Source organism: Oncorhynchus masou, chromosome 31, assembly GCF_036934945.1.
Source record: "Oncorhynchus masou masou isolate Uvic2021 chromosome 31, UVic_Omas_1.1, whole genome shotgun sequence".
Taxonomy (NCBI): Eukaryota; Metazoa; Chordata; class Actinopteri; order Salmoniformes; family Salmonidae; genus Oncorhynchus; species Oncorhynchus masou.
The window spans coordinates 60,573,778-60,795,388 of NC_088242.1; the positions used below are offsets into that span (position 1 = coordinate 60,573,778).

The 221,611-nt window shown below is 44.6% G+C and overlaps 2 protein-coding genes across 2 annotated transcripts; both read right to left on the reverse strand.

Moving 5' to 3' along the window:
• Positions 1–11,374: 11,374 nt before the first annotated feature.
• On the reverse strand, positions 11,375–33,480 carry tshz3a (teashirt zinc finger homeobox 3a). The gene is made up of 2 exons (XM_064951567.1): positions 33,181–33,480; positions 11,375–15,960 (listed from the first exon to the last, which is right to left on the reverse strand). Exons 1-2 carry the CDS (start codon positions 33,218–33,220, stop codon positions 12,389–12,391), a joined length of 3,612 nt encoding a protein of 1,203 aa, XP_064807639.1. The 5' UTR covers positions 33,221–33,480; the 3' UTR covers positions 11,375–12,388.
• A 55,888-nt stretch (positions 33,481–89,368) lies between these two features.
• On the reverse strand, positions 89,369–221,232 carry LOC135524222 (neural-cadherin-like). The gene is made up of 33 exons (XM_064951568.1): positions 220,224–221,232; positions 186,201–186,398; positions 184,800–185,025; positions 184,086–184,290; positions 181,893–182,004; positions 181,235–181,484; positions 170,398–170,540; positions 167,846–168,018; positions 165,207–165,375; positions 164,493–164,663; positions 163,943–164,115; positions 162,421–162,588; positions 161,862–162,111; positions 161,348–161,475; positions 160,786–160,972; positions 157,724–157,867; positions 155,964–156,247; positions 153,900–155,508; positions 145,212–145,305; positions 144,411–144,595; positions 142,382–142,608; positions 128,949–129,226; positions 120,924–121,138; positions 120,139–120,266; positions 119,885–120,012; positions 119,428–119,551; positions 118,525–118,705; positions 117,950–118,119; positions 109,311–109,575; positions 108,134–108,323; positions 103,165–103,415; positions 91,258–91,412; positions 89,369–90,529 (listed from the first exon to the last, which is right to left on the reverse strand). The coding sequence occupies exons 1-33, from the start codon at positions 221,230–221,232 to the stop codon at positions 89,876–89,878; spliced, it is 8,844 nt and encodes a 2,947-aa protein (XP_064807640.1). The 3' UTR covers positions 89,369–89,875.
• Between the last annotated feature and the right edge of the window lie 379 nt (positions 221,233–221,611).

Consider the following 221,611-nt stretch of genomic DNA (forward strand, 5'->3'; position numbering starts at 1 on the left):
ATGGTCAATCTGTTGTCTGCAGTGGCTGTACAGCATTTCTTGCGATATGGCCTCTGCAGAAGTCATGGCATTCATTGTTCTTTGCATAGCAGAGCAGAGCTGTTGTGAAGGAAGTTGTCAAGGAAGTGAGTTTTTATTTATACAGGACCTCCCGCCCCTACCTATCGTCAACCAATCATGTTAATGATAAGCTATACAGAGCCCTCCGCATTGTTCCAAAATTTGGGAGGCCCACGACGATGTGGTGCGGAGCTTGATTTGGCCTCCGCAAGCCTCCAGAGGCTTCGCAATTGCACCACACCCTTTGTACGGAGCCTCCGGACCACATATTCGGATTAAGCATAAATTGGCTTTTACAGACAAACACACATGCAATAGCCTGAGGCGCTTTCAAGGCTATGACTGCGGTAGATATAACCTCATTGCCTGGCCATAGCAGTCATGCATAGGCCTACATAAAAGGAGCATTCATCTGCATTGTAAATTGATGTATAATTTTCTGGTTTTGGGGGGATCATTTAACGGAAAATCCCCCCCCCCCCCCACAATATTTTTGACAGCTTCTACTTTTACTCCACTATATTCCTTAAGAAAATATGTACATTTTATTCCCATACGTTTTCCCTGACACCCAAAAGGAGTTACATTTTGAATGCTCAGGCAGGACAGCCATATTGTCAGACCCACACGCCTATCAATATAACGAGTTGAAATTCCTACTGAAGCTGATCTGGCAGACTCACTAAAAGCAAATACTGCATCAGTAAATTAGAAAAGCAAGAAAATTGTGCGTCTGGTTTGCTTAAAGGGATACTTCTTCAGAGCCAGATGAACTTGTGGATACCATTTGTATGTCTCTGTGTCCAGTATGAAGGATGTTCATGCTAACTAAGGTTAGAGAAATACTAAGAAGTCTATAGGTATCTTCTAAAATGCTAATTGATGTCTAACATTTACTTTTACTTTTTACTTTTACTCAAGTATGACTCAAACGTTTTCCACCACCGTACTTATTAAGTATTTTTTTAAACCAGATACTTTTAGACTTTTTACTCAAGTAGTGTTTTAATGGGTGACTTTCACTTTTACTCAACTCATTTTATATTAAAGAACGACTGAACATGCCAATTGGCAGGTGTGTTTTTCTGTTGCCATTAGAAAAACAAAATTTCGGTCAGACCGATTCAGCGTTCGGTTAATGACTTCATCCCCCATGAGACACTGTAGACGCGGAACCCTATTTCACTTCCTTTAATACATTTTGACGTTTTTGCCGAGGATTTTTAGTTGTGCAATTTTACATCTAACTATTGTGTTTGGCAGTGGTGGAAAAAATACTAAAATATCATACTTGAGTAAAAGTAAAGATACCTTAATATTAATAGAAAATTGCTCAAGTAAAAGAGAAAGTCACCCAGTAAAATACTACTTGAGTAAAAGTCTAAAAATATTTGGTTTTAAATATACTTAAGTATCAAAAGTAAATGTAGATGCTAAAATATACATAAGTATCAAAAGTAAAAGTATGAATGATTTAAAGTTCCTTATATTAGCATACCAGATGGCAAAATTCTCTTGTTTTTTTTATTTACGGACAGCCAGGGTCCCAGTCCAACAGTCAGATATCATTTAGAAACAAAGCATTTGTGTTTAGTGTGTCCGCCAGATCAGAGGCAGTAGGGATGACCAGGAATGTTCTCCGAATTGTGTCAGAATTTGACCATTTTCTGTCCTGCTTAGCATTCAAAATGCAACGAGTACTTTTTGGTGTCATAATTTTCTTTAAGAATGTAATAAAGTAGAAGTAAAATTTGCAAAAATATATAAATAGTAAAGTACAGATACTCCAAAAAACGACTTAAGTAGTACTTTAAAGTGTTCAACTTAAGTACTTTACACCACTGGTGTTTGGTGCAGTATTTCTCAAGTACATTTTTTTACGAGGTGTTGTCGTATGTAAGCAAAGTCGGAGCTGCTGGGCAGGTCTGTCTCACTGTCTATGCTATTGGATAGAGAGCAATCAAAGCAGCTGTTTATCCAAAGTCTTTTAGATGAGAATAACTATATGACCAAAATTGTGCTATTTACATTTTGTAGTCAATTTTGACACTAGAATAACTCTTTTTGACTCATATAGCCTCTTTTCAAACTGATTCATTGCAACCTCTAAGGTATCTTTACTTTTACTCAAGTATGACAATTGAATACTTTTTCCACCACTGATATTGACAAGATGGTTGAGTGACCACTTTAACAATGGGAATCAGCATGATATACTCTGAAAACGTCATCCTGGCAAGTTTTTGCATAAAGGTGAACAATTTTTCTCAATGCATTGCAGTCAATGGGAATAGATGAGGGTCACAGGGTTGATTTATATCTCAATACATTGCAGTCAATGGGAAAATATGAGTCTCACAGCCAGGGTTGACGTTTTTCTTTTTAATCTCATGTCTGTCTCTCCCACTATCTACTTCCTCTTTCTCTCTCCCTACACCTTCTTTCACCCCTCCACCCTCTTCCACTCTCTCACCCTCTCTCTCTCTCCCCCTTCTCTCTCTCTCCCTCCTCCTCCATTCTCTCTCCCTCTCTTTCCCTCTGCCCACCTCCTCTCATCTCTCTCCCTTTCCCCCCTCTCACCCCATCTCGTCCTCACCCACTCCCATCTTTCTCTCCCCTCCCTCTCTCTTCCCCCCTTCACCCTCTTCCTCTCTCCCCCTCCCTCTCTCTTCCCCTTCTCTCTCTCTCCCTCCTCCCCCTTGATCTCTCTCCCTCCTTCTTCATTTCTTTCCCTCCCCCTCCTCTCATCTCTTTCACTCATCTATCTCTCTTCTCTCCCCCATTCCTCCTCCTTCACCCTCTCTCTCTCTCCCCCTCCCTCCCTGTCCCTCTTTTTCTATCTGCTCCCCCCTCCATTCTTACTCCCTCCTTCTATCCCTGTCTTCCTCTCCTTTCATCTCTCTCTCCCGCTCCCTCCTCTATCTCCCTCCTCTCTGCCATAGATAGGCCAACATAAAAACAGGCAGACTGATAAGCAGAAAGACAGACACAGGCAGACATAGACAAACAAACAAACACAGAGAGGCAGACAGGCAGGCAGGCAGGCAGTTAGTCAGACAGACAGGCAGGCATGCAGACAGACACAGACAGTTTCAAGTCAATCTAAAATATAAAAAACAACATCCTCTCAGAATGAATTCAAGAATTCATAAGAAAGCTCTTAGTTTCTAGAACTGCAAGACCATTGTGTCCAATTGAGGTGTGAGAAACTATGAATAACCAGACAGTGACGATGACTTTCGGATTATTTATTTATTGATAATAATGTGAGTTAGAGATGTATTCTTGATTGATGCTGGTCACCTTTAAAAGATGAGAAACGTGTTGAGAGTTTGCGATGGGCCCAGAATCTTTTTTTTGTGCGTTTCCCGGTAGTATAGGCTCTTTCTGGTCATACATTTAGGGATCAAAAGTTACAAGTACAATGTGATATTATTTTCTAATTAAAACCTGAAAGTAAATTGTCAGAAATATTTACCTTGTCTTTCTTTGGTTATTGAAGAGGGTTATGTTTATTTCCTTTTAAGAGAATTGACAGACAAATGGAGCGCATTTGGAGTGCAATCAGGGGAGCGCAATCAGGGAGCGCAATCAGGGGAGAAGGGCCTTGGTCAGGAAGGGCCTTGGTCAGAGTTCCTCTGTGGAGATGGGAGAACCTTCCAGAAGGACGACCATATCTGCAGCACTCCACCAATCAGGCCTTTATGGTAAAGTGGCCAGACGGAAGCCACTTCTCAGTGAAAGGCACATGACAGCCCACTTGGAGTTTGCCAAAAGGAACCTAAATGACTCAGACCATAAGAAACTAGATTCTCTGGTCTGATGAAACCAAGATTGAAATCTTTGGCCATAATGCCAAGTGTCACATCTATAGGAAACCTGGCACCATCCCTACGCTGAAGCATGGTGGTGACAGCGTCATGCTGTGGGGATGTTTTTCAGCGACAGGGACTGGCAGACTAGTCAGGATTGAGAGAAAGATGAACGGAGCAAAGTACAGAGAGATCCTTGATGAAAACTTGCTCCAGAGCACTCATGACCTCAGACTGGGGGTGAAGGTTCACCTTCCAACAGGACAACGATCCTAAGAACACAGCTAAGACAACGCAGGAGTGGTCTCGGGACAAGTTTCTGAATGTCCTTGAGTGGCCCAGTCAGAGCCCGGACTTGAACCCAATCTAACATCTCTGGAGAGACCTGAAAATAGCTGTGCAGCAACGCTCCTCATCCAACTTGACAGAGCTTGACAGGATCTGCAGAGAAGAATGGGAGAAACTCCCCAAAATACAGGTGGGCGTCATATCGTCATATCTAAGGAGACTCGAGGCTGTAATCGATGCCAAAGGTGCTTCAGAGTACTGAGTAAAGGATCTGAATATTTCAGTTTTTATTTATATATACATTTGCAAAAAAAAAATGTTTTAACACTGTTATACGTTATAGAATAAGGGTGTAACGTAACAAATTGTGGAAAAAGTCAAGGGGTCTGAATACTATCCGAATGCACTGTAAATACGTTGTTTATTATCAGAACATGTCTGTATAGTATTTAATGTGCTTTGAATACTACTTGACCAGATATGTGTAAGGGTTTCCCATTGGTCAGTTGCATCATGGGTATTGCTATAAGAAGCCTGTCATCTCATTGTTTGTGGGACAGGACAGGGAACATGTCGGCATGCTGCTCATTCTTGTTTCATTAAAAAGCCTCACTCTTGGCAAAAAAAAACTATTCTGCATGGTTGCCTCCTCACAGTAAAATCCAACCGCTGGGTCACAGGAGGTCAAAAATGCTTTTGGGTCAATTGACTTTAAATTCAATATGCTACAGTGCCTTGCGAAAGTATTCGGCCCCCTTGAACTTTGCGACCTTTTGCCACATTTCAGGCTTCAAACATAAAGATATAAAACTGTATTTTTTGTGAAGAATCAACAACAAGTGGGACACAATCATGAAGTGGAACGACATTTATTGGATATTTCAAACTTTTTTAACAAATCAAAAACTGAAAAATTGAGCGTGCAAAATTATTCAGCCCCTTTACTTTCAGTGCAGCAAACTCTCCAGTACTTCAGTGAGGATCTCTGAATGATCCAATGTTGACCTAAATGACTAATGATGATAAATACAATCCACCTGTGTGTAATCAAGTCTCCGTATAAATGCACCTGCACTGTGATAGTCTCAGAGGTCCGTTAAAAGCGCAGAGAGCATCATGAAGAACAAGGAACACACCAGGCAGGTCCGAGATACTGTTGTGAAGAAGTTTAAAGCCGGATTTGGATACAAAAATATTTCCCAAGCTTTAAACATCCCAAGGAGCACTGTGCAAGCGATAATATTGAAATGGAAGGAGTATCAGACCACTGCAAATCTACCAAGACCTGGCCATCCCTCTAAACCTTCAGCTCATACAAGGAGAAGACTGATCAGAGATGCAGCCAAGAGGCCCATGATCACTCTGGATGAACTGCAGAGATCTACAGCTGAGGTGGGAGACTCTGTCCATAGGACAACAATCAGTCGTATATTGCACAAATCTGGCCTTTATGGAAGAATGGCAAGAAGAAAGACATTTCTTAAAGATATCCATAAAAAGTGTTGTTTAAAGTTTGCCACAAGCCACCTGGGAGACACACCAAACATGTGGAAGAAGGTGCTCTGGTCAGATGAAACCAAAATTGAACTTTTTGGCAACAATGCAAAATGTTATGTTTGGCGTAAAAGCAACACAGCTCATCACCCTGACCACACCATCCCCACTGTCAAACATGGTGGTGGCAGCATCATGGTTTGGGCCTGCTTTTCTTCAGCAGGGACAGGGAAGATGGTTAAAATTGATGGGAAGATGGATGGAGCCAAATACAGGACCATTCTGGAAGAAAACCTGATGGAGTCTGCAAAAGACCTGAGACTGGGACGGAGATTTGTCTTCCAACAAGACAATGATCCAAAACATAAAGCAAAATCTACAATGGAATGGTTCAAAAATAAACATATCCAGGTGTTAGAATGGCCAAGTCAAAGTCCAGACCTGAATCCAATCGAGAATCTGTGGAAAGAACTGAAAACTGCTGTTCACAAATGCTCTCCATCCAAATTCACTGAGCTCGAGCTGTTTTGCAAGGAGGAATGGGAAAAAAATGTCAGTCTCTCGATGTGCAAAACTGATAGAGACATACCCCAAGCGACTTACAGCTGTAATCGCAGCAAAAGGTGGCGCTACAAAGTATTAACTTAAGGGGGCTGAATAATTTTGCACGCCCAATTTTTCAGTTTTTGATTTGTTAAAAAAGTTTGAAATATCCAATAAATGTTGTTCCACTTCATGATTGTGTCCCACTTGTTGTTGATTCTTCACAAAAAAATACAGTTTTATATCTTTATGTTTGAAGCCTGAAATGTGGCAAAAGGTCGCAAAGTTCAAGGGGGCCGAATACTTTCGCAAGGCACTGTAGGTCATGATGGTCCCTGGTCACAAATATGTACAATTTGGGAAGATTAAATATTTTTAATCCTTTGAAACTGCTCCAATGACCCCCAATTGAGTCATTTCCTGTAATCAGACAGAGACAGGCAGACACAGACAAACAGGCCAGCAGACAGACTGACAGGCAGACTGACAGACAGTTAGACAGACAGACAGACAGGCAGACAGGCAGACTGACAGACAGTTAGACAGACAGACAGACAGGCAGGCAGGCAGGCAGGCAGGCAGGCAGGCAGGCAGGCAGGCAGGCAGACAAAGACAGTTTCAAGTCAATCTAAAAATATTTGACCAATATCCGCTTCAGAATTCATTCAAGAATTTATAACAAGGCTCTTAGTTTCTACAACTGGTCAAAAAGATCCAAAATGCTTTTGGGTTGACTGACTTACACACTTTTTAAATTTGGGGAAAGCTGAAATTCAATGTATGACCCCTTGGGGACACTCTTCAACAATGTCATGAGTTGCAAGTCTTCAAGTCGCAGTACTTGAGGCGTCACTACATACCCGGGTTCGATCCAGCCGCAACTGGGAGACCCATGAGGCGGCACACGACCGGGTTAGGGGAGGGTTTGGCCGGCCGGGATGGGATTGTCCCATCGCGCTCTAGCGACCCGTGTGGCTGGCCGGGGACATGCACGCTGACACGGTCGCCAATATTCCTCTGACATATTGGTGTGGCTGGCTACTGGGTTAAATGAGCACTGTGTCAAGAAGCAGTGCGGCTTGGCAGGGTTGTGTTTCGGAAGGAAGAGGGGAAAGAGAGAGAAAGAGAGAGGGGGAGGGAGTGTGAGCGAGAGAAAGTAGGATGTCATGTCTTTGATGCCTTTCTTCATGCATCCATATTGTGATGCTGTTCTTCCCCCATCCATATTGTGATGCTGTTCTTCCCCCAATGAATGCAATGTATTCACTTCGGCATCAGCCCTGTGACACTCAGCTGTTCTTAATGACTGCAAACTATTGACATAAGATATGTTTGGTTGACGCTTATCTTTTCCCATTGACTGCTATGTATTGACATAAACATCAACCCTGTGACACAATTTTTTTTCTCCATTGACTGCAATGTATTGAAAAAAACATCCACCCTGTGACTCATCTTTTCCCGTTGACTGCAATGTATTGAGAAAAGCATTAGCTACTGTGATACTTGACCTTTTTTGTAAAAACATGCCAGGATGATGTTTTCAGGCTGGTAATTGGCTGTGGGAATGCATGTCCTCAAAGATCGAAGGCATGTGAGAGGACGCGAGATCAGCCAATGAGAGGGCAGATATGTGTGTGAAAAACAGGCACGACACCGATATAAAGTATTTTTTTTCAAGGTTGCCAAAATGCCACATGTCCACTTATATCTCCTGAGTGGCGCAGCGGTCTAAGGCACAGCGGTCTAAGGCGCAGCGGTCTAAGGCGCAGCATCTCAGTGTTTGAGGCGTCACTACAGAGAACCTGGTTCGAATCTAGGCTGTATCACATCCGACCGTGATTGGGAGTCCCATAGTGTGGTGCACAATTGTCCCGGGGTTGGCCGTCATTGTAAATAACAATTTGTTCTTAACTGTCTTGCCTAGTTAAATAAAGGTTAAATAAAAAGTTCAGTGCATTTGAAACAAATTCAATCAAATGTTATTTGTCACATGCACTGAATCTACACCTTACAGTGAAATGCTTACTTACAAGCTCTTAACCAACAATGCAGTTTTAAGAAGACAAAAGTGCTAAAAAAAATAAGAAAAATAACAAATAATTAAGGAGCAACAATAAAATAACAGTAGTGAGGCTATATACAGGGGGTACCGGTACAGAGTCAATGTGCGGGGGCACCGGTTAGTCAAGGTAATTGAGCTAATATGTACAGTACATGTAGGTAGAGGTGAAGTGATTATGCATGGTAAATAAACAGAGAGTAGCAGCAGTGTAAAAATGGGGGCGGAGTGGGGACAATGCAAATAGTCTGGGTAGCCATTTGATTAGCTGTTGAGGACTCCGGTACTACTCGCTGTACGGTAGCAGAGAAAACAGTCTACGACTAGGTTGGCTGGAGTCTTTGGCAATTTTTTGGGCCTTCTTCTGACACTGCCTGGTATAGAGTTCCTGGATGGCAGGAACAACCTAACCATTACGAAACTTCTATTCAATCAAATAAGCCCCACGTAGCAATTATTTGGGGGGCATATTCAACACTATCATTGACCTCCATACAAAAAATCCTCACTTCGTGGTCTTAGTTTTGTGGACAGATTTTGGGTGGATTAAACCCTCTTTTTCTTTGGTTGAACCTTCCTTTTCAGTGGACAGATGTCAAGGGTCAAAGGTTAAGCCATCTCGGCACTACTCATGACCTCCTCTGTGCTGTCATAAAGCATTGTGTCACCTCGACTGGAGTGGCCGCAGTGTGAAGAGACACACTCACTAAGAAGCACACAAGGGTTCCAAGAAACGCAAAGGTCAGAGTGGACTATGTGACATGGTCGATAATCGAAAGTTATCTGTAATCGGATTGGACCCATGAGCATCTGTTGTGTCGTCCTTGTAAGTCCATTGATGTCATCACTGAGCTAATCAACAACCAAGTTAGTTTCCTGAAAGTTGTTTAATACTTTAGTATTGTATAGAGTGTATACAATTTTCATCTTTAGGCCTACTTGGCCAAGATGATAATGATTAATTCAATTAATCAAAGGCCCACAATGTCATTGATTTCAAGAATGATTTCGACATAGTTTTATCTCTATGAATTTAGACATGAATATATACAGAAACATAGACCTACAAGAGAATTTCACACTATCACTAACATTTTGAGACAGGTGAAGGGTATCCTTGGCTTTATCAACATCAACCCCTGAAACAATGGCAGCCATTTTGTTTTCCTAAAGACTGAGCTGTCTTCCCTGTCTGTCAGCCTCTCTGTTCAGATTGTTGTGTTGGCTCTGATGCTCATCACACTGTCAGCCTGGGCTCTCCTTTCATTAGTTTGGGCCCTCTGTCCGCCACACTCACACAAATCACATTGACATCCCAACTCGTCAGATACACACAGAGCAATTTAACTGATATTCATTAGAGAGATGACAAGAGCTGATGGGCCTCTCTGGAGGAGGAGAGGGGATGAGGGGACTCATTTCTCCCTCTCTGTCTCTCCGTCTCTCTGCCCGCCTGCCCGACGCTGAGTGACTTTGTTTTGAGATCAGTGAGGCGCAGCACTGCCCATCCCTTCACCCGGCTCGGGGTTCCTCGAGACAAAGAAAATACATCTCATCTCATCTGAATTACTACAATAAAAACCATCTATAAGCATTCCACTCAATCCCCTGACACACGGAAATGTTGCTTTTCAAGGGTCTTTTTAAATTTAGTCTAATGGCTAAGGCAGTTGCTTATCCTCGCCAACTGTCTGTTTTAATGCTCATTCAAGCAGAAGTCAAACCATTTAGGACTTTCCCTCAAGCTTCTCATTAACCCCCATAATGTAAATGGTCTTATCTTCGCCCCAAACCATCTTAGCCATCTTTCCCAAGATGTCCATACAATTCACTCACCCATCAGATCATAAGGGATACACATAGGACAAAAAAATCAAAACACTTTGATTTAGGTTTATAACTTTGTCATAATATAAAGGTCTATGTTCACGCTGTAGTAGTATATTCCACACCACAATGTTGTCAGTTGAATTATAATCAACTACTGAACTATACAATAATCAATGACTTATATGTTACGCCCCATCTTTCAATGTTCAGCCTTTGTTAGCTAAAGGCTTTATTCGGCTAATCTGAAGTGACTGATCACACGATTCTTGTGCAACGTTAGTGCAACATATCCCAAACGTCTGAGACGGAGCTTGGAGCAGTTTGAGGCGGTAATGAGTTTGTGTGAGAAGACGGGGTCAGGGCACAGTGTGTGTGTTAATTAATGTGTTCCCGGGTGAGAGGAACTGAAGCGAGATGATGAGATTTAAGAGAGTAAATGGTGTGCTGCTTGAGCCAACTGTCCTTGGTGAGAGAACAGGGGTTAGAGTCTGGGCAACTGCATCAGTCACCATAGTAACCAAGTCAACCTCAACCTAAGATTGCTTATTTTAGACCAATAAATGAAGATTTTATGGCTTGTCAATGTAGCATTGTATCTGCATTAAAATATATTAATTACAAAGGACAATAAAAAAAATATATATTTTGGTAACTAAGAGATCTTGTGCAAGTACGTTCACTTTCTCCATGGCCTCAAGGACGCAGTGTTATCGAGCAGTTAGCCTGTTGCAATGTCACAGTAATTCATGCCCTTGAGACAGAATAGGAGTGTTTCAAAAGTCTGTTTAAAAGGTTCACGTTCCAGTGGTTTAGGTATACAACTATACAGTTGGAGTCTGGGTGTGAGCATCATATGCACATGTCTGCCAAGGGATATCAACATTAAACCGGCGATATGCCAGCTCCTTTGCTTCTGTTCCTGGCTGCCTCATGATGCTGGCATTGAAGCCCCGGTGGTAATCAGCCCACTCTGCATGCTGTTGCACTCTCCTCCAGTGGCTTGTTTCAGGAACATCTGGTGGTTGACATGCAGCACCACCTGGCAGACGTCTCGGTGCAACACACTGTCTCTTAGCCACACACACTACAGTTGGTGTTCGGTAGGACTGTGCCTGTGCAGACATTAGAGCCTAGACAGGGCTGAAGGCTCTGCAGTAACGAAGTGTGTTTTGTGGATGCCGAATCTGTTTTGTCATGCTGGGGTGTGTTTGGGACCTGGTAACAATACAATAAGGAGGTGTAATAAGCATTTGTGATATTTTAAGAAATACAAAAACAGTTGTGTGCAGCACTTCAAGTCAATTTAATAATAGAAGCAACAGAGCATGAACAAAGTTCAATTTTATATATTTTCTTATCAAATAACATTTATAAAACTATTGTGCAAAACAATGTCATTTCTGTCTTCTTCAAAGGCTCTGCACCAGTGGATAGTCATAGTCCTCTTAAATTAGGAAATATAACAAGTATGCATAACTTAAACAGAAAGTGGTTAGCCTATATACTGTATGTACATTTGTACATAGACGTGGTTTGAGGGCCCCTGACATGATGATAAGCAATACTGCAGAGTCGACAAAACCTGCAACACAAACTGTATATAAAATGTGATGTTACTGACTAGTACAATGTAATTTATTTGTTTGGCTAATTCTCCCGAAGAGCACTCCCAGGTTCTTGGCTGATCTCAGAGTAGAAATGCTTCATCAGCAAACCCCGGTGACAAAAGCCAACTAAAAACTGGAGTATCAAACTAGTTTTGAACTGTTAACTTGTTAATACATACATACATGTAGTTCAAAGAGTCAACAAATTCCAATAAACTTCAAAAAATTTAAAAATAACTACATTATAATATAATAAATCTCAAATTACTATATTTTACAAATGGAGAGTTCACCCAAAATACAAAATTACTTAAATGTGTCCTTATCTTCAGAGATGAAAACAAATTTGTATCGTGGTCTCTCCTGGCCAATAGACAACTTGTGGTAAAAGGTAAGGAAAAATATGTAAATTAGTAATTGGGCGAACTATCCCTTTAAAAGCTGAATATTCATGATCTACATCTTCAACATGTGAAATTAACATATTTTGAAATGGCAAAAAATACAGACAAGCATAGGCCATGAATGTAAACACGTTGTGCTGACACTTAACAGTAGTTACTTTTGTCACACCTTCAACTGTTTTCTTTTAAGTTTCTTTTTAAGTTCTCTTTTTTTAAACAGCTTATATTCCAGTATGTCCAATGCTGGGAGCACTCAAGTGTTTCTATAATGAAATGTCAATTCTACTTCTAGTGTTTCCCCATCCCAGAGACATACAGGAGATGGTCCTCTGGAGACTTCCCATGGCTCTTGCTGAGGTGGAGCTTGATGGCATGCTTACTGGCAAACTTACGGATACACAGCTGGCACCGGTACACAGTCCCACTGCCCTCCTCTTGTGACTGAGAAGAGGGTGCAGAAGAGAAGAGGAAAGGGTCCAGGACGGGCAGTTCATCAGACCCACCTTTCGAGGAGTCCCTCAGGGTCTGTTTGGGGGAGAGCTTGGCCAGGTCCTTCAGTCTGAAGCCCAGGTGGGCCTCCAGGTGGCAAATGTAGGCAGCGGGGGTCCGGATCTGTGAAGCGCACTCGCTGCAGAAGAACACCGGCTGGCCTGAGTCCAGGTTCTTGAGGAACTTGGTCCTGCCGGTTCTCCTCAGCTGGTACTTGACGTTGGCCAGCCAGTGACTGATGGTGGTCATGGAGAGGCCCGTGAAGCGGGACACGTGCATCCTCTCCTGGGGGCTCAGGTCGGACATGATGTACTTGCCCTCGGATGTCAGCCTGAGGCTGGAAGAGAACTGGGCCTGTAGGAGAAGCAGGTGCTGGGGGTTCCAGTTGGACTGACGGCCCTTCCTCTTATTGGCCATGGACCCCTCAGCCTCCTCTTGGGTGGTGGAGCCCACTACATCTGTGACCCGCTCTGTGATCCGCGTCCTGGAGGGGGGCTTGGAGACGTGGTGTGCTGATTGCGTCAGGTTCCTCAGCATGTCGGAGATGTCCGACAGAGCGTTTTCATGTAACGGGCTGCTGGATGTGAAGGGAGAGACCACTGTCATCTTAGCAGGGGTCACCATTGAGGAAGGGGAGACGGAGGAGGCTGTGGATGAGGGAGTCAGAGGGTCAGAGCCCATAGAGCCCCCTCGATCACGCTTCCCTTTTGTCAGGTCCATGGGCTGGTCATCATTGGACTGACTTATGCCCCGACAAGCCACAGGCTCTGGGTGTCTTTTGGTGTGCGTGGGGGAGGAGGCCACGGCAGCCCTCTCGGCCATACTCTGGCTCAGCCTGGACAGCAGACTGAGAGGGTCCTGGCTGGGCAGGGTGGGCTTGGCTGCCTTCCCCAGGTGGACATTCATCACAGATTGAAGAGCACTTAAAGGGTTAACGAAGGGCTGCTCCAAAGGGGCGTGGCCTGTTATGAAGGCTGTGCTGCAGCTCAGAGCAGAGGCAGGCAACGGATCCGTTTTTCTCCTGCTCGCTCTCGCAGACGGCGAGGCTCTGTCGCTATGGCTACTGTCACTGTTAGCCGGAGTCACCGCCCTCCACTCTCGAAGCAGGGACTCTGCTCTAGTGGACTCTGCGGCGTCACTTCCACAGGGGGGCCGGTGCACCTCTCTCTTGGGGGACACCTCTCTCTTGGGGGACACCTCTCTCTTGGGGGACACCTCTCTCTTGGGGGACACCTCTCTCTTGGGGGACACCTCTCTCTTGGGGGACACCTCTCTCTTGGGGGACACCTCTCTCTTGGGGGACACCTCTCTCTTGGGGGACACCTCTCTCTTTACCCTCCGCTCCACTTTGGCCACTTTCTCAGTCACCTTCTTAACCAGCTCCTCCATGGCCTGGAAGTTGTTGAGGTGGGGGAGGGGGTAGCTCTGACTAGCCGGTGGGGAGATCATGGGCTGGCTCTTGCTGAGGGAAGAGAGCACCCCCTCTCCACCAGTGAATAGGTACTTGAGTGGGGAGCTCTTCTCAGCACTACCCTGGGGCAGCTTCAGGGAGTTGGGGAACTGATATGCAGCGTGGATACTGGGGTATCCCCCGCAGCTGGGGTTGCCACTCTGGGCTTTGTTGATGGCCGAAGTCACCGTGTTCTCCAGGGACTTGAGAATGTCGAAGCCGCCCTTGGGGCTCTCCTTCAGGTCCTCCTCGGTCAGATAGTTATACTTGGTGGAGTTGTGAAACTTCTCCTCCACCTCCTCGTCCCCATTCGAAACCTTGTCATGGCTGACCATGTCCTTGGTACACTCGTCTTCCATCTCCTCTTTCTTAATGTCTTTGAGAGGAGGGGAGATGGCCAGGGCTGAAACGGCAGAGGGTGGAGGGGGGGAGAATGTAGGAGCCAATGGGATTGACTGAACCCCCTCCTGTGTGGGGGGTGTGGCCTGCACAGAGCTGGGGGAGGCAGCCTCTGGGACGGGCCTGCCTCCTCTCTTGCTGGGGGAGTTGCCATTGGTGACCCGGAGGAAGTGACCCGTCACCATCATGTGGGCGGTCAGCTCCTGCAGGGTATTGTGGGAACTTCCGCACTCCATGCACTTGAGGATCTGGGACTTGCGCGATTCGAACTGCCACGCATAGCTGGCGCCGTTCTGGTGGCCGAAGCGGTTGCTGGGGGTGATATAGGGGTTGGAGACCTTGTGGGAGGGGTCATTGGGGTCACCACTCAGGGATGCTTTGGGTTTGGGGGTCACCTCTCTTGAGCTTGGGGAGCCAGGGAGGTCCAGGCTCCCAGAGAGTGGGCCTCTCTTCCTTGAGATCATTTTGGCTGCCACAGGGGCCAGTGGCTCCTTCAGAGGCACTTTCTGGTAGTGTTTGGTCTTGATCATGTGGACGCTAAGGTCCTGCAGGGACTCGAAGGAGTGGCCACAGTACATGCACTTCAGCACCTTCGCAGCATCCTCCTTACCTTCCATCTCCAGCAGGGAGCGCTTGCGAGGCTTGGACCAGTGCCCCTTGGCCCCATTGGCTCCCCTCTCATGGTTGTCATCGCGGTAATGGCCCGTGTCGTTCATGTGCACGGTGAGCTCCACCAGGGTGTCGTAGGCGGCACTGCAGCCCTTGCAGCGGAACTTGCTGGCCCCGGTGAAGATGTTGCCGTACAGTCTGGGGTTCTGTCTATGGAGCTGCACTGTGCTGAAGAGACTGGGCTCTGAGGGATGAGGGTGGTGGCGGCTCTGAGAGGCCTGCTGCTGCAGGGACTTAGCCACTGCGGACTGGTGCCAGTCATAACTACTGCTGCTGCTACTGCTGCTGCTAGAGCTGCTAGTCCGCGGTGGCTTCTCCACATGTGTCAGTGTCTGAGTTGGCGTTGGGTTAAAGTTCAGGGGCGACCAATAGGTGTTGGTCAGGAAGCTGGAGTAGATGGTCTTCATCTGTTCCAGGGTGTCCAGCGCCAAGGGAGTGTCCAGCGCCAAGGGAGTGTCCAGCGCCAAGGGAGTGTCCAGCGCCAAGGGAGTGTCCAGCGCCAAGGGAGTGTCCAGCGCCAAGGGAGTGTCCAGCGCCAAGGGAGTGTCCAGCGCCAAGGGAGTGTCCAGCCTCACCCCTGCTCCGTTCAGAGGCTCTTTGACAGGCCTCTCCTCGGCGTCGACAGAGGTGGTCTCAAAGTCTGACAAGGGGTCGCTGGCATCGCTCACGTGTGATTCAATGTCCATCTCCTGAGCAGAGAGCTCGGCCCCAACAATGGAGTCCCGGTCACCCAGTGGCTCTTTGGTGAGGTCCTTTTCTGAGTTCTCTCCGTCCTCTTGAAAGTCCACGCCCTCTTCTTCCACCTCCTCCATCGCATGCTCCTTCATCTCCTCCAACTCCTCTGGAGAGTAGGCTGGAGGGGAAACAGAAGAGAGGGTGTGTTATATGAAGACCACTGAACACACTGACTAATTCTATTAATTTCATAATATCTTCTTTTATTGACCTACCCTCTCCCCTGGTTGGAGGACTTGGTGGAAAGCATGAAAATTATGTTACATTGAAATAATATAGATATTCACTGAGTATACAAAACATTAAGAACCCTGATGTTTCCATGACATTGACTGACCAGGTGAAAGCTATGATCCCTTATTGATGTCACTTGTTAAATCCACTTCAATCAGTGTAGATGAAGGGGAGGAGACAGAATAAACAAGGATTTTTCAGCCTCGAGACAATTGAGACGGACTGTGTATGTGTGCCATTCAGAGGGTGAATGGGCAAGACAAAATATTGAAGTGCCTTTGAACGGGGTATGGTAGTAGGTGCCAGGCGCACTGCTTTGAACGGGGTATGGTAGTAAGTGCCAGGCGCACTGCTTTGTGTCAAGAACTGCAACGCGGCTGGGTTTTTCCAGTGTGTATCAAGCACAGGAGTTTGGTGGCACCTTAATTGGGGAGAACGGGCTCGTGGTAATGGCTGGAGCGGTTTCTATGCATTCTATTCACATGGTTTCTATGCATTTGATTTCATTCCATGAGCTCCGTTGCAGCCGTTATTATGAGCCATCTTCTCCTCAGCAACCTCCACTGGTATCAAGCATGGCCCACCACCCAAAGGACATCAACCAACTTACACCTGAAAAGCATTGGAGTGAACATGGGCCAGCGTCCCTGTGGAACGCTTTTGACACCTTTTAGAGTCCATTTGACAAACTCATGCTGTTCTGAGGGCAAAGGGAGTGCAACTCAATATTAGGAAGGTTTGAACACAGTGTACAAAACATTAAGAGCACCATCCTAATATAGCGTTGCACCCCCTTTTGCCCTCGGCACAGCCTCAATTCGTTGGGGCATGGACTAAAAGGTGTTGAAAGTGTTCCCCATGGAGGCTGGCCCATGTTGACGCCACTGTATCCCACAGTTTGGCTAGATCTCCTTTGGGTGGTGGACCATTCTTGATACACACGGGAAACTGTTGAGCGTGACAAAACCCAGCAGTGTTGCAGTTCTTGACACAAACTGGTGCGCCTGGCACCTACAACCATACCCTGTTCAAAGTCACTTAAATCTTTTGTTTTGCCCATTCACCTTCTGAACAGCACACGCAACAATCCATGTCTCAATTGTCTCAAGGCTTAAAAATCCTTCTTTAACCTGTCTCCATGTGACATAAATAACGGTTCATAGCTTTCAACTCGATTCACCTAGTCAGTCTCATGGAAAAGAGCAGGTGTTCCTCTACTCACTCAGTGTATATGGTTTCTTCCTATTTGTACTGGACTCCAAGTGAATCGTTAAAATCAACCAGTCACTTATCTTAATTCCAACCCTCAGAGGTCCACAGACTGACCCATCTTTCCCACACAGGGTGTTAGTTGAACTATTGGAGAGAAAGTTTCTCTACTACGGGCGCCTGAGGACTCGCAGGGATAAATGAGCCATCTGTGCGGGAGGCGAGTGAAAGCAGAGTTGAGAAATTACAGTCATCCCATTTCACCTCATCAACCGTTAAGGTGTTATTTTCCTCCCAGACAAGCCTGTGTTTATATACTACCCCAGCCACACATATAACTAGCCGATTCTCCCCTACTCTCTTCTTTACTTTGTTTATGGTGGGGTAAAACAAAAAACAATATCTTGGCAAAAACACAATGTGCCATTTTATTTATCTCAGGGCGCAACAGCTTGAAATTAAAGCTAAATCGGAAATTAATGAAGCTCAATCGTGCTGTGGCATTCTCCTCCGGGGTAATAAATGAGTTGAATCAACCTCCATCTGTCAGTTAATATGTCTGACGCCTCTTCAACTGCCTCTCGTCTGTGTCTGTCCGTCTCCACACACACACACACACACACACACACACACACGGACACAGACAGACAGGGACACAGACAGACAGGGACACAGACAGACAGGGACACAGACAGACAGGGACACAGACAGACAGGGACACAGACAGACAGGGACACAGACAGACAGGGACACAGACAGACAGGGACACAGACAGACAGGGACACAGACAGACAGGGACGCAGACAGACAGGGACGCAGACAGACAGGGACGCAGACAGGATTTCCACTCATTGCTAATAAATGGAAATATGAATTATGATATAAGACTAAAATGTTAGATCAACACCTTTCAAAGTCAACTAAATGGAAGTGAGGCACATGAGATTACCAATGGTGATGAGTATCACAGAGACTAGAAGTGCCTTTTGGAGCAGACTAACAGGTGCTTGGTGTTAGTCAAAACACACACACAGGACATCAGAGACATTTCCTCAGAGAGAAACAGACATAAGAGTGCGAGGTTAAGTAAGAGACGATGGCAACACATAAGCGACCTGTCACTTCGCATGTGTGCGCCCTCGGCTCACCTTAGACAGGTGTGTACGTTTTCTGGGTGCCTGGCCCTGACCGATCACAGGGGACAGCGACCCTCCCTCAGCACCCCCCCTCCTGTCTTCAGAGAGTGACGGTCCCCTGTAGTGACAGACCCTCCCCCACTCGGGTCCCCACACACTGTCATAGCTAAGTGGGACAAATGTCTGGGCGAAGGACACGTCACCAGACTCCTCCCTTTGCCCATTCCCTTTCTGCCCACTTCATTATAGACCCCCCCCCCCCCCAAAAAAAACAAAAAACAAAACAAAAAACAACAACCTATGAGCAAAGAAGATCTGAACATCCTGTATACTTATGACAGGCGAGCATTCTGGACACGGACACACACACATACACACACATACACACACACATACATACACAACTCCAAATCACTAATCCCTTTACACACACACAAACACATCCAGTCTAAACTAAAATGGCATCGCTGGAATAACCCCCATATCCTGTGCTAACAGCTAATCTCAGGGCGGCTGGGCGGTGGTCTGATGTTGGCCCTGGGGGCGGTGGGTGTCAGCAGGCAGGCAGGCAGCCCCACTGAAAGGGCCCGTCTAATAGGGACCTGGCAGGTGCGGTCTAGTCTCCCATCCTGCCCGTAGATTTAGTTTGTCACTGGGTATCCATTACCTGCCAGTCTCCGCTGATCTTCTGCGACAGCCCTGATCAAAAGTTGTCACTGGGCCCCGTGTGCTTGGCAGGGCCTGGCACACTGCTCGTAAAGAGGGCCAAGCTGGGTGTAAATAAAATGACATGATCACTTCCCTGGCCTCATGTCCTGGACACAATTATGATAATGTGAAGGAGGGGGGTTCTGAGGAGGTAAATCGCTCACCGCTCGGCAGACAAACCAGCAGGGGAGATATCTCAGTCTTAGGTTTTTTTCTCTCCTCCGATCTCCGGATGGTGTTCGTGTGAGTGTCTAATTTGAAGGAGGAAATACAGTCAGGATGAGGTGGCTACATTAATGTGTTTGTATCCAGAGCAGCTGGTCACAGATGTCAGGTTCAATCACTGAGGTTATGACTCTGGCATTAGCAAGCAGGTTGAAAGAGAAGTCCTTAGTTCGCTCTTATAGTCTTGATCAATGACCCATCGTGAACATGCTTCACATATTCCTTTGAACCTTTGTTCTAGCTGTATATGACTACTTTTGGTGAGTGTCATTTTGGCAAGTCTTTCCTAACACAAAAAATGTTAAAAAATATTAAGAACATAATTCCAATCTCCTAGTCTAGTCTAAAGTCTAGACAGCAAGGCTAAGATGTGGGCTGAAAGGGCATCGCAATAAAAACGGGCGACCAGCAGTCAACGCTCCCAGGCAATTTAAAATGCAAAACAGTCATTACATCTGAGCACTATCTGTTCATTTGATCCCAAATGACTGATCATCCATCACAGTGGGTGACAACCACCATCCAATTACTCTCCCAAGCTTGACTGACAACAGAGGTGATTTATCACTCTAATGAAATGTGATTGGTGTGTTGGGTTCATTCTGAGAAAAATGCTGGATTATTAAGATTTACACCTGGATGGAGAATTAACAGATAGCGACACTCTCCAGGATTATCAAAGGGTTATTTGTGGAGGTGTAAGGTTCGACATGAAACCATCTAAAGAACCCTTTGTGGTTCTAGCTAGCGATCAGGAACAGGAAAGAAACATGGGATAAACAGGCACTGTGACTATACACCAAAAGTGAGACGCAAAACCAGGCCCTCTCTTCTGATGGTAGATGGTACACCAGAGTACATCATCAGTAATCATTTAGTCAAAGGCAGGAGTCACACCCTGTCCAGGAAAGGCTGGTGAGTGATGGAAGCAAGACACAAGAAAAGGTGAAGGCTTCAACTGAAGAAAAGAAATATGAAAAAAAAAAACATGCATCCTGAAGTAATCGGCTTTTAAGAACAGTAAGGGTGGATCTGTTCGCCCTCAGCTCCCTGCACTGCCCAGTGATCACCTCACTCAGCCTCCACACTAATGGGGAAACAGCCAGTAGAGCTGGGAGACAAATCACACACAACACTGGGGTAAACAGGATGTGTAATCAAGACACTACTACCAGAGTCTGCACTTCAACCACTGAATGACATAGCAGCTTACAGCTAGCTACAGGAGCTGACCACAGAACAGCTGAAAAGAGGGAGAGGAAGGAGAAGTCAAAAGGAGTAAAAGAAGGAGAGTGTTATATTTGTCGGTGGTCCAACCACCAACTAGCCTAAAGCGACAGACTTGGACCACCCTAAAGCGACAGACTTAGGCTATCATAGCTGGCACCCAAGCAAATGTGGCTAATGGCTTAATGATGGCATCCCTTTCCTATGAATAGCCATCTCGTTCTGCTACTGTACCACGTAACAATAGCAACAGTTCCACAGATAGGAGGTCAGGGGTTGGCCAGCTAAAACAGCCAGATAGAGTTAAAAACGGAGGAGGAATAAGGGAGAAGAGAGTGGATTCATTCATTGAACATGATGAGCCTGCCTCTATCCCACACATTGCTTTTGGTGAGAAATGGCTAAAAATAGGTAGTTATAGCAGGGCGGCTATTTAAACAAATCCAAACCGTGGATAAATCTCTCCTGTCCCAATAGACTGCTTTTAGGGTAACTAGAAAAATAGGAGGTAAGTCTGAAAAATGTTAAGATGTGCTTCAAAGTGGCAACATCCTTAGAGGATCACAAGGTGGTAGTGAACAACACTCTACAGTAAGATCATAGATCACAGTAAGGGTACTGAGAGTGGAGAGAGTTAAGCAGGGCCTCACTACCCAGCTGTGGTGTTTCTTATTCCGGACATTTGTTCTTTAACTGGGCCCTCTTGCCCTTAAAGCAACACAGTGCCTCGGCAGGGGGGCCTTACTTACAGGAAGGAGCCTTAAATAACACTTAGAACCTCCAGGAAGTAAGTCACCACAGCCTAAAAATCACAACCGCAAACCACCGACTTCCACTAGTTCCAGTTTCCCAGCAGTCGACTGACTCCAGGCTTTAAAATAGATTCAAATAATTCCATACCAAAACAGTCTTGTTTGGTTCTATCAAAATGTCTGAAGATCAGTGGGGAAAGTCAAATGAAATGTCTTCATTCCTTAACATTTGTCATGCTAGGCTAACCACTCATTGGTCTTGTGGTGGTATTCCCCTCGTGTCCTCTGTTGCTAGGAAGGAGGGAGTAGCATGAGGTGAAATTATACTCTGTCAGAAAAAAATGTGCCTTGTTTCAGGAAACTAGGTGTATGTCGCACGTCACTACTTCACAGGAGATGCATTTGAACATAAATATATATTTTGTTTTAAATCAAAATCTGGAACACATGAACTTTCATGTGCCTTAATAACAAACGTGTATTCCAATCTGTAAATACAAATAAAATTGTTAAATTACGAGCCTAGTTGGTTTAGCCACAGAAAAAGGCAGGAACCTTCCCACTAGCCATGATTGGCTGAGATAATGGATGGACTGGACATGCTGGGAGATGAGTTTGGATTGGTCTACTATGTAGCACGCTTTTGTCTATAAGGTGAGCTGCACAGTATGTGATGATAGCCCTTTCTACAGTGCCAATTTTGAAAGATATAACATTAGCCATCGAGAACTACAAACGTTTTGCTACAATTCTCAACAGCATTGATGCCCTGAATTTAGCAGGTGCTATCGACAGATCAGTTGGAAAAGATGGAATAATTTCTGCACACACACCACTGTCAGTGTGAACTGGAGTGACTTGACAACACTAGCCAAACAAGATGTCGCTACAAACAAAAACAAAGTCTGCTGTGAAGCGTTCATCCATTTATACAGGTAAGAAAAGAAAGTCATTTTCATTGCAAGTTATGGCATACTATTAGCTAGCTAGCTAACGTTACGTGTATGATCTGTGTAGTAATGTTATTAGAATCAGAAAACCATTTGCATTGCTAGTTGTAGCCTAATGTTAGCTAGCTAACATTAAAACCTAGTTTATTAGCTTTAGCTACCTGCAGATTCATACTAAAGCTATGACAATGTTTGTATTGGTAGTAATATGAGTTGGAATTATGCCGGTTCATCGTTTAGCTAGCTAGCTCCATGTCTAAACAAAAGACTCCACTTTGCCAGTTGATTACATCAAGTTAGCCAGGTGTGTCTGGGGGTGATTACAGCCATCTATAGTATTTCATAAACATGAGTACATGTCTAGACCTAAGTGACCAATCCACATATATTTTATTTTATTTACTTTATTTTATTATACCATAGACAGTAATGTGAACAACATCTGATTTTGGTGTATTGTCAATTAGGGTATAGGGCAAGGGCTAGATAGTGTATTTTACCTGGAGTTTCTTATTGTAAGCTACTACTTTTACCACTTTTATAGTCTTCAAATCTTTGATTGTTTACTAAACTACTCACTCTGTTTAGTACATGGCCTCACATGTGAATCCTTAAAGAGATGGGTGGGGCTAATGCTTAAGAGGGTATAAACAATGCAGAAACATTCAATTAAAATTTTCTAGCTCTCTACTTTCATCCAATGTAAAAAAAAAAGAATAAAAAAAAAAGACAATTAAACATTTTGCTACATAAGACCGAATCGAGGTGGTCGGTAACAGATAGGCTACAGGTAGAGTTTCTCTCAACCGTCAGTGGAGTTCTCTCAACCGTCAGTGGAGTTCTCTCAACCGTCAGTGGAGTTCTCTCAACCGTCAGTGGAGTTCTCTCAACCGTCAGTTCTCTCAACCGTCAGTGGAGTTCTCTCAACCGTCAGTGGAGTTCTCTCAACCGTCAGTGGAGTTCTCTCAACCGTCAGTGGAGTTCTCTCAACCGTCAGTGGAGTTCTCTCAACCGTCAGTGGAGTTCTCTCAACCGTCAGGGGAGGGGTAAGACAACATAGTCCAACACTCAAAATGGTAGAAAAATAGTGTCATAAGTCATAACCATAAGAGAAAGATTTACTAATATTTGGCTGTGTTTGATCGCTCAAAAAGAGATGCTCACGGCAGTCTATTACTGTACATCAATGTTCCTCCTATTCTGTTCCTATTTTCTACCCCCTAATGAATGATTGAATGCACTGTGTCCGCTGATTGTAGTGCAGGATGTGTGCTCAAGCAGATGGGAAAAACAGAGATTCCTCGTACCATGTTGAGAGAGCGAGCGAGCGAGACTGGGATAGCAGATAGATCAAACTGTACTGTACTCCCAGAATGCTGCATTGTTGTGTTATGACTGGACCTACAACAGGCAGCTGTATACAGACCTTCAGGACCTGAGCTACACCGTGTACAAAACATTAAGAACACCTGCTCTTTCCATGACAGACTGACTAGATGAACACTATTCCTTGAGGTCACTTATTGAGGTCTTGTTAAATCCACTTCAAATCAGTGTAAATGAAGGATATTTTGCCCTCAACACAACCTCAATTAATTGGCGTATGGACTCTACAAGGTGTCGAAATACATCCCCAGGGCTGCTGGCCCATGTTGTCTCCAAATGCTTCCCAATGCTTTAACTTGTATAAAGTTGGCTGGATTTCCGTTGGGTGCCATTCTTGACACATGGAAATTGTTGAGCGTGAAAAACCCAGCAGCGTTGCAGTTCGACACAAACCGCCGTGCCTGGCACCTACTAACATACCCCATTCAAAAGGCACTTGAATCTTTTGTCTAGCCCATTCACCCTCTAAATGGCACACATACACAATCTGTCTCAAAGCTTTAGAATCCTTCTTTAACCCGTCTCCACCCCTTCATGTACACTGATTGAAGTGGATTTAACAAGTGACATCAATAAGGGATCATAGCGTTCACCTGGATTCACCTGGTCAGTATGTCATGGAAAGTACAGGTGTTCATAATGATTTGTATAGTCAGTGTATGTGTGCCATTCAGATGGTGAATGGGCTAGACAAAAGATTTAACTGCCTTTGAACAGGGTATGGTAGTAAGTGCACTGGTTTGTGTCAAGAACTGCAACGCTGCTGGATTTTTCATGCTCAACAGTTTCCTGTGTATATCAAGAATGGTCCACCACCCAAAGGACATCCAGCCAAGTTGACACAACTGTGGGAAGCATTGGAGTCAACATGGGCCAGCATCCCTGTGGAACGCTTTCGACACCTTGTAGAGTCCATGCCCCGATGAATTGAGGGGTACAACTCAATATTATTAAGGTGTTCTTAGAGCTGTGGCAGTCATGAGATTTTGACAGCCGGTTATTGTCATGCAAAATACTGGCGGTCTCACGTGATTAACAGACAGGTTTAGCATCTCCATACAAGCCTTTGTAACATCTACATTTAACAAAGTTGACCTACTGTATGTTATTTGGCTATGCACACCCTGTTCTCTCATCAAGCCATCATATTTTCTCAAGTTAATCTTGTCTTTACTAATATGTCAAATGAGTTTTGATTTAGAATGGCCTATTATAAACATAATATATGTTGGGTACTCCGCTAGGCAGGTAGCCTAGAGGTTAGAGCGTTGGGCCAGGAACCGAAAGGTTGCCGGATCGAATCCTCGAGCTGACAAATCTGTTGTTCTGACCCCTGAACAAGGCAGTTAACCCACTGTTCCCCGGTAGGCCGTCATTGTAAATAAGATTTGTTCTTAACTGACTTGCCTAGTTAAATAAAAGGTTACATGTGCAGGTACAGAGAATGGAGGCCACTTTCCGCGTGGTTCGTTTCACTCGTGTCAGGTAGACTACTCTGGTTATTTGCTGCCTGTTCCTGCAGTTTTTAAATGTATTTGTCATTTTTATTTCACCTTTATTTAACCAGGTAGGCTAGTTGAGAACAAGTTCTCATTTACAACTGCGACCTGGCCAAGATAAAGCATAGCAGTGTGAACAGACAACACGTTACACATGGAGTAAACAGTTAACAAGTCAATAATACAGTATAATTTTTTTTTTAAAAGAGAGAGTTGTGTGCAAAAGGCATGAGGAGGTAGGCGAATAATTACAATTTTGCAGATTAACACTGGAGTGATAAATGATCAGATGGTCATGTACAGGTAGAGATGCTGGTGTGCAACTAGTTACACCCAGCACTTAATTTGGGAAACCAAGTGAAATAAAATAAAATAAATAAATAAATAAAATAAATAAAATAAATAGAGGGACAATAGAGCGCCGAGAACCAGGCCAACAGTGAGTTGGATACTCCTAACTACGTCATTGGCTTCATCAATAAGTGCATCGATGACGTCATCCAAACAGTAACCGTACGTACATTCCCCAACCAGAAGCCATGGATTACAGGCCGCATCCGAACTGAGCTAAAGCTGCCGCTTTCAAGGAGCGGGACAATAACCCGGAAGCTTATAAGAAATCCCGCTATGCCCTCCGACGAACCATCAAACAGGCAAAGCGTCAATACAGGACTAAGATCGAGTCGTATTATACCAGCTCTGACGCTCATCGGATGTGCATGGCTTGCAAACATTACAGACTAAAAAGAGAAGCACAGCCGAGAGCTGCCCAGTGACACAAGCCGACCAGACAAGCTAAACTACTTATTTTCTCGCATCAAGGCAAATAACACTGAAACAATGCATGAGAACACCAGCTGTTCCCAAAAGACTGTGATCACGCTTTCCGCAGCCGATGTGATTAAGACCTTTAAACAGGCCAACATTCACAAGGCCGCAGGGCCATACGGATTACAAGGACATGCACATTTTTTAAGCAGACCACCATAGTCCCTGTGCCCAAGAACACTAAGGTAACCTGCCTAAATGACTACCAACCCGTAGCACTCAAGTCTGTAGCCATGAAGTGCTTTGAAAGGCTGGTCATGGCTCACAACACCATCATCCCAGAAACCCTGGATCCACTCCAATTTGCATACCGCCCCAACAGATCCACAGACGATGTAATCTCCATTGCACTCCAGTGACCTTTCCCACCTGGACAAAAGGAACACCTATGTGAAAATGCTATTCATTGACTACAGCTCAGCATTCAACACCATAATGCCCTCAAAGTTCATTAATAAGTTAAGGACCCTGGGACTAAACACCTCCCTCTGCAACTGGATCCTGGACTTCCTGAGGGGTCACCCCCAGGTGGTAAGGGTAGGCAACAACATGCCACACTGATCCTCAACACAGGGGCTCCTCAGGGGTGCGTGCTTAGTCCACTCCTGTACTCCCTGTTCACTCATGACTGCACGGCCAGGCACGACTCCAACACCATCATTAAATTGGCCGATGACAACAGTGGTAGGCCTGATCACCGACAACAACGAGACAGCCTCTAGGGAGGTGGTCAGAAAATTGGCCATGTGGTGCCAGGACAACAACCTCTCCCTCAACATGATCAAGACAAAGGAGATGATTGTGGACTACAGAAAAAAGAGGACAGGGCACGACCCCATTCTCATCGACGGGACTGCAGTGGAGCAGGATGAGAGTTAAGTTCCTTAGTGTCCACATCACCAACAGGTCCAAGCACACCAAAACAGTGAAGAGGGCACGACAAAACCTATTCCCCCTCAGGAGACTGAAAAGATTTGGCATGGGTCCTCAGATCCTCAAAAGGTTCTACAGCTGCACCATCGAGAGCATCCTGACTGGTTGCATCACTGCCTGGTATGGCAACTGCTCTGCCGCCGACCGCAAGGCATTACAGAGTGTAGTGCGAATGGCCCAGTACGTCCTGTCATCCAGGACCTCTATACCAGGCGGTGTCAGAGGAAGGCCCTAAAAATTCTCAAAGACTCTAGCCACCATAGTCATAGACTGTTCTCTCTGCTACCGCACAGCAAGCAGTACCGGAGCGCCAATTCTAGGTCCAAGAGGCTTCTAAACAGCCTCTACCCCCAAGCCATAAGACTCCTGAACATCTAGTCAAATGGCTATTCAGCCAGCCAGACACCCCCCCATTACTACTCTCTGTTGTCAGCTACGCAGTCACTTTAATAACACTACCTACATGTATATACTACCTCTAACCGGTGCGCCCGCACATTGACTCTATTGGTGACCCCCTGTATATAGTCTCACTATTGTTATTTTACTGCTGCTCTTTAATTACTTGTTACTTTTCTCTTATTCTTATCTGTATTTTTTGTAAACTGCATTGTTGGTTAGAGGCTCGTAAGTAGGCATTTCACTGTAAGGTCTACACCTATGGTATTCATGTGGCTAATAAAATTGTATTTGATTTTCACTAACATGTCCAGAGTGCATAAGAAGAGATTACCGTGACTCAACGGTCACAGAGTTTTACTGTGGTCATGTCTCATGACTGCCGGTGTGGCGGTAATATGGTCACAGCAATAACCCTAGGTGTTCTTAATGTTTTGTACACAGTGTATATTGGTTAATCTGACATTCAACCAGCTATAGTACAAAGACAAAGATCTCTCACACACAAACAAATCTGAGGAGAAAGAGATAGAGACCCTCTCAGATGTTATGTTCTCACCACATCAAAGGGACAACCATTCAAGGCCCACTCCACTCCCAACAAACAGCTGCTGCGATGATCGCCTAGCAACGAGGAGGTGATGGACGGGGACCTAAGATGGATGGGCACCATAAATCACAACACCAGTGTCTATGTGCGTGGGGCGGGAGAGAGAAACAAAACAACCTTTTTTCTAATTGTGGAAGAGAGACGAAGCAGCGGAGCTGGCCTTGCCTTGACCTCTCACTGTACTCTTATTCATGATTGTGGAGTAATTGCCCGGAGCACAGAGGAGCAGAAGCCTGCTGACCTACACAGGGCACAGTAAAATGGGAGGGTTTTGGTATTTCTAATTTACACTACACTAATCAAACTGAATATCCATTAAAACTAACCATCACTTTTTTTTACGCCTAAGAAGCAAGGCACAATTTTCCCATTAAATGATTTGCAAGCACATTGTTAGCTTATAAAAGACGGGGACCGAGTTTTTTCAGAGGGCCGAACCCTCCAGGCAAAGCAATCTGGGTAGTGTAGTTGAGGGAGAAATGTCATATCATCCACTATAGCTGGGCCATATGATTCGGCCCAACTGCTGTGGCCCGGGTGTCTAGTAACACTCCGCCAGAGAGCACGGTCATTCATCACACAGTGAGTGTCTGTCTAAGGCTTTACACTCTGCTCGTCCTGCTCTCCAGTTACAGCCCTACACGGCCAGCCTAAATAATATTCTCCATGATAAATGGCACTATAAGCCTAGTATCCATCATTAATCTGCTTTTTACTCTTGGGGAGTGCTGGTTAGGACCACAGGATAGCAGAGCAGCTTGGGTTCATTTGGAGGCCAGCCTAGCATGAGTGATACCCATCATCCCGCTCATCAGTCGCGCACACCATCTCCCTCTCTCACACAGCCACACACACACAAACTCCATTGCACACACGCAAACACGCACCGTAACACAAGGTGTAAATTACACACACATTCAGATACACACATATACATATTCACACACACACACACTCAAACACATCATATATTCAATAACCAAACATCCAGAGACTCATGGAAGAATATTCTGTCACTCATCAAAACATCAGGTAACTTAATCCTGTCATCTAAAAACACTTCCCGTTGTCATCGTCCTCCCCACCACCTTCTCTCCAGCATTTTGTACAGTACCATAATGTTGTGAGATGTTAAAACCGTGCCGTTTCTCTTTGTTACTTTCTTTCTGCTCATTTTCTAACTATACCTCACTCTGCCTCTCTTTCTCAATTCCACCCCCCCCCCCCTCTCTTTGTTTCTCTCGGTCCCTCTCGGTCTACTTCTCTCCTCTTTCATTCTCTTGCTCGCTCTCTCTTTCTCCCTCCCTCCCTGTGTGTCTGCTAAAGCCAGTATGATAAATGACACATGTCAGTGTGTCAGGAACGAAGGGTGGGTCAGTGATAAATGACTCTGTTGAAAAGGAAATCGGCTCTTTGGCATGGCCGAGCTATTCTCCTCCTGGATTTGGTTTCAGGACCCCTGAAGACCAGAGTGGGCTCAGATCCCTGAAAAGACCACACATCCCACTAGGCTCTGACGCGTTGCCCTCTGGGAGGGGAGCTGAGGGTTTGCGTAAGCAAGACTGCCCCAATTGTTGCCATATCGCAGCTGCATCTATCACAACAACGAATGGCGGGACTATTTTTTATAAAGTATCTACGTAGGCCTACTCCACTCACATACAGGAGGGCCCTGAAACCTGCTCTGAGGAGGGTAGAGCTGTGAAGATGCCAGTAGCACAATGTTTTTTTCCATGGCAAAAATGAGAAAAAAATGAAGCAGATCAAGCTGGTCCTTTAAAAATGTGCTGTATGTGAAATATTGTGTGCTATAGCTTGGAAAATAAATAAATGTGATTCCGAATGAGAATCTAATGTTTGTTTCCAACATTAGGGCTTTTTTCCTAAAGGAGTTAAGTCCGCTTTGTGTTTTGTTTTCTTGCCACGTTACTAACGAGTATCGTGATACTGGTATCGTCTCGGCCCCGGAAGAGGATGGCTTACTCTTTTTGTGATTCGGTTCACTCCCTTTTCTCTTTTGGAGCCCAGCCCAAGGTCTGACATCTGCCAAGTGGGGTTAAAAAAAAAAACACAAAAAAAGAGGAGCCCGTTCCACCTCTCCCTCCCTCCCAGTTTAAGGTGGCATTGTTATCATTACACTGGGTGGTGTCTGTCAATACCTGTGGGAAGCACTCAGTCAACCACCCCTCCTCAACGGCATGGCAGGCAGGTGCAGCGACCTCATTAGGTATGCACTTATCAGACACATAGATCACAGGCATGACTCAACCCCGCCGGAATCCAACCACAGTAACTTTCATTAGCCATGGGTGGCGCTGCCTACAAAACTACAAAAAGAACTTCCTTGAGACTCACACCTGCACGGTCTAGTCCTACCTGTTAGTGGAACAATTACGAGCCCATATGCCCCCTCATTCCTCTAATGACAAATACAGAACACACACACACGCAGTCACCCACAGATATAAAACTAAAACCATTTCGGTTGGTCTCTTGCAATTCATATGTCAATACGCATATTTGTAAGTAATCATATGTGGTTTCAATTTCAATTAGTACTTTTGTTCTGTGCGCTGTAATGATAATATACAGTACCTGAGCACATTTCTGTCTCAGTATAAGAGATGCTGCAGTGACGACAACAGTTGTGAGTAACAATGAGGAGGGGGGGATGAGGAGTGGAGGGGGTAGATGGAGGGGAGAGGTAGAGGGATGAAAGAGTTCAGAGGAACGATGGCCTATGACTGACACTCCTCACTGGGGCCTCTATGGTTGCAATTCCTTTCATCACCCCTGCCATCCAAACCACCCACCCACCCATCCACACACACACACGATGGCTGCCACAGCTGACCTGGCAGCTATAGGCCTGACCCTGCAGAAACAGGAGACCTCTAGCCGTAGAGCCCAGTCTAAACCAGAACTCCCAGCGCCGCTGGAACTGCTCACAAAGATTACTGGAGCACAGGGAGGCCGGATTAGAGCAGGGGGCTTGATTTCACTAACCTGGCCTGAGTAGGAGACTCGATACCTGCCTGAATTTTTTAATTTATTTTTAAATAAAAATAAAACTCATTCTCATAGAAACACATCACACCAAAACATGCACGCACGCAAGTACCCACGCAGGCACACACATACCAAATAGAGCCACTAACTGTGAGGATGCTAACTTAGGGGCCATCTTGTTAGGTCCCAGTCACTACACTGAGTACACTCACTAGAATGCTTTAATGTAAAACATCATAGCCCCTGGGCCTACAGCCTAAGCTAATCATAAGCTATGTGAATACATCCGGAGTTTCTTCCCCAGCTGTTTGCGTTTCTCCTGTCAGGCTGCCCTTGGTTGTTAAAAGCACTCAAACCTGACCCACACAGGTACGCCTGGCCATTTGTCACCTGCAGCGGAAAATTGAGTTACAGCACGACCAAAGGCTAGCGCTGCGCCGGGAGGGGAGGCACTGTGTAATATCAACTTGATTACATCAAAGTGGTGGCAAACCTGGTTGGTTGAGGCCGGGCACACAGACTTGTCATCTCCAATCATTAAGCCTGTCAAGACTCCATCAGCCTTTCCAGCTAATTAGGTGAAGTCTAATGAAGCAAGCAAAACTTCGCCTTTTTCTAGGAAAATGCTGAGGAGGGGGGGGGGGGGGGACAGCGGGTGAGAAATGGAGAGATATAGAGAATATGAGAGAGAGAGAGAGAGAGAGGAGATTTTTCATGCAAGTCTCAAGGTTGCTGTGGGCTTGCTTTCCCCCTAAGTCCCTAATCAAGGCCCATCATCTGTCATCCTTTTCTTTGCTCTCTCCATCACCATGCTCTGTGCTGCAATCAATTCATCATCACCCTTTGTGTGCCACTGAACAGTTGACAACTTTATAACTTGCAGCTGGAGGGACCCACTGACAAAAAGGAGGTAAAAATAAAGAATAAATGAACAAAGAATGACATTAAAAGTTCCCCAACATTTCCACAACAAACACAGAATGGGTCTATATTACAACATCCCATGATCCTGCCTCAGAGACAAAACAAATGGACAGAAAAGATTTTAAACTGTAGAAACAAATATTTCTCGTTCTGAAATCAGAAAGCTTTCAGACATTCTTTATGCTCTCCCTCTCTCCCTCTGAGCGAGTGTGTACATTAGGCAGGGGCATTTTGATTAAATAAAAGCCTGGGCCAGCGTATGGCTAAACAGAATGGGAGCACTCACTCAGCCTGTCTCTGATTGACCATTAAAGCCATTGATGAATGGGCCTGTCAGAGAAGAGACAATTAAATCAAACATGAAACAAAGCCTTCCCGACTGCCTGGTCTCATAGAGAAAACCATTCCTCCCCTCCATTACATTGTGCACTTCTCATTTTACAACCCCCCTAGTGTGCATGTGTGTTTGTAGGCTGTGTGTGTGTGTGTGTATGTGTGTGTCAAACTGTGAAACCACTTTACCCCTCTGCTTTTTGTGAGTCACTTGACCATTGCAGGGGAAGGGGGGGTACACGATGCTTTCAAAGTGCTTTTAATGTGACGTCATGGGGCTGCATAACATGGGGGAATGATTTCCTGATGTAGATCGGGAAGAAACAGATCAAAGCGGATGACAGCTAATCAATCAACTGTCAAATCAGACATGGCAACTGTCGATTATACCTTCTTTCAGTCCACAATCTCTTCGTCTGGACCCAATTGTTTGTTTTATACAAATACAAAAGCATAAGTTATTCGTCCACCTCCCAATTCCAAAGTTAGCCGCTTGGATCAAATGTTCAAAGCCCCTAAAGACTCAGAGAGTATTGGCACCGCCTTGGGCATTTCGCTATTACAGACGGCACACTTTTCACACATTTTAATTCTTCCACCAAGGTAAGTTAACGTTTACCGGGAAAGTAAACTATCCATGGGAACAATGGGAAGGGGAAAGTTGACGGCAGCCATCGGATGTGGGTGATACTGTGACAAATAGTATGGCTACTTTGTAACGAGGGGAAACAAATGGTAACATTCGAGGGATAGGCCTACAGTTACAGTACTAGTATGCTACTCCTGGGATAGTGGGTTCGTATTACAAACTGTTATTACAAATCAAGTTAGCCTATACATCGAGTAGATGCACTAGTATTCCTATGGGGAAAAAAATACTGGAAACGGAACTCCAAAGGTTTGAGATTGAGAACAACAAATCTTTGAGCTGCTATCGCTTCAAATAAAACCACTCCTGTCGTAGTGGGCTACGTACCTGCCGCGCGCTTGGGCGCTTCTTGTTTCCGCCGCGGCATGTTTGGTTTCCCAAAGAAGAGTTCTCTTTGGCCTCGTAGAATCCGAGCTGCTCCACTACACCGCGATTACGCCTTCATACACGACACAGTGACTATTCTCCGTAAGAAAACTAAGAGCATTGTTGTCAAATAGCACAGAAAAGTCCGCGGGAAAAACACAGCAAGTCGGGGGCGAAAAAAGGCGAATGTCTATCGTCCCCCGCGCGCAATGACTGTAGTGGTCAACAGCGTTAAACGCGGCCACCTCGGATCCTCTCTTGTCTCATAGATGATCGCGTCACTCAAAACATGAGAATGGGCAAACCCACTGCTCCGTTAACTCTTTACACCTCGAGAGGGGAGGGACATTATGACACGAGGCAGTCCTATTCTCTTTACTGTCAACAATGTGTGGGCTACATCTATTGACTGAAAACAACAAATGACTAGTAATTAGTATGTAAAAGTCTAAACGAGATCACTGGGGGCCCAACTCTGACGTCACCCCATTGAAGTTGACATTTAAAAAGGTAAGGGTTAAGGTTGGGGTAAGGGTTAGGGCTTAGGGCAGGGACATCCCAAGGTTCCCGGATAGCACTAATTATACTGAAAAATATAAACGCAACATGCAAAGTTTTGGTACCATGCTGAGCTGAAATAAAATATCCCAAAAATGTCAAATGCACACAATAAGCTTATTTCATTCCAATTTTGTGCACAAATATGTTTACATCCCTGTCAGTGAGATCCCTGTCAGTGAGCATTTCTCCTTTGCCAAGATAATCCATCCACTGGCATATCAAGAAGCTGATTACACAGCAAGATCATTACATAGATGCACCTTGTGCTTGGGACAATAAAAGACCACTCTAAAATGTGCAGTTTTGTCACACAACACAATGCCACAGATGTATCGAGTTTTGAGGGAGCGTGCAATTGGCATTCTATCTGCACGAATGTCCACCAGAGCTGTTACCAGAGAATTGAATGTTCATTTCTCTACTATTATGCCGCCTCCAACGTCGTTTTAGAGAATTTGGCAGTATGTCCAACCGGCCTCACAACCGCAGACCACCTGTAACCACGCCAGCACAGGATCTCCACATCCGGCTTCTTCACTTGAGGGATCGTCTTAAGACCAGTCACCCGGGCAGCAGTATTTCTGTAATAAAGCCCTTTTGTGGGGGAAAACTGAGTCTGATTGGTTGGACCTGCGCCCCTGCCCAGTCATGTGAAATCCATAGATTAGGGCCTAATTATTTATTTCAATTGACTGACTGTAACTCAGTAAAATCCTTGAAATTGATGCATGTTGCATTTATATTTTTGTCCAGTAAAGAATAGTTTACGTTTTGATAGGGAAATATATTTTGTCCAGTCTAGGGCTATGTGATTAAAGGGTATAATGTTCTATAGCAGTGGTTCTCAAACTTTTTATAGTCCCGTACCCCTTCAAACATTCAACCTCCAGATGCGTACCCCTCTAGCACCAGGGTCAGTGCACTCTCAAATGTTGTTTTTTTGCCATCGTTGTAAGCCTGCTACATACACGCTATACAATGCCTTGCTTTATTTCATGCTAGTGAAGGCCGAGAATCCCCTCTCACATAGGTACGTGGTTGCAAAGGGCATCAGTGTCTTAACAGCATGATTTGCGAAGGCAAGATACTCTGAGCGCAGCCCAATCAAGAAATCTAGTAGTGGCTTCTGATTAAATTCAATTTTCACAGAACCGCTTGATGCAATTTTGATGAGGCTCTCTTATTCAGATATCGGTAAGTGGACTGGAGGCAGGGCATGAAAGGGATAATGAATCTACAGTGCCGTGCGAAAGTATTCGGCCCCCTTGAACCTTGCGACCTTTTGCCACATTTCAGGCTTCAAACATAAAGATATAAAACTGTATTTTTTTGTGAAGAATCAACAACAAGTGGGACACAATCATGAAGTGGAACGACATTTATTGGATATTTCAAACTTTTTTAACAGTCAAAAACTGAAAAATTGGGCGTGCAAAATTATTCAGCCCCTTTACTTTCAGTGCAGCAAACTCTCTCCAGAAGTTCAGTGAGGATCTCTGAATGATCCAATGTTGACCTAAATGACTAATGATGATAGATACAATCCACCTGTGTGTAATCAAGTCTCCGTACAAATGCACCTGCACTGTGATAGTCTCAAAGGTCCGTTAAAAGCGCAGAGAGCATCATGAAGAACAAGGAACACACCAGGCAGGTCCGAGATACTGTTGTGAAGAAGTTTAAAGCCGGATTTTGATACAAAAATATTTCCCAAGCTTTAAACATCCCAAGGAGCACTGTGCAAGCGATAATATTGAAATGGAAGGAGTATCAGACCACTGCAAATCTACCAAGACCTGGCCGTCCCTCTAAACTTTCAGCTCATACAAGGAGAAGACTGATCAGAGATGCAGCCAAGAGGCCCATGATCACTCTGGATGAACTGCAGAGATCTACAGCTGAGGTGGGAGACTCTGTCCATAGGACAACAATCAGTCATATATTGCACAAACCTGGCCTTTATGGAAGAGTGGCAAGAAGAAAGCCATTTCTTAAAGATATCCATAAAAAGTGTTGTTTAAAGTTTGCCACAAGCTACCTGGGAGACACACCAAACATGTGGAAGAAGGTGCTCTGGTCAGATGAAACCAAAATTGAATTTTTTGGCAACAATGCAAAACGTTATGTTTGGCGTAAAAGCAACACAGCCCATAACCCTGAACACACCATCCCCACTGTCAAACATGGTGGTGACAGCATCATGGTTTGGGCCTGCTTTTCTTCAGCAGGGACCGGGAAGATGGTTAAAATTGATGGGAAGATGGATGGAGCCAAGTACAGGACCATTCTGGAAGAAAACCTGATGGAGTCTGCAAAAGACCTGAGACTGGGACGGAGATTTGTCTTCCAACAAGACAATGATCCAAAACATAAAGCAAAATCTACAATGGAATGGTTCAAAAATAAACATATCCAGGTGTTAGAATGGCCAAGTCAAAGTCCAGACCTGAATCCAATCGAGAATCTGTGGAAAGAACTGAAAACTGCTGTTCACAAATGCTCTCCATCCAACCTCACTGAGCTCGAGCTGTTTTGCAAGGAGGAATGGGAAAAAATGTCAGTCTCTCGATGTGCAAAACTGATAGAGACATACCCCAAGCGACTTACAGCTGTAATCGCAGCAAAAGGTGGCGCTACAAAGTATTAACTTAAGGGGGCTGAATAATTTTGCACGCCCAATTTTTCAGTTTTTGATTTGTTAAAAAAGTTTGAAATATCCAATAAATGTCGTTCCACTTCATGATTGTGTCCCACTTGTTGTTGATTCTTCACAAAAAAATACAGTTTCATATCTTTATGTTTGAAGCCTGAAATGTGGCAAAAGGTCGCAAAGTTCAAGGGGGCCGAATACTTTCGCAAGGCACTGTAGTTGTTTCTGTCATCCGTTTTGGGAAAGTACATTTACATTTAAGTCATTTAGCAGACGCTCTTATCCAGAGCGACTTACAAATTGGTGAATTCACCTTCTGACATCAGTGGAACAGCCACTTTACAAAAGTACCTGCGTAATTGCGCACTCAACTCACTCAGGTGCTTCGCTATATCACATTTAACAATTGTCCTTAAGCTTGAGTTAATTTGCACACAAAAAAATCATACAATGATGGAAAGACCTGTGTGTTGTCCTTGTTAATGCAGACAAAGAAGAGCTCCAACTTCATAATCATAGCCTCAATTTTGTCCCGCACATTGAATATAGTTGCGGAGAGTCCCTGTAATCCTAGATACAGAAAATTATTGTGAGAAAAAACATCACCCAGATAGGCCAATCGTGTGAGAAACTCAGCATCATGCAAGCGGTCAGACAAGTGAAAAATATGGTCAGTAAAGAAACCTTTAAGCTCGTCTCTCAATTCAAAGAATTGTGTCAATACTTTGCCCCTTGATAACCAGTGTACTTCTGAATGTTGTAAAAGCATTACATGTTTACTCTCCATATACTTGCATAGTGCAGAAAATACACGAGAATTCAGGGTCCTTGCTTTAATATCCATTTTCACTGTAGTGTCCAAGACGTCTTTCAAGCTGTCAGGCATTCCCTTGGCAGCAAGAGCCTCTCGGTGGATGCTGCAGTGTTGGCGGCGGGAGCAACTGCTTGCATGCACGTTACCACTCCACTATGTCTCCCTGTTATGGCTTTTGGGCAATCAGTACAAATACCAACACATCTTGACCACCAAAGTCCATTTGATGTCACAAAGCTGTCCAGTACTTTAAAAATATCCTCTCCTGTTGTCATGGTTTCCAGTGGTTTGCAGAAGAGGATGTCTTCCTTAATTGACCCCCATAAACGTAACAGACATATACCAGGAGCTGTGCCAGGCCCGCCACGTCTGTTGACTCATCCAGCTGTGACATATCGATTTCTCTGGCTTGTATGCAAAGCAGTAATTGTTTCAAAACATCTCTTGCCATGTCACTGATGCGTTGTGAAACAGTGTTGTTTGATGAAGTCATTGTCTGTATAGTTTTTTTGGCCTTTGCTCCAGCATTGTCCCAACCATATCTGCGGTAGCAGGAAGAATTAAGTCCTCCACAATAATATGTGACTTGCCTGTCCCAGTCACTCGGTAGCTCACCATATAAGACGATTCTAGCCCCTTCTTATTAATGGTATCTGTTGCTTTTATACATGTCTTACTACTCGAAAGTCTTCGTAATTATCGCTCAAAAAACTTGCATGGCTTATTTTTCAAATTGGCATGTTTCGTTTCTAATTGTCTACGCAAGAGTGAAGGTTGCGTCAAGTTGTGAGATAGCACTTATGCACATATAACACACTGTGGCTGAGGCAAGGCACTACTCCCAATATAAGTGAACCCCAAATCAATGTAGTTCTCATCATATTTGCGCCTCGTCGATGGTCCAACTTCCCTGTCAGTTGTTCGGTGCTTTCCCAGGTAAGGGGGCAGTAGCTCTTCTGCTACATCAGATTCACAACTGTCAGTGTCCATGCTACCTGGGCTAACAACAAATGTAGAATTACTGATGCTAGCATTGGATGTGCTCTTGGAAGCAGAACAACTTGTGTCGTCGACAGGTGCTGTACTACCAGTATGTGGTATGGTATGTGCCTCTATGGATGTGGTTCTTACTAAATGAACTGTTTGAAAATGTCAAGAATTTATTTTTTAGAATTAAAAAAAAATTCATTTTATTTTTAAAAATGTGAATCACATTTTTATTTGGCATACCCCCATTTGGGAATACCTGTTCTATGGTATTCTATTTTAACTTTAATAAAACAACTACAATTAAACCACATTTTCAGTTCAAATTTGCTTGATATGCAAAAGGTCATAGGTGGAGATGTAAAATGTGGAAATATTGCCTGCTCCTCTTTTTATAATAATAATGATATTAACAATCATAGTGCATTTGAAAACTTAATTCACAATGGCTTGTCAACAATTTCCAAAATGAGATTCCAACTTGTAAAATGTTTTGTACATTATTTTGTACATGGTAGCCTATTGTAATGTGAAGTAATTCAAGTGTGATTAGACTAGAGGGTAGGTATCGTAGACCTATTTCCATTACGTGGATATGTCCCTCCCACTTTCCTTGAAAGCATTGATCAGAAAGTATAGTGCTGCTTTTTCTATTCAACTATCAGTTATAGAACATCATCAAAACGTAGTTTTTAGTGTTGGAACCAGGGTAATGATTACATGGCCATGTTCATTTCCCCCATCCCTTTGGCTTGGGACAATCCTTCAAGGGGGGTAAGGTCCTTGGGATCCCCTTGTGCTTTTGACCGGTACTGACCTCTGTCTGCAAAAGCTGCACACACACACACACACACACACACACACACACACACACACACACACACACACACACACACACACACACACACACACACACACACACACACACACACACACACACACACACAAATTAAAGCATAAATCCCCCTGATCTGGCCATGCCCCCTTCTAACAGCACAGGGACTGCAGTCTCAGCCTAGTCACTTTAACAACATGAAATTACAACCCAAATGGGATGTCAGGGGTTAGAAGTGTCTCTAGCTGCAGTATGTGAATATATTTCCTCCCATGGATTTACCCTCATCATGACCTCCCGAGGAACAACAAGTAACCGACAGTGACTGGCTGATTGGCATTTTTACTGCCAAATTAAACCATCTCAGGGACTGTCGGAGGTGGGGAAAGCATCCTCTCCAAAATTAGTGAGCCATCATGGTGACAGAAAGTTGCAGGAACATGGTGTCATCTTGACTGTATATCGATTAACCCATAAATACTGCAGCATCTGGGTGCTTTTCCTCCACTGTAAAAGGGAGTTATCTGTGCCATATGTCTTGGTGGGGGAGACTGTAGAACGCCTGGACATAAAATACCCCTAGCCTATACGTAACCTTGTAGATAACTTACCTTGTAATTAAATGGGAAAACAATAAATATGATTTACATATTGTAGTACAGACCCTGCAAACAAAAGTGAGTTGTTAGGAAGTCCCCGGAACGTTAGGAAATGGTTGCCTAAAGTGGTCAGGACGTTGTGTCATGGTCCCCTGGAGGTTTTGTGTAGTCCCCGAGGACGTTCTTGGCACATTGTGTCATGGTCCCCTGGAGGTTTTGTCTAGTTCCTAGTTTGTCCTGGGGATGTCCCCGAGGACGTTTTGAGGATGTTCTTGGGGCATTGTGTCATGGTTCCCTGGAGGTTTTGTCTAGTTCCTAGTTTGTCCTGGGGATGTCCCCGAGGACGTTTTGAGGATGTTCTTGGGGCATTGTGTCATGGTTCCCTGGAGGTTTTGCCTAGTTCCCGGTTTGTCCCAAGGACTTCCCCGATGAAGTTTTTAGGACATCCCCATGACATTTTTAGGACATTCATGGGATGTGGTGTCATGGTCCCCTGCAGGTTTTTGTCTAGTTCCCAGGTTGTCCCGGGGACGTCACCTGATGGTCACAAAGAAACATTTTCCCCCAAAATGTTTTTACCCAGGGAACACGCACCCTAGTTTCATACACATCACCCCTTGTAATTGTTGCCAAGCCCATCAAGGCCCTGATGGGTGGACCACAAATCAATTCTCAGCGCTTTGTCTTTTGACAATGTTAGGGACTCACAAAAACAGTGTTCTCAACTTACATACAGTATTTGAAACACAGGCATACAGTACATGATTACAGTCCTCACCTGGGAATTGAACTCATAACCTCTCGGTTCACAGCGTCCTGATCTTCCTGCTACACTACCATGTCTGTAGCAACGACTCATTTCACCTCTAGTAGGTCTATTCCTACACTTTGCACTTCAAAGTAAATCTCAGCTTTGTTAAAAACACACTCAAGAAAAACTACAAGATTTATCTTAGGGATTCATGAGTAACATTAAAACATAATAATATGCCCCACCCACATTAGACAACTATACTGAAAACCCTAACTCAAATTGTTAAATTAAATCAATATGAGAATAGTCACATTAACGGATAAATAACATACCAGTGCAGATGGCACGATTTCACTATGTGCAGAGATGTATTATACGTAATGAATGTGTAAGGGATTCTACAAGCTTTGTGGCGCAGCAGAAATATTAGCATACCCCAAATCCAGAGGTTGTGGGTTTACATTGAAAAGTCAGTATTAAGTGATCATGTCAATTGTAATCATACTGTCATTGATTACACTATTTTAGCTGAACAGTATACTAAAACTACCCATACCATTTCATACCTTTACTTATAATGTTATGGGACATCTGGAACCATCACATGACAAAAACCTCCAGGGGACCATGACACAACGTCCCAAGAACATCCAGAAAACGTCCTCGGGACAAACCAGGGACTAGAAAAAGGTCTCCCAGAGAACGTTCCCTTGGGACCATCACACAAAGACCCAAGGACTAGTAAAATGAAAGTCCTGAGAACGTCCTAAAATGGTCCTGACATGGTCCTCAGTGACGTCCTGGTAATTCACAGGGAACTAGACAAAGGACCCCCAGAGAACATTCCCTCAGGACCATCACACAATGTCCTAAGGACTAGTAAAAGGAAAGTACTGACATGGTCCTCAGTGATGTCCTGGGAACTTACAGGGAACTAGACAAATGTCCCTAAAACATTTTCAGAACGTTTTCAGAAACATAAAGGCCTAGATGAATTATGAAACGAAGCATATAGTATGTTCTTGATAGAGTTGTCAAATAAAAAGCATGGAAATCATAATTTTCTTGTTTCTTTGATAAGACGAACATCACTTCATTTTCACTCTTGTTTCACGTGGTGTCAACCACTATCATTTAAATCAGGTCAAGTTCTTCTGTTTTGGAGATTATATATATCTATTTTTCTTTTTGTGCAAGGCTCATGTGCTCCTCTTTGTGCGTCAGGTAGCCATGAGGATTACCATAAAAGGTATGTCAGAGCCGCATTGATTTGTACACATACATTCAACCAATCAATCTAAAAGTTGAGATTAAAAAGCACGCCCTGATTCTTTCTTCTATTGAAATCTTCTGAAAAAAATGAGGAGAGGCCTTTCAATTTCACAGCCTCCAGAACACTCAAGTATTCATTGCGCTCCACTTTTCTCTTTCAACCTCTCTGCAGGAGGCAGGACTATGCATGCCGCTCTGTTTCAAGATGCGATTCAGCCTTCAGAGGAGTGCTGAACCTGCATGTGATGAATACAATTTGATTTAATCCCTCAATACCATCAGATGTTACTTATTGGCAAGCACCCAGTTGTGGGCCCATCCAGAGATAACAGAGTGTGCTGCACCCTGACTGTGCTTCTTCTCCCATTTAAAGAAGTCACATCAGTCCCAATTGGATATAACTAAAAAAAGTAGAATTAAACTAAAGTAGTTGAAGGAAAAGAGATGTAATATTTGTTTTTGTGAACAATTACCTGGTTATTTTCAGCAAAATGATTGGAAATAGTGACTTTGATAAATAGGGGTCATATTCACATTGTATCTCAATGACGCGACATTCATACAGATGGACGTTGGAGGCGGCGTATGGTAGAGAAATGAGCATTCAATTATCTGGTAACGGCTCTGGTGGACATTCCTGCAGTCAGCATGCCAATTGCACACTCCCTCAACTTGAGATGTCTGTGGCATTGTGTTGTGTGACAAAACTGTACAAAACTGTGGCCTTTTATTGTCCTCAGCATAAGGTGGACCTGTGTAATGATCAGGCTGTTTGATTAGATTCTTGATATGCCACACCTGTCAGGTGGATGGATTATCTTAATCAAAGGAGAAATGCTCGCTAACAGGGATGTAAAACAAATTGTGCACACATTTTGAGAGAAATAAGCTTTTCGTACATATGGAACATTTCTGGGATCTTTTATTTCAGCTCATGAAACATGGGACCAACACTTTACATGTTGCGTTTATATTTTTGTTCAGTGTAAGTAACAGTACTTCTTAGTTACTTTCAGAATTATGCCTCTATCCTCTGTTTCCTCATTTATTTCTCGAGGCTGTTTGGAGAAATGTCGTCAGCGGCCTCCATGAAAATGTATAGAGGTCGCACCTCTATACATTGATCGCTTCTGTGTTAGCAAAGCCCATAGAGGGCTTTCCCATCTAGTGGCAAGTGTACCCTCTAGACATCTCTATGGGTCTGTGTACCTGCGGCCGACAACCAGAAATGGCGGCTCGAGAGAAAGATTTTGAATGAAAAGACAGGAATCTGTGCCCAAGAACGCCAAGGTAATCTGTCTAAATGACTATCGCCCCATAGCACTCACATTTGTATGTATTTATTTAACTCTGCAAGTCAGTTAAGAACACATTCTTATTTACAATGATGGCCTACCCCGGCCAAACCCTAACCCGGACGATACTGGGCCAATTGTGTGCCGCCCAATCACAGCCAGTTGTAATATAGCCTGGAATCGAACAAGGGCCTGTAGTGATGCATTTAGCACTGAGATGCAGTGCCTTAGACCGCTGCACCACTCTGGAGCCCCTATTGCAATGCTGTTAATTGACTACAGCTCAGCGTTCAACAACATTGTGCCCTCAAGCTCATCACTAAGCTCATCACCCTGGGACTGAACAATTTACAAATGAAGCATGTGTGCTTAGTGAGTCCGCCAGGTCAGAGGCAGTAGGGATGACCAGGGATGTTCTCTTGAAAAGTTTGTGAATTGGACCATTTTCCAGTCCTGCTAAGCATTCAAAATGTAATGAGTACTTTTGGGTGTCATAACAATGTATGGAGTAAAAAGTACATTATTTCTTTTAAAGAATGTAGTGAAGTAAAAGTTGTAAAAATATACATTGTAAATGAAAGTACAGATACCCTAAAAAACGTACTACTTAAGTAGTACTTTTCACCACTTCTAACGATGCACCAAGTTTGGAACCAACAGGACCCTGAACAGCTTCTACCCCCAAGCAATAGGAATGCTAAATAGTTAGTTAAATAGTTAACCAATAGCTACCAGGACTATGTGTATTGACCCTTTTTGCACTAACTATTTTGACTCATCACATACGCTGGGGGAGGGGGGGGGGCAGGTAGCTGACTAGTGGTGGTTATTTAAATGTACATTGGGTGGAGGCAGAGTAAATCTCCATTAAGGTGGGGGTTAAACATTTAAATGTCCATAGGGGGAGCAGCAAGGTGGTCTGGGGGTAGAAGCTATTGGCCATTCTTTTCCCATGATGCTCCTACAGTATACTGCCTCCATCTGAGTGATGGAAGTGGGCAGGACAGTCTGTGGCTCAGATGGCTGGGGTCCCTGATGATCTTCCTGGCCCTCCTGTATCACCTAGTAATGTAGGTGTCCTGGAGGGCAGGCAGTGGGCACCCAATGGTGTGTTAAGCTGAGCGTACCACCTTCTGTAGCACCTTGCGGTGAACGGTGGTGGAGTTGCTGTACCAGGCTGTGATGCAGCACTCCATGGTGCCCCTGTAAACACTGTGAGGGCCCTCGGGGACAGGACAAATTTCTTCAACATTCTGAGGTTGAAGAAACAATGTCGTTCACCAGGGTGTCCGTTGGGTTTGACCATTTCAGACTGTCTCCACAAAGGCTTCCTCCTGAAGTCCACAATCAGCTCCTTTGTTTTGCTGATGTTGAAGGAGAGATTGTTTACCTTGCACCACACTGCCTACCTCTTCACTGTAGGCCGTCTCGTTGTTGTTGGTAATCAGGCCTACTACTGTAGTGTCGTCAGCGAACTTGATGATGGACTTGGAACTGTGTGAGACCAAGCAGTCGTGGGTATACAGGGAGTACAGGAGGGGACTGAGGATGCACCCTTGTGGGGCCCCCATGTTGAGGATTAGTGTGGATGTAATGTTGCCTACCTTCACCACCCGGGGGCGGCCCATCAGGAAGTCCAGGACCCAGTTGCATAGGGAGGAGTTCAGTCCCAGTGCCATGAACTTTGTGGTGAGCTTAAAGGGCACTGTGCTATTGAAGGACAGATTATCCTCACATATGCATTCCTTTTGTCCAGGTGGGTGAGGGCAGTGTGCAGTGCAATAGCGGTTGCAACGTCTGTGGATCTGTTAGGGTGGTAGGCAAATTGGAGAGGGTCAAGTGTGTCGGGGACGGAGGAGGTGATGTGGTCTTTGACAAGCTACGGGTCGGTAGCTATGGGTCAGTATTCATTCAGTTCAGTTACTTTCCCTTTCTTGGGCACGGGAGGATAGTGGACACCTTGGGGATAACGGCCTGAGCTAGAGAGAGATTGAAAATGTCCGAAAAATGTGCACATGCTCTGAGGGTGTGGCTAAGTATGTCGTCTGGGCCCGGCAGCATTGTGAGAATTAACGAGTTTGATTGATTCCTCCGTGGAGACCGTCAGCACGTAGCCCTCGTTTTCCTCAGGGGCTCTCCTCTGCAGCTCAGAGTTGTGATGCTCGAAGCGGGAGAAAAAGGCATTTAGCTTGTTCGACAGGGCAGCGCTGGTGTCCGTGACATCACTGGCTTTCTTTCCGTCATCCGTGATCGTTCGAAGCCCCTGCCACATATTCCTCGTGTCCGACGGGCAGAATTTCTCCTCCACTTTGTCCCTATACTTGTGTTTCGCCATCTTGATCAATCTGTGTGGGTCGTATTTGTACTGTTTAACCATACAATTGTCCCTGGTCACTTTCCCGTGTTTATGAGCAGCATCTCTTTCCTTCAGTTTCCAGACAAGGCTGCCATCAATCCACTGTTTCTGATTCGGGTATGTTATGAAAGACACCATTGGGATAACATCCTCTATGCATTATTTGTGTAAATCTGGTGACTGAGTTGACGTATTCATCGATGTTATCTCCAGAGACCGTATTTGTCGGCACAATCTGACCACCCTGTTACCTAGTCCCTTTATCTCTGCCAATATGTACATATCTACCTCAGTTACCTCGTACCCTTGCACATCGACTCAGTGCTGGTACCCTGTGTATATAGCCAAGTTATCATTACTCATTGTGTATTTATTCCTTGTGTTATTATTTTTCTATTATTTCAAAAATGTTCTCTCTGCATTGTTGGGAAGGGCCCATAACTAAGCTTTTCACTGTTGGTCTACACCTGTTGTTTTACAAAGCATGTGACAAGTAAAATTTGATTTGATTGGCTTACAGTATATATGGCTAATTAAGCAGCCCCTATGATAGTGTAGCACTTGTAGACTAGCACAGGAAAGCAGTGCCACAGATGAAAGGAGAAACTTGTGATCAAACCTGAGTTAGTAAGCAGCCTATCTTTGGTAGGGTGTGAGTGGCCTGCATTGCTCCCTCCGACAGTCAAACAAATGGTAAGACTTAGAGATTTTGTTTCATGAAAGTAATACAAAGTAATATAACGCGGAACTTTCCACACAAAGCGGTAAAGTAACACGTTTTGTTAAATGTAAAAAGTAATATATTAGTTTTTCAAGTAACTAATCCCAACACTGGATACAGTACATGTGTCTGTTTGTCCAGGCATGTACAATACGTGTGTATCAATGTGTGGGCGTGTACTCTGTAATGCATCGTCCTGTAGAGAAGAGTGATTGCTTTATTCCGGCCTCTGAGGGCTACAGGGGCCAGGGCTGTGTCTTTGGGCAGCTGTATGGATGACTTGAGGAGGTCTCCATCATTCATAAAGCCCAGTCCTACATGTATAATTGATCTAGCAAAGAAGCAGGATGGCAACAGCACTTCATCAGTCCTACACTCTACAAATCACATGGAGGTATCCCCCAGGAGATATGTAACATCGTGGTCAACGCAATGTCCCTCTCAAACACCAGAGGCGAGTCTAGTCATATGGTAGGGCCTAGTGTTCCCAAACTGTACTGGACTGGTATCACTGTTCAACATTGCTTATTAGATTGGGGATGAAAAACAACAAAATGGCAAGAACATAATTCCTTTACATGCATTTTGTAGCTATACAGTTGTTGTGCAATGCATGATTTGAAGTAGGTACCCTTTTCAGGTGTAGCTGAACATCAGGTCATTGCAATGACAAGTTCAGTATCTTGTGTTTGCGTGCCAGCCTAATGTTGTTGTGTGGGAGATTAATTAATTAATGCCCAAAACCAACCAGTCAGTAATGTCCCGTAGCTTTAGCAGTCTCTGAAGTTAAACAGATTTCCTAATACATACATAATTAAAGCTACCTTTACTCATTTTGTTTCATATATGCATTTCTTACAATGAGTAATCTGATTTTCATAAATCAGCGCTATATGACGTGGGGTATTTTTTGTAACTGGTAGCGGGAACATGAGATGACTGTCTCACTCTCATGTTTTAGTTTTCACAGTCACACCTACCTTTTAGGCTTTGCCATTGAGCTCTCATCATTGCTCATTGTAAACCTTCAGAGGAACATTTCCAGCACCAGATTAATTAGTTTTACGCTAAGAATAGAAAAGCTTGGGAAGCAGTGGAAAACTGATGAGGATTCAGAATTTGTTAACCTATCCAAACTTATCCTATCCCGTCCTATCCTCTTCCCGTACTTGATTATCCTTATTCTCTTGTATTTATCATCAACTGTTTTTTTTTCTCTACAGTGTTCATCAAATTGTTCTTCCCTGTCACCTTTCTTCCCTTTACTGTTCTTAATGTGCTTGTATGTGCGTAGTTCAGAGACTTCTGCTCATGTCTTCATTACCATTCACACACTGTGCTGAGTGCGACAGTGAAAAGGTCTTAACATTTCTCCCGTGCAAAAAATAGTTCCTCCATACACAACAACAGCTAACACTCTGCCAATGCCCAGGCATATTATTAGATGCATTTGTGATAGGAGAGTAGATTTTAGAATTAGGCTGTAGTGCAGTGCTACTAGCCTTTCGACTGGGTACCAGGATGTTTCTGCTCACATGTTTGGCATGACAATTCCACAAGGAGTTGGCAAGAGAACAGAAACAGACCGCTGCCCAGGCCATCGCGCTACTACTGTAATGTTAAACCTCCTTAACATGAGTCTTATCAAGTTATGATTATCCTACATGGTGTATGTGGCAGAATAGATGATACCCCCGTTCTAATTCTCATGTTTCTGATTGTAGAGGTGGAACTCAAGACGATTGATCAAGTCTTTTCTCTCCCTCGTCGCCTAAAGGGCCCTTTAAATATTCAGGTAGATTAGGAATTGTTACACCCCTATCTATTTATATCTCTTATGTTGACAGAATTACATTTATATGGAGAGTCAAGGTGAAGGATTTAATTTAAGAGGCGCTATTGCTCAGATCATTTGGGAGAAGACTGATTAAAGGACTAGGATCCCACTGGGCACAGACGTCAGTTCGTTTAGTTTTGATTTACATTTGGTTGAGTTGTCAACTAACATGAATTCAACTTGAAATCAACAAAAAATGCCACCACAAAATTCCTGTACATTGATGACTTTTTGCAAATCAGATCAGTTTTCCACAATGATTCAACATCCTCACATTATTTTTTTGTTTGTTGAAATGACATGGAAACAACATTGATTAAACCAGTTTTTGCTCGTCACATTTTCCATGAGCTGAAATGAAAGATGCCAGAAATTTTCCAAACACACAAAAAGCTTATGTCTCAAATTTCATGCACAGATTTGTTTACATCCCTGTTATTGAGCATTTCACCTTTGCCAAAATATATACCTGACAGGTGTGGCATATCAAGAAGCTGATTAAACAGTATGATCATTACACAGGTGCACCTTGTGCTGAGGACAATAAAAGGCTACTCTAAAATGACCAGTTATGTCACACAACACAATGCCACAGATGCCTCAAGTTTTGAGGGAGTGTACAATTGGCATGCTGACTGCAGGATTGTCCACCAGAGCTGTTGCCAGATAATTTAATGTTTATTTCTCTACAATAAGCCGCCTCCTCGTTTTAGAGAATTTGGCAGTACATCTACGGCCGTACAACCGCAGACCACGTGTAACCACGCCAACCTAGGACCTTCACATTTGGCTTCTTCACCTGTGGGCTCATCTGAGGAAGGGAGGGATGGTGCTGAGGAGTATTTCTGTCTGTAATAAAGCCCTTTTGTGAGGAAAAACACATTATGATTGACTGGGCTTGGCTCCCCAGTGGGTGAACCTAGCTCCCAAGTGGGTGGGCCTATGCCCTCCCAGTCCCACCCATTGCTGCGCTCCTGCCCAGGTCCACCCGCCCACGTGAAATAATGAATTAATAATGAATTTATTTCAATAGACTGATTTCCTTCTATGAACTGTAACTCAGTAAAACCCTTGAAATTGTTGCATTTTGTGTTGTTTTAATAAGAACATACTGCATAAAACAGGCATCACTTCTGATGTCAGTCTACAGTGTCAGCCAATGCTGTCAGTTTGGATATTGTTAGCCGTTGGGTTTCTCTCTTCTCCTTCCTGTCTGAGACAGGTGGGGAACATAAAAGAGAAGATGTTCATGATGGACAGTCAGATTTGAAAATAAAAGAATCACAGTCTCGGGTAAGAGAGGGAGTGGAGTCAGGACGTCTGTGATGTGAAGAGACAGACGGACAGGAACATTCTTTTTCCACATGTCGAAATGTCGGGTTGAGGGGAATCTGAGCTGAGCAGACAGACAGCATCATCACTCCTCCAGAGAGAGGAGGATGGATCCAGAAGACAGGAAAGCAGATGAGGAGAGAGGGGGACAGAGGGGTAGGAAGTACATTACAGTAGCAGAGGGGTACGGAGGATATTACAGTAGAGGAGGGGTAGGAAGTACGTTACAGTAGCAGAGGGGTAGGAAGTACGTTACAGTAGCAGAGGGGTAGGAAGTACGTTACAGTAGCAGAGGGGTAGGAAGGACATTACAGTAGAAGAGGGGTAGGAAGGACATTACAGTAGAAGAGGGGTCGGAAGTAAGTTACAGTAGCAGAGGGGTAGGAAGGACATTACAGTAGCAGAGGGGTAGGAAGGACGTTACAGTAGCAAAGGGGTATGAAGTACATTACAGAAGCAGAGGGATAGGAAGTACATTACAGTAGCAGAGGGATAGGAAGTACGTTACAGTAGCAGAGGGGTATGAAGTACGTTACAATAGCAGAGGGGTAGGAAGGACATTACAGTAGAAGAGGGGGTCGGAAGTATGATACAGTAGCAGAGGGGTATGAAGTACGTTACAGTAGCAGAGGGGTAGGAAAGAAATTACAGTAGAAGAGGGGGTCGGAAGTATGATACAGTAGCAGAGGGGTAGGAAGGACATTACAGTAGCAGAGGGGTAGGAAGAACGTTACAGTAGCAGAGGGGTATGAAGTACATTACAGAAGCAGAGGGATAGGAAGTACGTTACAGTAGCAGAGGGGTATGAATTACGTTACAGTAGCAGAGGGGTATGAAGTACGTTACAGTAGCAGAGGGGTAGGAAGGACATTACAGTAGCAGAGGGATAGGAAGTACGTTACAGTAGCAGAGGGGTAGGAAGTACGTTACAGTAGCAGAGGGGTATGAAGTACGTTACAGTAGCAGAGGGGTATGAAGTACGTTACAGTAGCAGAGGGGTATGAAGTACGTTACAGTAGCAGAGGGGTAGGAAGGACATTACAGTAGCAGAGGGGTAGGAAGGACGTTACAGTAGCAGAGGGGCAGGAAGAACGTTACAGTAGCAAAGGGGTATGAAGTACATTACAAAAGCAGAGGGATAGGAAGTACATTACAGAAGCAGAGGGATAGGAAGTACGTTACAGTAGCAGAGGGGTATGAATTACGTTACAGTAGCAGAGGGGTATGAAGTACGTTACAGTAGCAGAGGGGTAGGAAGGACATTACAGTAGAAGAGGGGGTCGGAAGTACGTTACAGTAGCAGAGGGGTAGGAAGTACGTTACAGTAGCAGAGGGATAGGAAGTACGTTACAGTAGCAGAGGGATAGGAAGTACATTACAGTAGCAGAGGGATAGGAAGTACGTTACAGTAGCAGAGGGATAGGAAGTACATTACAGTAGCAGAGGGATAGGAAGTACGTTACAGTAGCAGAGGGATAGGAAGTACATTACAGTAGCAGACGGATAGGAAGAACGTTACAGTAGCAGAGGGGTTAGGAAGTACATTACAGTAGCAGAGGGATAGGAAGTACGTTACAGTAGCAGAGGGATAGGAAGTACGTTACAGTAGCAGAGGGATAGGAAGTACATTACAGTAGCAGAGGGATAGGAAGTATGTTACAGTAGCAGAGGGATAGGAAGTATGTTACAGTAGCAGAGGGATAGGAAGTACGTTACAGTAGCAGAGGGATAGGAATTACGTTACAGTAGCAGAGGGATAGGAAGTATGTTATAGTAGCAGAGGGATAGGAAGTATGTTACAGTAGCAGAGGGATAGGAAGTACATTACAGTAGCAGAGGGATAGGAAGTACGTTACAGTAGCAGAAGGATAGGAAGTACGTTACAGTAGCAGAGGGATAGGAAGTACATTACAGTAGCAGAGGGATAGGAAGTACGTTACAGTAGCAGAGGGATAGGAAGTACGTTACTGTGGCCATTTCCATCTATGTCTTCTGTCATTTATTAGATAATTTAAAAATTCACACTCCCCGAAACGTGAATGTATTTCATTCCCCTTTGTATTTCTTATAATATTCACCAATTACCCTTTGATCCTCCCGGGCTTAGTAAGACGTGAAGATAGGAGAGATAGTTTAAGAGATGGATTTGTCGTCGCAATATCTCATCAGCCAGCAGTCTAACGGCAAAGCTGCCTATTAATACAACAGTGCATATCATGGAGGCCAATCATGCATATCATGCACCCAACGCTGTGTCAAGCAGTCTCAGCCAGCATCCAACCTCAACTCTCATGCCAATTCCATTTGTTGGGATTTGAACGTTTGCCCCTTGACTTTTCCATGTTTCGTAAACCACTCTGGATATGGGCCATATCACAAATCCCCTGTCATTATCAGTGAGTGAACAGAATTCAGATTTCATCTTACCATGCTTATGACAGGCAGTCACTCCGTATGCCAAGTGGCCTCCTTGGACTCCTGTGCCACACAGGTTGGAAACACAGGCTGAGGCCCCCTTCATCGAGTCCGACAGAAACAGAGAAGGACTTGGGCCTCATACTGACTCTGAATCTAACTCATACTGACCCTAAATCTAACTCATACTGACTATGAATCTAACTCATACTGACTATTAATCTATTGAAACTCGTACTGACTCTAAAACAGAGAACAAGGCAGTACATTAATTAAATGCAAAAAACACATACAAAACTAGTTTATGTTACATTGCTAAAGGCTAAAGTAATAGCGAAATTAAACTTGATACTCACGCAATGTTATTCACTGGGTTTTCTTGCAGTGTACATAGAGGACTGCATTCTTTTAGTCCCTGTGATTCAATTGTATTGGTTTCTTTGTTCATATCATGAGATTAATGACACTGTCACCTACTTTTGAGGCGTCCTTAACTAAGATCCAGTGGTGTAATGTCTACTCCATCTTGGTTCCATTTTCCCCTTCAGAGACAGTCCAATCAGCATCAGCTCATTTTGAATCGCTCCTCTCCTCGTGTACCTGTGCCAATATTGGAGGAGCATGCAGCATTTCTGCCAAACAGATGGAAAAGCATCACAGCATTACACACAGCAGGCATACTTTCCTCTCTCTGAATGACACCAGTCATTTGATACATTGCAATTTAATGTGCCGTAGTTACAGTTTCGGTTTCAAAACCGATGCCACTAGAACATCTAGCTAACTAAGTACCATCTTAGTTAATGATTTTTTACCTTTTTGGTCTGTGTTATTTTGTGGCCTTTTTCTATTACAGCATAATAGATGACTGTCATTCATATCCCATTCATATACACTACCGGTCAACAGTTTTAGAACGCCTACTCAATCAAGGGTTTTCCTTTATGTGTATTATTTTCTACATTGTAGAATAATAGTGAAGACATTAAAACGATGAAATAACACACAATGAATCATGTAGTCACCAAAAAAGTGTTCAACAAATCAACACCGGGCCCTGGTGGCAATATATTATTATTATTATTATTATTATTATTATATTTGAAATTCTTTAAAGTAGCCAGCCTTTGCCTTGATTACAGCTTTGCACACTCTTTCCCACCGTAAAGCATGGAGGAGGAGGTGCAACAGAATCGGCAGAATGACAACACCCCTGATCACCCGCACAAGCAGTTCCCTTTCATAGCAGCCACATACAGCTTCACCACTTTGCTTGTTGTATAACTCCTTTTTACATCTAAGCTCTCTCCTCCTCTCACCGTTTCCCTTCGCTCGTGGACTTCAGTGCTCAACACAACAGTTGTCTGTGACCCCCAAGCTAAACCGTCATGCCATAATCACTAACCGCTAACGTTACACAGCATATTAACTCTATAGTCAACAAACTAGAACTAATGTGTTAGTAAATCCAATCCATGTGTACAATCACCGGGCCCTGGTGGCAATAAATTCATGAAACCAAAATCTTATTTAATTGCAGTGTTGGATAGCCCTAGCCAGCTAGCTAACATAAATAGCATTCTCTCTGTTTGAGTCAGGTTGTTGAGTAGGCTAAATTAGCTGCATTAGCTAAATAAGTGCATCTCCTTCATTTCTAAATAAATAAATTTGCTCAAACCTGTTCAACTATTGTCTTTGAGTCATTCTTTCAGTCATCTACTGACAGCACTTTAAGCACTGCAATGCTAGCTACCTGTAGCTTATGCTTTCAGTAGTACATTGATTCTCTCATCCTTTGATTGGGTGGACAACATGTCAGATTATACTGCAAGAGCTCTGATTGTTTGGAGGACAACCTCCGGAATTCATCATAATTACTGTGTAAGTCTATGGAAGGGGGTGAGAATCATGAGCCTCCTGGATTTGTATTGAAGTCAGTGTATCCAGAGGAGGTTGGAAAATAGCTGTCCTCCGATTACACCATGGTGCTACCATAGAGGGTGCTGTTAAGGCTACTGTAGACCTTCAATGCGAAACAGTGTGTTTTAATCAATTATTTGGTGACGTGAATATAATTGCTATAGTTTTATCTAAAAAGGATAACTTTAAAAAAATGTTTAACTATTATCTTTATGAAATTCACTGAGTAGGATGGTCCTCCCCTTCCTCCTCAGAGGAAGGGGAGGACCCTCCACTGCTAGATACATTTCCACCTCGTCAGACGTCTTCCAAAATGAAGTAATATCTCATTGAGGTGTTTTGACTCTGACTCTGACCTCACCTCAGCCCCCTTAAATCACCATTTCAATTATTCACACAATAACGACCCAGGAGCATGCCATTAGGATCCTTTAGTGCTGAGAAATGGGCTTGGGTGAATTGAGGGATGACTCTTATCTTTCCCTGTCGGCTGAGACATTAGTCATGGTGAATGTTCCGTCTGATCTGTGTTCAGGGGCTTCCATTGACGCTTTACATAGCAGATCAATCATGGATCACAGTGTGATGGGTTGGCTGGAGAGAGACATGACCCTCTAGGGGTGGTGGTGTGCATTGTCACTCTGTGACACTCTGAGGTCCTGACAGTACATTCAGATAGAGACACTTGATCTGACTTGATCTCCCTGTCGTGCATGCATATGGTGTACACTGTACACTGTAAAGCTTTCTTCTTCTTTTGACAGTATTATATAATAAAACTAACAGTAAAGTACTGTATTCATTATTTACAGTAAATTGCCATAAATGGTGTCTCTCAAGAACAACAATACCGTGCAATCACTTACACAGCTTGCACCAATCCCACACAATTATGGTAAAATACAAACCCATCTCCACTCAATGAATTTAATGAATTAATGAATCTATTAAATCATTTATTCATTAATTCATTTGGTAATGCACTGCACTGCTCTGTACTGTTGGCTGTTGCCTGTAAATTACTGCAAAAAAACATGTATAAAATAATACAGTAACAGTTTTGGATACCTTAAAGTACAGTAACATACTGTACCTTTTTTTGCGGCTGCCTGTAAGTTACCAAAAAACAACAGGAAAAGTTTTACGGTGTAGTTGACACACACACACCCACACACACACACACACACACACACACACACACACACACACACACACACACACACACACACACACACACACACACACACACACACACACACACACACACACACAATGCATGCATGCTCGCAGGCACCCGCACAAACACACATAATGATCCTCTACATTTACATCTCAGTCTCAAAGGCAATGCACACTGGGTGATTTTAGGCATAAACAGTAAATGATACTGTAAATTCCCCCCAAAACTTTGGTTTAACAGTACATTACTGTAACAGCACACAATTGTGGGATTGGCAACTGGCTAATTTTTCTATCACTCAATTCTATCATTCTGAGTGATAGAATTGAGAGACATCAAGGTCTGAAGTGAACCAACCAAACAAGGTTACAAAATGTATTACACTGAATTACATTGTAATGGAAAACTGTGATTTATACAGTACATTTTTACATTTATCAACAGTAAAATACTGTGAAGCATTATACTACAGCATACTGTAAATTATGGTGCATTCTGTATTTTGAATGGTACTGTAATTCCACCCCACAGTATACAGTACTGTACTGTATTTGTGGAGCGCCAAAGACCTTTTGACCACTAGTGGTTGCAGGGCAGTGTTGTATTTGTGGAGCGCCAAAGACCTTTTGACCACTAGTGGTTGCAGGGCAGTGTTGTATTTGTGGAGCGCCAAAGACCTTTTGACCACTAGTGGTTGCAGGGCAGTGTTGTATTTGTGGAGCGCCAAAGACCTTTTGACCACTAGTGGTTGCAGGGCAGTGTTGTATTTGTGGAGCGCCAAAGACCTTTTGACCACTAGTGGTTGCAGGGCAGTGTTGTATTTGTGGAGCGCCAAAGACCTTTTGACCACTAGTGGTTGCAGGGCAGTGTTGTATTTGTGGCAAAGACCTTTTGACCACTAGAGGTTGCAGGGCAGTGTTGTATTTGTGGAGCGCCAAAGACCTTTTGACCACTAGAGGTTGCAGGGCAGTGTTGTATTTCTGGAGCGCCAAAGACCTTTTGACCACTAGTGGTTGCAGGGCAGTGTTGTATTTGTGGAGCGCCAAAGACCTTTTGACCACTAGTGGTTGCAGGGCAGTGTTGTATTTGTGGAGCGCCAAAGACCTTTTGACCACTAGTGGTTGCAGGGCAGTGTTGTATTTGTGGAGCGCCAAAGACCTTTTGACCACTAGTGGTTGCAGGGCAGTGTTGTATTTGTGGAGCGCCAAAGACCTTTTGACCACTAGTGGTTGCAGGGCAGTGTTGTATTTGTGGACGCCAAAGACCTTTTGACCACTAGTGGTTGCAGGGCAGTGTTGTATTTGTGGAGCGCCAAAGACCTTTTGACCACTAGTGGTTGCAGGGCAGTGTTGTATTTGTGGAGCGCCAAAGACCTTTTGACCACAGTGTTGTATTTGTGGAGCGCCAAAGACCTTTTGACCACTGGTTGCAGGGCAGTGTTGTATTTGTGGAGCGCCAAAGACCTTTTGACCACTGGAGCGCCAAAGACCTTTTGGTTGCAGGGCAGTGTTGTATTTGTGGGCAAAGACCTTTTGACCACTAGACCTTTTGACCACTAGTGGTTGCAGGGCAGTGTTGTATTTGTGGAGCGCCAAAGACCTTTTGACCACTAGTGGTTGCAGGGCAGTGTTGTATTTGTGGAGCGCCAAAGACCTTTTGACCACTAGTGGTTGCAGGGCAGTGTTGTATTTGTGGAGCGCCAAAGACCTTTTGACCACTAGTGGTTGCAGGGCAGTGTTGTATTTGTGGAGCGCCAAAGACCTTTTGACCACTAGTGGTTGCAGGGCAGTGTTGTATTTGTGGAGCGCCAAAGACCTTTTGACCACTAGTGGTTGCACAGTGTTGTATTTGTGCCAAAGACCTTTTGACCACAGGGCAGTGTTGTATTTGTGGAGCGCCAAAGACCTTTTGACCACTAGTGGTTGCAGGGCAGTGTTGTATTTTGACCTTTTGACCACTAGTGGTTGCAGGGCAGTGTTGTATTTGTGGAGCGCCAAAGACCTTTTGACCACTAGTGGTTGCAGGGCAGTGTTGTATTTGTGGAGCGCCAAAGACCTTTTGACCACTTTGTGGACCTTTTGACCACTAGTGGTTGCAGGGCAGTGTTGTATTTGTGGAGCGCCAAAGACCTTTTGACCACTAGTGGTTGCAGGGCAGTGTTGTATTTGTGGAGCGCCAAAGACCTTTTGACCACTAGTGGTTGCAGGGCAGTGTTGTATTTGTGGAGCGCCAAAGACCTTTTGACCACTAGTGGTTGCAGGGCAGTGTTGTATTTGTGCCAAAGACCTTTTGACCACTAGTGGTTGCAGGGCAGTGTTGTATTTGTGGAGACCTTTTGACCACTAGTGGTTGCAGGGCAGTGTTGTATTTGTGGAGCGCCAAAGACCTTTTGACCACTAGTGGTTGCAGGGCAGTGTTGTATTTGTGGAGCGCCAAAGACCTTTTGACCACTAGTGGTTGCAGGGCAGTGTTGTATTTGTGGAGCGCCAAAGACCTTTTGACCACTAGTGGTTGCAGGGCAGTGTTGTATTTGTGGAGCGCCAAAGACCTTTTGACCACTAGTGGTTGCAGGGCAGTGTTGTATTTGTGGAGCGCCAAAGACCTTTTGACCACTAGTGGTTGCAGGGCAGTGTTGTATTTGTGGAGCGCCAAAGACCTTTTGACCACTAGTGGTTGCAGGGCAGTGTTGTATTTGTGGAGCGCCAAAGACCTTTTGACCACTAGTGGTTGCAGGGCAGTGTTGTATTTGTGGAGCGCCAAAGACCTTTTGACCACTAGTGGTTGCAGGGCAGTGTTGTATTTGTGGAGCGCCAAAGACCTTTTGACCACTAGTGGTTGCAGGGCAGTGTTGTATTTGTGGAGCGCCAAAGACCTTTTGACCACTAGTGGTTGCAGGGCAGTGTTGTATTTGTGGAGCGCCAAAGACCTTTTGACCACTAGTGGTTGCAGGGCAGTGTTGTATTTGTGGAGCGCCAAAGACCTTTTGACCACTAGTGGTTGCAGGGCAGTGTTGTATTTGTGGAGCGCCAAAGACCTTTTGACCACTAGTGGTTGCAGGGCCAAAGACCTTTTGACCACTAGTGGTTGCAGGGCAGTGTTGTATTTGTGTTGTATTTGTGGAGCGCCAAAGACCTTTTGACCACTAGTGGTTGCAGGGCAGTGTTGTAAGCCAAAGACCTTTTGACCACTAGTGGTTGCAGGGCAGTGTTGTATTTGTGGAGCGCCAAAGACCTTTTGACCACTAGTGGTTGCAGGGCAGTGTTGTATTTGTGGAGCACCAAAGACCTTTTGACCACTAGTGGTTGCAGGGCAGTGTTGTATTTGTGGAGCGCCAAAGACCTTTTGACCACTAGTGGTTGCAGGGCAGTGTTGTATTTGCTCATTAACATATTTTGAAAAGTGCCTTGTAAGAGCCTAAATTTGTGCTAGCCATTAGTGAAAGTACTGTACCAATTTCACTGATATGTAGTAGTAGTGCCCCTACAATGTAAATGTGTATAGGGGACAGATTGGTATGGCATCAAGTCTCAAACCTTTAATGGTCTGTTTTGCCCTTTAGTCACTGTGGTTTGGAAGCCTTTTTAAGGCCTCTAGATGTGCAAGTGATATGAAAGACCAACATTTGGTATTTGATATCACTTGCACTTCTAGTTTCCTTGACAAAGGCTTCCAAACTGGCTTTAATTTATATGCTGTAGTATGTAAATAAATTACCTAGAAGCCATTAGCCGGCACTGCTTGCACCAATCTCATGCAATTATGGTAACATACTGTAAAATGCAAACCCATCTCCTCTCAATAAATTGAATCCATCCATTCATTAAGTCATTACAATGACCATAATAAGATTACAGTAATGCACTGTACTGTTGTTTTATGGTAACTTACAGGCAGTCAGAACTTACAGGTAACTTATAGGCAGTCAGATGCCTGTAAGTTACTGTAAAAAAATATCAGCAGAAAGGATTACATTAACAGTAATAGATACAGTACAGTAACATACTGTACCTTTTTTTAAGGTAACGTACAGGAAACTGTCTGCCTGTAAAGTTACCGTAAAAACCACAGGAAAGGTTTTACAATGTAGGACTGTGCTTACACGCATGCATGCACATAGGCACACACACAAACACACACATTAAAAAAATCCTCTATTTTTACATTTCAATCTCATTTCTTGTCTCAGGCAACAAAACCACTGATTGGGTAGCACACATTACTGGATCAGAAAAAAAAAAAGTTTTTAGTTTTTAAGCAAAAAGGAACAATGGCATCAAGTGTTTCCTCTGTCATTTATTTTTTCTCACTCCAAAAGCCAAACTCATTTTATGTCAAGCAAGGTTAAAAGACCTTGGGATTAAAGCCATAAACCGACTGCTGTCAGAGCAGAAGCCCTGCTATCAATTTAGTGCCAAACTGACGTTGTTCCATATCATTTCATATTATATCATGTCACGGCACGGTGACAGCTACACATCAACCCAGTCACAGTTGGTTTGCCCCGAAGAACTCCTAGTTATCTAGTGCAATCGAAGCTGACTTCAGTTTGCTCTGATCTCAAATGGGAAATCTATCTGAACTACTCTGCGGGGAGCCCTGGCCAGGCTATTTGGGTAACGAATGCACTCCCTCGGTCCCTCCAGGTCGATCAGGTAATGAGAAGAGATATTTAGGGGGATGGAGGGACTAAAGCTGTAATGGGGCTGCCATGTCTTCACTGGCTCCATTGTAACTACTGGAGACAGCCTTAATGGACTAGTCACTTAAACAGGGACTGAAAATAACTTACCGTGTGGAACCTAGCCCTGTAATATTTATATTTTTCCATATAACTGTCTTGGAATGTAACTGAAAGCTTACTGAAATGAAACCTATCCAAGCCTCCATGAGCCATGGTTTTTGTCTTTCCTCGAAAATGTAGTCATATTTGAATTTTGTACCGTGTATGTGTTGACATATCATTTCCCCAGGAGCACTATCCGTGCATTTAGACTGTTGACTCAACCAGGCGGCTCCAGAAATCCCGCTCATTCAAAGATCTTCCTATTCCCCAACCTCAGTTTCTCCACCACTGCAGGTACTTTACTATGCTCCAGAATTGAAAATGTACAAAAACATGGATTTGAAACAGCCTCTGTCAGACCAGAGAAGCAAGGAGTAAAGCCATTCAGTATTCAACAAACCATTATTCGCCTCATGTACAGCCACTTTCACTTGACCCGAAATACGCAGTTCAAATGTATTTCTACTTCGGTCCTGCTAGCTAGTTGGATAACTTCATACATCAAAGAGGTTAAACAACAAGAAATGGTGCTAATATGGGGAAAATACAACATCAAAACAAGTGAGAACACATGGGAATTCAGTTCCGCATCCTAGTACAATATCCAATCTCTTCAGCGGAAAGATGGTGATAGAAAGCTATGGGAAAAGGAGGAGTAGAAAGGAGTGTTAGTGGGTGTAACCTACATGCATTTGATGGCACTTGGAGACATCACTTAGCACACAACGAGGATGAGGAACATGACAACAACGTCTCTATGTGACGAGTGTATTTGTGAAGGCTGTTCTCACACAGCTGAATGGCACTTTGAATCATCCTCACCATACGCAAACAGATTTCACTTCACATTTTCCGGCCTTATGTCACTTTAGAGCAACAGAGCTCTGTGTATGAAAATGGCCTCCTTTTGTCAGTCAGTACAATAGGATACAACATCAAGATGGCCTCCCGTGTTTTTATTTTATGTAGTCAGTGAGTTGCAATGTTTGATAACCGCAAACTTCAGTCTTTAACCGAGAAGAAGCAATCACAATAGAGTGACACATAGTTAGAACCAGGATGGCTTCATCGCTGGCACCCAGCCACTATAACAGGAAGATGACTCTCTCTCTATCGCAGCGAACATAACTGGTTTTGACAACTCACTCGTCTATGGCCATTCCACAGCACTATGCTTTCATTTGGTTTCTCATTAGGGTAATGTGATTTTACACAGTGAAAGTGGAGGCGCTCACATGCTGGGGCAGTGGGGATCTGTGAACTCTGGGTCGGCCTGACAGGCTGAGTCAGCCTGACATGCTCCGACAACAGCAGTATCCGCAAGCCTGAGAGGCCTGATTGGCGGCTTAACCGACTACAAGTGAATGGTGAGTACTGGCATCATTCTGCAAATCACTGCAAACAACAATACAATAGAACCAATCCCCCATCCATGTATGCCTCCCATGTCCTACGTATAATGTTGCCAAGTATAAAGTTGAATAGCTCTAAACAAGCATTGCATGGTATGAGTGCCCTAGATTGGTCCCAGGTCTAGAAGTTGTTGGCAAGACACCACAAACAGATCTGGACTTTAAAAGTATCCCATTTTCTGTGGTCTGATACACTGACACAGACCACCAGCAGTTCAATCCTCTGCATCGCCATTGTTTCGTACTGCCTGGTTAATAAATGGCTTGTGTCAGGGACAGTCAGTCTATTCTTTGCTCGTTTGAGTTTGTCTTGGGTTAGAGGGAGAGCTTTGCATTCGCAGTGACTCTGTGAGGTTGACTGTATCGATTTTTCTCCTTGGTGCTCTTTGTCAAAATATCAAACTCCAGACCTTACAGACCTCGTCACCTCCTAGACACCCACACACAGCTCTCCATATAGTGGTGGACTCCACCACTCTTGGTTTTTGATAGGGGGAGGGATGGAAGAGTGGCTGTGTATGAGGAATATGATTGGATAATACTGTCCAAAGCCTCTCCTACTCCTCTCTCTCTTCTCTGACAAAGAGAGAATATTACGCCATGACTGGCTCCCATTGAATCCATGTTATGATTCATCTGACAGTTTCAAACTGCCAAGCAGCTAAATTGCACCAGGTCTGCCAAAAATGTATCCCAGGACTACCCAGGAGATATGAACATTTTTATGTAATCTTGGTACAGTGGAAAACTTTAATCTCACATTGAGACAGAATATGCTACGTTCATTCCCATCATGATGGATGATGGCTTTGGGTTATACTTAACCTACTTAGTAATGTCATGTACCCGAGGATGTGTTTACTTTTGAAAAATAGTGAGAAAACATCAACTCTATCAGAGCCTGACGTCAACAAATTCCTCCTACCCAAATAAAGTGTTTTTTTATGTTGATTCTGGAAGTTTCCCCCTCATCAGACTTATTTACTGTATATCATGCGGCGACTCTTGTGGAGTGAAAAAATGATGTAGGCCAGAGGAGAAGACATATTGTTTGGAAATACTGAGGAAAGTCTGTTTGACATTATACCGCTTAGGGTTGAAGATGGAACTGGAATAGCGATTGTCCATTTTTCAAATGGCTTCATGGCAACTTCTCATCTACTAACTTTATGAAAGCCTTATTAAGGAACAGTAAAATACCCCGTAAATAAGGTGACAAATAAAAGCCAGGGAATGCAGAAAATCACACATAAATAAAGGGAAGACAAGAGAAAAGGGGAGAAAAGCAAGAGAAAGAAAAGGACGAGGTTCAGAGACAGAAAGAGAAGAGGGTAGGAGGGCTGAGCAATGACTGGCTACTTTAGCAATTAAAATGTGGGGCAAAGACACAGCAGCTTGGTTTGACCGAGAGACTGCACCATTCATCATAGCAGCTGCCATAAAGCAGCACTAGATGGAATCTTTGATTTCAGCTTCACAGGAACATAAATCAAAATCCAAACCATGGCCTGTCAGGGGCATCGCCAGAATTACCCATTTGAGGGAGAGGGATGAGGGAGGGAGAGAGAGGGTTGGAGAGAGATATAGGGGGCGAGGTTGGAGAGTAAGTCCCTCCTGCACACACACACACCTTTGGTGTCCCTCTATACTTCCTATTTAAAGTTCAGATGCAACTGGGCTGTGGGGGTGCGCTCACACCACACACACACACACACACACACACACACACACACACACACACACACACACACACACACACACACACACACACACACACACACACACACACACACACACACACACACACACACACACACACACACACAACGACACAACCAAATCCTGGGATCATTGATCAAGAGGCTGGGTTCTGTCACTGGCCAGTGGTGTTCCTGACCTGCCTCGCCCTGCCACGTCTCCAACCCCCCCCCCCCCACCCCTCCCTCACACCATTGCCTGCATGCAAGGCAGAGTACAAGGAAGTGAGGTCACACCGTGTGTACAGCCATCCATCTAAATAGCATGACAACGACAGCTAATAAATCATTCATTCATTGTTTAATCTATTGTCTGGACGGGCTAAAGTCAGGGGCCTGATATGAAGACAGATTTACCGCATGCAGGTGGGGGACAGCGAGGAAGAGGTTTTAATGTTTCTACCCTGCCCGGGTTTCATTATTAATTAGTTATGTCTTCATTATACCTGGGTGCAATTAAAGTTGTTCATGATTTAAATAACATGTAGAAGTCCTCGAATCAAGTCAGTGCCATGCCTCTCGCAAAGTAATTTAAGACAATTGGTCATAGGTTCTCAGAGAAGGCTCCAGTGTTTGAATCACAGAAACACACAAAGCAGACTAATCTGTGGCCTTGTAGTTTTAGTCTGACCACCACAGAGCAGTTTTTAAATTCACAACTGGTTCAACTAATTTAATTTATGTGTCTGGAATGGAAATACCCCATGTCATACACCAGAGGTCATGTTGCAGCAAAGGTTTGGTTTTTAAAACGCAGTGAACATTAACAAAACCATGAATATTCAGCTTCTGAGCTTCATCCCTCAACGAACGTTACATTAGCTACCAGGCCTGATTTCCATTAATTACAGCAGGTCTAGCTCTAAAGGTAAAGTGTAATGGGAAAAGGTAACAACCCTGACATAACCCTATTACAGGGAAAGTATTCTCCCCCTGTGTCAAATCAATGAAGAGCCAGTGACCTGAAATATCTAAGGACAGGTTAATGGGGGCACAGTGGGATGTGCATATCATTAACACAGCCAGCCAGGGGGAGGTCAGGAAAGGGAAATACTGACGTGCATGGAACAACAACCACAGCCTTGCACAGAGGCCAAAATGAACCACAACATGAAAAAGGAAAATAAATCACCTGAACATCTCATGTAATGTTCAGCCTTGAAAAGAGGCCAAAATTATGCACATTTTGACAAAGGAAAATAAAACAACTAATTTTACCACCTTTGTGTTTTTTACATTTAGGCTACAGTACATGCAGTAGAAAACCACTAGGTTGGTACACAACATTATCTATAGTCTAGAGATCAGAAAACTCTCAGGTCAATAGAATGAGTCTGAGCACCAACAAGACAGATTATACTGTAGGGCAACCCAACCCGTTGTTTGCGTGGTAAGGCAGTGTGTGGCACTCCTGTCTGTGCCTGCGTGCAGAGCTGGCATTAGTCAGTGGGTGTAGGGCCTTGACAGCGAGATGGGGTGAGGGAGATGAATGGGAGGCAGGTTCACTTTATTACTGTCACTCTGCTCTCTCTCTCTCTCTCTCTCTCTCTCTCTCCCAGTCTGCCTCCACATCTCCAATACCACCCCAGGATTAATCAACTGCTACAACTGCCTCCCTTCCCCTCTCTTTCCTGTTGTCAATCTGTTTTTCTCTCTCTATCTCTTCCTCTCATCCTAACATTGGTGTAGTGGAGGGCATGCGCAGGTACACGCCTTATACCCACTTGTTTTTCAGTGGGCATAGCATTTACCCACTTCTTAATCTTCACTGATGCATATCAAAGTAGTGTAGTGGATGTATATGCAATTAATAAGGTTGATGGAACAGATCAGAATGTTTAGCTTAAAATGTTGATAAACAATTTCTTAACATTTTAGCCGCAGTAGGCCGACCCGTGAATGTACCAAAATGCAATTAGCAGGAAAATCCAGCGCTGGGTTATTATCACTATAGAACATACCCAGCACTGGGTTATTTTGTCCCAGTACTGTTGGGTTAAGTGAATGAGCCGACACGTTGGGTTGCATGATCTACCCAAAAATGTGGTTATTTTGACCTAGCAGTGGGTTGCTTTTTACTATTTTACTGGGTTATTTTTTCTACCTCCTCTCTATTACAGAATCTGTTAATTTTCTAAAGGTAAAAATATTTCTACCAATAACAATCAATGTCACAATGTTACTACACAGTATTTGAAATTCTTAAAATGACATATCATAACAAATTGTAGATAAAATACAAAATGTTTATTTTCAAATATTAATTACAGCTACAAAATAAAGTCATGCAAAATATAAACAACAAATAAAAAACACACAAATAAACAAACATTTTAAAATCACAGCAGCCCTACCAATTCAAGCTGAGGAACAGGGCTGAAGAAAACTCCCCAACCACTACCAGGTATACATTTTAAATATGAATTCATATAAAACAACAACAACAACAACAACGAAACAAAATGTTTTCTGCTCCAAAGCCTGACCATTCACGATGGTGAATGGCAGGGAGTAGAGGCAATTGTCCCAGAGAGTCAGAACGTTGGGGTCTATTGTTCTTTTGGTCGTCTGGTTGAGATATTCAGCCATATTGGTTCCAGCCTGGGAATTAGAGAATATGATTATAAAATGTTGAACAATAATCAAGACACTCATCACACTCTTTCACACACACACAAATTGTGGCCTTTCCTATTGCTCAGAACATGCTATACTCCTATACAGTCTATTGCTGTGTGCAGGACGTTAATCTCCATTGAGTTAAGTCCAGCCACTTTGGGTGTGGTTTACAGCAGGGGTGGGAAGAGTACTGAAATTGTCAACTCAAGTAGCAGTCATGTTACTTAATTTACATTTTTATTCAAGTAGAAGTAAAATTACTGACTTTGAAAAATACTAAAAAAAAGTACAAGTACTTGGAAAAGCTATTTAATTGCAGTAAAGATAGTATTTATAACGAGTTTTTTCCTATTTCTGGTTTACAGTATTTTCATATCAAATAGAATTCAACATTCCAAATCAAATCAAATTGTATTGGTCACATACACATGGTTAGCAGATGTTGATGCGAGTGTAGCGAAGTGCTTGTGCTTCTAGTTCTGACCGTGCAGTAATATCTAACAAGTAATCTAATAGATTCACAACAACTACCTTATACACACAAGTGTAAAGGAATTAAGAAGAATATGTACATTGAAATATATGGATGAGCGATGGCCAAACGGCATAGGCAAGATGCAGTAGACGTTATAGAGTACAGTATATACAGTGGGGCAAAAAAAGTTACAGGTCTGTGAGAGCCAGAAATCTTGCTTGTTTGTAGGTGACCAAATACTTATTTTCCACCATAATTTGCAAATAAAGTCATAAAAAATCATACAATGTGATTTTCTGGATTTTTTTTCTAATTTTGTCTGTCATAGTTGAAGTGTACCTATGATGAAAATGACAGGCCTCTCTCATGTTTTTAAGTGGGAGAACTTGCACAATTGGTGGCTGACTAAATACTTTTTTCCCCAACTGTACATATGAGATGAATAATGTAGGTATATGTAAACATTATATAAAGTGGCATTGTTTGGTGGCTGACTAAATACTTTTTTCCCCAACTGTACATATGAGATGAATAATGTAGGTATATGTAAACATTATATAAAGTGGCATTGTTTGAAGTGACTAGTGATACATTTATTATATCCAATTTTTAATTATTAAAGTGTCTAGAGATTTGAGTCAGTATGTTGGCAGCAGACACTCACTGTTAGTGATGGCTGTTTAACAGTCTGATGGCCTTGAGATAGAAGCTGTTTTCAGTCTCTCGGTCCCAGCTTTGATGCACTTTTACCTGTAATGTATACTTACGCTACATTATGACTTTCGGTCCTCATCAATGTTTGGGCGAGCAGTCTTCTTTGCAACTTGTTACACTGGTGGTGGGAGAAACACTCCCAGGACCATGTCGTCTTTAGTATCTGAGGGACAAAGACATAACAAGGTTTTAGGAGACAGTCAAAATGGAAAAACGTAGATGAACATTTGAGAAACAACATTCATTTAAATATGTTGCTACCTGCATACCAGTGGTGGTGGGATAAGCACTGTCAGGTCTATGCAGCCTCCAGTCTCTTGGCAATGGGGGACAAAGACATAACGTAAACACAACTTAAGTGGAGAGTCAAAATGGATAGCCTAAACTTGGATGAACAATTGAGACACCTGCCTCATCCAGACTGAGACTAGCTAGCCAACTAGCTAGCTAAGTCAGAAACAATAAGGCTACAAAAAACATACAGTAACTGAACCACCATAAAAGCACGAGTTAATAGCTTGCCAACTAGCTACATAAATGTTAAATTAACTCAGACACAGGGAACAGCTACCTGATATGAAACAATGCACCACAGTAAAGTTAAGCTTACAGAAGACCAGCTTTCGACAGGCACTGACATAGCTAGCCAAACTTCATCAAACACCTAAAATGTTTGCTACCACACACAGCACAGGAAAATAACTTGCTAGTTAGCTAGCCAGCTAAATTAGCAAATGTTAGCTAAGTAGCTAGATAGCTAGCTAATGGTCGAGATAGCATGTATGGGGTTTTGCAAGCTAGTTTACCAGCTAAGATTATCTAAAATTGTCAATGACTGACATAATATGTAATTATGATAGGTAGGTCATTTACTCCAAAATGAATCATTAGTAATGTTAGCTAGCTAGCCTTTTAATCATAATTTTTGGTCAGCCACAAACACCTTGCCCATTTGTCCATCTAAAAGTAGTTCCACTCAGTGCCAGCTGCACTGTCGGGTAGACTTGCTACACATCTGCAACAATCCTCATTCATGAGTTTGCAGATTACTTTGATCTTTTGGATTTGGCTGAGAATTAACCCACACACTGGGTTATATCTCAACAGTATGAGTCATAATACCAATAAAGCCTAGCATTCAAACAAGAACTAATGTTAGCTACATTTAATCATGAATAAATTGTCAACATTTCTTTAAATTGACAATTCTGTGAACTGTCTTGTGCAAATTTTAAATTGACACAATACCTGTTAGCAACTGTGTCAGCTAGAGATGATGTGCAGGAGTTTGCAAGGATTTGTAGTCTTGCATGATGACTACTTGGTGCTAATTAGCATTTTCGATTCTGAGATTAAATAGAGCTGAATATATTGATTAAAGACACCTTGTCCGAGAGAGATTTACATGGTTATCAATAATTCATGCCAGGGTAAGCCTACACGAAACACAGCCCTTATTTTATGTGTTTCTAAAATACCCCTTGGGAAAAATTAATAGTCAAAATGTTTGGAAACATTTCCGTTTCACTGCTAGGTTTTATGGGTATTATTACACCTCCACCGTGGAGCTCTATAACCCAACATCAATAACACAGCATTCTACAACGGGTTGGTCAAAACAAGCATTGTTATTGGTTGAGATGGGTTTTAAGCCATACTAAAAAACCTGTTTAGCACAGGTAAGCAAAAATGTGAATCTTGTTTTCTGTTTCCAACAGTCTTGAAGGACTGTCGTTTAAGGTTGGCTATTTCATGAATCTCAAATATAAAATATATTTTGATTTGTTTAACACTTTTTTGGTTACTACATGATTTCATGTGTGTTGTTTCATAGTTTTGATGTCTTCACTATTATTTAACAATGTAGAAAATAGTCAAAAATAAAGAAAAACCCTTGAATGATAAGGTGTTCTAAAACTTTTGACCGGTATTGAATACAATAAAATGTCAATAGAAAAACAAGCAAAATGACATGAAATGCAGCCAGTTTGCTGTCTTTCCAGCTTCAGTTTGAAGTTATTGTGTTAGCTGTCTCGTTGTCTAGCTCCTCTGAACAGTGTCCTGGCGAGAGAGCACATTTTCTATGCGAGGTGAAATCGTGCACTATTAGCTCATTGTTATGGATATATCCAAAACATCTTAAACAAACACACATGTGGCTACTTTGCTGTTATTCTAGCTGCACTGTTTGACCTGACTGTTTTAGCTGTAGTTGGCTAACTAGCAAGCACGTTTCTTTGGTGGGATTTTGGTTATAGGCTACCTTGAAGCAAGGTAAGACATTTTTATTTTATTTTATTTTATTATTTTAAGTCAGTTAAGAACAAATTCTTATTTTCAATGACGGCCTAGGAACTGTGGGTTAACTGCCTGTTCAGGGGCAGAACGACAGATTTGTACCTTGTCAGCTTGGGGGTTTGAACTTGCAACCTTCCGGTTACTAGTCCAACGCTCTAAACACTAGGCTACCCTGCCGCCCCAGGTAAGACATGCGTCAGAATATGAAGTAAATGTCCAGTGTTCAAACAATTAGGCCAAAGAACAGGCAAAATACAGTATAGCGATGCTAATGATAGGCCTAACCTTCTTCTCAATTCAATGTTAACTAGCTACAAAGTACCCTATGCCTACCTGGTAGAATGATATCATCATTATTTGCATACATCCTGTGGCGATTTCTTTAGCAAACTCTATCTCATGTGCTACAGAAACACACTAATCAAACAACAGTGCTAGGTGCCTGCACACTTGAACTAAATGGCAACTACACAAAAAAAAATCTACATTTCTCAGATCTCAAAAGTGGTCTCCTGATGTGGTTTAAACATTTATATGGACATAGAACATACCATTTTGTTGATTTTCTATATTTTTTTAAAGGAATAATTAAAAAAAAAAGGATCTGAAACCTGTGAATTTCTGACTCAGTTGACACTCATTTATCAGTTTCAATAGTAGGCCTACTATTAGTCTATTTGCGCAGTACAACTTGGGTTGGCCTGACTTTGAATGCCCAATATGGGATTTATCATTTTAGGTCATTCAAAGTGTTATGTCACTGTTTCTCATGGAATTTCTTACACAGGGTGACATTCACCGCTGAGTCGCCCCTCTTTCCTCTCTTTAGGGTAGGTGGGTGAGCAACAACAGGTAAAAAAAACAACAAAACTGCAGTAATGCAGAATGCTTTTAAACAACACCAACAGACCTGAACATTTTGGTAACCCCATGCATTCTTAAAGCCTTTATAACAGCTATATAAGACATTATAACACCACGTTTTCAAGGCAGGTCTAAAGTAATCCCCTCATTTTGTACAAATTCAAGTGCAAGTTAGAGTGGACCAGACTCTAGAGTCTTGTCTAACAGCATAACAGCTTCTCTCCCCGGCAGTGATAGCATCGGCTTGCTCTCCCCCTATAGCTATCAGCTAACCCGAAGCTCCCTTCTCCCATGGGTCCCTGTCAGACAGTTGTGCTTTTGTTATATGTTATATATAGAGTTAGCTAGCTCTCTGGGGTACCTGATTGAGCCTAGCTAGTGGGACGTGGCTAACGCTACCTTGATACCAGAGGATACCAGGCGGGCTCCCAAGACCCTGAGGCAGGCTGAGCCTGACTCCCATAGGCTGGAGGCGCTGCCTCTCCCTGGATCCTCGCGCCTAATGGGTCGGCTGGGACTTGGGGAAGGGGGCGGGGAATGGACAGAGACGGATTGCTGCTGACAAACAGCCACTGACAGCCAGTGAATACAGGGCAGCCTAGCAGAAAGGTCAGAGCAGGGAGGGATGAAGGACCGCTTGACTTTCAAAGTTTCACCCTTTATGGAGGGAGAAATACTTGCACAGGAAAGAGACTGGTTATTCTTGTGGTTTAGTGAACACATGCAAATATCTTGTTAGGAAGTGCATTTTTCATCAACCTTCTACTCCTCAGTTAAATCAGTTAAATTTAGAAATGTAAGCATCAACTATTTTTTTTAAATACGTTTATCATGTAAAATTAAAGCATCATAGTGTGTAAATGTGTTTATGTTGTCACAAAATATGTAAGATAATCAATTCAAGAACATGACACATTTTTATGGATTGCGTTTCGATCATCAAAACTTTACAAATGACAATAATGGCATTGATGGAATGGAACAGACAATCTAAATGTCTCATTACATTCTATACCTTTACAAAGAGAAACCAGCTTAGTAAACGTCTCCTCCCCCTTGGGGGCCCGTTACACAGTGTAGGTGATGTGTTATTGACTTCAGTGAAGAGTGGATAAGAGGAGAGCAGCAGTCTGGAGCAGCGCTGATCAAGTCAGATGTCACCAGCTAACACCAAAGCCACACTAATGGGTCCCAAGAGACAGTGTCTTTGGCCTCTCACTAGGAGGATGATCTCCCACTAGCATACTGCTGCTCCATGTGGAAGCTAGGGGGATATACACATGCACACACACAAACAGACACAACCACTGTGCCATCTTACATAAAACGCAAAGCTGCATCTTCACTCAATCTGCCATCCCAACACTTGGCATTGTCTGTCTCATGCCTATTTCCTTAGGCTATTCCTATACATTTCTGATCAGTGATGGTGGCTTATCTCTATGTTGGACTTGATTTTTAGCATCATCTTTAAGCAATAACTGCTGGTTTCAGACCTTTTCTTAGTCATTGTAAAAAGTCACTCTCTTGTTTGTTATACTAATTTCATGGGGGACTTACATCTTCAAGCAACTGTCTTGATTTCAGATGTCTTCTTTAGTAGACTCTCTTCTTTGCATGTGATGACTTAGCGTGATCCTCATCGTCTCAGTCCAGCTCGGAGATCGGCTCATCACCCTGGTTGTGAAACCAGAAGGGACACCTCCCAGCAGGTCTCCCGTCCTACCCACCGCTCCCAGAAGGCCATGCTCCAGCCATGTGTCCATCCCGTCTGGAGCTCCGCTCGCTGTCCTTCCTCCGCTCCGCTCGCTGACGAGCCGCGTGACCTTTTCCCCACGTCAGGTGTCGGGATCCATTAAGTCAGGGCAGCGGATGCTGTGTCACAATAGGAGCCCCCTCAGCCTCTACTGACTCGGTGAACCAGTGTTCATTTTGGAAGCTATTTCAGATGTATTTGGAGTTAGATTTAGTCTTAAAATATATTTGAGTCTTAGTCACATTTTAGTCGTCTCAAACTTAGTTATTATCAGTCTATGAATACTCTGGACAATTTTAGTTTAGTTTTAGTCAGTAAATGTTTTACCATTAAACAATTCATATTACCTCTTACTTGTATCATGTGCACATTCAGATAGCCTTGTCCAACTATGCCTACCATCTCCTTGTTTAAATCTTAGCTGGCAACATTGTAACCAATGCCAGCCATAATTAAGCATAGGCTATAGGATATAAAGCTACAGGTTAAACAATTTAGCTCTGATTTTCTCCCTATCATAACCTTTGGAGGGAATTTTCGTCTCCTTACATTTTCATCAACAAACAATAAAAGTAATTGGTAATAGTTAGAACTTTTTCAGGGTATCTCGTCTTGTTATCGTCATTAGTTTTCGTCAGGATAAATAGGTTGTTGATGAGTATTTTTTGTCATAGTTATTGTTGACAGAATTAACACTGCGGTGAACGTTCCCCAGCGTATGTTGTTAGTTCCCAACGAGTGTCCACTTTGGAGTAAAACAGGATCCGACGCAAGGTGACAGCTGTGACACAGCGGTGACAATGACTTGGAGGTCGCAGCGAAGAGGGCGAGGAGGGCAGGGAAGGCATGGTGGTATGGGCACAGTTGGAGGTGTCCCAGGAAGACGGGCCACACACTGGTCATTACCCAGGCGGTGGTGGACAGCTGCCAAGAAGAATGCCGAGACGATGGCCGTGTGGTGACACCGTCAGACTGCAGGGAGGACAGTGTGGAGGTAGGGCCAGTCAACTCAGGTTAGAGACATTAATCCACACATCTTCACCGGACTGAGAGGAGAGGGGGAGAGGGAGGAGAGAGAGTGGGGAGGGAGAGGAGAAAGGGGGGGGGGGTAGAGAGATAAATGGGGGGAAGCGGGAGAAGGTGAGAGAGAGAATAGAGGTGGGGAGAGAGCGAGAGAAAGAGAGAGGGGGGGAGCGAGAGAGAAGTAGAAGAGGAGGAGGCTTGCCCATATAACCATACCCCATCACAGTGTCACAGACTCCCAGCACATACTGCAGTAGAGCTGTGCCAATGAGACCAGACACTGAGCCCAGACACCTCCATGCTGCTGGGGGGGATGCATTATAATGATGATCTGAAAAAGACCAGGCTAATCGGCATTTACTGCAGTAAGGGAGTAAGGGAGGCTTCTGGGTATACTGCAGTGGGAATATGTGAACGATATAATAAAACCACAGTGTGAAACTGACATGATTGAAATGAACCTCCCTGCTGTGGATCACAAAGATATTTGTATGCGCACGTTTGTGTGCGTGTATGTGTGGGTGCGTGCGCATGCGTCTGTGTATGTCCATTCATGTGTGTGTGCACGTCCATGTGTGTGAACGCGCATCTGTGTGGGCGTCCATTCATGTGTGAGTGTGTGTGTGTGTCTGTGTCTGTGTGAGTGTGTGCGTGTGAGAGTGTGGGTGTGTGTGTGTCTGTGTGAGTGTGTGCGTGTGAGAGTGTGGGCGTGTGTGTGTGTGTCTGTGTGCGTGTGGGCGTGTGTGTGTCTGTGTGAGTGTGTGCATGTGAGAGTGTGGGCGTGTGTGTGTCTGTGTGAGTGTGTGCGTGTGGGAGTGTGTGTGTGTGTCTGTGTGAGTGTGGGCGTGTGTGTCTGTGTGAGTGTGGGCGTGTGGGCGTGTGGGCGTGTGTGTGTAACGCCTGGGCAGAGAGTGTAGCCTATGTCCGTCCACTGTGTCATAACCCCTTTCCTTCTCCCATGTTGGGTTGAGCATACAGCAAACAGCAACACACTGCGCTCACACATGGTTGCCTCATTTTGTTAGGGCTGAATGGGACACCATAGCAGGCTTCCAGTGGTCTACCCTGGGGCTACTCGTCCCCCACTGTCACTTCACTGTATGTACCAGCAGTGCAGGGGTCAGTCCACCCCACCCACTGACTCCCTTTGCCCACCGCCATGACGTTACAGTAGAAACACAGTAGAGCTTTTTCATACATGAACTACCTTCTGTAGCAGTCCCTTCAGAGCGTACTACACTACAGTGTAGTGTGGGGTTGGATAACAGCCATCTTGATGGCATGATGGCGTTAAAGATGACAAGGCTTCTTTTCAGTGTGCCATCATTTCTTTGTGGGCGTACACAGTACTATTTGTTTAGGGTTATGGCTTGACTAATACTTTTGTTAATGATTTATATCAATTTCAATTACCAACAAGCCAATGGTAATAGCATGTCATGCAGGGAAGGTCAGAGGAGGTATTTGTGATTGTGATCCAGCCCATCTACAGTATGACATCTACACACAGCCAAACAGTCAAACGATGACTACCAGCCCGGCAAACAACCACCACACCCTCAATCCATTTTTATTGGATTTGAGCTGCCGTGTTCTTTTTTTCCTGGCTTCCCCCTAGCACCACACACACAGGGCACTCCAAACAAAAAATCCATACAATCGATCGGCCAATGTCACCACAATTACTCTTCCCAAATAGCCATTGAGGACAAATTACATCTGCACTGCCTTTTCACCCGGTCACTCCGGCTTAGCAGAGCTCTCCCCCTCCACTCCTCTCTCCTATCTCCCTTGTCCCCAAGAGCAGACGAAGGATATCGAGGATCTGGAAAGATTCTGTATGGCGGAATGGTCTAAGATCCCTTCTGACGTGTTCTTCAATCTCATACAACATTTTGGGAAAATGATCAGTGTCATTATCATCACAAGGGGAGGGTGATAAAGTATTGAAAACAATCATTTTGACTCCTATCTTTTTGAGTTTTTTTTAACTTGTTCAACAAAATATCTTTCTCGGAGTAATTGTATTAGTATAAAATAATATCATTTCCAAATTGCTTTGAGCGTACAGTATAGTTCAGTATTTGTATGACTTATTTCATACAGTCCGTTTTTTGTAACAATAATTATGGACCTGACTGTACATGTAAACCTACTCACTCACTTTCCACCAAATGAGAATGAAGCAGAAGGTGGAGGATTGGTCCACGGCTAGGCCTATGCTGGTAAGAGGTCTAGGCTAATGAAGCTCAGAGGTGTGAGCGGAACCACTTCCCATGTTGACACAAACACAGCAGCACAACTAACACCAGAAGCCCTCTGGTACTCTGCATTGATTTTGCTGTCTGGATGCAGAGGCCCAATCATTTATTCACTATTGGCAGCCGGGCCTGCAGGAACCTGCTTTAATGCTCTTAGCTATAAAGTTTCTACTTAGTAATCTTGAGAGAAAGTTGTCCCCCTGCAGTAGCAGACAAGGTGATTGAATTTCTCGCTGTAACTGTGACCCAAGAGGACATTTTAAATGACTTCTAGTGCAGGTGGCATGTACCAGTAAATGTCTGAGTCTGAGTTTCAGACTGTCTGGGTCCCAATCTGATCCAGGATCATCAGTCACCGCCTACACTCTGCCCAGAACCCCTGTCTAAACCAATGAGAGACAGTGCTATACCATTTCTACCCAATAATCCCTTCACACACTGGCACATTTTCAGCTCTCAGTTGATCAATATGATAAACGTTTCACGTTGACTTCTCTCTCAGGCTCAGAAGCAGCCATCTATCTACTGCCTATCCATATTACTCCTAAAGAAACCTAAAGTTAGCTCTCCAAATGTGCACAGCCAAAGCTAGTCTTAATCCATCATAAATAAACTCACCCTAAACACAGCACAGATTGATTCACCCATCTCCAGCTAGCTCTCTTTCTTGTTTTGACTATTCAGAGTGCTGATCTAGAACCAGATCCCCCTTGTCAATATCATCATATTCATTTCTGATGTGAAAGGAACAACTCATCCTAGATCAGCTCTCCTACTCTGAGACCCTTTATGAATACGGACCCAGATAATAAACCCATCAAAATTAGACTATAAAGTCCCCCCACATCAGCAGTGTGAGGCTGTGCCATGTGGTCATCAGTCACAGCGTTCGGTTTTACAGCATCATTATTCCCCCACTGACACTAATGAGCCACAGTTACAGTCAGAACCTACTGCAGGCCAATTACGCCCCATAAAATAATCACTGGGTTTTATGTTGTGTGTTACAGGACTTGGAGGCTTGGACCCAGGTGGGAAGTGAGATATTGTCTATTGTGAGATATGGGATTGGAGATGTTGATTTAATGATTTAGGCTACTATACTGTACCACAGGAGCATAGATCTGCAATAGTTTTAGTGTGCCAATATATACCATCTGCCTGTGTCAGATTTCTACTCTGCTCGCTGTGAGGGATTTGGTACTGGAGGGGAAGGGTGGAAAGGAGGGAGCACTAGGAGGAAAAAGAGTGATGGGGGATATAGAGGGGGCTAAAAAAACTCTGCATCCTTAGAGCAGACAGCTATGTCAGCACATTCCATTAAGACTTTGAGAAACCCAGGGAGGGAGGTACAGGGGCGATTTAGATCCTTTGATGTAGTGTGTGTGTGTGTGTGTTTGTCTGTGTGTGTGTTTGTGTGTGTGTGTGTGTGTGTGTGTGTGTGTGTGCATTCGTTCGTGCATCTGTGCTTGCTTGTGTTCATGCTTGTGCGCATGTGTGCGTGTGATTGTTTGTGTGTGTGTGAGTGTGTGTGTCATTCACACTAATCACCTTAATTATTGCCTCTAATTACCTGTAAACAGCTAATGAATTCTTCAGGAATCTCATCATGTTGTGTGCACCCACATCATCATTCGTTTTGCATCCCTGCCATTAATTTGCTAATTTGCTCATAAACAAATACAATTAGCATAAAATGTTTGATTACAGGCTCAGGGGGGGGGGGTGTAGAAAACCTTTTTCCTTTTCTCTCAATTTTGAAAAATGTAGCAATAACACATTAGGTGTGTGTGTATATATATATATATATATATATATATATATATATATATATGCTTGTGTGTGTGTATATTCATGCAATTGTGTAAAAGCTAAATCCAAGATGGTGCTGTTAAGCAGGACAATAGACTTGGTCTAGGGTGGATTCATGATGAATGTGTATGTTCCACCACAACAAAAGCATAATTACCCTATTCCATAATGAATATATTCATCATTAAAATCAGTGCCCTGCAGCAAAGTCTTTTTTTGTTGTTGCATATTCTGTCATCTCCCTTCTCCCCTCTCCCCTGTACCTCACATACATCTTTCTAGTTAGAGCTGAGCAGACAATAGGCCTCCACAGCACCGAACATACATCACTGTGCTTTAACACAGACACTAGCTACCAGGCTGGTGTTCAATCAGTCCTGCCACAGCAGTGTTTATACGGTACCTTTGTTTACTATACCATACTGCCTGGTCTGCTCTGAAACATATGTGTCTCTATGTGAATGTATCTTCAGGTGAGGGACTACTTGTATGTACTATATCACTGAGCCCATTAGGGTGGAAAGTATGTTTAGAACCCTTTTCGGGTTCAAGGTTGAGCTTTTTTCACCCAACGAAGGACCCACAAAGAACCATTTTGGCGTTAAGATTTTACTTGAGGGTTTAGGCGTCAAATCGGATTCTAAACCTAACCCTAACTTTAACTGGTAGTACTTTATAATAACTCTGCGTAATAAAGAATTCATGATGTGTTAGTAAATAGTTTATCATTTATTAATCATTACTCTATAAGATGTTAACTATAGGTCCTTTTAAACCATGTACTAACCATTAGTTAAGTCTTTTAGTATGGCCTTATCTAAAGTGTGGGCTATTTATACTTTAGAAATACTTCTATAAAATGTTTTGAGTGACCAGTGTAATTTCTCACCAAAAAAAGATGGACATGTCATTGGTAGACATTCCAGCAGTACCTGATACTCCTTACAGTCTCAAATAGCCTAGGACATATCAATGGTAAAAGAATAAGCACACAACATAACATGTTAAAGGAAATATATCAAACATTTTTGTCACAAGAACTGTGTAACACACACAGCTGGTCGGACCCGCCAGTTCTTCTCTTGTGGATTTTTAGTCCTTCATTAGTGTTATGATTGAGGTAGAAATGTTACATGTATGATTTGCAGGTAGAAATTGTACAGACAATATATAGCCTTCAAATGCTTCCAGTGCTTCAGTCTTTTAACCACAGACTATTTTCACACATGGCTTTGTTTGGTTGCACCTTTACTGGGGCTTTAAAGGTACTAACTCTTTAAACATTGTTGGACAGTTCAGAGAAATAATGTATTCAGATATTTGTTTTCTTTCCTGAGCTGTCTATGGACTGCTCTTATGTTGCATTCACATACTAGTCGGAACTAGGAATCTTGGAAATGTCCAACTTGCTAACTGGTTGAACACGGCACATGTATAACTACCATCAGCTAGGAAGTCTGAAATGTCAGAGTCCCGACTAGCATCTATCTCTTGTGGACAGATTTGATTTCAGTAAACCAAAGAATTTGTCAGTCAGGCTGTAATTGGTTTCACGTTCCGTTTGTTGTTTTGTATTTATTTTGTTATTCATGTATAGTTCGTTTTGTTTGTTTCACAACGGGATGGAATGCATAGGAAAACCATCAGCAATAGTGCCGGTGTTTGGCTTTTCGTCACTGATTATTTGGATTTACCAGGATTAGGTGAAGGTGGTGCTTAGTTAGCAAATGCTAGTTGGTACTCAGAAATGTACGACTTGCTAACTGATTGTAGTTATACACATGCTACGTTCAACCAGTTAACTGGTTGTAGTTATACACATGCTACGTTCAACCAGTTAACAGGTTGTAGTTATACACATGCTACGTTCAACCAGTTAACAGGTTGTAGTTATACACATGCTACGTTCAACCGGTTGACAGGTTGTAGTTTTACATATGCTACGTTTAACCGGTTGACTGGTTGTAGTTTTATATATGCTACATTCAACCAGTTAACAGGTTGTAGTTATACACATGCTACGTTCAACCAGTTAACAGGTTGTAGTTATACACATGCTACATTCAACCGGTTGACTGGTTGTAGTTTTACATATGCTACATTCAACCAGTTAACTGTTTGTAGTTATACACATGCTACGTTCAACCGGTTAACAGGTTGTAGTTATACACATGCTGCGTTCAACCAGTTAGCAAGTCAAACATTTCAGAGTTTTCAAGTTCCGGAACTCACAATTTATAAAACATATGGACCCAGAACTTCATTTTGCAGCTGACCAAATTATGCACGATTTTTGTTCTGGGTTAACCGAGATTAGACCGGTCTAAGGAGTGACTGGAACCCACACTTTGGTTTTGGTAGAAAAGTAAAGCTTATCTTTGCATTTTCAGACTAAAAACGTTATTTTAATCAGCATAGAGTGTGTCTTAAATTACAGATTACACTATTACAATAGTGTGACTGTTTTGGAATAAAAGGCTCAATATATTTTTAACATCATCTGTATTGTGTGCTTATTGTTTAACCATTGATATGTTCTAGGGGCCATTTTGAGACCCTCCACCCAAAAACGATCTTTTGATATTTGTTTAATTTGTCCATTGTTGTCAGCAATCCATTTTTCAAGATATGTAACCTTCAAAATACATAAATCATCTCCATATGATGCATTTTGGACTATGTCAACAATGGACAAATAAAACAAATACCCAACAATTGTTTTTGGGTGGAGTTTTTCTTTAAGGAGAATAAGGTACTGTAGGCTACTGCTGGCATGTCTACCAATGGCAAATCCATATTTTTGTGAGAAATTACACAGGTGACAAAATATTTAGAAAGTATTTCTCGGGTATAAATAGACCACACGTTAGATGAGGCCACGCAAAAATACTTAACTAATGATTAGTAAATGGTTTATTAGGTCATCAATGATAATGTATGAATAAATAGCTTACTGACGTTTACAAATGTGGGAGTAATGATTAATAAATAATGAATAAACTATTTACTAATCCATTATAAATTATTCATTAGGTGGAGTTATTATAAAGTGCTATACCCTAAACTTAACCACACTGCTAACCTTAACCACACTGCTAACCTTATGCCTAACCCCAACCTTAACCACACTGCTAACCTTAACCACCTGCTTAACCTAATGCCTAACCTTAACCTTAACCACACTGCTTATGCCTAACCCTAACCTTAACCACACTGCTAACCTTATGCCTAACCCTAACCTTAACCACACTGCTAACCTTATGCCTAACCCTAACCTTAACCACACTGCTAACCTTATGCCTAACCCTAACCTTAACCACACTGCTAACCTTAACCACACTGCTAACCTTATGCCTAACCCCAACCTTAACCACACTGCTAACCTTATGCCTAACCCCAACCTTAACCACACTGCTAACCTTAACCACACTGCTAACCTAATGCCTAACCCTAACCTTAACCACACTGCTAACCTTATGCCTAACCCTAACCTTAACCACACTGCTAACCTTATGCCTAACCCTAACCTTAACCACACTGCTAAACTTAACCACACTGCTAACCTTATGCCTAACCCCAACCTTAACCACACTGCTAACCTTATGCCTAACCCCAACCTTAACCACACTGCTAACCTAATGCCTAACCCCAACCTTAACCACACTGCTAACCTTATGCCTAACCCTAACCTTAACCACACTGCTAACCTTATGCCTAACCCTAACCTTAACCACACTGCTAAACTTATGCCTAACCTTAACCACACTGCTAACCTTATGCCTAACCCTAACCTTAACCACACTGCTAACTTTATGACTAACCCTAACCTTAACCACACTGCTAACCTTATGCCTAACCCTAACCTTAACCACACTGCTAACATAATGCCTAAATCTAACCTTAACCACACTGCTAAACTTAAGCCTAACCCTAACCTTAACCACACTGCTAACCTTATGCCTACCCCTAATCTTAACCACACTGCTAACCTTATGCCTAACCCTAACCTTAACCACACTACTAACCTTATGCCTAATCCTAACCTTAACCACACTGCTAACCTTATGCCTAACCTTAACCACACTGCTAACCTTATGCCTAACCCTAACCTTAACCACACTGCTAAACTTATGCCTAACCCTAACCTTAACCACACTGCTAACCTTATGCCTAACCCCTAACCTTAACCACACTGCTAACCTTATGCCTAACCCTAACCTTAACCACACTGCTAACCTTATGCCTAACCCTAACCTAACCCTAAAATCTTAACCACACTTCTAACCTTATGCCCTTAACCCTAACCTTAACCACACTGCTAACCTTATGCCTAACCTAACCTTAACCACACTGCTAAACTTATGCCTAACCCTAACCTTAACCACACTGCTAACCTTATGCCTACCCTAATCTTAACCTAACCTTAACCACACTGCTAACCTTATGCCTAACCCTAATCTTAACCACACTTCTAACCTTATGCCTAACCCTAACCTTAACCACACTGCTAACCTTAACCACACCTAACCCTAACCTTAACCACACTGCTAACCTTATGCCTAATCCTAACCTTAACCACACTGCTAACCTTATGCCTAAACCTAACCTTAAATTAAGGAAAAAAAGCTAAACAAAATCATGAATTTTTACAATATACAGTATAGCCAAATCTGACTTTGCAGCTGAGCCCATCTAGTGGAAATCGCTTAGCTCTGCCTCCAGGACAAGATTCATCCAAATAAACGTCAACCTGCTTCTATTACAGAGAGACCCAAATACATTTTTTATGATTCTCGGTAGGGGAGAGTGGGGTAAGTTGAGCCATTTTGTACGTTCAGCATAATTCCCTCAAGGGAAATATTGTTTTCTTTCTAACAAAGTTATCTACATATATTTCTGGATTTTGTTTACCCCTGGAAATAATCTGAATTCATGTAAACATTACAGTTTTGAAAATATTGCTTGTCCAAAAAAGAAGCCAACACAGCTACAAGGATGCACTTTCATGCTATGTTTAGGTCATCATATTGAAGCTCATAGACCCAAACTATAGATCAATCGTAAAAGTATCTACTTTGGTTTAGATACAAGCATCATGAAACATCTAACAAAATATGTTTTTTTTGGACCTAACTTACCACTTTTTCCATGACATGATGACCTATTGCTAAATATTTCGTCAAAATATTATTTTTGTGTATGGTTTCCTAGAAACATGAGGTGGCTCAACTAACCCTCTGGCTCAACTTACCGTTTGTGCTCAATTTACCTCACTTCCCCTAGCCCCTTTTTTTCTAAGAGTACACATTGTAGGTTTCACTTTCATGAAAATTGTGTTTACAAACCTCCAGCCTCAGCCACTCACTCCTTTTTTTTTTTAAAATCACATAGACACTGCGAGGGGCAGGTAATTACCACACGACAAACACAATGGATTGACAGAAGTCAATGACCTATCTCTGTAGATCTTTGTGTCCTGTATTGATTTGATAGGAGATTAGTATCTCTCTGTGTCCCTCCCTCCAACAGGTCATACTGCAGTCTGTGACCCTGCCAGCAATACAAATGGCAGCACACATCTCCTGTGGAACTCAAAATGTCACCTGTCAAACTGGACATGGTGTGTGGGCAGGGGGTGGTTTAGGGATAACTAGACACACATATGACCTTAACGGTACAGGGCTATGTTTGAAACAATAGCTGTAACACATACCATGTTGACAGTGAGATCCATTTGATCTCGTGTTGAAAGAAGAGCCGTGTAGCCTATATTTTTAGGAGGAGAGGGTGAAGCAAATCCACAAAGATCAATTGAAGATAATATAATTAATATTTCAAGCTATTTTGGTATAACGCTATGGGGTGCCATTTGTAAAGTTAAACAATCATTTTTTAGCAAAAATGCAGAGGTGGCCCCCTGTAGACAGCTGAGGTGGGCAGACAGACAGACAGCCAGCCAGCCAGACTGGGAGATCCCTGTCACATATGTCTGTCTGTCTCTAACACTGACGGCTGCTGACCCTCCCTCCACTGCTCTGGTCATGCCATCTCTGTCTGCAGCCGGCTGTCTCTGACAGGCGACAAGACGCCTGGGACATGGCAGGGCCAACCCACAGACACAGGTAGACACCAGGGTTTACTGTTGTCTGTAAGACAGAGAGAGAGGGTGGGGAGTGAGGGGCAGAGAGAGAGAGAGCTGAGTGTCTCAGCATTGCCAAAAGGAACATACTCAGTGAGAGTTCAGTGAGATGAGGAAGCAGAGACATTGATTAAACATTTACAATGAATCATTTTGAGCAATTTAAAATATTTATGAAACACAATAATACAGTTTGTCACATACATATTGTTGGGACTTCAGCTACGGGTGTGTTATTGTGGTTATTTCACTGTGTAACTCCCTCCTGATGTTGAGACAAAAGAGGCTGCAGGCAGGCTGGGCAGGGCTGCCTCTGCAGTAGTCTGGAGAGAGAATGCTACTGAGACATATGGGCCATGTCATTTATCTAAGTCACCTCTTGAAGGAATGAGACGGTCGCTCTGAGTGAACTGGCATGGATCCCTGTAGGGTCAGAGCCTTTGTTTAGCCCTGCACCTGGTGTAGCACTGGTTTGTTATGCGAGAGAGGAAACAATGAGCAGAGCAGTCTCAGAAGGAAAAGGAAACAGGAGAGAGAGAGGTCAGGAAGCTTAAGAGAGATTAAGTAGAGGGGGTTTTCTCCCTCTCCTTTTAGGAACACACAGAACATAACTCTCTCCAGCACAAATTAGGATTGTGCTGTTTCCTCCCGTTTCATTAGTTATGAATTAATTATGCTCTCTAATGCATGTGCGCCCACACACATGCACGGGCACAAACACACACACACTCAAAACTTCCCATTTAGTTTTTGTTAAAAAAAATATGACTTTACTCCACAAGCTAGACACTAGAAACTATATGGAACAAAACATATGAACGCAACATGTAAAGTGTTGGTCCCATGTTTCATGAGCTGAAATAAAACATCCCCAGTATGTTTAATACTCACAAAAAACGTATTTCTTTCAAATGTTCTGTACAAATTTGTTTGCATCCTTGTTTGTGAGCATTTCTCCTTGGCCCAGATAATCCATCCACGTGACAGGTGAAGCATATCAAGAAGCTGATTAATTAAACAGCATGATCATTATACAGGTGCACGTGATGGGGACAATAAAAGGCCACTCTAAAATGTGTAGTTTGTAGTCACACAACGCAATTCCACAGATGTCTCAAGTTTTGAGGGAGGGTGCAATTAGCATGCTGACTGCAGGAATGTCCACCAGAGCTGTTGCAAGATAATTTAATGTTTATTTCTCTACTATAAGCTGCCTCCAAAGTCGTTTTAAGAACCTGGCAGTATGTCCAACCGGCCTCAAAACCGCACACCACGCGGCGGGATCATCTGAGACCAGCCAACAAGACAGTTGATGAAACTGAGGAGTATTTAGTCTGTAATAATGCCATTTTGTGGGGGAAAACTCATTCTGATTGGCTGGGCCTGGCTCCCAAGTGGCTGCGCCCCTGCCCAGTCATGTGAAATCCATAGATTATGCCTAATGAATTGATTTCAATTGACTGATTTCCATGTACTGTATGAACTTTAACTCAGTAAAATAGTAAAAATTGTTACTTTTATATTTTTGTTCAATATACACGAAGGCAGGGTAAAGTGACCAGGCATCAGGATAGATAATAATTAGAGTAAAAATAAAGAACAGAGTAGCAGCAGCGTGTAGTGTATGTGAATATGTTAGGGTTTTGTGTGAGATTGTCAATGTAGTGTGTGTGAGTTTGTGTATAGTTTGTATATATAGTCTAGTGAGTGTACGTAGGGTCAGTGCAAGATAGAGTCAGTGAAGATAGTTTGGGTACCATTAATTGACTATTTAGCGTCTGGCTATTTAGCAGTCTTATGGCTTGGGGGTAGAAGCTGTCTCGAAGTCTTTTGCTAGACAGTATCAGAGCGAACAGTCTATGGCTTGGGTGGCTGGAGTCTTTGGCATTTTTTCGGGCCTTCCTCTGACACGTCTGATATAGAGGTCTTGGATGGCAGGGAGCTCGACCCAGTTATGTACTGGTCTGTCCGCATCAAGTGCGGTGCATTTGCCATACCAAGCGGTGATACAGCCAATCAAGATGCTGTCGATTGTGCAGCTGTAGAACTTTTTGAGGATCTGAGTGCCCATGCCAAATCTTTTCAGCCTCCTGAGGGGGAAGAGGCGCTGCAGTGCCCTCCTCACGACTGTGCCGGTGTTTGTGGACCATGTTAAGTCCTTAGTAAAGGAACTTGACCAGTTCTACAACGGCACCATCGATGTGGACGGGGGCGTTCTTTCCCCTCTTTCTCACATAGTTCATGATCAGCTCATTGGTCTTACTGACGTTGAGGTAGAGATTGTTGTCCTTGCACTACACTGGTAAGTCTCTGACCTCCTACTTGTAGGCTGAGTCATCGCCGTCGGTGTTCAGGCCTACCACCGTGTCGTCAGCACACTTGATGATGATGTATAAGTCGTACATGGCCACGCAGTCGTGGGTGAACAGGGAGTACAGGAGGGGACTAAGCACACATTTTTGAGGGGCCCTAGTGTTGAGGGTTAGCGTGGCAGAGGTGTTGTCGCCTGACCTCAATCACCTGGGGCCGGCCCGTCAGGAAGTCCAGGGTTAAGTCTCAGGGTCCCTAGCTTGCTGATGATCTTGGAGGGGACTATAGTGTTGAACGCTGAGCTGTAGTCTATGAACAGCATTCTTACATAGTTATCTCCCCTCTTGTCCAGGTGGGAGGGGGCAGTGTAAAGATTCTGAGATTGTGCCATCTGCGGATCTTTTGGGGCGGTATGTGAATTGGAGTGAGTCCAGGGTGTCTGGGATGATGGTGTTGTGTGTCATGACCAGACTTTCAAAGCACTACATAATTACAGATGTGAGTGCTACATAGCGTCATTTAGGCAGGTTACCTTGTTGACAAAATGTTTAAGTGATCATCAATCAAGAGCAATCGGATTAAGTAATAGTAAGATGTGTTTTAACGGAAAATAATATCATCAAAAGTTATTTGAGCATTGTATTGTGAAAGTCTATTACTTTTTAAGAATGTGTATTGCAATGTATTTCTCGATGAAACACTTTTTTGTGAGTTTGGTGGAAAAGTGACTGTATGATTTTGTGTGTTGTACTTGGTGTCAATTGAAAATGTGCTTAGCGTTTTTAAAATGGTCTGTTTTGAGTTTTGTACTGAGAGTTGTGAAAATGTACCACATACTTGTGAAAATGTACCACATACTTGTGAAAATTGCACCAACGCGATAAAGAAAACAGTAAAAGCGCCTTTGCTCGGTCAGCATAGTTTTTCTACAGTAATTCATCACGGGGGCTTTGAGCTATTGATGGCCCCAGCATCCGTTAGCAGGAACCTGTCAATGATTCACTCACTAAGCCCATCTGTCAGGCCCAACCGCCTGTCCTCTCCTCCTCTCCTCCCTCCTCTTCCTCCATGACCGATGGCTGTGCTGCGTAACCACAAAATGGTACTTTACGTGAGACAACAGAATGTTTCACTTTCGACACCAATGTGTTCTTACTGAACTGGACAACAGAGGTGACAACGGTGGTTTACTACAGAGGTGAACGCTAACTCTGGATATCCAACGGTGGTTTACTACAGAGGTGAAGGCTAACTCTGGATATCCAACGGTGGTTTACTACAGAGGTGAACGCTAACTCTGGACATCCAACAGTGGTTTACTACAGAGGTGAACGCTAACTCTGGATATCCAAAGGTGGTTTACTACAGAGGTGAACGCTAACTCTGGATATCCACAGCTAGCCTGAGGAGTTACTGTATAATGAATACAAGCTGCTTCTAGAATCAATCAGGCTTGTGTCATTAGACAGTCACAATAACATCGTTGGTACATGTTAGAGCTCAGCCACTCTGGTAAAGTTGGTAATCAGCCACGCTGGTAAAGTTTCCGAGAGTGAAGAAAATTGAGGTCATCTAGGGAAGCACAGAGCCAGTTGTGTGACACTCAGATGTGGATTAGACTGCCATCTGTAGACGTGTTGCCAGATATACACACAGAGATGATCTGCAGCTCAGATCTACAGTCTGTGGATTACCTTCATCGGTCCTCTTCCATACAAAGAAAATACCCTAAATTCTTATGAAAACTTCTTGATTCTTCTCCTATGAGAACAAAGGGATGTCAGTCAAGTGCAGCTGGGCCAGTGTACAGCACTGTGTCTCCAGATGTGTTGACATCAGAGTGGCTTTCACTCACCCTCCCAGCATGTCCACCAACCCTTGTGTCCTGTCTGTGAGCCCCTCATATCAAACCTGACTGCTTGTGTTTTGTCTGATGTGTTGTCGTGTAGGCCTTGTCGCTGTGTCGCTCTGTCAGAAGACATGTCCCGCATTTGCAGCCGGCGTTAGCAGGCAGGAGGATGAGTGCATTTGTCAGTAGAGCTGACACACATCCCACGTTTTTGCACGACTGACACAGGGGGCCTTCGTAATGTCACATCCCTGGATCCATAGCCTGGGGATATATGTAAACATTTGCACACAAAAACATGCAAGCACACACACACACACACACACACACACACACACACACACACACACACACACACACACACACACACACACACACACACACACACACACACACACACACACACACACACACACACACACACACACACACACACACACACACACAGTGTGATGACACAGGAGTGAGTAGGGGGCACACAGTCTGTGGGAGTGTCTATTGACTGACTGGCTGGGGCTCTGGCTAGGTCACCCCTCATTCCCACAATCTCCAGCTGTCACATCAAGCAGCAGCCCGCCTCTCCCCTCCTCCACTTCCTCACTACCCACTTCCCCTCTCACACGTTTCTCTCTTCTCCCTGTCCATTTTTTTACTGAGGTCTCATCATTTTGATAGTCTTGCTGCAGCACATCACCTGAGCAACCAAGATATTGCCCCTTTCTGATGGATCAGTTAAACTGTTTTAAGAGATATCCTGGCTTGCATCTAGAGGCCTACAGTAGGGAACACCACGGATTTATGTTGACGTAAACCTTTGGAATGAAACCATTTGGATCTGGTACGATGGCTTTAAATATAAAAATATACTATTGTCTAGACATGCCTTTCTGTACATACATAACTTCAACATTTGGGGAGACATATGTTGTTACTCTTACAGGCTCGCTCCTGATCCGGCTGTCCAGTTTATGGACTAGCACTGCCGTGTAGTGGTCAATTTGAGAACTGCATGTGTTGAAGAACAAATTATGAGGAAATGTCATTCTAAGAAGTTACCACTAGATGGGGGTATAGTAAGAGGCATATTCAAGACTGAGCTCAAGACAGAGATGCTGCTTGGTAAAGAAATAAGAGGTTACAATGTGTTACAGTAGCAAGGCTTATGTTGTAGCGACATAAGTCTTAGGGATGCTATTTCCGTCTGAATTCTGCTTTTATAATTTGTCTCCAAGGCTTATGGGTCTATGTGTGCTTCAAAGCAAGGCCATTCATTACGTGTGACATCACTCACATGGCTAAGCACTTGTTCCCTGTCTAGACGGCAGATGAAAGGCCTCCTCTAAAGCTCATGCATCCCTAAACAACCTGTTGTTTTAAGCAGGTTGGTACACTTATCAAGAGCAGCACAACAGTAACAGAATTAGAGTTACTCCTGAGGATGCAGTCAAATTGCTGTGGTCTGAGCGGCTTTGGTCCATTTTAGTAATTATATTTCTATGAAAGCAGCACTACTTCCTTCCCCTACGATGAGCCCCACTGCCACCGCCTTTAACTCAAGTCCTGCAGGGCAATTGAGGATTAAAGAAGTCAGTCCGCCGGGAGCTATTTACTTTTTAAGTGCATCTCAGAGGATTCCAAAGGGTCAACAAGGTTTGGGTACAGGACATGAATGATTAATTATGGAGCAGGAATGAACTCATCATTATCATTTTTTAAAATATTTAATTTAATTTACTAGGCAAGCCACTTAAGAACAAATTCGTATTTACAATGACGGCCTAGGAACAGTGGGTTAACTGCCTTGTTCAGGGGCAGAACGACAGATTTTTACTTTGTCAGCTCGGGGATTCGATCTAGCAACCTTTCGGTAACTGGCACAACGCTCTAACCACTAAGCTACCTGCCGCCCTATTACCATAATAATCATCATATTTTAATATACTGTAGCTTGTTGCTAGCTGCTAGAGTCACATGTTGGACATTGGATTCCTTTTCAAACCCTCGGGGTGATGGCACATTAAGTCCCACAACATTGAAGGTGACGGGTTCTTTCTGGGTTCTTACCTTCTTACCTTATCCATGTTGTGTTGGATTCTAAGCTTCCTTTTATAGCAATGCTAGCATCTTTTTCAGCTGAATTTCCAACCCGGGTCAACAGCCCGTGTTCATGGTTGAACAGTTTGAGAGACAATAAGCAGGGGATTGAGGTAGTCAGAGTCAAGATATTGGGACATACTGGTCCTGGTTCTCAACCCAAACACTTTCCAGTCTAGACAAGTGGGTTTTAATAGCATATAATATTTAGACAGCGTTATGATTCAGTAAATAAGAGGTGGAGCATAAAGAGTCTGTATTGAGGTACTTAACTTGCTGAGGAATACAGGCATGCATTTACCCAGCATAGCTTTTGATAAAGAAAATGGGATGGTGAAAAAAAATATTTGATCAAAAAAAGAACTTCAAAGATAGTAATTGGCTTAGTTCATCACTAACATAAATTCACAAATCTTTTTTTTGATTTCTTGAAGGAAACAATCTCATAACTAAAATATTATCAAAGATATTTATTAGAATTAAATCAAAACAAACAAATATTTTTTTCTTCACAGAATTTATATTACGATAATGATCAACAAATACTTTTGCCTTCTTTTACATATGTTTTTGTGAGGCTTTCAGTTCAAAATGAATGCAGTTTTGGTGTTACCAAATGGTCAAAAGGTGCTTTCCATATGGAGTATATACAGGGCATTGCCAAGAAAAAGGTTATACTTTTCCAGATTGATTGTAAAATATATAATATCAAGTTAAAGCGTCACATCTTTCCCACAATCCACCCGTAGAATACTTTTCAAAGGGGTTACAAATCAGAAATGTACATTTCTTAAATATTTATTCTCCTTTGGTTTTTCCCCCAACACCATCATTGGATTAATCGATATAAACATTTCACAAATTCCAATCTTTGAGATGCTGCCTTTGAACATCCTCTCCCCAATATCATTGAACTCAGTATCCAAGTGTGAATTCCAATCTTCTTTATTCTGACTCCAGTCTCATCCGCTCTTCTCACAGTTGGGCTGCGCCCTGCACTCTCTATCCTTCACTTTGTCCTTCTGTCCCTCTGTGCGCTTGGCGGCTGCAGAGTCCACAGCACCGTCCACTCTGAGTTCACTGGCAACAGCTCGCAGGGCTTTGAGCCTGTCCAGCCGTGGGCTCTGGGATCTCTGACCTTTCAGGCTCTCTTGACCCCCATGAACCCTAACCTCCGACCCCTGACCTTCATCGCTGAGGGAGCTGAGCGAGCGCACGGCCAGCCTGCCACGCTGCGCCTTATTGGACAGGGGACGCAGTGAGGTCATGTAGCCGGGGTTGTCCCCCGTGGAGTGGTCTGTGTCCCTGATGACCTCACACAGGTAGCGGGCCAAGTCCTGACTGGAGAAGGACAGGGACTTGTGGGAACGCCGCATTGCAATGGGAGACGTGAGGGTGGCTGACCCGGACGGAGGGTGGGCCAGGCGCAGGGCGATTGCTGTGCTGCCGTTTTTGGGTCCGCTTGGTCCTTTTGGTTTGGTCCCATTCTTCGTGTCTGGGGGCTTGGTCGTCTGAGGGTAGGATGAGGGTATGATGCATTGTGGGTAGCTGTACCAAAGTGACTGGGCTGGACTGGGCCGCAGAGACCTCTGTAACTCCACCATGTTGAAGGCATTCTGGAGAGTGAGATAGGGAAAGAGACAGAGAGGGAGAGACAAAGACAGAGAGAGAGAGGGAAAGAGAGATGAAGAAGATTAGAGAGAGTTGATTAGAGATGAGCTGCTTATAAAAACGAAGAGATTAATAGAAAAAGAAAACACTCAACAGCAGGACCTGAATTTATAATCATATTTGACTATGAAAAATGGCAGTCTGCTGTGCTTTTGACTGGAGAGGATTTTTTATTCTACCTAAGAAAAAAGCATGAGGCCTAAGTGGCAATGTTGGCAGCAACAGCCCCATTGATTGGCCTTGTAATTAATTATCTAATTGCAGTGGGGGGAAAAGTGCTATTAAAGCAAATACAGGCATTATTAAGGAGTATTGGTCTCTGACATCATTTTCCAAATGATTCTGCTAGGATAGTTATTTTGGTGTTCATTTCCAAGCCTCTACCAACACCAGTCCACCAGGTTTGGTAGAGCTGCCAGACGAACACTCACTATGTGAACTGTGACTCTGTGAATCTTCCCACGCCTTGCTTGGTTTATATACCGTTTGCTTATCTATGGTTTGTATGGTTTCCCTTGTGTCTGTGAGGTGTGATCCTAATTGCCCTAAGGGAATCGATCAAGTTGTATTCCACTGTATTCTGTATTGTAGTGGTCTTATGACTCATAGGTTATGGAGAGATAATGGTAGTTGTGTTGAAGGACATACTGAGATTCAGAGTCTGTATCTGTACCTGGTCCTGCTCCCCTCCACCCTCCTCGTCATAGTTGAGCACGTTCTCTCGGATGTCCTCCCATTCTCCGTGGTGTGCAGATACGTGGTAGATGCCCTCCTTCAGGCACTTGTGTCTCCTCCAGCAGGAGTAGAGGGACAGGCCCAGCATCAGCACTGGGCGGGTACAGAGAGCACGTTGGGAGGTGGGCAGCGGACCGGGGGAAAGGGGTAGAAGGTTTCACCCAAAGTTCTATCAGTTAGAAATGTACATAAAAAATTGCAGTGTCCTAGACAGAGTGTGCAATGATATTACATGAAATGGATAGTGAGGCTTGGATTGGAGGGGAGAGAACCAGATAGCCACATTTTGTGCACCAAATTGGCTGCGTTGACACATGCAGCGCTATTAGTCAATCTGATTAGTCAAAAAAGCAATTAGTGGGAAGAGATTTGGGCTGCCTGTGTAAAAAGATCCGTTGTAGTTCACTTATAGGCCTCGAGCAAGGTGGAGAGAGATACATAGATAGATGGACAGACGCCAACATGTATGTTATATGTGCTGCATGTGCCAGGCAGCAGCACAACCCACTAGACCAGCCCCTAGAAAATATTTCTGACACCAAAATGGCTCCATACATACACCCATACAGTAAATTGGATACCCAATAGCACAAAACTGGTCTTGTTTTGTAAAAAAACAAACAGTAAACACGTATGATCCTTGTGGATAGGCAGAGTAAATTACCACCACATTGTTCTATGCAATAATCCAGTCAGTCTGTCCTAATCAAGACTAATGAGGACCCGGAGCTATAAGACAAAGCAACAGAGACTGAGACACCACGTTCTCCTGTATTTTCTATCCTATATCAAAGACGACACCCCTTACACTTCTCTTCAAAAAACCAACACTCTCTGCATGTCCAAGCCAAAGCCACTGTGGCCAGAGCTCCCAGGAATATCGAGGGAGTGTTGTAGGAATGTTGTAATAGCATTGTGTGAACGCTGCTAGAGCACTGACATCAATCACATCTATGTGTTGAATTATACAGTATGCTGTGCTGACCTTTAAAATCCATGAATCTCAACCAATATTTCTTCTACTGTCTGCCATCTCCATCTCGCCTCCTTTGCTCCTTTCTTTATCTGTCTCATTCTCTCCATCTTTCACTCATTCTTGTTAGTCTCTTTGTGTTTCTTTCCTTCATTCTCCGTGTCTCTTTTGACTCTGCACGGCTTTTATCTCTCACTCTAAAGGTGATGCATCAGAACTGGTACGTTTTCTATCGCCTTTTGGTTGGAAGCATCGGCTCATCCATTTAATAATTGAGGGGCGCATTGCAGCAGTTACATTGGACTTAAGTAATGGTTCACTGAACACATGTGACACTCGTCAAGGTCACTCAACTGAAAAGGTTTTCAAAATCAGCAAAAATACATTTCATATAATTGTGGTTTGAAAATTAGTCACTGACTGTGGCTGGAATTTGACTTTGAATTATTTGTCTCTACTCAAGGCACCCATAAGTCGTTAAATATTTATATTCTATATGATTATATTTCTATCATCCAGGTCCATCATGAGGCACCAGAACGTTATCTGACTCTTCCTAACTTTGATTTAGCCTGGTTCCAGATCGGTTTGTGCTCTCTTGCCAACTTCTATGGTAATTGTAGCATGATAATGGCCACAGGACCATAGGAGTTGGAAAGAGCGCACAAACAGATCTGTAACCAGCTAACATCGACTGCAACAAGTGGAAAAGGTAGACCTCCAGCTATGCCTACTCAGTGTGTGCTGGAGGTAGGTTTATTGTCAGGTCCTATTGATCAGCTAACCTTGCTGCATGCCCTCCACTGTGCCGTACAGACCCAGAGAAACAGGATGGAATCCAGATGAGCTGGGATCCCAGCAGTACTCAGAACTCCCCCCTCAGCCACAATATTACCACCTCCACAGTGCTTACCATTTTCTTTTTTATCCACACACACCTCCAATCACCTGAACCTCACATCAAACACACCTCTACGGGCCAATCAGTCAACACGCCCAGCAGTGGTGCTTTATCACACACACAGAGTCAGACGAACACACACACACACACACACGCACGCACGCAAGCACTCACACACACGCACACAGAAGGACGAACACACACAGACCACAGGCGGCCAGTGGCACCTTAATTGGGGAGGACGGCTCATAGTAATGGCTGTAATGGCATACATGGAATAGTACACGTGTTCGATACCATTCACTCTGTTCCCGACCTTATTATGACCCCTCCTCCCCTCAGCACCATCCTTTGACACACACACGCTTGCGGATTCACAGATACAGACACGGACAGACAAGGAAAAACACACATGACAGACAAGTGTCCACACAAACACACGCGTGTGCATGCAGACACACACAGACACACAGCTGACCATGGCAGTGCTGGTGTTGTTATATCTCTAAATATTCAGACACACACAGACACACAGCTGACAGTGCTGGTGTTGTTATATCTCTAAACATTCAGACAAACACAGACACACAGCTGACAGTGGCAGTGCTGGTGTTGTTATATCTCTAAATATTCAGACACACACAGACACACAGCTGACAGTGGCAGTGCTGGTGTTGTTATATCTCTAAATATTCAGACACACACAGACACACAGCTGACAGTGGCAGTGCTGGTGTTGTTATATCTGTAAACATTCAGACACACAGCTGACAGTGCTGGTGTTGTTATATCTCTAAATATCCAGACACACACAGACACACAGCTGACCGTGGCAGTGCTGGTGTTGTTATATCTCTAAACATTCAGACACACACAGACACACAGCTGACAGTGGCAGTGCTGGTGTTTGTTATATCTCTAAACATTCAGACACACACAGACACACAGCTGACAGTGCTGGTGTTGTTATATCTGTAAACATTCAGACACACAGCTGACAGTGGCAGTGCTGGATTTGTTATATCTCTAAACATTCAGACACACACAGACACACAGCTGACAGTGGCAGTGCAGGATTTTGTTATATTCAGACACACACAGACACACAGCTGACAGTGGCAGTGTGGTGTTTGTTATATCTCTAAACATTCAGACACACACAGACACACAGCTGACAGTGGCAGTGCTGGTGTTTGTTATATCTCTAAACATTCAGACACACACAGACACACAGCTGACAGTGGCAGTGCTGGATTTGTTATATCTCTAAACATTCAGACACACACAGACACACAGCTGACAGTGGCAGTGCTGGTGTTTGTTATATCTCTAAACATTCAGACACACACAGACACACAGCTGACAGTGGCAGTGCTGGTGTTGTTATATCTCTAAACATTCAGACACACACAGACACACAGCTGACAGTGGCAGTGCTGGTGTTGTTATATCTCTAAACATTCAGACACACACAGACACACAGCTGACAGTGGCAGTGCTGGTGTTTGTTATATCTCTAAACATTCAGACACACAGCTGACACACAGCTGACAGTGCAGTGCAGTGTGTTGTTATATCTCTAAACATTCAGACACACACAGACACACAGCTGACAGTGGCAGTGCTGGATTTGTTATATCTCTAAACATTCAGACACACACAGACACACAGCTGACAGTGGCAGTGCTGGTGTTTGTTATATCTCTAAACATTCAGACACACACAGACACACAGCTGACAGTGGCAGTGCTGGTGTTGTTATATCTCTAAACATTCAGACACACACAGACACACAGCTGACAGTGGCAGTGCTGGTGTTGTTATATCTCTAAACATTCAGACACACACAGACACACAGCTGACAGTGGCAGTGCTGGATTTGTTATATCTCTAAACATTCAGACACACACAGACACACAGCTGACAGTGGCAGTGCTGGTGTTTGTTATATCTCTAAACATTCAGACACACACAGACACACAGCTGACAGTGGCAGTGCTGGAGTTGTTATATCTGTAAACATTCAGACACAGTGCTGGTGTTGTTATATCTGTAAACATTCAGACACACAGCTGACAGTGGCAGTGCTGGTGTTGTTATATCTATAAACATTCAGACACACAGCTGACAGTGGCAGTGCTGGATTTGTTATATCTCTAAACATTCAGACACACACAGACACACAGCTGACAGTGGCAGTGCTGGTGTTGTTATATCTGTAAACATTCAGACACACAGCTGAGAGTGCTGGTGTTGTTATATCTGTAAACATTCAGACTCACAGCTGACAGTGGCAGTGCTGGATTTGTTATATCTCTAAACATTCAGACACACACAGACACACAGCTGACAGTGGCAGTGCTGGTGTTTGTTATATCTCTAAACATTCAGACACACACAGACACACAGCTGACAGTGCTGGTGTTGTTATATCTGTAAACATTCAGACACACACAGACACACAGCTGACAGTGGCAGTGCTGGTGTTGTTATATCTGTAAACATTCAGACTCACAGCTGACAGTGGCAGTGCTGGATTTGTTATATCTCTAAACATTCAGACACACACAGACACACAGCTGACAGTGGCAGTGCTGGTGTTGTTATATCTCTAAACATTCAGACACACACAGACACACAGCTGACAGTGGCAGTGCTGGTTTGTTATATCTCTAAACATTCAGACACACACAGACACACAGCTGACAGTGGCAGTGCTGGTGTTTGTTATATCTCGTAAACATTAAGACACACAGCTGACAGTGCTGGTGTTGTTATAGTAAACATTGACACACAGCTGACAGTGCTGGTGTTGTTATATCTGTAAACATTCAGACACAGTGCTGGTGTTGTTATATCTGTAAACATTCAGACACACAGCTGACACACAGCTGACAGTGCTGGTGTTGTTATATCTATAAACATTCAGACACACAGCTGACAGTGGCAGTGCTGGATTTGTTATATCTCTAAACATTCAGACACACACAGACACACAGCTGACAGTGGCAGTGCTGGTGTTGTTATATCTGTAAACATTCAGACACACAGCTAGTGCTCTCTAAACATTCAGACTCACAGCTGACAGTGGCAGTGCTGGATTTGTTATATCTCTAAACATTCAGACACACACAGACACACAGCTGACAGTGGCAGTGCTGGTGTTGTTATATCTCTAAACATTCAGACACACACAGACACACAGCTGACAGTGGCAGTGCTGGTGTTGTTATATCTATAAACATTCAGACACACACAGACACACAGCTGACAGTGGCAGTGCTGGTGTTGTTATATCCGTAAACATTAAGCCACACAGCTGACAGTGGCAGTGCTGGTGTTGTTATATCTCTAAACATTCAGACACACAGCTGACACACAGCTGACAGTGCTGGTGTTGTTATATCTGTAAACATTCAGACACACAGCTGACAGTGGCATTGCTGGTGTTGTTATATCTCTAAACATTCAGACACACAGAGACACACAGCTGACAGTGGCAGTGCTGGTGTTGTTTTTCTGTAAACATTCAGACACACAGCTGACACACAGCTGACAGTGCTGGTGTTGTTATATCTGTAAACATTCAGACACACAGCTGACAGTGGCAGTGCTGGTGTTGTTATATCTCTAAACATTCAGAGACACACAGCTGACAGTGGCAGTGCTGGTGTTGTTATATCTCTAAACATTCAGACACACACAGACACACAGCTGACAGTGGCAGTGGTTATAGTAAACATTGGTGACAGTGCTGGTTTGTTATATCTCTAAACATTCAGACACACACAGACACACAGCTGACAGTGCTGGTGTTGTTATATCTGTAAACATTCAGACACACACAGACACACAGCTGACAGTGCTGGAGTTGTTATATCTCTAAACATTCAGACACACACAGACACACAGCTGACAGTGGCAGTACTGGTGTTTGTTATATCTCTAAACATTTGACAGTATATCTGTAAACATTCCAGACACACAGCTGACAGTGCTGGTGTTGTTATATCTGTAAACATTCAGACACACACAGACACACAGCTGACAGTGGCAGTGCTGGTGTTGTTATATCTCTAAATATTCAGACACACACAGACACACAGCTGACAGTGGCAGTGCTGGTGTTGTTATATCTCTAAACATGCAGACACACACAGACACACAGCTCCTATCCATCCTCCATGATGCTGCTTTGAGGTTCCCCACCAACCATGGGGTTCTTGGGATGTTAGGTTAAATGTTTAAAGAAGGATTTTTAAGCCTTGAGACAATTGAGACATGGATTTGGTATGTGTCCCATTCAAATCTGAGGGGCTGAGTCACTGGCTTATTAGGGCTCTTTCATACTGTCCCTAGGATGGGTGCGTCACTTAAGTGGGTTGAGTCACTGATGTGATCTTCCTGTCTGGGTTGGGGCCCCCTTTGGGTTGTGCTGTGGCAGAGAACTTTGCGGGCCTTGTCTTAGGATGGTAAGTTGGTGGTTGAAGATATCCCTCTAGTGGTGTAGGGGGCTGTGCTTTGGCAAAGTGGGTGGGGTTATATCCTTCCTGTTTGGCCCTGTCCGGGGGTGTCCTCGGATGGAGCCACAGTGTCTCCTGAACCCTCCTGTCTCAGCCTCCAGTATTTATGCTGCAGTAGTTTATGTGTCGGGGGGCTCGGGTCAGTTTGTTATATCTGGAGTACTTCTCCTGCCCTATCCGGTGTCCTGTGTGAATTGAAGTATGCTCTCTCTAATTCTCTCTTTCTCTCTTTCTTTCTCTCTCTCGGAGGACCTGAGCCCTAGGACCATGCCTCAGGACTACCTGACATGATGACTCTTTGCTGTCCCTAGTCCACCTGGCCGTGCTGCTGCTCCAGTTTCAACTGTTCTGCCTGTGATTATTATTATTTGACCATGCTGGTCATTTATGAACATTTGAACATCTTGGCCATGTTCTGTTAGAATCTCTACCCGGCACAGCCAGAAGAGGACTGGCCACCCCACATAGCCTGGTTCCTCTCTTGGTTTCTTCCTAGGTTTTGGCCTTTCTAGGGAGTTTTTCCTAGCCACCGTGCTTCTACACCTGCATTGCTTGCTGTTTGGGGTTTTAGGCTGGGTTTCTGTACAGCACTTTGAGATATCAGCTGATGTACGAAGGGCTATATAAATAAATTTGATTTGATTTGAAATCAAATTCAATTGTATTTGTCACATGTGCCAAATACAACAGTGAAATGCTTACTTACAAGCCCTTAACCAACAATGCAGTTTTAAGAAAATACCCCCAAAAGAAGTAAGAGATAGAACGACAAATAATTAAAGAGCAGCAGTAAAAAACAATAGTGGGGCTATATACAGGGGGTACCGGTACAGAGTCAATGTGTCATTGTGTGTTAGTTTGTTGGTGATGTGGACGCCAAGGAACTTGAAACTCTCAACCTGCTCCACTGCAGCCCCGTCGATGAGAATGGGGGCGTGCCCCGTCCTCTTTTTCCTGTAGTCCACAATCATCTCCTTTGTCTTGCTCACATTGAGGGAGAGGTTGTTGTCCTGGCACCACATGGTCAGGTGTCTGACCTGCTCCCTATAGGCTGTCTCATCGTTGTTGGTGATCAGGCCTACCACTGTTGTGTCATCAGCAAACGTAATGATGGTGTTGGAGTCGTGCCTGGCTGTGCAGTCATGAGTGAACAGGGAGCACAGGAGGGGACTGAGCACGCACCCCTGAGGGCCCCCGTGTTGGGGATCAGTGTGGCGGATGTGTTGTTACCTACCCTTACCACCTAGGGGCAGCCCATCAGCAAGTCCAGGATCTAGTTGCAGAGGGAGGTGTTTAGTTCCAGGGTCCTTAGTTTATTGATGAGCTTTGAGGGCACTATGGTGTTGAACGCTGAGTTGTAGTCAATGAACAGCATTCTCACATAAGTGTTCCTTTTGTCCAGGTGGGAAAGGGCAGTGTGGAGTGTAATAGAGATTGTGGCTCTGTTGGTGCAGTATGCAAATTGGAGTGAGTCTAGATTTTCTGGGATAATGGTGTTGATGTGAGCCATGACAAGCCTTTCAAAGCATTTCATGGCTACAGACGTGAGCATTTCAAAATATTTAATAGCTACAGACAAAAGATTTAACTGCCTTTGAACGGCGTATGGTAGTAGCTGCCAGGTGCACTGGTTTGTGTCAAGAACTGCAATGCTGCTGGGTTTTTCACGCTCAATAGTTTCCTGTGTGTATCAAGAATGGTCCACCACCTAAAGGACATCCAGCCAACTTGGCACAACTGTGGGAAGCATTGTAGTCAACATGGACCAGCATCGCTGTGGAACACTTTCGACACCTTGTAGAGTCCATGCCCTGCCAAATTAAGGCTGTTCTGAGGGCCAAAGGGGGTGCAACTCAATATTAGGAAGGCATTTTTTTATATCTTGTACACTCAGTGTATAGCAAGATGCAAAAATGTATGATGACATTGTTGATGCATGTCTGAAAGTAAAGGTTATTACACAACATATAACATGGAGGGAAAATATAAAAGGAGAAACAAAGGACAAGACAAAGACAGATGAGAGAAGGGAAATGCTGTGAGGTTTTATTAAGAAAAGTATGTTCTAGTTCAAAAATACAGTCACTTTAACAACTATTTACCTCCATTCTATATGGAAAGGAAATGTCCTCTTCATTGAATATCAAATCCAACGACACACAGTAAAAATGTCAATGTAATGGACAATAAAGCTTTTCAGTGCTGAATTTGAAACCCATTCAACAGGCCTAATGAAGCATACTTAGATGGCAAATTTTGCCTGTCTCTGGTTCTGTCAGTGGCACATGTTGAACTTGGCAATCAGCCAGTCTGTGAGGGGTTATGTAAATCTGAATTATGGATGATCACTTAAACTTTTATTGGAGTTTGAGGCAGAGGAGAAAAGACGGAGAGTTCCAGTTGAATTAAGCAGCAGGCCATCAGCCCGCCTCAGTGTGTTGTGGGGGATGTGTGTTGTCTGTGACTTTTTGTCCAGGCGTTTGTTTGTCACTTGCACGCACACACACACAGACAACTCCGTCATCTCCAACAAGCCTTGTCTGATGCTGACTCGCTCCCTCAGTTAGGACTTAAAGTAGGAGAACAACTTAAAACCTGAACAGTTATCAAATGACCTCTAACCGCAGTATCCGGTTACAGACTGCCCAGTCTAAGAACTGTAGCCTGAGTCATGCTAGAGACAGAAGGTGTTGCTCGCTACTGAACTTATTTCCCATCACAGAGATGTTTCAAGAAATGTTCATGTAAACTCTTGGTGACCTCCCATTTCCATTTTGATATATTCAGGAATTCGCCTAATTCAAAAGGTCAAAAGTTTGAGTGCAGGTGATAAATTCCAGGAACTAGAGAAACTACTAGGTACATTAGATGACTGCAACATGCAGTGTCATTTACATATTCAACACATGAATGTCCGTGAGTGATGCCAAGGCCTCCCTCCGTTTGTTATCTTTGTAATTATCATATCAAATATTGAAGTATAGCATTTGATCTGTACCTCATGTGGCTGTTGCAATACACCAGCCACATGCCCTGGGGAGGTATTGTGCTGTTGAATCAGTTATAGAGGTAGCAGAGACTGTGTGTTGAATCGTCAGACCAATTTATAACCCTGTTTTTGACAGAGAGACTCATAAACAGTATACAAGTAGCTCTATCGAGAGATGGCCCGCTGCACTGGACACACCAACACACCTTACTATGTGTCAGTAGCAAACATGGACACATTTAGGTTAGATGAAAACGGTAGGAGAAAGTAAATGACAAAGAAATACAGAGGGAGATCAAATCAGACATAAACGGACGTAACAGGACTGGAATGACAAACAGACGAGATGAAAAAGTAAGGGAAAGGAGGATGACAAATAATAGTCTGAATTCACATCACGAACATCAAGAAAGACAAACTACAGGTGGCCATGACTGAGGGGTCCCCCAACTTTTTGAACTGTAACTCAGCGAAAGCTTTGGGTGTTTCATTGTGGCTCATAGAGTTATCAAAATCTATGTTTCTAGCCAGGACCCATGCAGCCCCACTGACTGTGGCCACTCACAGCTCCTGAGATCCATACTAAGAACACTTGGGGCTCAATTCCATCAAATCCACATTGCAGTATTTACGCAGTAGCTCTTTCCCCATGGCCAAATAAAATCACAGATGGTTTAGGGTACTGCAAGAACCTATTACCAGGTAGACACCAGAGGAGGCTGGAGAGAAGAGCTATAGGATGATGGGCTCATTGTAATGGCATGAATGGAATTAATGGAATGGAGTCAAACATGTGGTTTCCATATGATGGATGTGTTGGATACTGTTCCATTTACTCCACTCCAGCCATTACAATGAGCCTGTCCTCCTATAGCTCTCTCACCAGCCTCCTCTGGTAGACACACCTCACCAATTGAAGCTTCCAGTTTTCAGAACTAGAAATCTGCGTATCCAGCCAGGTTGGGTAGGTTACTTTCTAAATATAATCATTGTAGTTACTAGTTACCTGTCCAAAATTGTAATCAGTAACATCACTTTTGAATTACCCATAAATGAATGTTGCATTTTACTTTATGGGTTGGTTATGTAGGCTTGTTCTAACCCATTGCTTTCTACTACAAATAATAATATGATTAGGCTCTATCTTTACATTTAAAAAGTCTGTCAGATTTCCTGTCATTACAATTCATTTAATACCTCTTGATCTTCAAGACATAATAAATGGAAATATGGGAATATAGATTAGCCAAATTGTTTTACCTGAGAATAACCACAAAACAAAGGACTTATTACTGATTATGATTTTGTTGTCATGGAGGACTGATTGGGCTAACTGCTTTGAGTTGAAAAATAAATGTTGCTCTCGTGGAATGGCATGCTTTGAGCATTACCGAAAAGTACTGTTCGCATCTAAAAGAAAATGTCTGTTATATGCTACATTTGTTATTGGCCTATTGTTTACGTTTTTGTTGGTAACACTTTAAAATGTTGATCATATTCAGGTGTTTAAGTCTATGGTGCATAAGGTTAAGCATATGGATACATATTTTTGAATCAGCAAGAATTAGATTGAGCAATAAAAACACCACTCGTGGCCTTAAATCAAACTCCTATTTGACAGTATGGAGTACAATACCATCGAGTTTAGAAGGGAGGAACTGCCTCAAACCTTTATTACATAGGCTGGATCCGCACTATATAGCTGTTGCGAGAGCGCATTTTTCTCTAGCTGTCCACTGGTTGCAAAAACAATGATTGATAGGCAGCTTAAACGTCTTCAATTCAACCATTATTGGGTTAAAATCTCTGGCATAGCACACAATCCCGCAGCCCACGCAAGGCGTAAAAACATGGTTGGAGGTCGGCCCCCAGATAGCATGTCAACACGTCATTAGCCATGAAATGCTGTTGTCCGGAGCAAATTCTCACAATTTCAAACTCCCCCTAAAAATCCCACAGGGATGCTGCCCCCTGTTGACTCCAATGCTTGCCACAGTTGTGTCATGTTGGCTGGATGTCCTTTGGGTAGTGGGTCATTCTTGATACACACGGGAAACTGTTGGGCATGAAAAACCCAGCAGTGTTGCAGTTCTTGACACACTCAAACCAGTGCACCTGGCACCAACTACCATACCCTGTTCAAGGGCACTTCAATATTTTGTCTTGCCCATTCACCCTCTGAATGGCACACATACACAGTCCATGTCAATTGTCTCAAGACTTAAAAATCCTTCTTTAAACTGTCTCCTCCCCTTCATCTACACTGATTTAAGTGAATTTACCAGTCACCATCAATAAGGGATCATGTCATGGAAATGTTGTTTCTAATGGCTTGTACACTCAGTGAAGATTTGTGAACACCCACCCACAACCTAAACCAGATCAAACCAAATCAGAGAGTAGAGGTGAAAGATGGCATTTTCACCACAGGTAGTCGACAACGTAGTCAATATAGTTACCTAGGAAGGCCAGGACACAGATACTGATGGCAAACGCAGAACTGAGGCTCAGAGTGTTGTTGTCGTTGTTGTGGTAGAGCGTCAGAGAGACCTCACAGTGGCGCCCACGGTAGCCCTCGGAGCAGCGACACGAGTACTTAGCAGGCGAGTGGGCCACACAGGTGCCGTGGCGACAGGGCCTGCTGACGCACAGCGTGTAGACACACACTTTGCTCGAGTCATTCTCCTTCATCATGTGACCAGGGGGGCACCTGTGTGGGGATGCAAATAAGGAAGAGGTTGTGGAGAGTGTGATTCATTCACCTGATCTGGATGGAAATAACTTGTAGTTATAAGGGATAGGAATAGCCGTCCTGGCACTGTGAAAATCTCAGCCAGGTCACCCATGATACAAGTCAGTATTCGACGTTCAGCTATGTCTGAGGACATCGGAAGATGATGTGGAAACTGGCTACTAAGTACCCAGAGTGGACATCCCATGGTGATGAAAGGCCTCAGAGATGTTTCACATGCTCTGATCCCAGCTAGGGATGACAGGAAACACTGGAGTCCAGGGGAGTTTAAAGACGCTGCAGCCTAGACACTCCCTGTCACTACGGTTAGCTTTATTTACTCAGGTTGGCACACCGCAAGGATTCTCAAAAGAGATGAGTCATTGCAGGGGGGGGGGGGGGGGGGATTCGCTAAGTGCGTTGTTAGGCCATGTGTCGATACTGATAGGATCTAAAGAAAAGCAGCCCTGTTCTTGAATAAGTATTCTCCATCCGAATCTTACCTTAATATTAGAATTATTCCACAAAACTGATGACGATATATTACCACCTACGGCTGCAAATAGGCTATTGAGGCAGCTTATTACTCGTACCCAATTATGTACGAAATCATAGATCGGGCACATCATTGCGCACATGTTGTCACACATCATGAAACACATTGAGGCAAAAAAAATCTGACATTTTTTATCCTTCACTTGTTTGTAACAATTTGCAAATACATTGGAAACGTTTTATTTTTAGTTAACTTCGTTCTGAGTTTATAGGCAACCACAGACAGGCAGATTATCAGTCAGACATCTTGATTCTCTGTTTAGCCAAGATTTTCAGTGAATAAAGTGATGTTAACGATGCGCTTTGGCTATATGGTCTTGAACGAAGGCTTTGGGAAAAACCTTGGCTAACCAAAGATACATCGTTATAAGGTTATGACAATGATCTTAATGCTGCGAAAGCTTTGGAAATTGTATTTGTCATATAATTCTGAATCAACAGGTGTAGACTAACAGTGAATTGTTTACTTAAGGGCCCAGCCCAACAATGCAGAGATTAAATACACAGAGTAATGATAACTTGGCTATATAGTATATTGACACCCTTACATGGACACCCTTTCATGGACACCCTTTTTTTAGTGGATTTGGCTATTTCAGCCGCACCCCATGCTGACAGGTGTATAAAATCGAGCACACAGCCACGCAATCTCCATTCATCAACATTGGCAGTAGAATGTCCTTACTGAAGAGCTCAGTGACTTTCAACGTGGCACCGTCTCATAGGATGCCACCTTTCCAACAAGTCAGTTCGTCAAATTTCTTCCCTGCTAGAGCTACCTCTGTCTACTGTTATTTTGAAGTGGAAACATCTAGCATCAACAACGGCTCAGCCACGAAGTGGGAGGCCACACAAGCACACAGAATGAAGTGTGTAGTGCATAGAAATAGTCTGTCTTCAGTTACAACACTCACTACGAGTTCCAAACTGCCTCTGGAAGCAACGTCAGCTATTCATTGGGAGCTTCATGAAATGGGTTTCCATAGCCGAGCAGCTGTACACAAGCCTGAGATCACCATGCGCAACGTCAAGTGTCGGCTGGAGTGGTGTAAAGCTTGCTGCATTGTACTTAGGAGCAGTGGAAACATGTTATCTGGAGTGATGACTCATGCTTCACCATCTGGCAGTCCAACGGACAAATCTGGGTTTGGCGAATGCCAGGAGAGCGCTACCTGCCCGAATGCATAGTGCCAACTGTAAAGTTTGGTGGAGGAGGAATAATGGTCTGGGGCTGTTTTTCATGGTTTGGGCTAGGCCCTTTAGTTCTGGTGAAGGGAAATCTTAACACTACAGCACACAATGACATTCTAGACAATGCTGTGCTTCCATCTTTGTGGCAACAGTTTGGGGAAGGCCCCTTTCCTGTTTCAGCATGACAATGCTCCCATGCACAAAGCAAGGTCCATACAAAAATTGTTTGTCGAGATCGGCAAAGAAGAACTTGACTGGCCTGCACAGAGTCCTGACCTCAACCCCATCAAACACCTTTGGGATGAATTAGAATGCCGACTGTGAGCCAGGCCTAATCGCCCAACATCAGTGCCTGACCTCAGTAATGCTCGTGACTGAATGAATGTCTCTGCAGCAATGTTCCAACATGTAGTGGAAAACCTTTCTAGAAGAGTGAAGGCTGTTATAGCAGCAAAAGGGCCAACATCTAGTGGAAAACCTTTCTAGAAGAGTGAAGGCTGTTATAGCAGCAAAAGGGGGACCAAGGCCATATTAATGCCCATGATTTTGGAATGAGAGGTTCATCGAAGAGGTGTCCACATACTTTTAGTCATGTAGTGTATGTACATATAGGTAGGGATAAAGTGACTAGGCAACAGGATATATAATTAACAAAAACAGAAGCGTATGTGATAAGTCAAATTAGTTTGTGCGAAATGGGTCAATGCAGATAGTTAATAGCTACCCGGACCAACTATTTAGCAGTATTATGCCTTGGGGTAGAAGCTGTTCAGGGTCATGTCAGTTCCAGACTCTGTGCATCGGTACCTCTTGCCATGCTGTAGCAGAGAGAACAGTCAGAGTTGGGCGGCTTTGACAATTTCTAGGGACTTCCTCTGACACCGCCTGGTATAGAAGTCCTGGATGGCAGGGAGCTCGACCCCAGTGATGTACTGGGCTGTACGCACTATCCTCCGCAGCGTCTTATGGTCGGATGCCAAGCAGTTGCCATACCAAGCGGTGGTGCAGCCAGTCAAGATGCTCTCAATGGTGCAGCCTCATGGGGAGTAATGTGCATTGTCGTGCCCTCCTCATGACTGTGTTGGTGTGTTTGGACAATGATAATTCCTTACTGATGTGGACACAGAGGAACTTGAAGCTTGACCTGCTTCACTACAGCCCCGTCGATGTGTATGGGGCTGTGCCCAGCCCTCCATTTCCTGTAATCCATGATCAGCTCCTTTGTCTTGCCGACGTTGTGGGAGAGGTTGTTGTCCTGGCCCCACACTTCCAGTTCTCTGACCTCTTCCTTGTAGGCTGTCTCATAGTCATCGGTAATCAGGCCTACCACCGTTTGGTTGTCAGCAAACTTAATAATGGTGTTGGAGTGGTACGTGGCCACGCATTCATGGGTGAAAAGGGAGTACAGGATGGGACTAAGCACGCACCCCTGATGGTCCCCCGTGTTGAGCATCAGCGTGGTGGATGTGCTGTTGCCTATCCTCACCACCTGGCATGGCCCGTCAGGAAGTTCTGAAACAATCCAGAGAGAGGGTCCTCTGTTTCATCCCAGGGTCCTTAGTTTAGTGTTGAGCTTGGAGGGGACTATGGTTTTGAACGGTGAGCTCTAGTAAATGAACAGCATTCTCATGTAGGTCTTCCTTTTGTCCACATGGGGAAGGGCACTGTGGCATGTAATAGAGATTGCGTCACCTGTGGATCTCTTGGGGCAGTATGCGAATTGGAGTGTGTCCAGGGTATCTTGGATGATGCTATTGATATGAGCCATGACCACTGATCAGCATTTCAAAGCATTTCATGGCTACAAACGTGAGTGCTATGGGACCATAGTCATTTAGAGAGGTTACCTTGGGTGCAGGTACTATAGGGGTCTGCTTGAAACATGTAGGTATTACAGACTGGGTCAGGGAGCGGTTGAAAATGTCAGTGAAGACACTTGCGAGCTGGTCAGCGCCTGCTCTGAGTAGGCATCCCAGTAATCCGTCTGGCCCTGCGGCATTGTGAATGTTATGTTAACCTGTGTTCATGTCTTATTCACATCGGCTACAGAGAGCTTGATCAAACAGTTGTCCAGAACAACTGGTGCTCTCATGCATGGTTCAGTGTTGCTCGCCTCGAAGCAAGCATAGGAGCTATTTAGCTCTTCTGGTAGGCCAGCGTCACTGTACAAGTCACGGTTGGGTTTCCTGTTATAATCCATGATAGTTTGCAAGCCCTGCCACATCTGACGAGCATCAGAGCCGGTGTAGTAGGATTCGATCTTGGTCCTTATTAATGAAGCCGGTGACTGATGTGGTAAACTCTTCAATGCCATTGGATGAATCTTATGAATCCCGGAACATATTCCAGTCTGGTCATCGGACCACTTTCATGTTGAGCTCGTCACTGGTATATCCTGTTTTAAGTTTTTACTTGTAAGCAGGAATCAGGAGGATAGAGCTATGGTCAGATTTGCCAAATGGACGGTGAGGGAGAGTTTTATATGCGTCTCTGTGTGTGGAGTAAAGGTGATCTAGAGTTTTTTTGCCTCTAGTGGCACAGGTGATATGCTGGTAGAAATTAGGTCAAGCGGATTTCCGTCTTGTCAGTTGTCCTGCAAATCGGCCTCTATAGCACCGTCTCTTTCTTATTTGAGTGTCAGGGATTTCAGCCGGTTCAGGATAATCAATATGTCTTCCTCCTCCAACTCATTGAAGTAGAAGTCCTTGTCCAAATCGAGGTTATTGACAGCTGATGTCCAGAAGCTTTTTTCAGTCATAGGAAACGATGGTGGAAACATTATGTTTCAAAACAGATAAGATCAGAGCAAAAAAAGACACAAAATAGCAGAATTGGTCAGGGGCCCAAAAAAACAGCCGCTATTCCCTTCAGCTCCATAACAACGCCATTATAGCTTATAGCCTGGGGCCCAGAGTTATTCCTTACAAGATTTCCTGCTATCATTCATGTACCTGCACTCGTGTTTCCTCCAGAGGTCCACACATATGAAGGGGGGATAGCACTGGTGTTTCCTGCAGGCGTCTGAGGGGCAACCTGGGGAGACCCCCTGGGATGTGACCACCTGGAGGCCCTTGGACCCCACGGAGGGCTGCTTTGCCATGGGCATGGGCCTCCCGTTCAGCCTCAGGTCTCGCAGACACCCTGATAGAAAAACACAGAGAGGGAATGAGAGATGAGACACAGCAACATAGTGACATTCAGAGACATACACACTAGGCCTGAGGCAAAACCTTTAAAGTAAGTTTCATGAAGCCATGGAAACACACACACACACACACACACACACACACACACACACACACACACAGAGATAGCCCAGGGCTTAGCTGTCAGTGCAGCCCTTTGTTTCAGAGGATATTTACTTTGTTTGGTTGTCTCGCCATCCTCTGGGAAGGATGTGTAACACATCATTTATACAGACACCTCCCTGCTCCTGAATCATTTATACAGACACCTCCCTGCTCCTGAATCATTTATACAGACACCTCCCTGCTCCTAAATCATTTATACAGACACCTCCCTGCTCCTGAATCATTTATACAGACACCTCCTTGCTCCTGAATCATTTATACAGACACCTCCCTGCTCCTGAATCATTTATACAGACACCTCCCTGCTCCTGAATCATTTATACAGACACCTCCCTGCTCCTGAGTCATTTATACAAACACCTCCCTGCTCCTGAATCATTTATACTGACACCTCCCTTCTCCTGAATCATTTATACAGACACCTCCCTGCTCCTGAATCATTTATACAGACACCTCCCTGCTCCTGAGTCATTTATACAGACTCATCCCTGCTCCTGAATCAGGTCCTTCACACTTCATCTGCCTCCCAAATCCATAGCCGACCTCCTCAGAGTCTAAATCTAAAACCATTTGAGATAGGAAGGCGGTGGTAGCTAAGGAATCATTCACCTCAGTGATTTAGACGTGTGAAACACAATGGTGCATCAGTCTTGTGTTGCCAATCACATACAGGTAATACATGATTTTATACCACTTTCGTCCAATCATTTATCTTCCCTCGTGATCCTCTGGCAGTAACAACTAGTGGGAAGTTAGGCGGATAATATTAGTGGTCAGTACCAGGGGGCAGTACCAGATGGCAGTACCAGCACCATACCTAGGAAGCTGTGGTTGTTTCCTGAAGGGAAAGAGTTTCCCAGCATCACCACTGTTTGATCGATGACTATCTCCTGACTCTGCCCAGGAGCGGCTGTGACCTCTTGCCTCCCGCCGCCACCATCCAATCGAAGGGTGAACTCTTTGCCATGTCGATCCAGCTCCACCTCATGCCATTCTCCGTTGTCAAGGCGTTGGAAGGGCAGGGTGAGGTTGTAGAGTCTGTCACCCAGGTTGTAAAAGACAGCCAGTAGCCCCTGAAACACCTGAAATATACAGTGCATATCAATCAATTGAAATGAATCAAAACCGCTGTAAAAATCACAGATCGCACCACTAAAATGTCAAACATTCAATTAAGACCATTGTATTTAATATTTAAACTTTACAAAACTGACACGGACATTACTTAAAACCTCTTTGGGCTGAGGTCCCGCTAATGGGATCGATATGACAATAGCCAGTGAAAGTGCAGGGCGCCAAATTCAAAACAACAGAAATCCCATAATTAAAAATCCTCAAACATACAAGTATTTTACACCATTTTATAGATACACTTCTTGTTAATCCCACCACAGTGTCCGATTTCAAAAAGGCTTTACGACAAAGGAGACCAAACGATTATATTAGGTCAGAGCCAAGTCACAGAAAAACACAGCCATTTTTCCTGCCAAAGAGAAGAGTCACAAAAAGCAGAAATAGAGATACATGAATCACTTACCTTTGATGATCTTCATCAGATGACACTCAAAGGACTTCATGTTACACAATACATGTATGTTTTGTTCAATAAAGTTCATATTTATATCAAAAAATCTCAGTATACATTAGCGAGTTACGTTCAGTAGTTCCAAAACATCCAGGGATTTTGCAGAGAGCCTCATCAATTCACAGAAACACTCATAATAAACATTGATAAAAGATACAACTATTATGCACGGAATTATAGATACACTTCTCCTTAATGCAACTCTGTGTCAGATTTCAAAAAAGTTTTACCGAAAAAGCACACCATGCTATAATCTGAGTACAGCCCTCAGAGGCCAAAACAACCCAAACAGATATCCGCCATGTTGTGTAGTCAACAGAAGTCAGAAATAGCATTATAAATATTCACTTACCTTTGATGATCTACAACAGAATGCACTCAGAGGAATCCCAGTTCCACAATAAATGTTTATTTTGTTCGATAATGTCCATCATTTATGTCCAAATACCTCCTTTTTTTTTGCGCGTTTAGCCCAGTAATCCAAATCCATGACGCGCAATCACCAGGTGCAGCCGAAAAGTAAAAAAGTTCCATTACAGTCCGTAGAAACATGTCAAACGATGTATAGAATCAATCTTTAGGATGATTTTAACATAAATCTTCAATAATGTTCCAACCGGAGAATTCCTTTGTCTTCAGAAATGCAATGGCATGGCCAGCTTGTGGCTCTCTGGCAGACCTCTGACTCATTCGCCCCCACCTCACAGTAGAAGCATCAAACAAGGTTCTATAGACTGTTGACATCTAGTGGAAGCCTTAGGAAGTGCAATTTGACCCCATAGACACTGTGTATTCGATAGGGAATGAGTTGAAAAACTACAAACCTCAGATTTCCCACTTTCTGGCTAGATTCTTTCTCAGGTTTTTGCCTGCCATATGAGTTCTGTAATACTCACAGACATCATTCAAACACTTTTACAAACTTCAGAGTGTTTTCTATCCAAATCTACTAATACTATGCATATACTGGGCCTGAGTAGCAGACAGTTTACTCTGGGCACCTACTCAATACTGCCCCCAGCAATAACAATCTAGAAGGAGAATTTCACAGACAACAATTATCCACAGCAGCTAAGGTTGAACAAACATTCTGGGCTGGAGATGGGGCTGGGAGGGGCTGCTGCCTGCTATAACTGCAGCTTGTACTTGTGTGTCCATCCCTTAATTGGAAACCGTGGGGCTGAGATAATTAAATACTGTGTTTTAATGTATGCAGCATGACAGCCCAGACTGTTTGAACTATTGCTCCCTCAGCATGGTCATAAGAGCTTAATGCCAACATTCTATTCCCCCTGCCACACTATGAACCGATTAACCCTCCATCTATCAAGGCCCTTCCACCCCCCCCCCCCCTTGACAGCAGATATATAGGCTCCCAACAATGCATCTAATTGCTTGCAGTCCACACAGCCTTGGCAACCATATGACAATGAGCCCAATTAATCCCAACGTTATACAGAATCCGACCATAAAACCTCCAGCAATACATTTTCAGCATTGCTTAGAAGTACAAACACTTCACTACAAAGTAAAAACTGTCATTGTTTTCACAAGTAAACCTTTTTCTATTTTAATTTTAAAACACTTCATATAAGCATTGATTTCCACCTTTTCACTAACATTCAACAGAATAATTGGTTGGAAAACACTTTCACGGGTCTCATAATGTGAACATGAAGATAACATGTTTTTGTCATTGAATATGGCTCCTTGACTCACCTAGTACTGCTCATTGGACCCTATGATCACTAGGCTACACAGCTGATGCCCCCTGGACTGTTTCAATAATAAGGTACCTCATTTTGTTTATCTGTTGGCCCCAGCTTCGAACTCAGGTCCTGTGTGTACCTAACTGACCCGCTCTGCCCATTCATCGCCATTTACCCGTTGTTGTCTTAGCTCTCCTGATCAACACCTGTGATTGCTTTATGCCTCTCTCTAATGTCAATATGCTTTGCCTACTGCAGTCTTGGCTAGTTCTTATTGTTTTATTTCACTGTAGAGCCCTCAGTCCCGCTCAAAATACCTTAGGTAGCTCTTTTGTCCCACCCCACACACATGCGGAGACCTAACCTGGCTTAACTGGTGCCTCCAGAGACTAAACCTCTCTCATCGTCACTCAACACCTAGGTTTACCTCCACTGTACTCACATCCTACCATATCCTTGTCTGTACATTATGCCCTGAATCTATTCTACCACGCCCAGAAATCTGCTCCTTTTACTCTCTGTTCCCAACGCACTAGACGACCAATTCTTATAGCCTTTAGCCATACCCTTATCCTACTCCTCATTTGTTTCTCTGGTGATGTAGAGGTTAACCCAGGCCCTGTAGCCCCCAGTACCACACCTATTCCCCAGGCACTATCATTTGTTGACTTCTATAACCGTAATAGGCTCGGTGTCATGCATGTTAATATCAGAAGCCTCCTCCCTAAGTTTGTTTCATTCACTGCTTCAGCACACTCTGCCAACCCTGATGTTTTAGCCGTGTCTGAACCCTGGCTTAGGAAGGCCACCAAAAATTCTGAAATTTCCAACTAGAACATTTTATGCCAAGATAGAACTGCCAAAGGGGGCGGAGTTGCAATCTACTGCAGGAATATTCTGCAGAGTTATGTCATGCTATCCAGGTCTGTGCCCAAACAGTTTGAGCTTCTACTTTTAATAATTCACCTTTCCAGAAATAAGTCTCTCACTGTTGCCGCTTTTTATAGACCCCCTCAGCCCCCAGCTGTGCCCTGGACACCATATGTGACTTGATTGCCCCCCATTTATCTTCAGAGTTCGCACTGTTTGTGACCTAAACTGGGATATGCTTATCACCCCGGCCATCCTACAATCTAAGCTAGATGCTTAGGTACAAGGTACAACCAGATACAACCCTAAATCCGAAAACAAGGGCACCTTCATAGATATCATCCTGACCAACCTGCCCTCTAAATACACCTCTGCTGTCTTCAACCAGGAACTCAGTGATCACTGTCTCATTGCCTGCATCCGTAATGGGTCCGTGGTCAAATGACCACCCATCACCACTGTTATACACTCCCTAAAACACTTCAACGAGCAGGCCTTTCTAATCGACCTGGCCCGGGTATCCTGGAAGGATATTGACCTCATCCTGTCAGTAGAGGATGCCTGGTTATTCTTTAAAAGTGCTTTCCTCACCATCTTAATTAAATAAGCATGCCCAATTCAAAAAATGTAGAACTAAGAACAGATATAGCCCTTAAGTTTGGAGTGAACTGACTGCCCTTGACCAACACAAAAACATCCTGTGGCGTACTGCATTCGCATCGAATAGCCCCCACAACGTTTCAGGGAAGTTATGAACCAAAATGCACGGTCAGTTAGGAAAGCAAAGCCCAGCTTTTTCAAACAGAAATTTGCATCCTGTAGCACAAATTCCAAAAAGTTATGGGACACTGTAAAGTCCATGGAGAATACTGTAAGAGCACCTCCTCCCAGCTGCCCACTGCACTGAGGCTAAGAAACACTTTTACCACAGATAAATCTACGATAATCTCAAATTTCAATAAGCATTTTTCTATGGCTGGCCTTGCTTTCCACCTGGCTACCCCTACCCCGGCCAACAGCACTGCAACCCCGCCCCACAGCAACTTGCCCAAGACCCCCCCGCAATTGTTGCAATTGTTCAACCTCTCTTTCGTATCGTCTGAGATCCCTAAAGATTGGAAAGCTGCCGTGGTCATCCCATCTTCGACGGGGGAGACACTCTAGACCCAAACTGTTACAGACCTATATCTTGGTTTCTCAAATGACTGCCTCGCCTGGTTCACTAACTACTTCTCAGAGTTCAGTGTGTCAAATTGGAGGACCTGTTGTCCGGACCACTGTCAGTCTCTATGGGGGTGCCACAGGGTTCAATTCTCGGGCCGACTCTTTTCTCTGAATACATCAATGTCACTCTTGCTGCTGGTGATTCTCTGATCCACCTCTATGCAGACGACACCATTCTGTATACTTCTGGCCTTTCTTTGGACACTGTATTAACAAAACTTCAGACAAGCTTCAATGGCATACAACACTCCTATTGTGGCCTCCAACTGCTCTTAAATGCTAGTAAATGCATGCTCTTTAACCAATCGCGCGCACCCGCCCGCCCGCCTGACCAGCATCACAACTCTGGATGGTTCTGACTTAGAATATGTGGACAACTACAAATACCTAGGTGTCTTGTTAGACTGTAAACTCTCCTTCCAGACTCGCATTAATCATCTCCAATCCAAAATTAAATCTAGAATCGGCTTCCTATTTTGCAACAAAGCCTCCTTCACTCATGCTGCCAAACATACCCTCGTAAAACTGACTAACCTATCAAACCTTGACTTCGGCGTTGTCATTTACAAAATAGCCTCCAACACGCTACTCAGCAAATTGGATGTAGTCCATCACAGTGCCATCCGTTTTGTCACCAAAGCCCCATATACTACGCACCACTGCGTAGTATATGCTCTCGTTGGCTGGCCCTCGCTTCATATTCGTTGCCAAACCCACTGGCTCCAGGTCATCTATAAGTCTTCGCTAGGTAAAGCCTCGCCTTATCTCAGCTCACTGGTCACCATAGCAACACCCACCCGTAGCACACGCTCCAGCAGGTGTATTTCACTGGTCACCCCCAAAGCCAATTCCCTTTGGCCACCTCTCCTCCTAGTTCTCTGCTGCCAATGACTGGAACGAATTGCAAATATCACTGAAGCTAGAGTCATATCTCCCTCACTAACTTTAAGCATCTGCTGTCAGAGCAGCTTACCGATCACTGCGCCTGAACACAGCCCATCTGTAAATAGCCCACTGTCATGACGTTGTCCTCTTTGGGTACAGCAAGCCCCATCCCCCTCTCCCTGCCTCCTACAACTAGGCTACTGTGGTGAGAGAGGTTGTAAATTCCTGGAAGAGATTGTCTCCTCATGGCCACAGTATAGAGACAGAGTGAAGTTTCATAGAGAACAAAGGAATTTCTTCCACCTCACAGAACTTGAGGTCCGAACAACATTTACATTCCGGAGAAGTTATAAAAGATCAGTGAAGAATCCAGCTATGAACTGGTCCGTTTGTTACAACTTGGTAAAACTCACGGGAGATGGTGCGGCCACATTACCATAACGCTGTTTATATAGTAGCCTCAGATGTGAGGTTTACATCTAATTGTTGTATAAGATGAATGAGTGAGGATGATACTGTTTGTAAAATTGTGTAATGTGATTTTGAACTGTTTAATGAAGGAAACTCCAATTCCCTTTTGAGTTGAACTAAATCAGAGGACCGCCCATGAGCCCAGTTAGGGTCAGGCATCCTGGGACAGGCCCTTTTCTGCAACTCCTGAATAAAACCCCAACTTTGAGAAATTCTCAACAGACCATGTTTTTCTCCATTACGAGAGAACAAAGGTTGCAGACCATTTCTGAATCTTTTAACCATACCACGTGGTTAAACTCTTAGACTATCGATACCGACAGAATAAGAACAAGTCTTTGATATTAATTACTGTCTGCAGCTTGGAATTTGGTATCATTGAACGCGAAGAACGACAACTGCCGAAACGTCCATTCTACAACAACATGAATGAATGTCACTCTGAACTACCCACGACAGAGAGAGAGAGAGAGAGAGAGGAAGGAAACTCTCCAACAGAAACTAACTTTTCAGCAGAGATCCCGACGACACACCTAGTGTAAATATATATATTGATTGCAGTTGTTCCTGAATGAGTGAGCGTTCATGTGCAAAGGATTAGCATTTCAATTGTTATAATTATCAACTGTGCGTTGTCTTCTCAGTCGAGCCCCACTTCCCTTTTGTACAACAAGCCGCCATGCCAATTTAGCCCACTAGGGCACATTCCACTATCATTTCTTGTAGCCATTTTGACATTGTTTGTTTGTTTATGCATTTCTGTGAATTACTTCGTTAGTAAATAAATGATTTAAGACAATTGATGTATGGATGACTCATAGTGAAGACTAGGTTTGTGCAGATAACCAACAATTTACGACGTTTGGAATGAGACTAACGTGAGGTAAAGTAAATAATTCATTAATTCGAAGACTAATTGATCAGATATAAAATATCTGAAAAGTTATATTAGGAAATTATAACTTTGTAATCTGAATATTTTCCTTGGTGCCCCAACTTCCTAGTTAATTACAGTTGCATGATTAATCAGTTTAATCGCGTAATACTAATAACAGAATCTTTGATAAAAAGTAAGTCTTCATTTAATGATAGTAAAGACACGACACCACCCAACTACTTCATCCCCATATTGTTATTTATTTTTGCTCTTTTGCACCCCAGTATTTATACTTGCACATCATCATCTGCACATCTATCACTCCAGTGTTAATGCTAAATTGTCATTATTTCGCCACTACGGCCTATTTATTGCCTGACCTCCCTAATCTTACGACACTTGCACACACTCTATATAGATTTGTCTATTGTGTTATTGACTGTACATTTATCCCATGTGTAACTCTGTGTTTTTGTCGCACTGCTTTTCTTTATCTTGGCCAGGTCGCAGTTGCAAATGAGAACTTGTTCTGAACTGGCCTACCTGGTGAAATAAAGGTGAAATACAAAACAAGAGGTGAAAAAGGTTTCCGAGGCCTAACTCTCACACTTTTATGCAGCAGCCCCCAGTAACCTTGTGAATGTCTTGTTATTCATTCAGCATGCGCTCCCTCCTCCCTCTCCATCCCTTCCTACCCATCGGAGCAAACAAGAGATGCTGAGGTTCTGAGAGACTTGTTGTCTGGATCCACACTCAAGTGTCTCTTGGGGGGGTCTGAGACAGCTTCAGACAGAGTAGCTTGCTTTCGGACAAAAAACGAGCGTTTTATACAGCTCGCTGACTCAATTCTGAAAGATTGTTCACAGAGGTACCTTATATAACCTACTTACATTTGCTGCTGAGATCATACAGAGCCCCAATCCTTTCCTCAGTTTCATGGTGCTAGTATGTATGGGGCTGGTGGGGAGAAAAGGCTAGAGGGGGGTTGCTACTTCACTGACTCAGACACTCAGAAGGGGGCTATAGCAGTGAGACTGCATGCTGGTGCTCTCTCTGACACTTGCTCTGTCAACCTGGTTTGTCACGAGGAAGCTACAGTAGGATGAAAGTGGAAACAGCTGACCTGTGTGGGTAGGTGTTCTTGAGTGACAGATGCTAGCCGAGCAGTCTTCTACCTGGTGCTGTGGACACACTGTCACTCAAAGAGGCCAAAGGCTCCTTTAACCCTAACATCATATTTCCACAGAAATGGTATTCACACACAGAAATGGTGTTCTATTTTCCTGGTTAAGCCAGACAGAGAAGAGCCTTGTGAAGTAGAAAACACTATAGGTAAGCTAGGTTGATTGTATATGCCACTTCATATTTTCCAGTTCAAATTGGGTACACAAGTCTAGCAATACGCTGAAAAAGTCCCCTATAAGAGCTTGAAGAAGAAAAGACAGAATTGGATCTTTCCACTTAAGAAAGCTCTTACATCCAACTAATAACAGCTACCCACTTCCCTAGACCCTAATACGGAAGGATGTGCTTAAAACTAGACAGACAATAAAATAATCCTGAATGCTGTGCTGCGATGTTCCATAGGCGCCTCTCAAAACAACCCAAAGGCAATACAAGTACCCCCCCGAACACACATACAGAACTCAGTCACTCAGAGGCCCACTCAGTACCCAATTCCTGTCTTCCAAGCCCGCCATTACTCACTCCATCATTGTCGAAAATGTCGAGCCATCATGACAGTCATTCAGGCAACGTAATAACAACGTTGAGGAGCAGGCTACAGCAGGAGCCAATTAAAGTGCCTCTCTGCAGGCAGAGTGTCGATGACTCACCTCCAGACGCAAGTATTCATTCTGCTCCTGGGAGAGGAGGCTGAGGAGGACACCGCTGGGGACGTGGGTTCGCACCTGGAGTTGCACGCTGGTGTGACGGGCCGGGAGAGACCAGCCCACCTGGTACTGGACATGGCTCCTCCTCCCATCGAAGGAGAACTCTGGGACTTCTGTCAGTCGAAGAGAGAAAAACATAGAGCTGCCATGAGGGGCTTCAACTAGAGTATATTATTCATGATGTATTATTTATACTGTACCGTCTACTGTGTGGACTCAGTAGCCAATTAAAGACAATTCACATATGTGACAGAAGCCAAACACAGTTATATTGTGTGAGCCATGCATTTAAAGCCTTAAGACAAATTTCCATTCCACAAGAGCAATAAAAAAAGTTGAATCTTGAATCTTATTATAGGTTAAACCTATAATTCAAAGCCAGTGCATTTTGATCGTGTTGGGGGAAAAAATGACCTCCCATATTAGGATTCTACTATGTAATACAGTCCACTCTCCACCCTTTGATACCCACAGACAACACTTGTCCTAACCCGACTGTATATTCTCTAAGGACGTACTGTCTTCACAGTGGATTCCTGTGTAACCGGGCCCACACTGGCAGCGGAAGGAGTCCCACTGCCCGTTACAGCGCCCCCTGGTGCCACAGGCTGGTACACCCATGTTTACACAGTTCCCATCAGTCAGAGAGCAGCCTGGGGCACTGCTGGAGGACTCTGAGGGATAACCAAGGTCATAGAGCTGGAGCAGAGAGGGAAGAGAGGCAGGGGGTGAAGGAATGAGGGAGCGAGAGAAGGAGGGTGAGTGGGAGAGAGAGAGAGGGAGAAAGAGAGATGTGGGGGGAGAGAGAAGAGAGAGGAAGAAATAGAAAGAAAGTTAAAAAATGAGGGCAAGAGAGAAATGAATAAGGGAGGGAGAGAAAGAGAGAGAGATGGCATGAGGTTTTCAGTATAACCTCAATAATGCACAATACAACCCTTTCTGAAGCATAAAGTAAAGATGAGAGAAGGTCATAGGCATAAAGGAGAAAAATAACGAAGGCGAATACATCCCGCTAGTACATATAACCTGTCTGACATTAAGGTACTAAGAGAACCTGACTTTTTTTAATTGTATGTTGTTTTTTAAAACTGAGTTGTTGGTTAGGGGCTTGTAAGTAAGCATTTCACTGAATGGTCTACACCTGTTGTATTCGGCGCATGTGATTAATACAATTTGATTTGAAGGGGAATATGATGAGTGAAAGACATCAGCATTTCGAAGATACTCCCAGCTTAGCCTTGAGCTCAAATTTACATTCCTCTTGAGCTCATGTCTTAATGAAACCTAGTGAGTCAACTAGACAGGTCAAGGAGTGAGAAAATGTAAGAAATAAAATGCAATGTCCAGAGCCGAGATTGAGTTAGAGGTAAACTTGTTGTTGTTGGGGTGTTAGGGGTGAGCGCTAGACTTTTGTGTCTTACCATACTATCCACAACCAGGTTCCGCAGACATCCAGTGAAGTGCTTGTGCTGCAGCTGGGGATACTCATAGGACATGTTTTCGTTGACACCACCCAGCTGCAACACCTGACTCCCATTAAGGTACCTGTGGAACAGAGGAGACACGTCATTGTCAATGCCTGTCCATTCAAACCATTCATCTGTCTGTCCATTTGTTTGTTTCGTCCAACCATCCTTCCAGAATCACACCACTCACTCATGTCAACTCATCTGTATAGTACCTTATCTTAATTGTAACCAACACTGGATGACACAGTGGCAGCTACAAGAATTGGAGTATGCATGGTAGATGAATAGATGTTCGTAGATCCTTTAATGCCTTTCAGAGGAACTATTTTGGCCATCGGCAATGCCTTGACTGGCTGGCAGGTGTGATTGGTGTGATGTCAGAGGGGTGGGATTCTGAGCAGGACAGTACCTGTCCCTATTGGGCGTGACTCCTCTGACTTCACAAGAAGAGCGGTCCTCGGTCATGGCCCAACTGTCCACGCCCTCTGTCTCTATGACAATGGCACTGGAGCAGCGATCCAGGGTGAAACGCACTTCCTGAAAACCAAAGAGAAGAAGAGGAAGGTAACGATCTGCACACACACAAACATACACACGCAGGTAAGAACATGGAAGAACGTGTGTTTTCAGGATGCGAATACAGCCATTTAATGTTTCGCTTACTTTACTGTTGCTCCTAACATCTAGACGGTGCCAGCGTCTGTCAGACACAATTACATTTCCCGGCAACTGCAGGACCAGGGTTCCAGACCCATGGTTGATTTTCAGGCTAGGTGTTCCACCAATCAGCTCTGAGGAGAAGAAAGGTCAACAGGCATGAATTCACCAATTTGTAAGTCGCTCTGGATAAGAGCGTCTGCTAAATGACTTAAATGTATGTAAATGTAACAGTACCAGCATCACCATGACATTCCACCTACAGACTTAAAGGGTCAAAGTTCAACTGTGGTGTAGGATGCACTTCTGATGCTCTTGGAGGGATGTTGTTCAGTGTCAAATAGTCAATGCATACATATATACTTTACATGAAACTGTATATTTACTGTACATATGTAACGAACAGTTCATCCCAAAGGAACGGACCATTATCTACTTTTCATTAACAAGTGAAGTGAACCCATTAACAAGGTTACACTGTTTGAGTGTTTTGTCTCTGTCTGGGCTGTACGACTAAGCAACCTAATTAATCTGAATAACGCAGGATATATCCCACACATTCCATTTGTTATTCAAATCATGCACCTCGGTTGGACTGGAAGGTAGATGCAGTACACTTGCCTTTGTGTAAAAGAGTTGGTTTGGTAAACCACGCTAGAGGGCTGATTAACTTTGCCTGAGACCTAAAGACTTGAGTTAGCTCCCAGTTAATGCCTAGGCTTTAGCTCAGAGGGCTTACGTGATCTCTATGACCTGGGTTCAAATCCTAAGTGGGTAACACATTACCCTACCGATGGCCATGTAGTCCTCTGGGTCTCTGGGAAGCAGGGTGGCCAGGGGCCCACTGTAGAGCAGCAACCCATCCTCAGCCCCTGTGATGAACTCCAGGGAGAGATGGCTATCAAAGCACGGCCTTATGGGAGGAAACCAGGCATAGCCGTTGCCAAGGAAACTTCGCCTTGTCTGCTGGCACTCAGGACCCTCGTACTGCGGTGGGCACTGGCATCTGTGGTGGCATTGAAAGTAAGCACCCCAAAGAACATTAACAGTGATTTTTCCATATTGAAACATTATGACAGGGCTGGCTATATTGTCATATCTGTGTGTAAAGTGCTGTGCAATGTATCTTTATAAATGACAGGCGGGGCTTTCATCTACATACAATAGCTACTTGTGCATTAGGCATGAAACACATCAAGTACATATTAAATACTGCATTGAAAGCATTACATAGAAACACAAGTCCCTCAATCATTCTATTCATTTTATTATCCTTATAACATTGTTTAGCCTGTGAGCCGAAACATAGGTTTAGGGGCTGTAGGACTCCTCTAACTTACAACTGCTCAGCAGCACATCAGATCCCTTTGTTCGAGCATGATTAAGAACACGATTCCTACTTTTCTAGGCCCCCTACAGTATCACTGATTCTAAATCTCTCCTTGTTTCAGTCCCATTACTCTGCTGTGCAGATTCCATGGCATGGTGTAGTGTACGGACTCTCTCAGAAAAAAAGGGTACGGTTAGGGTACAGTATTTTTCCCTGGGGTACACAAAGATCTAAATATACATAATGTACCTTCAGAGGTACACATTAGATCTCACATGATACTGTTCGGTACCTTTTAGGGGACATCTAGTATGATGGTACATTTTTGTACCCAGTCATTGGAGGGGTGGCTAGTGTGGGCGTGGCTTTCAGTTATTATTTGGCACCTTGCAGGGTACCTGTCACACCCTGACCATAGTTTGCTTTGTATGTTTCTATGTTTTGGTTGGTCAGGGTGTGATCTGAGTGGGCATTCTATGTTGGATGTCTTGTTTGTCTATTTCTATGTCTGGCCTGATATGGTTCTCAATCAGAGGCAGGTGTTAGTCATTGTCTCTGATTGGGAACCATATTTAGGTAGCCTGGGTTTCATTGTGTGTTTGTGGGTGATTGTTCCTGTCTCTGTGTTTTCACCAGATAGGACTGTTTAGGTTTTCACACATTTATTGTTTTGTTAGTTATTTCATGTCGAGTTCCTTAATTAAAGAACATAAATAAGCACCACGCTGCATTTTGGTCCGCTTCTCCTTCACCAGAGGAAAACCCTTACAGAATCACCCACCGCAACAGGACCAAGCGGTGTGACAACAGGCAACAGCAACAGCGGCGCAATGAGGATTGGACATGGGATGATGTTTTGGATGGCAAGGGTTGCTACACACGGGAGGAAAAACTGTCTGGAAGAGATCGCCTCCCATGGGAACAGGTGGAGGCACTTAGGAGAGCAGAGGCAGCCGGAGAGAGGAGCCGGCGTTATGAGGGAACACGGTTGGCAAGGAAGCCCGGGAGTCAGCCCCAAAGATTTCTTGGGAGGGGGCTCACAGGGAGTATGGCGACACTAGGTAGGAGACCTACGCCAACTTCCTGTGGTTACTGGGGAGCTGGAGAGACCGGGAAGGCACCGTGTTATGCTGAGGGGTGCATAGCCCGGTGCGGTATATTCCAGCTCTGCGTATCGGCCGGGCTAGATTGAGCGTCAAGCCAAATGCCATGAAGCCGGCTCTACGCATCTGGTCCCCAGTGCGTCTCCTTGGGCCGGCTTACATGGCACCAGCCTTGCGCACGGTGTCCCCGGTTCGCCTGCATAGCCCGGTGCGGGCTATTCCACCTCGCCGCACTGGCAGAGCAACCGGGAGTATTCAACCAGGTAAGGTTGGGCAGGCTCGGTGCTCAAGAGCTCCAGTGCGCCTGCACGGTCCGGTCGACCCTGTACCACCTCCACGCACCAGCCCTCCGGTGGCAGCTTCCCGCACCAGGCTTCCTGTGCGTGTCCTCGGCCCAGTACCACCAGTGCCAGCACAACGCATCAGGCCTACAGTGCGCCTCGCCTCTCCAGCGCTGCCAGAGCCTTCCTCCTCTCCTGCACTGCCGGAGTATCCCGCCTGTTTAGCGCTGTCAGAGCCTTCCTCCTCTACAGTGCTGCTGGAGTCTCCTGCCTGTTCAGAGCAGCCAGAGCTGCCAGTCTGCATGGAGCAGCCAGAGCTGCCAGTCTGCATGGAGCAGCCAGAGCTGCCAGTCTGCATGGAGCAGCCAGAGCTGCCAGTCTGCATGGAGCAGCCAGAGCTGCCAGTCTGCATGGAGCAGCCAGAGCTGCCAGTCTGCATGGAGCAGCCAGAGCTGCCAGTCTGCATGGAGCTGCCAGTCTGCAAGGAGCTGCCAGAGCTGCCAGTCTGCATGGAGCAGCCAGAGGCGAACCGGGGACACCGTGCGCAAGGCTGGTGCCATGTAAGCCGGCCCAAGGAGACGCACTGGGGACCAGATGCGTAGAGCCGGCTACATGGCATTTGGCTCGACGCTCAATCTAGCCCGGCCGATACGCGGAGCTGGAATATACCGCACCGGGCTATGCACCCCTCAGCATAACACGGTGCCTTCCCGGTCTCTCCATGGAGCAGCCAGAGCCGTCAGTCTGCCAGGATCGGCCAGTCAGCCAGACTCTTCCAGATCGGCCAGTCAGCCAGACTCTTCCAGATCCGCCAGTCAGCCAGACTCTTCCAGATCCGCCAGTCAGCCAGACTCTTCCAGATCCGCCAGTCTGCCAGACTCTTCCAGAGACTCTCAGCCAGACTCTTCCAGATCCGCCAGTCAGCCAGACTCTTCCAGATCCGCCAGTCAGCCAGACTCTTCCAGATCCGCCAGTCAGCCAGGACTCTTCCAGATCCGCCAGTCAGCCAGGATCAGCCAGGATCCGCCAGTTCCAGACTCTTCCAGATCCACTAGTCAGCCAGGATCTGCCAGAACCGCCAGTTAGCCAGACTCTTCCAGATCCGCCAGTCAGCCAGGCTATTCCAGAACCGCCAGTCAGCCAGGATCTTCTAGATCCGCCAGTCAGCCAGGATCCGCCAGTCAGCCAGACTCTTCCAGATCCGCCAGTCAGCCAGGATCTGACAGAACCGCCAGTCAGCCAGACTCTTCCAGATCCACCACACTCTTCCAGATCCGCCAGTCAGCCAGGATCTGCCAGAACCGCCAGCCAGCCAGGATCTGCCAGAGCCTTCCTCCTCTCCTGTGCTGCTGGAGTCTCCTGCCTTTTCAGAGCAGCCAGAGCTGCCAGTCTGCATGGAGCAGCCAGAGCTGCCAGTCTGCATGGAGCAGCCAGAGCTGTCATCCTGCATGGAACAGCCAGAGCTGCCAGTCTGCATGGAGCAGCCAGAGCTGCCAGTCTGCATGGAGCAGCCAGAGCTGCCAGTCTGCAAGGAGCTGCCAGTCTGCAAGGAGCTGCCAGTCTGCAAGGAGCTGCCAGTCTGCAAGGAGCTGCCAGAGCTGCCAGTCTGCATGGAGCAGCCAGAGCTGCCAGTCTGCAAGAAGCCGCCAGAGCTGCCAGTCTGCATGGAGCAGCCAGAGCCGCCAGTCAGCATGGAGCAGCCAGAGCCGCCAGTCAGCATGGAGCAGCCAGAGCCGCCAGTCAGCATGGAGCAGCCAGAGCCGCCAGTCAGCATGGAGCAGCCAGAGCCGCCAGTCAGCATGGAGCAGCCAGAGCCGCCAGTCAGCATGGAGCAGCCAGAGCCGCCAGTCAGCATGGAGCAGCCAGAGCCGTCAGTCTGCATGGAACAGCCAGAGCTGCCAGTCTGCATGGAGCAGCCAGAGCTGCCAGTCTGCATGGAGCAGCCAGAGCTGCCAGTCTGCATGGAGCTGCCAGTCTGCAAGGAGCTACCAGAGCTGCCAGGCTGCAAGAAGCCGCCATAGCTGCCAGTCTGCATGGAGCAGCCAGAGCCGCCAGTCAGCATGGAGCAGCCAGAGCCGCCAGTCAGCATGGAGCAGCCAGAGCAGCCAGTCAGCATGGAGCAGCCAGTGCTGCCAGTCAGCATGGAGCAGCCAGAGCCTTCCTCCTCTCCTGTGCTGCCGGAGTCTGAAGAGCCCCTCTGTCCTGAGCTGCCCCTCTGTCCCGAGCTGCCCCTCTGTCCCGAGCTGCCCCTCTGTCCCGAGCTGCCCCTCTGTCCCGAGCTGCCCCTCAGTCCAGTGTCATTAAGTAGGGTCGCCGTGGCTAGGAAGCCACGGAAGCGGACAAGGTGGGGGACTAAGACTACGGTGAAGTGGGGGCCACGTCCAGCACCAGAGCCGCCACCGCGGGCAGATGCCCACCCAGACCCCCCGATAGGTTCAGGTTTTGCGGCCGGAGTCCGCACCTTGGGGTGGGGGGTAGGAAGCCACAGAAGCGGACAAGGGGGGTACTGTCACACCCTGACCATAGTTTGCTTTGTATGTTTCTATGTTTTGGTTGGTCAGGGTGTGATCTGAGTGGGCATTCTATGTTGGATGTCTTGTTTGTCTATTTCTATGTCTGGCCTGATATGGTTCTCAATCAGAGGCAGGTGTTAGTCATTGTCTCTGATTGGGAACCATATTTAGGTAGCCTGGGTTTCACTGTGTGTTTGTGGGTGATTGTTCCTGTCTCTGTGTTTTCACCAGATAGGACTGTTTAGGTTTTCACACATTTATTGTTTTGTTAGTTATTTCATGTCGAGTTCCTTAATTAAAGAACATGAATATCCACCACGCTGCATTTTGGTCCGCTTCTCCTTCACAGGAGGAAAACCCTTACAGTACCACTATAATGACAATAGTTTGCACCCCTTTAAGTACAGTGTGTGTGTGTGTGTGTGTGTGCGCATGTGTGCATGTGTGTGTACATGTGTGTTATGCAGGCAGAAGCACTCTGACTGATTTCTTTGTGATTACCTCTCCTTTCCCTTCCTTTGCCTTGATTACAGCTTATAGTGCTTCTATGGACCATTGCTAACTGAATGAAGAACAAAATTAAGCAGAATGAATTGATCGTCTTCATGGCATGCCTCCACTTCTTCATGGAATGCCTCCACTTCTTCATGGAATGCCTCCACTTCTTCATGGAATGCTTCCACTTCTTCATGGAATGCCTCCACTTCTTCATGGAATGCCTCCACTTCTTCATGGAATGCCTCCACTTCTTCATGGAATGCCTCCACTTCTTCATGGAATGCCTCCACTTCTTCATGAATGCCTCCACTTCTTCATGGAATGCCTCCACTTCTTCATGGAATGCCTCCACTTCTTCATGGAATGCCTCCACTTCTTCATGGAATGCCTCCACTTCTTCATGGAATGCTTCTACTTCTTCATGGAATGCCTCCACTTCTTGATGGAATGCCTCCACTTCTTCATGGAATGCTTCCACTTCTTCATGGAATGCCTCCACTTCTTCATGGAATGCCTCCACTTCTTCATGGAATGCTTCTACTTCTTCATGGAATGCCTCCACTTCTTGATGGAATGCCTCCACTTCTTCATGGAATGCTTCCACTTCTTCATGGAATGCCTCCACTTCTTCATGACATGTCTCCACTTCTTCATGACATGTCTCCACTTCTTCATGACATGTCTCCACTTCTTCATTACATGTCTCCACTTCTTCATGGAATGTCTGTACTTCTTCATGACATGTCTCCACTTCTTCATGGCATGTCTCCACTTCTTCATGGCATGTCTCCACTTCTTCATGGCATGTCTCCACTTCTTCATGGAATGTCTCCACTTCTTCATGGAATGTCTCCACTTCTTCATGGAATGTCTCCACTTCTTCATGGCATGTCTCCACTTCTTCATGGCATGTCTCCACTTCTTCATGGCATGTCTCCACTTCTTCATGACATGTCTCCACTTCTTCATGGCATGTCTCCACTTCTTCATGGCATGTCTCCACTTCTTCATGGCATGTCTCCACTTCTTCATGGCATGTCTCCACTTCTTCATGGCATGTCTCCACTTCTTCATGACATGTCTCCACTTCTTCATGGACATGTCTCCACTTCTTCATGGAATGTCTCCACTTCTTCATGGAATGTCTCCACTTCTTCATGGAATGTCTCCACTTCTTCATGGAATGTCTCCACTTCTTCATGGAATGTCTCCACTTCTTCATGGAATGCCTCCACTTCTTCATGGAATGCATTCACTTCGTCATGGAATGCCTCCACTTCTTCATGGAATGCCTCCACTTCGTCATGGAATGTCTTCACTTCTTCATGGAATGTCTTCACTTCTTCATGACATGTCTTCACTTCTTCATGACATGTCTTCACTTCTTCATGACATGTCTACACTTCTTCATGACATGTCTTCACTTCTTCATGACATGTCTCCACTTCTTCATGGACTGTCTCCACTTCTTCATGGAGTGTCTCCACTTCTTCATGGAATGCATCCACTAGTGCCACTGCATTTCTACGAGCCATAAATCTTAATCAAATAAATGACTTGATATTCAATACATGCAGTGAGAAAAACAACACTTTCGATCCAAACAGGGGAGAAGCAGAATATTCTCACATCCCTGGTGAAAAGTGATATGAGGCGAACTGGGCAGGTAGAGAATGTCACAGCCATCTATTTCCATGCGGCGTCTCTGAGCATATGGCTCTGCTGTGCACTGTTAGGGTCTGTTTTCTCTTTTCTCTCCGTCTCCAACTCTGTTTATTCTGCAGAGGGCCAACACATGTCAGGAATACTGATCCATTTGGAGAGAGAGACAGGGGGATGGTTCTAGGAAAGACTGTGTGTACACACAGACAGATACGGAAGAAAGAGTGCATGCACGTTTGTGCTTAAGCACACACACACACACACATGGACAAAAGAACACACTACAGACACGCACACACACACACACAAGCACATACCTTCCCAGGCATTTTCCATGTGACTCCAGAGAGCAATGCCTATCCAATCCAGACTCCAGAGCATGTTTCTTGCTCTGTTTCTCCCTTTTGACTGACACTATCTGATAAGGCAATGTCTCAGACTGGCTATTAAACTCTCTCTACATGGGATGGTGCCGAAATTGGATTTTTTTACGCACATACTGAATACACCTTGGGTTATATAGCAGCATCAATATTCTGACAAGGGCTAGGACTTTCTCTCACAAGACTGCAGACTGCAGCTGATGTGGCAGATAAAAAACAGAGAACGCATGGCTGTGCACCAAATGGCACCCTAGGGCCCATAGGGCTCTGGTCAGAAGTAGTGCACTATATAAGGAAAAGGGTGCCATTTGTGACACAGGCCATGAGTGTAACCCTCATGTTCTAAGGTTTTAAGGCCGACGTGTTATTCGGTATGCACGTCTGTCTGGCAAACTTCACTTTACATGTTCATGTAAATGGTATTAAGTGGGATTGTGAAAGGTTGTCAGCACTTACAAGAGAGGGGTGGGTAGTTATTGTTGTAATCTCACTGGCCTACATTTCTTAAATCCTACCATTAATCCTTATCATCAAATTAGCTCCATCCTGTTTCCTCTGTGATGTGCCCACATGGGGCAATTGTACTGGGTTTTATGGATTTCTGACTGCTGTATATGCTTAGCGTTCAAGGCTCTAGCATTTAATTAGGAGGTAATTCATCATTGAACTGTACATTTTTTTAACCCTTAATTTATTGTCATTCTAGTCTGAAATACATTTTTTTCCCAGGTAGCTCGAGTGTCATTTCTGATTCGGATCTCATTTTCTCCAAATCACCATCTGTGTGTAGATTTCCTCTTGACTATTTCTATCACCTTGTCTCAGTCATCTCTTAGTTGTGTCCTATGAAAGTATATTTCATCTTGCGTAATAAATTAAATACAATAAAGACAGGATACAATCATGTTCAGTAGAGTTAAATTGGAAGAAAATGGTCAGAACAGCCCTATATCTTGTTTTCAGCTATGATGTGCCTTAATAAACACAACCCAGTTCACATGGTCCTCAGGTGAGGTGTGTTGCTGTAGTCGTTGCTCTCTGCTCACCGGTACCCGCTGAGGGTGTCCATGCAGGTGCCTCCATTGAAGCAGGGGTTTGTGGGGTAGGAGGAACAGGCCTGGTGGACACGGTCCCTGGCGGTGCAGCCACACACGGCTGAGGAAGTCACTGTCACAGACACCAGGGCCTTGTTGCCAGCATCCACCAGGGTGGGCGTGTCACTGACGCTGAGGTATGTGGAGCAACCCCCACCCGCCCTGCAGTCTGTGTACACACACTCATCCACCTGTACCTGGGACACATTCACCCGCAGCAGAGACTGCAGCTAAGGAAAGAGAGTGAAAGAGAAAGGAAGAGAAGGAAGGAAGGAAGGAAGGAAGGAAGGAAGGAAGGAAGGAAGGAAGGAAGGAAGGAAGGAAGGAAGGAAGGAAGGAAGGAAGGAAGGAAGGAAGGAAGGAAGGAAGGAAGGAGTGTGATGAGGCAAGTTGATACTCCTTGCACATAGACATATTTACATTCAAATAACCAAGGGTGCAAAATGGCCGATTTATTTTCAATAAATGACTGAGGTCTGAGAAAGACAAAAGAGGGAAGGAGATGAAATGAGTGAGGGATGGAGGGATGGAGGGAAGAAGCGGATGCTAGGATACAGACTGGAGTATGTTCCAGGATTCATTCGATGGCATTGAGAAGTTTATTTACCTAGGCAAGTCAGTTAAGAACAAATTCTTATTTACAATAATGGCCTACTCCGGCCAAACCCTGACAACGCTGGCCAAATTAAACGCCGCATAATTATAATTATCAGCTGGTGATTGCTTTGATAAAGGTTAAATAAATAAAAATATATTAAAAAATGTATAAGTGCATTGACAACGTCATCCCCACAGTGACCGTACGTACATATCCCAAACAGAAGCAACATCCACACTGAACTAAAGGCTTGAGCTGACGCTTTCAAGGAGTGGGACACAATTCTGGACACTTATTAGAAATCCCACTACGCCCTCCGACGAACCATCAAGCAGCCAAAGCGTCAATACAGGACTAAAATCAAATCCTACCACACTGCCCTTTCTCTGATGCTCATCGGATGTGGCAGGGCTTGCAAACTATCACAAATTACAATGTGAAACCCAGGTGCGAGCTGCCCAGCGAGTCTACAAGTCTACAAGATGAGTTAAATGCCTTCTATGCTCACTTCGAGGCTAGCAACACTGAACCATTTGTGAGAGCACCAGCTGTTCTGGACAACTGTGTGATCATGCTCTCTATAGCCCCTGCAAGACCTTTAAACAGGTTAACATTCACAAGGCCGCACGCCCAGAGGCATTACTAGAACACGTACTCAGAACGCTGACCAGCTGTCTTGTGTCTTCACTGACATTTTCAACCTCTCCTTGACCCATTCTGTAATACCTACATGTTTCAAGTAGACCACCATTTATTTATTTTTTATTTTATCTTTATTTTACTAGGCAAGTCAGTTAAGAACAAATTCTTATTTTCAATGACGGCCTAGGAACAGTGGGTTAACTGCCTGTTCAGGGGCAGAACAACAGTTTTGTACCTTGTCAGCTTGGGGATTTGAACTTGCAACCTTCCAGCTAATAGTCCAATGCTCTAACCACTAGGCTACCCTGCCGCCCCAACATAGTCCCTGTGCCCAAGAACGCCAAGCTAACCTGTCTAAATGACCATTGCCCCGTAGCACTCATGTCTGTAGCCATGAAATAATTTGAAAGGCTGGTCATGGCTCACATCAACACCATCATCCCAGACACCCTGGACCCACTCCAATTCGTACACCACCCCAACAGAAACACAGAATACGCAATCTCTGCTGCAGTCCACACTGCCCTTTCCCACCTGGACAAAAGGAACACCAAAGTGAGAATGCTGTTCATTGAGTACAGCTCAGAATTCAACACCATAGTGCCCTTTCAAGCTCATCACTAAGCTCAGGACCGCCACGCTGACCCTCAACACCCTTCAGTGGTGCGTGCTTAGTCCCCTCCTGTATTCCCTGTTCACCCACGACTGTGTGGCCGCTCATGACTCCAACACCATCATAAAGTTTGCCGACAACACAACGGTGAGAGGCCTGATTACCAACGACGAGACAGCCTATAGGGAGGAGGTCAGCGACCTGGCAGTGTGATTCCAGGACAACAACCTCTCGCTCAACGTCAGCAAGGCAAAGGAGCTGATCGTGGACTACAGGAAACAGAAGGCCGAGCACAGCCTCATTCACATCGACAGGGCTGTAGTGGAGCAGGTCAAGAGCTTCAAGTTCCTCTGTGTCCAAATCAGTAAGGAATTATCATGGTCTAAACACGCCAACACAGTCGTGAAGAGGGCACGACAACGCCTCTTCCCCCTCAGGAGGCGTTATAGATCTGCACCATTGAGAGCATTTTGACTGGCTGCATCCCCGCTTGGTATGACAACTGCTTGGCAGCCAACCCCCTTTTTATTTAAACGTTTATTTTACACCGGCTCAATGCACACTCACTGGACTCACACATACTACACTGACACTCCAACACACACATATATATATATATATATGCTGTAGATGTCACGTACGTCGTATAAATCGGACCAAGGCGCAGCGTGGTATGCATACATTCTTTATTATATTATAAGAATGAACACTGAACAAACGAACCAAAACAACAAACCGTGACGCTATACAAATGAGTGCTGACAGGCAACTACACATAGACAAGAACCCACAAACACCAAATGGAAATGGCTACCTAAATATGATCCCCAATCAGAGACAACGATTAACAGCTGCCTATGATTGGGAACCATATCAGGCCACCATAAACATAAAACATACAAATACCTAGACCTACAAAACCCTAGACATACAAAAACCCTATACAATAATCAGACCATGCTAATCTGAAAACAAGACTCCCTAAATTTTATCAGCATATCGATTGCGAAACCAGGGGTGGAAAAACCTTGGATCACTGTTACTCTAACTTCCGCGACGCATATAAGGCCCTGCCCCGCCCTCCTTTCGGGAAAAGCTGACCACGACTCCATTTTGCTGATACCTGCCTACAGACAAAAACTAAAACAAGAAGCTCCCACGCTGAGGTCTGTCCAACGCTGGTCCGACCAAGCTGACTCCACACTCCAAGACTGCTTCCATCACGTGGACTGGGACATGTTTCGTATTGCGTCAGATAACAACATTGACGAATACGCTGATTCGGTGTGCGAGTTCATTAGAACGTGCGTTGAAGATGTCGTTCCCATAGCAACGATTAAAACATTCCCTAACCAGAAACCGTGGATTGATGGCAGCATTCGCGTGAAACTGAAAGCGCGAACCACTGCTTTTAATCAGGGCAAGGTGTCTGGTAACATGACCGAGTACAAACAGTGCAGCTATTCCCTCCGCAAGGCTATCAAACAAGCTAAGCTTCAGTACAGAGACAAAGTAGAATCTCAATTCAACGGCTCAGACACAAGAGGCATGTGGCAGGGTCTACAGTCAATCACGGACTACAGGAAGAAATCCAGCCCAGTCACGGACCAGGATGTCTTGCTCCCAGGCAGACTAAATAACTTTTTTGCCCGCTTTGAGGACAATACAGTGCCACTGACACGGCCTGCAACGGAAACATGCGGTCTCTCCTTCACTGCAGCCGAGGTGAGTAAAACATTTAAACGTGTTAACCCTCGCAAGGCTGCAGGCCCAGACGGCATCCCCAGCCGCGCCCTCAGAGCATGCGCAGACCAGCTGGCTGGTGTGTTTACGGACATATTCTATACCAGTCTGCTGTTCCCACATGCTTCAAGAGGGCCACCATTGTTCCTGTTCCCAAGAAAGCTAAGGTAACTGAGCTAAACGACTACCGCCCCGTAGCACTCACTTCCGTCATCATGAAGTGCTTTGAGAGACTAGTCAAGGACCATATCACCTCCACCCTACCTGACACCCTAGACCCACTCCAATTTGCTTACCGCCCAAATAGGTCCACAGACGATGCAATCTCAACCACACTGCACACTGCCCTAACTCATCTGGACAAGAGGAATACCTATGTGAGAATGCTGTTCATCGACTACAGCTCGGCATTCAACACCATAGTACCCTCCAAGCTCGTCATCAAGCTCGAGACCCTGGGTCTCGACCCCGCCCTGTGCAACTGGGTACTGGACTTCCTGACGGGCCGCCCCCAGGTGGTGAGGGTAGGTAACAACATCTCCTCCCCGCTGATCCTCAACACTGGGGCCCCACAAGGGTGCGTTCTGAGCCCTCTCCTGTACTCCCTGTTCACCCACGACTGCGTGGCCACGCACGCCTCCAACTCAATCATCAAGTTTGCGGACGACACAACAGTGGTAGGCTTGATTACCAACAACGACGAGACGGCCTACAGGGAGGAGGTGAGGGCCCTCGGAGTGTGGTGTCAGGAAAATAACCTCACACTCAACGTCAACAAAACTAAGGAGATGATTGTGGACTTCAGGAAACAGCAGAGGGAACACCCCCCTATCCACATCGATGAAACAGTAGTGGAGAGAGTAGCAAGTTTTAAGTTCCTCGGCATACACATCACAGACAAACTGAATTGGTCCACTCACACAGACAGCATCGTGAAGAAGGTGCAGCAGCGCCTCTTCAACCTCAGGAGGCTGAAGAAATTCGGCTTGTCACCAAAAGCACTCACAAACTTCTACAGATGCACAATCGAGAGCATCCTGGCGGGCTGTATCACCGCCTGGTACGGCAACTGCTCCGCCCTTAACCGTAAGGCTCTCCAGAGGGTAGTGAGGTCTGCACAACGCATCACCGGGGCAAACTACCTGCCCTCCAGGACACCTACACCACCCGATGTTACAGGAAGGCCATAAAGATCATCAAGGACATCAACCACCCGAGCCACTGCCTGTTCACCCCGCTATCATCCAGAAGGCGAGGTCAGTACAGGTGCATCAAAGCTGGGACCGAGAGACTGAAAAACAGCTTCTATCTCAAGGCCATCAGACTGTTAAACAGCCACCACTAACATTGAGTGGCTGCTGCCAACACACTGACACAACTCCAGCCACTTTAATAATGGGAATTGATGGGAAATGATGTAAATATATCACTAGCCACTTTAAACAATGCTACCTTATATAATGTTACTTACCCTACATTATTCATCTCATATGCATACGTATATACTGTACTCTATATCATCGACTGCATCCTTATGTAATATATGTATCACTATCCACTTTAACTATGCCACTTTGTTTACATACTCATCTCATATGTATATACTGTACTCGATACCATCTACTGTATCTTGCCTATGCTGCTCTGTACCATCACTCATTCATATATCCTTATGTACATATTCTTTATCCCCTTACACTGTGTATAAGACAGTAGTTTAGGAATTGTTAGTTAGATTACTTGTTGGTTATTACTGCATTGTCGGAACTAGAAGCACAAGCATTTCACTACACTCGCATTAACATCTGCTAACCATGTGTATGTGACAAATAAAATTTGATTTGATTTGATTTGATACAAAACCCCTAGACAATACAAAAACTAGCGTATCCACCCTAGTCACACCCTGACCTAACCAAAATATAAAGAAAAAAGAGATATCTCAGGTCAGGGCGTGACAGTAGACTACCTAAGACTACACACGCTCACACACATATTGACACCACACACACATACACACACTTACACATAGAGACACTTTCACACTCTTCATATACAGTGCTGCTACTCTGTTTATTATTTATCCTGATTGCCTAGTCACCCCTACCTACATGCACATATTAACTAACTACCTCGTACCTCTTCACATTGACTCAATATGGGCACTCCTAGTATATAGTCTCGTAATTTTTTCCATTGTGATTCTTAGCAAATTTGTATTATTTTTTAACATTTAACTGTCATGTCTTGTTATGTCTGTTCCTGTCCTTTCTCTTCACTCTGTCTCTCTCTGCTGGTCTTTTTAGGTTACCTTCTCTGTCTCTCATTCTTCAGCTGTTCTACATCTCCCCTAACTAGCTCATTCACTCTGTCCCACCTGTTCTCTCTTCCCCCTCTGATTAGGTCTCTATTTCTCTCTCTGTTCCTGCTACTTTCAGTGTCTGATTCTTGTTTGTGTTTTTGATGCCAGAAGCAAGCTGTCGTCTCGTTTGCTTCCACCTTGTCCTATCCTGTCGGAGTCTGCCTGGCAGGTGCATCCTGCACTATACTACGTTCTTTTTGTTCCATTGTCAACGTTGGAAGAGGATTTATGCCATTCCTGTTTTTTCATTAAAGAACTCTGTTTTCTGTTAAAACCGCTTTTGGGTCTTCACTCAAGTACATAACAGAAGAATCAGACCAAGAATGGACCCAGCGGCTCCGGACCCTTTTCACTCCGCCGTCGAGATCCAGGGAGCGATGCTAGGCAGACACGAGGAGGAATTGTCTGCTGCTCGACATGCCGTTGAGACCCTGGCCGTCCAAGTCTCCGACCTCACAAGACAGGTTCACCAACTCCACCTCGATCCACCGCCCACTTCCAGGGTTTCCGAGTCTCCGGAGCCCAGGATCAACAACCCGCCCTGTTACTCTGGGGAGCCCACTGAGTGCCGCTCATTCCTCACTCAGTGTGATGTGGTGTTCTCTCTCCAGCCCAACACTTACTCCAGGAGCGCAGCCCGCATCGCCTACGTCATTTCTCTCCTTACCGGATGGGCGCGTGAGTGGGGCACGGCAATCTGGGAGGTGAGGGCTGAGTGTATTAACCAGTTTCAGGACTTTAAGGAGGAGATGATACGGGTTTTTGACCGTTCTGTTTTTGGGGAGGAGGCTTCCAGGGCCCTGTCTTCCCTATGTCAGGGGAATCGATCCATAACGGATTATTCTATTGAGTTTCGCACTCTCGCTGCCTCTAGTGACTGGAACGAGCCGGCTTTGCTCGCTCGTTTTCTGGAGGGTCTCCTCGTCGAGGTTAAGGATGAGATCCTCTCCCGGGAGGTTCCTTCCAGTCTGGACTCCTTAATAGCTCTCGCTATTCGCATAGAGCGACGGTTTGATCTTCGTCGCCGAGCACGTGGAAAGGAGTTCGCGTTCTCCGTTGCTCCCCTCTCCACATCACTGCCACCTGCCGCATCACTGCCACCCTCCTCCGCCGGCTCGGATGCTGAGCCTATGCAGCTGGGGGTATCCGCATCTCGGCCAAGGAGAAGGAACGGAGAATCACCAATCGCCTCTGTCTCTACTGCGGCTCCGCTGGTCATTTTGTCACCTCATGTCCAGTAAAAGCCAGAGCTCATCAGTAAGAGGAGGGCTACTGGTGAGCGCAACTACTCAGGCCTCTCCTTCTGGATCACGCACTACCTTTCCGGTCCATCTCCGCTGGCCCGGTTCATCTGCTTCCTGCAGTGCCTTGATAGACTCTGGGGCGGAGGGCTGTTTTATGGACGAGACCTGGGCTCGGGAACATGACATTCCTCTCAGACAGTTAGGGGAGCCAACGGCCTTGTTCGCTTTAGATGGTAGTTCTCTCCCCAAGATTCAGCGTGAGACGCTGCCTTTAACCCTCACTGTCTCTGGTAATCATAGCGAAACCATTTCTTTTTTAATTTTTCGTTCACCTTTTACACCTGTTGTTTTGGGTCATCCCTGGCTAGTGCGCCATAACCCTTCTATTAATTGGTCTAGTAATACTATCCTATCCTGGAATGTTTCTTGTCATGTGACCTGTTTAATATCTGCTATCCCTCCTGTTTCCTCTGTCTCTTCTTCACAGGAGGAGCCTGGCGATTTGACAGGGGTGCCGGAGGAGTATCACGATCTGCGCACGGTGTTCAGTCGTTCCAAGGCCACTTCTCTCCCTCCACACCGGTCGTATGACTGTAGTATTGATCTCCTTCCGGGAACTACTCCCCCGGGGTAGATTATACTCTCTATCGGCTCCCGAACGTAAGGCTCTCGAGGATTATTTGTCGGTTTCTTTTTTTTTTGTTCAGAAGAAGGACGGGTCCCTGCGCCCATGCGTGGATTATCGAGGGCTGAATGACATAACAGTTAAGAATCGTTATCCGCTTCCTCTTATGTCTTCAGCCTTCGAGATCCTGCAGGGAGCCAGGTTTTTCACCAAATTGGACCTTCGTAACGCCTACCATCTCGTGCGCATCAGGGAGGGGGACGAGTGGAAGACGGCGTTTAACACTCCGTTAGGGCACTTTGAATACCGGGTTCTTCCTTTCGGCCTCGTTAACGCTCCAGCTGTCTTTCAGGCACTAGTTAACGACGTCCTGAGAGACATGCTGAACATTTTTGTTTTCGTTTACATGGACGATATCCTGATTTTTTCACCGTCTCTCTCGATTCATGTTCAGCACGTGCGACGCGTCCTCCAGCGCCTTTTGGAGAACTGTCTTTATGTGAAGGCTGAGAAGTGCACTTTTCATGCCGCCTCTGTCCCTTTTCTCGGTTCCGTTATTTCCGCTGAGGGCATTAAGATGGATCCCTTAAGGTCCAGGCTGTCATTGACTGGCCCGTTCCTAAGTCACGCGTCGAGCTGCAGCGCTTTCTGGGCTTCGCTAATTTCTATCGTCGTTTCATCCGTAATTTCGGTCAGGTGGCAGCTCCCCTCACAGCCCTTACTTCTGTTAAGACGTGCTTTAAGTGGTCCGTTTCCACCCAGGGAGCTTTTGATCTTCTTAAGAATCGTTTTACATCCGCACCTATTCTTGTTACACCTGACATCTCTAGTCAGTTTGTTGTTGAGGTTGACGCGTCAGAGGTGGGCGTGGGAGCCATTCTTTCTCAGCGCTCTCTCTCTGACGGCAAGGTCCATCCTTGCGCGTTTTTCTCTCATCGCTTATCGCCGTCAGAACGTAACTATGATGTTGGTAATCGCGAACTGCTCGCCATCCGCTTAGCCCTAGGCGAATGGCGACAGTGGTTGGAGGGGCGACCGTTCCTTTTGTCGTTTGGACTGACCATAGGAACCTTGAGTACATCCGTTCAGCCAAACGACTTAATGCGCGTCAGGCTCGTTGGGCTCTGTTTTTCGCTCGTTTCGAGTTTGTTATTTCTTATCGTCCGGGCTCAAAAAACACCAAGCCTGATGCTTTATCTCGTCTCTTCAGTTCTTCTGAGGTCTCCACCGACCCCGAGGGATTCTCCCTGAAGGGCGTGTTGTCGGGTTGACTGTCTGGGGAATTGAGAGGCAGGTAAAGCAAGCACTCGCTCACACTCCGTCGCCGCGAGCTTGTCCTAGGAACCTTCTGTTCGTTCCCGTTCCTACTCGTCCGGCCGTTCTTCAGTGGGCCCACTCTGCCAAGTTAGCCGGCCACCCCGGGGTTCGGGGTACGCTCGCTTCCATTCGCCAGCGTTTCTGGTGGCCCACTCGGGAACGTGACGCGCGTCGATTTGTCGCCGCTTGTTCGGTCTGCGCGCAGACTAAATCTGGGAACTCTCCTCCTGCCGGCCGTCTCAGACCGCTTCCCATTCCCTCTCGACCGTGGTCTCACATCGCTTTAGATTTCATCACCGGACTGCCTTCATCAGCGGGGAAGACAGTTATTCTTACGGTTGTCGATAGATTCTCTAAGGCGGCTCATTTCATTCCTCTCGATAAGCTCCCTTCTGCTAAGGAGACGGCTCAGATCATTATCGAGAATGTTTTCCGAATTCATGGCCTTCCGTCTGACGTCGTTTCCGACAGAGGCCCGCAGTTCACGTCTCAATTTTGGAGGGAGTTTTGCCGTTTGATTGGGGCTTCCGTCAGTCTCTCGTCCGGCTTTCATCCCCAGTCTAACGGTCAAGCCGAACGGGCCAATCAGACTGTTGGTCGCATTTTACGCAGTCTTTCTTTTCGTAACCCTGCGTCTTGGTCAGAACAGCTCCCTGGGCAGAGTACGCCCACAACTCGCTTCCCTCGTCTGCTACCGGTCTATCTCCTTTTCAGAGTAGCCTCGGGTACCAGCCTCCGCTGTTCTCATCTCAGCTCGCCGAGTCCTGCGTCCCCTCCGCTCAGGCTTTTGTCCAGCGTTGCGAGCGCACCTGGAAGGGGTCAGGTCGGCACTTTGCCGTAATAGGGCGCAGACTGTGAGGGCCGCTAATAAGCGTAGGACCAAGAGTCCTAGATATTGTTGCGGTCAGAGAGTATGGCTCTCCACTCAGAACCTTCCCCTTAAGACAGCTTCTCGCAAGTTGGCCCCGCGGTTCATTGGTCCGTTCCGTATTTCCCAGGTCATTAATCCTGTCGCAGTGCGACTTCTTCTCCCGCGCTATCTTCGTCGCGTTCACCCGGTCTTCCATGTCTCCTGTGTTAAGCCCGTTCTTCGCGCCCCCGCTCGTCCCTCCCCCCATCCTTGTCGAGGGCGCACCCATCTACAGGGTTCGTAAGATTTTGGACATGCGCCCTCGGGGCCGTGGTCATCAGTACCTAGTGGATTGGGAGGGGTACGGTCCTGAGGAGAGGAGTTGGGTTCCCTCTCGGGACGTGCTGGACCGTTCGCTGATCGATGATTTCCTCCGTTGCCGCCAGGTTTCCTCCTCGAGTGCGCCAGGAGGCGCTCGGTGAGTGGGGGGGTACTGTCATGTCTTGTTATGTCTGTTCCTGTCCTTTCTCTTCACTCTGTCTCTCTCTGCTGGTCTTTTTAGGTTACCTTCTCTGTCTCTCATTCTTCAGCTGTTCTACATCTTCCCTAACTAGCTCATTCACTCTGTCCCACCTGTTCTCTCTTCCCCTCTGATTAGGTCTCTATTTCTCTCTCTGTTCCTGCTACTTTCAGTGTCTGATTCTTGTTTGTGTTTTTGATGCCAGAAGCAAGCTGTCGTCTCGTTTGCTTCCACCTTGTCCTATCCTGTCGGAGTCTGCCTGGCAGGTGCATCCTGCACTATACTACGTTCTTTTTGTTCCATTGTCAACGTTGGAAGAGGATTTATGCCATTCCTGTTTTTTCATTAAAGAACTCTGTTTTCTGTTAAAACCGCTTTTGGGTCTTCACTCAAGTACATAACATTAACATTTTGCCTGGATTAGTGCCTGGATTAGGATCTGCGCCGCTTCCTCTGTGGGGTAGGGTCGCACTCCACGGATGTTGTAGAGGAGTGGTATTCAAAGTCGTGGAACTGCAGTTGGATTGCAAAATGTAAAAAATTTAATATATAAATCAGAGTACAGATTATTGCATGGGACAATATATAAATGTTTTATTTATTTTTAACCTTCATTTAGCTAGATAAGTCAGTTAAGAACAAATTCTTATTTACAATGACGGCCTACCGGGGAACAGTGGGTTAACAGTCTCATTCAGGGGCAGAACGACAGATTTTTACCTTGTAGCTGTGGGATTTGATCCAGCAACCTTTCAATGTAAAAATCAAAAGTTACAGATTTTAAGGTTGTGACATTAGGTTTGGGGTGTGGTAGGGTCGCAAGAAATTCTTTGTGAAAAAAATGTAGACCTTAGAAATTCTGTCGCAAAAAAAAGTTGAGTCCCCGCTGAAAACGTTTGAATACCATTGTTGTAGAGCATGAACCTGCAGGAGCGAGTCACTGCTTTGATGTTTGCAGAGAACAACCGGGTGTTCCCAGGGTCACACCAAGGTTCTTTGCACTTTGGGATGGGGACACTGTGATGGAGATGTCTTGGAGCGGCCAGGCCTTCCCTGGGGAGGAAGGGCAGCTCTGTCCTGTCAAGGTTGAGCTTGAGTTACTAGGCTTGAGATATCTACTAAGCACGCAGAGATGCGTGTCACGACCTGAGTGTCAGAAGGGGGTTGAGTGTCACCCGCATAGCAATGATAGGAGAGACCATTTGTGGATATGACAGAGCCTAGTGACCTGATGCATAGAAAGATGAGGAGATTGCCTAGAACCGAGCCCTAGGGGACACCAGTAGCGAGAGTGTTGTAAAGACACAGATCCTCTCCACTTCGCCTGGTACAATAAGAGCGATCTTATTGTACCCTAACCCAGTGCAATGCAAGAGTGTGCAGAGCCTGAGATGCCCAGGCCTGAGATGTTGGAGAGGAGGATCTGATGGCTTACTGTGTCAAAGGCAGTGGATAGATCTAGGAGGATGAGAACAGAGGAGGGAGAGTCAGCTTTGGCAGTGCAGAGAGCCTCCGTGACACAGAGAAGAGAAGTCTCAGTTGAGTGACCCGTCTTGAATCCTGACTACTTAGCGTCAAGAATATAGTTTTGAGAGAGATAGTGAGGGTTTGGTCAGAGACAGCACACTCAAGTGTTTTGGAAAGAAAATAAAGAAGGGATACTGGTCTGTAGTTTTTAAGTGTTGGTTTCTTGAGGAGGAGATTCAGGCCCATTTGAAGTCAGAGGGGACACAAACAGTGGTCAAGGATTAGTTGATGAGAGAAGTGAGGAATGGGAGAAGGTCTCCAGAGAAGGGAAGAGGGGATTGGGTCGAGCAGCAGGTTGTCGGGTGGCTGGACCTCCACTAGTTGCAGGATTTCATCTGGAGAGAGAGGTCAAGGAGTAGGGTAGTTCTGTTTGAGTGGGACCAGTGGACTTAATAGGCTGAGTGAATGAGGAGCGGATGTCGTCAACCTTCTTTTCAAAGTAGTTGACAAAATCGTCGGCAGAGAGGGAGGAGGAGGGGGGTGATTAAGGAGGGAGGAGAAGGTGGGTTAGAAGCAGAAGTTTAAGATTTAGAGTGATTGAAAGTGGCTTTAGCAGCGTATACAGAAGAAGAGAAGGTAGAGAGGAGAAAGTAAAAGGATGATAGGTCATCCAGACGTTTAGATTTCCTCCATTTTCGCTTAGCTGCCTGCAGCCCTGTTCTGTATGTTCGCAATGAGTCACTCATCCACGTAGCAGGAGGGGAGGGCCAAGCTGGCTGGGAGGAAAGGGGACAGTGTGAGTCATAGGATGCAGAAAGGGAGGAGAGTAGGGTCAAAGAGGCAGAATCAGGAGACAGGATGGAGACAGATTTAGTATAAGGGAGAGATGATCGGAGAGAGAGAGAGAGAGAGAGAGAGAGAGAGAGAGAGAGAGAGAGAGAGAGAGAGAGAGAGAGAGAAGATTGCGTCGTCGCAATCATCTGGGTAGGGGCTGAGTGGCTAAGGTTGGAGGAGAGATCGACAGAAAAGGAAACAAGGTAGTGATCAGAGACCTGGATGGGGGGGTTGCAGTGACTGCATTGTTGGGAAAAGGTTCGTAAGTAAGCATTTCACGGTAAATCTACACCTGTTGTATTCGGCGCACGTGACAAATAACATTTAATTTGCTTTGATTTAAAAGATAGAGGGAAGTAGTTGAGGAGAGATAGAGAGGGAATGAGGAAACAGGTGTGAACACACAAGGGGGAGAGTTGATGTGAACAACATGAATGAAAAGGATATGAATGCACACTGCACCTCTTGGCTGATAAAGGAATTATCTCAAGAACGCCAAGCTCTGCTATGCACCTAGAGATGTATGAGCTAAGATCCCTATCTTCAAGAAGGGAAATCTTTGAGGCGTACCTTCTTCTTATGCACCGCAAGGAATCCATGTAGTTTCTCTGGGCGAAGGTAGCTGTCGCTGTGCACAGAGAAGCGCACGTCCAGCGTCTTCAGTCCTACGTCTGTCAGGCTGAATACGTTGATGGCGCCTAATCTGACGGACAGGTGTTCAGACAGGAAGCCCCTGAACATATCCTGTCGACTCGTCTTGTCCACCTGGGACTCAATAAAATCCCTAGCAGTGATGCCTGCAGAAGGGAGAAATAAAAAAAAAACAAACACACACAAAACACACACACACACACACACACACACAGAAAGAGAGAGACACACATACACACGTTCACTGAACGTTCACTACTCACTGACAGGCAGAGTGGATCAAAGTGTTCTCAGTCTTGGTTCTATTATCAAATGCAATCTCCAAAACTCCTCTCGATGGACATTTGCTGGCTACACGTCAGTTCACTCACCCATGAGGTGAAACTATTTTACTTACTGTTATTTCATTATTTCCAGCGAGACCTGACTCTTTGGTTCTGGTATTAACCATTTGACGGCCTCACTATTAAATAGATTTAGAGGTCAAAGCATTAGCTATGCGTCTCCTCTAATAATATCGGAGAGGGTGGAAAAAGTCATCTTTAATCTATACAAAGTGAAAATGATTCCCTAGTATGCCTAATAGCCTTGTAGTCTATTCATACAATGGATTTTCAAATGTCAAGGACTAACCTGGCAGTTTGAAATTGACCTTAACAATTGGGATATGCCCAGAGAGAGCCACAAGACCAAGACATTAAACTGCATTTGTTTTTGTGAAAAAGGCACCACATGTTTGACACACACTGCTACTTGAAGTGATAGGGACTATTGGTTGTATAGCTGTGTGGTACAGCTTGTAAGGGAGACCGTGAGACCCACATTCAACGGCAAATGCTTAAATCTTCAGAAAAAGCTTAAAAAGCAACCTGGATCCAGTGGGTTTGCTAGCTTACAGTGGAGCCTCAGGAGGATCAATTCCAGATCCTGAGACTTTATAACTCATTTCTTCTTCTTTCTCCTGTTTAAGTTCACTGAGCAGATGCTGATTCCACCTTAATTCATTTGACAACCTCATCCACTCTAATGTCTGAGTTTATTCAGTCATAATAACTTGGCAGTTATTGTCTTTCTCAAAGCAAACACATTTCTTGAAAGCTACACTCTATATCTCTCCAACAAAGGAAGGAAAGAAAAGGAGAACAAAAAAACCAGATGCTTGGTGTGGGTGGAGAGACAAGTGACAGAGAGCGAGAGAAAGGAAAACAAATGGATAAAGTAACTCATGTTGACAGGTTCAGACTCCAGAGCTGGTATCAACATAAACTTTGTTAGATAATCTTCTCCTATAGAGCAATCCTGCTGTGGAGTAACAGCAGCAGCAGTAGCATCAATGTAGTTGCTGAACTGTGAGTGGGTCATGACTTGACTAGGGCCTGAAGCTTTAATTTATCACGTGACCTGACGGGAGAAACTTTTGTCCCAAACTTTCTCCTGTCAAGTCACGTACTGTAGTCATAAAAAAACCAAAAAACAAGGCTCTGTCTGAAAACCTCACTAGCTGCCAAATTATTACTTCTTCTGTTCTTGTTTCCTGAATTCCTCTCCAAGCTCATTGGATGAGGAGGTCCAGAGAGAGACCTTGAGTCCTATCCTCCATTGCGCTTTGAGAGGAATTGACGAAACAATAAGGGTAGAGGAAACAAGGATTTGACAGCTAGTATTCTTTTCAGACACAGCCTTTATCATGAGGGCCCTGTGTTTTTGCTAATCAAGTCACATGACCTGGATTTGAATCATTATTTTAAGCCTTTCCCCAGAAATTAGAATTAGACCAAAAATGAATGAAATTGTCTGAGGATGGTGCTATGTCGCAAATGAAAAGGGGACAGTTTGATGAAAAAGCTTTAAATAAAGGTTAAACCGTGACATGATAAACCAAAACACAAGGCCCTATCATAGACTGTAGATTAGATTAGAACTACACTGTCACGCTGCTGTAGCCTACCTGTGAGACGCAGGGAGGCTGACAAATGGATTGCCTGGTCCTCCAGCTCCCGCACGTGAACTGTGACCCCCGAGACCACGTCCGGCCACACCCCATCCGACACGCCCACTCTGAGATAGTAGCTGCCCGCTAGGGTATTCTGTTTGATGGCCAGGTGACCTGTACTCTTGTCTAAGGTGAAATACCTGTTGGTAGGGCAGGAACGTTGTGGAAAACTTGAATGACTTGGTCGTATTCATTACGGCATGCAATGGAAAATATTAAAAAACACATATAAATAAGAAAATAAGTGTCTATTATTGGACAAGGCCAAGTAGTTCCTCCTTGTTCAAGTCCATATGAATGAAACAGGAATGTGTAAAATATGCAATTGGGATTTTTCTTTTACTCCCTGACTGTGATGGATGCTAAATTGTAAACAATCACGGAGAAAACATTCTTGATCTTTTTCTCCCCACAATTCCACCAGTTGACAGGATACAAATGCATCCTCCGATTGCTCTGAATATGATTGCCATGTTCAGCATAGTAGCAATCACTGTTGATTATATTTCTTCATCATTTCAACACATAGGGAACGTTCTATAGGGGTTGAGGCGATCGGATCAGATGTTCATGTTGAATAAGCACTCGCTGACCAAGTATGAAATGGTGTTGATTTTATATGATATCCTCCAATCCCTTCCATCTCTATTTGTATATATTATAACTGTTTAACTGATTAACTGTCCTGTACATATAGATCTCCTGTAACATGTTGTCAATGGTGTCTTCTTACTTATAGACAAACATAACACCTACTTCATTCCTCTTGCATCTAAGGTGTAGGTCTTGTTGTCCCAATCATCAGGATCAGGGGCATAGACCTTGCCCAGTGAAGTAGTCTGCATCTTTCCTGTACAACGCACACAAAGACATTGATTTTTGTCTGAAAACAAACCCAACGTGATAGAGGCCCCAGGTTGCTTATCTTTGGCCCTTTTCTTATTTGCTGTTCTGTGATTCTGCTGTTTCTGTTCTTCCTATTCTGTTCATGAGTGTGAAGTCCCACTGTCTGGGTTGAATAGACTCCCAGTACTTGAGCTGCGAGGAGCACTGAGGGCTTAAGGAAGTCAGGGCTATCTCAGTATGGATTATGTTATTATCGAGTCCCAGCGCCAGGGTACTGCAGCTGGGTAAACAATGGGAGCCTGTATGAATGTATGTGTCATATTGCTGCAGTATTTCATACAATTACTGAAAACTAAACTGAAACAGCCAGGTCCATGATCAGAATGTTAATTGGCCTAACAATCCCCCCTGAGGAACACCACAGATCTCGTAATGTTCAGGTCAACATTAGGGCCAGATACAATTAGTAGAGTGGAGAGCGTGTGGGGGGTAGAATGTTGTTAAACCAGAAAGAAGGATTTGCAATCAAGAATCATGAAATGCTGAAAAGAAATTGTAATATTAGCCGTAGGTGTTTCAATTACGCATTCAGACAACAGAATAGATACGCAGAAAGAACCTTCCCTACCTAGTCCGCATCCTCCCTGCTGTGTTAACTTGGGTAAAATCCTGGACCCATATTCACAAAGCATCTCTAAATTGGAGTGCTAACATATGATACATTTGACCGTTTAAATCATAATGAATAAAAGGGGGAATAAAAATCTGACCCTAAATAAGCACTACTTCTCTCAGACTCCTTCTCTCAGACTCCTTCTCTCAGACTCCTTCTCTCAGACTCCTTCTCTCAGACTCCTTCTCTCAGACTCCTTCTCTCAGACTCCTTCTCTCAGACTCACTTCTCTCAGACACTCCTTCTCTCAGACACTCCTTCTCTCAGACTCCTTCTCTCAGACTCCTTCTCTCAGACTCCTTCTCTCAGACTCCTTCTCTCAGACTCCTTCTCTCAGACACTCCTTCTCTCAGACTCCTTCTCTCAGACACTCCTTCTCTCAGACTCCTTCTCTCAGACACTCCTTCTCTCAGACTCCTTCTCTCAGACACTCCTTCTCTCAGACTCCTTCTCTCAGACACTCCTTCTCTCAGACACTCCTTCTCTCAGACTCCTTCTCTCAGACACTACTTCTCTCAGACTCCTTCTCTCAGACTCCTTCTCTCAGACTCCTTCTCTCAGACACTCCTACTCTCAGACTCCTTCTCTCAGACACTCCTTCTCTCAGACTCCTTCTCTCAGACACTCCTTCTCTCAGACTCCTCAGACTCTCAGACTCTCTCAGACTCCTCTCAGACACTCCTTCTCTCAGACTCCTTCTCTCAGACACTCCTTCTCTCAGACTCCTACTCTCAGACTCCTACTCTCAGACTCCTTCTCTCAGACTCCTTCTCTCAGACTCCTTCTCTCAGACTCCTTCTCTCAGACACTCCTTCTCTCAGACTCCTTCTCTCAGACTCCTTCTCTCAGACTCCTTCTCTCAGACTCCTTCTCTCAGACACTCCTTCTCTCAGACTCCTTCTCTCAGACTCTCTCAGACACTCCTTCTCTCAGACTCCTTCTCTCAGACTCCTTCTCTCAGACTCCTTCTCTCAGACACTCCTTCTCTCAGACTCCTTCTCTCAGACACTCCTTCTCTCAGACTCCTTCTCTCAGACTCCTTCTCTCAGACTCCTACTCTCAGACTCCTACTCTCAGACTCCTTCTCTCAGACTCCTTCTCTCAGACTCCTACTCTCAGACTCCTTCTCTCAGACACTCCTTCTCTCAGACACTCCTTCTCTCAGACTCCTTCTCTCAGACTCCTACTCTCAGACTCCTACTCTCAGACTCCTACTCTCAGACTCCTACTCTCAGACTTCTACTCTCAGACTCCTACTCTCAGACTCCTACTCTCAGACTCCTACTCTCAGACTCCTACTCTCAGACTCCTACTCTCAGACTCCTACTCTCAGACTCCTACTCTCAGACTTCTCTCAGACACTCCTACTCTCAGACACTCCTACTCTCAGACACTCCTACTCTCAGACACTCCTACTCTCAGACTCCTACTCTCAGACTCCTACTCTCAGACTCCTACTCTCAGACTCCTACTCTCAGACTTCCTACTCTCAGACTCCTACTCTCAGACACTCCTACTCTCAGACTCCTACTCTCAGACTCTCAGACTCCTTCTCTCAGACACTCCTACTCTCAGACTCCTACTCTCAGACTCCTACTCTCAGACTCCTACTCTCAGACTTCTACTCTCAGACTTCTACTCTCAGACTTCTCTCAGACACTCCTACTCTCAGACACTCCTACTCTCAGACACTCCTACTCTCAGACACTCCTACTCTCAGACACTCCTACTCTCAGACACTCCTACTCTAAGACACTCCTACTCTCAGACTCCTACTCTCAGACACTCCTACTCTCAGACACTCCTACTCTCAGACACTCCTACTCTAAGACACTCCTACTCTCAGACACTCCTACACTCAGACACTCCTTCTCTCAGACTCCTTCTCTCAGGCACTCCTACTCTCAGACACTCCTACTCTCAGACACTCCTACTCTCAGACACTCCTACTCTCAGACTCCTTCTCTCAGACACTCCTACTCTCAGACACTCCTACTCTCAGACACTCCTACTCTCAGACACTCCTACTCTCAGACACTCCTACTCTCAGACACTCCTACACTCAGACACTCCTTCTCTCAGACTCCTACTCTCAGACACTCCTACTCTCAGACACTCCTACTCTCAGACACTCCTACTCTCAGACACTCCTACTCTAAGACACTCCTACACTCAGACACTCCTACACTCAGACACTCCTTCTCTCAGACTTCTACTCTCAGACTTCTCTCAGACACTCCTACTCTCAGACACTCCTACTCTCAGACACTCCTACTCTAAGACACTCCTACACTCAGACACTCCTACACTCAGACACTCCTTCTCTCAGACTCCTTCTCTCAGACACTCCTACTCTCAGACACTCCTACTCTAAGACACTCCTACTCTCAGACACTCCTACACTCAGACACTCCTTCTCTCAGACTCCTACTCTCAGACTCCGACTCTCAGACTCCTTCTCTCAGACACTCCTACTCTCAGACACTCCCAGACACTCCTACTCTCAGACACTCCTACTCTCAGACACTCCCAGACACTCCTACTCTCAGCCACTCCTTCTCTCAGACACTCCTTCTCTCAGACACTCCTTCTCTCAGACACTCCTTCTCTCAGAAACTCCAACTCTCAGACACTACCAGACACTGCTACTCTCAGCCACTCCTACTCTCAGCCACTCTACTCTCAGACACTCCTACTCTCAGACACTCCTACTCTCAGACACTCCTTCTTCTCAGACACTCCAACACTCAGACACTCCCACTCTCAGACACTCCTACTCTCAGACACTCCTACTCCCAGACACTCCCACTCTCAGCCACTCCTACTCCCAGACACTCCTACTCCCAGACACTCCTACTCCCAGACACTCCAACACTCAGACACTCCCACTCTCAGACACTCCTACTCCCAGACACTCCAACTCCCAGACACTCCTACTCCCAGACACTCCTACTCCCAGACACTCCTACTCCCAGCCACTCCTACTCTCAGACACTCCTACTCTCAGACACTCCTACTCTCAGACTCCTTCTCTCAGACACTCCTTCTCTCAGACTCCTTCTCTCAGACTCCTACTCTCAGACTCCTACTCTCAGACTCCTTCTCTCAGACTCCTACTCTCAGACACTCCTACTCTCAGACACTCCTACTCTCAGACACTCCTACTCTCAGACACTCCTACTCTCAGACACTCCTACTCTCAGACTCCTTCTCTCAGATACTCCAACTCTCAGACACTCCTTCTCTCAGACACTCCCACTCTCAGACACTCCAACTCCCAGAAACTTCTACTCCCAGACACTCCTACTCCCAGACACTCCAACTCTCAGACACTCCTACTCTCAGACACTCCTACTCCCAGACACTCCTACTTTCAGACTCCTACTCTCAGACACTCCTACTCTCAGACACTCCTACTCTCAGACACTCCTACTCTCAGACACTCCTACTCACAGACACTCCTACTCTCAGACTCCTACTCTCATACACTCCTTCTCTCAGACACTCCAACTCTTAGACACTCCTTTTCTGAGACACTCCAACTCTCAGACACTCCTACTCCCAGACACTCCTACTCCCAGACACTCCTTCTCTCAGACACTCCAACTCTCAGACACTCCTTCTCTCAGACACTCCAACTCTCAGACACTCCTAATCCCATACACTGCTTCTCTCAGACACTCCTTCTCTCAGACTTCTACTCTCAGACACTCCTCTCAGAATCTCACTCTCAGACACTCCTACTCTCAGACATTCCTTCCATCAGACACTCCTACTCTCAGACACTCCCAGACACTCTTACTCTCAGCCACTCCTACTCTCAGACACTCCTTCTCTCAGACACTCCAACACTCAGACACTCCCACTCTCAGACACTCCTACTCCCAGACACTCCTACTCTCAGACACTCCTTCTCTCAGACACTTCCACTCTCAGCCACTCCTACTCTCAGCCACTCCTACTCCCAGACACTCCTACTCCCAGACACTCCAACACTCAGACACTCCATCTCCCAGACACTCCTACTCCCAGACACTACTACTCTCAGCAACTCCTACTCTCAGACACTCCTACTCTCAGACACTCCTACTCTCAGACACTCCTACTCAGACACTCCTACTCTCAGACACTCCTACTCTCAGACACTCCTTCTCTCAGACTCCTACTCTCATACACTCCTTCTCTCAGACACTCCAACTCTCAGACACTCCTTCTCTCAGACACTCCAACTCTCAGACACTCCTACTCCCAGACACTCCTACTCCCAGACACTCCTTCTCTCAGACACTCCAACTCTCAGACACTCCTTCTCTCAGACACTCCCACTCTCAGACACTCCTACTCTCAGACACTCCTACTCTCAGACACTCCTACTCCCAGACACTCCTTCTCTCAGACACTCCTTCTCTCAGACTTCTACTCTCAGACACTCCTCTCAGAATCTCACTCTCAGACACTCCTACTCTCAGACATTCCTTCCATCAGACACTCCTACTCTCAGACACTCCTTCTCTCAGACACTCCCAGACACTCCTACTCTCAGACACTCCCACTCTCAGACACTCCTACTCCCAGACACTCCTACTCTCAGACACTCCTCTCTCAGACACTTCCACTCTCAGCCACTCCTACTCTCAGCCACTCCTACTCCCAGACACTCCTACTCCCAGACACTCCAACACTCAGACACTACTACTCTCAGCAACTCCTACTCTCAGACACTCCTACTCCCAGACACTCCTACTCTCAGACACTCCTACTCTCAGACACTCCTACACTCAGACACTCCTTCTCTCAGACTCCTTCTCTCAGACTCCTACTCTCAGACACTCCTACTCTCAGACACTCCTTCTCTCAGACTCCTACTCTCATCAGACACTCCTTCTCTCAGACACTCCAACTCTCACTCTCAGACACTCCAACTCTCAGACACTCCTACTCCCAGACACTCCTTCTCTCAGACACTCCTCTCTCAGACACTCCTTCTCTCAGACTTCTACTCTCAGACACTCCTTCTCTCAAACTCTCACTCTCAGACACTCCTACTCTCAGACACTCCTACTCTCAGACACTCCCACTCTCAGACACTCCTACTCCCAGACACTCCTTCTCTCAGACACTCCTCTCAGAATCTCACTCTCAGGCACTCCTACTCTCAGACTCCTTCTCTCAGACTCTCACTCTCAGACACTCCTACTCTCAGACATTCCTTCTCTCAGACACTCCCACTCTCAGACACTCATTCTCTCAGACACTCCTTCTCTCAGACACTCCAACTCTCAGACTCTCACTCTCAGACATTCCTTCCATCAGACACTCCTACTCTCAGACACTCCTTCTCTCAGACACTCCAACTCTCAGACACTCCCAGACACTCATACTCTCAGCCACTTCTACTCTCAGCCACTCCTACTCTCAGCCACTCCTTCTCTCAGACACTCCAACACTCAGACACTCCTACTCCCAGGCACTCCTACTCTCAGACACTCCTTCTTTCAGACACTCCTACTCCCAGACACTCCTACTCTCAGACACTCCTACTCTCAGACACTCCTACCCCCAGACACTCCTACTCACAGACACTCCTACTCACAGACACTCCTACTCTCAGACACTCCTCCTCAGACACTCCTTCTCTCAGACACTCCTACTCTCAGACACTCCTACTCTCAGACACTCATACCCCCAGACACTCCTACTCCCAGACACTCCTACTCCCAGACACTCCTACTCCCAGACACTCCTACTCTCATACACTCCAACTCTCAGACACTCCTTCTCTCAAACTCTCACTCTCAGACACTCCTACTCTCAGACATTCCTACTCTCAGACACTCCCACTCTCAGACACTCATTCTCTCAGACACTCCTTCTCTCAGACACTCCAACTCTCAGACTCTCACTCTCAGACATTCCTTCCATCAGACACTCCTACTCTCAGACACTCCTTCTCTCAGACACTCCAACTCTCAGACACTCCCAGACACTCCTACTCTCAGCCACTTCTACTCTCAGCCACTCCTACTCTCAGCCACTCCTTCTCTCAGACACTCCAACACTCAGACACTCCAACACTCAGACACTCCTACTCCCAGGCACTCCTACTCTCAGACACTCCTACTCTCAGACACTCCTACTCTCAGACACTCCTACTCCCAGACACTCCTACTCCCAGACACTCCTACTCTCAGACACTCCTACTCTCAGACACTCATACCCCCAGACACTCCTACTCCCAGACACTCCTACTCTCAGACACTCCTACTCTCAGACACTCCTACTCTCAGACACTCCTACTCCCAGACACTCCTACTCCCAGACACTCCTACTCTCAGACACTCCTACTCTCAGACACTCATACCCCCAGACACTCCTACTCCCAGACACTCCTACTCCCAGACACTCCTACTCTCAGACACTCCTACTCTCAGACTCCTACTCCCAGACACTCCTACTCTCAGACACTCCTACTCTCATACACTCCAACTCTCAGACACTCCAACTCTCAGACACTCCTTCTCTCAGACACTCCTTCTCTCAGACTCTCACTCTCAGACACTCCTACTCTCAGACATTCCTTCTCTCAGACACTCCCACTCTCAGACACTCCTTCTCTCAGACACTCCTTCTCTCAGACTCTCACTCTCAGACACTCCTTCTCTCAGACACTCCTTCTCTCAGACACTCCAAATCTCAGACTCTCACTCTCAGACACTCCAACTCTCAGACACTCTCAGACACTCCTACTCTCAGACATTCCTTCTCTCAGACACTCCTTCTCTCAGACACTCCTTCTCTCAGACACTCCAACTCTCAGACACTCCTACTCTCAGACACTCATACTCCTAGACACCCCTTCTCTCAGACACTCCTTCTCTCAGACACTCCTACTCTCAGACACTCCTTCTCTCAGACACTCCTTCTCTCAGACACTCGTAGACACTCCTACTCCTAGACACCCCTTCTCTCAGACATTCCTAGACACTTCTCTCAGACAATCTTACTCTGAGACACTCCTAGACACTCCTACTCTCAGACACTCCTAGACACTCCTACTCAGACACTCCTACTCTCAGACATTCCTTCTCTCAGACACTCCCACTCTCAGACACTCCTTCTCTCAGACACTCCTTCTCTCAGACACTCCAACTCTCAGACTCTCACTCTCAGACACTCCAACTCTCAGACACTCTCAGACACTCCTACTTCTCTCCTTCTCTCAGACACTCCTTCTCTCAGACACTCCTTCTCTCAGACACTCCAACTCTCAGACACTCCACTCTCAGACACTCAGACATACTCCTAGACACCCCTTCTCTCAGACACTCCTTCTCTCAGACACTCCTACTCTCAGACACTCCTTCTCTCAGACACTCCTTCTCTCAGACACTCGTAGACACTCCTACTCCTAGACACCCCTTCTCTCAGACATTCCTAGACACTTCTCTCAGACAATCTTACTCTGAGACACTCCTAGACACTCCTACTCTCAGACACTCCTAGACACTCCTACTCCTAGACACTTCTACTCTCAGACACTCCTTCTCTCAGACACTCCTAGACACTTCTCTCAGACACCCATACTCTCAGACACTCATAGACACTCCTACTCTCAGACACTCCTGGACACTCCTACTCCTAGACACTCCTACTCTCAGACACTCCTTTTCTCAGACACCTTCTCTCAGACACTCCTAGACACTCCTACTCTCAGACACTCCTTCTCTCTGACACTCCTAGACACTCCTACTCTCAGACAATCCTAGACACTCCTACTTTCAGACACTCCTACTCCTAGACACTCCTACTCCCAGACACTCCTCTCAAACACTCTTACTCTCAGACTCTCCTTCTCTTAGGCACTTCATGAATACCAAAAGTTGACTGAAAGTTGTCTGACACTTGTCTTAAAGTGAGGAACTCACCCCTCCGGCTGTGGACGTAAATCTCCTTCTCTCCCTCCTGGTGGGCATTGTCGTTTTGGTCGCCCACAGTGACGGTGAGTGTGTTGGTGACCGTCATTGGCGGACGACCACTGTCCGTCATGACCACGGGCAGGAAGAACTCCCTCTGCCGCTCACGGTCGAAGCGGTGCAGTGCCGTGAGCGTTGCCGTGCCATCGCCATGGTCTTGCAGGTGGAAGTCAGGGGCGTAGAGGCGGGGGAGAGAGAGGGAGAAGGGAGGCCCGTTCTCAAGGGAGTCCCTGTCGATAACATGGAGCAGGGTGGAGGTCTGGTTGAGCCACACCACCTGTGGAGCAGGGCTGTTCTCCCAGAGGACAGGGTTATAGGTCACCTCCAGCTCTGGCCCATTGTCATTTACATCCAGCAAGCTCAGCTGGATCGTGGTGCTACCCGTCAAGGCTGGACTACCCCGGTCTGTCGCTAGGACAACAAGCTGGTACTCTGCCACGATTTCTCTGTCCAGCGGGCAGGTCACGGTCATGATGCCGTTTCCGTCCACTGTGAAATGGCCATACGGGTCTGACTCTGGGGAGATGCTATAGATTATTTCCCCATTCAGGTCAGAGTCTGAGTCGCTGGCCGTCACCTGGGTGATACTGGTTCCCACTGCAACATCCTCTGGCAGAGGGGCGAGGGGGTAGGAGGTGGGGGCGAACACTGGGACGTGGTCATTCTCGTCCACCACCTGGATGATGCAGTGGATGAGGCTGGAGAAGTCGGAGTCCTCCACACGAATGGTGAGGTTGAATTGTTGCTCGCCGGGCCGCTCGTAATCCAGCCTCTTTCTCAGCCTCAGAGTTCCAGACTGCTCTGCTTTGTGGCTCACCATGTAGAACCTCTCCCCCTGGTCCCCTGCCACCACACTGAACCCCAGCAGGCCGTGAGGCCCCGAGTCTGGGTCCACAGCATCCAGCTTCAGCACGGTTGAGTCTGGAGGGCTGCTCTCAGATACACGAGCCCCGCACCACTTGTCTTTGAACCGGGGGGTATGGTCATTCAGGTCCGTGATGATGATAGTGGCGGTAGCCGTGCCCATCATACCCTCTCCATCCTTGGCTTCAACCACCAGCTGGTGCCGCTCTGCCACCTCCCTGTCCAACCCACCGGTTGCAACTGAGATGGTGCCTGTACTGGCGTCAACGGTGAAGAAGTTGGCGGCTCCTGCGTCATGCACGTTCTCGATGATACGGTAGGAGAGGATGGCGTTCTGACCCACCGCCGTGTCATCAAGGTCCGTCGCCGTCATCTCCATGACGAAGGTACCTGGGGGCGAGTTCTCGGCCACGTTGCCGTGACAGCCGTCGGGCACGCAGACGAAGGAAGGCGCATTGTCATTGATGTCCCACACGTTGATGATGACATCAGTGAAGCCGGTGAGCCCCTCCCCTTCCTCGTCTGTGGCCAGGACCACAAAGCGCCACACTGCCCGCTCCTCGCGGTCCAGTGTCTTCTGGGCGTACATTTTCCCTGTGATCTCGTCGATCACAAACTTAGACTCCGATCCCTGACCATGAAGAGAGTAGCGCACGGCGACTTGGTCTGCATCCTTGTCTGGGTCTATGGCTGTAACCTGGAAAGACACACAAAACTCATCAACATCGGTGTGTGTGTGTGTGCCTCTCTTTATAAGCATAAAGCCCATCAATCTATCTTCTCAGCCATTAGTTATGAAGTAGAAAGTAGACTAGTTATGTACATGCATGACATACAGAAGCATGGATTTGATATTTATGCTTGATAAAGATTATTCTGGGTACCTGACTGTTTGTGCATTCAAAATGAACCCCTGGCTTGTCAAACAACAAAACTACGTCTTGACTCAAGCAGAAACAGACAGGCACTCAGGCTAGAGACAGAAATATATTGTAGAGTGATATCCATTGTAGTTACCAGCTACGTCTAGCACATGTACAGTATGACATACAGAAGCATACATTTTACATGATTGTGTGAGCCTCGGTACCCGACTGCACAAGCTGAACCAGACTGGCACCCAGGTTAGAGAAAGAACTCTGAGACACACACCTGCAGCACAAAAACCGGCGAGCCATCCAGCTCCTCGGTCACTGAGCCGTAGTACTCATTCATAGAGAAGACTGGAGCCTCGTCGTTCTTGTTGACCACATTGACCACCACAGCGGCGTAGTCCTCCCACTTCCCGTCCGATGCCAGCACCAGCAGCTTGTACCTCTTCTGCAGCTCGTAGTCCAGAGGCTGGGCGATGAAGATGGTTCCCACTTCAGGCTCCATGTCAAACACCCCTCCGGTGTTGCCCGATGTGATCTGGTAACGCAGCTTGGCGTTGGCACCTGTGGTGGGACCAGGGAGGGAAGAAATTGACATTCTGGAAGGTGGAGTTCTGGATGCTGTTCTTAGAGTTAGGGTAAGTCTGAAATTGCACCCTATTCCCTGCATAGTGCTCTAAAGTGTACTATATAGAAAATAGGGTGCCTTTTTGGACAAAAGTACGTAAGTAGCTTTGGCAAGAGCCTATCTCCTGTTTCTGTAGCGTGGTGCAGCTTGACGTACTGTACAAGTACACCCCCTGGACAGGATGCTGGTCTAATGCAGGTCCTTTTTGGACATACCTCATTGTTAGCTAGCATTATGTGCCAGACTGTTCCTGCATTCAACAAGTTGATGTTATTGTTACCTTGTTAACAAGGCAATGACATGTTGGGTAGAGCAGAAACAGACTCTGCTGTATGTAAACAGGTGGTAGGACTCCATTCCTGTGTAAGGTACACCTGTCAAATTGACCTCCTGCCTATGTCACCTTGAGGGTTTGAGAAATGAACCAATGAGGAAGTAGATATCTGAACTTCTCTGCTGTGTCTCCATGGACACCATCCAGTGGGTTTACGTTACCCAGATAAATTAATCCCCTGTATGTTTCATGGCTCCCCTTTCAATCAGTCTGTTGTGTTAAAGCCCAATGTAAATGCTAGTCTAATCTCTGCTATTAACACAAATCAGTAGACAAAGCGCTCCCTCTGGGCTCTCCAATAAGCTTATACTGCAGTCGAGCCCATGTGTGTTTTTTTTAAACAAGACAGATTGGGTTTAGGCTCCCGGGCAGAACTGCTAACTTTCAATGTTGGGGGCTGGTGCTTTCTGGTCGTTCATCATGGCTTGGTTGAGGCTAGTGCTACATATACTACAAGCTAAGCCGCACTGACCCGGCTTGCGATAAATGCTTGATTAACAAGCCAAAACATGGCCGATAAAGGGATATTACGCAGAGTGTTGCTGCTGAATCAGGGATGAGCTGGTTTATCACACCAAATCCCACCCTCCTACAGTGTAGGAGTGTGTCTGTCTTTTTAGAACATGTGGTGTGGCATTACTTGACGATTAAATGGCTGCGTCCTGATGTAGCACAGGGTGGCTCAGCTCGTCTCAGCATGATTTAATCAGAACTGAATCCAGATTTTTGAACATTTGTAACCCTTCACTGCCCTCACTGTCTCACTGAGTCCGGGGTTTGGGAAAATGTCATTATTTCATTGACAGTCAGTCACCCCTGACCAAAGTGTAGTGTCACACCAAGGACAGTTTTGGCCAGGCACAAAATGTGAAAAATAGACTTTTCCCCTCAGGTTTCAAAAGTCCCCATGAAATGTTAAACCTGTGCCAGGTTACCTTTCTCACTGCCCCAGTGCCATAACCTGCACTCCCTAGAAAATAGAAATGTTATCAATGTGTAACACTGCCATGACTGCCAATGTGTCATCCCTGGTTTTATCCTCTTTCTTCCCCTGTCATCTCATCCTTCCTTCCCATACCTTCATCTTCGTCATTAGCTCCGACGGTGACAACAGTCAGGCCGACATCTGCATCCTCGTCAATGCCGACTTCATAGAGGCGCTGAGCAAAGACGGGTTTGTTATCATTCACGTCGCTGATGAAAACCCGCACATATGCTGTGTCTGCAAGAAGAACGACAAGAGGAAGGAGATTAAACGCCATGGAGCTACAACTCGGTATGTCATCCTCCGCTCTCTCTCTCTCCTATCATCCTAACACTTCTCTTTCCATCCAATCCCTCTTCACATCAGAGGATGTCGGCAGTCACAGTGTGAGCCAACTACACTTTTGAAGGGGAGAGAAGCACTTAACCCAATGTAATGTGCCTCACTTGACAAGGGAATCAGAAATAGTGTTATTCTCAATTAGGTGTTTGAAATGACAGAAATTATTCAACCATGGTTTTAGCCGTGTTACATTTTGGCAGAAAACAACAGTGATTAGGTAGACCTTCTCGTGAACAGACTTTTCTAAAAGAAAACAGATGAAGAACCTCTCCACCTCTCCTCTGGGATGATAAAATATTTATGACTCGACAAGTGTTTACGTCTCTGTCTGTCTGGGTCAATTTTCAGACCTTTATTTTTTTAAACTCAAACATGATTATCTTTCTCTAAAAAGGTTGCTGACATTTGTGTCGTAAGTGGTATGTATAGAAGGTCATGTAACATGGCCATGTATACAAATGTGCTTCTATTTCCACCACATCTCTCTGCTTTTCTCTGCACGCTCTCCCTTCCTCCCTCCCTCTCCCTGGCCCTATCCCCATCTACCCCCCCTCTCTCCCTTCCTCCCTCCCTCTCCCTGGCCCTATCCCCATGGCCCTATACCCCCCTCTCTCCCTTCCTCCCTCCCTCTCCCTGGCCCTATCCCCATCTACCCCCCCTCTCTCCCTTCCTCCCTCCCTCTCCCTGGCCCTATCCCCATCTACCCCCCCTCTCTCCCTTCCTCCCTCCCTCTCCCTGGCCCTATCCCCATCTCTCCCTTCCCCCCCCCTCCCTGGCCCTATCCCCATCCTCCCTTCCTCCCTCCCTCTCCCTGGCCCTATCCCCATCTACCCCCCCTCTCTCCCTTCCTCCCTCCCTCTCCCTGGCCCTATCCCCATCTACCCCCCCTCTCTTTCTTTTTCCTCCCTCTCCCAACAGACAGGTAGTATTTGCTAAGGAGATGAGCCCTTCTGCTGGTGCAGATATGTGGCAGAAGACAACGCCAACACAGCGCTAAGGCTCATTGGAAATGCTAAGCAGCCCCCTCACATCCCCCAGAGAGGAGGCTTTGCTGTTCCAAACCATCACCCTTACCTCTAATACCTTCTCCACAAACATTTGTTTAAAAAAAAAAAACTCATTCGGAACGCAAAGCTTCCTATTACATCACCTGCGATACCGAAACAGAGTTAATTCTGCCATCACGAAGGACCAAGCCAAAAACAAAATTCAGATTTCTGAACAGCAAACTGCGAAATTAGATGTTTTTGTAAAATTATGTACCACAACCCTCAGAGAGTTTCTCTACAGGGAAGAGACAAGAGGCTGTCTGGTTACGCTGTTAGAATGAATGAAATGAAAGATTCTCTTTTCATATGCCCTCGCAGGAGGCAAATGAATAGAATGCTATAAGCATTTATTGTCTATGTAAAACAATGTGCACAGTGTATGAATTCCTTTTGTACTTTGTTTCAGCTGAGCACATTGGGTTTAACAGTCCTAGCTATACACATTACAGTACTTAATGTTTTATTTTTGGGCTGCGGATCCAACTTTTCTGACCTATTTTTCTCTGGAGTAAAGATCCCGATGCTTCTAAGCATGTGTTTTTGCTCTACTTTACGCACAGTCTCTGTTCTACTTGTAAAAATTGTACTTGTCACTCCCTGACCTTACAGATCCTTAGTATTCTCTATGTTTGGTTAGGTCAGGGTGGATTTGGGTGGACATTCTATGTTCTCTATTTATTTGTGTTTGGCCGAGTGTGGTCCCAATCAGAGGCAGCTGTCTTTCTTGGTCTCTGATTGGGGATCATAGTTAGATGGCCGTTTTTCCCTCCTTCAGTGTGGGATCTTGTCTTTGTTTGAGTGCATGTAGTTTGCACGACGAAGCTTTTCGTTCATTGTATTGTTATTGTTTTTTCTTGGTGGAACATTTAAGTAAAATAATGTACGCCTACCATGCGGCACCTTGGTCTCCTTCCGACGACAAACGTTACACTACTCTGGCGAATGGGGCTCGTTTAATCAAGTTAGATCAAAGCTGAATCAATGTCTGCACAATCACATAATGATAGTATTCTACATAACAGAACTGAATATAATAGCATAGTATAACATTACTGTATGACAAAAAACCCTCTCATGTGGCCAAAACTCAACAGGCAAAATACACAGGTAGGCCACTAGGCAAAATACACAGGAAGGCTACGCTACTTTGTTAACACCATCTGCTCTAAAATCCGTTCACTGCACATAATTTAGAACAACGCTGTAGGCTACTTCCAAACAACACAGTGTAACTCAAGAAGATCTAAATACATATCCTCATAAAACTGAGATCAAATGGTTGGTATGCAGATGCTGCATGGACGTTTCACCGGGAAATCTTGAATAATAATCATTCAAGATTGACAGTGAGAAATGTGAAGGGAAGGAGAGCACATAGATTTGTGCGGAAAATAGAGGTAAAGAAACACATGCGTAGAACGTGATATGCGCAAAAGCTTCAGGTCCAAGAAAAGTCGGCTCCGCAGCCACTGCCTTTTGTGTTTTTACAGGACTGCAGTAGTCAAATCAGGGTCATATTTATAAGATACCAAACATCACTGCAAACATAGAAAAAACATCACTGCAAATCGGATAAACATCACTGCAAATCGGAAAAAACATCACTGCAAATCGGAAAATACATCACTGCAAATCAGAAAAACATCACTGCAAATCGGAAAAAACATCACTGCAAATCGGAAAAAACATCACTGCAAATCAGAAAAACATCACTGCAAACCTTTTTGCTATGTTATGCCCTAATATATACAACCCAGGCCTCACCAAAATTGGGCTGTTTGTTCCTCCCGGGCCGTGCTGACTCCATGCCGTCTTCAGACTGAACCTCCAGTAAGTAGGATCCCTGTGCCTCACGGTCAAACACCGCCTCTGTATAGATGGAGCCTAGCTCTGGATCCACACGAAACAGACGGTGGTCCCCACTACTGTCACTCAGGAGGGAGTAGGTGATCTATAGGACATGGACAGAGTACATGGACAGAGTACAGTTAATTACGGTATCCATATTAGGAGATTTCTGACTTCTGTACGGCATCCATATTCTATCACATCCATGTGGTCACTGTAACAGATGGAATCACCAACGATAAACGGTGAGGGGGAGTAATTGTTCTATGTATGAGTCACATGACTGTTCATAGAGACTCGAGTCACTGCAACACTATCATTATAGTGTTGCATAGCTTCACAGTTGTACGGTCAAAACCCCACAGGCAGAATAACACATAATCCCAGCCGCTTGATCACCACAACTATGTGATGCTAAGTTATGGATGGGTCAATTGATATTTTGTTATGTTATGTGAGATGTGGATGTGCCACTAACCTGTCCGTTGAGACCCAGGTCCTTATCGTGAGCAGACACCTGGAGGACCATGGTCCCCACCCTGGCTCCCTCAGTCACTGATGCCTCATAGATGGAGGAGGTGAAGAAGGGAACATTGTCGTTCACGTCTGAGGGCCAACATATGAGAAATCATTATTTGAAAATATATTTCTGCACCTATAATAAAAACTGTCATGAGACTATTTCAAGTTAAAAAAAGGGTTCAGTATGGAGTTTTCTCACTGACTTTGTGCAACTGGATGTATAAAATTACAGCTTTCAAAGAATACGACATATAAAGCTGAGAAGAAGAAAAAGATGAGTCATGAATCAATGTCTATTGAAGACAATAGTGAATGCTTACAGTTCACCCAGGGGCGGCTCTAACTTCCTCTTAAGTCAAATGTTCACTAAGTCTCCCACTGACATCCATGCAAAACATTTGACATAAGTGGAAGTCAGGATTTGCCCCCTTGTGATGGGGTGTTTGCAGGGTGTCTGAGCTGCAACCTACCTGTGACGTTGACATAGATGGTGGTGAATGCAGCCAGTGGTACAGCCGCCACGTTCTGAGCCCGCACCCTCAGGGAGAAACTGGGTGTGGTCTCATAGTCCAGCGGCTCCGACACCAGGATGGAGGCAGAGCCGTCCTCGCGGTTGGGCGACAGGTAGAACCGCACAGGCATGTTAGTCTCCGGGACCACGCCCTCCTCCAGGTTGTAAGTCACCCTGGGGTCGCCTAGCAACGAGGTTGCTTTGATCGTCTGATGTAAACGGAGAGTAAACAATATTTTTTGCGAGGGAATTACGACAAAAACATTCAATGGGATTTTCTGTATAATATTACATTTATTCAGTTGTTGAGTAAATTAAATTATAAATTACAGCAGGTTGGTCAAGTCAATTAGTGCTCCTTGACTAAATCTGAGCCTGCAACTGCAATATTTTCCAAATGCTTGAGTAACGTGTGTGCAGCCAGCAAACTGAATGGTCAAAACAAAGACAACCCAAAAGTGCATAATGGGATAGACTTCCCATGCCACCCAGGCTGGTACCCGGACTGTTCCACGCACCACGATGGAAGTGTCCCTGGCTGTGTTCTCTGGGATGACCACGCTGTAGCTGTCCCTTTCCCACTGCGGGGGCTGGTTCTTCACATTGGTAATGGTGACAGACAGCTCCACAGATGTGCTGTGATTCCCCCCATCCGTGGCAACTACTTCCCGTGTGATGTAGGACCTCTGCCATCAAAACAATAGCAAGAGAATTAGATCTGGTTACTGCTAACCCCAACCGTAAGCCTTAATCCCGTAAGCCTTAACCCCCCACCCCCCATTACCTTAACCAGTTTAAATGTCAACCTCAATGGGGTAGGGACATCCCAGGGATAGTCCCGGATAGCAAGGACCAATACGATTCTGTCTAATATGGTTCATTTAAGCCTGATATACTTCAGTAAGTTAATGACACGGTATTTTACACAGCTCTATTACCCTGCACTGATGATATCTACTGGGATTGAGCAAGAGGCTGGTTGAATGGCTGGTTAACCAACCCGTGATATGGGGCCGTTGACTGGCTGGTTGACTGGCTGGTTGACTAACTGGTTGGCTGACCTGTGATTTGGGATGGTTGACTGACCTGTGATTTGAGATGGTTGACTAACTGTTTGACTGACTGGTAGACTGACCTGTGATACGGGCTGGTTGACTAACTGGTTGGCTGACCTGTGATTTGGGATGGTTGACTGGCTGGTTGACTGACTGGTTGACTGGCCTGTGATATGGGCAGGCTGACTGTCTGTTTAAATGGCCTGTGAAATGGGCTGGTTGACTGGCTGGTTGACTGACTTATTGACTGACATGTGAGATGGGCTGATTGACTGACTGGTATGGTGGAAATTACAAGATTATGTTATAATGCTGTTCTTGCATCAAATGGTTGTTTTATGCAACAGAATAAGGGGTTGTTAGAATGCTCATCTGTGTGTGTTCTACTGAGGATGGGCTTCTGGAAGATTTACGATGTCTTTGGGTGATACCGCATTCCAGAGCATGAGTTAATGTTTCTGTTCTCTAAGGTACCAGGGAGAGATGACTCCAGGGACAGACCCTGGTCTCTACACAATGACATACTGTCTGCTGTGAATTCTAAGTATTTTCATACAAATCTTAACCTTGTGACCCATTCCATACATCTGTTGTTTGTCAAATAGACTGAAAGAGGATGGACTTTGCTATAAAATGCTGTGGCTCAAACCAGCTGGTTGAGTTCTCAGTGATCATCTCCAGGGGGGATTATCGACCAGCTTGTTGAGTTCTCAGTGATCACCTCCAGGGTGATTACCGACCAGCTGTTTGAGTTCTCAGTGATCACCTCCAGGGGTGATTACCAACCAGCTGGTTAAGTTTTCAGTGATCACCTCCAGGGGTGATGACCGACCAGCTGGTTGAGTTCTCAGTGATCACCTCCAGGGGTGATGACCGACCAGCTCCATTACTGCACTAATTAAATAATAACGTTTGATGATTTTGAAGAAATCTAAGTCTCTCCTTTTGATTGCAATAATTCCACCACACTGGTTATGTGACAGACCTGTGATATGGGCTGGTTGACGTACACCCAGCCGGTAACAGGGTTGACCCTCAGGTACTCAGGCTGCTCCTGGGACATGGAGTAGGTGACGACGGCGTTGGTGCCAAAGTCATCATCGTGCGCCGCCACGCGCAGGAAACTGGTGCCGATCATGGTGTCCTCTCTCAGAAAGTCTGTGAGAGACAATATAGACCAAACAATATGCTCCTCACTCTGGAGCAAGGTCACGGTCTGTCACAACTTTGGCAAACAGTACAGACTGAATCAACAGACCACAAATCAATTGTTTAAATGCTTATGTATGTTTATGTATGCTTACATCTTTACGTATGGCAATACATGTAAAGACAATGGATTACGATGACAACTTTTACCAGATAATTAAGTAAAGAGTTACTATGCATAACGCATAGTACATAAAACCTTTTCTAAGAGCTTTGGTTAATAGTCTATATCATGATAATGAATGGTCAGTCTGCCATCAATCATATGTATTAGTATTATATTATACTTTTATCATATGTATTATTATGTATAACACGACACTCACACTCGTAGCGCAGGTTCTCAAACTTGGGGCTGTTGTCATTGTGGTCCTGGATGACGACGTTGAGTTGACAGATCCCTATGAGAGGCTCGTCAGCCCAGTCTGTAGCCGTCACTGTGATGGAGTACTCTCTCTGACGTTCCCGGTCGAACCGCCGTGCCGTCACGATCACACCTGACACAGAGGTCAGATGCCTAAGGTCATCACTAGGGCCCCTGAGTTTTTCATGAGGTAACTATGTGACCATGAAATTGAGGAAAAGCTCTGGGCCCTAGTTTTGTTCTATAATTTTGTTTCCTGAGTTTTTTCCTGAGTGGTCGGGAAAAACTCAAGAACTTAGTCACACCTCGTTAATAGGACAGCTGTATTTGTCATGACATTATTGATTATTGTTATATCTATCCTGGATCCATTTATGATTAAAACAGTACATTGTTATACTGCAAAACGTGATCAATAGGTCGATAAATAGAAGTTAAGTATGAAGTGTAACACTTAATTTCAATTGTACAGGTATGAAAGGGCATTTATTTGACAATACCATTAAAAACTATATATTATTAAGAGTATCAAGACTGCATGGTAATTGTTAAACCTGTTAGGCATTTACCCCTGGTCTTAAATCCTTATTGTTTCCATGCTACACATCCTGCTTGGTTATGACTAATTCAACAAGTACCCTCACAGCTAACTGGCATCCTTGCCCTCTGTACCTACCTGTGTCAGGATGGACTCTGAAGGCAGGCATGGCTCTGTCTCTGTGCATCAGGCCATACTTGACCTTCCCATTGGCCCCCTCGTCTGCATCCACCGCGTGCACCTGCAGCACAAAGGTCCCTGTGGGCTGGTTCTCCAACACAGACGCCTGCTCCCTGTACTTCTGACACTGAGCGAGGGAGGGAAAATAAGGTATGGGAGAGAGAGACAGAAAGATAACGAAAAAAAGAAATGGCAGATGGGGTGGGTTCAGACTGAATCCAGAAATTAGGTTAGAAAATACTCATTGTACTATGTAGACATTTGCACAGTACACGTGATAGGATTGAAAATAGAGCAATGCCATTCCTTTCTTTGAAGGTCCACCACCGCATCAAACCACAACTCAACATTGCCCCACCCACCCTGTCTTTCCCTGGTATCATGTCTACCTTATCCTTGATGAGTCTGCCCCAGAGACAGAGTCTCCAGTGACTCACTAAAGCTCTGTTAAATTAATACACATACAAGTAAAATACTGTTAGTAGAGAGAGAGAGAGAGAGAGAGAGATCACAATATGCCCAACATGAAACTATACATATTAGCAATATGAATATCAAAGTACTAAGAACATACTATATATGCAAAAGTATGTGGACCCTTCAAATTAGTGGATTTGACTATTGCAGCCACGCCTGTTGGTGAAACATGTATAGAATTGAGCACACCGCCATGCAATCTCCATAGACAAACATTGGCTGTAGAATGGCCTTAATGAAGAGTTCAGAGACTTTCAGCACCTAGGATGCCACCTTTCCAACAAGTCAGCTGCCATGGTCAACTGTAAGTTGCTGTTATTGTGAAGTGGAAACATCTAGACCAAACAAGATCACAGAAGGGGACCACTGAGTGCTGAAACGCATAGTGTGTATCAGGCTGACTACACCGCTCGCGTTGCGTACACGAGCGTTGCAAAATAAATGTGGAAATCAATATTATTCAATTATTGCACCCACACTGCTCTCACGCGCCAACGAACGCCTGCGTTGTCAAGGGCTGAAATAGAAGTCAGTTCTCTTTGTGATGCAGATCGCGCTGCAAGTCCTGCCTCTCCCATCTCCTCATTGGTTTGTAGAAGCAGGTACCCTCGCGCCATCTCCTCATTGGTTATACCCACGTGGGTGACTGAATGACGAACGAGGTCAGTGGCGGTAATGCACCTAATTTATGAAAGTTGCCAATTGCAATATAAAGTCAACAGAAGAAAAAAGCCTAGGAGGAGAGATGACGAGAAACGATTCGGTTGACCTTTTTACGTGTGGATTAATTGTCAGAGTAGAGGACCTTGTGCATTTCAGGTAAAATATCAACTCAATGTTTATATCCTAGGATAAATTAGCTAGCAACAGCAAGCTAGCTAAATAGGACAAATTAGCTAGCAAGTGCAAGCAAGCTAGCTAAATTGCCATAAATGTTCAATGATTTTCAACCTGTCCCCAAATTAATGTAATTGGTTCAGTTTGTTTTGATATTTTAACCTGCATGTCATGATCGCGCTTGGTGTGGGGGGACAAAATACATTTATGCACGATGGCACACGCGCGCAGCCGATTTGGGTTCTGTGAAAAGCTCACCGCCATTGGACTGGAGTGAAGAAACACGCAGATGGATGAATCTGGGTTTGGTGGATGCCAGGAGAACGCCACCTGCCCCAATGCATAGTGCCAACTGTAAAGCTTGGTGGAGGAGGTACAATGGTCTGGGGCTGTTTTTCATGGTTCAGGCTAGGTCCCTTAGTTCCAGTGAAGTGAAATCTTAAAGCTACAGGATACAATGTCATTCTAGAAGATTCATGACAATTCCCCTGTGCTAAAGCGAGGTCCATACAGAAATGGTTTGTCGAGGTCAGTGTGGAAGAACTTGACTGGCCTGCACTGCGCCTTGACCTCAACCCCATCTAACACCTTTGGGATGAATTGGAACGCCGACTGTGAGCCAGGCCTAACATCAGTGCCTGACCATACTAATGCTCTTGTGGCTGAATGGAAGCAAGTCCCTGCAGCAATGTTCCAGCATCTAGTGGAAAGCCTTCCTAGAAGAGTGGAGGCTGTTATAGCAGCAAAAGGGGGGCCAACTCCATATTAATGCCCATGATTTTGTAATGAGATGTACGACGAGCAGGTGTCCACATACTTTTGGTCATCTAGTGTATCACCTCGACACCTTCCAGCCATCCACTGGACCTCATGACTTTATGGACTTTATGAAGACTTCTCAGACCAAGTATACATCATTCCTAATTAAGGAGGACGTTAGTTAGCCAGGTATATAATATATCATGATGATACGTCACTTTTTTCAGAAATTAATTAAAATCCCTGTCTTCAAATAGCATGTGCACTAATCAGAGCTCTGGGGGAAACATAAGGTGGATACTGTAGAGAAACAGGGAAAGTAGGAGAGAGAGCAAAAGAGAGAGAGAGAGTTGGACGGTCAGACAGACAGACAGACAGACAGACAGACAGACAGACAGACAGACAGCGCAATACATTGACAGAGAAGACTACATAGAAGACAATTGTAACACTACTTTCCTGTATACAGTCCAATGTACTACTGTGTGTATAAAGGGACATCATCCACAATACTTTTCCCTCACCTTCTCAAAGATGGGTTTGTTGTTATTGACGTCATCAACACCCACGATGACCCGGGCAGTTGCAGAGAGTGAGTGTGGCCCCCCGGAGGCGTTGTCGTCCGTAGCCGTCACGTTGAGGACATACTCCAGTCCCTGGAGCTTGGGAGGGGGGGTGGAGCGCAGCCGGATCAACCCTAAAAAGATGAGACGAGAGGACCATTACAACCTTAGCAAGGGACCACTACCTACGATTGAAGACATTAAAACGTTACTTTTTCAAAATGCCTTTGCCGCAGCCAGTTACATTGTTAATGTGACTTCTTACCATGACGCAGGGTGACGCCAAGCGCCAAGTTCGTTAGCAATTATCTAACTATAACCCATGTAATTACATACGTCTCTTAAATATTCCCCTGGTGGTGCAGTTACATTACATGTTTTTTATTGCAGTTTAGTACAGATTCATTTTTTGTCCCCAACTGTACTTTCACCCAGCTCAACTGAGAAGAGGTCCCCATTCCCATGTGTAGGTGACAAGGGCTAAAAGTTAACCAGGCTACATATGTGCACGTTAGATGTCCTTGTTTTCTCCTTGTCTTGCCTTTGCATAACAAGGAGGAAAAAAGGATCAACGAAAGGAGAACAGCATCTGAGTCAACTGTTCTCTCTGTAAATACCGACATCAATGGGTTCAGGATGAGCTTCTTGTGATCTGGGGGAAAGTAATTGATGTGAGAGAGAGAGAGAGCACAGGGAGTTTTTCCTCTTGTTGTATCACTCATCTCTCACTGCTCCTCCTGATTAAAAACAACAGGCAGCGTTCTGAGTTCTTTCACTCGTCTACTTCTTGCTCACTAATTGTCTGTGGTAGAGGAGGTCTCCACAGTCTAGACACAAAATTATTAACTATAATATACTGTACTTAGCCGGTCTCATGTTGTTTTAGCCATACTGTACAGCAGCATTAGTCAATAGGCGGACCGCGGGCCAGATCCGGACCCAGAATGGGTTCAAACCGTTTTTTTCTTCCGTTTTTCATTTTTAGGAATTCGCTCGGGATTCGACTCCTGGTATCATATGAACACACATAAGACATGGAAAATATGCAGAATAGCAGGAAATTAGCTTTAAATGGCTAAATGCTCCCTTCTTTCTATGGCATAATGTTTTGAATTGCAGGAAATTAGCTTTAACTTTATCTCTGCTGGGTTGAGTTGCGAAACTAAGGTGAGGTGCAAATAATAATTTGTTACTATGCTGACAACTACGAATTACAATATCCATCTAGATCTTTGTCACCTACAGTAGGTCATTTTGTGACAGAACCTGCTGTACAGTATATATGTTTTTTTTACTATTATAATTTCTTTGGCAAGTGACTAATTTCCATTAAAAAACTTTATGTTCTCATATTAACCTACAGTAGCCTGCTCTTTACCCAGGGCTATGCCCTTAAGCAAGATTTGGCAAAACATTTTAGTGACCCCCCCTCGACAGTGGAGAGAAACATTCAAGATTTGAGTTAATTTCCTGCAATTTTACACATTGCCATTGGGCATAGAGATAATGTTGCCGTTTTCTGCAATTCTACACATTTTACTATGGGGCAGACAGAACATTTTTCAATTTTATAGCAAATGGCATGCAATTCTACTCATTTTGACACAGGGCAGAGAGAAAATATTTGCATTTTTACGGCTAATGTCCTGCATTTCTACTCATTTTGCCATGTGTCGGAGAGACATTTTTGCAGTTTTCAAGCTAATTTCCTGCAATTCTACCCATTGTGCCATGACTTATGCCATGTTCATATGATATTTCAATTAGAAGGACTAACAAAATCAATGGTTTAGATGGTTTAGATAGCTGGCTAGACTAACTACCAATCATAAAATTGTTAGCTGACATGGCTTATTGAGTGACTTTCAGTGATTGACATAACAAGAGAAAAACTGCTGAAGGACAACCAAATTTTTCGAAATTGCACCTGGTGTATTCTACTATTCTTACTCTCTATAGTAAGTTGAGACCCCAACTGCATTCCTAAAATGTTAAAAAAATATATAAAATAAAAACGTTTCCCTAGCGACCGCTTATGTCTCTTATCCCTGGGGCAGGCTTGGCGTTTGCCTTATCTTTAAGATGCAAGGGAGGACGGATGAGAGGGGAAAATAGACTCAAGATGGAGGCTGGGAGTGTAGAAGCTGTAGATTGTGAGCTATGATAGAAAAACTAATGTGAAATTGAATTGAAAGGGTTGGTTGACAAATGTCACCCTGTCAGACAAATGTCCTACTGGTTACGGATCAGAGGGTAAATAAAAAAAAGATAAATTGCACAGCCACAAAATACAGAGTACACAGGCCAGAACTATTTTCTATATGAGAGAATAAACTATGTTATGGGAACAAAAGAAAAGCCCTGGATATACAGTAATGTAGTTCTTTGTATTTATGACTTCAATAACAAACAGTCTGCGCTTCTTTTGAAATTGTTGCTTTTTCATAAACCTTTAGTGTCAATTAGTATTGACATATCATAAAAGAAGTACAAAGCATTCCACAAATGGTCACCTTTCTGGCTGTCAATGACAAAGTTGCCCTCTTCGTTGCCAGCTGTAAATGAGTACACTATTCCATCACCGTCTGGGTCCTTAGCCAGTACCGTGGCAACTAGTGTGTTGGGGCCAGCGTCCTCGGAGACAAAAGTCCGATAGCTGGGAGGAATAGGAGAAATTCATTATGTGTACATAGACATTAACACAGACACACACGTATATAAAGAGGTTTGTGTGTAGACACACACACACACACACTGTGTGTGACTGTATCAATCACATAGTCCAAGCAGCAGAAGACTGATTATGGTTATGAGCCTGGCTTTGCCTGCCACTTTGATTTAGCTACTCTGAGCCGGCCTGGTCAAAGACAAATGCTCATGTCTGCTGGGATGTTGAGCTCATTGAACAAATGGGCCTTCACATAGCCAGCCCACTCTGTGCCATTTGATCAAGTGCCTTTTAAAATGTCAACAGTGATTTGCTTGCTGTGTGGTGCTGGGCACTGGGATACTCAGCCAGGAACAAGAGAGTAATAGACTGGTCGAGTGGGATGATGGGGTAGAGAGGCTTGTTCAATTTGATGGGAGAGGATTGAAAGATGGAGAGAGAAGGGAAGAGAGAAAGACGGGGGGCGGTGTTGGTGGGCAAGACATGCTGGAGGAGGAGTGGGAAATGACACACTCAATGATATGTGGAAGAAAGACGGGGATAGAGAGAATGAAAGAGAGAGAGTGAGAGAGAGAGAGAGGGAGAGAGAGAGAGGGAGGGAGGGAGAGAGAGAGGGGGAGAGAGATAAATGATAGACTCGTCAGCAGAATACGGCTGTGTACGTGTGGTTTACAGAAGAACGCTGATGGGTGATTCATCTCCGCCAGCTGTGGCAGTCACCGTGGCAACATGAGTGGCCTGTAATCTGTCACCCGGCTCAAAAGGTTCTTCACGCGCCTCCAGACGGGACCACTCAGGCATCTCTCCACTGAGTATCACTCATGCTATCCTCAATGTATCTCTACCTCTCGCACACTGATCTAAGTAACCAAGACGAGGCCACACAGAACGTATCTTGTCTGTCTGCCTGTCTGTATGTCTGCATGCATATCCGTCTGTTCCCTGAGGTGACACCTGGAACTGACACGGCCTCTTAGATGTGCTGGCACTCTATCGAAGGTCTCTGTCACATAACTGGCAGTAAAAGGCCTGAGTCACTCAGAGGAATGAACGCAGCCAGCCCACGTGAACATTTTCAAAACTGTCCCCCACCTTCCCCTCAGCTTTCCAAATAGTCCACACCCTCTATACATTTTTTATTCATTTTGATAGATATCTGTATGGTGTTACACCATAGAGGAAAGCTTAATTGTCGTTGAGCAAGGCAGTTAACCCACTGTTCCCGGGAGCAGAAGACGTGGATGTGGATTAAGGCAGCCCGCCGCACCTCTCTGAATCAGAGGGGTTAAATGCGGAAGACACATTTCAGTTGAATGCATTCAGTTGTACAACTGACTAGGTATCCCCCTTTCCCATTCCCTTAATTGGGAAGGGTGTAATCTGTGTGATGTTTTTTCGATATACAGTGCATTCGGAAAGTATTCAGACCCCTTGACTTTTTCCACATTTTGTTACGTTACAGCCTTACTCTAAAATGGATTACATTGTTTTTCTCCCTCATCAATCTACACACAGGGCAGCTCAAAACAGCTGAAGAAGGATTTTAAAGAACTGATTGGGTCACTACTTAACACCAACAAACGCCCCATAATATCTGGCCCTGTGCCCTCCCTAAATCGTAGCATTGAACGTTTCAGCAAACTTTTAGCCCTCCATAACTGGCTACGTGACTATTGCAGCTCTGTGGGTGTAACATTTATTGACAATGTTGATACCTTCTGGAACCAAAGCTCGTTTTATAAGGAGGATGGTATCTACCCAAATCATCTGGCTTCCTGGATTATTTCACAGCATTATAAGGCTGCGTTGAGACAATGACTCAATGACCCAAGCCCAGCTCATTTAATCCCTACCATTGTGTCGCTGAGTTGTCATGATGCTTCAACAAATGTACATTATCCCAGGTGCGTTGGAAGACACAATGTAAGTAACCTAATTTATGTCCCTCTAACTGCCCTGAATGCCTCTACAGATCCTACAGCTATTGTCTGCAGTAATCATGTGCCTATGAACCAGAGTTATACTGTTAGCACTGAGGTAGCGTGCCCTAGCAGGAAGAAACAAGGTTCATGAAATCAATAATTTGCCAGTAACAGATGACATTCATAATCTGACAATGTCTGAAACTCACTTAGATAATACCTTTGATGATACAGTGGTAGCAATACGTGGTTATAATATCTACTGAAAAGACAGAAATGCCAAAGGTGGAGATATGGCTGTTTATATTCAGAAACATATCCCTGTAAAGCTTAGAGAGGATCTCATGTTAAATACTGTTGAAATAATATGGCTACAGGTTCATTTTGCCTCACCTGCCCATTCTGGTGGAAAGGTGCTATAGACCACCAAGTGCTAACAGTCCGTATCTGGATAGCATGTGTGAAATGCTTGATAATGTATGATTTAAATATTACTGGCTTTCATCAGGGTGCCCACTCAAGAGAAAGCTTCAAACTGTATCTAGTGCCTGCAACCTGGTTCAGGTTATCAAAGTTCCAAAGGCTGGGCCTAATGTAGTGTAAAAGAGGTCATACAAGATGTTTTGTACCTGTTCCTGTGTTGTTGATGTAAATAATATTTGTTGGTCCGTGGTGTGTAATGAGGAGCAACTAGACGCTGCACTTGAGACATTCCTGAAATTGCTTATCCCAGTTACTAATAATAAATACACCCACTGCGGGCTCCCAAGTGGCGCAGCGATTAAAGGCACCGAATCACAGTGCTCGAGGCATCACTACAGACCCTGGTTCAATCCCGGGCTGTATCACAACCAGCCATGATCAGGAGTACCATAGGGCGGTGCACAGTTGTCCTGGTTATGGTTTGGCTGGTGTAGGTTGTCATTGTAAATAAGAATTGTTCTTAACTGATATGTCTAGTCAAATAAATTAAGACAATGATGAGGAATTGAAAAATGGTATGGTTGAGAGGGATGAGGCAAAATAAATGGCAAATAGGTCTATTGGCTCTACAACCGATTGGCAAACCCACTGCAAATTAACAAATAATTTCACTTAACTGAATAAAAAGTAGAAAGTACACTATGAATCAAAGATAAATGACATAAAGAATGATAGTAAAAAGCTTTAGAGCACCTTAAATGAAATTTTGGTCAAAAAGGCTAATTCCGCTCCATCATTTATTGAATCAAATGGCTCATTCATCACAAAACCCAATGATATTGCCAAGTACTCTAATAATTTTTTCATTGGCAAGATTAGCAAACTTAGGCATGACATGCCAGCAACAAACACTGACACTACACATCCAAGTATATCTGACCAAATTATGAAAGACAAGCACTGTAATGTTGAAGTGAGGAACAGGTGAAACAACTGTTGTTGTCTATCAACAATGACAAGCCACTGGGGTCTGATAACTTGGATGGAAAATTACTGAGGATAATAGCAGACAATATTGCAACTACTATTTGCCATATCTTCAATTTAAGCCTACTAGAAAATGTGTGCCCTCAGCCCTGAATGGAAGCAAAAGTCCTTCCCCTGCCTAGGATAGTAAAGCCCCCTTTACTGGCTCAAAGAGCCGACCGATCAGCCTGTTACCAACAGACAACAGACTTTCAGCACGCTTATAGGGAAGGACATTTAACAAGCACAGCACTTACAGAAATTACTGATGATTGGCTGAGAGAAATTGATGATACAAAGATTGTGGGGGCTGTTTTGTTAGACTTCAGTGTGGGTTTTGACATTATCAAACATAGTCTGTTGCTGGGAAAACGTAGGTGTTGTGGCTTTCCATCCTCTGCTATATTGTGGATAAAGAGTTACCTGTCTAACAGAACACAGAGAGTGTTCTTTAATGGAAGCCTTTACAACAAAATCCAGGTAGAATCAGGAATTCTCCAGGGCAGCTGTCTCGTCCCCTTACTTTTTTCAATCTTTACTAACGACATGCCACTGTCTTTGTATGCGGATGGCACAGTATGTATGCAGATGACTCAACACTATACACGCCAGCTACCACAGTGACTGAAATGACTGCTACACTTAACAAAGAACTGCAGTTAGTTTCAGAATGGGTGGAAAGGAATAAATTCATCCTAAATATTTCAAAAACTAAAAGCATTGTATTTGGGACAAATCATTCACTAAACCCTAAACTGAATGTAATGAATAATGTGGTAATTGAACATGTTGAGGAGAATAAACTGCTTGGAGTAACCGTGGATTTTAAACTCATTCAACAGTTTAAACAACAGAAGCTAGGATGGGGAGAAGTCTGTCCATAAAAAAGCGCTACTCTGCATTCTTAACACAATATCATCAAGGCAGGTCCTACAGTGTCACGACTTCCACCGAAGCTGTTCCCTCTCGTTGTTCGGGCGACGTTCGGTGGTCGACGTCACCGGCTTTCTAGCCGCCACCGATCCATGTTTAATTTTTCCTTTTGTTTTGTCTGTTTACACACCTGGTTCCCATCTCATAATTATGTTCCTTATTTAACCCTCTGGTTTTCCTTTCTGTCTTTCGTGTATTCCGGTGTGTTGGATTTTGAGTCCTGTTTTGTCCTTGTTTGGAACGGGATTTTGTTAAGTTTTTGGATTGAGTAAATCAGTGTTTGTTACTCTTACCTGTGTCCTGCGCCTGACTCCTTCGCTATCTTCTAGATAGACTCTGGCATACAGGCCATAGTTTTGTCGCACTACTGTTCAATCAGGGCAGCACAGCTGACCCTTGGATGTACCCAGAGTGCTAACATTAATAATATGCATGTCAATCTCTCCTGGCTCAAAGTGGAGGAGAGATTGTCTTCATCACTACTTATATTTGTGAGAGGAATTATTGACATGTTGAATGCACCTTGGCAGCAGCTAATGGGGATCCATAACAAATACAAATACATATACACAATACCCCATAATGAGAAAGAAATTACTAATAATAAAATGAAAAAAATAAAATATAACATTTAAGTATTCAGAACCTTTACTCAGTACTCTGTTGAAGCACCTTTGGCAGTGATTACAGCCTCGAGTCTTCTTGGGTGTGACACTACAAGTTTGGCACAACTGTATTTGGGGAGTTTCTCCCATCCTTCTCTGCATATCCTCTCAAGCTCTGTCAGGTTGGATGGGGATTGTCGCGGCACAGCTATTTTCAGGTCCAGAGATGTTCGATCGGGTTCTGGCTGGCTCTGGCTGGGCCACTCAAGGGCATTCGGAGACTTGTCCCGAGGCCATTGCTGCGTAGTCTTGGCTGTGTGCTTAGGGACGTTGGGTAATCATTCGCCCCAGTCTGAGGTCCTAAGTGCTCTGGAACTGGTTTTCATCAAGGATCTCTCTGTACTTTGCTCAATTAATCTTTTCCTCGATCCTGACCAGCCTCTGAAAAACATCCCCACAGCATTATTTTGCCACCAACATGCTTCACTGTAGGGATGGTGCCAGGTTTCCTCCAGACGTGACGCTTGGCATTCAGGCCAAAGAGTTCAATCTTGGTTTCATCAGACCAGAGAATTTTGTTTCTCATGGTCTGAGAGTCCTTTAGTTGCTTTGGCAAACTTCAAGCGGGCTGTTATGTGCCTTTTACTGAGGAGTGGATTCCGTCTGGCCACTCTACCATAAAGGCCTGATCGGTGGAGTGCTGCAGAGATGCTTGTCCTTCTGGAAGATTCTCCCATCTCCACAGAGGAACTATGGAACTCTGTCAGAGTGACCCCGATTAATTAGTTTGGCCGGGTGGCCAGCTCTAGGAAGAGTCTTGGTGGTTCCAAACGTATTCCATTTAAGAATGATGGAGGCCATTGTGTTCTTAGGGACTTTCAATGCTGCAGACATTTTTTGGTACGTTCCCCCAGATCTTTGCTTCGACACAATCCTGTCTCAGAGCTCTATCGACAATTCCTTCGATGGCTTGGTTTTTGCTTGGTTTTTGCTCTGACATCAAATCAAATTGTATTTGTCACATGCACCGATTACAACAGGTAGACCTTACTGCTTACTTACAAGCCCTTAACCAACAATGCAGGTTTACGAAAAAGGAGTTAATAAAATATCTACTAAATAAACTTAAGGAAAAAAAAGAAAAAAAAAGAAAAGTAACATAATAAAATAACAATAATGAGGCTTTATACTGTACAGGGGGTACTGATACCGAGTCAATTTGTGTGTGTACAGGTTAGTCAAGGTAATTTGTACATGTAGGTACGGGTAAATTGACAATGCATAGATAATAAACAGTGAGTAGCAGCAGTGTGAAAACAAAGGGGGAGATAGGAGTCAATGCAAATAGTCCAGGTGGCCATTTGATTAATTGTTCAGCAGTCTTATGGCTTGGGGGTAGAGGCTGTTAAGGAGTTATTTGGACAACGACACGGCACTCCGGTACCACTTGTCGTGTGACTGGTGACTGGGGTCTTTGTCAATTTTTTGAGCCTTCCTCTGACGCCACTTAGTATATAGGTCCTGAATGGCAGCAAACGTGGCCCCAGTGATGTACTGGCACGTACGCACTACCCTCTGTTTGCACTTTACGGTCAGATGCCGAGCAGGTGCCATACCAGGTGGTGAGGCAACCAGTCAGGATGCTCTCGATGGTGCAGCTGTAGAACTTTTTGAGGATCTGGGGACGCATGCCAAATCTTATCAGTCTCCTGACGGGGAATAGGTTTTGTCGTGCCCTCTTCACAAATATATTGGTGTGCTTGGACCAAGTTAGTTTGTTGGTGATGTGGACACCAAGGAACTTGAACCTCTTGACCCGCTCCACTGCAGATCCGTCAATGTCAATGGGGGCATGTTCGGTCCTCTTTTTCCTGTAGTCCACAATCATCTCATTTGTCTTGTTCACATCGAGGGAGAGGTTGTTGTTCTGGCATCACACTGCCAGGTCTCTGACCTCCTCCCTATAGGCTGTCTCATTGTTGTCAGTGATTAGGCCTACCAACATTGTGTCATCAGCAAACTTAATGATGTCGTTGGAGTTGTGCTTGGCCACACAGTTTTGGGTGAACAGGGGGTACAGGAGGGTACTAAGCACGCACCCCTGGGGGTCCCCTGTGTTGAGGATCAGCTTGGCAGATGTGTCGTTGCCTACCCTTACCACCTGGGAGTGGCCTGTCAGAAAGTCCAGGATCCAGTTGCAGAGGGAAGTGTTTAGTCCCAGGGTTCTGAGCTTTGTGGTCACCATGGTGTTGAATGCTGAGCTGTAGTCATGGACAGCATTATCACATAGGTGTTCCATTTGTCCAGGTGGGAAAGGGCAGTGTGGAGTGTGATTGACATAGCGTCATCTGTGGAGCTGTTGGGGCGGTATTCGAATTGGAGTGGGTCAAGTGTTGGTTATATGAACACTGACCAGCCTTTCAAAGCAGTTCATAGCTATTGACGCTAGTGCTACGGGGTGGGGACTATGGTGCTATCGACGCTAGTCCTAAGTCATTTAGGCAGGGACTATGGTGGTCTGCTTGAAACATGTATGTATTACAGACTCGGTCAGGGAGAGGGTAAAAATGTCAGTGAAGACACTTGCCAGTTGATCCGCGCATGCTCTGAGTACACATCCTGTTTAAAGGACTTGCTCACATCGGCTAATTAGAGCGTGATCACAGTTGTCCGGAACAGCTGGTGCTCTCATGCATGCTTCAGTGTTGTATGCCTTGAAGCGAGCATAAAAGTAATTTAGTCCGTCTGGTAGGCTTGCGTCACTGGGTTTCCCTTTGTAGTCTGTAATAGTTTGCAAGCCATGCCACATTTGACGAGATTCTTAGTCCTGTATTGACGGTTTGGCTGTTTGATGGTTCATCTGAGGTCATAGAGGGATTCCTTATAAGTGTCCGGATTAGTGTCCCGCTTCTTGAAAGTGGCCGTTCTAGCCTTTAGCTCGGTGCGGTTGTTGCATCTAATTCATTGTTTCGGGTTGGGATATGTATGTACGGTCAGTGTGGGGACAACGTTGTCGATGCATTTATTGATGAAGCCTGTGACTGATGTGGTATGCTACTCAATCCCATTGGATTAAATCCGGAACATATTCAAATCTGTGCCATCAAAACAGTCCTGTAGTGTAGCATCCGTGTCATCTGACCACTTCAGTATTGAGCGAATAATTGGTGCTTCCTGCTTTAGTTTCTGCTTGTACGCAGGAATCAGGAGGACAGAAATATGGTCAGACTTGCCAAATGGAGGGCAAGGGAGAGCTTTGTACGGGTCTCTGTGTGTGGAGTAAAGGTGGTCTAGCGTTTTTTTCCCTCTGGTTTCACATGTGACATGCTGGTAGAAATGAGGTAAAACAAATTTAAGTTTGCCTGCATCAAAGTCCCTGGCCACTATGAGCGTCACTTCTGAATGACCATTTTCTTGTTTTCTTATGGCTTTATACAACTCGTTGAGTGTGGTCTTAGTGCCAACATCGGAATGTGGTGGTAAATAGACAGCTAAAAAAATGTATAGATGAAAACTCTCTTGGTAGATAGTGTGGTCTACAGTTTATCATGAGGTACTCTATCTCAGGTGAGCAATACCTCGAGGCTACCTTAATATTAGACATCACGCACCAGCTGTTATTTACAAATAGACACACCCCCCCATCGTCTTACCGGACGGACGCAGCTGTTTTGTCCTGCCGATGACCTTGGTGAAACATAAGATATTACAGTTTTTAACGTCCTGTTGGTAGGATAGTCTCAAACGGAGCTCACACAGCTTATTCTTTAGTGATTGCACATTTAGCCTCATCATAATCCTACTAAACTAGACTGCTGATGGAGGGGAGAGGGGTTGTAAGCTCAATAGTATAGTACATACTGGACAAGAGGATAGGAGATCCTGAGTGGCGCAGTGGTCTAACTCACTGTGCTTGAGGCGTCACTACAGACCTGGGTTCGATCCCGGGCTGTATCACAACTGGCTGTGATCAGGTGTCCCTTGGGCTGCGCACATTTGGCCCAGCATCGTCCGGGTTAGAGAAGGCGTTGGCTTTCATTGTAAATTTAATTAACTTGCCTAGTTAAGTAAAAGTTTTAAAAATATATATATATAATAAAAAGACTACTGATGTTTGTTGAAGGGGGTTGTAGTTCAATAATATAATATAAACTGGGCTACTGGTGTTGGGGGAGGGGGTTGTAGTCAATGTTTACGTATCCCTATATGCCGTATCTGTATATGCAATTGACCATTGCCATATATGGATCCATGCCATTCACTTTGAACTGGACTGTGTTAACAGCATGAGTGGTCGTTAATGTTAATCCCTACATGTTTTTTTGGAATATAGGCCTACATTGAACAACACACATTGGCGTCTACTGTAGGCTGAATGATAGAACAGCTATCTCCATGTTAAAATATTATGGGATGCATTTTCTCAATTGTTTTTTATGGTAGGCCAATCTGATAGGCCTACATTAAGATCAAATAGCAACAGTAGCCTACTTGGCCTCTGTTATAACTGTAACTTAAAGCGGGTACAGCCTCAGTGTTCTCACAGTAAACGCATGCCAGAAGTTGCACAGGAGGGGGTTGTAGTTAAATAGTATAGTAGATACTAGACTACTGATGGAGGGGGTTGTAGTTCAATAGTATAGTAGATACTAGATTACTGATGGAAGGGGTTGTAGTTCAATAGTATAGTAGATACTAGATTACTGATGGAAGGGGTTGTAGTTCAATAGTATAGTAGATACTAGACTACTGATGGAGGGGTTGTCGTTCAATAGTATACCGGTAGTATGTACTAGGTTACTGATGGAGGGGGTTGTACTTCAATAGTATACCGGTAGTATGTACCAAGCTACTGATGGAGGGGGTTGTACGCTACTGACGGAGGGGGATGTAGTTCAATAGTGTAGTAGATACCATGCTACTGACGGAGGGGGATGTAGTTCAATAGTATAGTAGATACTATGCTACTGACGGAGGGGGATGTAGTTCAATAGTGTAGTAGATACCATGTTACTGATGGAGGGGGATGTAGGGGATGTAGTTCGGAGGGGGATGTAGTCAATAGTAGATACTATGCTACTGACGGAGGGGATGTAGTTCAATAGTGTAGTAGATACTATGCTACTGACGGAGGGGGATGTAGTTCAATAGTGTAGTAGATACCATGCTACTGACGGAGGGGGATGTAGTTCAATAGTATAGTAGATACCATGCTACTGACGGAGGGGGATGTAGTTCAATAGTGTAGTAGATACTATGCTACTGACAGAGGGGGATGTAGTTCAATAGTGTAGTAGATACCATGCTACTGACGGAGGGGGATGTAGTTCAATAGTATAGTAGATACCATGCTACTGACGGAGGGGGATGTAGTTCAATAGTGTAGTAGATACCATGCTACTGACGGAGGGGGATGTAGTTCAATAGTATAGTAGATACCATGCTACTGACGGAGGGGGATGTAGTTCAATAGTGTAGTAGATACCATGCTACTGACGGAGGGGGATGTAGTTCAATAGTGTAGTAGATACCATGCTACTGACGGAGGGGGATGTAGTTCAATAGTATAGTAGATACCATGCTACTGACGGAGGGGGATGTAGTTCAATAGTGTAGTAGATACCATGCTACTGACGGAGGGGGATGTAGTTCAATAGTGTAGTAGATACCATGCTACTGACGGAGGGGGATGTTGTTCAATAGTGTAGTAGACACTAGAATGCTGATGGTGTGCGAGGGCGGGGTTATAGTCTACATCAGTAGATCCACTCACACAGTCTGGGAGAATTCGGGGGCCTGGTCGTTGACATTGGCCATGCGGAGGCGGATGGTGGCGGTACCAGAGTGAGGCTCCTCCCCATTATCAACTGCCATCACCACAAACTCATACAGGTGGTTGGGCCTCTCGTAGTCCAGACGGCCCACAGGGAAGATGGTGCCGTGGGCTGAAATGCTGAAGTCTGGGCTTAGAGTGTAGTAAGTGAGTTCTGCATTCAACCCCGAGTCACAGTCACTGGCTAACACTGTGGGAGAGATACAGGATATGAACACATAGGTCATATTCATTAGGCACCAAAAAGAAAAGAAAACTAGCTGAAGCTAGATTCTGTTTTCCGTTGCAAATCATTTTGCTATGGTGTGCCCTAATGAATACGACCCTGGTCTCTAACAATAAGTCTGATGAATCTGTTTGCATGTGTCAGGATGGGGAGCTTTTTCTGTTGGTATTACAGACAATTGACAAGTCCTAGAGCTGCATATCAGCACCTATTCATTACTGTACAACAGTTCCAGGAACTCAACAGCAACGCAATTAATTGTGACTCATTGTGACCCTATATAATCAATCTAAATGAGAGTAAAGAGGTCACACACACACACACACACACACACACACACACTAGGAAGACAAAGCTGCATTCTCATCTCACCCTGCAGGAGCGAGGTTGCTGTGGTTACTGTCTCAGGGACCCCATCAACACTGTAAATGGACTGGAGAAATTCTGGGACACAGTCGTTCTCGTCCGTTATCACCACCTGGACCTGCTCAGGGGAGAGGGGAGAGAGAAGAGGGGGATGAGGAGGGAAAGAAAACAGTGAAAGTTGGAAAGGAGAGAGACAAGGGTGGAAAGGAGAGAGAGAAGAAGGAGAGGAGATGGAGGGGGGGGAGAAGTGGGGAAGAGGGGACATAACCCAAATCATTCTACATCTCGGAGACAGAAGTGGGACTGCTGAAAATGTGTTTTTGCCCGCGCTGCAGATGGCTATATCGGTCCACTAATACAGGACTAGTAAAGGCCCAGTGCACTACTTTTGTGAAAATAGATAGCTATATTTTTGTCAAAACTTTTTTTTCTTCATTTTTGTATTTTTGTTCATTTTATTAAATGTTTTCATTTTTTTTCAGGGTGTGCTGCAGCACCTTCAGCACCCTTACTTCCGGCGCCCATACTTGGAAGTTAACTCAACAGGAATGCTATTGGTCAACAAATATTTTGAATCCAAGCAGGTCAGATGCTTATAAAAGTGTCTTAGCTTCATTGTTTTTTTCTCTGTCTTTTTTGTTGATACACTCTCTCTCTCTTTCTTTCTCTCTCTACCTCAGGGACTCTTGGGGCATGGACTTTCAGGCTATGATTTCTCTCTCTCTCTCCTCTCTGATCATGCCTAGAATAATAATAATGCCTTGCATTGCTTGTTAATTATTTTGTAACTTAAGCATTATGCCTTGTATGTGAATCCATTCATTTTACAAAGTATTTCAATATATTTGTATTTAGAATTCTATTCTCATACATTTCTTGAGTGTCAGTTACTGTAACTCAACTATAGTTTCTTGCATATTGTTAAATAAACTTTATGGAGTCAGATTATCAATTTAACAGACTTTGTTAACATATTAATTGCATAGTCTTATTATGGGTCTCATGTGAGGTATACAGTATATTACAGTTTGAACACATATCAAATATTATCCTGAGACTGGTATTTCATCAGGATCATTATAAGATGATAATAAATCCTTCTAAGGTTTTTTTTCAAACTCACGACGTCTTACAATGCATTATAACTGCATGGCTTTAAGTAAAGGGTTGCTGAAATGTCATACTGGTAGGAGAAAAACTTGAGCTAAATTGCACTGTAGTTTCTAAAAGTTGCCACCTCAACATTTCCTTTATCTTCCAGCTCATGAGTTCTGTTTTTAAAATAGAAATGTTCCCGGCCTGTCTTTTTGGCTGAGCAAGGCCCTTAGCCCTGCATCTGAAACGCACTCTCCCTCTCTCTCTCTCTCTCTCTCTCTCTCTCTCTCTCTCTCTCTCTCTCTCTCTCTCTCCCTCTCTCTCCCTCTCTCTCCCTCTCTCTTTCCCTCTCTCTCTCTCTCTCTCTTTCCCCCCTCTCTCTCTCTCTCTCTCACTCTCTTCCTCTCTCTCCCTCTCTCTCTCTCTCTCTTTCCCCCTCTCTCTCTCTCTCTCTCTTTCCCCCCTCTCTCTCTCTCTCTCTCTCTCTCTCTCTCTCCCTGTGTCACCGTCAGAGTGTAAAGTGTGAAGTGACAGCTAAGTAATAGCACTGAAATAGCAGGAATATGTTTCCCTCAAGCCAACACTACACCCAGCAGACTCAGTCAGTCCTAAAGGTCTGTTTTCTAACTGAAACGTGGAGTGTGAAATAAATGTGTGGCATGATAATTGGATGACAAAATCATTAACTAAATAATTTAGAGGGTTGAAATAAATTCTGGCAAGCAGACTGACTTCCATACAGAATTCTATAGGGAGATGGCTGTCTGATTTAGTCAACCTCATGGTTGGTCTAGCTTTGCTAGACACATCTTTGACATGCCAGTCTTTACTATACATAAAACACTGAGACATAGATAAGAAAGAAGTGTTACAAATTGGAGATTTGCCAAGACCGACCATAGTCTCAGAATGCCATCCTTCCAAGTCTTGTTCCTTACTGGAACCAATGTGAGGGAGTCTGAAAATCTAAGCTAGACCAACTCCAACACACACAAACACAAACATCACAAACATAGTCACACACAAACACACGCACACGTTCCTCCTCTGATGCCATACACCCCCCCTCACCCCCCCCACACACACACACACTCCATCACTAACCTCTATGGCGCTGCTGAGGCCCCCTGGCCCCTCGCTGGCCCTGACCATAAGGAGGTAACGTCTTTGGTCATTCTCATAGTCTAGCGTGCGGGTCAGGCTGATCTCCCCTGTCTCCTGCTGCATTTTGAACAGGCTGCTGGGGTTGATCAGCAGGCTGTAGCTGATTGGCTGCTTCTGGAAGGAGATGGCGAACATCACCAGGAAGCTAGAGGAGACAGAAATATGTCATTAACAGTATGCTAATAGTTTACTATGCTACCGTTCAACAACAACAAAAAGTGTACTCCAGTTCTGGACCAACATAAGTTCTGCTGCAGCGTGACTGAGGCTGTTCCCGATGTTGCTGTTTTCTCAGATGTCTGAACGTGTGATATTCAAATTAAATCCCTAATTCCCATACAGAGTAGAAATGGAATGTCTATGAGCGTGTGTGTGTGTGTGTGTGTGTGTGTGTGTGTGTGTGTGTGTGTGTGTGTGTGTGTGTGTGTGTGTGTGTGTGTGTGTGTGTGTGTGTGTGTGTGTGTGTGTGTGTGTGTGTTCTGACTTGCGTTAACATGTTGAATGTGTGTCCATCCCGATTGCCACATATCTGTTTGTACTCTTGGCTTGACAATGAGTAACAAGGAGTTTGCGTGATAGCACGAACAGATCTGGGGCCAGGCTGGTGTACATCCATGTGGTGTGCGTCTACAACTATACATTCCCAGTACTCACGGCTGTCCCTTTGGGGTGTTCTCTGGTATGGAAATGGCGTAGGATGCCTTGGTGAACTGTGGTGTTCTGGGTCCTGCTATGACTGACACCATGGCCGGAGCACTGCGACTGCCCAGCCTGTCAAAGGCCACCACACTCAGCAGATACTCCCTGTCTATCTGCAGCGGGAGACCTGTGGTCAAGATGTGACCACTCTTCTTGTCCACTGCAAAGCAGCCATTACCACCTGTAAGTTACAATCAGTCAATACATACATTCATTTATTAATCAATTACTCAATCAGATGTATTTGTAAAGCCACTTTTACATCCCAATGTGCATTTAGAATAACCTGAACAGTACAATAGTACATTATTAGTAGAGTAGAGTATAGCTTTATTGTTATAGAAGCCTCTACACTACAGTTTAGCTACAGTAGAGTACAGTACATAACAGTCAAGCAAGGGAAACAGATGGATAGACTGAACATACTAGGGATAATCTACCCATTTTATATGCATTCATATATACAGAAGTACACATGTACAGTACAGTTGAGTATATCAGAGTACAGAACAGGACAGTCAAGCAAGGCAGACAGATGGAGAGACTGAACATATACTGAGGATCTTTTTTTTTTTTTACTTTCCATTAATACACAGTAGCAACATTCTTGTCTTATCTCGTTGCCCTGTAAAGTGTGTTGTGTCATGGATGTGAAAGGCACATTAGACTTGACTTGATTTTACATGACTAGATGAATAGACTGAAGATAATATTTCCATCCAAATGTATTCACAGTAGCAACATCCTGGTCCTAGTCTTGTCCGCCAACTGTAAACCCTGGCACGTACAGTACGGTACAGTAAGTCTACCAACACCCCACTCTATAGAATGAGGTCAAATGGACGTTAGCAGACCTCGCTGGTGCCCAAGACCCGGGCTATCATCCTCTTTGGATGTAGTTAAACCTATGGGATCATTGAAGGATTAAATACAAAAGCTCATGTTTAAAAAATCTGATTTAAAAAATTCTTAGCAGGTGGTTGTTGATTTCCATTTAGCTTGTACCACTTGGGGCTCATGTGTTGTTGGTGCTTAGTTACCATTCATCTTCAACATCTGTTTGAGGAGAATGAGGAACAAGAAGGGGGTCAATCCACTCAAAAAGTGGTACTAGTGGGTTTGAATACTGCTGGACCAGGGTTTTATCTGCGTCAGTGGTAGTGCACTGATTTAATGCAGGTCATAGAAGAGTCGCAGACGGATTGTGATCCTATGGAACAAGATTAGCCCACCCCCCAGTCCCTGATATATCCCCCCGCACACACACACACACTCCCCCTCAGCAGGGGCCCCACAGATGTAGCAGATATTTTGGCTGGCCCGCTGTGTGCGTATGTGCGCGCATCTCCTTCTTACCATCAGCCAGGAAGTACTCCACCTCGCCGCTACTGCCCTCATCCCCGTCGAGAGCATGGAGCGGGTACACCAGCTCCCCAGGGGGGGCCTCGGGGGACACCACTGCCAGGTAGGGGTAAGGCTCCATGGCCCACTCGGGGACGTTGTCGTTGACATCTGTCACCCTCAGCTTCACCTTGGTCAGGTACCAGTCAGGCCCTGGGAAGAAGATAGATAGTGAGTTAATAGAAGAGACTAGACAATAGAAATGGAATACTGCCTGTTTATATGACACAAGGCCATATTTCTGTAATACCCAAACCAAACAAAGATTCTATGATGTTAGAAAAAGACCAATGGAAAGCTACTTGCATCCATCTTTGCAGAAAGACTTAAAAAAGGTCTTGATCAAATCATTGATGATACACAGTCTGGTTTTATGAAGGGCAGACATACAGTGGGGCAAAAAGTATTTAGTCAGCCACCAATTGTGCATGTTCTCCCACTTAAAAAGATGAGAGAGGCCTGTAATTTTCATCATAGGTACACTTCAACTATGACAGACAAAATGGGGGGGGGAAATCCAGAAAATCACATTGTAGGATGTTTTAATGAATTTATTTGCAAATTATGGTGGAAAATAAGTATTTGGTCACCTACAAACAAGCAAGATTTCTGGCTCTCAAAGACCTGTAACTTCTTCTTTAAGAGGCTCCTCTGTCCTCCACTCGTTACCTGTAATAATGGCACCTGTTTGAACTTGTTATCAGTATAAAAGACACCTGTCCATAACCTCAAACAGTCACACTCCAAACTCCACTATGGCCAAGACCAAAGAGCTGTCAAAGGACACCAGAAACAAAATTGTAGACCTGCACCAGGCTGGGAAGACTGAAACTGCAATAGGTAAGCAGCTTGGTTTGAAGAAATAAACTGTGGGAGCAATTATTAGGAAATGGAAGACATACAAGACTACTGATAATCTCCCTCGATCTGGGGCTCCACGCAAGATCTCACCCCGTGGGGTCAAAATGATCACAAGAACGGTGAGCAAAAATCCCAGAAAGACCAGTAACAAAGCCTACCATCAGTAACACACTACGCCGCCAGGGACTCAAATCCTGCAGTGCCAGACGTGTCCCCATGCTTAAGCCAGTACATGTCCAGGCCCGTCTGAAGTTTGCTAGAGAGCATTTGGATGATCCAGAAGAAGATTGGGAGAATGTCATATGACTCATCGTGTTTGGAGGACAATGAATGCTGAGTTGCATCCAAAGAACACCATACCTACTGTGAAGCATGGGGGTGGAAACATCATGCTTTGGGGCTGTTTTTCCGCAAAGGGATTAGGACGGCTGATCCGTGTAAAGGAAAGAATGAATCGGGCCACGTATCGTGAAATTTTGAGGGAAAACATCCTTCCATCAGCAAGGGCATTGAAGATGAAACATGGCTGGGTCTTTCAGCATGACAATGATCCCAAACACACCGCCCGGGCAACGAAGGAGTGGCTTCGTAAGAAGCATTTCAAGATCCTGGAGTGGCCTAGCCAGTCTCCAGATCTCAACCCCATAGAAAATCTTTGGAGGGAGTTGAAAGTCCGTGTTGCCCAGCAACAGCCCCAAAACATCACTGCTCTAGAGATCTGCATGGAGGAATGGGCCAAAATACCAGCAACAGTGTGTGAAAACCTTGTGAAGACTTACAGAAAACGTTTGACCTCTGTCATTGCCAACAAAGGGTATATAACAAAGTATTGAGATAAACTTTTGTTATTGACCAAATACTTATTTTCCACCATAATATAGCTTTATTTTATTTGTAGACTTTTACAAGGCATTTGATAAAGTTGAATATTATTTTATTTTTGAGATTTTTTGGTTTTGGTCAATATTTTCAAAGTGTAATTAAGACACTACAATAATAGTAACAGTTGTTAAATTATCCCACGGAACTTACAAAGATTTGACATTAGACATGGAATTAAAAAAGGATGCACAATTTCTCCATTCTTATTTTTGTTGGTCACAAGTTATGGCACTTCATATAAGTAAGGATAGTTTTAGGGGTATTCAGATACAAGACAAAGTGATCAAATGTACACAATTGGCTGAAGACGCCACCATTTAAAAAAAAGATCATAATGAAGTCAAGAAAGCTATTGAGTGTATTAATGCCTTCTCACATGTATCAGGTTTATCTCTGAATATTAGGAAATGTCAAATATTTGCGTTGAAGAGATGTGACTTAAACTCATTATGTAATATCCCTGTAAAAGATGTGATCACATATCTTGGTATTAAAGTTTGCAAAGATCAGAAAGAAAGGGCCAACATAAATTTCCCTCCTATTGTAGAGAAAATTGGAAAGAGATTTAACTCCTGGTTATTAAGAGATCTTTCTTTATCTGGGCGTGTACTTTTATCAATCTGAAGGTCCAGATTAGTTTATACCTCCCTTGCCTTGGATGTTCCTCTGTCAGTAACTAAAATGGTTGATACTAAATTATTTAACTTCATACGGAGGAATAAACCTCATTATTTAAGAAAAGCGGTAATATGTAGCACCCAAGGTGAGGGAGGGTAGAATGCTCTGGATTGTAAAGCCTCTAATATAATATTTAAGATTAAATGGATACAAAACTATTAATGAAATAAGATTTGCATTTGGAATATCATCCCTAATTTAGGGTGGTCTAGAATTCTTACTCAAATGCAACTTTGATGTGGGTAAAATCGCTATTAATCTTGCAAACCTTCATAAACAAGTACTTCTTACTTGGAACCTCATGTACAACACAATTTCCCCCCTCATAGGTATACAATCTGGAATAATAAAGACATAAAATACAAAAACAAGTCTTTGTTTTTGCAGAACTGGTTTGACAACAACATGATTTGGTTTAAACAATTATTGAATAATGATGGACAACTATATGATTATCCAGAATTTATGAGAACACACAATGTTACATTCACTCCTGAGGAGTATCAAATCGTTGTTAGAGCTGTCCCTCAAGGTGCTATTCTTCTTTCAGGAGAATATAACAATACTCCAAGTGCAACTGTTGAGGATTTTGTAGCCTCAATACAACTAGAAGGAATTGACATTTTAAACTATAAGTGTAATAACATGTATATAAGGAAACTATGTCAACATGTAACTATTCCCTCTGCTAAAATGTACTGGAATGCATCTCTAGGAGAAGTGAAGTGGAACTAAGTTTCGTTGTTATCTGGTAAATATTGTATATCTAATAAGGTGAAAGAAGTATCATACAAACTCATTTATAGAATCTATCCTGTAAAGACCTTTATTATACACAGATTTAAAATAGCTATTGATAACAAATGTGTATTTTGTGATTGTGACCCATTTATTTTGGGACTGTTCTTGTGTCAGAAGATTTTGGTGTGAGTTAGAAGATTTATTTTAAAAGAAACAACTATTAATGTTAATTTGAAAGGCACTGATATTATGTTTTATTTTGAACCAAATGATATGGACCCTGATTTAACTTTCATTGTTAATTTGTTTATCTTTCATGGAAGATTCTTTGTCCATAAAAGGAGGTGGGTGTCACATTCTGACCTTAGTTCTGTTATTATATCTTTGTTTTAGTATGGTCAGGGCGTGAGTTGGGTGGGCAGTCTATGTTTGTTTTTCTATGTTTTGTTTTTGACGTCGGCCTCGTATGGTTCTCAATCAGAGGCAGCTGTCAATTTTTGTCCCTGATTGAGAATCATACTTAGGCAGCCTGTTTTCCCACTATGGGTTGTGGGTAGTTATTTTCTGTTCTGTGTTTTGTTGCACCGTTCAGGACTGTTCGTTTGTCGTGCATTGTTTTTGTTTAAGTATTCATTCTTTATTAAGTTACAATGAATACTTACCAGGCTGCACCTTGGTCCTCTCTTTTTCCCGACGACAGCCGTTACAGTGGGCAGAGAACAAACCCCTCTTCACATTATTTAAGATAGAATTGAAATATTATTTTGAAATGATCAGTATGTACTCTTGTTTGTCTATTTTTTTTTGTATTTGTTGTGTTCATAATAAAAAACATTTTTTTTAAAGAAAGGGAATACTGTACTTCCTACTTTACTTCCTTATTATGGGTACACTCAAAACGGTCACTAATCCACCCATCATAGAGAAATTGACGGGGATTCCCATTCCAATCATTCTAAATCTCACCAAAATGAGTGCAGTCTGATTGGGGTTAAATAACAACAATATCACTCATACCATTCTCTAAGGGATTCTTGGCCTACATGACTGAAGGCTTTTATGGGATTGCAAGATGTCACAATCCCACCATGGTGAGGAGGCTTTTTACCACCCCAGGAGAGATCCCAGCCCAGCAGACTTCCAGACACCCTTCCTCCCCTGGGAGAGTAGCCCAGCCAGGCGACAGATGATCTTCCCTGGCCCAGCAAAGCCTCTGTGATCGCGCAGGAGCATGGAGATAACGCCACATAACCAAATGCGCATTGTCACCTGCACACTGCTACTGCCATGCTCCTGCCACACTGTAGTGAATAAGAAGATTCCTGCAATCCAATTATCACCTGCTCTCTCACCGCAGCAGGGAGGAATACGGAGTGAGTGAGTGAGAGAGAGAGAAAGAGAGACAGACAGACAGACAGCGAGAGACCGCGCGAGAGAGAGAAAGAGAGAGACAGAGAGACAGGCAGAGAGAGTGACAGAGAGAGAGACAGAGAGCGAGAGAGAGAGAGAGAGAGAGAGAGAAGCAAGATGCAGATGTGAAGGGGTCTGAAGAAGCTCATTGTTCAGAGCTGAAAATGAGACTAGACAGACCAGCACATTCAAACAATGGGTACTCTGAATATAGAATCAAGGATGCTATGCCATTGTTAGGAAATTCAACTGTTTGAAGGCTCAGCACTTTTTACAGATATTGAGATATAAGACTAGGATATTGACATATTGACGGTCTCCTCAGTTGTTCTCTGTTTCACCTTAGCGAGGTAAGGTAGCTATATTCCCACCCAAGTTTCCCTGACGTCAAAGGAGACAGAGGATTTGGTTAAAATCTATTAACGGCACTCCTACAGTATGTCTGACTTGGGCTATAAACGTGCCTCCTGCTCTTTGACAATCTAAACAACTGATGCATTAAGTAAACAGGAAGTAGCTACTGTCTCTCACCATCACTGGTGAAAGTGACAATTAACCATAGTAGTTACACAGAGAGTACAAAACATTAAGAACACCTGCTCTTTCCATGACACACTGACCAGGTGAATCCAGGTGAAAGCTGTCATCCCTTATTGATGCCACTTGTTAAATCCACTTCAATCAGTGTAGATGAAGGGGAGGAGACAGGTTAGGTGCTAAGTGTACCAGTTTGTGTCAAGAACTACAGTTTCCTGTGTGTATCAAGAATGGTCCACCACCCAATGGACATCCAGCCAATTTGACACATCTGTGAGTCAACATGGGCCAGCATCCATGCGGAACGCTTTCGACACCCTGTAGAGTCCATGTCCCGACGAATTGAGGCTGTTCCAAGAGCAAAACGGGGGAATGCAACTCAATATTAGGAAGGTGTTTTGTACACTCAGTGCATATGTCACCTAAACTGACATATTAGTTATATGTCCCTTGAAGTGACATATTCATTATGTCACTATAATGACATTTCAACTAAGTCTTTTTACTGTATGATCAATTTATATTCTATGATGTCAAATTACAGTGCACCAAAAATAAAGAATATTTCTCATATTGTAATACACCTTGACATATGAGAGTCAATACGGTTTTATCTGTGGGGTTGCACAAATCAAATAAATGCTGAAAATGTTTTTAAAAACCAATTTCCCATTTCTTTACCAGGCTTAGGTTTAGCTGGCCTGTGTTCTGTGAGAAGCAGAATGCTCTGCACCCCGAGTAGCTAGCTGAGGAGTGTTCTCTACTGAAACACAATAGCTCTAACCTGTGTGACAGCTCATAAACGGATTGTTAGAGGTATAATAGAACAGAGGCAGAGGCTAGAGGAGAGAATTCATCTGGCTTTGCTAGCCTCACTTTGAAGTCTGTTTGTGGGGAAAAGTTCTCGTGGAACAGGCGATAGCTCATTTGGATAACTGGGACAGTGTCATGGGGGCAGAGAAACTCATCAACGTTCAGATTTCAAGTTTGATTTGGCACATGCACAAGAACAGTGACATGATTAACTTGCAAGCCCTACCAAACAGTGCAGTATTCAATATCAAAATAGTATAACTAATAGACATTTTAAAGTATCTGTGGAAATGTCGACAGGCAGTTTGTGCCAGCTACAGCTCTGTAAAAAAAAAACCATGTATTTTGAGTTATGATGACAGATATGTATTTGTTATAGAAGGTCTAAGAGGCACTCTATCAAGGACAAATCACTTAAGATAGTGTTATTTTGTGACAAGCGAGGGGAGAAAAGGCCGTGCTCTTGCAGGTTTGTGCCTTTCCCAGTCATGTCTCTTAGCTAATGGCGGTGATGATTTTGCAAGGCCAGTTTAATTAGTTTGTTATGGAGCGTCTAATCAGAGCCAAGGCACATGATTACAGACCATCAGGACTAGAATGGTAATGAAGAGCTTGTCAAAGCCGACGTGTGTGTGAGAGGCTCCTATGATCTATAGAGCTACAAAAGGAGCATTGATAAAAACACCCAGGCTGAAACTGGTCTGACAGCGTCACACCTGACTGACACCAAGTGCTTTGATCAAATGACTGTGAGAGGAATCAATTAAGCCTCCTCTGAATTTAAAAAGCCCATACAAAATATTTACTGTAGGTCAATTTGATGAATACGGTATATTTAAGCAATAAGTCCCGAGGGGGTGTGGTATATGGCCAATATACCACAGCTAAGGCCTGTATCTAGGCACGCCGCGTTGCGTCGTGCTTAAGAACAGCCCTTAGCCTTGGTATATTGACCATATACCACACCCCCTTGGGTCTCATTGCTTAAGTATCTAATATCTAATTTAGCATCTGCTAAATGGCTGTAATGAAATGTAATGTGATAAATTGGATAGAAGGAGTCATTGTGTGCTGTTCCCTCCCCTGTATCCCTGCAGGGATGTTGTTGTCACTTTCTGCTGGTAATCCTCTCCTTGGGTAGTAGCTATATAGCATAAAGGCTTGCTGGTATAAAACGTTTTCTCAAGTACTTTTCTCATAGACCGCCCACGGTATGAGAGCATGGGGGGGGGATAATGAGTGTGTGTGTGTGTGTGTGTGTGTGTGTGTGTGTGTGTGTGTGTGTGTGTGTGTGTGTGTGTGTGTGTGTGTGTGTGTGTGTGTGTGTGTGTGTGTGTGTGTGTGTGTGTGTGTGTGTGTGTGTGTGTGTGTGTGTGTGTGTGTGTGTATGTGTGTATGTGTATGTATCTTGATGTGTGTATGTTCATTTGTGCATATTATGTGCAATGCACGGCAGAGAAGCGTAAGAGAACAGAGCAGTACAAGGGGAACAGTACAGCCTAAGCAGTCTATGGCACTACAGTGGCTACATATAACAAAATACTGCATGACAAAGCCTTCACGTACCAGGGATCTGTGCATAGTACACAATGCAGAACAGCAAATGAGAGAACTGTATAACATCTAATTCATTTAAAAAGCTTTACATAATATGGATCCCAAGCGGAATTGCCTGCTGCTTCTTCTAGCCCATTGTGGGAAAATAAGACATGCAACAAGTAAACTGAGTTTACAAAGCATTAGGAAAACCTTGTCTTTCCATGACACTGACCAGGTGGATTCAGGTGAACGCTATGATCTCTTATTGATGTCACCTGTTAAATCCACTTCAAATCAGTGTAGATGAAGGGGAGGAGGAAGGTTAACCAAGGAATTTTAATCTTTGAGACAATTGAGAGAAAGATTGTGTGTGTATGCCATTCAGAAAGTGCGTTTGAACGGGGTATGGTAGTAGGTAGCGGCAGGGTAGCCTAGTGGTTAGAGCGTTGGACTAGTAACCGGAAGGTTGCGAGTTCAAACCCCCGAGCTGACAAGGTACAAATCTGTCGTTCTGCCCCTGAACAGGCAGTTAACCCACTGTTCCCAGGCCGTCATTGAAAATAAGAATGTGTTCTTAACTGACTTGCCTGGTTAAATAAAGGTAAAATAAAAAATAAAAAAAAGGTAGGGTGTCAGGCGCACCAGTTTGAGTGTGTCAAGAACGGCAATGCTGCTTAACAGTTTCCCGTGTGTATCAAGAATGATCCATCACCCAAAGGATATCCAGCCAGCTTGACACAACTGTGGGAAGCATTGGTGTTAACATGGGCCAGCATCCCTGTGGAACGCTATCGACACCTTGTAGAGTCGAATTGGGGATGTTCTGAGGGCAAAAGGGGGTGGCAAACGCAATATTAGGAAGGTGTTCCTAATGTTTTGTACACTCCGTCTATTTCAATTGGGTACCAAATTAATATAAATATCCGATGGCACAACATACCTTTGAGACATACTTCTTAGCAGTCCATGGGTCTAAAATGGATTTCAGTGCAACAGGGAGGTATGCAGACATTAACCAAATGTTTTCAGTGTTAATAAAGGGCCCCTATTTGAAATCCCCCCACTGTGAGCCTAAAGCAAGGTGAGTCCGGACCGGTCAGCATAGGATCAACACACTGAAAGCTGAGACGACTGAAATCTATTAACTGGAAGATTCATCCTCTGCACACTCTGTACTGTAGAGGCTCAAGGCATCTGAGATTCGGGGACACACAGAGATCCACAGACACATACACACTCACTAACCGTAATCAATTGCACCCATGCACACACACAAACAAACACACATGTACGTATGCACACACACACATACACACACACCAATTAAATGCAATGTACTGCTGACTAGGTGGCAGGAAAGTTAATCTAAATACCTTCACGCTTGTGCTCCCAAGTGGTGCAGCAGTCTAAGACGCTGCATCTCATTGCAAGAGGTGTCACTGCAGAACCTGGTTCAAATCAAGGCTGCATTCCATCTGGCTGTGATTGGGAGGCACACAATTGGCCCAGCATCGTCTGGGTTTGGTCGGGGTAGGCCGTCATTGTAAATAAGAATTTGTTCTTAAACTGACTTGCCTAATTAAATATATCACTACACTATCTTCTATGAATCTAATGTGAAGTCATAAACATCCTTTAGGCTTATCCTTCTCTCTTTATGTAGGCTGTCTTTACTGTAGTATGTTGAGAAGAGAATGGACACTAGCAGTAAGGCGATAGTAGTACTCCTCAGGCTCTCTCATCCCTCCAGCTGTTAACACCACACTGGGCCTGAGGTGGATTGGGAACAATGGCGAGTTCGTAGAAGCACTATTCAACTCTAAGAAAAGACTCTGAAAGCCACTTCCCAACTTCACAACAGAGAGCCAGCAGAGGATTGCTGCTATAAGGAGTCATCTCGCTCTCTCGCTCTAGCTACCCTGCACTCCTCTCGCGCTCTCTCTCCCTCTCTCGCTTTCTCTCTATAGTTTCTCTCCACTTCTCTCGCTCTCTCGCTCTAGCTTCTCTGCACTCCTCTCTCTCACTCTCTCTCCCTCTTTCTCTCTCTCTCTCTCTCTCTCTCTCTCTCTCTCTCTAGTTTCTCTCCACTTCTCTCGCTCTCTCACTCTAGCTTCTCTGCACTCCTCGCTCTCTGTCTCCCTCTTTCTCTCTCTCTCTCTCTCTCTCTCTCTCTCTCTAGTTTCTCTCCACCCATCTCTCTCTCTCTCTCTCTAGTTTCTCTCCACTTCTCTCGCTCTCTCGCTCTAGCTTCTCTGCACTCCCCTCTCTCTCTCCCTCTTTCTTTCTCTCTCTCTCTCTCTAGTTTCTCTCCACTTCTCTTGCTCTCTCTCTCTTGCTCCCTCTCTCTCTCTAGTTTCTCTCCACCCATCTCTCTCTCTCTCGCTCTCTCTAGTTTCTCTCCACTTCTCTAGCTCTCTCTTGCTCTCTCGCTCTCTCCCTCTCTCTTGCTCTCTCTCTATCCCTCTCTCTTGCTCTCTCTCTTTCTCTTTCTCCATATTTCCTGCTAGCTATTCCCCTTTCTAACCAGAACCAGGGGTATTGTTCATATACCCATTCATCTCTATCTGTTGCTGTCAGTTGGTGTTAGAGGCTTTCAGAAGGATCTCGCTCTCTGTGCTGTGGCAGTGCTGCTGTGGTGAAGGGAGGAAGGGGTAATTTCTGTGTTATGATGGTGGTGGTAGCTACAGAAAGATAGTGATGAGTATGGGGCCAATTTGGAGGCTCCACTCTCAGCAGTGTCCTCGGGCCGAGAATGGGATCATATTGGAGAGTAATGGGGTTGCTCGAAAAGCATATGTGGCCTATCTGGAACTCTCTGGAACTCTCTGGAACTCTCTCACCTCTGAGTCACTGAGGCAGGCTATGCCTCTACCAAACCAACACAACACAACAGGCTCTAGCTAGCATGTTCTGCCTTAATCTCGGAAACACAGAACCAAAATATCCCGTAAATGCATCAGCTAGTCACAGATGTTGGGAGAGACTTTCCACGTCATTTCAATGAAATTACATAGATGTTGAATTGACATCTGTGGCCAGTGGGTAGTTCTGCTTCTACCTAACCAACACAACAGCTGCTAGCTAGCATGCTCTACCAAACCAAGAAAATGGATTGCTAGCTAATATCTACATCTTTGGACTGTGCCAGGTAGAGAGAAAAGAGCTGTTTAGTCCAACAAGGCCTAAGTAGCTAACTATTAGCTTGTAGCTAACTTGAGCTATGCACCTAACTCAATATTTCCGTAGACATCTCCCACTGACATCAGTGCAAGACTTCTGTTACTCAGAGGTTGTAATTCCGCACACTTATCTCAAGTTAGGATTCAGGACCTGAGCATCTTCATGGTGACTATCAGATTGATACATCACTTAGAGTCTATCCTGATTCTGTTTATGCTATTATGCCAACTCCTTGTCATGCCAAACAATGGAGCACCAACAGATCTGGGACCAGGTTACCTCGAATCCTATTAAACTAAATCAAGTGATGACTATGTGGCCAAACTGTTTAAAGACCCATCTTCTCACTCCTCACCAGAGGGGGCTGCTGAGGGGAGAACGGCTCATAAAAATGTCTGGAACGGAGCAAATTGGAGTGGAATCAAACACCAGGTTTGATACCATTCCACTCCAGCCATTACCACAAGCCTGTCCTCCCCAATTAAGGTGTCACCAACCTCCTGTGCTCCTTAATGGTGTGTGAAATTATTCCTGCTTTACTCATTATATGACTTGGAATGCATGATAGCTACACATTTATGGGGGCTGCTAGCGGATTAATTCAATTTCCCATTCACACACGCTCATTATCAAGCCCACTGTAACCCTACAGAGGAAGACAGTGAGGCTGAGCAACACTCTGTGCCTCAAATGGCAGCCTGTTCCCTATATAGTAGAATTATTTTGACCAGAGCTCCAAAAGTAGTGCACTACATAGGGAATAGGCTGCCATTTTGGACGCACACTATAACTTTATCTTTGACTTAATAATATACACTGAGCATGCAAAACATTAAGGACACCTTTGTCGTGTCTTTGGCTGTGCCGGATTAAGTGATATGGTATGCTATTCCATAAAATAATTCCTCCGTAATTAATATTACCTGATTGAGCTAATCATGTAAATGTAAATAACGAGAGAGTCGGGGCACCACAAAGTAATATTTATAGTGCTATCTTCCGAATAAATTCAGTCTCATCTGAAAGTTGTAAATTCTTGGTTATCGTCACGAACCCTGGTTAACAAGTTGAATCAGCAATACAAAATTGGGTTTAATTATTTATTTACTAAATACCTAACTAATCACACAGAATTACACATACACATAATTAATCATAACTTGATTACAAATTATGTCATAAAGGAAAACGTCCCTAGCGGGCGGAACAGATATGACAGCTTGTTACACAAAAGAAAAGGGGCTGGGTTTGAGTGAAAGAGCGGGAAGAATGGGGGACACAGGGAGAAGCTGTGCTATCGTAAATACAGTATCTTTTGCATTCTAAATTACCGCCCATTTGGAAAAGGAAAATGCAATAAATATTTACTCTGAGCTTCCATAGGTTGGTGGTAGATGGAAGGCCATGTTGCCAAACCGAGTCCTTTGTCCTTTGAAGAATGTCTCTGGTTGTCATTTGGATACGTTGTAGTAACGTTGTGGTGTGATAGACGGGATACTCTGTCTGTTCCTTCCTAACCCTCGTTTACAGCTGCTGTTTCTAACTCAACGGCTAGGAGGTATAACTTCTGTAGTGAATAAGAGTTCAAAGTTCATACCATTCGCAACCAAAGCTCATGCTGATGTTGGCTTCGTTCTGTAGTTATTATCTGAACCATTCTGACATCGGACCGTCGTCCTCACATCCTCGGAACATGAGGTTATATTGTCGTCAAGGCTTTATATAGGAAGGGAGAAAAGGGGTGTGTTTCATAGTTTACAACCTATGTCTCTTCAGTGGACGGGCCACTGACTCGGGCCTAATTCACTCATGAAAACCCAAATCTCACATTTCAGAAGCTAAAATCACATTTCATCCCATCACGAATAATATCATATTCAAACATTTAAATTGAACAACAATTCCATGTGAATCCGATAACTCTGATGTGTAGACTTTCCACTGTAGACTTTATGTCATCTTATCATTGATGAGAATGTCTCAGATGACAACCAAACTGACATCATATTCATTAAGTACCACCGCATACTGTATGTTCAATTGGTCGGATTACCAGAATATAGTTAATTTCTCCCTACCTTCTGATGTTCCCAGAATCTCTATGTTAACCAAGGTGTTTGCAAATGTAACATCAGTAGGGTAGAGAGAGGAAATCTGGGGGAAGAGGTATTTTTGACTGTCATAAACCCACCCCCAACAACCTCAATTCGTCGGGGCATGGACTCTACAAGTTGTCGAAAGTGTTCCACAGGGATTCTGCCGCATGTTGACTCCAATGCTTTCCACAGATTTGTCAAGTTGGCTGGATGTCCTTTGGGTGGTGGACCATTCTTGATGCATACAGGAAACTGTTGATCATGAAAAACCCAACAGCGGTGCAGTTCTCTACACAAACCGGTGCACCTGGCTAGGGATGGTAAGGTGAGCATATTACTGCCACACCGGCAGTCATGAGTCATGACCGCAGGCAAATTCCTTGTGACTGTTTAGTCACTGTAACTCGGTTTCTCTAAGCTCTGATGCTGCTGATGGTCATTGGTAGCCTACCAAACTTGCTAACGGTCTGGTACTCAGCACTCTATTGTCCCTCTAATCAATCTGACATCAATGCAAATGTAATGGAAAATCTAATCAAACACTTTATGAGAGCCCATGAGCTCATGTTGCGCAACATTTCTATAGGCTATTCAATTGTGTGAGAAACAAGAGTTTTGATGGCCTTTATTAAAAATAGAAGGACCAGCTTTCTATAGGCAAGGTCTACTTCAGTATATTTATTTCTCAACTTTCCTAATATTAAGCATTTTTTAAACACCTCATGTAGCGTAGCCCATGGGCCTATATGTTTTGATAAGGTTTGTATCACAACTAAAGTGGCCACATAACTTCTTAAAATTAAGCACATGAATCCGCTTTACAAGGGGTGTAGAGCCTAACTGGTATACATACATAAGCAGAGCGTGAGTTTCAAGTTTGGGGAAGATAATTTTCACCATAAAAATGCACCTTTATAATAAAAGCATTACATACATAATCACATTTGAGGTCACTTTTGAGCATGGCGTTTTCTCACAAATGTATTGCATTTTGGAACATTCACGCGTATAGCGTTGTGTGCGCATTGCTGAGCTTATAATGTGAAGAAATAGCCTAATAGTTTAGCAACATTTTAAACTAAACGTTCTGATCTGTTGAATCAGCCTCATTGCTTTAAAAAAAAATGTTGATGTGAGTGGTTATCTTAATATGGGATCTGTCGCATCCCACAACTGTCCTAGACTATATTTGGAATATTTCTTTCTCGCACAGAAGGACAAGTTGACCAATAGAATAGGTCAAATTTTGTACTATGGGGGGTAGTAGATTGACATAGACTAGTGCTTTTACTATTCGTTAGGCCTACTCATCTTGTTGGCTGATGAAAAGTAAATGTGGACAGTTCTTCCAATATCTTCAATATGCACCTCGTGTGTATATGTACCTTGGAATTGGATAAGTGGGACGAGCACAGTTACGTCCCCAAGATGCCCGCGAGAAGAACACGACCATGTGACAGGCATTTGCTAATAATAATTGAGATACCTGAGAGAACCATGTGAATGACAGGTGCTTCAGAACACGCAGCCCTGAGAAAGAAATTATAATTATTATATTCAGTAAAACGGTCACTGGCCGCAAAAGGCATGGCTTTTTTGTAGGGGGCATTACGGCCCCACTAGGGGGATTCTGCCAGGAAATTTGAGGCATTATCAATTGCTTGTCAAATTGTGAATGACAGACTGATGAAGTGTGTGCAGTTCGTGCGAGAAACAAAGCAGAGCTCAACCGTTTCATGAAAAGTTTTTCAAATCCTCATTAGAGTCGCATCATGCAGCCGTAGAATGTATTAAAAATCAAAACGTACAGTGCCCTTCTGAAAGTGTTCAGATCCCACATTTTGTTACGTTACAGCCTTATTCTAAAATGGATAACATTTTTTTTAAATCCTCAGCAATCAACACAAAATACCCCGTGATGACAAAGCGAAAACAGGTTTTTAGAAATTGTTGCAAATGTATTAAAAATAAAAAACTGAAATACCTTATTTACATAAGTATTCAGAGCCTTTGCTATGAGACTACAAAATGAGCTCAGTTGCATCATGTTTCCATTGATCATCCTTGAGCTGTTTCTCAAATCAAATCAAAGTTTGTCACGTGCGGCGAATACAACACCTTCCAGTGAAATGCTTACTTACAGGCTCTAACCAATAGTGCAGAAAAAAAGTTATGCGTGTGTGTGTTATGTGTGTGTGTGTGTGTATGTAGGTAGGTAAGTAAAGAAATAAAACAACAGTAAAAAGATATTTGTAAATAACAGTAGCAAGGCTATATACAGACACAGGTTAGTCAGGTGTATTGAGGTAGTATGTACATGTAGGTATTGTTAAAGTGACTATGCATATATGATGAACAGAGAGCAGCAGTAGCGTAAAAAGAGGGGTTGGCGGATGGTGGGACACAATGCAGATAGCCTGGTTAGCGTGAGGGAGCACTAGTTGGTCGGCCCAATTGAGGTAGTATGTACATGAAAGTATAGTTAACTTCTCTAGGGTAGGGGGCAGCATTTTGGAATTTTGGATGAAAAGCATGCCCAGGCCCAGAAGACTGGATATGCATATAATTAGTAGATTTGGACAGAAAACACTAAAGTTTCCGGAACTGTTAAAATAATGTCTGTGGGTATAACAAAACTGATTTGCCAGGCGAAAACCTGAGAAGAATCCATTCGGGAAGTAGGATCTTTTTTTTGTAGTTTTCTATTCAATGCCATTACAGTATCCATTGACTTAGGACTCAAATTGCAGTTCCTATGCGTTCCACTAGATGTCAACAGAATTTGTTTCAGGCTTGTATTCTGATAAATGAGGGAGTAAGAGCAGTCTGAATGAGTGGACCCTGCCGTGTCACAGAGCTTTTTCATGCGCGCGACCGAGAGAGTGCCTTTCTTGTTGACCTTTATTGACCTATATTGACGACATTATTGTCCGGTTGAAATACTATCGATTATTTAGGCTAAAAACAATGAAGATCATCAAAGGTAAGTGATTAATTTTATCTTTATTTCTGACTTGTGAAACTCTTCTACTTGGCTGGTTACTGTTTGTAATGATTTGTCTGCTGGGCTATGTTCTCAAATAATTGTAAGGTTTGCTTTCGCCGAAAAGCATTTTTTTTAAATCTGACACCGTGGTTGGATTCACAAGAAGTTCATCTTTAAACCTACGTACAATAGTTGCATCTTTTCTGAATTTTTATCATGAGAATTTCTGTATTTGAATTTGGCGCTCTGCAATCTCACTGGATGTTGGCCAGGTGGGACGCGAGCGTCCCACATACCCTAGAGAGGTTAAAGTGACGATGCATATATTATAAACAGAGAGTAGCAGCAGCGTAAAAGAGGGGTTGTGGGGGGCACACAATACAAATGGTCCGGGTAACCATTTGGTTACCTGTTCAGAAGTCTTATGGCTTGGCGGTAAAAACTGTTGAGAAGCCTTTTTGTCCTAGACTTGGCATTCCGGTACCGCATGCGGTAGAAGAGAGAACAGTCTATGACTGGGGTGGCTGGGGCCTTTGTCAATTTTTAGGGCCTTCCTCTGACACCGCCTGGTGCCGTACCAGTTGCCGTACCAGGCAGTGATGCAACCGGTCAGGATGCTCTCGATGTTGAAGCTGTAGAACCTTTTGAGGATCTCAGGACCCATTCCAAATCTTTTTAGTTTCCTGAGGGGGAATAGGCTTTGTTGTGCCCTCTTCACGACTGTCTTGGTGTGTTGGACCATGATAGTTTGTTGTTGATGTGGACACCAAGGAACTTGAAGCTCTCAACCTGCTCCACTACAGCCCTGTCAATGAGAATGGGGGCATGCTCTGTCCTCCTTTTCCTGTAGTCCACAATCATCTCCTTAGTCTTGGTTACATTGAGGGATAGGTTGTTATTCTGGCACCACCCGGCCAGTTCTCTGACCTCCTCCCTATAGGTTGTCTCGTCGTTATCGGTGATCAGGCCTACCACTGTCGTGCCGTCTGCAAACTTAATGATGGTGTTAGGGTCGTGCCTGGCCATGCAGTCGTGAGTGAACAGGGAGTACAGGAGGGGACTGAGCACACACCTCTGGGGTGCTCCAGTGTTGAGGATCAGCGTGGCAGATGTGTTGCTACCTACCCTCACCACCTGGGGGTGGCCCGTCAGGAAGTCCAGGATCCAGTTGCAGAGGGAGGTGTTTAGTCCCAGGTTCCTTAGCTTAGTGATGAGCTTTGAGGGTATTATGGTGTTGAACACTGAGCTGTAGTCAATTAATTGCATTCTCACACAGGTGTTCCTTTTGTCCAGGTGGGAAAGGGCAGTGTGGAGTGCAGTAGAGATTGCATCATCTGTGGATCTGTTGGGGCGGTATGCAAATTGGAGTGGATCTAGGATAATGGTGTTGATGTGAGCCATTACCAGCCTTTCAAAGCACTTCATGGCTACGGATGTGAGTGCTACGGGTCTGTAGTCATTTAGGCAGGTTGCCTTTGTGTTCTTGGGCACAGGGACAATTGCGGTCTGCTTGAAACATGTTGGTATTACAGACTCCATCAGGGACATGTTGAAAATGTCAGTGAAGACACCTGACAGTTGGTCAGCACATTTTATTTATTTTATCTTTATTGAACCAGGCAAGGTAGTTAAGAACAAATTCTTATTTTCAATGACAGCCTAGGAACAGTGGGTAAACTGCCTGTTCTGGGGCAGAACGACAGATTTGTACCTTGTCAGCTCGGGGGTTTGAACTTGCAACCTTCCGGTTACGAGTCCAACACTCTAACCACTAGGCTACCCTGCCTCCCCAATGTTTGGAGCACACGTCCTGGTAATCCGTCTGGCCCCGCAGCCTTGTGTATGTTGACCTGTTTAAAGGTCTTACTCACGTCGGCTACGGAGAGCGTGATCACACAGTCGTCCGGAACAGCTGATGCTCTCATGCATGCCTCAGTGTTGCTTGCCTCGAAGCGAGCATAGAAGTGATTTAGGCTCGTGTCACTGGGCACCTCGGCTGTGCTGCCCTTTGTAGTCTGTAATAGTTTGCAAGCCCTGCCACATCCGACAAGTCTGAGCCGGTGTAGTATGCCTGTTTGATGGTTCATCGCAGGGCATAGTGGGATTTCTTGTAAGCTTCCGGGTTAGAGTCCCGCACCTTGACATCGGCAACTTTACCCTTTAGCTCAGTGCGGATGTTGCCTGTAATCCATGGCTTCTGGTTGGGGTATGTACGTACAGTCACTGTGGGGACGACGTCCTCGATGCACTTATTGATAAAGCCAGTGACTGATATGGTGTACTCCTAAATGTCATCGGAAGAATCCCAGAACATGTTCCAGTCTGTAATAACAAAACAGTCCTGTAGTTTAGCATCTGCTTCATCTGACCACTTTTTATAGACCGAATCACTGGTGCTTCCTGCTTAAATTTTTTCTTGTAAGAAGGAATCAGGAGGATAGAGTTGTGGTTGGATTTACCAAATGGAGGGCGAGGGAGAGCTTTGTACTCGTCTCTTTGTGTGGAGTACAGGTGATCTAGAATGTTTTCCCTTTGGTTGTGTCAGGATTTGGCCAGGGTTGTTCCGGTTTTTGGTCACTAGATGCCCCCATTGTGCTTTTTGACCTTTTGCTTTCCCTTGATCCCCATTATTATTTGCTCCTGTGCCTCGTTTTTCCCCTGATTGTATTTAAACCCTTAGTTTCCCCCAGTTCTTTGCTCTGTGTTTGTATGTTAGCACCCAGCCCTAGTATTCTGTGAACTCTTGTTGATCCCGGTGGACGCTCTTGTGGAATTCTGTTTTTTGTTCTTGTTTATTTATTTTTGAGTATCTTTTGAGGCTTTTTATGCTATACCTACCACCTTGTGGATTTACCTTTTTGTCTTGGAGGATTACCTTGTGGATTACCTTGTTCTTGTGGAATTCCTTTTGAGGTTGTGGAGTTACATGTTTTCCTGAAGGACTTCACTTTTTACTTTATTAAATACACCATCTCAAGTACTGCTGTGTCTGCCTCATCTTCTGGGTTCTGCCGACTATTCGTGGCTCAGTTGGTTAAGTGACTGTTTCTCACTCCGGAGACCCGGGTTCGTAACCAGGTCCTGACAGGTTGCACATTTAAGATGTTGATAGAGATTTGGTAGAACTGATTTAAGTTTCCCTGCGTTAAAGTCTCTGGCCACTAGGAGCGCCGCCTCTGTGTGAATGGTTTCCTGTTTGCTTATTTCCTTATACAGCTGACTGAGTGTGGTCTTAGTGCCCGCATCTGTTTGTGGTGGTAAATAAACAGCCACGAAAAGTATAGCTGAGAACTATAGCTGAGTAGTGGGGCCTGCAATTTATCACAATATACTCTACTTCTGGCAAGCAAAATCTAGAGACTTTCTTAGATTTCGTGCACAAGCTGTTGTTTACAAATATGCACAGACCGCCTCCCCTCCTCCTACCGGCATGTGCTGTTCTATCTTGCCGGTGCAGTATATATCCCACTAGCTGAATAATCATGTCGTCATTCAGCCACGATTCCGTGAAACATAGAATATTACAGGTTTTGATGTCCCATTGGTAGGATATCCGTGATCGTACCTCGTCTAATTTATTGTCCAATGATTGCACATTGGCGAGTAATATTGATGGTAACGGCAGCTTTCCTACTCGCCTTCTCTGGGTCCTCACGAGGCATCCAGCTCTTCGTCCTCTGTACCTGCATCACTTCCTCTTGCAAATAACTGGGATGTCGGCCCTGCCGGGTGTTTGGAGAATATCATGTGAGTCTTGCTTGTTGTTCTAATCCGAGGTGAGTGATCGCTGTCCTGATATCCAGAAGCTCTTTTCTGCCGTAAGATACGGTTGCAGAAACATTATGTACAAAATAAGTTACAAAGAACGCAAAAAAACCCCACATAATAGCACAATTGGTTGGGCGCCCTTAAAACTGCTGCCCATTTCTTCCAGCGCCATTTCTACAACTTGATTGGATTCAATTGATTGGACATGATTTGGAAAGGCACACACCTGTCTATGTAAGGTCCCACAGTTGACAGTGCATGTCAGCGCAAAAATCAAGCCATGAGGTCAAAGGAACTGTCCATAAAGCTCTGAGACAGACAGGGTACCAAAACATTTCTGCAGCACTGAAGGTCCCCAAGAACACAGTGGTCTCCCTCATTCTTAAATGGAAGACGTTTGGAACCACAAAGACTCTTCCTTGAGCTGGCCGCCCGTCCAAACTGAGCAATTGGGGGAGAAGGGCCTTGGTCAGTGACCAAGAACACAATGGTCACTCTGACAGAGCTCTAGAGTTCCTCTGTGGAGATGGAAGAACCTTCCAGAAGGACAACCATCTCTGCAGCACTCCACCAATTAGACCTTTATAGTTGAGTGGCCAGACCGAAGCCACTCCTCAGTAAAAGGCACATGACAGCCTGCTTGGAATTTGACAATAGGAACCTTAAGACTCTCAAACCATGAGAAACAAGCTTCTCTGGTCTGATGAAACCAAGATTGAACACTGTACTCTTTGGCCTGAATGCCAAGTGTCACATCTGGAGGAAACCTGGCACCATCCCTACGGTGAAGCATGGTGGTGGCAGCATCATGCTTTTGGGATGTTTTTCAGCAGCAGGGACTGGGAGACTAGTCAGGATCGAGTAAAAGATTAACAAAGCAAAGTACAGAGAGATCCTTGATGAAAACCTGCTCCAGAGTACTCAGGACCTCCGACTGGGGCGAAGGTTCACCTTCCAACAGGACAACAAACCTAAGCACACAGCCAAGACTGGAGAGACCTGAAAATAGCTGTGCATGAATGCTCCCCATCCAACCTGACCGAGCTTGTGAGGATCTGCAGAGAAGAAACTCCCCAAATACAGGTGTGCCAAGCTTGTAGCATCATACCCAAGAAGACTCAGTGCTGTAATCACTGCCAAAGGTGCTTCAACAAAGTTCTGAGTAAAGGGTCTGAATACTTATGTAAATGTGATATTTGTATTTTTTTTATATATATAAATTAGCAAATTTTATAAAACCCTTTTTTTAAATTATTTGTCATTATGGAGTATTGTGTGTAGATTAATGAGTGAAAAAAAATATTTAATACATTATAGAACAAGGCTGTAATGTAACAACCTTTGGGAGAAGTCAAGGGGTCTGAATACTTTCCGAAGGCAGTGTACAGCCCAAAGTCTGTATCACAACTAAAGTTGCATAAATAAATAAATGAAGCATATAGGAGGACCTGTTTCTATGTTAACCGCTCAACACAAAATAGCTGCATGTGTTCATTTCCTTGGAAAACGCTTGGGGAAAATATCCTTTCTATTTTATTCAGCTGTGTTCAATTGTATTCTTCATACTATAAAATAATGCCACGGAATTCTAAGCAAATCGTGTCTGCTAAATGAACTAGTGTAGCCCTCAGCCATATGGCATAGTCAGATCAGGACCTAACATAAGGACAACTCAGAGGATGCTATTCTGTTCTTCTGAAATAGACTACATTCTCGTCATATCATGTTTCTTTAGACCTGTCTAAAATACATTGATTTATTGTGAAGGTGTAGGCTATATTACATGGATTTATTAGACTTTTTTTAAATTGTAGATATTCCAAAGGTCTGCATCAGTGGCTTGTAAGGTTTGTGTGGAAGCCAGGAGATACTAAATGAGTTTGTTAATTAACGGTCAATCACCGTGAGACCGGCAGTTATTTCCTTGACAATCACCGGCTGACAAAATTTCATGACCGTTACAGCCCTACACCTGGCACTTATCACCATACCTGTTCAAAGGCACTTCAATATTTTGCCTTGCCCATTCACCCTCTGAATGGCACACATACACAATCCATGTCTCAATTGTCTCATGGCTTAATAATCCTTCTTTAACCTGTCTCCTCCCCTTCACCTACACTGATTGAAGTGGATTTAACAAGTGACATCAATAAGGGATTATAGCTTTCAAATGGATTCACCTGGTCAGTCTGTCATGGAAAGAGCAGGTGTTCTTAATGTTTTGTACACTCAATGTAGTGCACCACTACTGGAGTTCAATCAGAGCTCCATAGCTCTTGCTCCTCTATCCCTCTCTCCATTTCCCAGCATGGTGGTGATTGATGGGGGTGTCTAGGAAGCCCAGTCGCCTCCCCAGCCCAGAGTGTACAGGGCCAGGCAGGAGCCACTGAAGAGCCATGCAGGCTTAATGGGAAAACAGTAAGAGTATGGCCCGAGACAGTGTTAATCTATCATCAACACCTGAATCTGGGTTGACGTTGTTGACTATGCCACGATAGGAGAGATTAAGGACCAATCATTATTGGGCCTGCTGTTGTTGTACTGCATATAAGGAAGAATGTTGAGTCCAACACTTCATAGTATATAATGACATGGCACAATTGAATTGATTGGTATGCAAGAGTATACACAGAACTAGAATGTGTCGGAGCTGCGGAATACTGCTGTTGTCCTCTCATCCCTTTCAATGCCTCACATAGCTCAAACACACACACACACACACACACACACACACTATCTATACTCCCCTCCCACACACACACACATTAAGACAGCAGCATGTGTGGAAGTGTTATTAATGGTTGAAGGAGAGGATAAACCTCCCCATTTTCTGAGTGTAATCCAGTGAACAGCCTGTGCTGTGGAACATCATCGCCTCTCACACATCCAAATCTGCATTAGCAGGAAGCCAGCGAGATTAATTCAGATCAATGCTCATCACACAGTGGGAGAGCGAGGGGGAAGTATTAACAACCAACTTTTAACACCCCTGATCACTAACTTGTATGATTACATTAGTGTGACATAAAAAATAAATCTATGATTCTCTTATTTACATGGTAAATATTAATATTGTGAGTTAATTCCCCAAATCTATGATTATCATGTATCTCATAGTACAATATTGATGCACTAACAGGGGTGTGTAATGGACTAAAATGTAAATGCATCTCGTAATATCGACACGTATGATTATTTTATTAAGGACCATAAAATGTTTACCAACTAAATTAAGGATTTGACTGATGCAGTCAATGCTACGCACCCGAGAGAAACCCATCATAAGCAACTTAACATGCATTCATGCAATTAATGATTCAGATCGGTTGATTAAAATGCAATCGCTCTAGCTTCCTGGGGCACAAAGGACACAATAATTAAACGCTACACATCTTGTGAAATAGTCACAATGCGAAACAATTTCAACCTCTCAACAATGTTGACATAGAGAAAAAGTACATTTAAATGGCTTCTCATGGTTTCTATCCTGAGCTTAGATGTACTGTGTGTGTGTGTGTGTGTGTGACCTCTAGCATTACTAATGACTCCAGCATCATCACTATCCCATTCTCCTTCTCAGTGCACCAGACTGTGTCCTTATTAGTCCACAGCATTAAGCCGGACCTCCACACTGACAATAGGGAGAGGACCACATCCATTAGTTCCATAGAGATGATCACATGCGATGAGAACATTGCAGAGACACACGGTTAAACTGGGAACAAAGCACACTGAGGAGGTAGTCGGACCCCAGACACGGAAACCATAACAGAAGAATACAATATGTGCTCCAACTGCAGGGACGATACAACAAACGGAATGCTAAGCAGTCAGCCACAGACACAGATAGTCTTTCAAACAGCTGCCTTGCTTGTGGGTAGGCTACATCACCATAGTCTCTCCCCTTCCCCCCTGTTCTCTCTGTGTAAACACGCGCACACACTGGTGTAGCGGTGCCAGGAAAATAACCTGTTCCTCAGCGTAAAAAAACGAAGGAGCTGATGGTGGACTACAGGATACAGAAGTGTGACGTGGTGAGGTTGGACCCAGGTGCAGAGAAGAGACCAGACGAGGAATCAGTGGTGAAGGATACACATAATACTTTACTGAGAAACGGAAGCCACAGGATCACAGTACAGTTGGAAGAAAGACAAAAACAAACACTAAGTCTAGACAACTCACTCAGGAACCGACCGCACACAGTAAACGATTTAAGCTTCTGCAAAGAAAAACTGAAACACACCTCTTTTAAAGGGGAAATCACAATGAGTAATAGAAAACACCTCTTTTAAATGGGAAATCACAATGAGTAATAGAAAATACCTCTTTTAAAGGGGAAATCACAATGAGTAATAGAATACACCTCTTAAAGAGGAAATCACAATGAGTAATAGAAAACACCTCTTTTAAAGGGGAAATCACATTGAGTAATAGAACACACCTCTTTTAAAGGGGAAATCACAATGAGTAATAGAACACACCTCTTTTAAAGAGGAAATCACAATGAGTAATAGAATACACATCTTAAAGAGGAAATCACAATGCGTAATAGAATACACCTCTTAAAGAGGAAATCACAATGAGTAATAGAATACACCTCTTAAAGAGGAAATCACAATGAGTAATAGAAAACACTTCTTTTAAAGGGGAAATCACAATGAGTAATAGAACACACCTCTTTTAAAGGGGAAATCACAATGAGTAATAGAACACACCTGAGTGTCATTATTATCTCTAGGATGGTCTCTGCTGCCCTCTGGTGTCCAGTGGAACCATGGCGAGAAGAGGGAGCATGGGAGCACCATCCACATTGACAGGGCCACAGTGGAGAGGGTCAAAAGCTTCAAGTTCCTTGGCGTGCACATAAACTCACCGTTTATTGGTCATGTACACAGTTTAGTAAAACGCAGGTGCAGCAAAATGCTAAAGTATATTTCTTCAATAGTGCAGCAATATCTAGCAATAGCAGACCTGAAATTGTGAGGACCTGAGATGGTCCCACCACACCGACACCATTATGAAGAAGACGCAACAGAGTCTCTACAACCTCAGGCGGCTGAAGAAATTCAGCATGGCTCCTAAAACCCTAACAAACTCCTACAGCTGCACCATTGAGAGCATTCTGTCGGGCTGGATCACCACCTGGTACGACAACTGCACTGCCCTCAACCGAACGGCTGTCCAGAGGCTGGTGAGGTCAGCCCAGAGCACACTGACTGCCGTCCAGCACATTTACAGCACCGTATATCACAGGTATGACAAAACATGTATTTTTACTGCTCTAATTACGTTGGTAACCAGTTTATAACAGCCATAAGGCACCCCAGGGGTTTGTGGTATATATGGCCATGTACCACAAACCCCCTCGTGCCTTATTGCCTAAGAATATATCCATATATTACATTTGTAGTCGTTCTGACATTTTTTTACGTCTTGTCTCTAGTTTTTTATGATTTGATTATTTGTGTGACATTTTATTGCACTGGGATGAGCTGATAACACATAGCATTTTACTGCACCCACTATAACATCTGCTAAACTGTGTATGTGACCAACAAACGTTGATGTCCTACTCTCTGGTAATATCAATGCCTACACCCTTTGATGGACATGGTTTTAACAACCTCTCATTCAAACTGAGACAAGTTCCTAGTACCTTCATTGTGCTGCCAATAGCTTCTAGTGATGCTTTGTTTTGATAACCAGCCAGACTTTGAGCCAGCTTCAAATATCTCCCTTCAATCTTCAATCAAACTGCCATTTCATCTTTTGACAGAAGTCCCATGCAACACAACACAGCACGTTACCCAATTATTGCAATTATATATTTTTTAGCCCTTACTGAAATCCCCATTAAAACTTTTCACGCAGAAACTCTGTCAGCCATTTCTCCGCAGCAACGTCTTTGTCCACAAACGCTAAAACTTCCGGAGCTGTTTCTATACCCTGTGTCGTGTTGTGTTCTTTTTATCAGCTCTTCTCAGGGGCTGAAGGTTGAGCCACAGCCATTGTTATCCTCAGTTAATTGGGTCAGTTGATGGTGCAAAAGGTAGAACAATGCAGCCCAATACACTGTAGATACAGTGTCTTCAGAAAGTATTCACACCCCTTGTCTTCTTCTTCTTCTTTCACAAATGTATGAAAAATAAAGCCCTATCATATCTTGATGACGTAAGTATTACATCCCCTGACTCAATATGTCTTAGAAGCACCTTTGGCAGCGATTACAGCTGTGAGTTTTTCTGGGTAAGTCTCTAAGAGCTTTGTACACCTGGATTGTACAATATTCGCGCATGGTCATTTTTTCATTCTTCAAGCGCTGTCAAGTTGGTTGATAATCAATGCTAGACAGCCATTTTCAAGTCTTGACATTGATATTCAAGCCGATTTAAGTCAAAACAGTAACTTGGACACTCGGAACATTCAATGTCTTCTTGGTAAGCAACTCCAGTTTATATTCGGCCTTGTGTTTAAAGTTATTGTCCTGCTGAAAGGTGAATTTGTCTACCAGTGTCTGTTGGAAAGCCGACTGAACGAGGTTTTCCACCAGAATTTTGCCTGTGCTTAGCTCCAATCCGTTTATTTTTTATCCTTAAAATCGCCCTAGTCCTTTATATTAATAACACTCCACCCATGAGGTCACTAGTCATTTGACTGCAGGAAAGGGCTCCAGCGATGTTCGGGATTGGAACATAACAGAAGAATGCTTGCTTAATCAATAGCAGCAAATCGATTCCAGCCTACAGAGGACACGCCAACAGGGAGTATGTTACAGTGACACTACAGGGGAAACGCCAACAGGGAGTACGTTACGGTGACGCTACAGGGGAAACACCAACAGGGAGTACGTTACAGTGACGCTACAGGGGAAACGCCAACAGGGAGTATGTTACGGTGACGCTACAGGGGAAACGCCAACAGGGATTATGTTACAGTGACGCTACAGGGGAAACGCCAACAGGGAGTATGTTACAGTGACGCTACAGGGGAAACGCCAACAGGGAGTATGTTACAGTGACGCTACAGGGGAAACGCCAACAGGGAGTATGTTACCGTGACGCTACAGGGGAAATGCCACCAGGGAGTATGTTACAGTGACGCTGAGGCGTATGTTACCGTGACGCTACAGGGGAAACGCCAACAGGGAGTATGTTACAGTGACGCTGAGGCGTATGTTACGGTGACGCTACAGGGGAAACGCCAACAGGGAGTATGTTACCGTGACGCTACAGGGGAAATGCCAACAGGGAGTATGTTACGGTGACGTACAGGGGAAACGCAGGGAGTATGTTACAGTGACGCTACAGGGGAAACGCCAACAGGGAGTATGTTACGGTGACGCTACAGGGGAAACGCCAACAGGGAGTATGTTACGGTGACGCTACAGGGGAAACGCCAACAGGGAGTATGTTACAGTGACGCTACAGGGGAAACGCCAACAGGGAGTATGTTACAGTGACGCTACAGGGGAAACGCCAACAGGGAGTTGTTACAGTGACGCCAACAGGGGGGAAACGCCAACAGGGAGTATGTTACGGTGACGCTACAGGGGAAACGCCAACAGGGAGTATGTTACAGTGACGCTACAGGGGAAACGCCAACAGGGAGTATGTTACAGTGACGCTACAGGGGAAACGCCAACAGGGAGTATGTTACAGTGACGCTACAGGGGAAACGCCAACAGGGAGTATGCCAACAGGGGGGAGTATGTTACAGTGACGCTACAGGGGAAACGCCAACAGGGAGTATGTTACAGTGACGCTACAGGGGAAACGCCAACAGGGGAAGGGGAAACGCCAACAGGGAGTATGTTACAGTGACGCTACAGGGGAAACGCCAACAGGGAGTATGTTACAGGGAGTGACGCTACAGGGGAAACGCCAACAGGGAGTATGTTACAGTGACGCTACAGGGGAAACGCCAACAGGGAGTATGTTACAGTGACGCTACAGGGGAAATGCCAACAGGGAGTATGTTACAGTGACGCTACAGGGGAAATGCCAACAGGGAGTATGTTACAGTGACGCTACAGGGGAAACGCCAACAGGGAGTATGTTATGGTGAAGCTACAGGGGAAATGACACCAGGGAGTATGTTACAGTGACGCTACAGGGGAAATGCCAACAGGGAGTATATTACGGTGACGCTACAGGGGAAACGCCAACAGGGAGTATGTTACCATGACGCTACAGGGGAAACGCCAACAGGGAGTATGTTACAGTGACGTATGTTACAGTTGACGCTGACAGGGGAAAGGGGAAACGCCAACAGGGAGTATGTTACGGTGACGCTACAGGGGAAACGCCAACAGGGATTATGTTACAGTGACGCTACAGGGGAAACGCCAACAGGGAGTATGTTAAAGTGACTTTACAGGGGAAACGCCAACAGGGATTATGTTACAGTGACGCTACAGGGGAAATGCCAACAGGGAGTATGTTACAGTGACGCTACAGGGGAAACGCCAACAGGGAGTATGTTACAGTGACGCTACAGGGGAAACGCCAACAGGGAGTATGTTACTGTAACGCTACAGGGGAAACGCCAACAGGGAGTATGTTACTGTAACGCTACAGGGGAAACGCCAACAGGGAGTATGTTACAGTGACGCTACAGGGGAAATGCCACCAGGGAGTATGTTACGGTGAAGCTACAGGGGAAATGCCAACAGGGAGTATGTTACAGTGACGCTACAGGGGAAACGCCAACAGGGAGTATATTACCGTGACGGTACAGGGGAAACGCCAACAGGGAGTATGTTACCATGACGCTACAGGGGAAACGCCAACAGGGAGTATGTTACAGTGACGCTACAGGGGAAACGCCAACAGGGAGTCTGTTGCAGTGACGCTACGGGGGAAACGCCAACAGGGAGTATGTTACAGTGACGCTACAGGGGAAACGCCAACAGGGAGTATGTTACAGTGACGCTACAGGGGAAACGCCAACAGGGAGTATGTTACAGTGACGCTACAGGGGAAACGCCAACAGGGAGTATGTTACAGTGACGCTACAGGGGAAACGCCAACAGGGAGTATGTTACAGTGACGCTACAGGGGAAATGCCAACAGGGAGTATGTTACAGTGACGCTACAGGGGAAACGCCAACAGGGAGTATGTTACTGTAACGCTACAGGGGAAATGCCAACAGGGAGTATGTTACAGTGACGCTACAGGGGAAATACCAGGGAGTATGTTACAGGGGAAACAGGGGAAATGCCAACAGGGAGTATGTTACAGTGACGCTACAGGGGAAACGCCAACAGGGAGTATGTTACAGTGACGCTACAGGGGAAACGCCAACAGGGAGTATGTTACAGTGACGCTACAGGGGAAACGCCAACAGGGAGTATGTTACAGTGACGCTACAGGGGAAACGCCAACAGGGAGTATGTTACAGTGACGCTACAGGGGAAACGCCAACAGGGAGTATGTTACAGTGACGCTACAGGGGAAACGCCAACAGGGAGTATGGGCTACAGGGGAAACGCCAACAGGGGGAGTATGTTACAGTGAGTATGTTACAGTGACGCTGACGCTACAGGGGAAACGCCAACAGGGGAGTATGTTACAGTGACGCTACAGGGGAAACGCCAACAGGGAGTATGTTACAGTGACGCTGCCAACAGGGAGTATGTTAGGGTGAAACAGGGGAAATGCCAACAGGGAGTATGTTACAGTGACGCCACAGGGAGTATGTTAGGCTACAGGGGAAATGCCAACAGGGAGTATGTTACAGTGACGCTACAGGGGAAACGCCAACAGGGAGTATGTTACAGTGACACTACACGCCACAGGGGAAACGCCAACAGGGAGTATGTTACAGTGACGTTACCGTGACAGGGGAAACGCCAACAGGGAGTATGTTACGCAGGCGTATGTTACAGTGACGCTACAGGGGAAACGCCAACAGGGAGTATGTTACAGTGACGCTACAGGGGAAACGCCAACAGGGAGTATGTTACAGTGACGCTACAGGGGAAACGCCAACAGGGAGTATGTTACAGTGACGCTACAGGGGAAACGCCAACAGGGAGTATGTTACAGTGACGCTACAGGGGAAACGCCAACAGGGAGTATGTTACAGTGACGCTACAGGGGAAACGCCAACAGGGAGTATGTTACAGTGACGCCAACAGGGAGTATGTTACAGGGGAAACGCCAACAGGGAGTATGTTACAGTGACGCTACAGGGGAAACGCCAACAGGGAGTATGTTACAGTGACGCTACAGGGGAAACGCCAACAGGGAGTATGTTACAGTGACGCTACAGGGGAAACGCCAACAGGGAGGTTACAGTGAACAGGGGAAACGCCAACAGGGAGTATGTTACAGTGACGCTACAGGGGAAACGCCAACAGGGAGTATGTTACAGGGACGCTACAGGGGAAACGCCAACAGGGAGTATGTTACAGTGACGCTACAGGGGAAACGCCAACAGGGAGTATGTTACAGTGACGCTACAGGGGAAACGCCAACAGGGAGTATGTTACAGTGACGCTACAGGGGAAACGCCAACAGGGAGTATGTTAAGTGACGCTACAGGGGAAACGCCAACAGGGAGTATGTTACAGTGACGCTACAGGGGAAACGCCAACAGGGAGTATGTTACAGTGACGCTACAGGGGAAACGCCAACAGGGAGTATGTTACCGTGACGCTACAGGGGAAACGCCAACAGGGAGTATGTTACAGTGACGCTACAGGGGAAACGCCAACAGGGAGTATGTTACCGTGACACTACAGGGGAAACGCCAACAGGGAGTATGTAACAGTGACGCTACAGGGGAAACGCCAACAGGGAGTATGTTACAGTGACAACAGGGGAAACGCCAACAGGGAGTATGTTACCGTACTACAGGGGAAACGCCAACAGGGAGTATGTTACAGTGAACTACAGGGGAAACGCCAACAGGGAGTATGTTACCGTGACACTACAGGGGAAACGCCAACAGGGAGTATGTTACCGTGACGCTACAGGGGAAACGCCAACAGGGAGTATGTTACAGTGACGCTACAGGGGAAACGCCAACAGGGAGTATGTTACAGTGACGCTACAGGGGAAACGCCAACAGGGAGTATGTTACAGTGACGCTACAGGGGAAACGCCAACAGGGAGTATGTTACAGTGACGCTACAGGGGAAACGCCAACAGGGAGTATGTTACAGTGACGCTACAGGGGAAACGCCAACAGGGAGTATGTTACAGTGACGCTACAGGGGAAACGCCAACAGGGAGTATGTTACCGTGACGCTACAGGGGAAACGCCAACAGGGAGTATGTTACCGTGACACTACAGGGGAAACGCCAACAGGGAGTATGTTACCGTGACACTACAGGGGAAACGCCAACAGGGAGTATGTTACCGTGACACTACAGGGGAAACGCCAACAGGGAGTATGTTACCGTGACGCTGAAGCGGAACTGATCTCAGTAAACAAAGATATTTCTGGAATGACAGATAGAGGTTGTGGCTCTACAAAGTCTTTCTCATGAATAGTTCACCTCTATCACCTCAATCTGTCAACTGCATTCCAAAATAACAGAAGTATAGTATAGCATTAGACAAATCGAACAATAGACAGGATCTTATGAATGCATTGACAATGTACTTCAAGCAGAAAGGAGCTATGAATGTGAAAACTATGGCCCACCACAGAGAGGTGAACATAAACAGGAACACACACGGGCGTGTGCGCACACATGCACTCACACGGAGCACGCACACGCAAACACACACCAGCCACAGCTGGAGTTTCTTTACAAATTGAATAAATGCAGATGGCATGGCATTCTGAAATTGTTTTCCATATTAAATATACAGCCCCAGATTCACAAATTACACATGAAATAAGATCAGGTCTCATTCCAATTCATTTCACATCACAGGGGGAATATGCTAATGTTTAGTTGGGGGAGAGGCAGTGAGAAAATGGGAAATTGGATTAAATACAGCCTGAGGCAACTAGGGAAGAGGATGACTAGAACTAGAGAACTCACATTTTCTGACAAACAGGCTGAGCTCAGGTGCCGTACGAATCAAGCATCAAGGAGTGCTGATCTAGGATCAGGTCCCTCGCTGTCCATGTAATTTTATTTTATTGTATTCTAGAAGGAATTACTGATCCTAAATCATCACTCCTACTCTGAAACGCTTGATAAATAGGATTGCTATGAACTACAACACAGCTCCACGTCTCCATTCCAAACCACTACCACCCTGCCCACAGATGTTTAAAAAAGGCAGGGGAATCACTCCAGTCCAATTTGCTAAATATTTCTCAAATCTCCTGCCCCTTCCAACACGATAAACAGATTTCAACACAGGGGCAGGAAAAAGTCCTAGTCAAAGAGAATCAGCTAATACATTCTGTTCTGTGAAACTAAGCTACTAATGCCGATGGCCTTTGTGGAAACCAAATCTTTAGACAGGACTAATGGAGAGTTCGACACGACACCTTACCAGTGTCTATCATGATGACCTAATTCACTGGCTTCTCTTGCAGTCTCCCTCTGCTGATTCCACAGCTGCTAGTGTAGAGGTGACAGAGAGAGAGAGAGACTACAGTACCATGGACAGCTCACTCTCTCTTGGATCTCATAGGGCTGTTAAGGGTGGAGACAAGAGGCCACTGGGCCACATGCTAACTTTAGCCACACCGGTCACCTAATATCCCTATGGGCCGCCATGCCATAATTACTTGTTTCACCACACAGCCATATTGGAAAAAGCAAACCAAAGCAAACCGCATGCAGTAGAGAATACTAAAGTTGAAGGACTGTTGGTGCAAAACACACATCAAATGAAAATGTGTTTAAACACAAAAAGAGGTATGTTTGATGGGTAGTCTGCTTTTGGAAATGATTAAAAAAAAGACCAGCCCACAAAAGAAGCAGAAAGAACTGTCTGGCAAGCTAGTCATAAGAAATTGCTAATTTTTAATCAGGCAGAGACAAGTTGGCAAATGAATAGTCCTCGCCTCACAACATCAATATATAGGAGTATTCACATGTTCTCAAGAAAGAAAGAATTGTGAATTGATTTTCTCAGAAAACATCGGGTTGCATGAACATTATTCATTCCCAAGAAAGAATTGTGATTTTGGTACAAATTTGCATCCGTCCTATACATACATACAGACACTTACACATCAATGAACACATGCTGTGCATCGAACAACAATAGGCTATTCTAACAAAATCCCTACAAGTTTTTCACATGAACATCATTGAACACTGGGCACACTGGAAAACTGGCACTACAACCAAAATATATTATTATTGGCCCCTGTCCCAACACTGGAAGCAATAAAAGCTCTCACATGCTGCTGTGCATCACAATCAAACACTGGCACTATAAAACCAAAGCAAATCATTGGCCACGGTGCCAAGTTCCAACATCATCTCTGTAAGGGCCCCAACTCTAGGGGCCCTAACACTAGGGGCCACACAACAACTGTCAACACAATTACACTGCAGGGTTTCACATAATGTCTCTCTCCCTCCAAGAATGCCAGAGGTTGTTTCCTGAGTGCGGCATGCAGTGCCTCTCCAAATCCCTGGGAGGGAGTGAGCGAATGAGAGGGGGATTAAAGGTCTAATGCCAGCAGATGAGAAAGAGAGAGTGAGAGAGATGCATGGAGAGATGGGGAGAGAAAGAGAGAGAGAGAGAGAGCGAGAGAGATGGATGGAGAGATTGGGAGAGAAAGAGAGAAAGAGAGAAAGAGAGAGAGAGTGAGAGAGATGGATGGAGAGATGGGGAGAGAAAGAGAGAAAGAGAGAGCGAGAGAGATGGATGGAGAGGTGGGGAGAGAAAGAGAGAGTGAGAGAGTGAGAGAGATGGATGGATGGATAGATGGAGAGAGAAAGAGAGAGGGGGGAGCGAGAGAGAGAGCAAGACATCACTGGATCTCCAATCCAAAAGGATTAATGTTGGAAACAACTTTACAGCCGAGTCTACGTAGAGTATGTCTATGGAGGCCATAACTCTCTGCTGACTGGAGTCTATTTAAGAAATCAATGAATAAGTCAGTTATACCCAGGAGTTATTTAGCAATAATTAAAATAGCTGTTAAAAGTTCATATAGCTGTTAGAGTTACACATAAATATGAGGTTCGTAATATCAATGTATGAACATGCAATAATGACAAATAATCTGTGTACATTCCTCACACTGAAGCGGGTAACCTTGTCACGTGTACCTGTTGAATTTATTGTAGCTAGTCCGCTCTAAAAGCTTTTTTTCTGACCAGTGTCAGTGTCCTAATGTATATTATGCTCTCTTGGGGCATTACTGAGGGATGGCGACTGCAGGGAGACTTGTAATTCAGCTATCCAGATGGTCGTAAAATCCTGCGCTATTAAGTGCCATATAATGCATGCGTAATAGCCGTTTTTCCATTACATTATGGAATTACCACTCTGCACATATCGCACAGGAGACATGAACCCAGTTAAGTGCAGATTTAGTACATAGTACACACCTCGTTCATCTTGTATTTTGACAGTGATTTCGATGAACGGTTCAGTCTCCCTGTCCAGGCGCATGGCTATCACGATATCTCCACTCTCCTTTCCCACGTTGATTGGGGTAATATCTGTCTTCGGATAAACCAGCTCAAAGGAGGCTGCCTGAAACCTGGCTGGGCTCAGGCTCATAACGACAGAACCGATGCTTGTATCTTCGGAGACATTGAGGAAGACCATGCTACCAGAGTCCAACAATGCCCTATGCATCCGCCCTGCCCTAACCAGGCTGCCCAACTCCCTTGTCTGGCCTGGGCGCAGTGGGCACCACTGTCGTGGGGTAACCGTGATCTCAACACCCTTACTGATTCTGCAGGGCCAACCATGGTCTTTAGCAAAAACATAGAACTTGATTGCAGATGGGAGGCCCAGTAGGGAGTCCATCAGCAAAACTTCGCCAGTTTTTGGTACCACATAGAAACTGCCGTTTTTGGGAACAGGGAAGTACGTCAACTCTGCGTTCTTTCCACTGTCCGCATCAAGCGCTTCCATCGTGTAAACCACAGATCGGAGTGGAGTCGCGTCATTCAAAGTTAATTTCAAGTCTGCATTGCGAAAAGTGGGTTCGTGGTCGTTGGTGTCCAAAACATCCACTTTCACCGACGCAACCTGAAAGGCAACATGGCCCGCTGAAACGCATGTTTGGCAACACAAACTTACACTCAGTAGGTATTCGAAGCGCTCTTCCCTGTCCAAAATCCTGGAAGTTTTAAGCAATATATTTCCCTGTTTATGGTGGGCAAAGACGTGGAAATCCTCGCTGCCATTCCCATAGAGTTTCAAGTGCATTCCCGATTCTGGACACCATTTTTGCGCGTTGATGCGCTTCACAGGAATGCTTAGTCCATTCACTTTTGATGCCTTCGGCGAGTTCTCAAATACATGCCCATGAAAGAAAGGCAGTCTATCATCCGTTTTATATCCAAAAACAAACAGACAGTAAGTCAATAAAATATACAAAATCATGGTGGTAACAAGTTGTACCACCGAATGGTTCAGGAGTTTCATGTGTGACAGCAAATCAATGAAAGGCAAAAATAAAATGCCCCCGTCTGGTAAAATCAAAAAGCTGTCACATATTTGTCCGATGTCTCCTCCGTGAATTGACCTGGGTCAACTAAACTTTCACCTTAGTATCCGGTGAGATCTTCCGACTGTCTGTCGCTGTTCCATGCAGCACTACGTGCAATCCAACGCTGCAGGCAGTTACTGGTTGCTCGCTACCAGCATCGTTCAGCCCTGGCGTGCTGGACAGCGCCAAGCGCGGGGGCGTGGCGCATAGGAACGGAATTCTCGGAGAACCCAACCCCATGTGACCGCCTGGCAGCTGTTTGCATCCTGGGAT

Bases quoted from the DNA above. Each gene is read 5' to 3' on its own strand.
- tshz3a (XM_064951567.1), bottom strand. From the start codon at position 33,220: ATGCCGCGGCGGAAACAAGAAGCGCCCAAGCGCGCGGCAG. The intron at 15,961-33,180 runs GTACGTAGCCCA...TTTCCCCTCCAG, and splicing joins AGCGCCCAAGCGCGCGGCAG to CCTACTCTCCAGAGGAGTTG.
- LOC135524222 (XM_064951568.1), bottom strand. From the start codon at position 221,232: ATGATTTTGTATATTTTATTGACTTACTGTCTGTTTGTTTTTGGATAT. The intron at 181,485-181,892 runs GTGAGATGAGAA...TCTCTCCCACAG, and splicing joins AGCAACCTCGCTCCTGCAGG to TGTTAGCCAGTGACTGTGAC. The intron at 156,248-157,723 runs GTATGGGAAGGA...GTCCCACCACAG, and splicing joins AGCTAATGACGAAGATGAAG to GTGCCAACGCCAAGCTGCGT.